The sequence below is a fragment of the Erinaceus europaeus genome, chromosome 15 (assembly GCF_950295315.1).
Source record: "Erinaceus europaeus chromosome 15, mEriEur2.1, whole genome shotgun sequence".
NCBI classification, from domain to species: Eukaryota; Metazoa; Chordata; class Mammalia; order Eulipotyphla; family Erinaceidae; genus Erinaceus; species Erinaceus europaeus.
Window position 1 is genome coordinate 27,757,234 of NC_080176.1, and position 282,087 is coordinate 28,039,320.

A 282,087-nucleotide genomic window follows, 5' to 3' on the forward strand; every position below is an offset into this window, starting at 1 on the left:
GTTTCCAGAAAGTTTTCTTTCAGGCCTGGGGGCTCAGGGGACCTCCTGGCATGGACCAAGCCCCACCATGAAGCCATGGTTGGCTGGTGGGTGCTGGGCTATAGCGCCTGCAAACCCACCTCTGTGAGTCTCTCGCTCAGCCCCCTGGGGAGGTCCTGCTTCTCCTCGGCTCCCCCCACACCCACTCTGTGCCCCAGTCTGGAGAAGGGACAGTGGATTAGCAGGGCTGCGCTCATTATCTCTCTATCTCCTCCAAATTACTTTGTGGAGCTGAGGCTCTGAACATGGAGGTGGCCCTGACTTCTGCATCCTTTTTATTTCAGATAAAGAGAGAGGGAGGGGGGAGAGAAAGACCCCAGAATTGCCCCCCCCCCCACATCTGCTGAGCACCTCTTCTATCCATGGTGCTGCCATGTGGCATCAGGGTTTGAACCCAGGACCTTGGACATGGAAAGGTGTGTGCTCTATCAGGTAGGCTGCTGGCCTCATGTTCTTCCTTGGCCCCCACCCCAGCTTTTTTTCCCCTTGCCATCGGGGTTATTGCTGGGGCTTGGAGTGTGAAACAAATCCACCACTCCCAGCAGCCACTTCCCTCCCCCTTCTTAAAAAAACGATTTTATTTATTTATTAATGAGAGAGATAGGAGGAGAGAAAGAACAAAACCAGACACCACTCTGCTAGTACATGTGCTGCTGGGGATTGAACCTGGGACCTCTTGCTTGAAAGGGCAATGCTTTATCCACTGCGCTACCTCCCAGACCACAGCCAGCCACTCCGCCTCTTTAAAAATATTTATTTTGATGAGCTAGATAGATTGGGGAAGGGGAGCGACAGAGCCCTGCTCTGCTCTGTCTGATTGATGGTGGTGCTGGGGATTGAACACGGGACCTCAGAGCGTCAGGCAGGAGAGTCTTTTGCAGAACCACTATGCTGTTTCCTCAACCATCCCCCCCCCTTTTTCTTCATTCCCTTCATTTGATAAGACAGAGAGAAATCAAACGAGAAGGGGAGATAAGAGGAAGCGAGACAGAAACACATGCAGACCTGATTCACCTGCATAAAGCGTTCCCCCTTCAAGTGGGGACCAGGGACTTGAACCCGGGTCCTTGCACATGGTAACATGTAATCTCAACTGGGTACACCACTGCCCAGACTTTCCTTCTTTCCTTTATCCCTCCCTACTTGTCTTGCTTTGTTTCTCACCAGAGCCCTGCTCAGCTCTGGCTGATTGATGGTGGTGCTGGGGATTGAACCTGGGGCCTCAGAGCCTCAGGCATGGGAGCTATTTGCAGAGCCATGTTGTCACCTCCCCTGCCCACCAGCTGTGACCTCTTGCAGAGTGGGGGGGGGGGCTTGGCTCATTGCTGTCCCAGAGAGCCCCCAGTCCCCCACAGAGCAAAGCCCATGAGAACCAAGCCTCTCTGCCTTTGTCCCTTCCTCAGCAGGGCAGGTGGCAGATGGGAGAGGATGGGGGCCGGTGGACATGGGCCATGCACATCCCAGGACCCCATTTCCCCTCTGCCTTTCTGTCACCTTTCTGTGTGCCTGAGCCCCTGGGAGTGACGGAAGAGGGACTAGGCCTGGGAGCAGAGAACAACAGAGCAAACAGAGGCTTGACAGTTTGGGTTCCCCAGCTGCCAGCCACAGGAATGCCAGGTTGGGCGGGCGTGGCTGGCCCTTCACGTGGCCGAGGTGCAAGCTGGGGCCTTGGGGAGACAGCCCGGGTCCTGCTGCTGAGAGCTGGCTCCCCTGCGTTCCAATAGAGATTCCCAGTGGAATCCTTGCCCGGGAATAAGTTGACCCTTTTATTAATTTCTGCAGAATTGGGGCGTCACACATGCATGCATCACTGCTTCCAGGCCAACTTCTTCATTCAGAAAGAGAGAGACCAACCACAGAGGCAGAGCTTCTCCTGTGTGGAACTCTCATTCACTGATGGGACTCTGACCTGGCCGGGGTTCTGGCAAGACAAGTGTTCTGTCGGTGCTGACTTTCCAGTTTCTGTGGCTTGCCAGTGAAATCTGTGCCTCTTCCTTGAGACTGGGAACCTTCAACAGTGGCCCCTCTTGCAGCATCAAGCCCAGCCCCTTGGGCTGGCCTTCAATGCCCTGCCCCACACTGGCTGCTGCGGCCTCTCTACCCCTCTGCCTTGGCTCTGCCACGGCATCCATGCACCATGCTGTAGCCAGACCAGGCCATTCTCTCTGTCTTGGCACACTGTGGTCCTTTCCTTCTGAAATGTTCTCTATATTCCCTTCTGCAGAGGCCGGGCTCTGGGCTGTAACCCTTCGAGTGGGCCCTGGCTATGTCCCCAAAGGCCACCGAAGGGGGTGGCTTGAAGCAGCAGAAGTGTGTTTGCTCAGGGCCAGAAGCCCAAGATCCAGGTGTGGGCTGGAGCTCCCCACTCCTGGGAGAGGCTCAGGGCAAGGCTGCTGGCTCTCTAGGTCTGAGCCCCCACATGTGTGTCCCTGAAGGTTTGTTTCTGAAGATGGATTGCTTATTGATGGATTTAAAAAAAAAATTTTTTTTATTTATTCATGAGAAAGGTAGGAGGAGAGAGAAAGAACCAGATATCAGTCTGGTACATGTGCTGCCAGGGATTGAACTTGGGACCTCAAGATTGAGAGTCTAATGCTTTATCCACTGCACCACCACCCAGACCACTCACTGTTCATTGATTTACATTTTTCTGTCTCCAGGCCCACATTGTTCTGTAGCGAGAAGCTAGGCTGGCAAGACAGCTCGCCTGGACAGTGCACTTGCTCTGCCCTGTGTGTAACATGGGTTCGAGCCCAGCCCCCACCGCATTAGGAGAAGCTTCAGTGCTGTGGGGGTCTTTCCCTCTCTTTGTCTCTGTCCTTCTATCTGACAAAGTCTGCCTGGAGTAAAGAAGCCCCAGAGACGACAACAACAACAACAACAACAACAACAACAGGCAGATAAAATAGAGAAAATAGAGAGAAACATGGTGGGACTGCTATTAATATTTACTCCTATTAACTTAGTCTTATAAGTCACTATTGAATCTATATGAGAAGGGAAAAATGGATCGGATGGCTCGGACTTCTTAATGCAGAGACTTTGGTTCTGGGTATATATTCCTTTAATCTAGGCACTTAAGGTTTCAAATGAATAAATTGATTAAATTTTAACATTGGGCTTAAATTGTTAATGCATTGATAATAATAACCTTTTTAAAAAAAATATTGAATCTCCTGTAACCTTAGACCAAGGAGACCAGAAACAACCAGTCCGGGGATCCTGATTCGAGCCCCGGCTCCCCACCTGCAGGGGAGTCGCTTCACAGGTGGTGAAGCAAGTCTGCAGGTGTCTGTCTTTCTCTCCCCCTCTCTGTCTTCCCCTCCTCTCTCCATTTCTCTCTGTCCTATCCAACAACAAGTCTATAAGATACAGTTATTTGTAAATAGCATTAAATGACATAAGTCGTGGTAAGGTCTTGTATGACACAATAAATGCTAACCAGGGGATTTTCAGAGTCAACCCAAATAACTTGGCTACAGTATTAATTATCTATCGCCTTCTTAAACTCTGAGACAGGCTATTTATTTATTTACTTAAATTGATTTATTATTCCCCCACCCCTTTTTTTGCCTTCAGGCTTATCACTGGGGCTCGAGTGCTGCACTACAAATCTACTGCTCCTGGCGGCCATCTTTTTTCCATTGTTGCTGCTGTTATTGTTACTGCTATTGTTGTTCGATAGGACAGAGAGAAATTGAGAGGAGGGGAAGGGGGAGAGAAAGACAGACACCTGTAGACCTGCTTCACTGCTTGCAAAGCAACCACCCCCCCACAGGTGGGGAGCTGGGGGCTTAAACCAGGATCTCTGTACTTCGCCCTATGTGCGCTTAACCCGCTATCGCCTGATCTTCTGGCTTATTTCTTTATCATCATTTTATATTTTATTTATTTATTCCCCTTTGTTGTGCCTGTTGTTTTATTGTTGTAGTTATTATTGTCATCGTTGTTGGACAGGACAGAGAGAAATGGAGAGAGGAGGGAGACAGAGAGGGGGAGAGAAAGACAGACACCTGCAGACCTGCTTCACCGCCTGTGAAGTGACTCCCCTGCAGGTGGGGAGCTGAGAGCTCGAACTGGGATCCTTATGCCGGTCCTTGCACTTTGCACCACCTGCACTTAACCTGACTCCTGGCTTATTTATTTTTAAGAGACAGAGAGGGCTGGGGAGCCTGAGGCTCTGAGGTCCTAGGTTCAGATCTTCAGTCCTCAGCACCCCCATCAGGCAGAGCTGAGTAGGGCTCTGGGCTCTGTTTGCATATCTCTCATTAAAAAAACAAACAGGGAGTCAGGCAGTAGTGAAGCAGGTTAAGCGCAGGTGGCGAAAAGCACAAGGACCAGAGTAAGGATCCTGATTCGAGCCCCTGCTCCCCACCTGCAGGGGAGTCGCTTCATAGGTGGTGAAGCAAGCCTGCAGGTGTCTATCTTTCTCTCCCCCTCTCTGTCTTCCCCTCCTCTCTCCATTACTCTCTGTCCTATCCAACAACAATGACATCAATAATAACTACAACAATAAAACAACAAGGGCAACAATAAATTAATTAAAAAAAACACAGACAGACAGACATATGAGAGGGAGAGACCAGAGCATCTTTCAGCACATAAAGCTTCAGGGACTGGTCCCCAGGCCTCCCACAGGCCAGTCCAGGGTGCTACCCTCTGAGCCCCCTCCCTGACCCCCTAAAATCTTGCTTCAGGAGGCCAGTGATGGGAGTCCTAGTACCTGCTGGGAGGTTTGAGGACGCTACTGGTAGGGGCAGAAGTCTGTCACCTCCAGTCCTAGGGGGGACCTTCTGTTTCCCTCTCCCCAGGGGAAGGGAACCCAGGGAGCAGGGGGGCTAGACAGGGGTCCCACTGCCACCCCCAGGGTCCCCAGGCCATGTGTCTGTTCTTGGAGCCTGTGCTGGGCGTGTGTGCCTGTGGCTTCCGTGGTCACAGCCAACGTGGGCACAGCAGGTCAGTCAGGCCTCTGTACGGGGAGTTCTGACTGTCCTATCCCAGCTCTAGGGGACAAAGGGGGACTGCAGCCAAGACCCCCAGGACCCGATCAAAGAGGCAGCCTTGGGGTGTGGCCTGGCCAGGGCCACAGGGCACGGGCAGGTCATTGGAGATCTCCTTGGGATGGGTGGGGAGCTAGGCTCAGCGTGGGTGGGTGGTTGCTCTGGCTAGTTGCTGGGGATGACGATGGGATGGCTGTGCCTCCCAGGGCGAGGGTCTGCCTTCCCCACCCACCTATTATTGGGGACAGGCCGGAGCCTGGGTCTCTGCTGCCCTCTGATGGCCAGCAGAGAAACTGGATTCAGTCTGGAAGCTTCTGTAGTGCCCTTCCTCCCCACCCGCAGAGTAGGGAACTGACCCCCCCCCCCCACCACCACCATAGTTGGAACCATCACAAGGCCAGATGCCAAGGTACCACATACACTGGGTTCCAGCACTCTTGGCTGACTTTGCATTCTTTTACTTTCAAAAACAGGCACACACACACACACCAGTACACCACACTGCCATCTGTGGAGCTTCCTCCGTTCCATGATGCTCCCAGTTTGAAGCCCTGGAAGGACTTTGGGGCAGCACTGGACTGAGAGATAGTTCACTTGGTAGAGCTCATGTGTTGCCATACATGGGTTTCAGCCCCTGGCACCACATGTGAGCATCACACAGCACTGAGGGAAGCTCCATGGGTGATGGAGCAGTTCGGTAGCATCTCTTCTCCCTCACCCACCTGGGGTCTTGACGCATCCTCACTGTCACACACCTCACCCCTGTCCCTGGCCCCAGAAGTACAGAGAGATCACACACAGGGATAGGTTAGAGGCAGTGTCTTTATACAAAGGTGATGGGCGCTCAGGCCCCCAGCGTGCTGCTGGGATTCACACTGGGCCGGGGTGGGGAGGGGGCACTGCGGGAGAGAAACACCACATGGGTCAGGGTGGGGGGCACCCAGAGGCCAGACATGAGGCGTGAGACACGGAACAACCACAAGCACGACACACTGGCCGGGAGATAATGCCAGGCCATGGGGGGTCTCCTCTGGGGAGGCTGGCAGGGAGCTGAGGGTGGAGCCCGAAGGATGAGGGGGGCTGAACCAGGGTGGAGGTGTCGAGGACTTGACGGGGAGCGTGGCACATAGGTGTTCAATAAATATATCACTCTCATCCCCCTGCCCTCAGGGCATCAGGACCCTGGAGCACTCCTTGATGCTCACGGCGCCTGGGGGGGCTAGGGTGCCCGAGTATACGGTGCCCGGGCAGTTGAGGGGGGCGGGGGGCTGTACTCCTAGGGAGGCCCCCGCGGAAGCAGGGTAGATGCCCGAGGAGTCAGGGTAGACGCCAAAATGGTTCTGCACGTAGCACAGGCCGGCGGCGGGCTGGTAAGGGGGCAGGCTGGGCAGGTAACCGGGCACGCAGGCCGGCCAGGGGGGCAGCTTCTGGGCGCTGGCGAGCTGTAGCGGGCCCACGGGGACCCCAGTACTCAGGTGCGGGTGGCCAGTCTGTGTGGGATAGGAGCCAGGCACGGGGGTCAGCCTGGAACAGAAGGAGAGGTGAGAGTCTGGTCACTCTGAGGGCGGGCCATGGTGGGGGTGCCAAGTGGCCTTCTGTGGGGCCTTGTGGGGGGGGCAGGGATCCCCGGGCTGGGGCTGAGGCTACTTGGAGGGAGGGACCAGCTCAGAGCCCCCGTGGTGACAGGAGCTGAGTGGAGGGACAGGGGGAGGGGACTGTGCCCAGGTTAGAGACCCCGAGGCCCCCCAGGCGAGGAGGGGCCACACGCAGAGGCCTCCCGGGCTGTGTCCTCACAGCTGTGCGCGGGCTCCCTTGGAGGGAGGGCTGCCCACCTGGCCGAGGCTCGTGTGCGCCCAGCGCAGGGTCTCTGCCGACCAGCCGTGCCTCCCGTGCCGCTGCGGAGGCCTAGACAGGCCGCTGTGCAAGGACCGGGAGGGAGGGTCACCGGCCCTAGCCCCGCCCCAGCCCTGCATCTGTCTGCATCTGTTTGTGTTTGAGGCAGGCCCGGTCCTGGAGCCCAAGTGGACTGAGAGGTGCCTAGCCCCAGGCTGGGGGAACATTCTCATTGGGGCTCCCCCAGAGAATGGGTTCCTGCCCCCCCCCCAGCCCCCAGGGGAGTAAGAGTGAAAGCTGCTGCTCGCCATCATTTCTTTGGCAAGGGCTGGTGTGTGTGTGTGGGGGGCTGAACCAGGTACCCCTTGCATGCCCGCAGCACCCGACTTACAGGCGTTCTTTCACAGGGTGGGGGTTTGCACCCCAAGACCTGCCTGGTTCTTCTGAGTCCAGTGAAACACTCAAAAGCCAACAATCCGGATGGCCAGATGGGGGTCTGGGGGCCCAGGCGACAGCTCACCTGGGAGGTCACCTGACCATGCTCTCTGACCAGAGTCTGCCATGTGGCCCAGGAAACCCCTCCCCGAGTCCCTGCTGGGTCACTTCCTGAATCACCTCCCTGGCCAGCTGCTTCTCCCCAGCACCAAGCACCGGGCAGGGGTCTAAGCCGGGGGTGGGGGGGGGTGGGGGGGGTGGGGGGGTGGGAGGGTGCTGTTCCTGTCACTCAGCCACACCCACCCAGGAAGGGGTCATCCCCCACACACACACACATCCCCCTGGAGCACTGAAGGGTCTGCGACTTACTTCCGGGAGTTGGCTGCCCGGCGTTCAGCCGAGGAGCCTGAGATGTACTTAAGCATGGAAAACCTTCGCATCAGGGTGAAGGGGAACTTCTGGTCCAGCTTCACTGCCACGCTCTCCGGGATGTCGATGGAGTAGCAGTAGGAGATGCCGTCTGAGGTGGGAGCGTTAAAGCAAACCACAGGAGCGGGGTGTGGGGCCCCCTGGGACAGATTACTCACAATGTCCAACAGGAGATAAAAACCACAAAGATGTGAGAAGCAAGAGAATGGGATTCACGGTAGGCAGGCAAACAGCACAGAGATGACAGGAAAGCAGATTGTTTTAAAGCCGTGAGTGAACGGCCCCAGTGGCGCACTTATGCCATGCATAATGACTGAGGTTCAAGCCCTGGTCCCCACCTGCAGGAGGGAAGCTTCACAGAGGTGGAACAGTGCTGCAAGTGTCTCTCTCTTTTTTTCTCTGTCTCTCTTCTATTTCTGTCTTACCCTCTGTCCAAATAAGTATATATTATAAAAACAGATATAAGGATTTTTTTCCCCTAGAGAGATAGACAGCATGAAAGAGACCATAGCATCAACAATTCTTTCTTTGTGGTGGGGGCTGGACTCGCACCATACAAGTGAGCTGTTTTGCCAGGCCTCCGTCTAACTTTTTAATTGCCCAGTCAATAAACACCTCCAATGATTTTTCACCCCTGAGAAAAAGGTCAGAGTTACAGAAACAAAAACCAGTTTCCTAACCTTTTGTGGAATAGTCCCAGCTCAGAGAACTATTTCAGATTTTCCCAGCAAACCTGTCAAACTTAGGGCTATGTTGTCTGCCATCTTGGTTTATAAGAGGAAGGGGCTGAATCGAGTTAGCTCGCTAGCTGGCAGGGCTGAGGGGACTGGGGAGGGGATGAGGCGGGGGGGGGGGGGAAGGGGCTCTTCAGGCCTCAGGAGGGGCAGGGAACTGCACAGGCTGGACCCAAACCCGGGTGGCCTGCCTCTGTGCCCTGAGCCCTGCTTCAGGCTGCCCCTCCCCATTCCCGAGGAAGGATACACGCCAGCCCAACGCCCAGGCCGCAGACATTACTGAGGAAGGAAGTCTGGGGCATGAGCCAGGAGACACCCAGCAGCAGCCAGGGCACCACCACGGTGGGCACCACCATGCCCAGCACCATGGCCCTGCGCATGCGGGAACGGACTGAGTTGACCCCCAACATGGCGAAGGCCACGGGGGCGAAGCCGGTGGCGTCCTCCACGTGGCCCAGCCTCGACAGGGTGGTCACAGCCTCGAATGACAGGAAGATGATGGCAGTGAAGAGGGCGAAGATGACGGTGAAGAAGCAGTGGCGGACGGTGCCCACGGTCCTCTCGAAGTGGCCGGCGAAGCGCCAGATGAGGAGGGTCCCACAGAACAGGGAGACGGGGTTCTCATAGACAAAGATGTAGGTCACCAGCCTGTAGACTGGGGGGAGGGGGTGCGGTTAGGGGCCTGTTAGTGAGGGGGGAGCACGTCTAAGAGGGTGGGGGAAAGTCAGGTGAGAGTTGGCCCCCCTTGTGGGTGGGGCAAAACCTGTACACTCCTGGCATGGAGATGGATTTGATGCATTTTGCACTGTGCTTTCCAATCTTGTATTTGTGCTTGAGAGAGAGATAGAGATAGATAGATAGATAGATAGATAGATAGAGAGAGAGAGAGAGAGAGAGACCCCGCAGCACTTCCTTCAATGATCTGGGGGCCGGACTTGAGTTTGGTCACTCACATGATAAAGCAACACCCTCCAACCCTGATTTTTTCCCCCTCTTCTTTCATCACTGCCGCCATCCTCGCTCCCCTGGCTGTCTGAGGGTGAATTTGCTGTAACAGCTTGGGGGTGGGGGGCACTGAGTGGTCTCACAGAACACAGCGTGAGGGCCTCCTGGGCTGTGATCCTGACCTCCCCTCCACAGCGGGTGGGTGACAGAAGAAGAAGAAGAAAAAGGTGACCGGGAATCATTTGTACCTTGAAAGGTCAGAAAACTGGGGGCTGGGATATAGCTCACCCCACAGAAGGCACACTTTACCATGCACAAGGACCTGGTTCAAGCCCTGGCGCCACATGGGACCACCACACACAGGGCAGGAAAGCTCCTTGAGTGGTGGGATGGTGCTGGGATGGGTTGTTTATTCTTCTGTTTTTCCTCCTCTCTCTTTCTGCAATTAGAAGAAAACACAAGGGTCTGCCGGACTGGGGAGTGGTGGAGCAGCATAGGCACAGCCCCGGTGCCCCAGGAGGGAACAGAGGAGAAGACCGTCGGGACTAACCAAGGCCTTGCACTTCTCTCCTTATCCAACCTCACAGGGACAGCCGTGCTTTGTGTGCAACTTGACAGCAAAGAACCCCATTTTAATTTTTCCCATCACACAAGTCATTTTTTTAAAAAAAATTTTAACCAGAGCACTGCCAGCTCTGTCTTATGGTGGTGCAGGGGGTTGAACCTGGGGTTTCGGAGCCTCGGGCATGAGAGTCTCTTTGCATAACCATTATGCTGTTTACCCTCTGCCCCACAGTCATCTCTGATGTGCCTTTCTGACCCCAGAGGCCACAATAGGAAACTGAGGTGAAAAGGCCTGAGCCATGGCAGAGGTGGGTGACATAGGTGCCTTGGGGTCAGTGTGGAAGTGTGGCCCCTCTGCGCCTGTGCTGGCCAAGCCTTAAGCCTTGGCTGTCACTGGCCCTGTGGTCTCCAGTGTCCTTGTGGGTGACAGTATTACACGAGAGGCCTTCCGAGGGCTCTTATGTGTTTGTGAGCCCCCCCACACACACAGAGGCTGTTGACTAGAGAGGGGAAAAAAATGTGGGGAGCTGCCTGGGCTGGTGTTTTTTGCATCTGGGTTCAGTGGGGTGGGGGCACTGCGGGGAAGGGCTGACCAGTGTGTGGATGGGGCCCTGAAACCTGTTGCCTCCTCAGGGCCCTCTGCCCATCTCTGGGATCTGAAGGACACCCACGCCAACACTTGCTGCGTGCTTCCCAAGGGGAAAGACCCCAGAGCTGGCGTGAACATTCTAGAGATTCTGGTGGAGATTCTGCATCCCAAGGCCCCAGGCCTCACTACGCAGTTAAAAAAGAATAATCTGGACTCCTGTGGTCCTCAGTGTATGACTCAACAGCACTGCTGCCCTCTGCAGAGAGCCTCAGTCTCGTGTGAACACTGGGCTCCGAGAGCGAGAGCGAGAGAGCGAGAGAGCGAGAGAGAGAGAGAGAGAGAGAGAGAGAAAGAGGGGGGGGGAGCCACGTCACCAGCTGCTCAGAGCGCTAAATGACATGGATGCAGGTGCAGGCGCTTTGGAGGAAGAAAGAAATATGCAGGCATCACTCGAATATTCCATTTGTCTGTTGGGAGAATGGAGGAGGGAAGGAGGGGGATGTCTTTGATGTTTAACGGTCTGCAAAGGCCACTCTCCCTCCACCTGCTGGGAAATGGGAATTAAAACACACAAATTAAAACCCAAATCCCTCCCCCATCAAAGGACAGGCGCCTTTTACACGGTGGTGGTGGTGTCGCCATGGACAAAGAGGATACTGCTTCCGGTGGTGGTGGTGGTGGTGGGGTCCCTGGATCAAACACGGGGGTGTGGATGGGGCAGGGAAGGGCAATGGGTAGGTGCATGCATGCCATCCCCCTGTTGCATGATGGGCGGATGCAACCGGTTTGCTGGAGAATGAATGGGGGGTGGGGTGCTGGAGCAGAGCAGGAGCGATCCGGAGGTGACAGGGAGGGGGCTGCAGTGACGTCGAGGACGGGGGGCTCTGCAGAGACAAAGATGCAGTTACGGGAGTGGTCCCGGCTCGGGGGGTGATGCAATGGGTGGAGACTGGGTGGCTGGAGGTGAAGCCCGGGGGTGCAATAGCTGGGAGGCCGGGGGGGTGGCAAGGGAAGGGGGTGACTCCGGGGTACCCCCACCCAGCTCACCTTGCCAGTCGCGAAGGGCTTCGGATTTGAGCGACAGGCCGGAGGGCGCCGCGGGCTGCGGCAGCAGGAACAGGCGCGGCCCGGACACTATCAGCGAGAGCATCGCGGTGAAGAAGGTGGCGGACGGCACCTCGGGTAACAGGAGCCAGGTGCGACCGCCGGGATCCGAGGCCGCCATGGCCGCCAGCGCTGCGAGCTCACCGCCGCCGAGCGACAGTCTGACTGCGCTTCGGCTCCTTCCGCCTCCCTGCGGCGGTTTCCCTGGCAACCGCGGAGGCGCCGGAAGCCCCGCCTCCCAGAGGCCACGCCCATCAAGCCGAGCGGCCCAATCCGGTCTCGCGTACCAACCCACCCCAGAGCTCTCAAAGCCGGGTGTCCTACCAGCGCCATCTGGCGACGGCGGCGGCTGCGGAGGGGGAGCAGCGGGGCCCCTCGTGGCGTGGGCCCATTCGGAATGTCATCGTTTAAGCACTAAATTCCAAATGATGACTGTGTCTTACGGTTTACAGAGCCCTCTAGCCCATTCCCCTCACCCATATTTCCCTTCTCCGTGTATTTGAATATAAGATCTATTTATTTATTTTTTCAAAAATTTGGGTATTATCTTTATTTATTTGATAGAGACAGCCAGAGATCGAGAGAGAAGAGGATGATAGAAAGGGAGAGAGACAGAGAGATATCTGCAACACTGCTTCACCACTCGCAAAGCTTTCCCCCTGCAGGAGGGGACTGGGGGCTCAAACCCCGGTCTTTGAGCATTGTAACATGTGTGTTCAACCAGGTGTGCCACCAACCAGCCCTAAGGTCTATTTATTAACGAGAGATAGAGGAGGGGGGGGAGGGAGAGAGTTACCTGGCACATGCAGTGCTGGGGATCAAACTGAGGGACTCGAACTTCTCAGTCCAACACTCCATTCCTGGGTTTTCTTATCTCTATCGATGTCCTTTGGCCAGTGAGGCGACTGCCTGAAGTGATTCCCTGGGAATTCATTTAACCGGCAAAGACAGGATTAGCACTCAGTTCCTCCTGCTGCTACAGACCTGGAATTGGGGTATAGCTGGGGCAGCCTGTGGTAGCTGGATTGGAGAGAAAAGGGTAGGAGGTGGCTGAGGAATCTGTGCCCCTCTGGGGTAGGCATTCAGATTCATGCTGGCATTCAGATTCATGCTTTGCCCTTCTTTGGGGTCCCAGAAATAACTATGTTCCCATGAGACCCTGATAGAGAACCTGAGATTGCTAGAGAGGAACAAAGAAAAAAATGGAGCTTGTCCAACAAAAAGTGACCAGGAGGGGCTGGGAGGTGACACACTGGGTTAAGCTCACATAGTGGGTTCCATTCCCAGCACCACATATACCTAGAAAGTGCTCTGATCACTCTCTTTCTCATTAGATAAATACATCTTTAGAACATTAAACATCATGCCAGATGAGGAACGAAAAACTTACGTGGAGAAGCCTCAGAGGTCCCTGGCCACAGCTGTCATTATCTGAAGGACTTCTCGGAGGGGAGAGGAAGTAGACAGAAGAGAGCTGAGGCAGAAAGGTGGCAATGACAGTGGCAGGGAGACAGATGCCATTGGCTTCTCTTTGGTTGTCTGCCTCAGGTTGAGCTGCCTTGCTGGGTAGTGAGCTCCCCATCTCTAGGAGTCAGCAAGCAGAGGCTGAGAATCATGGAGAGATAGTTACGCCTTAGGTTGGTGGTGAAAGTAGCTGCCTTTTAAAACCTTTTTAGACCATCAGTTCAAAAATTCTGAAAACCAGTGTGAACACCTTCAGAAGTGGTTGGCATGGTTACCACTTTCCAGGGATTTGAGGATGATTGCAGTTGGTTTCCTGGCAGGATAAAGGAAGGGGAGACTTCACAAATCTGGCAGCCAGAATTGTGTCGGGAGCAGGGGTGCCATCCTCTCTCTTTCCACCAGGAGTATTGATGGGGCTCAATGCCTGTATTACAAATCCACCACAGCTGCCATTTTTTCCCCCTCTTTCTGTTTTTATTGACAGGACAGAGTGAAACTGAGAGGGGAGGGGAGACAGAAAGACACATGCAGACCTGCTTCACCACTCTCTGCCTCTGGGAAGCAGGGCCTCAAGCCATGGTCCTTCCCCCTTCTTCCTCTCTGATTCAGCCTTCCTCTTCCAGCTCTTGTCAGTGATTTCTTCTGTCAGCCTCCAAACCTCGTGACAGAGAGCTGACAGGGGTAAGGCAAAGCCTTTTTCATCATAAGGGACAGGGGCACCACTAACCTGAGAGCCCTCCAAGTCCTGACCACTTGGCCTTTGGTCTCAAAAGAAACGTCTAGATTTCAAACACACTACCCAGAGCCCCCTGTGTTTATGGCCCTGCTGGGTATCTCCTCCTGCTTGCAGAGCGTCTGCTTCTCTGTGCCAGGTTCTGAGTTGTGGGGACAGGCGAGCTCTCAAGGGGCACACACCCACCAGTGTGGGTGTTTGTAGATCAAAGCCATGAATGATGCTGTCAGTTCTGTTCCCCACTCAGCAACCACGGTGTTTTTTTGTTTTATTTTATTTTTTTCCGAAAAGATATTTAGAGCTTGTGGCTAGCCTGGCACAGCGGATGTGAGCCCAGGATTGTCTCCTCACATGCTCATCTCTGAAGTGCCCCCTCCCCCACCACCATGTCCACATCCCAGGCCCTGAAATCCATATTATTATTATTATTGCTATTATTATTAACCAGAGACTGCTCAGCTCTGGCATATGGTGTTGCAGGGGATTGAACTTATTTTTTGTTTACTCTTTATTTATTGGATAGAGACAGCCAGAAATTGAGAGGGAAGGGGGTGATAGAGGAAAGAGACAGAGAGACACCTGCAGCCCTGCTTCACCACTTGCAAAGCTTTTACCCTATAGATGGGGAGCGGGGGCTCCAACCCGGGTCCTTGCTAATTGTAACGTGTGCTCAAACAGGTGCGCCACCACCAGGTGTGCCCAAAATGTCTTATTTAGAGAGAGAGAGAAAGAGATGCCAGAGCCCTGCTCAGCTGATGGTGGTGCTGGGGACTGAACCTTGGACCTCAGAGCCTCAGGCAGGAGAGTCTTTTGCAGAAACATTATGCTGTCTCCTTAGCCCATATATATTTTTAAATTTTTATCTAATTTATTTATAAAATAAAAATAGAAAATATTGACAAAACCATAGGCTAAGAGGGGTAAAATTTCACACATTTCCCACCACCACAGTTCCATATTCCATCCCTTCACTGGAAGCTTTCCTATTTTTTTTTATTTCTTTACTGTGGAATTAATGTTTTACATTCAACAGTAAATACAATAGTTTGTACATGCATAACATTCCCCAGTTTCCCATATAACAATACAACCCCCACTAGGTTCTCTGTCATCCTTCTTGGACCTGTATTCTCCCCCCCACGCACCCCCACCTCACAGTTTTTTACTTTGGTGCCATACGCCAATTCCAGTTCAGGTTCTACTTGTGCTTTTTTTTTTTTTTCTTCTGATCTTATTTTTCAACTTCTGCCTGAGAGTGAGATCATCCCATATTCATCCTTCTGTCTCCTTCACTTAACATGAATTTTTCAAGGTCCATCCAAGATCGGCTGAAAACGGTGAAGTCACCATTCTTTACAGCTGAGTAGTATTCCATTGTGTATATATACCACAACTTGCTCAGCCACTCATCTGTTGTTGGACATCTGGGTAGCTTCCAGGTTTTGGCTATTACAAATTGTGCTGCCAAGAACATATGTGTACACAGATATATATATTTTTTAATTTTTTTTTTATTAAAGAAAGGATTAATTAACAAAACCATAGGGTAGGAGGGGTACAACTCCACACAATTCCCACCGCCCAATCTCCATATCCCACCCCCTCCCCCGATAGCTTTCCCATTCTCTATCCCTCTGGGAGCATGGACCCAGGGTCATTGAGGGTTGCAGAAGGTAGAAGGTCTGGCTTCTGTACTTGCTTCCTCGCTGAACATGGGCGTTGACTGGTCGGTCCATACTCCCAGTCTGCCTCTCTCTTTCCCTAGTAGGATGGGTCTCTGGGGAAGCTGAGCTCCAGGACACATTGGTGGTGTCTTCAATCCAGGGAAGTCTGGCCGGCATCCTGATGACACCTGGAACCTGGTGACTGAAAAGAGAGTTAACATACAAAGCCAAACAAATTGTTGAGCAATCATGGACCCAAAGCTTGGAAAAGTGGAGAGGAAGTATTAGGGAGGTACTCACTGCAAACTCTAGTATACTTCTGCTTTCTTACTTTGGTGCCATACTCCAAACTCAGTCAATTTCTGCTTTGCGTTTCTACTTCTTTTTTTTTTTTTTTTTTACATGCATAACATTCCCCAGATTCCCATTTAGCAATACAACCCCCACTATTTCATTCATCATTTTTCATGGACCTGTATTCTCCCCACCCACCCACCCACCCCAGAGTCTTTTACTTTGGTGTAATACTCCAATTCCATTTCAGGTTCGACTTGTGTTTTTTTTTCTAATCTTGTTTTTCAACTTCGGCCTGAGAGTGAGATCATCCCATATTCATCCTTCTGTTTCTGACTTATTTCACTCAACATGATTTTTTCAAGGTCCATCCAAGATCGGCTGAAAATGGTGAAGTCACCATTTTTTACAGCTGAGTAGTATTCCATTGTGTATATATACCACAACTTGCTCAGCCACTCATCTGTTGTTGGACACCTGGGTTGTTTCCAGGTTTTGGTTATTACAAATTGTGCTGCCAAGAACATATGTGTACACAGATCTTTTTGGATGGATGTGTTGGGTTCCTTAGGATATATCCCCAAGAGGGGAATTGCAGGGTCATAGGGTAGGTCCATTTCTAGCCTTCTGAGAGTTCTCCAGACTGTTCTCCACAGAGGTTGGACCAATTGGCATTCCCACCAGCAGTGCAGGAGGGTTCCTTTGACCCCACACCCTCTCCAGCATTTGCTGCTGTTACCTTTTCTGATGTGTGACATTCTCACAGGAGTGAAGTGATATCTCATTGTTGTCTTGATTTGCATTTCTCTGACAATCAGAGACTTGGAGCATTTTTTCATGTGTTTCTCGGCCTTTTGGATCTCTTCTTACACAGATATTTTTGAATGGATGTGTTGGGTTCCTTAGGATATATCCCCAGGAGAGGACTTGCAGGATCATAGGGTAGGTCCATTTCTAGCCTTCTGAGAGTTCTCCAGGCTGTTCTCCACAGAGGTTGGACCAATTTACATTCTCACCAGCAGTGTAGGAGGGTTCCTTTGACCCCACACCCTCTCCAGCATTTGCTGCTGTTACCTTTTCTGATGTATGACATTCTCACAGGAGTGAAGTGGTTTTTTCATGTGTTTCTCAGCCTTTTGGATCTCTTCTGTGGTGAATATTCTGTCCATGTCCCCCCATTTTTGGATGGGGTTATTTGTTGTCTTGTTGTTGAGTTTGGCAAGCTCTTTACATATGTTGTTTATTAAACTCTTGTCTGATGTATGGCATGTAAAGATCTCCCATTCTGTGAGGGGTCTCTTGGTTTGGGTAGTGGTTTCTTTTGCTGTGAAGAAGCTTTTTGATTTGATGTAGTCCCATAGGTTTATACTTGTCTTAGTTTTCTTTGTAATTGGATTAGTTTCATTGAAGATGTCTTTAAAATGTATGCAGAAAAGAGTTCTGCCAATATTTTCCTCTAAGTATCTGATAGTTTCTGGTCTAACATCCAAGTCCTTGATCCACTTTGAATTTACTTTTGTATTTGGTGAAATACAGTGGTTCAGTTTCATTCTTCTGCATGTTTCAACCCACTGTTTCCAACACCATCTGCTTTCCCCATGTAATAGTCTGGGCCCCTTTGTCAAAGATTAGATGTCCATTGGTGTGGGTAGCTCATATTTTATTTTCGAGACAATCTTCCTCTCTCTTTATCCCCCCACCCTCTCCCTCTAAAATAAAAATAGTGAAAAATTCAGCCCAGTGGTGGTGGGATCACACATCTTCAAGTCCTCAGGGCCTCCAAAAGTGATAATATCCAGGGGAGGTAGCACAGAGGTTACACAACAGACTTTCCTGCCTGAGGCTCCAAGGTCCCGGGTTCAATCCCCAACATCAGCCAGAGCTAAGCAGTGTTCTGGTTAAAAACAAAAAAGATGGTTATAAGCCCAGACATTTGTAGCCCCCCTCCCAGACCCTGGAGAGAGGGGGCCTCAGTCAAGCTGTCCCTGCTCCCACCCCAAGTAGGGAATGTGCCTCGTACTGTGCAAGATACAGGATTGAACCCCTGCGTCACATGGGAGGTGTTATGGCAACAAGGGAAGCTCTGGTGGCCTCTGCCCACAGCTCCCCGTCTACACTTTGACCCACTTCCTCTGCCTTCTTCTCACAGTTTCCGAGTGTGTGTGTGTCTCAGTGTACACAGACCTACAAGTCTGGGACGTGACTCACAAGTAACCTTTGTCTGGGTCATGGCCCACAGATCTGGGGGGTTATCTTTGTTGAGGTCCAGGGACTCTATGAAGCTGCAGGGGGTGGGGGGGGGCTGGGAATGGCTGTGCTGTCTCCTCTGAGGCCAAGCTCAAGTCCAGGGGCATACATGGAGGGGGTGGGCAGGATTAGTGACCTCACCCTGCAAGTTCAACCCTGGGGACAGAGAAATAGCTCTCTGTTGAGCACACACCCTGCTGTGCATGAGGTCCTGGGTTCTAGCCCCAGTGCCACACAGGAGCACCATGGATGGTGGCTGGATTTGCTCTTTAAAGCTTCAGAGAGAGAAGAGAGAGGAGAGGAAGGGGAAGGGATGGGAGGGGAGGTAAGGGGAGGCGAGAGGAGGGGAGGAAGCTTAGTCTCTCAGCTGGAGAGAATGGTGGGTCTACCAGAAAGCTGGAGAACAGCTGTCCCCCGTCAATATCACCATTACTAATTACCCCAAGTGTGTGACTGGGTGGTGGTGGTGGGGAGAAAGGGCAGGAGAAACGCATCAGCTTTTAAATCAGAATAACAATTTGGGCCAGAGAGATAGCTTAGCATTAGAGCACAGGACTTGGAGGCCTGAGGTCCCAGGTTTGATCCCTGGTGGTGCCATAAGCCAGAGCCGAGCTCTTGCCTTCCCTTCTCTCACACAAAATAAGGAATTTTTATAATAATTATTTTGCCTCCAGGGTCATTGCTGGGGCTCAGTGCCTGCACCACGAATCCACTGCTCCTGGAGGCTGTTCCCCCCCCTTTTTGTTTCCCTTGTTGTTTTATCATTGTTATGGTTATTATTTTTGTTATTAATGTCATTGTTGTTGGATAGGACAGAGAGAAATCAAGAGAGGAGGGGAAGACAGAGAGGGGGAGAGAAAGATAGACACCTGCAGACCTGCTTCACCGCCTGTGAAGTGACTCCTCTGCAGGTGGGAAGCCGGGGGACTCAAATAGGGATCCTTACGCCGGTTGTCCTTGCTCTTTGTGTCATGTGTGCTTAACCAGCTGCACTACCGCCCAACCCCCTAATTATTATTTTTCAAAGAATACCTGGCAGTGGTCCAGGAGACAGACAATGGGTAAAGCACTGGATTCTCAGGCATGCTGAGTTCAGTCCCTGGCAGCACATGTACCAGAGTGATGTCTGGTTCTTTTTCTCTCTTTCCTCCTATCTTTCTCATTAAAAAAATAGATAAAACCTTTAAAAGGAAAGAAAGAGAGAGAGAAAGAAAGAAAGAAAGAAAAAGAATACCTGGTGGTCAGGGAGGTGGCACAGTGGCCAGAGCATTGGAGACTCAGGCATGAGGTCCCAAGTTCAATCCCAGAGAGATGCTCTACTTCTCTCCCTCTTTCTTATTAGTAAAGAAATAAATACATCTTATGGGCTGGGCGGTGGTGCACCTGACAGAGCACACACAGTACAGTGCTCAAGGACCCAGGTTCGAGCCCCTGGTCCCCAGCTACAGGGGGAAAGCTTCACGAGTGGTGAAGCAGGGCTGCAGGTGTCTCTGTTACTTTCCCCTCTCCTCCAAATTTGTTTCTATCTCATAAAAAATAAATAAAATATATTTTTAAAATTAATAAACACATTTAAAAAAAGAATTTAGTTGTTTATTCATGAGAAATGATAGGAAAGAAAGAACCAGACATCACTCTGGTACATGTGCTGCCTGCTGTGCCCAGAAGTTCGAGTTCTGATCTCACACAAGGAAGACCAGAATCACTTGCAATAGCAAGAGTCTTTATTAGCAAGCTTAAACTTGGGCTGCCAACACCCTTCCACACAAGAGAAGAGTCTGGGCCCGGCCTCGCAACATTCTTGCTCTCCGCTTTTTATAGTATGGGGAGCAAGAGCAGTTGATTACAGTTTAAAGGTTGTAACAAGGAACCGTTTTAACAAGGCACCGTTGGAACCGTTGGTTTCAGTGTAACAGTCTCTAACAAGTAACAATTGGTCTCTAACCTCCACATTCCCCCTTGTCTTTTGTAACTTCTAGGGCCCAATCTTGGGCCAATCTCTGTTTCTGACCACTGTCCCCGTATCCAGGTGAGGTTCATTGGGGTGTGAGGAGCAAGAATGAAGATTAGTCATTAGGAGAGGAAGAGTCACGAACGGAGCAACAGAGTTTGAGTGGGTGTTTGAGGACAGTGGGTGTTTAAGTTGCCATCTGGTCTTGAACTCTTCCGTCTCTGCTGCACGGACGTGGGAGTGGTGGATCCACGAGCCGATACCGTCCACCTTCAGTGCCGTGGGGGTGGCTAAGATGATACGGTCCTTTCCACCAGGGCTCGAGTGTCTCTTTTTGGTGGTGTCTCACCAAGACTGAGTCTCCGGGCTGGAAGGAGATGAGGGTCTGGAGGAGGTGCAGCTTCATATATTGTTCTCAGCCTTGGCCACACATGCTTTTGGACTTGAGCTATTGTCTGTAAAGAGGCAAGCAGGTCCTGATCATTAATATCAGCGAGAAAGTCTGATCTCAAGGCTGGGATTATGGGATGGTGACGACTGAACATGATCTCGAATGGGGTCAGCTTTGCAGTATAGGGGGTATTCCTTACCCTATAAAGGGCAAAGGGAAGGAGAGTTACCCAGTCTATGCCAGTCTCCATAGTTAATTTTGTTAAGGTCTCTTTTAGGGTTCTATTCATCCTTTCTACCTGTCCTGAGCTTTGGGGCCTATAGGTGCAATGTAATTTCCATTTTGCCTCAAGAACACCTACCAAGTTCTGGGTTACCTGGGAAGCAAAGGCTAGACCATTATCTGAGCTTAATTAAAGGGGCACACCAAACCTGGGAAAAGTCTCTTCAAGTAGTTTCTTCGCCAGTGTCTGGGCCATCTCTTGGGAATGCTTCAGTCCATCCTGAAAAAGTATCTACAAACACTAACATATATTTATACCAGTATTTTCTCAGTTTTATCTCAGTGAAGTTTATCTCCCAGTAGGCGCCTGGTCTGGTTCCTTTCTCATGCACCCTGGAAGTTCTGGGGTAAGATGAGTTTACCATCAGCTGTCACCCACCAGTCACCGTGCTTGTCAGCAAGAGGTAACTTTTTTTATCTGGAGCTCATAATCTGGTGTATATTCCGGCTTATCAGGCAGGGTGGGCTCTCCAGGGTTCAGCAAACAAAGAGCTAATTTGTCAGTTCTTTTTAATGTGACTTGTCTGGCTGTGGTATCTGCTAGGTGGTTGCTCCATACCACAGGACTTTCTCCCTTTTGGTGTCCAGGGCAGTGTATTATGGCCACCTCATCTGGCATCCAGATAGCCTCTAACAGGTCTAATATTTCCTGTTGGTTTTTGATACCTTTACCTTCAGCTGTGAGCAGTCCTGTCTATATATATAGCCCCGTGGATGTGGGCTGTGGCAAAGGCATAGCGGCTATCAGTGTTAAGTCTTTTCCCTTTTCCTAGGTTAAGGGCTTTTGTGAGGGCAATTAATTCAGCTTCTTGGGCTGAAGTCCATGCAGGCAGGATGGCTGCCCACACAGTCTCATGTTCAGTAGTTACCGTGGCCCCAGCATTACCCCATCTCTGATGAAGCTGCTCCCGTCAGTACACCAGTTCACTTCTGTTTCTTTTAAAGGCTGGTCTTTCAGGTCTTCTTGGAGGCTAGATGTGCAGCTCAGACTCTCAGAGCAGTCATGTAAGGGAGCGTCTAGTTCAGGGTCAGGGAGCAAGGTAGCTGGGTTCAAGGATGCTCTGGATGAGAACTGAATGACAGGTAGGTTTAGCAGCAAGCTTTGATAATCACTTAACCTGGCATTGCTGATCCACCTGTCAGGAGGTTGTCAGAGGATTCTATCTACAGCATGAGAAGTAGTCATGGTCAATTTCTGACCAAGAGTCAACTTCTGAGCATCCTTTGTCAACATAGCTGTAGCAGCTATGATGCCGAGGCACGGTGGCCATCCGGCAGCCACTGAGTCTAGCTTTTTTGAGAAATAAGCTACCAGCCGCATCCAGGGTCCTACTATTTGTGTTAGGACCCCTTTTGCTATCCCTTGTTTTTCATCTGTGAAAAGGTGAAAGGGTCACATCAGGCAGTCCCAAGGCCGGAGCCGACAACAAGGCATGCTTTAGTTGTTTGAAGGCGCTCTCGTGAGCCTCAGTCCATTTAAGAGGCTGCCCTTCTCGGGTCACCTCATAAGAGGGTTTTGCTATTTCAGCAAAATGGGATCCACAGCCGGCAAAATCTCCCCGACCCGAAGAATTCTCTTACCACCCATCAGGTCGTGGGAGTAGGTATCTTATGTATAGTCTCTTTTCTTGGTTCAGACAACCATCTTTGCCCATCACTGAGGACGTACCACAGGTAGGTCACTTTCTCCTGGCACAGCTGAGCCTTCTTTGCAGAGGCTCGGTATTCTAGATCTCCCAAGACTCGAAGGAGATCTTCAGTGCTGTTAGGGCACTCTTCCATTGTTCTGGCCGCCACCAGGAGATCATCAATGTACTGTAAGAGGGAGATCTCGGGGTGTGCCTGCCGATACTCAGGTCCTGGTGCAGCGCCTCATCAAAGATGGTGGGAGAGTTTTTGAGTCCCTGTGGTAGCTGGGTCCAAGTCAGCTGTTTGTTGAATCCTGCTTCAGGGTCTTGCCACTCAAAAGCAATATTGGCTGGGCTGTTGGTGCTAAAGGGAGGCATCTTCTAGGTCCAGGACTGAGTACCATACTCGTTCGGGATCTAAGGAGCTAAAGAGTGTGTAGGTGTTGGGTTTCTGGTAAAGTCGGTATTCATCAGCCAAATTTAAGGTAAGGACAGCAACTGGCATGGAGTTGGTGGTCATAACTACTGATCCTTGGGGTTGGAAAGTAATAGTTGCTCCCATCTTAGAAATCAGGTCTCTCCAAGAAGGGGGTAAGGGCATTAAGGAATAAGCATAAAAGAATGAGATACCTGTCCCTTCCCCAAGTCCACAGTGCTCCGAGTAGTCCAGGAATATTGTTTCATGCCAGTTGCTCCTTGTACCCAGGTCTTTTGTTTGGATGGTTTTCCCATGGACTGGGTTAACACTGAATATTGAGCCCCGTATCTACTAGGAAGCTAACAGGTTTCCCCTCTATTGTTAAAGTTACCCTGGGTTCAGGGAGGAGACCCGAACCCTGTTGGCCCTCATCACTGAGCTCGCCCAGTTCTAGGATTTTTGTCTTATTGCCCCCAGTGTCCTTCTGTCTTTTTTTTTCTTCTTGGACACTCTCTGGCCCAGTGACCCATCTCTCTGCAATATACACATTGGTCTTTAAGGAGCTTCTTTTCTCCCTCCCTGTATGGACTTCTGCTCTTTTCAAACGCTTGGGGGGAATGGGCCTCTCAGCATTTCCACCTAGGGCGTTCTGCAGTAGCTGCCAACAATACCTTAGTGAGGTTGCGAGTCTGTCACTCACTAGCTGATGTCATTGTCCATAATTGGTGTTCTTCAGGGGTCTCTCAGTTGTTAAAGACTTTCTCCACTACTGCCAGTAGTTCATGTAAAGACTTATCTGCTAGTCTAGCTATTTTCTGGAGTTTTTTTGGTTATCAGGGGCAGCCTGGTTTACAAAGGCCATAATTACTGCTGACTTATTCTCTGGAGCTTCTGAATCCAGGGGAGTGAACATTCAATATGCCTCCATGATTCTTTCTAAGAGGCATCTGGGGTTTCTGTCTTTTCCTGTTGCACACTACTAACCTTGGCCAAATTGGTCCAAATTGGTGAGTCGGCGTGCAGCCACCCAGAGACCTCCCATTAGAGTCTGGCGATAGACCCGGAGTGTTGGTATTCTTCGTGTTGGTTTGGCCCCCTTCCCCCTACCTCTGAGAGAAATGGTTTGGTCCTTGCTAGTTTCGTGCCCTGTTTTCTCCCCGCTCCATATGCTAAGGACGTCTAGAGTCCCAGCAGCAGCGGCAGAGGGAGAATGATGGGGAAGTGCATGGTGTGGTGATTTGCCCGTTCATGAATAAAGGTTAAACTGCAGCTTCTCAGCCCAGCCATGTGTCCTCAAGTCTGTCTCTGTCTACCACCATGACACTAGCCTAGCCTGCTGGTGCCCCCGAACCTTAACAACAAATGGCGCCCACGTGGACCTGACCTGCGCATCTCTCAGATAAGTGAAGACAATTTGGCTACCTATGTACTATGGCCTTCTCTTCTGCTTGTGAAGAGATCTCCAAAGGCCTCTGCCCTTTCTTCATGAGACTGCTTCGCTGTTTCTGGAACATTTATCTCTGGACCACTCTGTGGTTTCCGCCCAACGCCAGCCCACAGGAGCCCAACGCCAGCCCGCATGAGCCGGCTGCCGCGTGGCATGGGGCATTGGGCTCCGGCTCCCTCCACGCTGCTCAGCTGACATGGCAGGGCCATGGGGTAGGGCCACGGCGGCCTATCCTGACCGCCACCCCAGGGCACCTTGGCCTGCACCTTCTGCACGGCTGGCCCACCCACCCTCGTGCTATGAAGTCTGGACAGATCCCAGACTGCGGGCTCCCTACCGAAACTGGGCCCCCTGGCTGAGATCTCCAGCTTGGGTCTGAAGGCAGACAAGCTAGAACATGCAGAGATTCATCCAGAGATCACAACCTACAATTCCTAGAAGTAAAGCTGCACGGGAATGGAGCTGCGCGAAAAGCCACCTCCGGATGGTGACCCCCCCAACAACAACTAAGACAGTACAGATCTAAATTCATGTTTAAAATGACATGTCTTCGTAACAAAGGTTTCTCTCCTTGTGTATTAATGACCATGTTTATGTGTGTGTTTAAAGTTTGGTAACATTAACTTTAAGGTTAACAATGTAACTTTAAGGCTATATTCTTACCAGGCAAAGTTAAATGAAAAAGATTTTCAATGTAATTCTCATAAAGATAAAATTAACTTACATTTAAAGTCTGAGGTAAAAAATTAGTTAAAAATCAATATATTTTAACCAAGTTGGTCTAAACAAAACCGGCGTACACCTAGGGTGTGTCTCCATCTTGAATGGGTGTAACAAAATGTTAAAAAGACGTTGTTGATATGTAAAACTCTCAAATTCCTTCTCAATTAGAAATGTTAGATTGCGCTATGGTTATGCTAATAATTCTCATGCCTGAGGCCTTTTTTCTTTCTATGGTTCATGTTTGCCTTTCCACATTTTATTGTTTAAACTTTAAATAGCCTTAGAATCGTGCTGGAAGAGACTTCTAATTGTAACAGAGTTATCAATTGTGGTAAACTTCTAACCTGCTACAAGTTTTGTTTCATAAGTAAGTGAATTGCAGCTGTCAAGTTCTCTACAGAAAAGCAGAATTCTGATGGCTGACATTCCCCATTGAGACAGACGTACAACAGTTCACCCCCTGGCAATTCTTTGGTGGACATCTGCTTTGGACTTCTATCAGACTCACTGGTACACCTCGGACACTTTGCACAAAACTAGCAGCTTCCCCTTATGCTGCTGGGTTTCTCAAAGACTGACTGCAGCCATGCCTTGGAACTCTAGGCCTCACCCTCCCCCCATGCTAGAAAATGCCTGTCGAGGCAAGTACACCCCCCAGAGGCAGGAAATCTTTTTTTTAAGCTGATAAAGTTTTGCCCAGAGGCAAAAAATGGCCCCCTCAGGCCTTCCCTTAGCAGCACACTGGTTCTTGTTGCCTGCTTACATGTTTCTCCATGTTTGTGCCAGTTTCTTTTTTTGAAAATGCCTGTACGATATAGGTTTCTGTTCACCCCACACCCCTGATACTGTGGTCACTTAGTTAAAAAGAAAAGGGGGAATATGTTGGTATTCTTCATGTTGGTTTGGCCCCCTTCTCCCTACCTCTGAGAGAAATGGTTTGGTCCTTGCTAGTTTCGTGCCCTGTTTTCTCCCCGCCCCATATACTAAGGACACCCAGAGTCCCAGCAGCAGCTGTTGTTAAAATTTCAGTGACTCCAGCCGGCCAGGCTAGCTTTACGGGCGGGTAACAGAGACGACCAGAGACATACGGCTGGGCAGGGAAGCTGTATTTCTTTATTCAGGAACAATGATTCATAAACTAAGACAAACTAATCACCAAACAGAACTCTGTTGTCTCTTTTTAGCGGCGCAAGCACTCTCTCCTACTCTGCAACTCTTCAACTCTGGAACTCTGGAACTCTTCAACTTTGGAACTCTCACGGGGTTCCTTGGGGCGGGGCCAAGCAGGCCCGTGAAACTAACAGGACTGATCCAATTCTCTCGGCGGGGGAGAACTACCCAATGTAAAGCATACAACAATTCCCCCTTTTCTTTTTAACTAAATGACTATAGTATCAAGGGTGTGGGGTGAACAGAAACATATATCATACAGGCATTTTTAAAAAAGAAACTGGCACAAACATGGAGAAACACATAAGCAAGTAACAAGAACCAGTGTGTTGCCAAGGGAAGGCCCGAGGGGGCCTTTTTCGCCTCTGTGGGCAAAACTTTATCAGCTTAAAAAAACATTTCTTGCCTCTGGAGGGCGTACTTTCTTGCCTCTGGAGGGCGTACTTGTGTCGACGGGTATTTGCATGGGGGCGGGGAACGGCCTAGAGTCCCAAAGGCAGCTGGCTGCAATTTACTGACTATGAAACAAAACTTGTTATTAGCATATTTCTAATAGAGAAGGAATTTGAGACTTTTACATAGCAATAACGTCTTTTAACCTTCTGTTACACCCATTCAAGATGGAGTCACGTTGTACTCAGGAAAGGAAACCTCAGGCATGAGAATAATTAGCATAGCCATTGTGCGATCTACCATTTCTAATAGAGAAGGTAATGGAGAGTTTTACATATCAACAAGTCTATTTAACCTTTTGTTTAGACCAACTTAGTTAAAATATATTGATTGTTAAGTAATTTTTACCTCAGACTTTAAATGTAAGTTAATTTTATCTTTATGAGAATTACGTTGAAAACCTTTTTCATTTAACTTTGTCTAGTAAGAATTTAGCCTTAAAGTTATTGTTTACTAAACTTTAAACATACACATAAACATGGTCATTAATACACAAGGAGAGAAACCTTTGTTACGAAGACATGTCATTTCAAACACGAATTTAAATCTGTACTGTCTTAGTTGTTGGGGGGGGTTTCACCATCCAGAGGTGGCTTCTCGCACAGCTTCACTTCTAGGAATTGCAGGTTGCGATCTCTGCACAAATCTCTGCATACTCCAGCTTGTCTGCCTTCAGACCGGACCGGCAGCTGGAGATCTTGTTTGCCCAGTTTCGGCAGGGAGCCCGGGGGTCCGGGAGGTCCGGGATCGTTCCAGAATTCATAGCAAGAGGGCGGGCAGGCCAGGCTTGTAGAAGGCGTGGGCCTAGGTGCCCAGGGGTGGCGGCCATGATAGGCCGCCGCGGCCCTGCCCCATGGCCCTGCCATGTCTGCTGCCCTGCTCGCAGTGGCCAAGCAGCGTGGAGGGATCACGCATCCAGTGCCCTGCGCCACGCGGTGGAGAGCCGGCTCCTGTGGGCTGGCCTGCGTGCTGGCATTGGGCTCCTGCGTGGTGGCATCAGGCTCCAGTGTGTTGGCATCGGGCTCCAGCGTGCTGGCATCGGGCTCCTGCGTGCTGGCATCGGGCTCCTGTGTGCTGGCGTCAGCATCCTGTGGGCTGCGGGGCTGCGGGGCTGCTGGCGTGGTGCGCGGGGTTGTCTGGGCGCAGCCGGCTGGCTGGCTGTTTAACCAGGTGGAAACAGCAGCTCCGCGCCTCGTCTCCTGCCCGCTGGCTATTCCCGCTGGCTGTTCTGAGTTCGCTCGAGCAAGTGGAAACCACAGAGTGGTCCAGAGATAAATGTTCCAGAAACAGCAAAACAGTCTCGTGAAGAAAGAGCAGAGGCCTTTGGAGATCTCTTCACAAGCAGAAGAGAAGGCCATAGTGCATAGGTAGCCAAATTGTCTTTACTTATCTGAGAGATGCGCAGGTCAGGTCCACGTGGGCACCATTTGTTGTTAAAATTCGTAGGCTCTTGCTGGCCAGGCTAGCTTCACGGGTGGGTAACAGAGACATGGAGACAACGGCTGGGCAGGGAAGCTATATTTCTTTATTCAGGAACAACGATTCATAAACTAAGACAAACTAATCACCAAACAGAACTCTGTTGTCTCTTTTTAGCGGCACAAGCACTCTTTCCTACTCTGCAACTCTCCAACTCTGGAACTCTGGAACTCTTCAACTTTGGAACTCTCGCGGGGTTCCTTGGGGCAGGGCCAAGTGGGCCTGTGAAACTAACAGGACTGATCCAATTCTCTCGGCGGGGGGAGAACTACCCAATGTAAAGCATACAACAAGCAGCAGTGGGGGAAGAATGATAGGGAAGCACATGGTGTGGTGATTTGCCCGTTCGTGAATAAAGATTAAATTGCAGCTTCCCAGCCCAGCCATGTGTCCTCGAGTCTCTCTCTACTGCGCGAAGCTAGCCTGGCTAGCTGGAGCTCCCGAAACATTAACACCACCAACACCAGAGCTTCTCCTTACCTTCAGGTGAGTTAAAATCCCAGGTGTGTCTTATCAGAGGGAAACCGGCATCTCTCAGGGCTGGGTTAAGGTGGGCTTCCCGTCCGCCCCGGGCACAAGTTTTCAGGCTTCCGAGAGGATCCTTTCTCTTTCTTCCGTGGTAAAAAGAATCTGTAAAAGCTGCTGGCAGTCGTCCCAGGTTGGCTGATGGGTAAAAATAACAGAATCTAACAGGTCAATGAGTGCTGCTGGTTTTTCTGAAAACTTAGGGTTCTGCATTTTCCAATTATATAGGTCACTAGTGGAAAATGGCCAATACTGCATCAATTGTTCGCCATTCTCATTCAGGGGCCCGGAGGGGCAGGACCACCGAATCAGGGGTTCTCTGGGCTGTATGGGCTCTCATACGAGGAGGGCTCCGTAAGTCCTGGCCTGCTGCCTGGGGTTCCTGTGGGACTGGGGGGGGTGAAGTTGGTAGGGAGGAGGGTACTCTAGGAGGTCTTCTTCAGGACCACCTTGGAGAATAGGGTAGGAGGGGGAAGTGGGAGGGGGCGCGGAGGGGGCAGTAGGCTGATGACGAGAATCCTTTAAAGCGAGAATGGCTGGCGGGTCTTGAGCCCTGTGGAGGAAGAAAAGGTTTTAGCCAAGGGGGGAGGGTTCTCTACCAAATCCTGCCAAGTAAGGACATAAGAAATCTGGTCCAGGTGTCCTGGGTGTCCGAAGATAACGTCTCTGGTAGTATAGATAGTAGGCAGGTTCCATGTTCCTTCTGGGGGCCAACCGGCAGAGAAGGATGGCCACTTATCTTGACAATAAGTGATCATCTGGTCCTGTTTTACCCCTAGACTCAAATTATGAGCTGTTTGAATTCTTTGAAATGATCCAGGACCATAGTCAGAGGAGTTAAAGTAGCCTGACTCCTGACTGGATTTAAGAAAGACAAAACTGATAATGAATACAAAGACAACACACACAAGGAAAATACAGAGACAACACACAGAGAATACAGAGACAACAACATTTTCAAAGAAAACTCCAGCAGCCCAGCACTCTGAACCGACAGATGGGAAGATGGCCTTTTGCTGTTTCGTGTTAAGCTTGGGTGGCCAACACCCTTCCACATAAGAGGAGAGTCTGGGCCCACGACCTTGCAACATTCTTGCTCTCCCTTCCTACTTTTTACAGTACATGGAGCAAGAGCAGGTGGTTACAGTTTAATGGCTGTAACAAGGAACGTTTGAAACTGTTGGTTTCAGTGTAACAGTCTCCAACAAGCAACAGTTGGTTTCAGTGTAAAAGTCTCCAACAAGTAACAGTGGGTTTCTAACCTCCACATTGCCGGGGATCTAACTCAGGACCTCATGGTTGAGAATCCAATGCTTTATCCACTGCGCCACCTCCCGGACCACGTAAAAACATTTTAAGAAAAAGAATTGAATTGAAGGGGGTGAGCACAATCAGACTTGCCCCCACCCAGGTTTATAAAGAGGAACAAACATACCACTGTCTGCAGGAGCATTTCATGAAACTCTAGACAGAAAGCCTTGATGGAAATTTCTCCAAAGGCGTAGTCCAGGAGGTGGCACAGTGGATTAGGCATTGGACTCGCAAACATGAGGTCCTGAATTCAGTTTCCGGCAGTATATGTACCAGGATGATGTCTGGTTCTTTCTCTCCTCTCTCCTATCTTTCTCATTAATAAATAAAATCTTAAAAAAAAATTTCTCCAAAAGCTGGAAGCCCCTCTCCTGGGTCCTCAGCAACCCCCCAACTCCCCACATCCCTGGGGGCTTACACCGGCCCCCACCTCAATCCCCATCCTGCTGTCTCTCTTTCTGTCCCCCCAAGGCCTTCCCAAGTGGCCTGTCTGCCCCCTTGGCCTTCTGGCCTGGACATGAGCAGGACCCCTGGTGCCCTGGGCTGTGTGGGTTGAGGCCTATGTAGGCAGAAGGAAGCTGAGACAAGAGGCCTCAGAGGGAATTCTCCATCCTGGTTGCCTTGGCGATGGAGGCTGCCATCCCGGCAGGGATGAGTCAGGTGGGATGTGGGGGATGTGGGGGGAGCACTACCCGCTTTGTCTTGGGGGGCATGTGGGAGGGCGTGGGCCTCTCTGGGCTCCTGGGAGAGACTGGGGAGACTCAGTAGGAGGCCCACCGTTATTGTCAGTGCTATCACTTCTGTTTGCTGCAGCTTCTGGGCTGCTCTGAGGGTGGGTCTGGCCTGGGAGTCCTGCCATGATGCCACGGGCCAGCCAGCTCTGCCTGGGCACCTGGGAGCAGGGACAGCCTGGCTGAGCTCCCCCTCCATCTGGGAGAGGGTACTGGGGGGGGGGGACAGGGGATGACCCAAAGATATACAGGCTTATGATGATGATGATGATTTTTTCGAATAAAGTGAACTCTTTTTTAAAAATATCTTTTAATATTTATTTATTCATTTTTGTTGCCCTTGTTTTATTGTTGTGGTTATCATTGTTGTTGTTATTGATGTCACTGTTGTTGGATAGGACAGAGGGAAATGGAGAGAGGAGGGGAAGACAGAGAGGAGGAGAGAAAGACACCTGCAGACCTGCTTCACCACCTGTGCAGCGACTCCTCTGCAGCTGGGGAGCCAGGGGCTCGAATTGGGATTCTTACACCCATCCTTGCACCGCCAGTCCTTGTGCTTTGCTCCAGGTGTGCTTAACTCGCTGTGCTACCGCCCGACTCCCAATGATATAATTTTAAATCAGAGCACTGCTCACCTCTGGCTGATGGCGGTGCTGCAGACTGAACCTGGGACCTCAGAGCCTCAGGCAGGAGAGTCTGCTGTATAACCATTGTGCTACTTCTCCTGGATGTTATCATGTTTGGAGATGTATGATGTATGGTTCTTACCACCCTTGGCCTAATTTTTTTATTCTTTTTATTTTAGAAGGAGAGAGGGAGGGAGGGTGGTGAAGAGAGCAGGTGGTGGTGCACTCAGACTTCCAGAGAGGCCACCCCCACCCCAAGAATCCTTCCTTGCTTAGCCACCAGAGGGCACAGATTGCACTCTGAAACCTGATGAAGCTACTTTATTTGCTTTCTCTGTCTTCTGTCATCAGAGAGAGAGAGGATGTGAAGAGAGATAGAGATAGAGAGCTATATAGAGAGAAACACCCCATACTACCTCATCTTCCTCCAGTGCAGTGGGAGCCAGGCTGGAACCCAGGTCCCGCAGATGGCAAAGCAGTTCACTTTCCAGGTGAGCTATCTCACCAGCCGTTTGTGTATGGATGGGTGGGATGTGAGCTCCTATGTCTCTTCTTTAAGTTAAATAGTCCAGACTCTTCCATGTGTGTGAGAGAGAAAGAGGGAGAGAGGGAGAGAGAGAGAGAGAAAGAGAGAGGAAAGAAGAGAGGGAGAAAGGGGAGGGAGAGGAAGAGAGGGGAGAAAGGGAGAGAGAGAAGAGAGGAGAGGAGTGATAAAGGAGGGTGAGAGAGGGAGAAGGAGAGGAGAGGGGAGAGAGTGAGGAGTGAGAACAGGGAGGGAGAGAGAAAGGGGAGGGAGAGAGAGGGAGAGAGAGAAGAGAGGGATAGAGAAAGGGAAGGGAGAGGAAGAGAGAGAAGGGAGAGATAAATGGGAGGGAGATGAGAGAGGGAGAGAGAGACAGAGATAGAGGAGAGACAGAGGAGAGAGAGGAGAGAATAAGGAGAGGAGAGAGAGGAAGAGAGAGGAAGAGAGGAGAGAGAGGAGAGACAGAGAGGAGAGAAGAGAGAGGAAGAGGGAGAGAGGAAGGGGGGTCTGTGACACACCAAATGCCAAAGCAATGCAGGGATTCTACTGCTCAGATACAGAGTCCATCCCCCAACCCCCCCCTCCTCACTCTCCTCTGAGCACTCTGCCACCCCCACCCCAGCTTCTGGGGCAGGAAGGAGCCCTAACCCCAGCAGGGCTGTCACACCACCCCTCACAGGGCGCTGTCTGCAGCAACAAAGGAATGCCCAGCTCCTCTCCTGCCAGCCAGCGCTGCCATAGAGCTGCTGTGGTCAGCCGCTGCCCTTGGACGTCACGCAGCTAAGTCCAGGTCCCTGCTTGGGTCTGTCAGGTGGAAGCCACCCAGACTTCCTGCACAGTTGGAGCAATGGGCCCTTCCCATGCATAGGACTGGGGTTCAAGCCCCTGCTCCCCACCTGCAGGTGGGAAGCTTCGTGAGTGGAGAAGCAGGTCTGCAGGTCTCTCTCTCTATCTCCCCTCCCCTCTCAAGTCCTTGCTGTCCTGTTTAATAAAAAGGATGAAAAAAAAAAAAAAAGGAAAGAGAAAAGGCAGGAAGGAAGGGAGAAGAGAAGGAGAGAGAGAGAGAAAGAACTGGGGATGTGCTTGCTTTAAAATCAGAATCCGGGGCCATGAGACTTCCCTCTGGAGTGTTCCTGTGTCTCTGAGGTGTCACAAAAGGTCTGAACACCAGCCCTTGCGGTATACACAGCTTCCCCCTCCAGACTCATCGTGTCTGGGGAGATCTTGTCTGCAAGATCACCCCTCATCTGGAGCCATTCTCTAGGTTCATTTCCATGGTGGTGGAAACTGGGAACTGAATAAACCAAAGAACTTGTCCCCCGCCTTACCCCCAGGACAGAGTAGTGTCAAGGATACATGCAGGACAAGACTCAGTATCCAGACCCTCCTCAGCTCTTCTTTCAGCGCCAGTGTCTGTGTGTGGCCCACCTCCCCTAAGCTTCCCAAAATTCTAGACATATCATTAACTCTGCAGTTTACCCAAGGACTTTTTTGTGTGTGGCCAGAGCCACTCAGACAAGTGGAACATGGCTACTGTCCTTCCAGATATATATAGTTTTGCCATCAGGGTGATGGCTGGGGCTCTGTGCCAGCACTACGAATCTGCTTCTAGTGGTTTCTTTTTTTGCATTTATTTATTTATTATTGGATAGAGACAGAGAGAAATTGAGAGGGAAAGGGAAGGCACAGAGTGAGAGGCAGAGAGACATCTGCAGCCCTGCTTCACCACTTGTGAAGCTTTCCCCCCGCAGATGGGGACCAAGGGCTTGAACCTGAGTCTTTTTGTACCTATAATGTATACACTTAACCAGGTGTGCCACCACCTTCCCCCCTTTTTTTAGTGGTTACGACAGAGAGAAATTGAGAGACGAGGGAGGGAAAGATAGACACCTGCAGAACTGCTTCACCACTTGTCAAGCGACTCCCCCTGTAGGTGGGGAGCTGGGAGCTTGAACTAGGATCTCGAACCTTGTGCTTCATACCATGTGCGCTTAACTCAGTGCACCACCGCTTGGCTCCCTTAAGAGAATTTTTTGCAGGGCTTTGCAGTTTGCAAAACTCTTTCTCTCCCTCTCCCTCTCCCTCTCCCTCTCCCTCTCCCTCTCCCTCTCCCTCTCCCTCTCCCTCTCCCTCTCCCTCTCCCTCTCCCTCTCCCTCTCCCTCTCCCTCTCCCTTTCTCTCCTTCAGTGCTTCACTGGAGTTTCTGCTAGCTCCAGCAGGGGGGGGGGGCATGATTGCATTACCATTGCTGGTGCCTGGAAGAGACACTTGTCACTCCAGTTTGCATCCTCAGACAGAGCAGAGTCGGGGGCTTCCCAGCCACACACCTTCTCTGACTCTGGGCTCATGAGATGCCCAGTGACTCCAGCCAGCCCCATAAGTTTGAGGGTATACACTCCTACCATGGAATGGGTGCCGGGGGAGGCACCTCTGAGCTGGGTTCTGGCCTCCGGTTTTCCTGGGGGGTGGGGGCAGGGTCCAGCTGCAGTGGCCCTGTGGGGGAGAAAGTCCCCAAGCCCCCTTTCATTTGTCCTTTTGGTGTCCAGATTGTGCAGCTCAGCACATTCTGCTCTTCCCTGGGGTTGCAGACAAACACTGTCTCAGGATAAAACAGGAAAACTGGGATGTTCAGGCTTCCGGGCCCATTCCTGGGCATCCCTACCCCCAATCCCTGTCTTCAGGGAGCCCCAGGAGCTTGCAACCCTTCCACCCCCAGTCAACCCCTTTTCCTCCTCACATCTCTCAGCTTAAAGACAAGGAACAGCCTAGATGCTTATTTAGGATGTGGGGAACCCAGTGGTATCTCAACCCAGCTCACTGCAACCTGGAGCATCTTCTCCAGACTCCAGTGACAGCGACCTGAGGCTGGAAGCTGACCACTGCCACGTGGAGTGGTGCCCACACCACTCAGGGATAAGCGTGGGCCTCACGTCTCCATGTCCCCATGCCCATGTGACCCTGAGTTTGGTCCCAGATGCTTCCCCCGTGGCCTCCTGAGCCAGCGGGAGTGGGGAGGGGGCAGGCAGCTGGAAGTCAGGCCAGCACACCCCAAATTAGCGAAGACAAAGACAAGAGGGTCAAGTGTAAGACTTTCTGTCACACACATGCTTAGATATACCCCCCCACCCTCAGGGGGGAGTTTCACAAGAGGTGGAGCAGGGCTGCAGGTGTCTCTGTCTCTCTCCTCTCCTCTCCCTCCCTCTTTAAAAAATATTTGGTTTTATTATCTTTATTCATTTATTGGATAGAGACATCCAGAAACAGAGGAAGGAAGAGACAGAGAGGGAGGGAGGGAGATATATATATAGGTAAACACACACACATATAGAAAGAGAGGAGAGAGACCTGCTTCACCACTTGCAAACCTTTCTTCTTGCAGGTGGGGGTCAGGGGCTTGAACATAGGTCCTTGCACATTGTAACATACCCATTCAACTGGGTGGGATACCATTCAGCCCTTTCTCTTCCTTTCTATCTCCCCCTTCCTTCTCAATGTCTCTCTGTCTCCATCCAATAAATAGATAAATAAACCAAGAAGAAAGAAAAAGACAGGAAGGGAAGCAGAGGGAGAGACACCACAGCACTGCAGCTTCCCTCAGTGCAGTGGGGTCTGGGCTTGAACCCGGGTCGATTATATGGTGCAGCAGACACCCTCCCAACTGAGTTATCTCACTGACTCTTCAATCTTTTAAAAAAAGATTTATTGTAGGGGCTGGGCGGTAGCACATCTGGTTAAGTGCACATGGTACAAAGCACAAAGCCCGGCCTAAGAATCCCAGCTCCCCACCTTCAGGGGGGTCGCTTCACAGGCAGTGAAGGGTGGGGCTATGTGAAAGCTTGGTAGAGCTTAGGGAAGCTCCCCCCATCCTTGGATGGAGATCTGGAAAGACACCCCACTTGTTAAGCCTCTCTCTTTATAGAGATGAGCCAAGAGGGAAAAGTCTCCCAGACTCAGTTTCTCCTTGTTAGTCTCTCAAGCTCACAGAAATCCTACAGGCCTCTCACACTTAGTTCTCCCTGCTAGCAGGCCAAAATGGTTGCCTGCTTTAAGGTTCACTCAAAGTTCATGAAAGTCACTCAAAGTTCACACATCCACTTCACCTTTTGATCACAAAGGAGAACACACTCTATCATACACCCCTAATACCAGACAGTGAAAAGCCCCCAAATCTTATTTCCTTGTGCCCTTTGATGTCCTTAATTTACATCAAGCCTTGTTTTTCTTTCTCTATCTCACTCTACTGGTTTAACCCCTATGCTTCTCTCAAATGCTTTTGGATAATTAAAATACCTGCCTCAGGAGACTAATTGTTTTGACCTTTATGTATCGCATCAATTCTTGTCATACCAGCCCCCTACCATAGGGGCAAGCTGACCTTTAAGAAACCTGTAATTTCTGACATATTTGAAAAATGTTCTTTGTTTAACTCTCTATATAAAACCAAGCCCACCTTCAAATAAATGAGTGTTTGTACCAACATACTCCCCAATGCCTCCTGTCTGGATCTCTGGGCCCCTTAGAGCCAGAGAGGGAGGGTCGGTGACTTGTCTCCTGGCTGGATCCACTCCACAGGAGTGCCAGCAGTGAAGCAGGTCTGCAGGTGTCTATCTCTCTCCCTCTCTCTGTCTTTCCCCTTCTCTCAATTTCTCTCTGTCCTATCCAACAACAATGACAGCAATAACAATAACAACAATGATAAACAACAAGGGCAACAAAAAGGGAAAAAATAGCCTCCAGGAGCAGTGGAATCGTAGTGCTGGCACCTAGCCCCAGTGATAACCCTGGAGATAATCAAGACAAGAAGAGAGTGGATGAAGTCTGGGGGTCAGGGATGGGAGCCAGTGAAGGTGTTTGAGCAGGGGAGTGGTCAGGGCTGTCCTGAGCATCCAGAGAAGCTTTCTTGCATATATGTGCATGGGACAGACTGAAGAGAGGCCAGCATGGGGCGCAGCCAAGGGGCTGACAAAGGAGCAGGCAGGTGGTGATGGCTGTTGGTGGACTGCTGGGATCTTCAAGCCGCAGTGGCTGTTTGATTTGGACAGAGGGGGCCATGGTATTGTTCCCGGATAGGAAGGAGTGATAGACAACTTGCTTCTGAGGAGAAAGCATGTCCCATGTGCTATCCCTGCTCCACTGTCCCCAGTGTTCCAGTCTCACCTCCTCCTGTCAAATCACCTTCTGGACTAAAGCCTCCTTCTGCTGCCCACATGGCTGGCCCCTGCCCATGTTTTTGCTCTTGGCCTGGAATGCCCTTGTGCCCTGTCCCCTGGGGTTCTCCAGACACCCCCACCCCCACCATACGCACACACACACACACACACACACACACACACCTGTGTCTTATGCTGCATTCTCAGAGCCCTTTGTACCCACTATGTCCCTAACACTGGCAACAACCCCCATTAACATTTATTGTAGACTGGGCACCATTCCAGGGCTATCTGGGCACAGCATGTTCTGTGTATCCTCATGCCACCCCCTCCTGCCCTCCAGGATTAAGGGGTTCATGTCTACTTGAAAGAAGACTGAAGCAGCGGGGATCTTTCTTGTCCAATCTGCCCTACCATCCTGTGCCATGCTAAGTTCTCTCTCTCTCTTTTAAATTTTATTTATTTATTTATTATTAGATAGAGACAGAAATTGAGAGTGGAGGAGGAGATAGAGATGGAGAAAGACAGAGAGACACCTGCATCCCTGCTTCACCACTCATGAAGCTTTGCCCCTGCAGGGGGGAACCAGGGGCTTGAACCCAGGTACTTGCACACCACAGTGTGTGCACTTAACCAGGTGCACCACCGCCTGGTCCCTCTCTTTTGTTTATAACCACCTTCCTGATGCTCTTGGAGTGTGTGTGTGTGTGTGTGTGTGTGTGTGTGTGTGTGGCGAATCCAATCTGAACTCGGCCCCTCCATGGGCCCCAGGACCTCAGGGCTGTGGCGGGGGGTGGGGTGGGGTGGGGCTCCTGTCTTACCTGAAATATGGATGTTCTACTTGGGGTTTTGCCCAAAAGTGCTTGCATGCCCCCCCTAGATGGGGATCGCATCCTTACTCAAGTTGACAAGATGGTTCTCTTAAGTGGCTTTGCCTATTTCTGAACTTTTCCCTCATTTGAGCATCACCATTAGATCCCTGCTTATGTCCCCTGGGTCCTCCAAGACCTAGGAGGCAGCAGTGACCCTGAAGCTAGGCCAGGGACCCTCCAGCACCCTCTTGAGAAGCAGCTGCCCTGGCCCATCCTGGCCCATCATCCAGGCTGAGCCAGCTGGTGGGCAGTGCCCTCCTTCTGCTGCTGAGCCTCAAGAGGCAAAGGGCAGAGTGTCTCAGAGCTATTTGCCTGACCCCTTTGTTCCCCTCTTGGTCACCAGCAGGCCACGCCCCTTCCATGACTGGATTGGGTGTGTGGGGGAAAAAGTCCAGCCTGCCCCGGTTTCTCCCAACAGCCAGCACTTCACCTGCCAGGAGCTGTCTGCAGCTTTGAAGCCACTTCCCCCAAGTCCCTGTGAACCCCAGGCTCCAGGACCCCCAACTTGGCTCAGGTAAGGTGTGTCAGAGGCCCCCTGCCCTGCTCTCCTTTCCTTTCCTTTCCTTTCCTTTCCTTTCCTTTCCTTTCCTTTCCTTTCCTTTCCTTTCCTTTCCTTTCCTTTCCTCTTCTCTCTCTCTCTCTCTCTCTCTCTCTGCCACTCCAGACCTGACAAGTGAGGGGAGCCATTTCTATGCTTGCTGCCAGAGCTTCTGGGGTTGTCACTTTGTCACCTCCAGGTCAGTGGTCCTCATGACAGCCCCCTTGCCATGGCAGAGACCCCTCTCTCCAGTCTGCTCACCCATATTCCCTCCACAACCCCTCACCCCTATCCTTATGGTGCTTGCTTGCCCTGTCCCAGCACCCTCTGCACACTGCATTTCTTTTCTTTTCTTTTCTTTTCTTTTCTTTTCTTTTCTTGCCTCCAGGGTTATTGCTGGGGCTCAGTGCCTGCACCACAAATCCACTACTCCTGGAGGTCATTTTCCCCCCTTTTGTTGCCCTTGTTGTTGTAGTCTTATTATGGTTATTATTGTTGTTGATGATGTCATTCGTTGTTGGATAGGACAGAGAGAAATGGAGAGAGGAGGGGAAGACAGAGAGGGGGAAAGAAAGATAGACACCTCCTGCTTCACCACCTGTGAAGTGACTCCCCTGCAGGTGGGTGAGCCAGGGGCTCAAACCGGGATCCTTATGCCAGTCCTTGTGCTTTGCACTGTGTGTGCTTAACCCGCTGCACTACTGCCCGATCCCCAAATATTTACTTGGAACCTGCTGCCTTGTGCCCCTCTGTCGTTAAGGTTCGGGGGCTCCAGCAGGCCGGGCTAGCTTCGCGGCAGTAAACAGAGACTTGAGGACACACGGCTGGGCCGGGAAACTGTATTTCTTTATTCATGAACAACGATTCATAAACTAACCCAAACTAATCACCACACAGACTGTCCCTCACCTTCTCCTCATGTTGCCATGCCAAGAACTCCCGAACTACGTAGCATAGGGGGCGGGGAGAAAGAGGGCCCGTGAAACTAACAAGGGCCAAACCAATTCTCCCAGAGGTGGAGGAAAGGAGACCAAACCAATATGAAACATACAACAATTCCCCCTTTTCTTTTTAACTAAATGACTATAGTATCAGGGGTGTGGGATGAACTTCTTATATTGTACAGGCATTTTCAAAAAAGAAACTGGCACAAACATGGAGGAACATGTAAGCGAGCAATGAGAAACAGTGTGCTGCTAAGGGAAGGCCTGAGGGGGGGCGTTTTTGCCTCTGTGGGCAAAACTTTATCAGCTAAAAAAAACATTTCCTGCCTCTGGGGTCTTCTTTTGCCTCTGGGGGGCGTTACTTGCCTGGACGGGCATTTTTTAGCATGGGGGCGGGGAACGGCCTAGAGTCCCAAGGCAGCTGGCTGCAGTCAGTCTTTGAGAAACCCAGCAGCGTAAAGGGAAGCTGCTAGTTTTGTGCAAAGTGTCCAAGAGGTGTACCAGTGAGTCCGATAGAAATGCCAGTCCAAAGCAGACATCCACGGAAGAATGCCAGGGGGTGGAACGTTGTATGAGGAAGGTCAGCTGCTGGAATTCTGCTTATCTGTAGAGAACTTGACAGCTGCAATTTACTTACTATGAAACAAAACTTGTAGTAGGTTAGAAGTTTATCACAATTGATAACTCTATTACAATCATTAGCATAACCATAGCGCAATCTAACATTTTTAATTGAGAAGGAATTTGAGAATTTTATGTATCAATAAGTCTATTTAACCTTTTGTTACACCCATTCAAGATGGAGACACACCTTAGGTGTGTGCAAGATTTTTTTTAGACTAACTTAGTTAAAATATATTGATTTTAAACTAATTTTTAACTCAGACTTTGAATGTAAGTTAATTTTACTTTATGAGAACTATGTTGAAAACCTTTTTCATTTAACTCTGTCTGGTAAGAATATAGCCTTAAAGTTACATTTTTAACCTTAAAGTTAATGTTTACCAAACTTTAAACACACACGTAAACATGGTCTTTAATACACAAGGAGAGAAACCTTTGTTATGAAGACATGTCATTTTAAACACGAATTTAGATCTGTATTGTCTTAGCCGTTCAGGGAGTGCGTTGTCCAGCGGTGGCCTCTTGAGCAACTTCAGCTCCAGGAATTGTAGGTAGCGATCTCTGGACGAATCTCTGCATATTCTAGCTCGTCTACCTTCAGACCCAAGCTGGAGATCTCGGCCAGGGGGCCCAGTTTCGGCAGAGAGCCCGCGGTCTCCAGGTGGTCTGGGATCTGTCCAGACTTCATAGCAGGAGGGCGGGCGGGCTAGCCGTGCAGAAGGTGTGGGCCGAGGTGCCGTGGGGTGGTGGCCATGATGGGCCGCCATGCCTGCTGCCCTGCTCCCAGCGGCTGAGCAGTGTGGAGGGAGCCCGCGCCCAATGTCCTGCGCCACGTGGCGGAAAGCCGGCTCATGCGGGCTGGCGTTGGGCGGAAACCACAGAGTGGTCCAGAGATAAATGTTCCAGAAACAGCGAAACAGTCTCATGAAGAAAGGGCAGAGGCCTTTGGAGATCTCTTCACAAGCAGAAGAGAAGGCCACAGTGCATAGGTAGCCAAATTGTCTTCACTTATCTGAGAGATGCGCAGGTCAGGTCCACGTGGGCGCCATTTGTCGTTAAAGTTCGGAGCTCCAGCAGGCCGGGCTAGCTTCGTGGTGGCAGACAGAGACGACCAGAGACACACGGCTGGGCAGTGAAGCTTTATTCACGAGCGGGCAAACATATGCTCTCCTGTCTTTCTCCTCTGGCGGCAGAGAGAGACCCTTAAGCTAATCACCACACAGATCTGTCCTGCATCCTTCTTCTCTGTGCCGGCCGCGCCAACAACTCCACAACTACGTAGCACAGGGGGCGGGGAGAAAGAGGGGTGCGAAACTAGCAAGGGCCAAACCAATTCTCTCAGAGGTGGGGGGAAGGAGACCAAACCAATATGAAACATACCAACAATTCCCCCTTTTCTTTTTAACTAAATGACCCTCAGTTTCCTCCCCTGGGAGATGGTGAGATGCAGATCAGACAAATTCAGAGATGCCAAGGTCTTCAGAGCAATGCCAGGATGGGAAACCCCATCTCTGACACTTGGGGGCTTTCGGTATTCCTAGGAAATGAGGTCTCACACCTCATCTTAGAGTCCACAGACCAGGCTTCAGAGATGTTGCCAGCATCCACCAAAAGATCCAGTCCAAGCCAGGGCTCGAACCCAGGGCCTTCTGTGCCCTGGATTGTACCTTGTACAGTTAGTGTCTGAGACCCAGGCAGGGTGGTGTGGACACTTGGAGTCCCTGGTTGGTATCTGCAGACCACTGAGATGCCAGACTCTTCAGGGACAATCTAACCTAACCACCCAATGACCCCCTGTGTATCCAGACCTTTCCCTGTGTCTTGTCTGCCACACATTTGAAGGTTTTTTGAGAAGCCGGCACTGCACTCCACACCCCACAGTCCCTGAGAACTACCCCCAGACCAGTGTCTTCTCTTTAATGAGCCACCCCAACCCCACAAACAAGCCCCCAAGTTTGAGACTTGAAACACCTCCTCCTTCCTCAGGCCACACGGCACCAAATGCCTGGCCATGCCTCCACTTCAAAAGTTGTTTTGAAATCCAGCCTCCTCCTCCTCCTCCTCCTCCTCTTCCCCCTCCTCCTCCTTCTTCTTTTCTGTCTCTATCTCTTCTTCTTGGATCTGGACATCAGCCTGACCATCACAATAGCGTCCCCACCTGATTGCCTGCATCCAAGGTGAATTCTGTGAAGACAAAGACTTGCTCCCCCTTGATTTTGAACCTGTGGTCCCGAGGGGCTGGGACACCCTCTCTACTAAGTCTTCAGTCCTGCCTCCTACCCTGACTCCTCCCACCCACATCAGCCTCACTTAGCTCAGGAGGCACCTCTTCCAGGAAGTTCTCTCTGATAGCATCTGCTCTCCACAGTGGCCAGGTGTACTGCGGTGCAGTGTGCATCCCTCTGGCCACCGGTGACCTCTCTTCAATCTGTCCCATGCACATATATGCAAGAAAGCTTCTCTGGATGCTCAGGACAGCCCTAACCACTCCCCTGCTCAAACACCTTCACTGGCTCCCATCCCTGACCCCCAGACTTCATCCACTCTCTTCTTGTCTTGATTATCTCCAGGGTTATCACTGGGGCTAGGTGCCAGCACTACGATTCCACTGCTCCTGGAGGCTATTTTTTCCCTTTTTGTTGCCCCTGTTGTTTATCATTGTTGTTATTGTTATTGCTGTCATTGTTGTTGGATAGGACAGAGAGAAATTGAGAGAAGGGGAAAGACAGAGAGAGGGAGAGAGATAGACACCTGTAGACCTGCTTCACTGCTGGCACTCCTGTGGAGTGGATCCAGTCAGGAGACAAGTCACCGACCCTCCCTCTCTGGCTCTAAGGGGCCCAGAGATCCAGACAGGAGGCATTGGGGAGTATTTTGGTACAAACACTCATTTATTTGAAGGTGGGCTTGGTTTTATATAGAGAGTTAAACAAAGAACATTTTTCAAATATGTCAGAAATTGCAGGTTTCTTAAAGGTCAGCTTGCCCCTATGGTAGGGGGCTGGTATGACAAGAATTGATGCGATACATAAAGGTCAAAACAATTAGTCTCCTGAGGCAGGTATTTTAATTATCCAAAAGCATTTGAGAGAAGCATAGGGGTTAAACCAGTAGAGTGAGATAGAGAAAGAAAAACAAGGCTTGATGTAAATTAAGGACATCAAAGGACACAAGGAAATAAGATTTGGGGGCTTTTCACTGTCTGGTATTAGGGGTGTATGATAGAGTGTGTTCTCCTTTGTGATCAAAAGGTGAAGTGGATGTGTGAACTTTGAGTGACTTTCATGAACTTTGAGTGAACCTTAAAGCAGGCAGATTTCTGTCTGTCTCTATCCAGCTAACTAGTTAATTAAATGTTTTAAAAAGAAAGACAATCAAGCTAGAGCCTCCCAAACTCTGCCGTGGTACTCTGTTCTGCCTCAAGTAACAAAGAAAAGAAGGGCTCTGGTCTTCAGGGTACTGCCATGGAAGGGAGAAGGGAAGAGAGGGACCCTGAAGCTTTGGGTGTCTTGGTGCTATGCCAGGGCACCTAGCCATGGCCAAGAGTAAAGGACTCTTTACTCTGGCCCTCTGCAAGGGAAACGACTGGGGAAAACCTTCAAAGCCTGCTGGCCTCTGCTTTCAGACTCCCATCTGATAACTCAGATTGTTGGCTGTGGGAGGGCGGGGTGAAGTCCCTGGGACTGAATGTGGCCCTCATAAAGCCTCTAGGGCCCAGCCTGGAGATAGACCACCCAGTTAAATGCATCCTTTCCATGCTTGATGCCTTTGGGTTCCATCCTGGGCACCACATGGGAGCACTGTGGACAGCACTGGGTGAGCTCCTTGGACAGTGGAGTGGTACAGTGGTCTCTCTCTCAGAATGAAAAGGGGGGGGGCAGCACAAAGTGGTGCCATGGTACTTGCTTTTTTAAAACAATAGGCCTTGTGTGGCGGGGTGTGGGGTGGGGTGGGGGTAGGTAGTATAATGGTTCTGTAAAGAGACTCTCGTGTCTGAGGCTCCATGTTCCAAGGTTTAGTCTCCTGCACCACCATAAGCCAGAGCTGAGCAGGGCTGGGGGGGGGGGGGGAAGAAAGTGTGTGTGTGTGTGTGTGTGTGTGTGTGAGAGAGAGAGAGAGAGAGAGAGAGAGAGAGAGAGGAAAGAAGGATGGAAGAGATAGGTCTCACTATGTAAGCAAACTTTTTGAAAGTGTCCTTGGCTTCTTCTTTGTATTTAAAGTTTCACTTTAATTAAAAATTATAATTTGGGGGAACTGTGACTGGGGATCCCCAGCTCAATCCTGGCATGAAATGTTCCAGAGTGAAGTTCTGGCTCTCATGCTTCTTTTTCTTCCTTCTTTCCTTCCCTCCCTCCCTCCCTCCTTCCTTCCTTTCTTCTTTTCCTTCTTCTTTTTAAATTTCTTTATGGGGGGATTAATGGTTAATAGTCAGCAGTAAAATACTATAGTTTTTACATGCATAACATTTCTCAGTTTTCCACATAACAATTCAATTCCCCACTAGGTTCTCTGCCACCATGTTCATGCCTTTCTTTCACTGATGGATAACCTTTAAAAAGTGCAAAGAACAGGGAGTCGGGCGGTAGCGCAGCAGGTTAAACGCAAGGACCGGCAAGGATCCGGTTCGAGCCCCCGGCTCCCCACCTGCAGGGGAGTTGCTACACAAGTGGTGAAGCAGGTCTGCAGGTGTCTATCTTTCTCTCCCCCTCTGTCTTCCCCTCCTCTCTCCATTTCTCTCTGTCCTATCCAACAACAACGGCATCAATAATAACTACAACAATAAAACAACAAGGGCAACAAAAGGGAATAAATAAATAAATATTTTAAAAATGTTTTAAAAAAAGTTCAAAGAACAAGAGATTGGGCGGTAGCACAGCGAGTTAAGCGCACGTGGCGCAAAGCGAAGGACTGGTATAAGGAGCCCCCGGCTCCCCACCTGCAGGAGAGTTGCTTCACAAGTGGCGAAGCAGGTCCCCAGGTGTCTGTCTTTCTTTCCCCCTCTTCTCTCCATTTCTCTGCCTTATCCAACAATGACGACATCAGTAACAACAGTAATAACATGACAGTAAAACAAGGGCAACAAAAGGAAATAAAATTAAATACTTTTAAAAATGCAAAATAATAATATTGGTAACTGTTCCTGATTGATTAATTGTTTGATTGATTTTGGTATCAGAGGTTGAACCTAGCACCCCACCACATGCTCTCCCCCCATACGCCCAGCCCCTCCTTATCATTTAACTGAGATAATATGTAAATGACAGAGTTCATCCTTTGGACCCCTTCCTAGTACTCAGTGCCACATTATAGCTGCAGTCTGTACAACTGGCATTACTGACTAATTCTAGAATATTCTCATCACCCCCCCCCAAATAAACCCTTATACCTCCCAACTCCTCCCTCCCCCCGTCACTAGTAAGAGCTAATCAATTCTAAGTCTCTCTGAATTTGCTTGCCCTGTATATTTCTTCTAAAAAAAAATCACTAATGAGAAAGAGAGAACCAGAACATCACCCTGGCAGAAAGTGGTGCCAGGTATCGAACTCAAGACCTTCTGATTGAGAGTTCACTGTGCTACCCAATGCACCACTTCCCAGCAGCTAGGCTGAACATTCCTTATAAATAGACTCATGTAATATAGTCTTCCATGCCTCAGTTGGCCATTGCTTAGCCTGACACATGTACTAGTATTTCATCCTTTTAAAAAATATTTTTAAATTATCTTTATTGGATAGAAACAGCCAGAAATTGAGAGTGAAGGGGGTGATAGAGAGAGAGCGAGAGCAGCATTGCTTCACCACTCACAAAGCTGTCCTCCTGCTGGTGGGGACTGGGGGCTTGAACCTAGGTCCTTGTGCTTTGTAACATGTGTGCTCAACCAGGTGCACCGCCACCTGGCCCCAGTCCCCCCCTTTTTTTTTTTTAGGATTTTATTTATTAATTAATGAGAATGATAGGAGGAGAGAGAAAGAACCAGACATCACTCTGGTACATATGCTGCTGGGGATTAAACTCAGGACTTCATGCTTGAGAATCCAGTGCTTTATCCACTATATCATCTCCCGGACCACGTATCCTTTTATGGCTAGATGGCATTTTGTATTTTGTGTCTGTGATTAGCTGAATAAACCCTGCTGCATACCATCCTTGTTTATCCATCCATTCAATAGTGAATCCCCCTACCCCCACCCCGGCACTGTGAACATTCATGTGCAAGTTTCTGTGTGAACATATGTTTCCAGTTCTCTAAGCTCTGGCCCTCAGCATGGAACAGTTGGGTCACATTCCCTTAAAAGTCATACTCGCTGTTTCAGTTTTTGAGGAACTGTCACTCTTTCCACAGTGGTTGCACCATCTCACACTCCCATTAACCCTGGGACCATGATGGAGGAAGCTTCCTGTTGCCTTGTCAACATTTGTTATTTTCTCTTCTTGTTTTGTAGCCGTCTGGTGAATGGGAAGAGCTATGTCATGGTGGTTTAGATTAGGGTTTTCCGAATGACCCAGGTTAGGGAGCTTCTCCGTGGTTATTACTCTCTTTCTCTGTCTCACTATCAAAATAAAAAAGAAAAAGAAAACAAAATCCATTGGGAGTAGCAGAGTTCTCATGCAGGTACTGAGCCCCAGCAATAACCTCAATGGCAGGGGAAAAAGAACTATTATATAAAATAAAGGGGGGCAGGTAGTAGTGCTCCACGTTAAGTGCACATAGTATGAAGAGCAAAGACCTGTGCAAGGATCTCAGTTTGAGCCCCTGGCTCCCCACTTGCAGGGGGTTGATCGCTTCACAAGTGATGAAGCAGGTCTGCAGGTGTCTCTCTCCCCTTCTCTATTTTCACCTCCCCTCTCAATTTCTCTCTGTCCTATCTAATAAAATGAAAAAAAAAGGCTGCTAGGAACAGTGGATTTATAATGCTGGCACCAAGCCCCAGCAATAACGCTGGAGGCAAATAAATAAATAATCAAGATGGTTTGGCACTGGCAGGTTGGCTTTCACACTTGCTGTCACTGGGTGTTTGGAGTAGAGTGACACACACAGAAGGAGACAGAAGAGACACCTACAGTATTGCTCTACTTCTTTTTTTAAAAAAAGATTTTATTTACTTATTAATGAGGAAGATAGGAGGAGAGAGAAATCACCAGACATCACTCTGGCACATGTGCTGCCGGGGATCGAACTCAGGACCTCATATTTGAGAGTCCAAAGCTTTATCACTGCACCACCTCCCAGACTGCATTGCTCCACTTCTTATGAAGCTTCCCCTGCCCCACTGCAGATGGGGACTGGGGCCTTGAACCTGGGGTCCTCGCACATGGGGATCTATGCATTCTACCAGATGTGCCACCACCTGACACCCTTGCTGTCCATTTTGAAATCAAGAGGTATTGGGTCTCAATTTTGTGCTTTGCTTTCAAATTTGTGTTGGGGGTGGGGGTTGTGCCAGGGAGACAGAGCAGCGGAAGATCACAGAATACGCATGTGAGAGGTCCTAGGCCCGATCCTTGCATTACCAAGAACCAGAGCTAAGAGGCCCTCTGACCACAATAAGTGAAGAAAGAAAGAGAAAGAGAGAGAGAGAGAGAGAGAGAGGAAGGGAGGGAGGGAGGGAGGAAGAAAGAAGTCAAATTCTGGGAGTTGGGCGGTAGCGCAGTGGGCTAAGCACAGGTGGCGCAAAGTACAAGGACCGACATAAGGATCCCTGTTCGAGCCCCCAGCTCCCCACCTGCAGGGGAGTCGCTTCACAGGTGGTGAAGCTGGTCTGCAGGTGTCTGTCTTTCTCTCCCCCTCTCTGTCTTCCCCTCCTCTCGATTTCTCTCTGTCCTATCCAACAACAGCATCAATAATAACTGCAACAATAAAACAACAAGGGCAACAAAAGGGAATAAATAAATAAATATTTAAAAAAAAAGAAGTCAAATTCCACTGGACACTCCAGCTTCCTTATGTTTCTGTATGAATTTTAGCATCAAGTTAGCCATTTTTTCCCACACTCTTTACAAAGAGTTTTATTTATTGAGATGGGGAGAGAGAGAACCAGGGCACAACTCTGGCACATGCCTGGGATTGAACAAAGGCTTTGTGCTTGAGAGTTCAAGGCTTTATCTGCTGCATGTGTGTGAACACACATACACACACACACACACGTGGGCTGTTCCATTTGCCTCTTTCCTGAGCCCCTCTCTGTTGCCCACCCCCACTCTATGGTTCAGGCTGGGGCTGCAGGCTGGAGGTGGAGTCAGGGGGCATGAGGTGACTTGCAGGTGGCTTTGCCCCTCAGAGCAGTGACATCAGTGGCACATGCTCTGCAGAGTGACAAGCTAAGAGGATGGTCCCTGGGATGATTGCCTGAAACTTACAAGAGCTTCACTGGCTTGTAAACATCGTGGAGCAAACCAACAAGAATGAGCACCTTCTGAGGGGCTGTGGGCCAGAGTGACCGGCAGACCAGCACGTTGCTGGCCCAGCCTGTGCACCCTCAGAGTGAGCACTTGGGGTCCAGTCCCGAGGGGGGGAGCTGAGGTCTCGCCCCACTGATCCTACAGGGCCATGGCTACTGACCTGCCTTCTCAGGGCTTCAGGGGGGGGGCTGGGAGATAACTCACCTGGTAGAACACTTGATTGTGTTCTTGGACCCAGGTTCCAGTCCCTGGCTACCACATGGGAGCACCGTACAAGGTGAACCTTAGTTGTTAAGTGCACATATTACAGTGCATGAGGACCCAGGTGCAAGCCCCTGATCTCCAGCTGCAGGGGGAAACTTCATGAGTAGTGAAGCAGGTCTGTAGGTATCCTTCTGTCTCTTTCCCTCTCTGTCTCTCTCCCTCTCCCCTCTCAATTTCTCTGTCTTTATACAATGATACATAAAATAAAAAGATTAGGAAAAAAGGGAAGGAAAGAATGAAGAGAGAGAAAGACAGAGAAAGGGAAGGAATAGAGAAGAGAAGAATGCACAGATGAAAAAGTGGTGGTGTAGGGCGTCGGGCAGTAGTGCAGTGGGCTAAGCACAGGTGGCACAAAGCATAAGGATCCCAGTTTGAGTCCCCGGCTCCCCACCTGCAAGGGAGTCGCTTCACAGGTGGTAAAGCAGGTCTGTAGGTGTCTGTCTTTCTCCCTTTCTGTCTTCCCCTCCTCTCTCCATTTCTCCTTGTCCTATCTACAAGAACAACAACAACTACAACAACAATAAAAACAACAAGGGCAAAAAAAGGGGGAATAAATAAATATTTTTAAAAAATTTTTAAAAAGAAAGAAAAAGTGGTGGTGTCATTCCTTCTCTCTCTTCTTCTATTTGGAAAAAAAAAAAGGGAAAAGAGTCCATCAGGAGTAGTGGAGTCATGCAGACATGAAGTCCCAAACAAGGAGACTGGGGGATATGCAAGTTGGGTTCTGGATATTGGGGGCTAGCTCAGCCGGTAGAGTTCAGGACTTGTGCACTCATGGCTCCTGGTTCGATCCCCAGGACCTCAGGTACTGGAGTGGTGCTCTGGCTCTCCTCTCTCTCTCTCTCTCTCAAACATATACATACCTATTTATTTATTTCATTTATTTGTTTATATATACATATATGAAATAAAATTAATCCTTCTATTTTTAAGTTTGGTTGTGACTGCCTGAGAAGTGGCTCAGAGATAAAGCACAGGACTCATGTCTGGGGTCTCAGGGTTGATCCCCAGTCCCACCAGCACCGGTATGATGCCCTGGTTTTCACTCCCCTGCGCTGACTTCTGATAAGTGGATTTCAAGAGGCCCACAGGTATGCTACTGACAAGCTGGCATCCAGGCTGTGGGGTGAAGGAAGCAGCATCTTGAGGGAGTACACCTGGGCCTCCATAGCTCCCTTCTTCTCCCCAACTTCTAATAGTGCACTCCCCCAACCCAGCCTCCTGTTTCCAGACCCTCCCCATCCTGGTAACAGGGGTGATTCCTGACTGTACTTGCCTGGTTCATGGGCCTGGGGACAGGGGGTGAGAGAAGGTTCAGACCCTGATGCCCCTCATGCCCAATCCAGGTCCCTCCCCCAATTTCACAACCTTTTACCTGTGGTCTAAGTGCTATATAACTTCACAAGTCAGGTTCTGTCCTCCTGGGACCTGTTTCCAGGTTTTCCAAGTTGGCTCTTGTCTCAACTAGTCTTCCTTTTTCCAGTTATTTTTCTTTGGACTGCATCTCAGGGCCCCCTATTGTCCCCCTCACAGCTCTCAGTTGGTGTCACATGCTCTTGGGCTCTGTCCTGTGTCACAGCTCATGGGATAGCTTCCCCAGCGAAGGCTTCGGGACAGCCTCCTCCCCCCACCTCTTTGACCCCTTCACCTTCCCTCTATGCCCAGCACCCCCTCCCCACAGGCTCCTGGCCAGATGGCTCTCCCAGCCCTTAGATAGTTGGGGGGGCATTGCTATCAGCTTTGTCACCCATGCACGCTGTTCTGGTATCTCTCCCTTCTCCTTTTCTTTTTCCTTCCTTTTTTTTTTCTTTTCTTTTTTTGCCTCCAGGATTATTGCTGGGACTCAGTGCCCGCACCAGGAATCCACTGCTCCTGGAAGCCATGTTTCCCCCTTTGTTACCCTGGTTGTTTTTATCGTTGTTGTGGTTATTATCATCGTTGCCATTGATGTTGTTATTTTTGGACAGGACAGAGAGAAATGGAGAGAGGAGGGGAAGACAGAGAGGGGGAGAGAAAGACAGACACCTGCAGACCTGCTTCACCGCCTGTGAAGCGACTCCCCTGCAGGTGGGGAGCCGGGGGCTCAAACCGGGATCCTTGAACTGGTCCTTGTGCTTTGTGCCACGTGCGCTTAGCCCGCTGCGCTACAGCCCAACCCCCCTTTTCTTAATCTTTTTATTTTATTTATCTTTGGATAGAGACTCATCCTTTTTTTTTTTTTTTTTTTTAGATGGAGGCAGAGAGAGCATGAAAGAGACCCAAAGTTCCTTTCAGGGTGGTGGGGGACAGACTGGAACCTGAGTCTCTCACGTGAGTAGCTCAGCACACCATTCTACTGAACTACTTTGCCAGCTCACTACTCGGACTTTTTGCTGAGAAAATCCTTTATCACCAGCATATATCTAAGACCACTGATCAGAGAGTGTAAATTACAGTGAAAACAGACAACACTCCATCTAGTCTTGTCCTGGGTGCTCTCACACCTTGGGGCAGCCCACTTCTGAGATGGAGAAACCAGAGCGGGGGTGGGGGAGCAGGTCTGAGCTGCTGCTTCTTTCTCCTCCTCCTCCTCCACCTCCTCTACCTCCTCCTCCTCCTCCTCTGCCCTACTCTACCTATGCCTGGAGCCCTGTCCTCCTCTCCCACCTTCTTCTTCTCTTTCTCTTTATTCCCCCCCTTTTTTTTGCCTCCTAGGTTACAACTGGGGCGCGGTGCCTGCATTATGAGTCCACTGCTCCTGGCGGCCATTTATTCCATTTTTGTTGTCCTTGTTGCCCTTGTTGTTATTTGTCGTTAGAGTTCGGGGGCGCCAGTAGGCCGGGCTAGCTTCGTGGCGGTAGACAGAGACTCGCGGACACACGACTGGGCAGAGAAGCTGTATTTCTTTATTCACAAACAACGATTCAAAAACTAACCCAAACCAATCACCACACAGATCTGTCCTGCATCCTTCTCCTCCGTTGGCAGCCGCAAGAACTCTCGAAGTCCGTAGGGTTCGGGGCGGGGAGAAGGGGGCCCGCGAAACTAGCAGGGGCCAAACCACAATCTCCCAGAGGCGTGTGTGTGTGTGTGTGTGTGTGTGTGTGTGTGTGTGTGTGTGTGTGTGTGTGTACAAACCAATGTGAAGCATAGCAACAGTTATTACTGTTCTTGGATAGGACAGAGAGAAATGGAGAGAGGAGGGGAAGACAGAGTGGGGGAGAGAAAGATAGACACCTGCAGACCTGCTTCACCGCCTGTGAAGTATTCCCCCGCCCCCCCCCCCCCCCCCCGCAGGTGGGGAGCTGGGAGCTCGAACCAGGATCCTTGAGCAGGTCCTCTCTATTCATGCTATGTGCACTTAACCGGATGCGCCAACACCCAGCCCTGTTCTCTCCATCATTCTCAGAAACCAAAGAGCCTCTTATATAATTTTTTAGCCTCCTGCTCCTATAACCACTCCTTGATCACAAAGTTTCCTTGGTTTCAGCTCTGACAGTTCATGCTATCCACTGCTCCTGAAGTGACCCCCTGCAGGTGGGGAGCCGGGGGCTTGAACCCTGATCCTTACACCGGTCCTTGCACTTGGCATCATGTGTGCTTAACCTGTTGCACCACCACCCACCCTCGGGTCTTTTTTTTAAGTTTCAGCAGTGTCAGAGATTACACCCAAGATAATGCACTCACTCCTCCTCCTGGATCCCTCCCCTCTTTTGTTTTTCTTCCTAAATGAACAAGAGAGCAGAGATCTGTACCACCACCTATGGAGTTCCACTCCTGTTGTTTTTGTCACTTTGATGAGTAGTTGGGGATCAAACCCTAGGCGCCTCCTGTCCAGGAGGCAGGCAGTCTGTGCTCCCCTTTCCCTTTAGTATTCCTGGGGGTGGTTCTCCTCTGGCTTCAGTCGTTGCCCTAGGCATGGGAATCCCACCCCTCTCGGGAAGGATGTTGGATTTTCCATTTTCACCATAGGCTTCCAGGACAGAGACCTAGGTGGGTGTTTTGTTTTGTTTTGTTTTGTTTTGTTTTGTTTTGTTTTGTTTTAAGAGTCTTGGAAAAGCCCCTGGGGTGGTGGTGTTGCTAATTGGGGAAGCCCTTTCTCCCAAGACTCCCACTCTCCCTGACCTTCTGCCTCCCACTCTGATTGCGACAGGGGAAGTTGCGCCACCCACTCTGCCCAGGAGGGACCCTTACCCCTCCCATGCTGCCCTAGTGATCTCGTCCTTGTCCACTTCCTTTCCCTCCGTCCCCCCCCCCCACAGCCTTCTCCTGGCACCCACTGAGTCTCAAATGCCAGACAGATACTGGGTCACCCCTCTGAGTCACTGAAAAGCAAAGCTAGAGTAAGAAGTTGTAAAAAGAAAAAGGGGGAGGGTCCTTAGAGGCCAGGAAATAACTTACCTGGTAGAGTGCAGGACCTGCTTGCCTGAGGCTGGTGGTTCAATCCCTACTGCTGCACATATGGGCTGGTGCTCTGGATTCTCTCTCTTTCAACTCCAGCTTATATAAAGTATGCAAATGATTTGTTAAAATATCACTTTTGCCAGGGCCTGGGTGGTGGCACACCTGGTATAGTACACATGTTACCATGTGCAAAGTCTCAGGTTGAAGTCCCCGGTCCTCCCCTGTGGGTTGGGGGTGGAGCTTCATGAGCAGAGGAGCAGTGCTGCAGGTGACTCTCTGACTCTTTCCCTCTTTATCTCTCTCTGTCTCACCCTCTATCAAAAGAGGGGAAAAAATGGCCATCGGAAGTGGTGGGGTTGTACAGACACCGAGCCCTAGCGTTAATACTTCTGGGTTATCTCTGCAACTTCACACCCGCATGATTCTGCCTCTCCAGGCAGAGAGAGAGGGAGAAGGAGAGAGAGAGGGAAAGAGAGAGAGATAGAGAGAGGGAGAGGGAGAGAGAGAGAGAGAGAACCACAGTAGCACTCTGCACTCTGGTACACATAGTGCCAGGGCCTAAACTGTGGACCTCAGGCTTGCATGTTCAAGCCTTATCTATTGCATCGCCTCCCAGACCTCTGATTCTTTTTATTTTTAGATACAGGAAGAGAGACACACATAAAGGAGAGACATCACAGCACTATTCCACCACCAGTGAAGCATCCTTTGTGCTGGCCTTCCCAGGTGCTAGCCCAGGGGCTCGAACCTGCGTCCTCAGACTTGGTTAAGTGAACCCTCTACCAGGTGAGCCACATCCTGGTCCTAAAATAAAAGTTAAAAAAGAAAAGTGGGGAAAAAAAGAAAAGTTGGTCATAGGGTGACTGGATACTGCAGCCCCCCTGACTTCGATAGTGACCTCAGAGACTCCTGCCGTGCTGGGAGGGGCAGAGGCTCCTGGGAGTCCCTGGCTGGAGAAAGTGACTGAATTGGCCCATGTTTTCACTCAAATGCTGGCCATGCTATAGGCGACCTGCTGGGGACCTCTGCAACGGAGGGAAGGTGCAAATCTCAGGGATCACCTGGCTCTCTGGGGGACATGAATACAGAGGACTGTCACTAGAGTGACAGTCCCTGGTGCTTCAGGAGGCCAATGGAGGGAAGTCAGGGTAGGTTAATGCTCCCAGGAGAAGGTGGTGAGGACTTGGGAAGCTGGGAGCACCAGAGACAAGAGGCCTTTACAGAGCTCCAGGGCCAGTAGAGCACCCTCCCCTTACCATGTGTGAGGACCAGGTTCAAGTCTGCAGGAGTATCAAGGATGGTAGCCTGGGAGCACTACTGTTGGTGTACTTCTTTCTCTCTCTGGCTGGAATGCTAAGCAGAAGGGGAAAGGGGGCTGGGTGCTGGGGCACTCAGTTGAGCCACATCTTACCACACTCAAGGACCCAGGTTCGAGGTCTCATCCCCCCTGCAAGGGGAAGCTTCATCAGCAATGAAGCAGGACTGCAGGTGTCTCTCTTTCTCTCTCCCTCTCTAGCTCCTCCTTCCTTCTCAATTTCTCTCTGTCCCACCAAAAATAAAAGAAAGATGGGGGTCCAGATAGTGGCTCACATGGTTGAGCGCAAGGATCCAAGTTCAAGCCCCCCGGTCCCCACCTGCAGGGGGAAAGCTTCTCGAGTGGTGAAGCAGAGCTGCAGGTGTCTATCTCTCTCCCTCTCTACCCCCCCAACCTCTTGATTTTTGTTTCTATCCAATAAATAAACAAAAGAAGAAAAAAGAGGCCTTCCTGCCCAAACACACACACACACAGACACACACACACACACACACACACACACACACACACACACACTTCCACACTGAGGCCCTAGAGGAGAGACTGGAGGAGGGGAGTCTTATTCCATCTGTCCCTCTCACCCATTGTTCTAACGACCACACTCATGGGCTTTCCCAAGACCTCTTGTGGGGGATGCCCAAGCATAACCCCCATGCTCATGCCAGCAGAACTGAGGCTCTCCCCGTGTGCTCCCCTGCTAGGCACACCCCTCATCTCAGGTCAGAGTCCCCCAAACCAGCCCTGAGATGAGGGGTCCAGGATTTGTTTGCATGTGGCTTACAAGGAAATGGTCTTGGGCTGCCTGTGGGGCAGGGGGACCCCAGCTGGAAGGGGATGGGGGTCTGCTGAGGCTCACTATGTGCTGGTGGGGTTACCGGCTCAGAGATGCCAGAACTCATGGGCAGTGTGGGTACCGCTGGGCCTGGGGTCCTGTCCCTACAGGAGACACTGGTCAAGGCCCCCTGGAGCCTGCAGGTGGCGCTGCTGCAGCAGCCTGGACGTGGGGTTCCAGGCAACTGAGGGGCCCCAGGGCTGCTCCATAGAAGCTCCTTCACTCCCCTCACTCGCCAAGCTGGCATCCACGCATCTCTCCCCAAAGAAGCTGGGCACCCAGCATGCACCCCCTAAGACTCCTAAGAGCTGGTGAATGGAGCCTGGAGGTGGCTTGCCAGGTAGAGAGCACACTTTACCGCAGGCAAGGACCTGGGTGCGAGTCCCGGGCCAGAAACTTCACAAGCAGTGGTGCAGTGCTGTGGTCTCGGTCTCTCTCTCTCTCCCTCTCTCTCTCTCTCTCTTTCTCTCCTCTCACCCTCTATCTGAAAAAGAAAAAAAATCTACTGTAAGCCTCGGTCTCTCTCTTTTTCTCTCCTCTCACCCTCTATCTGAAAAAGAAAAAAAAATCTACTGTAAGCAGTGGAATCATGCAGCCTCAGAGCCCCAGCAATAACCCTAATTGGGAAAAAAGAATTGGTGAATGAAAGGCAGGATAAGGGTGGCACACCTGGCTGAGTGTTCACGTGACCATGTGCAAGACTTGAGTTCAAGCCCCTGGTCCCCACCTGGAGGGGGGAAGCTTCATCAGTGGTGGAGCAGGGCTTCAGGTGCCTTTCTCTCTCCCTCTCTGTTTCCCCCTCCTCTCTCCATTTATCTTTGTCTCTATTAACAAAAAGAGAAAAATAAAAGGAAAAATAAAAAGTGACTGCTGGGAATAGTAGATTCATCCTGATGCTGGCACTGAGTCTCAGCAATAACCCTGGTGGCAGTAAAAATAAATACACGGGGGCCGGGTGGTGGCACACCTGGTTGGGCGCACATGTTATAATACACAAGGACCCAGGTTCAAGCCCCTGGTCCCCACCTGCAGGGGGAAAGCTTTGAGAGTGGTGAAACAATGCTGCAGGTGTCTCTCTTTCTCTCTGTCACCCCCTTCCCTCTCAACTTCTAGCTATCTCTATCCAGTAAATAAAGATAATAAAAAGGGGCCGGGCGGTAGCGCAGTAGGTTAAGTGCACATGGTGCAAAGTGGCTGCCCATTTGCAGGGGAGTCGCTTCACAGGTGGTGAAGCAGGTCTGCAGGTATCTATCTTTCTCTCCCCCTCTCTGTCTTCCCCTCCTCTCTCACTTTCTCTCTGTCTTATCCAACAACAACAACAGCAATAACAATAGTAACAACAAGGACAACAAAATAGGAAAAATGGCCTCCAGGAGCAGTGGATTCATAGTATAGGCACTGAGCCCCAGTGATAACCCTGGAGGCAAAAATAAATAAATTAATTAAAATAAAAAACATTAAAAATAAGTACATGCATTCATAAATAGAAAAGTAAATAAAAGGGCTCTGGGTTCAAGCCCCAGCACCTCATGGGAGGACCATAATGATGTAGAGGGGTGTGTGTGGGGGGTCTCAAAAAATAGGAAAGAGAAATTGGGCTAAGGAGGCTGCTCAGAGACAGCGCACATGCAGGAAGCCACAGGGCCACTTCCCTGTCCTGGATTAAAAAAATAGAGGAGAGAGGGAGAAGAGGGAGAGGGAGAGGGAGAGGGAGAGGGAGAGGGAGAGGGAGAGGGAGAGGGAGAGGGAGAGGGAGAGGGAGAGGGAGAGAGGAGCCTTTTCAGCTGGAGAAGACTTGCAGGGAGTGCCTTAGGCAGGATCCCTCACCAGCCTGGGATTCTGCACTTTGCCCCCCTTCTCTCTTAGAGAACCCCAAATTACCCTGACTCAGCAGGCAGCAACTTCCCCAGGAGAGGTGGGAGGGACTCGGGCATGCTTTCAAGGAAGCAGGCAGGCCACTGCGGGGGCAGGGGGTTCCGCCTCACGCTGCCCCTATAAAAGGCTAGGGAGGCCCTCTGACCCCCTGCTCCTCCTGAACCCTGCCTTTCGTGCCCTGAGCTGCCTCCCTCTGCTCCCCAGGACATGGCGAGCCCCACAACCTTTGCTGTGGCTGCTCTCTGGCTCCTGGTCCTGTGCGCCCACCTTGTGGGTTTGGCAGGTGAGTCTGTAGCCCCTCCTACTCTGTCCCTGTCCCCAGGCTGTGGCTGTCATGACAGGTGGACACATTCGCCAGGGCTGGAGGGAGGAGCCGGGTGAGGTTTGGGGGTGCTTACTGATGGGGGCTCCTACTTGCAGCCCAGGAAAGGAGCTGACTCTCCCTCCCCTCCCCTCTCCTCCCCTCTCCTCCCCTCCCCTCCCCTCCCCTCCCTTCCCCTCCTCAGGCTCTGCAGTCATCCCTTCTTCCTGCTGCGTGAACTTTATGTCCAAGAAGATCCCCGAGAGCCGAGTGGTCAGCTACCAGTTGTCCAGTGGGAGCTTGTGCCCCAAGGCAGGCGTGATGTGAGTAGTCCGGGAGGGGGCATGGAGGAGCAGGGTTGGAGGACCCCAGCTCTGCCCCCAGTCCTATGCCCCCCCCCCCCCGTCCTCTCTGAGCCTCACAGAATTGGGACATAAACAAAGGCTCGACCAACATTTCTTGAGAATCTAGTAGAGCTTCAGTGCTGTGAGGTTGTCTTCCTTATATTCTTTTAAAAACACATTTGAGTGCCGGGCATTGGCAGTAGAGCAATACAGTGCACAAGGACCCAGGTTCAAGCCCCGGTTCCCCGCCTGCAGGAGGGAAGCTTTTATAGGCAGTGAAGCAGTGCTGCAGGTGTCTCTCTGTCCCTCTCCTTTTTAGTCTTCCCCTTCCTTCTCAATTTCTCTCTGTCCTATCAAAATAATAATAATAATAAAAAGCTGCCAGGAACAGTGGAGTCATGCAGGCTTCAAGCCCCAGAGAAACCCTGATGGCAATAAAAAAAAATTTAGTTACTTAATGGGAGAGATCAAAGCACTATCCTGGTCAGATGCCATAACTGGGATAGAACCCAGGGTGTTAGGTCTGTGAAATGAACTCTTATCTGCTGAGCGGCCTCCCCAGCTGTATCTTTTTTTATTTTGAAATGAGGTGCTGAGGAGCGAACTGAGGGTCCATATGTGTGTGCTAAGCTTGATCCTGGTCCAGTTTTTCTTCTTTATTTTTATTATTTTCATTTTTATTATTATTATTATTAATTATTTACAAGAGCACTGCTTAGCTCTGGTTTATGGTGGTGCAGGGGATTGAACCAGGGACTATGGAGCCTTAGGCATGAGAGTCTCTCTGTATAACCATTATGCTATCTACCCCCTTTATTCTTTATTTTTAAAGAGAGGGAAGGAAGGAGAGAGGGAGGGACATCCAAATACCTTTCCACCATCCACCACACTTCCCTTGATGCCATCTGTGGTGCTTCCATGTGGTGCTGGGGCTCAAACCCAGAGTGTCACAGTGATAAGGAGTGTGCTCCACTGCTGAGCCATCACCAGAGTACAGTGAATTAGCTGGAAGAACCTGTATTATTTTATTATTGTTGTTGTTGTTATTTTGATGAACCATGATCACCTTCATGTGCCTGTGTGATTTTATTGCTCTCTGAGCAGTTTCATTTCCATTTAGAGAGATAGAGACAGAGAGAGGGAGAGACACTGTAGTATTAGAGCTTCCTCTGGTGCTGTGACACTTCCATGTGGTACCAGGATTCAAACCTGGGTCATGTTCATGACAAGTCTTGAACACTACCTGATGAGCTCTCTCTCTCTCTTTCTCTAGCTCTACTCACTTTTTTTTTCCTTCTAAGTTTAGTGATTTAATAATCATCGACAAGACTGTAGGATAAGAGGGCTACAACGCGACACAATTCCCAGCACCAGAGTTCTATATCCCATCCCTTCCATTGGAAGCTTTCCTGTTCTTTACCCTTCTGGGAGTATCTTGAGACGGTTCAGTGCATTTTCTCCTTTCCCCTTTTCCGTGGGGAGAGCTGACACCCACCTGTATGCCCTGGGTTCTGGAACAGCTCTCGTGCACAGGTCCCTGGCCCCATGGGGTCTCAGACATGCCCTGTCACCCCTCGCCCCCCACAGCTTCACCACCCGGAAAGGCCACAAGTTCTGTGGGAACCCCAAAGACCAGTGGGTGCGGAAGTACATGCAGAACCTGGACTCCAAGCAGAAAAGGGGCTCCGCCAGGCCCAAGCCGCAGGGCCCCAAAGCCTCCGGCCACAGACGCCCCACCAACATCGGCCAAGTCTAACCCTGGGCTGGCCCCACACCCTAAGGGGAAAGGCGTCATTCTGCATGAGCTGTGTGCTATCTGCAGAAGACCCTGGGACCTGAACGTCGGCCACTGGCATCGTGGGCTCCTGGCCTTGCCCGAGCCTGGGAAGAAGGTTCTGGAAGGCCCTGAGCTGGAGCTGGCCCAGCCTGCAGACTCTCTCCTGTGTGTTCCTCCTCCTGTGCCGGGCTTCTCACCACCTCGGACCCGCAGCGGGACTAGAACGGAGGTCTCAGGGTGCCCAGTTACCAACCTGGAAAGGACATGGGGCGAGGTGTTTTGTGATGTGGTCTGTTCCTTGCTGTGTGGGCATGGGACAGGAGGACAGACACATGCTCTGGCTGAGGACAGACCTCACCTCACATTTGGGGTGAGGGGACTCCTGCTTCCCCCTAACCCCCCCCCCATATATGAGCTTTGTTGTGTGGTCTGTCCTGTGGAGAATGTCAAAGTGTTTGCTTATCTGAAAGAATGATTTAAGTAAAATGTGATATTTTTCCTTGGAAGGAAAAGGGCAGTGTCTTCTTGCCTGTTCTTGGGCTGCGAGGTTTGGGTGTAAACAGTAGGGGGGCTCCCGGAGAGCACCCCGAGTTGCCCGTCTGAGTCTGGGGGTAGGGGAGGAGGCAGCCAAGTCCAGGCCACAGGCTGTCAGAGCTGAAGCCAAGGAGAGCTTTGTGATCATAGGAGCAGGAGGCTATAAAATTGGATAGGGGGCTCTTTGGCTTCTGAGAATGATGGAGAAAATGGGGCCTGGCTGTGCCACACCCAGTTAAGTGCACGTAGCATCAAGTGTGAGAACCCGCACAAGGATCCTGGTTTGAGCCCCCGACTCCCCACCTGCAGGGGAGTTGCTTCACAAGCGGTGAAGCAGGTCTGCAGGTGTCTATCTCTTCTCCTTTCTACCTCCCCTCCTCTCTCAATTTCTCTCTGTCCTATCCAATAAAATGGGGAAAAAAGCCTCCAGGAGCAGTGCTTTCTTAGTGCAGGCACTAAACCCCAACAATAATTCTGGAGGCAAAAAAAAAAAAGGAGAAAACACACACACATCCTAAGAGAAGAGTGGGTTCAAAACCAGCTCTACTTTGTAAGCTGTATGGCTTTGAATTATCCACAGAGGCTGGAGAAGACAGCATAGTTAATGGTTCTGCAAAAAGACTCCTGCCTGAGGCTCTGAGGTTCCAGGTTCAATTCCCAGCACCACCATCAGCCAGAGCTGAGCAATACTCTGGGCTCGGTATCTCTCTTATTAAATAAATTATTTTGGAAAAAAATAAGTATATCACTGAACCTCCCTCCCCAGAACCTCCTTATGTCTCATCGGAATGGCGGGGAGACACTGGGACACAAAGATTTTATTGTGAATGTTCCACTCGGGAGTCTAGGCAGTAGCCCCAGGAGAGGGTGGCATAAATAATGAAGAGGACACAGGAGGTGGTACAGACGGTAGAGTGAACAGCTTACCATTTCTGGTCCCACATGGGAACACCACAAACATGGTCAATGGCATGTGGTGGGCTGTTGGGTGGTGCTTTGATTTCTCTCTCTCTCTTTCTTCTCTAAAGACACACACCCTGAATTCCACAAGGTGGGGAGTCTCTGTGCAGAGCAGACTTCCAGTGTCCAAAGAAAGCCCTGAGGCACAGAGTGTGTGGAGCGAACACACCCAAGGCCAGGCAGTCAGCATCCCATAGCCAGTGGTTACTGGCGTTCTGATAGTTCCCATCAAAGCACAGCGAGGGGGCCTGGCAGTGATGCACCCAGATGAATGGACATGTTAGCAAGCCCAAGGGCCTGGCTTCAAGCCTCTGGTCTCCACTTGCAGGAGCGATTGAGCCCGGGACCATTATGCTGTCTCCCCAGCCCAATATGCTTATTTTATGGTGGTGGAGGATGGGCAGAGCACTGCATCTGCATATATCATGCAGTGGGGTGAACCCAGGACCCCACACGTGCCTGTCCAGAGCTCTGCCTGCTGAGCCGCCTCCTGGCTGCATTTTTGTTTTCTCTCACTTAACCTGTGTTGGTCCAAGTGGTGGTTCACCCGGGTTGAGCACACACATTACTTTGCACAAGGACCTGGGTTTAAGCCCCCGCTCCCCATCAGCAGGGGGGAGCTTCACAAGCAGTGAGACAGGTCTGCAGGTGTCTCTCTGTCTTTCTTTCCCTCTATATTTCCCCCTCCCCTCTCAATTCTCTCTGTCTTATCCAATAAAATAGAAAGGAAATAAGAAAAAAAAAAGAAGGAAAAAATGGCTGCTTGTCCTATCCAAGAAAATAGAAAGGAAAAGAAAAAAAGCGGCCACCAGGAACAGTGGATTCATAATGCCGGCACTGAGCCCCAGCGTAACCCTGGTGGCAATAAGAAAGAAAGAAAGAAAGAAAGAAAGAAAGAAAGAAAGAAAGAAAGAAAGAGAGGAAGGAAGATAATCTTGGATGTTGAGGTGTGTCCAGGAAGTATATTTTTAAAAAATATTTTATTTATTTTGCTTTTTGTTGCTCTTGTTTTTTATTGTTGTTGTAGTTATTATTGTTGTTATTGATGTCATCATTGTTAGATAGGACAGAGAGAAATGGAGAGAGGAGGGGAAGACAGAGAGGGGGAGAGAAAGATAGACACCTGCAAACCTGCTTCACCGCTTGTGAAGTGATTCCCAGGCAGGTGTGGAGCCGGGGGCTCAAACCGGGATCCTCCCACCCCTTGCTCTTTGCGCTAAGTGCGCTTAACCCACTGCGCTAACTCCCGCCGGACTCCCTAAAGATATATATATATATTATTGTAGTTACTATTGTTGTTGTTCATGATGTCGTTGTTGGACAGGACAGAGAGAAATTGAGAGAGATGGAGAAGATAGAGAGGGGGAGAGAAAGACCTGAGACCTGCTTCACCGCCTGTGAAGCGACTCTCCTGCAGAGCCTCGAACTGCAATCCTTACACCGGTCCTTGCACTTTGCGCCACGTGTGCTTAACCTGCTGTGCTACCGCCCGACTCCCTCAGGAAGTACATTTTAACACGCCAGCATTGTGCCAGCCTCTGGTAGGGAGCTGATAGTTTCTGTAACTTATCAGACACTAACCGGTGCAGCTCCATGCACACCAGAGGACCATGGGGCATCATGGCAGGCTACCAGGTGATGCGGAGTTGAGTGGCTTGTTGGCTCTTCAGCCAAATATCTGCTAAAATTTCATTCGAAGTGCTAGTTAGAAGAAATCTTGAGATATTGTAAACTTGTTAGAAGGGGTCTAATGGCCGTGCTATTTTCTTTCTTTAAATACTTTATTTATTAATGAGAAGGGTAGGAGGGAGGGAGAGCAAGAGCGAGAGCGAGAGCGAGAGAGACAGAGAGAGAGAGAGAGAGAACGAGAACCATGGGGCCAGGTAGAGGTGCACCTGGTTGAGCACACATATTACAATGTGCAAGGTCCCAGGTTCAAGCCCCCAGTGCCCACCTGCAGGGGGAAAGTTTTGCTAGTGGTGAAGTAGTGCTGCAGGTATCTCTCTCTCTCTCTCTTTCCCTCTCTATCACTCCTTTTCCTCTTGATTTCTGGCTTTCTCTATCCAATAAAATAAAGATAATTTTAATTTTTTTAAAAAGAACAGCTTGAAAAAAAGAGAAAGAACCAAACATAAATAAATAAACAAGGCCGGGCAGTAGCACACCTGTTATGCACACATATAATGTTCAAGGACCTAGGTTCGAGCCCCTCACTTCCCGCCTGCGGGATTGGGGGGGGATTCACAGGTTCTGAAGCAGGTCTGCAGGTGTCTGTCTCCCTTTCCTTTTCTATCTCATCCTCTCCCCTCTCAATTTCTCTCTGTCCTATCCGATAAAATAGAAAGGAAATGAGAAAAAAAAAAAAAAAAGAAGGAAAAATATGGCTGCTGGGAGTGGTGGATTCATAGTGCTGGCACTGAGCCCCCAGTAACAACCCTGGTGGCAATAATATATAGATCTTAAAACCAAAACTGAAGTGCAGTGCATGACTTGTGTCATCCTGTTTGAGCATATATGGTTCTTTAACCCAGAGTTGAAAACCCACATGGCCTTTTGGCTCCCCTGAAATGTAATATTGGTGTCCCTTAGTAGCCAAGGAGCATTGGTTTAGGAATCCCACCCCCAGAATACCAAAATCTATGAGTGTTCAAGTCCACCCCATCCCATTTTTTTTTTACAGCACTGCAGAATGAACCCTAGTGGAGACTGGGTTAAGTACACTAGTCACTATGCTTAGAGACTCAGGTTCAAGCCCCTGCTCCTCAACTCCAGAGGAGAAGCTTCATGAGTGGCGAAGCACTGTAGACACTGTAGGTGTCTCTTTCTCTCTCCCATTCCCCTCTCAATTTCTGTCTGTCCTATCGAAAGAAGGAAGGAAGGAAGGAAGGAAGGGGAAAGAAGAGAAGAGAGAAAAGGAAAGGAAAGGAAAGAAAAGAGAAGAGAAGAGAAGAAAAAGGGGGGCAGGTGGTGGTGCACATATTACAAAGTACAAAGACCTGAGTTCAAGCCCCCGGTCCCCACCTACAGGGGGAAAGCTTTGCAAGTGGTAAAACAGTGCTGCAGGTATTTCTCTGCTTCCCTGCCTCTACTTTCCCCTTCCCTCTCTATTTCTGGCTGTCTGTATCCAATACATAAATAAAGATAATTTAAAAAATAGAAGAAGAAGAAGAAGAAGAAGAAGAAGAAGAAGAAGAAGAAGAAGAAGAAGAGGAAGAGGAAGAGGAAGAGGAAGAGGAAGAGGAAGGGGAAGCCGCCGCCCAGGGTCTTAATGCAACAGACATATTCCTGGGCTGGTTTTTCCACCCTTTATTTGAGATAGGAGGAAGAAGAGGAAGAGGAAAGCAGAGAGAAAAGAGGAGACATCAGACCATTGCTCCACTGTACACGGAATGGAGCCTCCGCTGGTACTGTCCAGGGTTCTCGCTTGTGGTATCCTCAGGGCCTTTTCCACAGAAAGACAGGTGCTCTGTAAGTGGCCCCCAACCCCTAGAACTATCTATATTATAGGTCAACTAGAAGGACTAAAGAAGGCAATTACTACCCAGGAAATACTTATCTCAGTACTCAGCACACAGTAAAATCTCAATAAACGTCAGCAGGGAGCCTGGCTGGAAGGAGGGAGACTGGAATGGCTTTTGTGGCCAGCGACCCCACTGTCCCCTCTGTGGCTCAGTGCCCAGCTCAGTCCCAGGCAGGCCATCCACTACCCCATCCTGTCTTTCTCAGCTCACCCGGGAAAGGGGTGGTGTCAGAGATGGGGGTGGGGGGGTTGCTGGGAATTGGCTGCAGCTGGAGAGGGACTGGGTTCTGCTCGTGGCCACATTACCCAGGTTTGGGAAGGAAGGGCACCTCCCATCAAAACCTGTTCTGTGACTCATGAGGGGTGAAAACATCTGTTGGTAGCACACAGGGGCTGGCACACCACAGAGAACAATCGGCACCGGTAGGGCCGGAAGGGTAGGGCCGGAAGCGAGCCTGAGAGGCAGAAGGGAGACCAAGGGACAAGCCCTCATGGGGTTTCAGAGTCGGGAGCCACTTTCAGATACAGATTCCCAGGCCTCGCCTGGAACAGGAGAGTTCAGACTCCATCTAGATGACACACAGGAATCTGAATTCTCTAAAACAAACAAACAAAAAAAAAAAAACAAACTAGTATCCCTAGCTGATGTAGCCAACATGGGAAACAGGACAGCACTTCCCCCACCCCACCCCCCTAAAATGAAAAAATAAAACTGGAAACTTCCATGGGACCCAGTCAACCCGCCTCTGAGGACTTCTTCAAAGGTGATGGAAGCATGAATTTGAAAAGTCCTCTAGGGTCAGATAGTGGTGCACCTGGTAGAGCACACATGTTATAATCCACTAGGACCGAGGTTCAAACTCCCCATCCCATCCTCACCTGCAGGGAGGAAGCTTCAAAAGTAGTGAAGCAGTGGTGCAGGACTCTCTCTCTCAAGCTCTCTCTCTCTTTCTCTCTCTCTCCCTCGCTCTCTCCCTCTCTCCCTCTCCTTATTTCCCCCTTATTTCTTGATTTCTCTTCTCAATAGAAACCGTGAATAAGGGAGTCAGGCGGTAGCGCAGCAGGTTAAGCACATGTGGTGCAAAGCGCAAGGACCGGTGGAAGGTTCCCTGTTCGAGCCCCCAGCTCCCCACCTGCAGGGAAGTCTCTTCACAGGCTGTGAAGTAGGTCTGCATGTGTCTTTCTTTCCCCCTCTCTGTCTTCCCCTCCTCTCTCCATTTCTCTCTGTCCTAGGCAAACAATGACAACATCAATAACAACAACAATAATAATAACTGCAACAATAAAACAAGAGCAACAAAAGGGAAGAAATAAACCATAAATAAATAAAATATTGAAAGAAGAAAAGAAGGAAACAAGGAAGGTAGGGAGAAAGAGAGAAAGAAAGAACCTCTACATTTGCCATGTTCACTGCAGCCTGATTTCTAATAATTAAGGCTTGGAAGCAGATCAAGTGTGCACTGATGGGTCACTGGGTAATGAGAATCACACACACACACTGAATCTTTAACAGAAATAAAATCTTGTCATTTTCAACAGCATGGAGAGAGTTATAGGGCATTAAGAGAAAAAAAGTTGAACAGAGGGTAGATAGCATAATGGTTATGCAGAGTGACTCTCATGCCTGAGGCTCCAAAGCCCCAGGTTCAATCCCCTGCACCACCATAAACCAGAGCTGAACAGTGCTCTGGTAAAAATAAAGAAATAAAGAAAAAGAAATGAAAGAAGTCAGGCAGAATAAGACAAATACAACAGGATCTCACTTGTATGTGGGCAGCCACCCCAAACTCTGAACTCAAACAGGGAGAGAATAAGTGTGTGGTAGCCAGAGTCACTGGATGGTAGATGAGGGTAAAAGTACACACCCTTCCCCAGGCTGCACCCCCAATACAATTCCTTTCCCATTTGACCCTCACCCAGTGGCCTTCACTGTCTCAGGGAAGAGAGGGGGACCAGGGGGCCAGGAGGTGGTGCACCAGGTTAAGAGCACATAATACCATTTGCAAGGCCCCTCGGGTTCGAGCCCCCACTCCCCACCTGAAGGGGGAACACTTCAAGAGAGGTGAAGCAGGTCTGCAGGTGTCTATCTTTTCCTCTCCCCCTCCATTTCCCTCTCCTCTCAATTTCTCTGTACTGTCAAATAAAAATAGAAAGGAATAAAAATGGAAAAAATGGCGGCCGGGAGTGGTGGATTCATTCCAATACCCAACAATAACCCTGGTGGAAAACGGGAGAAAGAGACTGAGAGAGACTGAGAGAGAGAACAGCTTTGGGTGCAGCTGAAGGGTGGATCAGAAGGTAGAGAGCACAAGACTTGTAGACACGAGGTCCAAGGGTTCAATCCCCAATTCTGTGTATGTTGGAGCGGGCCTCTAATCTCCCTCCCATTAAAGATATAAATCTATGCAAAAAAACCAAAATACCTCCAGGACTTGGAGATAGCTCACACTTGACCGTGCTCAAGAACCCGGGTTCGAGCTCCTGGTCACCACCTGGGTGCATTATGCAAAGGGACCATCAACCCTCACTGGAGTGGTATTATGGTATCTCTCCTCACTAACTTTCTCTCCCTCTCGCTTTCTCACCCTTTATCTTACAAAAAAAATTTTTTTTTAAGTCCTACAGTAGGACATGTATCTGGGGAGGGGGTGGTGTCAGGAACAGCAGGGTCACTGTGTTGCCTGTTTGAAAGCTGCTAAAAGAATAAAAGAAGGTCTGAATGGTTTCAAGAACAGTTTGGGCCTGGACAGTGCCTGGCTTTGCCATGTGCCTGACCCAGCTGGAACCCAGCCCAAGGAAGCTGTGGTCTCTCATTGTCTCTCTGTCTCACTGCCTTTGTCTCTATGAAAGAGGAGTAAGGGGCCGGGCAGTGGTGCACTGGGTTAAGCACACATAGTACGGAGTTCAAGGACCCATGCAAGGATCCCGGTTCAAGCCCCTGGCTCCCCACCTGCAGAGGGGGTTGTTTCACAGGTGGTGAAACAGGTCTGCAGGTGTCTATCTTTCCCTCTCCCCTCTCTCCATTTCTCTCTGTCCTAACAACAACGACATCAATAACTACAACAGTAAAACAACAAGGGCAACAAAAGGGAATAAATAAATAAGGGGCCAGGCGGTGGCGCACACACTGGTTAAGTGCACACACTGCAGTGCCCAAGGACTCAGGTTCAAGCACCTGGTCCCCATCTGCAGGGAGAAGACTTCCTGAGTGGTGAAGCAGGGCTGCAGGTGTCTCTCTGTCTCTCTCCCTCTTTCCCTCCCCCCTCAATTTCTGTCTGTCTCTATCCAATAATAAATTAATTTAAAAAGTATTTTTAAAATAAATAAATAAATAAGTGTTTTTTAAAATCTATCTTTCTATCTCCCTATCTCCCCTCCTCTCTCAATTTCTCTGTCCGATCCACTAAAGAAATGGCCTCCAAGAGTAGTGGATTCATAGTGCAGGTGCTGAGCCCCAGCGATAACCCTGACACACACACACACACACACACACACACACACACACACAAACACGGGGGTGGAGGACGAAGGAAAGGCGTGGGAGAGGGAAGAAAGGAAGACAATTGAACTCTTTCAGAGATGGATGGGAGTGAGCTATAGAGCTGTGATGCACATGGGACTAAAGTCCTTTAAACATAGCTGGGGCTGGGGAGCTCCCATTCCCGTTTATGCAAAATATTTTCTTTTCCTTTTTTTTTTTTTTTTTTGCCTCCAGGGTTATCACTGGGGCTCGGTGCCTGCACTACAAATCCACTGCTCCTGGAGGCCTATTTATTTATTTATTTATTTGATAGGACAGAAAGAAATTGAGAGAGGAAGGAAAGAGAGAGAGAGACACCTGCAGACCTGCTTCACCACTTGTGAAGCAACCCTCCTGCCAGTGGGGAGCCAGAGTCTCAAACTGGGATCCTTGCACTTCATACCAAGTGTGCTTAACCCAGTGCACTACTGCCCTGCCCTCTTATTTTCCACTTTGAAAAAAATATTTATTGTTATTTGGAAACAATTTTATTATTATCTTTATATTTTCATTTTTACACATTTTATATGTTATTTTTATATATTGTCTTGAAAAATATTAGTATTTATTATTCAAATATTTTTAAAAGATTTATTTTCCAGGTTTTCAAAAATATTTATTTATTTATTCCCTTTTGTTGCCCTTGTTTTATTGCTGTAGTTATTATTTTTGTTGTTGTTGTCAGTGTCATCACTGTTGGATAGGACAGAGAGAAATGAAGAGAGGAGGGAAAGACAGAGAGGGGGAGACAAGTCACTTGACCACTTGTGAAGTGACTCCCCTGCAGTGGGAAGCCGGGGGCTTGAGCTGGGATCCTTATGCTGGTCTTTGCGCTTTGTGCCACGTGCACTTAGTCCGCTGTGCTATCGCCCGAGAAAGATCTTTAAAAATATTTATTTATTTATTTTAAAAATACTTTTTTATTAATTTATTATTGGATAGAGACAGACAGAAATTGAGAGGGTAGGGAGAGAGACAGAGGGTTTTTTTTTATTTGTGATTAATAGAGTCAAGTTATTTTAAGAGGACGGTGTCTAGTTCCACAGCTCACCTACCACCAAAGTTCTGTGTCCCCACCCCCCTTACCTCACAAAGGTCATCACCAGAGTTCTCATAAAGTTTTAGAAACTGCTTGCTTCTGTGAGTTTTTTTTTCTTTTTTGGAAAGTTCATGAAAATAATTTTGCAAAAACACTTTCATGGCTAAGATTCTGTAGTCCTGGGTTCAATCCCCAATACCACCATAAGCCAGAGACAAGCAGTGCTGTGGTTAAAAAAAAAAAAATCTGAGGCCAGGAGGTGGCCTTTTGGATCTCTTCTGTGATGAATATTCTGTCATGTCCTCTCCCCATTTTTGGATGGGATTATTTATTGTCTTGTTTTTGAGATTTGCAAGTTCTTTATATATTCGAGTTACTAGCCGCTTGTCTGATGTATGGCATGTAAATATCTTCTCCCATTCTGTGGAGGGGGTCTCTTGGTTTGAGTAGTAGTTTCTTTAGCTCTGCAGAAGCTTTTTAATTTTATGTAGTCCCATAGGTTTATGCTTGCCTTAGTCTTCTTTGTAATTGGATTCGTTTCATTGAAGATGTCTTTAAAATTTATGCGAAAAGAGTTCTGCCAATATTTTCCTCTAAGTATCTGATAGTTTCTGGTCTAACATCTGTCTTTGATTTACTTGGAATTTACTTTTGTATTTGGTGAAATATAGTGGTTCAGTTTCGTTCTTCTGCATGTTTCAACCCATTTTTTCCAACACCATTTGTTGAAGAGACTCTGCTTTCCCCCATTTAATAGTCTGAGCCCCTTTGTCAAAGATTAGATGTCCATAGGTGTGGGGGCTCACTTTTGGGCTCTCAATTCTATTCCACTGGTCAGTATATCTATTCATGTTCCAGTACCAAGCAGTTTTGATGACAATAGCCCTATAATGCAATTTGAGATCTGGGAGTGTGATACCTCCAGTTCTGTTCTTTTTTCTCAAGATTGTTTTGTCAGTTCTAGGTCTTTTCTGGTTCCAGATAAACATTTGTAGCATTTGTTCTATTCTCCTAAAAATGTGCTTGGGATCTTGATGGGGATAGCATTAAATTTGTAGATGGCTCTGGGTAGTATATTCTTTTTGATGATGTTAATTCTTCCAACCCATGAACATGGAATATCTTTCCACTTCCTTGTGTCTTTTTAAGTTTCCTTGAGTAGTGACTCATAATTTTCAGCATACAAGTCTTTCACTTCTTTGGTTAGGTTTACTCCTAGATATTTTATTGTTTTTGTTGCTATAGTAAAAGGAATTGATTTCTGGATTTCAACTTCTTCTAACTTAGTGTTTGCATAGAGGAATGCCACTGACTTTTGAATGTTAATTTTGTAGCCTGACACCTTACTGTATTGTCTTGGGATGCATTGGATCGACCTTCTCGTGGTGCATCCCATGAGTACCCATTCATTGGGGAAACTGACGATCCTTCCTAGCCGACTGAATCCACATGGATCCCAGTCACTTTCAAAGCCAGCAACAAGCAGCTCCTGACAGCTTTCAACCTGACCTGTTGACTGGCTACGGAAGAAGGGCAAACGCTAGAAGAAGAAACTGTATTGTCTGATGATATCCAAAAGCTTCTTGCTGGATTCCTTAGGGTTTTCTATGTCTATTATCATGTCATCTGCAAATAGGAAGAGTTTGACTTCTCTTCCAATCTGTATGCCTTTAATTCCTTGCTTCTGCCTGATTGCTATGGCAAGAACTTCCAACACTATTTTGAATAGTAATGGTTCCAACATCCCTGTGGGCATCCCTGTCTAGTACCTGATCTGAGGGGAAATGTTTCCAGTATTTCAACATTGAGTATGATGTTGGCTGTAGGCTTGCTATATATAGACTCCACTATCTTCAGGAATTTTCCATCTATTCCCATTTTTTGTAGTGTTTTGATCATAAAGGGATATTGGATTTTGTCAAAGGCTTTCTCTGCATCTATGGATATGACCATACGGTTTTTGGTCTTTTTTTTATGTGGTGGATCACGTTGATTGATTTGCATATATTAAACCAACCTTGCATGCCTGGGATAAACCCCACTTGGTCATGATGAGCAATCTTTTTAATAGACTGCTGTATCCGGTTGGCTAGAATTTTGTTCAGTATTTTAGCATCTATGTTCATCAGAGATATTGGTCTGTAGTTTTCTTTTTTGGTTGTGTCCCTGTCTGCTTTTGGTATCAGGGTGATGTTGGCTTCATAGAAGCTGGCAGGGAGTATTCCAGTGTCTTCAATCTTCTGGAAGACTTTTAAAAGTAGAGGTATTAGTGCTTCTTTGAAGGTTTTGTAGAATTCATTTGTAAAGCCATCTGGTCCAGGACTTTTATTTTGGGGAAGAATTTTGATAACTGTTTCAATTTCATTAGCTGTGATGGGCCTGTTCATGTTATCTTCCTTTTCTTTTTAATTTCAGCTAGAGACAGAGAGAGTGAGAGTGAGAGAGAGAGAGAGAGAGAGGATGGAGAGAGGAGAGATATTCCAGCATTGTTCCATCATTTCTAGAGCTTCCCCTGGTACCTTGCAGGGAGCTACCATGTGGTGCTGGGGGCTCAAGCCTGTGTCCTTGTTCCTGGTAACACATTTGGTGACACATTTGCTCTGTGGCTTGGCTATCTCTTGGCCCCAGAGTGAGAATTCTGCATTCTCTGCTGCTGCTCTCTCTTTTCAAAGACTTCAAGCTTTTGAGTTAAGTTTTCAGGGCTCTCTCCCTCCCCTCCCCTCTTCTCTGGTCCTCTAAGCTTTTCCTTCTCTCCCTCACCAGCCAGCCTTCTACTGAGCCCAACAAAACTCCCTCTGCCCAGGGCAGCCCGCTGATGCCAAGAGCCCTGCTCCAATACCCTCTGAAGTTTGTCCACCCCAGAGGCTGGGATGCCCCTTCCCTATGCCCACTTCCTTCTCAGGAACAGACCTGCTGGCAGAGGTTGACAGCACTTGGCAGCCTTGAAGGGGGAAGCTGCCTTGGGCCAGAGCAGCTGAGATCTGATCTTAGCTCATGCTCCCAACCCTCTGCAAAGCTCTGTGTTCCAGACAATTCCACCATCCTGTTGCCCTGACCTCTGTGAAGAGGAAAGTTATATAACTTCTCAGACTCAGAACAATGATTCCAAGAAAGTTCTTCTTCCTAGGAAAGCATCCTCCACAGATTCAAGCACATTGTGGGAGTCTTATTTTGCTCAGCCCGAGAAGGAGGGGTGGGGCACTGTCTCTCCTGGGGTGCTTCCCATCCACAGGCACAAGGAAAGGAGGCCAGACTCCCACTCCGCCTTCTCCCATCTCCACGAGCAGGCCTTCTTGATATGCTTTCTTGTAAGGTCTTTTGGCCTCAAAGTTTCTTGGTTCCAGGGAAAAAGAATTTAGGCTGCTCTTCTTTTTCTGAAAAGCCCATCTCCTGCTCCTGCTCCCCACCCTCTTCTGCTATGAATGTTCTGTGGGTGTGACCCCTGGGACACATGTCACCCACCCTCAGGGATGTCTTTCTGAAACTCATTGGAGAAACTTCTAATTTGTGTACTTTTATTTTTATTTATTGAACAGAGACAGAAGTCCAGAGGGATGGAGAGATAAAGAGGAAGAGAGAGAGAGACCCGCAGACCTGCTTCACCACTCATGAAGCTTTCCCTCTTCAGTTGGGGCCAGGGGCTTGAACCTGGATCCTTGCACATTGCAAGGTACAATACCGCCTGGCCCCAATATATGTATTTTAAAAACATTTAGCTTTAATGAGAGAGACAGAAAGAAAGGTAGAGATGAAAGAGACTCCAAAGTCCTACTCAACTCTGGCTGAGGGTAATGCTGGGGACAGAGCCTGGGACATTAGAACTTCAGTGGAAGTCTTTACAGAACCATTATGCTGTCTCCCCTGCCTGACTTGATTGTTTTTAAGATAGGTTTTAATATGCAGGTTCACTATATATATATATATATATATATATATATATATATATATATATATATATATTTGTTGTTGTCAGGGGTTTATCACTCTAGGCTGACTTTTTCTAGGTGGGGGGTGGAGAGAATAGAACAAAACCAAGGCTTTAAAAATATTTATTTATTCCCTTTTCTTGCCCTTGTTGTTTTATTGTGGTAGTTATTGTTGTTGTTGATGTCATCGTTGTTGGATAGGACAGAGAGAAATGAAGGGAGGAGGGGAAGACAGAGAGGGGGAGAGAAAGACAGACACCTGAAGACCTACTTCACCGCCTGTGAAGTGACTGCCCTGCAGGTGGGGAGCCGGGGCTTGAACCAGGATCCTTACGTCAGTCCTTGGGCTTTGCATCACCTGTGCTTAACCTGCTGCGCTACCACTGGACCCCCTTTTCTCTTTCTTCCTCCTTCCTTCCTTCCTTCCTTTCTCTCTCTCTCTCCTTTCTTTCTTTCTTTCTTTCTTTCTTTCTTTCTTTCTTTCTTTCTTTCTTTCTTTCTCTTAGTAGAAAGGGGTTGGGAGGTGGCTAACTGAGTAAAGCATATGTTACCATGCATGAAGACCCAGGTTCAAGTCTCCAAGCCCCACCTATGTGTGGGTGTGTGTTTGGGGGGGCTCATGAGTGGTGGAGCAGGGCTTTAGGTATCTCTCCTTCTCTCTCTCTTCCTTTATTTAAAAAATGGCCACCAGGATCAATGGAGTCATATAAGCATAGCACCACAGTGAGAACCCAGTTAGCAAAATAAATAAAGATAAAATGAATGAAAGGCAGACGGTGGGAGAGGCAGAGCACAGGACCTGTTGGAGGCCCCATGTGGGTCAGGGCCAACCCCGATGACCTCCACTACTTTTTAAAACGTATTTATTTATTTATTTATTTCCTTTTGTTGCCCTAGTTGTTTTATTGTTGTAGTTATTGTTGTTGTTGTCATTGTTGGATAGGACAGAGAGAAATGGAGAGAGGATGGGGAAGACAGAGAGGGGGAGAGAAAGAGACACCTGCAGACCTGCTTCACCGCATGTGAAGTGACTCCCTTGTAGGTGGGGAGCCAGAGGCTCAAACCCGAATCCTTAGCTGGTCCTTGCGCTTTGCACGTGTGCTTAACCTGCTGCACTACTGCCCGACTCCCCACTACTTTTTTTTATTTACTTTTTAAAATTTTTTAAAAATATTTATTTATTCCCTTTTGTTGTCCTTGTTTTATTGTTGTGGTTACTTTTTTATTGCCTCCAGGGTTATTTCTGGGGCTCAGTGCCTGCACTACGAATACACTGCTCTTGGCAGCCATTTTTTTCCATTGTTAGTGGTGTTGTTGTTGCTGTTATTATTGTTGTTGTTGCTGCTATTGTTGTTGAATAAGACAGAAAGAAACTGAAAGAGTAGGGAGGGATGGGGGAAGAAAGATAGACACCTGCATACCTGCTTTACCACTTGCAAAGTGACCCCCCGTGGATGGAGAGCCAGAAGTTTGAAGTGCGATCCTTATGCTGGTCCTTGTGCTTCCTACTTTATGAGCTTAGCCTGGTGTGTTACTTCCTGCCCCGCCCCCAGTTAATATTTTCTAAAGACTGATTTTACTTATCTCATATGGGATAAATGGAGTCTCACACCAAAGAGTTAGAGAGAGCCCAGAGCACCAGGTCCAGGGTCCCAACTGGGTATCTGAGGCATGCAAGTCCCAAGCTCTGTCAGCTGAATTATTTCCCCAGTGTCTTCACTTCATCTGTGGGTAGGGTTTCAACATATGAATGGGGGGGGTGTAGAATTCAGTTCATCACAAGGGAGGCTGGGGAGAAGCCAGTCCGTGAAGGAAGTGGACCTGGAGTACCTGTAGTACCCTGGACTATAGCAGAACAAGTTCTAGAACCTTCCACAGCAGCTGGAAAAACAGATGAGTATCCAGACCTCAGGAAGCATATGGAATGGGATGGGGTGTCTGAGAATTCCACACTTGCCTGGCAGAAGGGCAAATGACCAAGCTGGGGGCAGAGCAGGATCCAAGGCCACCACTCCTGGGCTGGCATAAAGGACATGGTCAAGGCCTTGGCCTGGGCACAAGAACCCAGAAGAGGGAGCTCAGCATATGTCCTGTCATAGGCCTTGATATTCGACGGAAGGGACCACACGCCTCCTGAGCATGGCAGATACTTAGTGTAAACTGGACTGTATTCATATCTGGAAGCATCACTCCTCGGAAGATGGGGGCAGGGGTGAGTGGGGAGGTGGGAGGGATGGCAGGAGGATTTTTTTTTTTTTTTTTGCAGTCGAATCTGCAGGCGGTTGAATCAGACCCCTCTCTCCCAGTACAGAACCTCAGAATAAGGGACGTTCTCTGGAAGTAGGCTTGTGTGATGGTGTAAGGGTTTCAGCTAAGAGGAGATCTCGGCTTGGGGTCCCCAGGGACCTCCCCCAGACCCCAGGTGCCAAAGGGAACCCCAAATGCCAGGAGCTGTATCAGCAAAGCCTCCTCCCCTCATTGAGATCCCCTGGGGAGTCTGGTGGGTGAAACCCAGCCGGTAATATTGGCATGGGCCCTGCCAGATCCGGGAGCAGCAGAGTCCCAGGGGGAGAAACAGAAACAGAGAAAAATATAAATGGGTGGGGGGCTGATAAGTGAGAGCCAACCAGCAGCATCTTCCCTTAAGAACGAGGACCATTCTAGAGTCAAAGAAGGCAAGGGAAGTGGGGGGGATGGAAAGGTTGCAGCTGGAAGATAGCTCAGCCAGTAGAGCACAGGACTTAGTGTACAAGGCCCCAAGTTTGATCCCGGCGCAGAATGGGCCCTGAGCCAAGCAGTGCTCTGACATTGCTCACAAAACAAACACATCTTTCAAGAAAAGGGGAAGATTGAGGCTCTGACAAAACGTGTTGGTAACTGCAGGTGTTGGCTTTACTTACCTCCTTACTGTTGGCTCATTGCTTTGCTGAAATACAATATGCCTACAAAGAGCTTCACAAATCCTCAGAGCACACAGGTCAACAGTTTTTGTTTGTTTGCTTGTATTCAAAGTCAAGGTGTACCCAGTCCCCCCATCAACTCCCCGCCTACTCAAGAAACAGAGTCTGCCTGTGTCCCCCAATTTCACAGCTTCCAGTGGATTTTTTCAATCTCAGATAGAAACAAAGAAAGTGACGGAGAAAGAGAAGGAAAGACACCAAGCACATCATTTGTGAAGCTCCCCTGTGCACGGTTGCCCCCAGGTGACATGCCAGCTGCATTCTCTACTGGGTGAGCCACCCCCCCAGCCCCCACAATCCCATCTCATCACTGTGTGGAATTATTTCATTCTTCTTCTTCTAGCGTTTGCCCTTCTTCCGTAGCCAGTCAACAGCGTCAGGTTGAAAGCTGGCAGGAGCTGCTTGTTGCTGGCTTTGAAAGTGACTGGGATCCATGTGGATTCAGTCGGCTAGGAAGGATCGTCAGATTCCCCAATGAATGGGTACTCACGGGATGCACCACGGGAAGGTCGATCCAATGCATCCCGTTATTTCATTTATTTCAACTTAATAAGCCACAGTTGATTTTTTTCCATTCTATTCTTTTCCATTCTTTTTTTTCCCCCCATGCTACTCTGTTCTTCTCTTCCTCTGCACAACTTCCCCAGTCTGATTTTCCTTTCTCTTTTAGACGCACCCTCGGGTGGTTTCTACCTCAGGGACTGTTACACAGAATGCCTTGCGGTGAAAATCTATGAACGTTTCCCTGAGTGGAATTGCTGGATTGTAGAAGACATGTGAGCTCTGCTCTAGTATCATTCCTGTAGGTGATTTCTCTGACTCCACCACCTAGACAAACTCTTCCAGGGCACTGCATTCCACACCTTGTGTCTTTCTCACTTGACTCATTCTGATCGGCTTCTGATGAGTTTCCCCTCCCCTTGTGGCTGAAGTTTGTGTCTCTCTGGTGACTAATGTAATCAAGCCCCATTTTGACGTCTTATTCATGACCCGTCACTAATGATCAAGTGTTATTCATCCTGCATCACCAACACACAAGTGTTTCTGTGTGAGCCGTTGTTCTAATGTGCTGGCGGTCTTTTTTTCTTGATGCTTTCCGGGATTCTGCACGTTCTGAATTCTACTACTTTTTTTTTTTTTGTCGCTAGGGTTATCGATTGGGTTCAGTGCTTGCACAATGAAACACCACTCCTGGTAACCTTATTATTATTTTGAATAGAGAGACCTTGAGAAGGGAAGGGAAGGGAAGAGAAGGGGGGAGAAAAATAAACACCTGCAGCACTGTTCCACCGCTTGTGAAGTCCCCACACACACACAGGTGGGGACCTGGGACTCAAACCCATGATAACATATATCCTGTACCAGATGCACCACCACCCAACCCCAATTCTAATCCTTATACAGACACATGCATTAGTTTCTTGGGACTTCTGTAACAACTATCTTTTTTTATTTAATTTTTCAAAATATTTATTTACTTATTCCCTTTTGTTGCCCTTGCTGTTTTATTATTGTAGTTATTGTTGTTGTTGTACAGAGAGAAATGGAGAGAGGAGGGGAAGGGGGGGAGAGAGAGACACCTGCAGACCTGCTTCACCACCTGTGAAGCCACTCCTCTGCAGGTGGGGAGCCGGGGGCTCGAACTGGGATTCTTACACCGGTCCTTGTACTTTGTGCCACATGCACTTAACCCGCTGGGCTACCACCTGACTTCCAACAACTATCTTTAATAATAGAAATTAGGAGGCCAGGCGGTGATACACCTAGTTAAGTGCTCACATTACAGTGCGCAAGGAACCAGGTTCAATTTCCTGGTCCCCACCTTTAGGAGGGAAGCTTCACAAGTGGTGAAGCAGTGCTGCAGGTGTCTCTCTGTCTCTCTCCCCTCTCTATCTTCCCCTTTCCTCTTGATTTCTGGCTATCTTTCTCCAATACATAAATAAACAAAATACTTTAAAAATAATAAAAGTATATTTAATAATAAAATATATTATAATATATTTTTAAATAATATATTAAAAATTAAAAAGAAAAAAAATTCATGGGGGCCAGGTGGTGATTCACCCAGTCAGGCACACATATTACTATGTGCAGGATCTGTTCAAGGAACCGGGTTCAAGCCCCCAGTTCCCCATCTGCAGAGGGGATGCTTCACAAATGGCAAAGCAGGTCTGCAGGTGTTTATCTTTCTCCCTATCTCCTCCTCTCTCAATTTCTGTCCGTCCTACCCAATAAAATAGGGGGAAAAAAGGCTGCCAGGAGCAGTGGATTCATAGTGATAGCATTGAGCCCCAACAATAACCCTGCAGGCAAAAAAAAAAGAAAAAAGAAAGGAAGAAAGAAAGAGAGAGAGAAAGAAAGAAAGAAAGAAAGAAAGAGAGAGAGAAAGAGAGAAAGAAAGGAAGGAAGGGAAAAAAATTCACTGCCTTGTGGTGCTGGAGGTTAGAAGTCCAAAGTCAGGTGAGGGCAGGGCTGTGTTCTTTCTAAAAGCTCTTGGCAAGAGTCCTTCCTTTCCTTCTTTTTTAAATTTTATTTTATTTTATTTTATTTTATTTATTTATTTGCCTCCAGGGTTATTGCTGGAGCTCAGTGCCTGCATCACAAATCCACTGCTCCTGGAGGCCGCCCTTTTCCCCCTCTGTTGCCCTTGTTATTGTAGCCTTGTTGTGGTTATTATTGCTGTCATTGATGTCGTTCGCTGTAGGATAGGACAGAGAGAAATGGAGAGAGGAGGTGAAGACAGAGAGGGGGAGAGAAAGACAGACACCTGCAGACCTGCTTCACCGCCTGTGAAGTGACTCCCCTGCAGGTGGGGAGCTGGGGGCTCAAACTGGGGTCCTTATTCTGGTCCTTGCTACCGCCTGACTCCCCCTCCTTCCTTCCCTTCTACCTTCGGCTGGTTCCTAGCTCTCCAGGGAGGTCCTGGGCCAGTTACAGTGGCCCGCCCATCTCTATCTCGGTCTTCACATGACCTCGTTCCCTGTGTGTGTCTCTGACATAGAGGGAGAGAGAGAAGGAGAGACACCACAGGACTACTTCACCACTCACAAAGCACCCCTTGTACATGGTGCTCCTATGTGGAGACTGGGGGCTTGAACCCAGGTCCTCGTGCATTGGCTCTACTGGGTGAGCTATGTCCCTACCTTAGGTGGTTTTCACACAAGGACAGGATTTAGAACTGAGAGGGGGAGGGAGTAGCTCTTCTATTTTGTTGTTGTTGTTGTTGTTTAGTCGTTACAGCTCTGGGTCTCAACCCTTTGCTTCCAGGTTTGAAAGCATCTCTCCCACCCGAGAGATCCTCAGGACCAGATCACAGAGACTAATAAGATCACAAGCTCCCAGACCCTCAAGATGGCACCCACATCTGGTGCCCCTTCACAAGTCCAAGTTCTAACCCACACTTCTGGTCAGCGAGTTCCAGATGCAGGGTCCCCACAACCCCCTCTTGGAACCCAAACTTGGCCAGAGTGATGCAAGAACTCAGGAGAAGTCAACTTCTTTGTCAGATTCTCCATTCATCATCAACGGATGAGGGCATGTGGGAGAGGTGTGGAGCTCGCGTCAATCCGGAAGCTTCTCCAAGCCCCATTCTTTGGGGGGCTACTCAGAGGATGTCTCGTTCCCCCCAGCCCCAGACATGATGGTGAAGTCACTGGTGTGGGGATTTAACCTAGCCTCCAAGCCCTCTCCCCTTCCCGGAGACTGAGGGCTTGACGGTCACTGGGTGGGTTCCCCTGGCAGCTAGCACACCTGTACCCCCAGTTCAGCCGTAAGCAGGGTTTTTCCGGAAGAATCACCCTCTTCACACACACTCGGGTAGCCCCGAAGCTATTCCAAGGACTAGGACAAAAGGCTGGCGGTTACCACAGGAGGTGATCCTATTGTTTGAACTAACACCCCAGCTTTCGGAGCAGTGAGTCACTGGACAGAAACCATGGAAGTCAGTTGTTAGGACAACCATCTTGGCATGAGCCAGGGTGACGTTCTCTCAACTCACTGCGCCTGTTTTCTGCTTATGGTCACATCTGGGAGTCTGGGCTTGGAAAGGGGTTGAGGATTGGGGGCAGGGGAGAGGGACACACTATTGAACCCAGTTCAGATGCATCACAGCCCCCACCCCCCACACCACCTCACCCCATTACTTTTTTTTTTAAGATTTTATTTATTTATGAGAAAGATAGGAGTAGAGAGAGAACCAGACATCACTCTGGCACATGTGCTGCCGGGGACCAAACTCGGGACCTCATGCTTGAGAGTCCAAAGCCCCATCACTGTACCACCTCCCGGACCACACCCCATTACCTTTTTATTCCCTTTTGGTGTCTTTCTTTCTTTTTTCCCTTTCTTTCAGTCTTTATTTTTTAAAGTCTTTTTTTTTCTTTTTTAAAATTTTTAAAATTTTTTTTGTTTATTATTTTTTTATTTAAGAAAGGATTAATTAACAAAACCATAAGGTAGGAGGGGTACAACTCCACACAATTCCCACCACCCAATCTCCATAACCCACCCCCTCCCCTGATAGCTTTCCCATTCTCTATCCCTCTGGGAGCATGGACCCAGGGTCATTGAGGGTTGCAGAAGGTAGAAGGTCTGGCTTCTGTAATTGCTTCCCCGCTGAACATGGGCGTTGTCTGGGTCGGTCCATACTCCCAGTCTGCCTCTCTCTTTCCCTAGTAGTGTGTGTCTCGGGGAAGGTGAGCTCCAGGACACATTGGTGGGGTCTTCAATCCAGGGAAGCCTGGCCAGCATCCTGGTGGCATCTGGAACCTGGTGATTGAAAAGAGAGTTAACATACGAAACCAAACAAATTGTTGAGCAAACATGGACCCAAAGCTTGGAATAGTGGAGAGGAAGTGTTAGTCACTGCAAACTCTAGTGTACTTCTGCTTTCAGGTATATATTTTGCAGTAGTTTATGGATACGTGTGAACATAAGCTCTCTCTCACAGAAACTGGTGTATATCTAGGTTATGGGACTTTGTTAGAAAGTGAACCACCTGAGATGAAATTAGAGTGTACTATAAAAGGAAAGGTCTCACCTGAGTAATGAAGCTGAAGGGCTGTCATTCCACATGTGAAGTCTCTGGACACAGTCTGAGGTGAAGCATATTGAGGTGGCAATCGTTGCGTTGGTTAGGTTGTGATCGGCAGATGCAATATTACTTGGTATGCATTGGGAGACGCATACGGGGAAGTGGGCCCTATCCAAGGGTTCCAGGACTGGGGGAAGTAGGGGCTCTATAGTGGAGATGTGAGGTTCCTGCTGTCTTAGGGTTCAAAAAGACAATCGATAGTTAATGTTATTATCACATTATTTGGTAATTGGGTTAACTTTGAAAAGTCCTTTTGTTATGGTTTGCTGTACAGTATCCAGTATCTTGTACATAGCTGTGCTATTGGATACTTCTAATCTACTTGGTCTAGGCTTTTGAGAGAGTCCACATATCAAATACACAGCCTATATATTAAAAAGATTCAGTTTGTGTTTTGAAAAACTTTGAGACATACAATTGATTTTCCCCCTCTCATATTAATCAACTACTGATTTATATGTCTACATTTTGTTAGGAGTGTACATAAACACCATTCCCACCACCAAAAGACTGTGACCCATCCCTCCCACCCACTCCCACCCCCCACTGGCCCAGGAAGCTGCATGTCTACCCCTCACCACAGGGTTTTTACTTTGGTGCCCTACTTAAAATTTGATCAGGTCCTGCTTTTAGTTTCCCTTTCAGATCTTCTTACACAACTTCTGTTGATGAGTGGGATCATCCCATACTCATCTTTATCTTTCTGACTTAGCTCACTTAACATAATTCCTTCTAGCTCTGTCCAAGATGAGTCAGAGAAGGTGGGTTCATTGTTCTTGATAGCTGCATAGTATTCCATTGTGTATATATACCACAGCTTTCTCAGCCACTCATCTGTTGTTGGGCACCTGGGTTGCTTCCAGGTTTTAGCTATTATGAATTGTGCTGCTATGAACATAGGAGTACATACCTCTTTTTGGTTGGGTGTTATGGAGTCCTTGGAGTATAACCCCAGGAGAGGAATTACTGGATCATATGGAAGGTCCATGTCTAGCCTTCTGAGAGTTTTCCAGACTGCTCTCTACAGAGGCTGTACCAATTTACATTCCCACCAGCAATGTAAAGAGTTCCTCTGTCCCCACATCCTCTCCAGCATTTGTTGCTGCTGTCCTTTTTGATGTATGCCATTCTTACAGGAGTGAGGTGGTATCTTAGTGTTGTCTTAATTTGCATTTCTCTGACAATCAGTGACCTAGAGCAGTTTTTCATATGTTTGTTAGCCTTTTGGATCTCCTCTGTAGTGAATGTTTTGTTCATATCCTCTGCCCATTTTTGGATAGGGTCATTTGCTTTTTTGGTGCTAAGTTTGCTGAGCTCTTTATATATTTTGGTGATTAGTTTCTTGTCTGGTGTATGGCATGTGAAGATCTTCTCCCATTCTGTGAGGGGTCTCTCTGTTTGTTTAATAGTTTCTTTGGATGTGCAGAAGCTTTTCAATTTGATGTCGTCCCATTGGTTTGTTTCTGCTTTAGTCTTGCTTGCAATTGGGTTTGATTCATCAAAGATGTCCTTGAGGTGTAGGTGGGAAAGTGTTTTAACAATGTTTTCCTCTAAGTATCTGATTGTTTCTGGTCTGACATCTAGGTCTTTGATCCATTTGGAGTTGATTTTTGTTTCTGGTGAGATAAAGTGGTCCAATTTCATTCTTCTGCATGTTACAACCCAGTTTTCCCAGCACCATTTATTGAAGAGAACCTCCTTTTTCCATTTAATCCTTTGGGCCCCCTTATCAAAGATTAGATGCCTATAGGTGTTGGGATTTATTTCTGGGCTTTCAATTCTGTTCCACTGGTCTGTGTGCCTATTTTTGTTCCAGTACCATGCTGTTTTGATGATGATGGCTTTATAATATAGTTTAGGGTCTGGGAGTGTGATGCCTCCATTTTTGTTTCTTTTCCTCAAGATGGTTTTGGCAATTCTAGGTGTTTTCAGGTTCCAGATAAATGATTGTAGTGTTTGTTCTATTCTCTTAAAGAAGCTTGGTGGAACTTTGGTGGGTATTGCATTAAATTTGTATATGGCTCTGGGGAGAATATTCATTTTGATGATATTTATTCTTCCAATCCATGAGCATGGGATATCTTTCCATTTCTTGGTATCAGTTTCTATTTCCTTGAGTAGTGACTCATAGTTTTCAGCATACAAGTCTTTCACTTCTTTGGCCAACTTTATTCCTAGGTATTTGATTGATTTTGCTGAAACAGTAAATGGGAGTGATTTCTGGATGTCTTCTTCTTCAGATTTAGTGTTTGCATAAAGAAATGCCACTGATTTTTGTACATTGATTTTGTAGCCTGATACCTTGCTATATTGCCTAATAACTTCCAGTAATTTTCTGCTGGATTCTTTAGGTCTTTCTATGTATACTATCATATCATCTGCAAATAGTGAGAGCTTGACTTCCTCCCTTCCAATCTGTATTCCTTTGATTTCTTTCTCTTGCCTGATTGCTATGGCAAGAACTTCCAATACTATGTTGAAGAGTAACGGTGACAGTGGACAGCCCTGTCTAGTCCCCGATCTGAGGGGGAATGCTTTCAGCTTCTGTCCATTGAGTATGATGTTGGCTGTAGGTTTGCTATATATAGACTCCACTATCTTGAGGAATTTCCCATCTATTCCCATTTTTTGTAGAGTTTTGAGCATGAATGGGTGTTGTATTTTGTCAAAGGCTTTCTCTGCATCTATTGAGATAATCATGTGGTTTTTGGCTTTGCTTTTATTGATGTGGTGAATGACATTGATTGACTTACGGATGTTGAACCAACCTTGCATTCCTGGGATGAATCCCACTTGGTCATGATGAACAATCTTTTTGATATGTTGCTGTATCCAGTTGGCCAAGATCTTGTTTAATATTTTGGCATCTATGTTCATCAGAGATATTGGTCTGTAGGTTTCCTTTTTTGTTCTGTCCCTATCAGCTTTTGGTATCAGGGTGATGTTGGCTTCATAGAAGGTGGAAGGGAGTATTCCTGTTTCTTCAATCTTATGGAAAAGCTTAAGAAGTATGGGTACTAACTGTTTCCTGAAAGTTTTGTAGAATTTGTTTGTGAAGCCATCTGGTCCAGGACTTTTGTTGTTGGGGAGGTTCTTAATAACGATTTCAATTTCTTTGTCTGTGATTGGTGCATTTAGATTTTGTAGTTCTTCTTGGTTCAGTTTTGGAAGGGCATATGTTTCTAGGAATTGTTCCATTTCTTCCAGATTCTCTAGCTTGGTGGCATATAGTTCTTTATAGAAGCTTCACAGGATCTGGATTTCTGTGGTGTCAGTTGTGATATCTCCTCCATCGTTTACAATTCTATTAATTTGAGTCTTCTCTCTTTTTTGTTTGGTGAGTCTGCCTGGGGGTTTGTCAATTTTGTTTAATCTTTCAAAGAACCAACATTTGGCTTCATTGATCTTTTGTATGGTTCTTTTATTTTCGATGTTGTTTATTTCTGCTCTAACTTTAGTGATTTCTGTCCTAATGGTTGCTTTAGGGTTCCTTTGTTCCTCTTCCTCTAAGTCCTTGAGGTGTGCAGTAAGGTCGTTCATTTGAGCTTCTTCTTGGTGTTTAATATGTGATTGTATGGCTATACGTTTCCCTCTCAGTACTGCTTTAGCTGTGTCCCAAATATTTTGATAGGTTGTGTCTTCATTTTCATTAGTTTCCAGGAACATTTGAATTTCCTGCTTGAGTGAGTCTCTGACCCAGTGGTTCTTAAGGAGCATGTTGTTTAGTTTCCAAATTCTGTGTCTTTTAATAATTTTCTGTTTGTTGTTAAATGTTAGTTTTACTCCACTGTGGTCTGAGAAGATACTTGGGATGATTTCAATGCTCTTGAGTTTATTGATGCTGTCTTTGTGGCCTAACATGTGGTCTATCCTTGAGTATGTGATATGTGGATTTGAAAAGAAGGTGTATTCCAGTTTTTTGGGGTGGAGGAGTCTGAAAATGTCCAAGAGGTCTAGTCTGTCAATCTCTTCATTCAATTCTCTTGTATCTTTATTGGTTCTCTGCTTTGTTGATCTGTCTAAGTGTGAGAGTGGGGTATTGAAGTCTCCCACTATTATTGTATTACTATTGATGTATTTTTGAAATTCTTTCAGTAGGTGCTTAATGTATTTAGATGGTCCCTCATTGGGTGCATAGATGTTAATAATTGTTAAGTCTTCTTGGCTGATTGATCCTCTAATCATTATGTAATGTCCTTACCTATCTTTTATTACTTTATTTAATTTAAAATCTATCGTGTCTGAGATGAGAATGGCTGTTCCTGCCCTTTTTTTGTGGTCCGTTAGCCTGTATGATAGTTTTCCATCCTTTCACTTTAAGTCTGTGTTTATCTTGTTGTGACAGATGGGATTCTTGCAGGCAGCATATGGTTGGGTTATGTTTTCTGATCCATCCCCCCACCCTGTGCCTTTTGATGGGTGAGTTTAAGCCATTGACATTTATTGGTATTATGGATTTAATGTATTGTAGTGCCATTGTTCAAAAAAATTTGTTTGCTTTGATATATTGCAAGTATTATAGTGATGTTCTTGTTTATAAGAGGTCTTTCAGAACCTCTTTCAGGGCCGGCTTGGTGATGGTTGCCTCCTTTAACTGTTGTTTATCTAAGAAGGTTTTGATCCCTCCGTCTAGTTTGAATGAAAGTCTAGCAGGATATATTATCCTTGGTTGAAACCCTTTTTCATTCAGGGCTCAATAGATATCTTGCCACTCTCTTCTGGCTTTTAGAGTTTGAGTGGAGAAGTCTGCAGATAATCTTATGGGTTTTCCCTTGTATGTGACTTTTTGTTTCTCTCTTGCAGCCTTTAGGATCCTTTCTTTATCCTTACTTCTTCTCATTGTGACTATGATGTGTCTTGGTGTCTTCAGGTCTGGGTTGATTCTGTTTGGTACTCTCTGGGCCTCTTGAATCTTGATGTCCTTTCTGTTATTCAGGTCTGGGAAGTTTTCTTCTATTATTTCCTCTAGAATGTTTGCTTCCCCTTCCTCTCTTTCTTCCTCTGGCAGGCCAATTATATGAATGTTACTTCTTTTGAGATCATCCCATATGTCTCTGTTGTTGTTTTCAGTGTCTCTCAATCTCTTTTTAAGCTCTTTCACCTCTTCCTTCATTTTCTCTAACTCATCCTCTGTCTGACTAATTCTGTTTTCTGCTTCTGTTAGTCTGCTTTCCCTTGTCTCAGCTTCTTTCTTCATTACAGCTATTTCAGCTTTCAGTTCTCTAATTGCCTCAAGATAATCAGTATTTTCCTTGGGGGTCTCAACTGTTGTTTCCCTAATACTGCCATTCCTTTCCTCCAATGTTGTTTTCATTTCTGTGATTAATATGTTTATTATTGCTTGCATACTTTTCTTATCTATGGTTACTTCTGGATGATTTGTAGTTTCTTCTGGGCTCTTGTCTTCATTCATTGGAGTAGCAGTTTTATTTGTTTTGATCTACCCATTTTTTTGATTTATGTGTTTCCTTTTTTTATGCTCTGTTGTTCCTCAGTTGCTGTGTCTTGAGTACAAGTAACACTGTACTAAATACCTTTATGACAATTGCACTCACCAACCTCAGGAATTACAGTAGCAACTGAAGCAAGTATTGAAGTAGTTTAATCGTTACCAGTTAGCCAAACAATTTCTCCAGTCCATGAAAAAATAGTAACCAAATCCCAGTGAAGAAAGAGAAAAGGATAGCAAGAAATAGACAGTTATGCAAATCTACTATCCACTGTATTCTAGGGGTAACAAGAGGGGAAAGGGAACTAGAGCAGAGATACACACATAGAGAGTCCACTCTGAGTCAGATTTCTTCCCCAAAATAATTCACAAATTCAAAAAGGCAAAGAAGGAAGAAGTGTATGACAAGATTAAAAAAAAAGAGAGAGAGATAGAGACGAGAGAGAGAAAAGGGAAAAGATAAGAAAAAGAGCTGTAATTAAAGAGCAATGAAAGGAAATTCCCAAATGTGTATCAGTGAATTCAAAAAAGCACACTGTGGTGTGGGGGCTGGGGTCTGTGACTTTGGAAGCTGTAGGATTAAGGAAGAAGGGATGACAAGAATGAGGGAAAAAATTAATTAATTAATTTTAAAAAAAGAAAGAGAGAGAGAAAAGAAAAAGATAAGAAAAAGAACAGTCATAAAAGGGCAGTGAAAGGAAAGGGGTTTTTTTTTTGTATTTATTGTTAATTATTTAATTAGCTATGTGGGGTGAGGTGGGGGGGGTTGGCTACTTAGAAAGAAAAAAGGCCAGAGGTTTCAGAAGGGTATAGACTTAGAATTAATGATACTCCCTGGTGGGGCAGGAATTTGGTAAAGAAAAGGAGCTCCTCTCCCCTGCTAGGAGCTGGTCCCCAGGGATTGGTTATGGGGGGGTGCCGGGAAGGAGGTATGCTTGAAAATTAAAAAGAGGAAAAAAAATTTTCCCCCCTTTTTTCCCTACTCTAATTCTTAACCCAAATTAAGTTATAGTCACCTCCTTGGTGTCACCGCTAGGACCCCTTATTGGCTGGCCTGCTAAAGGCAGAAAATCCTACCGCTTCCAGGAGATGTGGTCAGAGCTCAGCCACTAGCAGCTTCTCAGTCTGCCATCTTCTGGGAAACCCCCGAGTGAAATCATTTAGTACAGATCTTTCTCTTGTACAAGAACCTGGGTTTAAGCCCCCCCCCCACTCTCCATCTGCACAGGACAAGCTTCATGTGTAGTGAAGAAGGTCTGCAGATGTCTCTCTTTCCTTTTTTTTTTCTTTATTGGTAGTTTGTACATGTGTAACATTTCTCAGTTTTCCATATAGCAATTCAGCCCCCACTCGGTCCTCCTCTGCCATCATGTTCTAGGACCTGAACCCTCTTTTGTGGAATAACTTTGGTGGAATACACCAAACCCAGTCCATGTTCTGCTTTGTTTCCTTATTTTTCAACTTCTTTTTTTTATTATTGGTGATTTAATAATGATCAACAAGATTGTGGGATAAGAGGCGTACAATTCATACAATTCCCACTACCAGAGTGCCATATCCCATCCCCTCCATTGGAAGCTTCCCTATTATTTATCCCTCTGGGAGTATGGACCAAAGACTTCTAAGAAGCACAGAAGGTGGGAGGTCTGGTTTCTATAATTGCTTCTCCGCTGGACATGGGTGTTGACAGGCAGATCTATACCCCAGACTGTAGAGACCTTTCCTTAGTGGCTCTGGGCTTAGTTTCCCAGGGCTCTGGGGAGGTGGGGTTCCAGGGGTCTTTTAAAAGTCTTTTCCTTTTTAAATATATTTTATTTATTTTGGACAGAGACAGAGAGAAGTTGAGAGGGAAGGGGGAGGTAGAGAGGGAGAGAGAATGAGACATCTGAAACACTGCTTCACCACTTATGAAGCTTCCCCCCTGAAGGCGGAGTCTGGGGGCTTGAATCTGGGGCCTTGCACCCTGTAATGTGAGTGCTCAACCACATGCGTCACCACCCAGCCCTATTGAGGTCTTTTAACTCCTAGAAGTTCCGATTACATATCCTTTCACATGTGCAAGAATGGTGCTATGGCTTGTCTCTCTCACTTTCTATCATATGTGAAATTCCTTCTCTCATGTATAGTAAATAAATAATTCAGTGTCTTTTAAAATGGAGAAATGGAGTCTGGGTGGCCGGCAAAGAGCTCACTTGAATAGTGTGCTGCTTTGCCATATGCTTTCATGCCCGGCCCCTACTGCACTGAAGGAGATTCCAGTGCTGTGGTCTCTATAATTTCTCCCTCTGCCTCTATGCCTTTATCTTTAAAAAAAAAAAAAGAAAAAGATAGGAACCAGAATATAGCTCATCACCTGGTAGAGGACACATTTTACCATGTGTGAGGACCTGGGTTCAAGCCCCTGGCCACCACATGGCAGCACCATGTGGAGCTGGACTGCAGTGTCTGTCCTTCCTCTGTCTATCTTTCTCTGCCCTTCAACTGCTGTCTGAGAAAGACAAGAAGGAAAACAGTTGGTTAGGAATGGTGGAACCACGCAGGCACAAGTTCCAACAAAACCATGGCAAAAAGAAAGAGAGGAAGAGAGAGAGGGAGAGAGAGAAAGAGAGAGAGAAATCTAAGCAAAGAAGTCCTTTTTAAAGATTTTATTTATTCATTCATGAGAAAGATAGGAGAAGAGAAAGAAAGAACCAGACATCACTCTGGTACTCGTGCTGATGGGGATTGGACTTGGGCCCTCCTGCCTGAGAGTTCAGTGTTTATATACTGCGCCACCTCCTGACGACACAAAGTTTTTTGTAGAGGACCAAAAAGCTTTGAGGGGCAACTCACTGTATCATAAAACCACAAGTCTTTGATGAAATAGCTCACCTGGGCAGTGCACTGCTCTGCTATGTGCTCAACCCAGGTTCGAGCCCGGCCCCAACTGCAGTGAAGAAAGCTTCGGCACAGTAATATCTCTCTCTCTCTCTCTCTCTCTCTCTCTCTCCTTCTCTTCCTCCTCTCTCTCATTCACTACCTGTTTCTATATATATATATTTTGCCTCCAGGGTTATCACTGGGGCTCAGTGCCTGCACTACGAATCCACTGCTTCTGGAGGTCATTTTTTTTCCTTTTTTTTTTTTTTTTTTTGGTGTTGTTGGATAGGACAAATGGAGAGATGAGGGGAAGACAGAGAGGAGAAGAGGAAGATAGACACCTGCAGACCTGCTTTATCGCTTGCGAAGCAACCCCCTGTAGGTAGGAAGCTGGAGCCTTGAACCAGTATCCTTGCACTTCGTACTGTGTGCCCATAACTAGGTCCGCTACTGCCTGGCCCCTGCCTGTTTCTATTTTTAAAAATCAAATTAAAATGAAGTGAATGCAACCTGAGGTCAGCGGGCCAGAAGGGGACTTGGACTTTCACTTGCACTCAGATGCTCTCAGCCCAGAGAGCCAGGGCCAGAACACAGCTGAGCACTGGCTCCACCCTACACCCTGTTGACTTTTTCTCACTTTCCAAGTCTGTCTCCTCTTGGGGATCAAGTTGCTTCTTCAGAGCATTTTGTTTTCAACCACAGAGTTCTCTGGAACTGTCCTCAGGGAGGGGTCAGCGTCACACAAAGGGGGGACAGGGAACAAGCCGGGTAGGACACAGGCAGCTATGAAGGGCTTCCCATTGGCAACCCCCTGCTCCTGGCTTCCGTCCTGAGTACCCACTTCATAGCAGCCACACCTAAGTCAGCTGCCCTGGCTCCCCCCTTCCCTGCTGGGCTGCCAGGATACACACCTTCAACCCCTTCCCTTTACTGCTTCATAGGGGGCAGAGATGTGGCGAGCTTCTGCTGTCTGCAGTTTGCAAGCAAGACCCTGCCCTGGAAACAGGTGCAAGGGTACGAGCTCACCAGAAGCAGCTGTTCAATTCCAGCTGTGATATGAGTGGATCGCCCCCTGGTGGTGAGGGGCCAGGTGGGAAGGGACCTGTAGCTGCCTGGGTGCCAGGGCAGCCTGGGAGGCTAGAATCTGCTAACCAGGATTGACACCTTTGCCACTGAAGTCACCAGGTGTGCTGGAGGGGATGGGGTTGGTGAACTGAGGTCTCTGTGCATGTGGTACACCACTGGGCAGCCTAAATATTATTATTTTTAATTTTTTTCCCCAGAGCACTGCTTAACTCTGGCTCATACTGGTGCCAGGGACTGAGCCTGTGACTTTAAAGCCTCGTGCATTAAAGTCTTTTTTTTTTTTTTTGTCTCCAGGGTTGTTGCTGGGGGTTGGTGCCTGCACTATGAATCTACTGCTCCTCGAGGCCATTTTTTCCTATTTTTTTTGCCCTTGTTGTTGTTGTTATTGTTATTGTTGGATAGGACAGAGAGAAATGGAGAGAGGAGGGGAAGACAGAGGGGGGAGAGAAAGAGAGACACCTGCAGACCTGCTTCACCACTTGTGAAGTGACTCCCCTGCAGGTGGGGAACCGGGGGCGCAAACAGGGATCCTTACACAGGTCCTTGCACTTGGCGTCTTGTGTGCTTAACCCACTGCACTACCGCCTGACCCCCTTGGCAGCCTAATTTTTTGAATTTGTGTCCTTGGGAAGGAAGAGAGAGATAGAGCAAGAACAGAGAGAGGGGAGAGAGGGTGGGGATAGATAGCATAATGGTTCTGCAGAGAGACTCTCCTGTCTGAGGCTCCAAAGTCCCATGTTCAATCCGCTTGCACCACCTTGAGCCAGAGCTGAGAAGTGCTCTGGTGAGAGAGAGAGAGAGAGAGAGAGAGAGAGAAGAGGCACTAAAGTGCCACCCCACCATCCGTAGCACTACCATTGGTGTCAAAGTTTGACCCCAGGACCTTAAGCTTGGCAAGGGCTGGGTACTATCCACCAAGCCACCTCCCACCCTCCCCCACCACCACCCAGTCTCCTGACTTGGGTGTCACATGTCAGGCACAATACTCAGTGTGTGCAGGGCCAGCCCTTTTAGACTTTGTACCGCATATAAAGGAGGGGACAAGAGACGTGGGCACGGGATGGACCAAACTACGTGTGATGGGGCCTGGAGGAAAGAGAGAGACAGTAGAGGGGAGGAGGCAAAACTGTAGGTAGCTCCCTGCTCTTAGGGTGTCCTGTTACATGTGAGAATCAAGCTGACATGAAACAGATCAGAGGGAGGGGATAGACAGATGTTGACAAGCACACAAGAGCCCCAGAGGAAAAGACTCAGAAGTGACAAAACCAAGCCAGGCTAGAGCACAGGACTCACCTGGCTGAGGCCTCAGAGGCCCCTGGTTCAATCCCCTGTGTCATCTTAGGCCAGCGTGCGTTCTCTCTCTCTCTCTCTCTCTCTCTCTCTCTCTCTCTCCTCTCTCTCTCTCTCTTAACAAATCTTTTTTTTTCCTGTGGCAAAAATGAAAGGCTTTATAGCAGGTAGACCCAATGAGGTAGCTGTGGCAAGTCAACTGAATTGTTTGGGCGAGCTAAGGATGATAAAGCAGGGGCTCTGTGGTAGAGCACCTAGCATATGTTACAGTGCTCAAGGACCTGGGTTCAAGCCCCTGCAGGGGGGAAGCTTCAAAAGTTGTGAAGCAGGGCTACAGGTATTTCTCTGTCTCTCTCCCTCTCTACATTTCCCCTTCCTCTCAATTTCTGGCTGTCTTCATCAAATGAATAAAGATAATAAATTTTAAAAAGTGGTCCAGGAGGTGGCACAGTGGATAAAGAACTGGACTCTCAAGCATGAGGTCTTGAGTTCAATCCCCAGCAGCACATGTACTAGAGTGATGTCTGGTTCTTTCTCTCTCTCTCTCTCTCTCTCTCTCTCCTCCTATCTTTCTCATTTACAAATAAATACTATCTTTTAAAAATTTTTTAAATAAATAAATAAGAAGATGATGAAAGATTCCTTAGCCTCAGGGCTGGAGAGATGGCTTAGAAAGATGGGATTAGTGTGTAGGAGGTCCTGGTTTCAAGCCCCAACACCACATAGGATGGAGCATTTTGCACTAGCCGCTCCCCACCTCCTATCTCTCTGATAAAAAACATACAAAATCAAAATAAAATTTAATTTGTATGTTTTTATTCATTTGATAGGACAGAGAGAAATTGAGAAGGGAAGGAGTGATAGAGAGGGAGAAAGACAGAAAGATACCTGAAGACCTGCTTCACCACTTATGAAGCTTCCCCACTATTGATCAGGACCAGGGGCTTGAACCTGGGTCCTTTGCACTGCAATGTATACACTTAACCAAGTGCACTACTGTGCAACCTTAAATATTTTTAAATGCTCTAAATCATTTTTATATTTATTTATTTATTCCCTTTTGTTGCCCTTGTTGTTTTATTGTTGTAGTTATTATTGTTGTTATTGATCTCGTTATTGTTGGATAGGACAGAGAGAAATGGAGAGAGGAGGGGAAGATAGAGCGAGAGAAAGACAGACACCTGCAGACCTGCTTCACCGCCTGTGAAGCGACTCCCCTACAGGTGGGGAGTTGGGGGCTCAAACCAGGATCCTTACACCGGTCCTTGTGCTTTGCACCATGTTTGCTTAACCCTCTGTGCTACTGCCCAACCCCCTCTCTCTTTTTTTTAATTTTTAAATTTTATTTATTGGATAGAGGCAGTCAAAAACCGAGAGGGAAAGAGAAGATAGGGAGGGAGAGAGACAGAGAGATACCTGTAACCCTGCTTCACCACTAGCAAAAGACTTTCCCTCTGCAGGTGGGGAGCTGAGGGCTCTAACTAGGATCTTTGTGCCGGTCCTTGCGCTTTGCACCACGTGCACTTAACCGACTGCGTTACCGCCCAACTCCCTAAATCTTTTTTTTTTTTCACCAGAGCACTGCTCAGCTCTAGCTTATGGTGGTATAAGGGATTGAACCTGGAACTTTGAAGCCTCAGGCATGAGAGTCCCTATGCATCACCACTATGCTGCCTTCCCTGCCCTATGTTATCTTATGAAAACCATGATCTAGGGGTTTGGGTAGTGGTACACCTGGTAGAGCGCACACATAGCCAAACATGAAGGCCCAGGTTTGAGGCCCCACTCCCCACCTGTAGGAGGACACTTCATGAGCAGTGAAGCAGGTCTGCAGGTTTCTGTCTGTCTCTCCTTAGAGCCTCAGGCATGGAAATCTTTTGTAGACACTTTATGGTGTCTCCGTGGCCTTCTCTCTCTCTCTATTATTGAATAGAGACAGAGAAATTGAGAGGGGAGGAGGAGATAGAAACAGATACCTGCAGCCCTACTTCACCACTCATGAAGCTTTCCCCCTGCAAGTGGGAACCAGAGACTCAAACCTGGGCCCTTGTGCACTGTAATGTGTGCACTCAGTCAGGTGTGCTACCACTTGGCCCCTCTTTCTTTTTTCTTTTCTTCTTCTTTTTTTTCTTTCCCTAAAGTGATATATTTATTCCACCCACAGGGAGTGACACTTCACAAACTGCAAAGCAGGTCTGCGGTGTCTCTCTCCCTCTTAATCTTCCCCTCCCCTCTCAATTTCTGTTCTGTCTAATAAAATGGAAAAAATGGCTGACAGAAGCTGTGGATTCATAGTTCCCACACTGAGCCCCAGAGATAGCCCTGCCTGACGGCGCGAGAGAGATTTAGTGAGAAAGCAGTGCTCTGGCCACATGCAATGCCTGGGATCAGTCCTGGGACATCAGGCTGACACAGGGTGTGCTTTACCCTCTAAGCCACCCTCCCAGAGGACTGCTGTCCTTATTCTCTGGGCTCTTTACCCCTGATTTTGTCAGGGTCTGCATAAATACTCCAACCCACACACTAGTGTGGCCCGACCAGGTGAGCCATATTCTGGATGCCTTTAAGAAACTTAAAAATGACAATAATAATAATTAATAATAATAATAATGAGTCGTGCGGTAGCGCAGCGGGTTAAGCAAGCACATATGGAGCAAAGTGTAAGGGCTGGTGTAAGAATCCCGGTTTGAGTCCCCCCAATCTGCTCCCCACCTGCAGGGGGGTCCCTTCACAAGTGGTGAAGCAGGTTTGCAGGTGTCTTTCTCTCTCCCTCTCTGTCTTCCCTTCCTCTCTCCATTTCTCTCTGTCCTATCTAACAATGACATCAATAACAACAATAATAACTACAACAATAAAACAACAAAACAAGAGCAACAAAAGGTAATAATAAATATATATATATATATATGGAGTTGGGCAGTAGCACAGCAGGTTAAATGCAGGTGGTGCAAAGCGTAAGGACCAGTGGAAGGATCCCAGCTGGAGCCCCCAGCTCCCCACCTGCAGGGGAGTCCCTTCACAGGCAATGAAGCAGGTCAGCAGGTGTCTGTCTTTCTCTCCCCCTCTCTGTCTTCCCCTTCTCTCTCCATCCTATCCAACAACAGTGACATCAATAACAACAACTGCCATGATAGCCTGAGGGTGCTTCTTCCTAAGCAAGTGCTCTCTGGGTTGGAGAGAACTCAACTGGAGCCAACCTAGGCTGCTACGTGGGAGAGGGACCAGGAACTCGTGCTGGGCTACTGTCGAAGGAGAAAGACTCTGGAACTCTTGGAGCCGGAAGGCAATCCCCAGTGTGTTCAAACAGATGAGCAGCTGTATATATACTCGCCAAGTAGGGTGGAAACAGGATGTGACGTAGAGAGGTTGGAGCGAAAAGAGACTGGTGGAAATCAGGGTGACTACGAGAGGGGGCAGAGCAAAAAGACATGGTGAACCAGTGGGGATTAAACCAGTGCCCTGGAGGCAGGGCGGTGCTTAGTTAACAGTGGTTTATGTAAATAGACCGCAGCTTTAAGTGGGATTAAACCAATGCCCTGCAGGCATGGCAGTGCTTAGTTAAGCAGGATTAGAGACAGAGACTTTAAGGGGGGGGAGCTGGCATACTACCCAACAAACAACAATAATAAAAACTACAACAATAAAACAACAAGGACAACAAAAGGGAATAAATATTTTTAAAAATCCATATATATATATATATATATATATATATATATATATATATGACACAGGGAGCCATATGGTGGTGTACCCAGTTGCGCGCACATGTCATCATGTGCCAGCAACTGGGTTCAAGCCCCCCATCCCCACCTTCAAGGAGAAGCTTCATGAATGGTGGGGCAGCGCTGCAGGTGTCTCTCTCTTCCTTCTGTTTAACTGTCAATCTCTGTTTTTTAAAAAAGCTTTTTAAAAATTTTTATTTATTATGGGATAGAGACAGAGAAATTGAGAGGGGAGGGGTGAGAGAGTGAGAGAGACACTTGTAGCCCTGCTTCACCACTCTTGAAGCTTTCCCCCTACAGGTGGGGACCAGGGGCTCGAACCCAGGTCCTAGTGCACTGTGATTAGCCAGATGCGCCACCACCTGGCCCCTAGCTGTCAATTTCTCTCTGCCCTTTCAAATAACAAACATTTAGTGTCAAATGTAGACACAACGAGACTGCTAAGGTCATACGTTGGGCTGAGTTCTGTGATATTCTTTCTCTCACATGATGTCTTATTTGACTGCGAGTAACAGATCTCCTCTAGGCTGAACCTCAGCCCAAGGGGTGGGGGGGGGGGGAACTGGCTGTATTGATGGAATCTCTTCCCCACAGATTCATCACCAAAAAAGGCCGGAGGGTCTGTGTCCCACAGAAGGAGGGATGGGTACAGAAGTACATCTCCTTACTGAAGACCCAGCCCCAGCTATGACAACCATGTCCCCGGCTCTGGGATTCCCTTCCTGCTTGGTTGTGAACTCCAAGGGTTACATGTCAGGGGGGAGGGGACTGTATCCACCAGAGCTTTCATTGTCTTGTCACTTGCTCCTTCAGTGTCCTTAGCCAATAAAAGCTGAGCTTTCTTCCCAAGAAAGAAACAGTCATGATTTATATAACCAGTTCCCTGGCTACTCCCTGCCGCCCCCAGCCTTGAACCAACCCTGGCATGGAATTCCAGCTCCCCATTGGCAAAATGCACACTAAAGGTTTTTACATTGTTTGCAGAAACAAGCTGCTATATTATAGGGGGAAAAGCACAAAGAGCCCATAGCTTGTCTGTGATGAGAGGCTGAAATCCTTCAAGATCTGACCATGTTTTCTCACAGGGCATTGATCACTAAACAGCAACATTACCCACCTGCCAAGCCTAGGATACCAGTTTCAGTAGGCTAAGGGAGGGGCCCAGGAGGTGGTGCAGTGGATAAAGCGCTAAACTCTCAAGGAAGAGGTCCTGAGTTCAATCCCTGGCATCACATGTGCCAGAGTGATGTCTGGTTCTCTCTCCCTATCTCTCTCTCTCTCCCTCCCTGCCTCATACATGAGTAAAGAAATCTCTAAAAAAAAAAAAATTTAAGTAGGGGCCAAAAGGTGGCTCAGTGGGTGGCAAGCATATCTTACCATGCATGAGATCCTAGGTTCAAACCTTGACACCACATGGCAGTTTCATGAACAGCATGGGGAGAGTTCCATGAATGGTGGAGCAGTGCTACAGTGTCACCATTCCTCTTTGTCTCTGTCTCATCCTCTGCTTTCTCCCCTCCTTCACTCTAAATATAAAGAATTAATGTGGTCCAGGAGATGGCATAGTGGATAAAGCATTGGACTCTCAAGCATGAGGTCCTGAGTTCAATCCCTGGCAGCACATGTACTAGAGTGATGTCTGGTTCCTTCTCTCTCCTCCTATCTTTCTCATTAATAAATAAATAAAATCTTAAAAAAAAAAAAAGAATTAAAAAGGGGAAGCAGGGAGCGCAGCGGGTTAAGCGCACATGGCGCAAAGCACAAGGACGCAAGGACCGTGTAAGGATCCCGGTTCGAGCCCCTGGCTTCCCACCTGCAGGGGAGTCACTTCACAAGTGGTGAAACAGGTCTGTAGGTGTCTGTCTCTCCCCCTCTCTGCCTTCCCCTCCTGTCTCCATTTCTCTCTGTTCTATCCAACAATGACGACAACAATAAACCAACAAGGGCAACAAAAGTGAATAAATAAATAAAAATATTAAAAGGGGGGTGCTGCTGAGGAGGCCAATGCAGCTGTTGTTCACATGTGAGGTCCTGGGTTCATTCCCCAGCATTACAATAAAAAAGAGCATTGGGGGGGGTGGAGGGTCTGGGTGGTGGCGTACCCGGTTAAGCACACACAGTATCAAACACAAGGACCCTCACAAGGAGGGTCATCCCCCTGCTCCCCACATGCAGGGGGGACGCTTCACAGGTGGCGAAGCAGGTCTGCAGGTGTCTCTCTTTCTCTCCTCTCTATCTCCTCCTTTCTCTCTCAATTTCTCTCTGTCCTATCCTAACCCTGGAGGAAAAAAAAAAAAAAAGAAAGAAAGAAAGAAACGAAAACTGTCAGGAAGTACAGAGTTTGGAGAGGTCAGGTGTACTCTTTCCTCTGTGTCTTCCAAGAGTGACATCACATAATTTTTAAACTGTCTTATTTATTTAGTTATTTTTTATTTTATTATTTTTTAATTTTTATTTATTTATTCCCTTTTGTTGCCCTTATTGTTTTATTGTTGTAGTTATTATTGATGTCGTTGTTGTTGGATAGGACAGAGAGAAATGGAGAGAGGAGGGGAAGACAGAGACGGGGAGAGAAAGACAGACACCTGCAGACCTGCTTCACCGCCTGTGAAGGGACCTGCCTGCAGGTGGGGAGCCGGGGGTTCGATCCTGATGCCGGTCCTTGTGCTTAGTGCCACCTGTGCTTAACACGCTGCGCTACAGCCCGACTCCCTATTTAGTTTTTTTTTTTTTTTTGAGCTAGAGACAAAGAGAAATGGAGAGAGAAGAAGAAAGAGTTAGAGAGATGGGGGTCGGGCGGTGGCGCAGCGGGTTAAGCGCATGTGGCGCAAAGCGCAGGGACCGGCGTAAGGATCCCGGTTCGAGCCCCCGGCTCCCCACCTGCAGGGGAGTCGCTTCACAGGCGATGAAGCAGGTCTGCAGGTGTCTATCTTTCTCTCCCCTTCTCTGTCTTCCCCTCCTCTCTCCATTTCTCTCTGTCCTATCCAACAACGAATTGCGTCAACAAGGGCAATAATAATAACCACAACGAAGCTACAACAAGGGCAACAAAAGGGGGGAAAAAATGGCCTCCAGGAGCAGTGGATTCATGGTGCAGGCACCGAGCCCAGCAATAACCCTGGAGGAGGAAAAAAAAAAAAAATTAAAAAAAAAAAAAAAGAGTTAGAGAGAAAGAGACCTATATCCCTGCCTCACTGCTCATGAAACTTCTCCCCCTGCAGGTGGGGACTGTGGGCTTGAATCCTTGCTTTTGTGATAATGTTTGTGGTCAACTAGGTGTGCCGCCATTTGGCCCCTGCGCGTGACTTTCAAGCAATGGAAAACCCTGGAAGCTGGCATTGGTGTCTCATGTGTGTGTGGCTCCATCGTTTTCTTACAGGTCTTTTTAAAAGTTTTTTTTTTTTAATATTTATCATTAAAACCCAGCCAGTCTATCTTGGCGTTACTCTCGATCGCACTCTGTCATTTCACGAACATCTCATAAAAACTGCAGCAAAGGTAGGCGCGGGGAATAACATCATTGCAAGACTGGCCAGCTCCTCATGGGGCGCAAGCGCTTCCACACTACCATCATCATCTCTGGCATTATGCTATTCCACTGCAGAATATTGTGCCCCAGTATGGTTCCGTAGCCCCCATGTCCACTTGGTTGATTCCAAATTATATTCCTCCTTGCTGCAGATCTGCTTCACTGCCTGTGAAGCGACTCCCCTGCAGGTGGGGAGCCGGGGGCTCAAACCCAGATCCTTGTGCTGGTCCTTGCACTTTGTACTATGCGCATCACTGCCTGGCCCCCTCTATTTCTATCTCTACGTGAAATCAAGAGCATACACATTACCATGTTTCAGGATCCAGGTTCAAAACCCCGGTCCCAGCTGGGGTGTGATGGCAGAGCTCAGAGGGAAACACAATCCCACCCACCATGTCTGCATTCCCCCAAATAGAAGGCAGCCCCTAGCCCCCTACACAACTTAAAGAGGTCACTCCGCTCCACCGCCTGCACTGGGACATTTCCTCCAGTCCCAGTCTCTCCCTGCCAAGATGGACTTGTAGCTGTAGTTCCACCTGTTGACCAGCAGATGGAAACCATCTCCCATCATTTTAGGACTCCTGGTACTTCTTTGGGGAGGTACAGGTACAAGCTGGCCCAAATCCCATCTTCCAAGTCTTTGTTGAGAATCCACCAGAGACTCAGAGCCACACAGGGCACCAGGTCAGGAGACAGGAGGAGGGGGGCATGAGGAAGGGAAGCACATAGTATGAAGCTCAAGGACCTGCATAAGGATCCCAGTCTGAGCCCCTGGCTCCCCACCTGCAGGGGCCTCACTTCACAGGTGGTGAAGCAGGTCTGCAGGTGTCTGTCTTCCTCTCCCCCTCTCTGTCTTCCCCCTCCCTTCTCAATTTCTCTCTGTTCTATAAAAAAAATCGAAAAAGTGGCCACAGGAGCAGTGGATTTGTAGTGCTGGAACCTAGCCCCAGCAATAAGCCTGGAGGGGGAAGAAAGAAAAAAAAAAAATGTCCCAAACATGTGAAGAAGACTCTAGTTCTATAAAAATTAAGGGAGGAAGAAGTCAGAATAAATCCCTAATGTCAATGTAGTGGGAGAAGGAAGGAAGGATGGACTAAGAAGTGGGAGTGGCAGTGGATGGAAGGGGGTTAGTCTCAAATCACTGGGAAACTTTCTTTTTTTCTAAATAAACCTTGTCCAGCCCTTCAGAAATCTGCTCTGAACTTCAGTTCTGCCATGGGGTGGAACCTGGCAGACAGGGAGTATAAGGGAGACAGACTTTCAGGATGTGTGTGTGTGTGGGGGGGGAATCTCAGGCATCGAGATGGGGTGGGGTTCAGTAAACCCCAGGTCTCCTGGGGGAGAAACAGAGAAGCTCTGATTGAGAGCTGGGAGGCAGTGATGGGCCAGGCTGGCCTTGGATCCTTGTCTGTAGCCTTGTTCCATTAAGACTCCCAGGTTGCCAGGCTTCCAAATGAGAGAGAGAGAGAGAGTGAGAGCGAGAGACAGAGAGAGAGAGAGAGAGAGAGAGAGAGAGAGAGGAGAAGAAGAGGAAGAAGAAGAAGGAGGAGGAGGAGAAGGAGAAGGAGGAGAAGGAGAAGGAGAAGAAAGAGAGGAGGAGAAGGAAGGGGAGGAAGAGGGGGTATAGGAGGAGGAAAAAGATGAGGGGAGGAGGAGGGGGAGGAAGAAGGGGAGGGGTAAAAGATGGGAGAAGAGGGAAGGAGGAAGAAAAGGAGAAATGGGAAAAAATATTGAGACAGGGAAGGAGCTAGCTGCCTGGGGTAGCCCCCAGCCCCCGCCACCAGCAACCTATACACATTCAAGGTACTTAATGCAAGAACACCTCTTCAGTCAGCAGGCTTCTCAGGACAATGCTCCCTTCGTGTGTGTGTGTGTGTGTGTGTGTGTGTGTGTGTGTGTGTGTGTGTGTGTGTGTGTGTGTGTAGGGGGTCAGTTGAGAAGTTTTCCAGGGCAGAGACCAATCAGATATATGACCCCACGCTCTGGGAGCTCAGCTTGGACTGGGGCTACCTGACCTTGGCTCCCAGCACCCAGACTTTTCAACTGGGGGGGGGGATCTGAGATGAGCCCTCAGTTCTGAAGACCTAAGAAGATAAGACAATCCACACATGACACACAACCACGAAGATGACAGTGTCTCTCGCTACCACCACCCTGCTGACTCCCTGGTTTCCTCCCCCCCAACTCTCTCTCTTGAATATAAAAACCATAATTGATTTCTAATTGAACCAACCTCTAACGAGTACTGACAACCCCCCAGCTGTCATCTTCCGCGTCCTTTTCTGTGTTCATTCATGCACAAGAAAACATGCATGCAGCGGTCTTGCCAGCGACCAGGGTACAGACTTCACTCCGCCTCTGCACACAGATGCTGTCCCTGTGTCGCCCCCGCTCTCCTCTGTCACTCAGCACAGGGTGCTGGTCAGCAGTAGCAGGCACCTGTCCTTTGCCCCATCTCCAGGTGCCAGGGGACAAATAAACTAGGAACCTGCCGGTCGGGGAGATGTTCTTCAAAGTTGTTATCACACACAGACTTTTCCATTGCTGTGCTCCAGTGTTTGCTGGTGTTTTTGTAATTTTTAAAAACAACTTCATTTTCCCTTTAGTTGATAGGACAGGGAGAAATGGGAGAGGGAGTTGGGGAGACAGCATAATGGTTCTGCAAAAGACTCTCCTGCCTGAGGCTCTGAGGTCATACGTTCAATCCCCAGCACCACCATCAGCCAGAGCCGAGCAGGGCTTTGGTCTCTTTTGTTAAAATAAGATAAATCTTGGGAGCGATTAAAAATAAAATAATAACAGTAATAGTGGTTATTATTATTATTATTTTGTCTCCAGGGTTGTCACTGGGGTTCAGTGCCTGCATTATGAATCCACTGCTCCTGGAAGCTATTTTTTTTCCTTTTTCTTGCCCTTGTTGTTTATTGTCATTGTTGTTATTATTGTTGTTGTTATTGCTGTCTTTGTTGTTGGATAAGACAGAGAGAAATGGAGAGAGGAGGAGAAGACAGAGAGGGGGAAAGAAAGATAGACACCTGCAGACCCACTTCACTGCTTGTGAAGCGACCCCCCTGCTGGTGGGGAACCGGGGGCTTAAACTGGGATCCTTATACCAGTCCTTGCACTTTGCACCATGTACGCTTAATCCGCTCTGCTACCACCCAACCCACAAATCTTATTATTTTTTAAAAATTTATTATTGTCTTTATTTATTTGTTGTATAGAGAGAGCCAGAAATTGAGTCTATTTATTTATTTGATAGAGATAGCCAGAAATTGGGAAATAGAGAAAGAGAGAGACAGAGACACCTGAAGCCCTGCTTCACCACTCACAATGCTTTCCCCCTGCAGGTGGGGACAGGGTGCTATGACCTGGGTACTTGCACACTATAACATGTGCACTCAACCCAAAAATAAACCTTTAAAAACTAGTAAATAGTGGTCCAGGAGGTAGTGCAGTAGATAAAGACTTCGACTCTTGAGCATGAAGTCATGAGTTCGATCCCCGGCAGCATATACATGGGCCAAAGTGATATCTGGTTCTTTCTCTCTCTCCTTCTGTCTTCTTCATGAGTAAATAAATAAAACCTTTTAAGAAATAGTAAATAAAGGGAAATTGAAAGGGAAGGGGAAGATAGGAGGAAGAAAGAGACAAAGCGCCCTGCAGACCTGCTTCACTGCTTGTGAAGCTTCCCCTTGCAAGTGGGGAGCAGGGGCTTGAACCTGGGTCCTTTCATGTGCTCAAGAGAGTGTGCCACTGCTTGGCTCTGCTAATTTTTTTTCCTTAACAAAGCACAGTACTGCCAAACTCAGGTGACCGGAGTCCCTTCCTGCACTATAAAGTCAGATGAGTTACTCAGCCAGAGGACAGAGTGACATCTTCCCCATGAAACCCCAGCTCAGTAAGTCCTAGACCTCAGCCTGGTAGGGATATGGTGATTTTTTTGTTTGTTTGTTTTTGGTTTTTGAGACTCGAGTCTGCCACCTTCTCAGGTTCTGTTGGCACCTGACATAAACTTGTTTCCCTTGTTCCTGAGCTCCTGGTTACTGGCATTTCAAGTGGAAGCTTCCTCTTTCTGTAACTCTCTTCTATGAGCTTTCTCTTTGATTTGGTGAGAAGCTGGAGACTCTGTTTGTTTTCTCCACAGTAGAATCATTCTGCTTTTCAACCTGCTTCTCTGCCACTTGACTATAGTCCTGGCATCATACCTGCACTGCCGCAGTGATCTAGTGGTATTCTTTTTTCCCTATTTCTTATGTCTTTATACACACACACACACACACACACACACATACACACACACACACACACGCACATGCACAAGCACACACACAAAGATTTAAAATTTCAGGGCCAGGCAGTGGCACACCTGGTTATGTGTACAAATTACAGTGCATAAGAACCAAGGTTCAAACCCTTGTTCCCCTTCTTCTTCTAGCGTTTGCCAGAAGGAAAAATCTTCATGAGTGGTGAAGCAGGGCTGCAAGTCTCAGTCTCTCTCTCTCCCTCTCTCTCTCTCTCTCACCCCTCTCTCTTTGCCTCCAGGGTTATCACTGGAGCTCGGTGCCTGAACTATGAATCCACTACTCCCAGAAGCCATTTTTTTCTCTTTTATTTTTTTTATAGGATAGGACAGAGAGATATTGACAAGAGGGGAAAATAGGAAAAAGATAGACACCTGCAGACCTGCTTCACCACTTGTGAAGCAAACCTCCTGCAGTTGGGGACCAGGGACTTGAGCCTGGGTCCTTGTGCACTGTAACCAAGTGTGCCACCACCTGGCCCCCTGTGTGATTTTATAAATTTCCTCATCTTCATTTTCACACCGCAGGGCTACGGTCCTGATAGAGCTGTGTTTTGTATATGGTGTGAGAGAAGGATTAAGGTTTGAGGTTACTATTTATTTTTTTCCCTCCAGGGTTATTGCTGGGGCTCGGTGCCTGCACCACAAATCCACTGCTCCTAAAAGCTGTTTTTTTCCTTGTTGTTTTATTGTTGTTTTGGTTATTATCATTGTTGTTGTTATTGATGTCATTGTTGTTGACTAGGACAGAGAGAAATGCAGAGGAGGGGAAGACAGAGGGAGGGAGAGATAGACATCTGCAGACCTGCTTCACTGCTTGTGAAGCGACCCCTCTGCAGGTGGGGAACTGGGACTTGAACTGGGATCCTCATGCTGGTCCTTGCACTTGGCACCATGTGTGTTTAACCAGCTGCACTACTGCCCGACCCCCGTTGAGGTTATTATTTTTTTATGATATATTTTTCCCCCTGTGGCTTTCCAGTTGTTCTAGCACTGTTTACTGAAAAAATATCTTTCTTCCTGTGAACTGACTTCATCTTTGTGGGAAATCGATTGACTTACATATGCGCGTGCTATTTCTAGACCTTGTGATCTGTTCTATTGATTGCCCTATCCACCTCCCCCAAATGCTTTTTGATTTATTATAGCTTTTCTTCTTCTTCTTCTTCTTCTTCTTCTTCTTCTTCTTCTTCTTCTTCTTCTTCTTCTTCTTCTTCTTCTTCTTCTTCTTCTTCTTCTTTTTCTTCTTCTTTTTTTTTTTTGCCTTCAGGGTTATCGTTGGGGCTTGGTGCCTGCACTATGAATCCACTGCTCCTGGCAGCCATCTTTTTTCCATTGTTGTTGTTATTGTTGTTGTTGAATAGGACAGAGAGAAATCAAGAGGGGAGAGGAAAACAGAAAGAGGGAAAAAAAGACAGACACCTGCAGACCTGCTTCACTGTTTGTGAAGCGACGCCCCTGCAGGTGGGGAGCCAGGGCTTCCAACCAGGATCCTTGAGCCAGTCCTTGAACTTCACACTGTATGTCCTTAACCCGGTGTGCCACCACCCAGCCCCCTACGGTAGCTTTATAAATGTGCTGACTGTGTCAAATTGATGCTCACGTTATATTTGTTTCCAAAAAATATATATTTTTATCTGCTTTATTGTTGTTGTGGTTATTATTGATGTTGTTGGATAGGACAGAGAGAAATGGAGAGAGGAGGGGAAGACAGAGATGGGGAGAGAAAGATAGACACCTGCAGACCTGCTTCACCGCTTGTGAAGTGACTCCCCCGCAGGTGGAGAATCGGTGGCTCAAACCAGGATCCTTGAGCCTCCTTGCGCTTTGCACCACGTGCGCTTAACCCACTGTGCTACCACTGAATCCCATGTATTATTTTTTTATGTCTATTTTAAAATTAGCTTATGTCTCTACCAAAAATAGATAAATAAGTAAATAAATAAATATGTGCTGTAGTTTCAGCTCTGCATGAAGGACAGGGTAGCATAATGGTGATGCCAAAAGACTGAGGCAGCAAAAGTCCCAGGTTCAGTCCCGGGCACCACCATAAGCCTGGGCTGAGCGGTGCTCTGGATCTTTCTCACTGTGTCACTCTTTCTCTCATTAAAGTAAAATATACAAAATATATACATACATATATTTTAATCGAAGTGGGTTCCAGGAAGCAAGGAAGAGCATTGTCAGTTTCTGGGTCCTTCCACCAGAAGCTGAAACTTGTCCCTGCCCTGGAGACCCAGCTGACCTTGGAGAGGTGAGTCTGCGGACCCAGGAGAGGGTTTTTGCTGCCACAGGCATCCCCCTAGGGGCATCCAGTTCACAAGGTCCTCTGGTCTGCTGGTTTACTGTAATAAGCAGCAGGCTGGTCCCTAATCCCTGTGTGAAAAGCCCGTTTATTGAGCTGTAAACTCAACAGAGGCTCATAAATCGCCCTGTGGGAGAGCTCATTGCTCCACTCCGGGGTGAGTGTCTGCCTCGCTGGTTGGCATGTCCTCCAAGGCCCTATGCTGGGGACCCCGGAGCCTCTGGATCCAGCCTCCTCTCTGGTATGTGTGTGTGTGTGGGGGGCAGTGGCAGAACTGAAGCAGCACCCCTGCCTCTGCTTCCTGCTGGGGGGGGGCATGTCACTGGCAGAAGATCAGAGATGGAGAGACTGAGGGACAGGGCTCCCTGAGCCCGGGTTTCCGATCTAGCTTGCAGGGACTTGAGTTCCTGAGGATCCCTGACAATCCCCCCACCCCGTCCATCTCTCTAGGTCTAGGGCTGGTGAAAGCTCCCCTTGTTCTAATTCCTGGATGCCCCCCCCCCCATTCCTAGAAGGCAGCTTTCAGCTTTGTATAGAGTCCTTTGCCCTCAAAATTCCCTCTTCTATTATTTCTCCTCCTCCTTCCCTTTCTTCTTTGTAGAGCACGGGCCTTGCACATGTGTGACTTTCCTATTTCCAAGTTGCTTTTTCACTCAACTAGACTGAAAGCAAAAGAGAGAGAGAGAGAGAGAGAGAGAGAAATACCACAGCACTAGAACTTTCTCCAGTGTCATGATATGTACCATGTGGTGCCAGGGCTCAAGCCTAGGTCCCACCCAGTGAGCCATCTTTTTGTGCCAGCAGCACTCCGTGCCCAGATATACCTTTCTTTGATTGTCTTCTCTTGGCATTGGTGCCCCTTCTTCTTCTTCTTTTTCAAAATTTTCTCTTTTTTTTAACTTTTTTGTTGTTGTTGTAGTTATTATTGTTGTTGTTATTGATGTCGTCGATGTTGGATAGGACAGAGAGAAGTGGAGAGAGGAGGAGAAGACAGAGAGGGGGAGAGAAAGATAGACACCTGCAGACCTGCTTCACCGCCTGTGAAGCGACTCCCCTGCAGGTGGAGAGCCGGGGGCTCGAACCGGGATCCTTATGCTGGTCCTTGCGCTTTGAACCACTTGTGCACCCACTGCGCTACTGCCGACTCCCTTTGGTGCCCCTTCTTCCATCCCTCCTGCCGCAGGCCCCTCTGTCCCCACCCGCCTGGCCATCAGCCAGTCTGCAGCAAGTTGCTTTGTCTGCCACTGATGTCATCATGTCATCTCCTGGTCTTCAAGCAGCACCTCCAGCTGGGTCCCCAGCCCCCACTCAGTTCCTGTCATCTCTTCCTGCCCAGATACAAAGCCAGGAAAGCTAGGTGACAACTAACTTCTTCCCAGAGGAGCCCAAGGAAGGGCCACTCTGAGAGGTTTTGGTGTAAATACAAGAGGAGAGTGGAGAGGAATGGCGAAGAGGGGGCTCGGTGGAAGGGCACCCGGGCAAAGGCTCAATGCGTGGGGGTCCATCCTGGACACCATATATGCTAGAGCTATGATCACGGGGCATTTGATCTCTCTAAATAATAAATAAATAGCCACAGTGGCTCTCCATCTCTCTTTGCGTGTGTGCAGTTCAGGACTTGCATGCCTGAGGCTCCTAGTTCTAGCCCCAGAACCGTTTGTACCAGAGAAGAAGCTCTGGCTTCTCTCTCTCTCTGCCTCCTCTGTTTTCATATGAAATATGAAATAAATTTTTTTTTAAATTTTAAGTTAATATTTTGGACCAGACCACTGCTCAGCTATAGTTTATGTTGAAAATCGAACCTGGAACCTCAGAGCCTCAGGCATGTGAGTCTTGTTACACACAATGATGTGCTGCTTCCCTGCTCTTGAAATAAAATGAATAAAATAAAATTTTAAATTTCCAGAGGAAATACAGCAAAATAGCTCACCTTAACAGTGCACCTGATTTGTGATGTGCTAGACCCAGGTTAGAGTCCAGTTCCCTGGGGCTGGGTGGTGGCGTACCTGGTTAAGCACACACTTTACAATGTGCAAGGACCCAGGTTCGAGCCCCCAGTCCCCACCTGCAGGCGGATATCTTTGCGAGTGGTGAAGCAGGGCTGCAGATGTCTCTTTATCTCTATCCCTCTCTAGCTCCCCCTTCCTTCTCAGTTTTCTGGCTATCTCTATCCAACAAATAAATATAATAAAATGTTTTTTAAAATACTGTGTGTGTGGGGGGGAGAATACAGGTCCAAAGAGGATGACAGAGGACCTAGTGGGGGTTGTATTGTTATATGGGAAACTGGGAAATGTTATGCATGTACAAACTATTGTATTTATTGTCGAATGTAAAACATTAATTCCCCAATAAAGAAATTAAAAAATAATAAATAAATCCTTTATTTGTAGTGGTTAAAAAATAAAAATAAATAAATAAACTAAAAAAAAAAAAAAGCTCCCATACCATATATATTGCACACATTTGAATTCAAGGGGTAACTAGCCTATTTGCTATGCAGATAGAGACTCCATTATCCCCCCCATCATCCAGTCTCCCCCACCAGGTCCTCCCTCGGTGAACTTTGACCCCTGCCCCCCCCACCCCCGCATTGCTGGGTCCAGGCCTATTCACACCACCTCCCACAGAGAGAAGCATCTCCACAGCGCGCTCATTGTCTCCTTGTCCCTCACCTACCGACTGCCCGACTGCCCGTCGCCCCCGCGGCCTTGTCCACACACTGCTGAGCCCCCAGAGCCTTCAGTGGCTCCCCAGTGCTGCAAAGGCCCGCCCACTCCTCACTCTTAGACGGAATGCGTGCATTTTTTTTTTTTTTAATCAAAAGCACTCCGTTTGTTCCTTCAAAGGAGCGCCAAGGCCTTTTTTTTTTGAGTTTCAGAAACATTTTTTAAAAAATACACTAAGATTTGGCATTGCACAGAAAACTCGCTTGAGCATCTCGGACGAGGACACACTTCCCTCTGCCTGGGTGCTGGCGTCTGAGTAGGTGAGGTGGCCCAGAAGATGAAAGTGTCAAGGGGGCGGGGTCCAGAAAGAGATCTGGAAGGAAGGCTCTGGGGGTGCGAGGCTGGAGACTGCGATGTCTGCAAAGAGGACGGGCAGGCAGGATGCTGGGGCCCTGTGTGCAGGAGCCGGGCCCGAGGCAGAGCGTCCCGAGGGTCCAGCAGCTGGGCCAGTCCCTCCCGCGGTCCCCTGTCAGTCCCCTGCCGGGCAGCCGGCCCGGATTCCCTGCTCAACAGCCAGGACCTCGCAGCGCCCACTGCAGCCTGAGGGCGTAGCTCTACGAGAGGGCGTGGACATAGGCATGGGGGCGTGGCTTTCTAGTAGGGGCGTGGCCCTGGGCGGGCGAGTAGGACGGGGAAGGCGGGGAGTAGGCAGGCGAGGGCGAGTCGAGGCAGCACAGGCCACACCCCTTTTCCCCGCCCTCTTAGGGGCGGGAATACTTGGTGACAGACAGGACTCTGAGCCAATCGCGACGCGCTTAGCGGATTCGAGGCCCGCCGGACCAGGCAAGCCGAGGGGCTCCTGAGGAGATGGAGGCGGGGAAGCCTCGGCCGGGGGCGGGTCTTGGTCTGAATGGCAGCGCTCGCAGCCAATGGGCGCCGGGATCCGTCCCGTTAGCGCCGGATCCCAGCGGGCAGGGCGGGGCGGGCGAGCGGCGCCGTGGGGACCCCGGGGCGGCAGTGGCCCCTGAATCGGCTCGGCGCGGCGCGGCGACATGGACCGGATGGCCAGCTCCATGAAGCAGGTGCCCAACCCGCTGCCCAAGGTGCTGAGCCGGCGCGCGGTGGGCTCCGGGGTGGAGGCGGCCGAGCGGGAGAGCTTCGAGCGGACCCAGGTGAGGACTGGGAGGGGGCCCCGGGGCGTGTGCGGCTGGGGGCTCCCCAGGAGCCAGGGGGGGGGGCGCGGGGGCCGCGGGGCCGGGGGATCCCGGGAAAGTGGGGGACCCCGGCATCCCGGCTGGCCCGGGGGTGAGGTCGTGGGGGGCAGGGGTCACGGCGGAGGTGAGAGGTCACGGGGCCGCGAGAGGGGTGCCCCCGGGTAGGGGGACAGCATGGGAAGCCACTTGGGCAAAGGGCTGGGAGAGGGGGCGCCCCCAGTCAGGGGAGTCCTCTGGGGGACACTCAGACACGAGTGGAGGCATCGGGTCGGACTTGTGAAGAGCGAGAGCCTCTTCCTCCTTGGTCACTTCTTGGGCTCACTGACAAACCCCCACACCGCGCACACCCTTGCCGGTGCCTCTGGCTTGGCTGCCCCACCCCCCAGCTGTCGCCCCTGGGAGGCCAGGCTGAGGGGGGTTCTGTCTGTCTGTCCCACAGAGAAAAGGAATGTAGGAAAATACCGAATGGCTGGGGCTCCCGAACTCACCCTGACTACCGCAGGGGAGGGATGGAGAGAGGGGGTGCTGTGGGGTGCCCAGAGCCCCGACTTGAGGTTTGGGTGCCATCCCTCGCTCTCCCTACTCTCCTGACAGGCAGGCTGGTCTGTTTGTCCAGCCTGACTGGGGCTGGGCGCCAACATTCCTCGTGTCATCAACAACCAGAAAGTCACAGTCTCTGCCTCAGAGCCGGCTGCACGGGGCGGGGTGACCTCGGATCCCCCATCCCTGGTCCCTGTGTGTAACATCCAGTCCCCTGGGGCCACCCTTTTCAGCTCCTGGCGCCAGAGTTGCCCTCTGCCCAGAGGAGCCCCATCACTAAAGACTTAACCAGACAGCCCCTGCGGGGAGGGTCAAGGGGTTTAGATGGGAAACTGAGTGTGGGTGAGGCTGGGAAGGCCAGGCCCCCTCTCAGGCTGTCCCACCCCAGGCAGGACCCTTGCACATCTCTGTCCTCCGATCCAGCTGGGGTAGAGGGTCTCGGTCTTCATCATCACCTCCTCTGTATCCTCCTCTTCCTTCCCTTTCCGCTTCTCTTCCTCCACCTCTTCCTCCTCCTTCAGTAAAGAAGGGAAATAAATGGCTGTAACTTGATCTTAACCCATTCTTTCTAGAATCTCTTAAGTCAGAACTGGAGCAGTAGAGACACACAACAGTCTGACCCACTAGAGGGACAAAAATGAGGCCTGTGACAGTTTCCCCCCCAGGGCCCCAGCTGTCCAGGGATGGGGCACCCACTCGGGGGTGGGGCTGCGGGCTAGGGATTTGCATTCAGGGGTGCACTTCTGATTGGCTTGGAAGGGTGCAGGAGTGAGGGTCCGGAGTGTGGGCTCATAAGCTCTGCAGTTCCGAGTCCTACGTTTGGTTCCGGTCTGAATCTCGACATGGACCCCTAGGGTAGCAAGCCAGCCCTCGTGCTCATCCTTGAGGACGCCGAGGCACAGAGAGGCCACACAGCTGGACATAGCCTTTCAGGACCAGGCCTGGCAGGGCGCTGGCTGGGAGTGGGGAGGGGGTGCAGGGGGGGGACGAGAAGAGGCTGAGGTTGGGCAGCCAGGCAGATGGACAGACGGATGGGCTGTGCGGCTGCAGGTCCATTGTGAAGCCTCTCTGACTCCCCTCAGCTCCGAGGAGATACTGTGCATGCTGTGGGCATGTGCCAACCCGGGGCTCGGCCTGAGGAGGAACTGCCAGCACCCATGGGTGAGGGGCCTTGGGAGCAGAGGCAGAAGTAACTGCAGCACTGGCCACACCTGGACTCTCCTGTTTCTCTGGAAACAAGCTGGACTCAAGGGTCTCCAGCCATACCCCCTTCCCCCCAACAGCTGTATTTCTGTTTATTGTTAGGGAGCCCCAGCTGCCTCCCTGATGCTTCCATTTGGGCGGCCCCACCCTGTGCCATTCAGACACCTCTGCTCCCTCAAACCTTCAAGCAGCTCTGGCCGGTGTCCTGCCACCTCTTCCAGGAAGCCTCCCCTGACTTCCACTCCCCCAGCATCATGTTTGTGCTCTGTCTGGCCATCCTTCCTACCAGTGTGGGGACCTTAGACCCACCTGCTACAGACCTTCGACCTGCAGACTGGAGGAAGGGGGCTGTGTGTGTGTGGGGAGTATGAAAAGCTATTCTTGCCCTCTGGGAAGCTGCTGTGTGATAATACCTTGCTCAGAGCACTGTCCCAGGTTGGGGAGGTGTTCCCATGCCCTGTATGTAGGGGAGAGCTCCATTGATTGCCTGGTGTTGGGGTTCAACCCCAGCATATAGATCTAAGGCCCCTTCCTCTGAGCTGTCTTCAGGGCAGCCACGAGGGGCTTCTAGAAGGGCCCTCTGGCCACAGGAACTGTGTTTACTTTGCTGGGGGCTCTCTAAGTAGCTTGTTTATTTTTTCGACATCCGTTTGGTGAGCACTATGGGATGAGTAAGATGGATTTGTCCCTGGGGAGCTGGTGAGTCAGCGGTGGTGGTGGGGGGGGCATTGCTCACGCACAGCCCAGCCACACAGGCCACTGAGGCCAGGTCTGCAGCTCAGCTGGAGCCCCGGGTCGCGCACCCTGAAACCGGAGCAGCTCTGCTTTGAAGTCAGAGGTCGACACTTGTCCACCTGCCACGGAGCAAAGGCTCCTAGTCACATTCTAGAAGAATCCCAGAGGCTCGGGTTCTAGAGCGGGAGATACAGGGCCAATACGATGGACAGCTTGTGGGGTTGCTAGGCGATGACAGCCACTGCTCTGCATCTGTACTGAGGCTCAGAGAGGCCCGGGCCTGGCCCGAGGTCACACAGCAAGTCAACACTGACGTGGAATGGCCAGGTCCCCGTCTCTTGTCATTCGGTCAGGGGTGTTTCTGCCTTGTTGCTCATGGTTTTTTGGCCACTGCTCAGCTTCTTTTCACCAGCTGGAAGGTGAAATGCCCTTCCAGCATGGGGGATGCATGGGGTGGGCCCTAGAGGCCCTCCCTTCCTCCCTCCTCCTCCCCTTTGTGGGTGAACAGAGGCTGTGGGTCTTGGACTCTACTCTCAGGGTCCCCTCACCCCAAAAAACTCACAGTGACAGCCAACATTTTATTTTATTTTATTTTATTTTATTTTCAGAGTTTGACCTGAAGCATGTGTTTTGCACTGGGCTGCTTTTTCACCCAGATAAAGAGGAAGAGAGAGGGGCCAAGTGGTGACGCACCCGGTTGAGTGCACATGTTGCAGTACATAAGGACCAGGGTTTGAGCCCCCAGTCCCCACCTGCAGGAGGAAAGCTTCACAAGTGGTAAAGCAGGGCTGCAGGTGTCTCTCTATCTCCTCCTTCCCTCTTGATTTCTGGCTGTCTCTATCCAATAAATAAATAAAGATAATTAAAAACATTAAAAGAGAAAGAGGCTACAGCACCAGAGCTTCCCCAGGTTCCTTAGCACCTCCCACATGGTGCTGGGGTTCTAACCTGGGCTGAGTGTATGGCAAGGCATGAGCCCTACCAAACCTTTCGTTCTATGCTGGGAGGGGAGCAGATGAAGATGAGAGACAGAGTGAGAAAAGGAGAAAGGCTGCAGCACTGCTCAGTCACTCGTGGTGCTTTCCCCTGAAGGTGGGCACTGGGGACTCAAACCTGGTGTGGCAACCTGTGTGCTTTGCCGCGTGAGCCATCACTCCATTTCCACTCCCCCCTACTTTTTTCCTGCTATTTGCTAGGACAGAGAGAAATGGAGAGGGGAGGGACAGAGAGAGAGAGAGCGAGAGGAAGAGAGAGAGAGAGAGAGAGAAGTGCCTACTCCTCCACTGCTTGTGAAGCTCCCTCCCTGTAGATGGGGCTGGAGACAGAAACCCTTGGATTTTTTTTTTTTTTTTTTTTTTTTTTTGCCTCCAGGGTTATTGCTGGGGCTGGGTGCCTGCACCACAAATCCACTGCTCCTGGAGGCTATTTTTTTCCCCTTTTGTTGCCCTTGTTGTTGTGGTTATTATTATTGTTGTTGTTGATGTCATTTTTGTTGGATAGGACAGAAAGAAATGGAGAGAGGAGGGGAAGACAGGGAGAGAAAGATAGACACCTGCAGACCTGCTTCACCGCCTGTGAAGCAACTCCTCTGCAGGTGGGGAGCCTGGGGCTCAAACCAGGATCCTTAAGCTGGTCCTTGCACCATGTGCACTTAATTAACCGGCTGTGCCTAACCCCCCCCTTGGAATTTTTTAAAAAGATCTATTTATTGATTATATATTTATGTTGAGTGAAAATAACAGGAGAGAGAGAGAGGATCAGAATACCCTCAGCTCAGGCATAGGCAGCCCGGGGAACTGAACCTGGGGCCCTAGGGCCTTGGCCATGTAAGTCCTGTGCTCTGTCAGACTGAGCTTGCTCCCCACCTCTGCCAGACAACGTGGCTACCCTTCCTGCCAGGAAGTTGAGGGGTGATCTGGCAGCTGGAGGGGCTGTGGCATGGAGGGTGTCAGTTCAGGAACAGCCCTAGCCCCTCAGCTCTCTCCTTCTTGGCCTCACTCCACTTCTCTCTTCCCTCCTGTCCACTTCCCCTGCCCCCCTCACCTGCTGGTTCCTTTTCTGGACTTTGAGTACCGACTCCCCACACCACCACTTCCCATTAGATGCTGCCACATGCAGCCCAGGTTCCCTCAGCCTTGGGAGGCCTGTGTCTTCTACGTCTCTGACACCTCCCTCCCTCCCTCCCTCCCTCCCTCCCCGGTGCCCACTTTCTTCCTTGATTCCTGTAGCTTGTCCCCTCAGGAGCCTGCTGCTCTGACTCCCCCATTCTGGAGCTCTGTGTCTCCCGGAGATGAGCCTGCTGTGATTTCTCCAAGGAATTAAAAGAAATTCTTTCTCTCAATGTGTTGTTTTAAAAAGTTTTTCTTCAGGAGTCGGGCGGTAGCACAGCAGGTTAAGCACATGTGGCATAAAGTGCCAAGGACCCGTGTAAGGGTCCCGGTTCAAGCCCCCACCTACAGCTCCCCACCTACAGGGGAGTCACTTCACAGGTGGTGAAGCAGGTCTGCAGGTGTCTTATCTTTTTCTTCCTCTCTCTGTCTTCCCCTCCTCTCTCCATTTCTCTCTGTCCTATCCAACAACGACAACAACAATAACTACAACAACAATAAAAAAGGGCAACAAAAGGGAAAATAAGTAAATATTAAAAATAATTAAGGGAGCCAGATGGTGTTGCCCCTGGTTGAGCGCACATATTACAGTGCACAAGGACCGGGGTTCGAGCCCCTGGTTTCCACCTGCAGGGGGAAGGTTTTGCGAGTGGTGAAGCAGTGCTGTAGGTGTCTCTCTGTCTCTCTCTGTCTCTCTCTATCTCCCCTCCTCCTCTCAATTTCTGTCTCTCTCTATCCAATAAATAAATAAAGATAATAAAAATTTTTAAAAACTTTAAAAAATTAAAAAAAAAAACTTTTCTTCAATAATGAGAGAGAGAAGCAGAGCATTCCTCTGGCGTATGTGATGCCAGGGATTGAACTCAGGACCTTGTGCTGCAGAGTCCATTGTGTCACCTCCTGGGTTATATCAAGGATTCCTTTCTCTGTGTTTTTACACAGCACTGTGCGTGCTTAACCAGGTGCGCTGCCGCCCAGCCCCTCTTCCTCTCTCTCTCTCTCTGTCTTTCTTTCACCCTCCCTTTCTTTCTTTCCTTCTTTCTGCAGTGCTGGGGAATGAACCCAGGACCTCATGCATGCGCCATACCTCTGAGCTTCCGCCCAGTCCGATGTTTACTCTGTTTCTCAAGAGGGAGAAAATGAAGGGGTAGAGAGAGCGTGATACCACAGCGCCACAGTACTGCCCACCAGGGCTCCCGTGTATTACCAAGGCTTGAAGCCAGGACCCTGTGCCTGGTAAGGCACACACTCTGCCATCTTCAGACTCATGCCCCCTGGGACGCAGACTTAGGAGAGATCCTGCCTGTCTCAGAGCAGACCAGGGGCTCAGGGTCGATTCTGTGAAATGCTATGAAGTTAGGGACACTTCCTCAGCCCATAGGCCTGGTCCCGTGTGAGCTGGGGAGGTGGCCAGCAGGAGCGAGCCTGGCCTGTTGTCCCGGGTACCTCCTCTGGTTGATGGTAGTGCTCCCTTGGGTGCTGGGTCTATGGCTGGGTCCATGGCTGTGAGGGTAGGTGGGGCCCACTGGGGGCTAGAGGCGTGGGAAACCTGGGTGCTCACTTCAGACCAAGAGGCAGGGAGAGGCATCAGAGCTGAGAAAATGTCACACAGGCAGGCTGCGGAGTGAGACCGAGAACTAGAACATGGGTGCTCTCTCGACAGACATTCACAAAGGGTAGAACACAGGACTTGCACACATTAGGCTCCAGGTTCGATTCCCAGTACCGCATGTGTTAGAGCCCTGTGGTGCTCTGATCGCTCTGTCTCTCCCTCTCTCAGAAATATATATTTGAGGGGCTGGGTGGTGGCATGCCTGATTGAGCACACATGTTATGGTGCTCAAGGACCCAGGTTCAAGCCCTCAGTCCCCACCTGCAGGGGGAAGGCTCTGCTAGTGGTGAAGCAGAACTGCAGGTGTCTCTCTGTCTCTTTCCCTCTGTATCTCTCCTTCCCCTCTTGATTCTGGCTGTCTCTAATAAATAAAGATAATAAATAAATAAATATGTTATTATTATTTTTGTCTCCATGGTTATTGCTGGGGCTCAGTGGCTACAGTATGGATCCACCACTCCTGGTGACCATTTTTTCTTTTCTTTTTTATTTGATAGAGAAATTGAGAAGGGGAGGTGGGGAGGGAGAGAGAGAGAGAAAGACCTGCAAACCTGCTTCAAAGCTTGTGAAGCCTCACCCCTTAGGTGGTGACTGGGGGCTTGAACCCAGGTCCTTGAGTATGACAGTGTGTGTATACTTAACTGGGTGAGCCACCACCCAACCCCAAACATACCTTTTTTTTTTTTTCTCATTATTTCCAGGGTTGGCAAATAGCTTATCCACCCAGTAGTGTGCACATGCATGAGGTTCAGGCCCCTGCAGCCATGTGGAACAAGCAGTGGAACAAGTGCTGTGGTGTCTCTCTGTTTCTGTCTCTGATTGAAAGGAATAAAAGAGGTCTGCGGGGGTGGGGGGGTAGGGCAGTAGAATTGCACAGCTGTAAAAAACCCAGCAACACCTGGGTAGCAAAAAACCCAAACAAATGCAGGTAGCATTTCCAAGGCCCCTGAAGTATGGCATGGCGCCCAGGACCATGTGGCAGGGTTCTGGGAAGGATGCTCTGTGCCCGGGTGAGAGGGGCAGTGCCCATGTGGCCTGGGGAGCAGACCCCCCAGCCGCCTTGCCCAGTGTGGCTTCTGGCCCGTGTGGACGGTGTCATGCCCCTGTCCACTGACTCCCGCACCCACTCCCTCAGGACACCGAGTGGAGGAGTCTGGGTGTGGTGCCGGGCACAGGCTGGTGGCCCTGTGGGCTGGCAGCCAGAGCTTCTGAGGGTTGGAGAGATGCCCACCCCGGGGAGAGCTCGCCAGCTCCACCTCCCAGCTGGGTGGGGGCCACTTCCTGTTTTCCTGCCTGTGTGGCCAGGGAGGAGCTGAGGTCCAGCTGTGGGCACCGCAGCCCGACCTGCTGGGCAGCAGAGACGGGGCGTCTAAGACCGGGAGCCCTCAGGGCTCGGGAGGTGGCGTGGAAAGCCTGCGGAGCTGGGACTGCTCTTGAGTTTCCGCAGGCTGCAGGCCCAGACAGGAGGTGGTTGTGGGCAGCTGTTAAGCGTGTGTGCTGGGTCCCAGAGCGCTCAGGGCCCTGCCTGGGGATGCTCAGGAAGTAGCGAGGCTGAAATGTGAACCTGGGGGTTCCAGTCTTAAGATAATATATTTTTTTATTTTCCTTTTTCCCTCCATGGTTATTACTGGGGCTGTGTGCCTGCATGATTCCACCACTCTTGGTGGACTCATTTTATTGTACTTTATTTTATTTTTGGAGTGAGACGGAGACATACCCCAGCACCCCTCCACCCTCCTCATGCTTCTTCCTACCGTGCAGGCTCCCATGTGGTTGGCCCGGGGTGCAAGCCCACTTTCTTGGGTGTGGTGAAGTGTCAGCTCTAACCAGTGAGCTACCTCTTGGGCCCTTCAAGATTTTTAATTTTTCCCCCCAGACTTCTGCTCAGCTCTGGCTTATGGTAGTACAGGTGTTTGAATCTGGGACCTCCAGCATCCAAGTCTTTCTTTTTTTTCTTTTTTTTTTTTTTAATTTTTATGTACTTATTAATGAGGAAGATAGGAGGAGAGAGAGAGAACCAGACATTTTATGTACTTATTAATGAGGAAGATAGGAGGAGAGAGAGAGAACCAGACATCACTCTGGCACATGTGCTGCCGTGGATCAAACTCAGGACCTCATGCTTGAGAGTCCAAAGCTGAGGGTCGGGCGGTGGCGCAGTGGGTTAAGCGCGTGTGGCGCAAAACGCAGGGACCTGCATAAGGATCCCGGTTTGAGCCCCTGGCTCCCCACCTGCAGGGGAGTCGCTTCACAGGCGGTGAAGCAGGTCTGCAGGTGTCTATCTTTCTCTCCCCCTCTCTGTCTTCCCCTCCTCTCTCCATTTCTCTCTGTCCTATCCAACAACGAACAACATCAACAATGGCAATAATAATAACCACAATGAGGCTACAACAACAAGGGCAACAAAAGGGGGGAAAATGGCCTCCAGGAGCGGTGGATTCATGGTGCAGGCACCGAGCCCAGCAATAACCCTGGAGGAAAAAAAAAAGAGTCCAAAGCTTTATCATTGCGCCACCTCCCAGACCACCATCCAAGTCTTTCTACAGAGCCATGATGCTGTCTCCCCATCCCTATTTGTCTATTTATTTATTTATTTATACTTATTTATTTCCTTGTGTTGCCCTTGTTGTTTTATTCTTTAGTTACTGATGTTGTCGTTGTTGGATAGGAAAGAGAGAAACAGAGAGAGGAGGGGAAGACAGAGAGGGGGAGAGAAAGATAGACACCTGCAGACCTGCTTCACCACCTGTGAAGCGACTCCCCTGCAGGTGGGGAGCCGGGGGCTGGAACTGGGATCCTTATGCCGGTCCTTGTGCTTCACGCTATCTGCGCTTAACCTGCCACGCTACTACCCAACTCCCTGTCTGTTTATTTTAATGCTGCTCCAGGGAATGAACCAGGCTGCCACTGGATGACCCCCCACACACACACACACACACAGTTTTTTTTTTTCCTTTTTAGTTCTTTTTAAAAAAAGATTATTTATTTATTTATGAGAGAGAAAGAGGACAGAAATTGAGAGGGAAGAGGGATGTATGGGCAGAGAGAGAGGGAGAGACCCTCCTGCAACACTGCTTTCCCACTCATGAAGCTTCCCCCCTGCAGGTGGGGATTGGGGGCTTGAACCTGGGAGCTTATGTATGGTAATATGTGTGCTCAGTCAGGTGCACTACCACCCAGCCACTTAATTTTTGTTTCTTAAAAAGAGCAAGCAGGAGAGAGAGAGAGGGAGAGAGAGGGAGAGAGAGAGAAGACACCTGGGTGGTGCTTCACCGCGCCTGAATGTCCCACTAGTGCTGTCCATGGTGCTGGCATTCAGTGTCAGGGTCAAACCCAGGATCTGGCGTACAGCAGGGCGTGTGTTCTCCTGGGTGAGCTATCTCCTGGCCCTCCTAGTCACACACTTACTCTCTTTTAATAGTTTACTTATTTTAATGAGAGAAAGAGAGGGGGGAGAGAGAGACACAGAGTGGGATCAGAGAGCTCTGCTTAGATGGTGGTGCTGGGGATTGAACCTGGGACTTCAGGGACTCAGGCAGCAGAGTCTCTTTGCAGAGCCACTATGTTCTCTCCAGCCTGATCTCACACTTTCTATATCTTCTTTCCCTGTTTCCCGTTGAAGCTGAAGTCTGACCCGAAGCTGGTCACATAGAAAAAGGACAGAGTACGGCCAGGTGGTGACACACCTGCTTGAGTGCACATGTTACAATGCACAAGGACTCGAGTTTGAGTCCTTGCAGGGGTGGGGTGGGGGGAGCAGGGGAAGCTTTGTGAGTGGTGAAGCTGTACTTCAGGTCTCTCTGTCTTTCTTCCTCTCTATCTCCCCCTTCCCTCTCAATTTCTGTTTGTCTAGTCAATAAATAAATAAAGATTTAAAAAAGGACAGAGCCCCTCCCAGGAGAAGGCTTGTTTGCAACACACATAAGAGGGGGAACTATAGCGCCACCCAATAGAAGAGCAGGCAGGGGGAACTTCCCACCAGAGGTGGAGGAAGTGGCCAGCGCCTTCCGAGCAGAGGCAGAGAAATTCAGGTCACACTGTAGAGAGGTCCCACCAACCACTGGCCCACTCAGGTGGCAAAAATAAAGTTCCCAAACAACAAAATTAAATTAAAAATAAAGATCCCAAACAGAAGGATCCCAAACAGAAGCCCAGCCTGAGAAGGCCAAATTTTTAAAAAATTTTATTTATTTATTGTTATTTTTTAATATTTATTCTCTTTTGTTGCCCTTGTTGTTTTTTTATTGTTGTAGTTATTACTGATGTCGTTGTTGTTAAACAGGACAGAGAGAAATGGAGAGAGGAGGGGAAGACAGAGGGGGGAGAGAAAGATAGACACTTGCAGACCTGCTTTATCGCCTGTGAAACGACTCCCCTGCAGGTGGGGAGCCGGGGACTAGAACCATGATCCTTATGCCGGTCCTTGCGCTTTGCGCCACCTGCGTTTAACCCACTGCGCTACCACCCAACTCCCAATTTTATTTATTTATTAATGAGAAAGATAGGAGAGAGAGAGAGAGGGAGAGAAACAGAACCAGACATCACTCTGCTACATGTGCTGCCAGGGATTGAACTCAGGACTTCATGCTTGAGAGTCTCATGCCTTAGCCACTGCACCACTTCCTGGACCACAGAAGGCCAAGTATTGACAAGGACGTGGGGCCTCAGAGATGCTTAAGCCCCAGGGCTGGGGGCTGAGACAGCCGTGTGGGAGAATCTTCTCTCATCCTGAATCCAGCTTAACCCATTGTGCTACCGCCCGACTCCCCACTTTTTTTATTGTTGTTGTTATTTTTTACATTGTTTATTATTATTTATTTTCCCTTTTGTTGCTCTTATTGTCTTATTGTTGTAGTAGTTATTATTGTTGTTGTTGATGTTGTCGTTGTTGGATAGGACAGAGAGAAATGGAGAGGGGAGGGGAAGACAGAGAGCAGGAGAGAAAGATAGGCACCTGCAGACTGGCTTCACTGCTTGTGAAACGACTCCCCTGCAGGTGGGGAGCTGGGAGGCTAGAACCAGGATCCTTATGCAGGTCCTTGCACTTCGCGCCACGTGCGCTTAACCCGTTGTGCTACCGCCTGACCCCCTGTTGTTGTTATTGATGTCATCGTTGTTAGATAGGACAGAGATAAATGGAGAGAGGAGGGGAAGACAGAGGAAGAAAAAGATAGACACCTGAAGACCTGCTTCACTGCCTATGAAGTGACTCCCCTGCAGGTGGGGATCTGGGGGCTCGAACTGGGATCCTTATGCTGGTCCTTGCACTTCGCACCACGTGCGCTTAACCCGCTATGCTACTGCCTGACTCCACCTTCTCTATTTAAAAAAAAATATTTTAAAAAACTTTTATGATCTTTTTATTTATTGGGTATAGACAGCCAGAAATCGAGAAGGTAGGGGAAATAGAGAGGGAGAGAGAAAGAGAGACACCTGCAGCCCTGCTTCACCACTCGGAAAGCTTTCCCTCTGCAGGTGAGGACCGGGGGCTCAAACCCAGGTCCAGGTTTGCCACCACCTGGTCCCCCCCCCTTCTCTACTTTTATAGCCTCTTTCACATTTCAAAAAGTTAAAAGAAGAACCCTCCTCCCAGGCAGTAGGAGGTAGAGTCTTGAGGAGGCAAAGAACCTGCCACGTCAATTCCACCCACCCTCTGAAAGGCTGCCTCCCCCGGGCAGCCTTCCTGGTGCTGCCATGGAGCCAGGAAGCCTTGGATCTGTGAGGGAGGGGTGCACACAGGCATCTCTGTGACTGCAGCACCACCAGCCTCGCCCAGCCTGCCACCTGCATCCATTCATTCCGCCGCTTCCCGTGCCCCAATGGCATCTGACAGAGGGCTTCACGCCACCAAAGGTTTGGTGTCTGCTGGGAGACGAGCTCAAAGGAGAGAGAAAGTGGCAGAAGAAATGAGGGTTTCTTCTAGAACAGAACCCTAGCTGCTGGCCTTTTTGTTCACTGAAGCTTGGGCTGGACTCCTGTTCTGCAGATTTAGCCAGTGTGTGCCTGCCGGGGGCGGGGTGGATGGGGGACACCACTGAGGACATGGCAGCAACTCTTCAAGGTCCCTATCGGGCTGCATGTCACCAGGACCCACCCATGGTGACATTTCTCAGGTGAGGCGGTAACCATATACAGTATGTCAGGCACGGGGTCCTGGTTTGATCCCCAGCACAACATAAACCGGTAGCGCAGTGGGCGGTTCGAGCCCCCAGCTCCCCACCTCCAGGGGGGGTCACCTCACAAGCGGTGAAGCAGGTCTGCAGGTGTCTGTCTTTCTCTCCCCTTCTCTGTCTTCCCCTCCTCTCTCCATTTCTCTTGGTCCTATCCAAGAACAGCATCAGTGGGAACTATAACAATAATGACAACAACAAGGGCAACAAAATGGGAAAAAAAATGGCCTCCAGGAGCAGTGGATTCGTAGTGCAGGCACTGAGCTCCAATCATAACCCTGGAGGTGAAAAAAAAAGGGAGTCGGGCGGTAGCGCAGCGAGTTAAGCGTAGGTGGCACAAAGTGCAAGGACTGGCGTAAAAATCCCGGTTTGAACTCCTGGCTCCCCACCTGCAGGGGAGTAGCTTCACAGGCAGTGAAACAGGTCTGCAGGTGTCTCTCTTTCTCTCCTCCTCTCTGTCTTCCCCTCCTCTCTCCATTTCTCTCTGTCCTATCCAACAACAACAACAATAATAATAACTACAACAATAAAACAACAAGGGCAACAATGACATCAATAACAACAACAATAACTACAACAGTAAAACAAGGGCAACAAAAGGGAATAAAGAAATATATTTTTTAAAAAATACAGCAGGGCTGAGTGGTGGCACACTCTGTTAAGTGAGCATTATTACTGTATGTGAGGACCTGGGTTCAAGTCTCTATTCTCCATCTGCAGGAGGGATGACGCTTCATAAGTAGTTCTTGCTCGCTCTCTCTCTTTCTCTCCCTCTTCCCCTCTTCTCTCAATTTCTTTCTGTCCTAGCCAATAAAATAGAAGGAAAACAAATGGGCCCCAGAAACAGTGGATTTATGGTGTTGCACCAAGCCCCAGTCATAATCCTGGAAGCAATTAAAAAAGAAAAATAGGGGGAGTCGGGCTGTAGCGCAGCGGGTTAAGCGCAGGTGGCGCAAAGCACAAGGACCGGCATAAGGATCCCGGTTCGAACCCCGGCTCCCCACTTGCAGGGGAGTCGCTTCACAGGCGGTGAAGCAGGTCTGCAGGTGTCTATCTTTCTCTCCTCCTCTCTGTCTTCCCCTCCTCTCTCCATTTCTCTCTGTCCTATCCAACAACAACAACAATAATAATAACTACAACAATAAAACAACAAGGGCAACAAAAGGGAATAAATAAATATTTAAAAAAAAAAGAAAAATAGGAAGAGGGCCGGCAGTGTAGCCCGGCTGATAGAGTGGTGCTGCTCAGGAGTCGGGCGGTAGCGCAGCGGGTTAAGCACACACGGGACAAAATGCAGGGACCGGCGTAAGGATCCTGGTTTCAGCACCCGGCTCCCCACCTGCAGGGGAGGGTCGCTTCACAAGTGGTGAAGCAGGTCTGCAGGTGTCTTTCTCTCCCCCTCTCTGTCTTCCCCTCCTTTCTTCATCTCTCTGTCCTATCCAACAATGACAACATCAATAACAATAATAAAACAACAGTAAAACAAGGGCAACAAAAGGGAATAAATAAATAAATATTTAAAAATATATAAAGATTTTAAAAAAATGGTGCTACTCAGGTTTGAGCCACCACCACCTCTACCCCCCCCCCCCCCCGGCCTCCCAGAACATGAGGAGTTGGGTCTGCCCTATGGGGAACTATAGCAAAATCTCTGGTGACTAGTGGCCAATGTGTGCAGGAGTGGACTATGGGAGGGACATGTTTGCAGAGAGAGCCTTTTCTGAGGCCCAGAGACCAGCCCCCCCCACCCCTACAAGGGGCAGCATGGGACCTGAGTCACCTCAGCTCTGTAGTGAAAGGGATACCCCACCGTCACAGAACCGCTGCTGTGAAATCTAGGGACTCGGGTGAAAGGACGGAAGAAGGGTTGTCCCCATCGGATAGCCAGCAGGTCTGTGCAGGCCCCTAGCCTCTACTCTGTAAAACTCCGACATAGGCAGGAGTTCACAGCCCCTTGGGCTGCTTTGTTCATTCAGGTGGAGGGATGTTATTGATGTCGTTGTTGTTGGATAGGACAGATAGAAATGGAGAGAGGAGGGGAAAATGGGGAGAGAAAGACAGACATGTGCAGACCTGTTTCACCGCCTGTGAAGTGACTCCCCTGCAGGTGGGGAGCCGGGGGCTCGAACCGGGATCCTTATACCGGTCCTTGCACTTTGCGCCACGTGCGCTTAACCCTCTGCGCTACCGCCCGACTCCCTTCTCAAACCTTTCAAAGTAATGACAGAGCAAAGGAAAAGATGCTTCCCTGCACACAGTGGGGAGGGAGGCATGTCTACCCTGAGAATTTGGGACACGCTGCAGCGGGAAGCCTCGGTGGTCCCACCCAGACCTCAGACCCCAGACCCACCCGAGCCGAGGACCCCACTGCAGCCTTCAACATCAGGGTCATGCCAGACCTGGGAAAACTGAAAAGTTGTCGCCTGGGACTAGAGGCTACCGTGAGTGATGGGCGGTGGCAGGTGGGGTCCTGGCAGCGTGGCTGCTGGGAGGGAAAGAGGACAGAAGCCAGCAGGCCCTGCTTGCAGCGGCTGAGCTCAGTGCCCGGGTCGTGATGGGTTTCCTGTGGCCGCAGGCTGGGCGGGGGTGTACGGGAACTCGGTGCTATTTTTGCTGTTCTTCTGAAAGTCTAAAATTATCTCCAACTTAAAAAAAAGTTTATTTTTGTGCAAAGTATGGCATACTGCTTGAGAGACCCAAGTAAGGGCTGTGGAAATGTGTGTTCCCATGACCCCCTGGGTCACTGCATGTGTACACACACACACACACACACACACACACACACACACACACACACACACACACACAGCAGGATAGCTTCTGGGAGGGCAGGTGGCCGCCCAGGCTGTGTCAGGGGAGGGGAGGAGGGCACTGAGCCTTGGTGAACAGTCCTACAGACACATTTCTATCCCCGCCACCCACTTTGGTGGCCCCACACTGGGGGGACACTGCAGGCTGTGGTTCTAGCTGTGCCTCGTTATTCTCTTGAGGGGACTTGGGGGAAGTCACTCACCTGTAACTCAAATAGTGCATATCAGGACTCACCCAGTGCACAGAGAGGGTGCAGTGCTGGGGTGGTTCCCCTCCCCCTTAGAGCCTTCCCGGAGGGCCCCAGGGAGCGTGCCCACCACCCTCCATCCAGGCTCCCCACTCCAAGTCCCTCTGAGGGCCCTCTTGGGGTGGTCTGCAGTTCTGTGGTCTGCATCTTGCTGGCACTGTCGACCAGGGATCTTTATGGAGGGCACCGGGCAGCAGACATGCTGAGTGTGTGAAGGGGTGAGTGGGTAAAGGAATGTGTGAATGAGCAAGGGTGTATGTGAATGAGTGTGTGGAGGAATGAGTGTGGAAGGGAGCCCGTGAGTGAGTGAATGTGTGTGTGAACGTGTATGTGAAGGAATGAATGAGTGTGTGAATGGTTATGTGAATGAGTGTGTGGGTAGTGGAGAAATGGAGTGAGGAGGGGGTGGCTGGTGACATACCTTGTTGAGTGCACATGTTACAGTGTGCAAGGACCCAGGTTCAAGACCCTGGTCACCACCTGCTAGGGGCAGGCTTCATAAGTGTTGAAGCAGGGATGCAGATGTCTCTCTGTCTCTCTTTCTCTCTGTCTCCCCCTTTCCTCCGGATTTCTATCCAGTGATATTTTTAAAAAGTAACAGAAATGAGGGAGTGAAGGAATGAATGAGTGAGTGAGTCAACTAGGGAATGAGTGAGGGGCAAGCAAGTACTGGTAGAGGACTGTTTCCCTGGTGTGATCACCCGCCGGCTGGCCCTTCCAGGTTGACTGGGGGTGAGGCCAGCCCCGCACTGACTCCTCACGGCCTGTCCCGTGTGCTCAGGACACCCACCCAGCCCCTGAGCTCCAGTGCTGAGGACTCAGCCTCAGGACAGCAGCTGGCACAGGGGCCAGGCTGGCAGCCACTAGAAGTTACAAAGTGGCCCGACGATCGGGCATCTGCACACAGGCGGGACGAGGCAAAGGAACGGCACCTTTTTTCCAGAGAGAAGTGGGCAGTCTCACCAGGCTTCCCGCGGTGCTCGGGGAGCAGGGTGGCTGGTGCCAGCAGCTTTCAGCTGCCAGGTGCTCACTTCCTGATCATTTAAAAATACCTCCTGTCTTGGAATGTGGCCTTGGACCAGCCTGCCGTTCCCCTCAGGCTCCACCACTGCGGCTCTGCCCACTGCCAGGCCTGGCAGGGACACACCCTGGAAAGGCCCTTCCCTGTCTGGCATCAGCTTTTTCTCTGGCTCTGGGCAACAAGCTGCAGAGGAGGGAGGAGGAGAGGGGGAGGGTCTGATAGAGGAGGCTTCCACGATCGGTGGGACTTTCTAATTGGTAAGACTCATATGGGCATGGGGATTTATGAGGGGCTTTTATAGAAGAGACTGAGTGGTGTTCTGGAAGGAAGGGAGGGAGGGAGAGAGGAAGGAAGGAAAGAAGGGATGAAGGCAGGAGAGAGAAAAATCACAAATATAAACAACAGGTCATTTAAAATGACTCTCATTCAGGCTGTGCATTATCAGGGATTTTTCGGAAAGTCCTTCATAGATTATGAGATGTTAGTTGACATCAAAGCCCTCCAAACTCCCACAATTATTCTCAGCCAGTTTCTCTTTGATCAAGGCCCCTGATATTTTTCTCTTGGTCTCCCTTTACCAACTTCTTTTTTTTTTTTTAAAGGGGAAATAAATTTTTTTAAAATAATTTATTTCTTTATTGGGGAATTAATGTTTTACATTCAACAGTAAATACAATAGTTTGAACATGCATAACATTCCCCAGATTCCCATTTAACAATACAACCCCCACTATGTCATTCATCATTTTTCATGGACCTGTATTCTCCCCACCCACCCACCCACCCCAGAGTCTTTTACTTTGGTGTAATACTCCAATTCCATTTCAGGTTCGACTTGTGTTTTCTTTTCTGGTCTTGTTTTTCAACTTCGGCCTGAGCGTGAGATCATCCCATATTCATCCTTCTGTTTCTGACTTATTTCACTCAACATGATTTTTTCAAGGTCCATCCAAGATCGGCTGAAAACGGTGAAGTCACCATTTTTTACAGCTAAGTAGTATTCCATTGTGTATATATACCACAACTTGCTCAGCCACTCATCTGTTGTTGGACACCTGGGTTGCTTCCAGGTTTTGGCTATTACAAATTGTGCTGCCAAGAACATATGTGTACACAGATCTTTTTAGATGGATGTGTTGGGTTCCTTAGGATATATCCCCAGGAGGGGAATTGCAGGGTCATAGGGTAGGTCCATTTCTAGCCTTCTGAGAGTTCTCCAGACTGTTCTCCACAGAGGTTGGACCAATTGACATTCCCACCAGCAGTGCAGGAGGGTTCCTTTGACCCCACACCCTCTCCAGCATTTGCTGCTGTTACCTTTTCTGATGTATGACATTCTCACAGGAGTGAAGTGATATCTCATTGTTGTCTTGATTTGCATTTCTCTGACAATCAGAGACTTGGAGCATTTTTTCATGTGTTTCTCAGCCTTTTGGATCTCTTCTGTGGTGAATATTCTGTCCAAGTCCTCCCCCCATTTTTGGATGGGGTTATTTGTTGTCTTGTTGTTGAGTCTGGCAAGCTCTTTATATATATTGGTTATTAAATTCTTATCTGATGTATAGCATGTAAAGATCTTCTCCCATTCTGTGAGGGGTCTCTTGGTTTGGGTAGTGGTTTCTTTTGCTGTGAAGAAGCTTTTTAATTTGATGTAGTCCCATAGGTTTATACTTGCCTTAGTCTTCCTTGTAATTGGATTCGTTTCATTGAAAATGTCTTTAAAATTTATGCGGAAAAAAGTTCTGCCAATATTTTCCTCTAAGTATCTGATAGTTTCTGGTCTAACATCCAAGTCCTTGATCACTTGGAATTTACTTTTGTATTTGGTGAAATACAGTGATTCAGTTTCATTCTTCTGCACATTTCAACCCATTGTTTCCAACACCATTTGTTGAAGAGACTCTGCTTTCCCCATGTAATAGTCTGGGCCCCTTTGTCAAAGATTAGATGTCCATAGGTGTGGGGCCTCATTTCTGGGCTCTCAATTCTATTCCACTGGTCAGTGTGTCTGTTCATGTTCTAGTACCAAGCAGTTTTGATGACAGTGGCCCTATAATACAGTTTGAGATCTGGGAGTGTGATGCCTCCGGTTCTGTTCCTTTTTCCTCAAGATTGTTCTGGCAATTCTAGGTCTTTTCTGGTTCCAGATAAACATTTGTAGCATTTGTTCTATTCTCCTAAAAAATGTGCTTGGGATCTTGATGGGGATAGCATTAAATTTGTAGATGGCTCTGGGTAATATATTCATTTTGATGATGTTAATTCTTCCAACCCATGAACATGGAATATCTTTCCACTTCTTTGTGTCTTTTTCAATTTCTTTGAGTAGTGACTCATAATTTTCAGTATACAAGTCTTTCACTTCTTTGGTTAGGTTTACTCCTAGATATTTTATTGTTTTTGTTGCTATAGAAAAAGGAATTGATTTCTGGATTTCAACTTCTTCTAACTTAGTGTTTGCATAGAGGAATGCCACTGACTTTTGAATGTTAATTTTATAGCCTGACACCTTACTGTATTGCCTGATGATTTCCAAAAGCTTCTTGCTGGATTCCTTAGGTTTTTCCATGTATACTATCATGTCATCTGCAAATAAGGAGAGTTTGACTTCTTCTCTTCCAATCTGTATCCCTTTAATTCCTTGCTCCTGCCTGATTGCTATGGCAAGAACTTCCAACACTATGTTGAATAGTAATGGTGATAGTGGGCAGCCCTGTCTAGTACCTGATCTGAGTGGAAATGCTTCCAGTTTTTCACCATTGAGTTATGATGTTGGCTGTAGGTTTGCTATATATAGACTCCACTATCTTCAGGAATTTTCCATCTATTCCCATTTTTTGTAGTGTTTTGATCATAAAGGGATGTTGTATTTTGTCAAAGGCTTTCTCTGCATCTATTGATATGACCATGTGGTTTTTGGTCTTGCTTTTGTTGATATGGTGGATCACATTGATTGATTTACGTATATTAAACCAACCTTGCATGCCTGGGATAAACCCCACTTGGTCATGATGAACAATCTTTTTGATATACTGCTGTATCCAGTTGGCTAGAATTTTGTTCAATATTTTCGCATCTATGTTCATCAGAGATATTGGTCTGTAGTTTTCTTTTTTGGTTGTGTCCCTGTCTGCTTTTGGTATCAGGGTGATGTTGGCTTCATAGAAGCTGGCAGGGAGTATTCCAGTGTCTTCAATCTTCTGGAAGACTTTTAAAAGTAGAGGAATTAGTTCTTCTTTGAAAGTTTTGTAGAATTCATTTGTAAAACCATCTAGTCCAGGACTTTTATTTTTGGGAAGATTTTTGATAACTGTTTCAATTTCATTAGCTGTGATGGGCCTATTCATGTTATCCACTTCCTCTTTACTTAGTTTTGGAAGTTGGTAGGTATCTAGGAAATCATTCATTTCTTCCAGGTTCTCTAGCTTGGTGGCATATAGTTGTTCATAGAAGCCTCGCATGATATGTTGAATTTCTGCAGTGTCTGTTGTGATATCTCCTCTTTCATTTACTATCCGATTTATTTGGGTCTTCGCCCTTTTTTGTTTTGTGAGTCTGGCTAAAGGTTTGTCGATTTTGTTTACTCTTTCGAAGAACCAACATTTACTTTCATTGATCTTTTGTATGGTTTTCCTATTCTCAATGTTATTTATTTCTGCCCTAACTTTAGTGATTTCTGTCCTTCTGGTTGCTTTAGGATTCCTTTGTTGTTCTTCTTCTAGGTATTTAAGATGTGCAATCAGGCTGTTTATTTGTGCCTTTTCTTGTTTCCTAATGTGTGCTTGTATAGCTATGAACTTCCCTCTTAGGACTGCTTTAACTGTGTCCCAAATATTTTGATAGCTTGTGTCTTCATTTTCATTGAAGTCTCGAAACATTTTGATTTCTTCCTTGATTTCCTCTTTGACCCAGAAGTTGTTAAGAAGTGTACTGTTGAGCTTCCACATTTTGGGACTGTTACTAATCTTCTGTTGATTGTTAAGTGTTAGTTTAATTCCACTGTGGTCTGAGAAGATGCTTGGGATGATTTCAATGCTCTTGAATTGGCTGATGCTGTCTTTGTGGCCTAACATATGGTCTATCCTTGAGAATGATCCATGTGGATTTGAGTAAAATGTGTATTCCAGTTTCTTGGGATGAATGACTCTGAAAATGTCCAATAGTTCTAGTTTATCTATCTCTTCATTTAGCTCCATTATGTCTTTACTGATTTTCTTCCTGGATGATCTGTCAAGTTGAGAGAGTGGGGTGTTGAAGTCCCCTACTATGATTGTGTTACTGTTAATATATTGCTGTAGCTCCTTCAGTAGAAGTTTTATGTATTTAGATGGCTTCTCATTGGGTGCATAGATATTAATAATTGTTAAGTCCTCTTGATTGACTGATCCTCTGAGCATTAAGTAGTGTCCATTCCTATCTTTTTTAATCTTATCTATTTTAAAGTCTATCATGTCAGATATGAGAATAGCTGTTTCTGCCCTTTTTTGTGGGCCATTGGCTTTTATGATAGTTTTCCATCCTTTCACTTTAAGTCTGTGTTTGTCTTGTTGAGTTAGGTGAGTTTCCTGTAGACAACATATTGTTGGGTTGTGTTTTCTGATCCATCTTCCTACTCTGTGTCTTTTAATAGGTGAATTCAGGCCATTGACATTTATCGATATCAAAGATTGAAGATATTTTAACGCCATTCTTGTAGAGTTTTAGAGTGTTTTGATATATGTCCTATTTGTGGTGGTCTGGTTGTTTATAGGAGACCTTTCAGAACTTCTTTCAGGGCAGGCTTGGTGATGGTTGATTCCTTCAACTGTTGTTTGTCTGAGAAGGTTTTGATGCTTCCATCTAGTCTGAATGACAGTCTAGCAGGATGTAGTATTCTTGGCTGAAAGCCTTTCTCATTGAGCACTCGATAGATATCTTGCCATTCTTTTCTGGCCTGTAGTGTTTGTATGGAGAAGTCTGCTGCTAATCTTATGGGTTTTCCTTTGTAGGTGACTCTTTGTTTTTCTCTTGCAGCCTTGAGGATCCTTTCTTTATCCTTATTCCTTTCCAATCTAAGTATGACATGTCTTGGTGTCTTTAGGTCTGGGTTAATTCTGTTTGGGACCCTCTGGGCTTCTTGAATCTTTATGTCTTTGGTGTTGTCTGGACTAGAGAAATTTTCAGCTATTATGGCCTGGAGAATGCTTTCTTCCTCCCCTTCTCTTTCTTCCTCTGGTAAGCCAATAATGCGTATATTGTTTCTTTTGAAGTCATCCCATAGGAATCTGTTGTTATTTTCAGCATCTCTTAATCTCTTTTTGAGATCTCTTACTTCTTTTTTAGTTGTCTCTAATTCATCTTCAATCTTGCTAATTCTGTTTTCAGCCTCATAGATTCTATTCTCTCTGCCCTCTACTGCTTTCTGGAGTTCCATCTATTTTGTTGCCCTGCTCTGATACTGTTTTAGCTTGTTCAGCTAGTTGCCTTCTTAGCTCAGCGATTTCAGCTTTCAGCTCTCTAATAACCATGAGATAATTAGAATTTTCTTCCATTTTCTCATTTGTTGTTCCTGCATTTCTGATTACAATTTTTTCAAATTCTTTACTCACTCCTATTATTATTTCCTTAGCTAATGTTTGGATGTTGAACTCGTTGTTTTGTGCTTCACCCTCTGGAGGACTTTTAGCTGGACTCTTGTCCTGGTTCGTGTCTCCAATATTTTTTCTTGTTGTTTTAACCATTTTATATAAGTTAACAGTTTTTTTCAATCCCTGAGTTGGAGCTCAGTGGTGTAAAAGCCTCTTTTTTTTTCTTCCCTGTAGGCTATGGGAGCCTGAGGGCTTTTAAACTATCAATAGGCTTCTTAGCTTAATCACTGACTCCTGACCAAGAGATAAAGCAGGGTGTGGCAGAGATAATCTAGTGGTTATGCAAAGAGACTTTCACAGCCCCTCAGCTATGCCACCGAGGTATAGGTCTTCTCCTGAGTTTCCTGGTTAGATCTCTGTCCCCTGGTGTCCCTCCCTGTTGCTGCTCCAGATTCTGAGGGTAGTAGCAATGGAGATTCAGAGTTGCACTTAGTGAGTCTCTGGGGAGTCCTTTCTTCCCTTTAGCTGTCCCCTTGTTGTGGAGCAGACTGGAGGTGGTGTCTCCACTGATAAACTGTTGAACTGTTAGCAGCCACTTAATCTCTCCTTAGGCCCCTCTCTCCTCTCTGTCACCAGCCACGCATGTTTGTACTCACGGGTGATTTACTGGGTTCCTGTGGTCATTCTAGTCCTGTCTTGTTTTGGTCCGGGTGGTCTCCTTTGGTATTCCTAGTTGATCCGGGAGAGGAGAGGAGAGGAGAGGAGAGGAGAGGAGAGGAGAGGAGAGGAGAGGAGAGGAGAGGAGAGGAGAGGAGAGGAGAGGAGAGGAGAGGAGAGGAGAGGAGAGGAGAGGAGAGGAGAGGAGAGGAGAGAAAGCGATCTGCTGCTCGTAGCTCCGCCTCCGGAAGTCACCAACTTCTACTAAGTGTCCTACAGGACATTTCCCAGCTACTCTCCATTTTTATTCATATCTCTTTCTCACTTTCTGACTATTTTTCTTTCTGTTTTCATTGAAGGCTACTTCCTCGCATTCATCTTCCTGCTCACCGATTCTCTCTTGAGTTATATCTAAACTGACTCTGTTCTTTCTTTCTTTTTTTAAAAAATATTATTTATTTACTTATTCATTGTTGGATAGAGACAGAAAGAAATTTAGAGGGGATAGGAAGACAGAGAGAGACAGAGAGACACCTGCAGCCCTGCTGCATCACTACTCATGAAGCTTTCCCCCTACAGGTGGGGACCAGGGGCTTGAACCTGGGCCCTTGCACACTGTAATGTGTGTGCTTAACCAGGTGTGCCTCTGCCTGGCCCCTTTACTCCTTAATTTATTTCTTTCTTTCTTTCCTGTTGTTGCCCTTGTTGTTTTATTGTTGTAGTTGTTGTTGTTATTGATGTCATCGTTGTTGAATAGGACAGAGAGAAATGGAAAGAGATGGGGAAGACAGAGAGGGGGAGAGAAAGACAGACACCTGCAGATCTGCTTCACCGCCTGTGAAGTGACTCCCATGCAGGTGGGGAGCCGGGGGCTCGAACCGGGAACCTTTCGCTGGTCTTTGCGCTTTGCGCCACCTGCGCTTAACCTGCTACGCTACCACCTGACTCCCGACTCCTTAATTTCTAGAATCCCTCTTCAGTTCATTGAAAAGCTCGCTTACTCTATTTTTTCCCTACCATGTCTTATTTTTTCTTTTGTAAATATTATCCCTACCCTTTCCTTTGTGTAACTGAATGTCTTAAGCAGTCTTATTTTAAAGTCCTGTTTGGGGCACTTGGACTGACAGTCCTTCTGGACTCTTCCATCCTGTTTGCTGAGTCTGCTGTTGGCAGAACATTGGAGTTTCCCATTATCTGCCATCACCATTGTCTGTGGTCCTTTTTGATGACAGTTACACTCTGGGTTCGGTGCCCCCCCCCTTTTTTGTGGATATATCCCCTAGGTTGGTTTGTGTATTCTGCCTTTGGGGGGCCCCACTGGTTCCAGATTACTTGGTTTTCCAGGACTGGGGGCCATAAGGGTAAAAATGTCCCCACCCCCTGGAGGACCTATGAGGGTCTTTGGCCTGTGACCTCTGATAAGAAACCCTCCTCTTGACAAAGGAACACTTCTGCACTCCTGGTGGGACTATAAATTGGTCCAGATCTTGTGGAAAACAGACTGGAGAGTTTGCAGAACACTAAAAATGGGCCTACTCTTTGAATCAGAAATTTCCTGAGGATATATCCTAAGGAAACAAACACACCCACCCAAAGAGATCTCTGCACTCCGATGTTTAGCATAGCAGCACCATTTGTAGTAGTCCAAACTTGGAAGCCACCCAGATGCCTAATAACAGATGAGTGACTAAGAAAGTTGTATTATAACTCACAAGGGAATACTACTCAACTGTTACAGATGATGAGTTCACCTTTGCCTCATCTTGGACGGAGCTTGAAGGAATCATGTTAAGTGAGATAAACTGACAAGAAAAGGAAGACCACTGGATGACCTGACTCGTAGGTGGAACTTGAGAAACACAGACAGAGTGGTCCGGGAGGCGGTATAGTGGCTAAAGCACTCGACTCTTAAGCTTGAGGTCCTGAGTCCCTGGCAGCACATATACCAGAGTGATGTCTGGTGTCTTCTCTCTCTCTCTCTCTCTCTCTCTCTCTCTCTCTCTCTCCCTCCCTCCTATCTTTCTCATTAATAAATAAAATATTTAAAAAAAGAAATACAGACCGAAATATAAAACACAAAGTGAAACTTGGACTGGGCAGGGTGTACTTCACCAAGACAAAAGACTCTGAGTATTGAGGGGAAGAGAAGTGAAGAGGGCCTTGGGGTCCTGTTGTGTGATGGTGGGAAGTACCCCAGCTGGGGATGAGAGTGTTCTGCAGACACCTGTCATAGGGAGATGAGAAACTGTACCCCCATGTCAACAACTCTGCTGTAAACCACCAACCCCCCAATAAAATTATTTTTAAAGCCTTGTTAATGAATATTGAGTGATAGTAGTGACCAGTCCTATTTATTATTTCAGAGGGAGTCTGGTAAAAACTCCTTTTGAGAGAAAGAGGGAAGGAAGGGGGTGGCGGGTGGTGGCGCACTTGGTTAAGCACACAGATTTCAGTGCTCAAGGACCTGGGTTCAGGCCCCCAGTTCCCACCTGCAGGGAGAAAGTTTCATGAGTGGTGAAGCAGGGCTACAGGTGTTTCTCTGTCTTCTTCCCTCTCTATCTTTCCTTCCCCTCTCAGTTTCATAGTCTCTATCCAATGCTAAAAAATAAAATAAAATAAGGAAGGAAGGAAGGAAGGAAGGAAGGAAGGGGGAGAGAGGAGAGAAAGAAAGGGATAGAGGAAGGAAAGAAGGAAGGGAGGGAGGAAGGAGAGCCCCTTGTTGGCGCCTTCTTTGTTGCCTTCTGTCTCTGTTGAGGACATATTTGGGGTGACTCTGTGGATGGTAAATTCCATATTGACCCACTGACAGGTAGATTTGGGGGGAGAGGCTTGCCTAAGGGACAAGTGTGACAGACCAGATGCTGCCCGTCCAGCTTGCTTGGCAGAGGCCCGCCTGACTTCCGGGCGGCTGAGTGGGCTGGCTGGCAGCCTGGCCCACAGCAGATAAGATTCCCCCAGCGTCAGCAGTGGGGAGTGAATCAGTTGTGATTGCCGAGGTCAGGCTGCTCTGGGACTTGGCCTGTCTGGGTAGGGGGCACAGGGGCTGCTCTCCGGGCCTCACAGCAGCCCATGGAGACCCCAAATCTGCCAGCTGTGGGGGACAGACCCACTGCAGCACAGCCAACCCAGAGGTGGGCTCCAGGGAGGCTCTGGAGGACCTAAGGGCATCATTGACCTAAGGGGGAGGGAGGGGGCAAGTGTGATCAGCGGTGACACTTGGGCATCCAGAGGCCACAGACTGATGGCCTCCCACAGACTGGCTTCTGCTCCAGCTTGCTTTGCTTGGCCCTGGAAGGCCTTACTGCCTTTTTATGGAGAACACCATCGTCCTCACCCCTCCCAGACCCGCCCCGGGTCCCTGTGCACAGCTAAGAACCCAGGAGGAAAGTGCCCTGGGAATTAATAAGCGAGTTCCACCCACAGGAATGAGTGTGCTAGGCATGTAATTGAGAATATCAAGAGTGCCTCAGCCTGCGTATCAGCAACCAGCATGAACGTGTCACAGATTCTAGATGCCGGAGAAGTGGCTCAGTGGGTAGAGCACAGGACTTGCGTGTGAGGTCCTGGGTTCAAGCTCCAGCACTGCAAGTGTCAGAATAGAACTCTGCTCCCCCCACATGAAATTAAAATTTTAAAATATTTTTTATATCTATTTATTTTCCCTTTTGTTGCCTTTGTTTTTCATTGTTGTTGTAGTTATTGATGTCATCGTTGTTGGGTAGGACAGAGAAATGGAGAGAGATGGGGAAGACAGAAAGGGGGAGAGAAAGACACCTGCAGACCTGCTGCACCACTTGTGAAGCAACTCCCCTGCAGGTGGGGACCCGGGGGCTCAAACCGGGATCCTTACACCAGTCCTTGCACTTTGCGTCATGTGCACTTAACCCGCTGCGCTACTGCCCAACTCCCAAAATTAATATTTTAGAGACACTTTTAAAAAGATTCTAGTGAGAGTGTGGGTGGCTCAACACCTGGTTGAGCACATGTGTTACAATGCTCAAGGATCCAGGTTCAAGCCCCTGGCCCCCACCTGCAGGGGGACAGCTTCACAAGTGGTGAAGCAGGGCTGCAGGTCTCTCTGTTTCTCTCTCTCCTTCCTCTCAATTTCTCTCTGTCTCTATTCTTTATATTCTAGCAGCTCAGGAGGTGGGCAGTGGGCAGAGCACTGCACTGCAAACCTTGGCCCTGGGTTCTATCCCAGGCAACAAAGATGGCCCAAGCAGCGCTCCGGTCTTTCTAGTTCTCACTCACATTAAATAAATTTTCAAGAGAAATAGTCTAATCACCAAAGCAGCAATACCATAAACTCCTCCTGTAAGAACCTGTGAAAATGGGCCCGGGAGGTAGCTAAATGCACAAGATGCCTGCCTGCCTGGCTGTTCACACAGCCTCGGCTCAAGCCCCGGCACCACATGGGAAGTGTCATGGCACAGGGGAAAGCTGTGAAACTGAGCTCTTTGTCTCTGTCTCTGTCTCTCTGCCTCTCTGTGTCTCTGTCTTTCTGTGACTTCCTGCCTCTCTCGCTGGATGGAAAAGAGTAGTGAGATTGTACGGGGCAAGACTTTGGTAACATACACACACACACACACACACACACACACACACACACGTTTAAAGGCCCCCTCCCACTGCTTTGTCTCTACCCAACTCCAAGAGAGAGAACCGCTCATCAACTAATTATTCTTTGTGTTGACCCAAGTACCTTCTTTTCCTCTACAGGCAAATGCAGGTATACTGGATGATTCTCCCCTTCCCCAGCCCAGGGGGCCAGGTGGTGGCACACCTGGTTGAGAGAACAGGTTACAATGCTCAAGGATCAGGGTTCAAACCCCTGGTCCCCACCTGCAGGGGGAGGGAGCTTAATGAGCTGTGAAGCGAGTACTGCAGGTGTCTCTCTCACTCTTTTCCTCTCTGTCTCCCTTCCCCTCTCAATTTTTCTCTGTCCTATCAAATAAAGAAAAAAAGGGAAAAGATGGCCATCCGAAGCAGCGGATTTGTGTGCGTCCACCGAGAGTCCCAGCGATAACCCTGGTGGCAAAAACAAATCTGTTCATAATCTTGCCTTGACACTTAGCCAAGTATCTGGACAATCTCTTTGCATCAGTGAGTAGCAGACTTCCCCGTTCCTTCATACAGCTGACTAGTAAAATGACCGAGACTAGATCAAATCACAGGCTTTGGAGTCAAACAGCCAGGATTGGAAAGCTGATTCTGCTGCCACGACCTTGAACTCCTTGTGCCCTGGGTTTTCCTGGCATACGTGGGAATAATCGTTACTGATTTGGCATTGTGAGAAGTGAATGCTATAGCACTTACAGAGCTGCTGGGCACAGCCCCTAGGAGACTGGTGTCAGTGCAAAATAGGTCATTGGGTAAGGAGAGACAAGGGAAGGGGCAGTATTTTAGCTAGAGGACTTTGAAAGGGCTGGGAAGATACACACCTTAGAGCACACCTGCTTTGTTCTGCACACAACCCAGGTTCCAAGCCGGCCCCCACCTCCCTGTGTGTGTGTGTGTGGGGGGCATCAGTGCTTTGCCATAATCCCCCCTCCCTATATGAAAACATAGGCTCAGAGAGGTGAAGCCCTGGTAATGATCAGAAAAGGAAAAAAGAAAATCACCAGACTTTGTGGCGAGAGAAAAAAGCAAAGGAATTAGCAGCAAGAGGCACTTTACATTTAACATTGTTTCCAAACTGGAATCTGTAGACACCATGCTCTTCCGAGTGTAATCTATGTATCTCATCTCACCAAAACCCTACTAGGATTTACTTTGGAACTGAAGTGTTTCTACAGTGTATCTGGCAGAGTGAGAAAGGACAACCTTGAAACTTGGAGAACCGTTACAGAAAGAGAAACTAAGGATCAAAGCGTTATAAGGCTTGAAATGGTCACTTTAGATTTCAGAGTTCACAAATCAAGGGTGAGAGAGACAGCATCCTGGTTTTGCAAAAGACTTTCCTGCCTGAGACTCTGAGGTGCTGGGTTTAATCTCTAGCACCACCATCAGCCAGAGCTGAGCAAGGCTCTGGTTAAAAATAAAATACACACATTGGCAGAAAGGAACAAAGACCTGGAAACATACCTGTGTACGCAAGTGCACGAAGTGTTGTGTACAAAGGTGACCCCGAGTGCCTGCAGGGTTGGAAGGGCCCTCAGTTAGTCCCAAGCCTCGAGTGTGGGAAGAGGCTTGGGGCAAATAGTTCCAAATCCCACTGCCAAGCTAGGCAGGAGCCTGTCCCCTGTGCCAGCTTGGGAGGCCCATCCTCCTCTCCTCTGACTACCGTTTGTTGGCCTTCCTTGACATCTCTGGGCTTGCAGGCATGTCGCCCCCATTTCTCTCTGTCTGCTCTTGGGGTTCTCTTCATTTTAAAAATACTTATTAACATATGAGAGGGGGAGGGAGAATGAGGAGGAGAATGAACCAGGACATCACTCTCACACATGTGATGCTGGGGATCGAACTCTGAACCTTTTTTAAAAAAATATTTAAATTTTATTAGTGATTTAATACTGATTTACAAAATTACATGTCAGCAGGGGTATAAATCCACTCCATTCTCATCACCAGAGTTCTGAATCTTCAGTCTCCCCACTGCAAGCCACCGCAGTTCTCCTGAGGTTGTAGTCATGGGCCAACCACCATCTCTACAACTATCTGTCCACATTTATACATAATTGCCCCCTTTTTCTTCCTGATCCAATCCTCTCTTCCCCTCCAAGCCACTCATGACAACACTACTACCTCCATGTGCCCCTCTCCTGTTCCCTCCTCACTCTCTGGGTGCTGATGGAGCTGGAGTTCAGAGCCCTCTTAGCTTCTTCCTCCTATCACTTCTCCCCCGCTGGGAGTATGGATCAAGGTTGTTTTGGGGGTGCAGAAGGTAGGAGTTCTGGATTCTGTAATTGCTTCTTGGCTGGATGTGGGCATTGGGAACTCTGAACCTTATGCCTGAGAATCCAGTCTTCCAACCATTGTGCCACCTCCCTGATCTCTCTCTCTCTCCCTCTCCCCCCTTTTCAATTTTTTCACCAGGACACCAATTGTATTGCATTAAGGGTCCATCCTACTCTAGTGTGACCTTGTCTCAGCTAATTGCATCTGCCACATCCCTATGTCCACATTTTGGTCACATTTTGAGGTGTCTTATTGCAGGGTTGGGGGTACGATTCAACTTTGAACAGCCTCCCACCCCACCCCACCCCCACTAAAGCACAAAGTAGGACTTCAGCTGAATTGTGGACTGGCTCAACACTTGAACTTCCAGGAAATAAGAACAATAAGGTTCTGCTAGGACGAAGAATGAGAGAAGGTCTATCTATCATCAAGGGACACGTTTGCCCACATTCTGCAGACATGCAGAGCTACCAAGAGGGGCACAGGTCTTCTGGGCCCAGATGGACTTGAACTTGAAGGCGTCCTTGAACTTGCAGATGGGAGTGGGGAGGTAGGGGTGAAAGTTGGGGTAGAGAATGGAGTGGGGGTGGGGGAGTCATGGACAGTGACAGATAGAGTACAAAGTACAGGACCCGCACAAGGATCTGGGTTCAAGTCCCCGGCTCCCCACCTGTGGGCAAAACACTTCTCAAGCAGTGAAACATGTCTGCAGCCATCTGTCTTTCTCTCTCTCTCTATCTCCCCCTCCTCTCTCAATTTCTCTCTGTCCTATCCAACCAAATGGGGGGGGGGAATGGCTGCCAGGAGCAGTGGATGCAGGCACCGAGCCTCAGCGATAACCCTGGGGCAAAGAGAGAAAACGAGTGTGAGAGAGAATGGAGTCCATCTGTAAGAGAAGCACAGCCCTTGCCCCTTCCTTAATACTACCTTTCAGGTGTTAATCTAGCTGGGCGATCTGATTCAACAGAGGGTGGGGTGCCACAGGGGCTGGAATCAAGGGCATCCTCCCAGCCTGTCACTGCTCCCAGGCCATCAGAAGACCCTTCCCTGAGGAGCTCCCATTAGGTTTTTCAAAACCTTCTCAATGACTGAGCTGGGGGGTGGGGGAGAGGACGCATCAGCTGATGGGGATGAAGGTCAGGCCTCAGCACAGGGAAACAGAAACAGCCAGGAACCTGGCCACCAGCCCTAAGAACAGGCGAGTTCAGAAGCAATGCAATTCTCCTGGAGGTTCAAGAGGACAGTGCGGTCCAGATTTTCTCAGAAAGGAGAGAAGAAAATGTCAAAGAAATCTCTCAAAAAGTAGCAAGAAAATAAAAGAGAGGGTTAAAAAGTGCAGAAACTGAATAGGAACACCGCAACCACTTTTCAAGTGTGAAAGCAGGGCAAAGATTTTTTTGTTTTTAATTTCTTTGCAAAGGAAATGTCAATTTCCAAGCCTGCTCTTGTCATAGGGTACAACTTCACAGCTCCCCAGGAGAGGTGTGAGCTTCCTCTGATGCCATAGCACCTCCCATGTGGTGCCAGGGCTCATTCCATCTTATGGCTGAAGACTCTCCCATTGTGCGGATAAGACTACCGTTTGTCCACTCACTGACAAGGACTTTGGGTTATTTCCATTTTGAGGCTGTTTGTTGTGAATAGCGAGACAATGAACATTCACACTCAAGTATTTGTTGAGAATCTGTTGGTATTGGGGGGTGGGGTATGTACCTAGAAGTGAACTTGCTGGGTCAGGTGGTACTTATTATTTTAATATATATAAATATATTTGTTTATTTTCCCTTTTGTTGCCCTTGTTTTTTTTATTGTTGTAGTTGTTGTTCTTGATGTCGTCGTTGATGGATAGGACAGAGAGAAATGGAGAGGGGAGGGGGAGAGAAAGACAGACACCTGCAGACCTGCTGCACCGCCTGTGAAGCGACTCCCCTGCAGGTGGGGAGCCGGGGGCCTTAAGCTGGTCCTTGTGCTTCATGCCACATGAGCTTAAAACCTGCTGCGCTACTGCCCGACCCCCTAGGCGGTACTTCTTGGTTTCACTTTTGGGGCAATTTCTAACTTGTCTTCCACTGTGGCTGCACCATTTTCTGTGCTTCCCAGTGAATTACAAGGTTCTGATTGCTTCACTTCTGTGCCAACACTTGTCATTTTTCCTTCCTTTCTTTTTTAATTATAGTCATTCCAGTGGGTGTGAAGGGGTTTTTCCTGGTGACTTAGGATGTTCCGTATGTTTTCACCTACTTCCTGACTGTTTTCCACATGCTTAACCAAGTCTTTTTTTTTCTCTCTCTCTCTATTTTTTGTTTTTTGCTACTTTTACTTATTGGGTAGAGATAACCAGAAATCGAGAGGGAATGAGGTGATAGAGAAAGAGGAGACAGAGATACACCTGTAGCACTGTTTCACCACTTGCAAAGCTTTCCCACTGCAGGTGGCAACTGGGTCCTTGCTTACTGTAACATGTGCTCAATCAAGTGGGCCACCACTTGGCCCCAACCAAGTCTTCAGTTGAGTTTGTCTCTTTGTTGTTGAGTTGTAAATGATCTTTATATATTCCGGATGCTAGACTTCACTCAGATGAATGCTTGCAAATCATTTCTTCCATCCTGTTTGTTTTTTCCTCTTTCTCTCTTTCTTGCTTCTGTTTCCACTTGTTTTTTTTTTTTTTCAATTATTTCCATGTATGGCTTTGATGATCTTTACTGAAGTTGGTACAGGGGTAAAAAAAAAATCATAGATAATATTTTTGAAAAGAGATAATCTTTTTAAAGTGAGAGAGTAAATATCTCAGTGTATAGGGGCCAGGCGGTGACATACCTGGTTGAGTGCACTTGTTACAATGCACAGCGACCTGGGTTCAAGCCCCCAGTCCCCACCTACAGGGAGAAAGTTTCACAAGTGGTGAAGCGGTGCTGCAGGTATCTGTCTCTGTCTTTATTTATTATCATTATTATTATTTTGTCTCCAGGGTTATCACTGGAGCTTGGTACCTGCACTATGAATCCACTGCTTCTGGTGGCCATTTTTTTTCTGATTTTTTTTATTGGATCGGACAGAGAGAAATTGAGGGGGGAGGAGAAAGATACCTGCAGACCTTTCTTCACTGCTTGTGAAGCAATCCCTGCAAGTGGGGAGCCCGGTGCTCAAACTGGGATCCTTTTAAACATGTCTCCCTTTCTATTGCCTCCTTCCCTCTGGCTATCTCTATCCAATAAACAAAGGCAATATATGTGTGTGTATGAGATATATATATATATATATATATATATATATATATATATATATATATATATATATTATATCAGTATCTAAAGAGCTCCTACAAGCCCTCATGGGAAATACCAGCTCTCATAGGTAGCTGGGCCTGAAAAGATGCAATCACAGCAATCCAGGGGCACCAGGGGAATTTATTAGTAAAAAATAATATAAATAAATAAATAAAAATACAAACTAACTCAGTAAGATACTTGGACTCTCCTCTGGTAACAGCACTGACTAATGGCAGGGTGCACAGCACTCATTCAATAAGCAAACAGCCACAGTGCCGAGACTTCTGGGGACTTAGCTCCGTGCAACGTGCGGGGATGTGAACGTGGTTACTTTCTAGCCCGGCAGTGCAGCTTCCGGGCCTCTTGCCCACGGAAAGACACTGGGTAGGCAAAAGCTCCTTAGGTAGGAAGGTGTTTATCATATCTCTTTGTGTCAGGAACCCGAAAAAGTCTCACAGCCTAAGTGCCCAACAAAGAGTGGACTTACAATTTCCGACTCATCCAGGGCTTGAGAAATACTTCCACTTAGTAGTAAAAAAAAAAAAATGGGGGGGTGGGCAGGTGGTGGTGCACCTGGTAGAGCGCACATGTTACAATGCTCAAGGACCTGGATTCGAGCCCCCGTCATCCACCTGCAGGGGGAAAGCTTTGCAAGTGGTGAAGCAGGGCTGCAAGTGTCTCTATCTCCCCTTCTCCACTTGATTTCTGGCTGTCTCTACCCAATAAGGATCAGACAGCACAAGGGTCTGTGACGCAGCATCAGGGCTACACTGTCTCCTTTTCTCTGACTCCCCCCCACCCCACACACACCTCTGTCTCTCACCATCAAATAAAGGAGGGCGGTCTCTAGCAGTGCTAGAGTTGTGCGCGCACTCCCCTCACCCCCGCAACACTGGCGACAAAAAGGAAAAGGGGCAAAGGGAGACTTCCTCGGGGGAGCAGATGAGGACATTGGTTAGTTCTGTTTCTTTCTCCCTCTCCTCTTTTCTTTCTTTCTTTTTTTTTCTTTTTCTTTTTTTCCCAGAGCCCTGCTCAGCTGTGGCTGATGGTGGTGCTGGGGATTGAACCTGGGATTCTGTAGCCTCAAGCAGGAGTCTGTTTTCATCACCCTGCCTTGGTTCTATTCCTCACAGGTGAGGCAGAGTGCTGTGGGACACCGGGAGGCTTCTAGTTAGAGGTGATGTCACACACAGGGCTGTGAGGTGGCACAGCGGGTACCATTTCTGACTTGGGTGTGTGAGGTCCCAAGTTCGATTCCCGGCATCGCATGTGGCAGAGTGATGCTCTGGTTTTCTCTCTCATAAATAAATAAAATAGATCTTTAAAAAAAATTATATTTATTTATTTTCCCTTTTGTTGCCCTTGTTGTTTTTCATTGTTGTTGTAGTTATTGTTGTTATTGATGTTGTTGTTGTTAGATAGGACAGAGAAATAGAGAGAGGAGGGGAAGACAGAGAGGAGGAGAGAAAGACAGACACCTGCAGACCTGCTTCACTGCCTGTGAAACGACTCCCCTGCAGGTGGGGAGCCGGGGGCTTGAACCAGGGTCCTTATGCTGGTCCTTGAGCTTCAAGTGCTCTTAACCTGCTGTGCTAACGCTTGACTCCCGTAATAAAATAGATCTTAATCAGCTCTGATGCTGAGCTATCTCCCCAGCCTCCCGGAAGGCCTTTTAAAAGCTTTGGTATATTCCTGACCTCCAAGCAGTCACACAGCTGTGTCCACTGTGCGCATGCTCAGAAAAGACTCAGATGCCGAGAACCTCCTAGCTCGACCTGACCTTGAAGCTCCATGTAGGCAGGTGGAGGAAGTGTGAGGGGTTGTACACCTGCCCTGGACATGTGCATTGCCCTTCCCTGGTGTGTGTGTGTTTGGGAAGATTGTGGTCCCAGCAGTGAAGGAAGTCTGTCTAATCATTAGCTGCCACTCCAGTCACTGAGCCATGGCCACTCACGCCATAGAGTTGTGACTTGGTCCAGTCAGTTCAGAAAGTCACTGAAGAAGTGACTAGAGACAGCAGTAGTGAACCCCGGAGAGAAGAGGCTAACGCCCAGAGCCCCCACTTCACACTACTCAGAATGTCCAGGTTCCAACAAAAATTATGAACCTGCAAAGAAGCAGTCAGGAAACATGACCCATACTCAAGTCAGCTACTTATTAATTTATTCTTTTTTGCCTCCAGGGTTATTGCCAAAGATCAGTGCTGGCTCTACAAATGCACTGCTCTTGGCAGCCTTTTTTTTTTTTCTTCCTATTTTATTGGCTAGGACAGAGAGAAATTGAGAGAGGAAAGGGAGATAATGAGGGGGAGAGAAAGACAGACACCTGCTTCACTGCTTGTGAAGCGAACCCCCTGCAGATGGGGAGCCGGGGGTTCGAACCAGGATCCTCACACAGGTCCTTGTGCTTCATACTATGTGTGCTTAACCCAGTGCGCCACTGCTGGGCCCCCTTCTTTATTTATCTATATAGAGACAGAGTGGCAGAGAGACAGAGAGTGAAAGAGACCACAGTACCAAAGCTTCCTCTAATGTGGTAGGGACTGTACTCGAACCTGGACCCGAGCTGTCCAAGTGAGCTATTTCACGGGCCCTGCAAAAGGCAATCAGTGGAAGCCATGCTCTAGGGAGCCCAGAGGGTGGAGTTATTAAACAGATGCTTTACGTAAGCGCTTTCAAATATCAGTAAGTTCGAAGAACTAAAAGAAAGCATAGCCAAAGAAAAGGAAATAGTTAAAAATTCAGGTGGAAGCAATCAGTAGAAATCATAAAAAAATAATTAAAGCTTATATAGAACTTCAACGCATCCCAAATCATCTTGAAAAATAACATGCTGGGGGTTGAGCTGTAGCGCAGTGGGTTAAGTACACATGGTGTGAAACTTGAGGACCGGCGTAAGGACCCCAGTTCAATCCCCCAACTCCCCACCTGCAGGGGGGTCGCTTCACAAGTGGTGAAGCAGGTCTGCAGGTGTCTATCTTTCTGTCCCGCTCTCTGTCTTCCCCTCCTCTCTCCATTTCTCTCTGTCCTATCCAGCAAAAACAACATCAATAAAAACAATAATAATAACCACAACAATGATAAAAACAACAATGCAACAAAAAAGGAAAATAAATAAAAATACTTTTAAAAAAGAAAAGTAACATGCTTCCCATTTTGAAAAAAAACATACTACAGAGTTATGATAATCAAGACAGTATGGCATTGGCATAAAGATAGAACCATTGGCCAGTAGAACAGAATCAGTTGTCCAGAAATAAGCCCATATACTTGTAGTTAATCGGTTTTTGACAAGGGCATCAAGACCATTCAGTGGGAAAAGACTAGTCTCATCAACTGGTGATGCTGGAGGGGCCAGGTGGTGGCGCATCTGGTTAAGTGCATGTATTACCATGCACAAGAACACAGGTTTGAGCCCCTAGTCCCCACCTGCAGGGGGAAAGCTTTATGAGTGGTAAAGCAGTGCTGGTATCTCTCTATCTCTCATTTTCTCTGTGTTCTATCAAATAAAATGAAGTTAAGGGCAGTGGGTAGATAGCATAATGGTTATGCAAACGCTCCCTTGTCTGAGGCTCTGAAGTCTCAGGTTCCCCACACCACCATTAGCCAAAGCTGAGCAGTGCTCTGTTAAAAAAATAAAAATAAAAACAACAACAGAGCATTGCTCAGCTCTGCCATGTGGCAATGCTGGGACTGAACCTGAGTCCTCTGGGACCTCGGGCAATCTCGTCAAAGCGCTCTCTCTCTCTCTCTGTCTGTCTCTCTGTCTCTCTCTCTCTCTCTCTCTGTCACACAGCAGCTAATTCTGGAGCAGTGGGGTAATCTCACTTATCCCCTCAATAGCACTTGCTACGATACTGAAAGCATATTAAATGACGAGGCATGGCAGCCGGGGAGGTGACCCAGAGGCAGAGCACAGAACCTGCTCTTGTGAAGTCACAGGTTCTAATCCTGACACTGGCTCCATCAGCGGGTGTGGTGCTGCAGTCCCTCATAACAGAATCCACGTTGGTTTACTTATCTAAGTATTTATTAATTGACACCACGCTTGTTGTTGGGACTTGGTACTTGTACCACTGTTCCCATCAGTGATTTTTTTTTCTTTTTTCTTTCTTTCTTTTTTTTCAAATATTTATTTGTTATTGGATAGAGACAGAAATTGAGAGAGAAGGGAGAGATAGAGAGGAAGAGAGACAATTATACGGGGCTAGGTGGTGGCACACCAGGTTAAGCACACATAATACAAAGCACAAGGAGCTGCACAAGGATCCTGGTTTGAGCCCCCAGCTCCCCACCTGCAGGGGGGGTCACCTCACAAGCGGTGAAGCAGGTGTCTACAGGTGTCTCTCTCCCTCTCTATTTTCCCCTCCTCTCTCAATTTCTCTCTGTCCTGTCCCCCAAAAAAAAAATTTTGAAAAAATGGCCACAGGAGCAGTAGGTTCGTAGTGCTGGCACCGAGCCCAGCGATAACCCTGGAGGGGAAAAATTATATATATATATGTATATGTATGTGTATATATATGGAGAAAGAGAGAGGGAGCACACAAGGGAGAGTAGAGGGAGAGAACAAGCTTGCCTGGTGTGCGCACATTCTCACACCCGAGGACCCAGCACACCATACACAAGGGGAGCTTCACAAACAGTATCTGGAGCAGAAAGGAAGGAAGGAAGAGAGAGAGAGAAAGAGAGTGAGAAAGAAAGGAATGAAGAAACAAGGAAAGAAAGAAAGGAAGGAAGAGAAAGAAAGAAGAGTTCCAGGAGTCTGGCAGCGGGTTAAGCGCAGGTGGCGCAAAGCACAAGGACCGGCATAAGGATCTTGGTTCAAGCCCCCGGCTCCCCACCTGCAGGGGAGTCGCTTCACAAGCGGTGAAGCAGGTCTGCAGGTGTCTGTCTTTCTCTCCCTTCTCTGTCTTCCCCTCCTCTCTCCATTTCTCTCTGTCCTATCCAACAATGATGACATCAATAACAACAACAATAACTACAACACTCAAACAACAAGGGCAACAAAAAGGGAAAATGAATAAATAAATACTTTAAAAAATTAAAAAAGAAAGAAGAATTCCCTGCAAGTGGTAGGTTTATTTGGGTGCTTAGCCCTGGAGGCAAAATAAATAAATGAATAAATAAACAAATAAACACAGTGAGGAAGACAGCTCAGCAACAGAGGACACGTATATGTAAGACTCCAAGGTTGATCCTAACACTGAATATACTGGGGGGGGGGCTCTGGTTCTCTCCCCCCTCCTTTTCCTTTTCCCTTTCCATCCCCCCTCCCTCTCCCTCCCTCTCTCTCTAAATAAATAGGGCCAGGGAGATAACACAGCAATAGGTCATAGCACTTACACATGGGAGACTCTTGGATCAATCCTCCACACTGCCAGTGGCCTGAGCTGAGCGGGATCAGGTCACAGGTAAAGTCAGTGAAGTGCTTGGTCGCAGGGTCCATGTCCTGTTCCTGTAGCCACTCAGCTGGGTGGGACCTGCCGCTCTGCTGAACCGAAGAGGAACTTGGAAAACCGCAGACTGAGTTGAATGTTTTCCTGGTCATCGGCCTGGAACAGATGAGTAGAGAGACACTTTTTGGCATGTAATTAGGAGAAGTGTAAATTCCTGCAGCGACACCTCAGAACAACAGGCTTGCCAATATGGGTTGGCACTGTGGCTTTGCTCAGCAGTGTGTCTGTGTGTGTGTGTGTGTGTGTGTGTGTGTGTGTGTGTGTGTGTGTAGAAAGGTGAGTTTTCATCCGGGAGCCTGATGTGAGCTGCCATGGGGAGCGATGAGGGTGCAGGGGGGTGTTGGCCTGCTGTGCTAGTGTCGCCAAGACACTGCCCCCCCACCGACCCATCCCCCATCCATCTATAAGCATGCTTACATATCACCAGCCTTTAGGGGGGCTTATTCTAGGGGCAGGGAGATAGCTCACCTGCTAACAAACCTTGCTGTGAGCAGGACCCGGGTTCAAGACCTGCCACTACGTAGGTGTCATAGTCACTGGGGGAAGCTCTAGCAATGTGACCTATCTCTCTCCCTCTCTCTCTCTCCTTCTCTTCCTCCCTCCCTCTCCCTCTCTGACAGAATGAAAAAGCAGCTGAGGAGCAGTGAATGCATTTTATGTGCAAGGCCCTGGATCCTTGGATAGATGGATGGATGGATGGATGGATGGATGGATGATGGATGGATGGATGATGGATGGATGATGGATGGATAGATGATGGGGCTGGGTGCTGGTGCACCTGGCTACATAAAGACCCGAGTCCAAGCCCCTGGTCTCCACCTGCAGGGGAAAGCTTTGCGAGTGGTAAATCAAGACTGCAGATGTCTCTCTGTCTCTCTGTCTCTCTCTCTATTTCCCCCTTCCTTCTCGATTTCTGGTGGTCTCTATCCAATAAATAAAGGTAATAATAAAAAAAAATAAAAAGAACTTTAAAAAAAAGCTAACAGACGAGTCCTCCTCAATACGTCCCCTATCCCAGCCCGCCAGCCACTCAGCTTCCGGTGTGGCTTCACCCAGAGAGACTTCTGAGGGGCTGTTCCCCAGATGGTATCAGAGGACTAAGGAGCACCCAAGGAAAGTACCTTTCCTCCCCCCCCCCCCCCCCCACCTCATGGCTCTCCGGCTCAGGGAGCTCCCTGCAGGGCTTGGCTATGTCTTCTTCCTTTTAGGGCCTTCTACTGTCCCAGCCTAGACAGAGGCCTTCTCTGGGCTCCTCCCTCATCCTCTCTCTCCTTCGCCCCTTCCTCAGTGTCTGTGACCACTGTCTGTGACAAGGCCATGGAGGGACTCGGAGGATACGGGAAATTCTTCGCTATGTAGGTTTTCTGTTGTTATTGTTTGCCTTTGCTGTGTGTGTGATGACAAGGGGATTCCTGGGGTTGGAAGGAGACTCACAAGCCACATGCTGGCTTTGCTGTCTTCTGGATGTTCCCTAGATACCCACTGTCCCCCACACCTTCCTCTCACTGCTGTGGTCCCTCCAGCCCTGGGCCTCAGCAGTGTTCTGGGTGACTCTCCCATTCCCAGTTCGGTCTGCTGTCTTAGTTCGTTCAGACGGTCTTTTGTGTCTCTTCTGTTTCCATGCCAGTTTGAAATGCTTGCTACCTTTATAAAAAACTCCTATAAATAACACTCAGGTTATTATTATTATTATTATTATTATTTGCCTCCAGGGTTATGGCTGGGGCTCGGTGCTTGCACCACAAATCTACTGCTCCTGGCGGCCTTTTCCATTGTTGTTGTTGGATAGGACAGAGAGAAATGGAGAGAGGAGGGGGAGAGAAAGATAAACACCTGCAGACCTGCTTCACCACTTGTGAAGCGACCCCCCTGCAGGTGGGGAGCCAGGGGCTCAAACCGGGATATTTTTTTATTCTTTGACATGACAGAGAGAAACTGAGAGGGGAAGGGGAAGATAAGAGAGAGAGACCCCTGCAGCCCTGCTTTACTGTTCATGAAGCTTCCCCCCTGCAGGTGGGGATCTGGGGGGGCTTGAACCAGGATTCTTGTGCGGGTCCTTGCACTTCGCACTTATGTGCAATTAACCCGCTGCACTACCTCCCAGCCCCCAGGTTTGCTCTTAAACCCACTGTTCTAGCTCACCGATACACATGTCTCATTCTATACTGTTGCTTCATATTGTATGTTTAGCTTTTTAAAATTATATATATTTATTTATTGCATAGACACAGCCAGAAATGGAGAGGGGAGAGAGAGAAACAGACATTTGCAGCCCTGATTCATCACTTCCAAAACTTTTCCCTTGCAGGTGGGGACCAGGGACTTGAACCTGAGTCCTTGTGCATGGTAACATGTGCGCTCAACCAGGTGCACCACCGCCCAGCGCCATGCTTATTCATTTTTCCTTTTTTGAGAGGCTAGGAGGTAGTTCACCAGTGGAGGGAACACATTATCTTACACAAGAATCCAGGTTCAAGCCCCTGGCCACCACACTGGAGCACCACACAAAAGAAAGGAAACTTCGGGAGCCGGGCTGTAGCGCAGCGGGTTAAGCGCAGGTGGCGCAAAGCACAAGGACCGGCATAAGGATCCCGGTTCGAACCCCGGCTCCCCACCTGCAGGGGAGTCGCTTCACAGGCGGTGAAGCAGGTCTGCAGGTGTCTGTCTTTCTCTCCCCCTCCCCTCTCCATTTCTCTCTGTCCTATCCAACAACGACAACAACAATAATAACTACAACAATAAAACAACAAGGGCAACAAAAGGGAATAATAAATAAAATAAATATAAAAAAAATTTTAAAAAAAAAAGAAAAGAAACTTCATGAGAAGTGGTGTGTCTCTCACTCTCTGTTGGATGGGAGTGCGTGTAGGAGTCTTGTGAGAGTGGTGGGATTAAGCAGGCACAAAATCTTTATAAAGCCCTGGCAGGAAGAAAAGGGGTTTTGAATCAGAGAGATGACCAGTAATAAACACACATCTTACTTATGTAAGGTCATGGGTTTGAACTCTGGCACTGCATAAACATGGAACTAGGCTGAAGTAAACTTACTAAGTGGGATAGTTCACCTGGAAGGAATACACAATTCCATGGACAGGCCCTGGGTTTAAGCTCTGGCACTGTATGAGAGCCCCATGGATGGTGAAGCAGGGCTGTGGGGTCTCTCCTCTCTCAGCACCATGGACAGCACCCAGGGAGCCCCATGGATGGTGGAGTAGGGCTGTGGGGTCTCTCCTCTCTCAGCACCATGGACAGCACCCGGGGAGCCCCATGGATGGTGGAGCAGGGCTGTGAGGGTCTCTCCTCTCTTAGTACCATGGACAGCACCCAGGGAGCCCCATGGATGGTGGAGCAGGGCTGTGAGGGTCTCTCCTCTATTAGTACCATGGACAGCACCCAGGGAGCCCCATGGATGGTGGAGCAGGGCTGTGGGGTCTCTCCTCTCTCAGCACCATGGACAGCACCCAGGGAGCCCCATGGATGGTGGGCAGGGCTGTGGGGTCTCTCCTCTCTCAGCACCATGGACAGCACCCAGGGAGCCCCATGGATGGTGGAGTAGGGCTGTGGGGTCTCTCCTCTCTCAGCACCATGGACAGCACCCGGGGAGCCCCATGGATGGTGGAGCAGGGCTGTGAGGGTCTCTCCTCTCTTAGTATCATGGACAGCACCCAGGGAGCCCCATGGATGGTGGAGCAGGGCTGTGAGGGTCTCTCCTCTATTAGTACCATGGACAGCACCCAGGGAGCCCCATGGATGGCGGAGCAGGGCTGTGGGGTCTCTCCTCTCTCAGCACCATGGACAGCACCCAGGGAGCTTCACAGATGGCGGAAACGATGTCTCTGTTTCTCTTTCTCCCTCTCCCCTGCAATCTGTTTCTCCAGAACATAAACAAAACTGAACACATTGTGCCAGGGAGGCTGCTCTGTGATTCCACACATGCTTGGGGCCCTGGTAGAAATCTTTTTGGTAAAATAGGCAGAATCAAATGTTCCTTTTAGCCATTGCTAAGTGGCGGTAATCAAATTCTTACCATCGCACAATAGTGGCTGCTACCTCCCAACCCTTGTCACGCAAACAAAATGTCCACCCATGCCCCATTCACCAGGAGCTCCTGAGGCCTTTCACCCTGTCCCCCATCACCCAGCATGTTTCCTGTCTCTGTCGAGTTGCTTCCTATAGATGGTTCATACAAGTGGGATCAGGATGTGTCCTTTTAGAGCTGGCTTATTTCATGTAGCCACACTGTACCCTGTGTCCACAACTCAATTTTTTTTTTTTTTGCCTCTAAGGTTATCACTGGGGCTCAGTGCTTACACTACAAAACCACTGCTCCTGGAGGCCATTTTTTCCATTTTATTGGCTAGGAGGAGGGGAAGACAGAGAGGGGGAGAGAAAGATAGACACCTGCAGACCTGCTCCACTGCTTGTAAAGAGACCCCCCCCCCCTGCAGGTGAGTAGCCTGGGGCTCGAACCAGGATCCTTGTGTGGGTCCTTGCACTTTGTACTGTGTGCGTTTAACCCGCTGTGCCACTGCCGACCCCCCACACCTTGTTTTCCATAGCTGTGGTTTCTCTGCATCTTACTCAGCTTGTCTGTGCAAGGAGCCTCCTGTTGCCTTGTGGGCTGTTGATGGGGGGTGGGGGGGCCACTAGGAGCCACAGTTGTGTGTTCAAACCAGAGGCACAGCAGGCAGAGAGAAACCGAGCAAGGCGGCACAGGGGCAGGCTTGTGGTCACTGTGGTGGAGGGGATATCTGGCCAGAGAAGGGTCCCTGACACTCCCCCTCGTCCCCAGAAACCTGGATGAGGAGTTCCTAGGTGGCTCAGACTGAGGTGTAGAGGTGAGGATACCACTGTACCCACCCAAGATTAGGAGACCTTGAGAGTGGACTCCAGCCCTCATTCCCTGGACTGTGCCAGCTGCTGAGGGCAAATCACCCCGACCCTTGATGAGTCTGCTCAGAGCCCTTTGTCCCTGCCCACCCTCTGCCTGCCCCAGCCTCTCCTTGGATCCCCCTCCCGCCTCCACACCTGTCTGGGACAAGTGTCAGATTGTCCTGAAGGAGCCCCCCTCCTCCCCCTGGAAGGCACAGGCTTTAGCTTGGAGTCTTGTCCTCCAGAGACTCTGAGTAGGACTTTCTGGATGCAGCTAAAGGGGAACTTTCTGAACAGCCATTCAGCAAGCGGGAGCTGGAGGGGGGATTGAACGTGGGTCTTCCGTGTCTATTTTTATTTTTATTGCCACCAGGGTTATTGCTGGGGCTCGGTGCCTACATGATGAATCCATCAGTCCTGGTCTCCCCCCCCCTTTTTTTTTTTTCCAATTCTTTATTTTGTTAGGATGGAGAGAAATTGAGAGCAGAGGGTAACACAGAGAGAGGAGGAAGAGAGAAACACAGAAGGAAGAGAGGGTAACACAGAGAGCAGGGAGGAAGAGAGAAAGACACCTTCAATACTGCCTCTCTGTTAGTGAAGCTTCCCCCTTCAGGTGGAGACCAGGGGCTCAAACCCAGGTCCATGTACATGGTGACATGTGTTCTACTGGTGTGCCACTGTCCAGCCCGGGGCACCCAGTCTAAACCCTCCCTAGATGCAGCCTACTTCCTCTGCACCCTGGGCTGCTTTTTCTTTTGCTGAGAGGAGGGTCCTCTGCCAGCCCCCCTTCTTTCCCAGCAGCCTCTGGACTCACAGGTGTCCCCCAGCCTGTGAGAGCAGTCACTCCCGGCTAGAAGGTTCTGCACAGCCAGGCCTAAAACAGATGTGTGTGTGCTGAGCAAGCACCTAAAAATAACCCAGGATGGGGGGAGGGTGTATGTGGCATGGAGTTAGCACAGGAAGGCCAGCTCTGCCCATTGGGCCCTCTGCCCCATGATCCCCTGGTGGTCCAGGGACCCCTCTGCTCTTGGGAAGAGACAGATTCCAAGTGTGCCTTCCTGGGGCATGTGAGAGGTTTCGTGACCCCTGCCTCCAGGGACTTGGGACTATCTGCTGATAGGGCCTGGCAGAGTGGCTCCTGTGTGTTTCCTCAGCCCCGCTAGCCATCCTGTGGGACCACAGTAGGGACAAAACCAGCTAGGGGCAGAGGGTCAGGAGTCCTTGGCAAGGCCTGGCCTCTGGCCAAGGGGTGGAAAATTACAGGTAGTGGCTGGGAAACTCCCCGAGGTGGGGCGCGAGGGGAAACAGCGCATTTCCTGGTCTCCTGGTCTCCTGCAGACTGTCTGTCTTAGCCAGGCACTCACACCTGCTGGGGGGGGGGGCGGATTGGTGAGAATTCCGGGGCCCAGGCTGACGCTAGCCGATGACATCAATGTCCCTGGGGTGGGGCCAGCCCCTTGAGCAAGGATCTGGGTCTGAGCCCCCAGCTCCCCATCTGCGGGGGGGGGGGGGGGGGGGGAGGGGGGAGTCACTTCACAAGTGATGAAGCAGCTTTGCAGGTGTCTGTCTCTCTCCCTCTCTGTCTTCCCCTCTTCTATCAGTTTTTCTCTGTCCTATCCAATAAAATGGGGAAAAAAAGGGAAAAATGGTCAGAAAAATCCATTTTTTTCCATTTTGTTACCCTTGATGTTATTGTTAGTGTTGTTATTGCTGTTGTCATTGTTGGATAGGACAGAGAGAAACGGAGAGAGGAGGGGAAGACAGAGAGAAAGACAGACACCTGCAGACCTGCTTCACCATTTGTAAAGCAACCCCCTGCAGGTGGGGAGCAGGGGACTTGAACCAGGATCCCTACGCCGGTCCTTGTGCTTAGCGCCATGTGTGCTTAACCTGGTGTGCTACCGCCCAGCCCCCTAGATTTTCTTTTTGTTTGTCTTTATTTACTTATTTATTTATTATTGGATAGAGACAGAGAGAAATTGAGAGGGGAGATTGTGAAGAAGACAGACACTTGCAGCCCTGCTTCACCTTTCGTGAAGCTTTCCCCCTGCAGGTGGGGAGCAGGGGCTTGAACCTGGGTCCTTGTGCACTGTAGTGTGTGCACTTAACCAGGTGCGCCACTACCTGGCCCCTTTTGTCTTTTTTAAAAAATATTTATTTACTAGATAGAGACAGCCAGAAATTGAGAGGAGGGGGAGATAAGAGAGGGAGAGTCAGAGAGACACCTGCAGCCCTGCTTCACCACTTGTGAAGCTTTCCCCCTGCAGGTGGGGACTGGGGGCTCGAACCTGGGTCCTTGCATACTGTAATGTGTGCGCTCAACCAGGTGTGCCACCACTTGCTGCCCCCTCCCCCCACAGCCTTTCTAAGGATAGAGAGACATGATAGCAAGAAGACCTTGGGGCAGCCAGGGAGGTGGCGCAGCTGTACAGCACAATAGCTGCAAGTCTATTGGCGATACCTATGCTGACATGATTCTCTCTCTCTGAATACACACATCTTTAACTAAAAGATAGTATCATAGGGAGCCAAGCATCCCTACAGAGTACCTTAGCATTACAAAGCCTTAGGTTTGAGCCCCAGCCCCACATTAGAAGCACCAAAGTACCAGGGGAAGCTCCATGGATGGTTGAATGCTATGGTGTCTCTTCCTTTCCTTCTTTTGCTGTCTCTCACCCTATCTGTTCTCTTCCTGTCTTTACCTCTATCTTAATTGAAAAGAATGCCAAAAAAAAAAAAAAAACAGAGAAGTCATGCATGTATAAGGCCCTCAGACCACTGTGTATGTATGTGTATATCTGTATATATTTAAAGACAATTTGCAAACTTTTCATCTCTGCATAAGCCTCTTTTTTTCTAAATTTTATTTATTTATTTATTTATTTATTGCCTCCAGAGTCATCACTGGGGCTCAGTGCCTGCACTATGAATACACTGCTCCTGGCAGCCATCTTTTCCCATTGTTGTTGCTGTTGAGAGAAATGGAGAGAGGAGGGGGGAGACACACACAGAGACCTGCTTCACTACAAAGTAACCCCTCCTGCAGGTGGGGAGCCAGGGGCTCAAACCAGGATCCTTGCACCAATCCTTGCATTTGGTGCCATGTCTGCTTAACCTGGTAAGCTACCGCTGGCCCCTATTTATTTATTTTTTTACTAGAGCCCTGCTCAGCTCTGGCTTATAGTGATGTGGGGAATTAATTGGAGTCTCAGGTGTGAGAGTCTCTTTGCATAACAGTCATGCTATCTACTCCTGCCCTGCATAAGCCTATTATTAGTAGTATTGTTGCAACACGGCTCTTTGGGGGAGTACTGTCTAGTTGCCTCTCATTGCTCGGAGCTACTGGCGCCACACACTAGGTTCACTTGAAGCCTCAGTGGGTGTTTGTAGGGCTGGGCTGCAGAACTATGCTTCTCCAGTAGGTGTCACCCTCTACCAGGACGTGCTTGCTCTGCTCCCATGTGGGCCTCCTGGGGCTAGTCCTCCTAGGGCTGGTGATGTGAAACCCCAACAGCTGTGGGTGTGGAGGGGCTGGAGAGCCCACAGGGCCGCTTGGACAGTGCAGGGCAGTGAAGTCAAGCCTGTACGGGGGGGGGGGGGGAGGATACTGACAGGGGAGCAAGGAGAGCCACCCAGGGCAGCAACTCTCTCTCTCTTTCCCACTTTTTTCCCACCCCAGGCTGTGATTTGCAGAGCAGCTGGATGGGCAGGTTGATGGGATGGGAGAAGGGGACCCAGAGACCAGTAAGGACCCCAGCATCAAATAAAAGCTGGCACTTGATGTTTTTTTCCAATCAGGGCTAGAAATAAAGGGGAGTGCCCTGGGAGGTGGTGCCGTGGATAGTCAGTGTTAGGGCCAGGCAGTGGAGTACCTGGTTAAGCACACACATTACAGTGCACAAGGATGCAAGTTCAAGCCCCTGGTCCCCACCTGCAGGGAGGAAGCTTCACAAGTGGTGAAGCAGGGCTGCAGGTGTCTGTCTCTCCCTGTCTGTCTCTATTTCTCTCTGTCTCTATCCAATAATAAAAATAAATGAATAAATAAATAAATAGAAAATATTTTTAAGAGTTGGACTCTCAAGCATGAGGTCTCAGTTTCAATCTTACTGTCATGATATGTGATTTTCTTTTTTAAAAATATTTATTCCCTTTTGTTGCCCTTGTTGTTTTATTGTTGTAGTTATTATTGATGTTGTTGTTGTTTGATAGGAGAGAGAGAAATGGAGAGAGGAGGGGAAGACAGAGAGGGGGAGAGAAAGATAGACACCTGCAGACCTGCTTCACCGCCTGTGAAGCGACTCCCCTGCAGGTGGGGAACCGGAGACTCGAACCGGGATCCTTGCCAGCCCTTACACTTTGCGCCACCAGCATTTAACCCGCTATGCTACTGCCCGACACCTGATACTGTAATTTTCTTTCTCTTTCTCTCTCTCATTAAATAAATCTAAGGAAAGAAAGGATTAGAAGTGGAGACAGCATAATGGTTATGCAAAGACTCTCATGCCTGAGACTCCAAAGCCCCAAGTTCAGCCCCTGGACCAACATAAGCCAGAGCCAAACAGTGCTCTGGTGGTAATAATAATAGTAATACAGCCGAAAAAAGATCCCCACCTGAGCTAGTGGCCCACGGTCTCCTGGTGCTCAAGCAAATCCCTGCTCTCCAGAACCATCATCTGGAAATACCTTTCCCTAATGACCTGAGGTGGCAAGAGGCATAGCCCCTCCGGAGTCAAGATGTGACAGTGTCAGTCCATGATACTTTGAAGGATCTGTTCCTTTGCTATCCGAGTGCTTGGTTGCTGCCAGCATTCCTTCACTTATGGCCACATCCCTCCCATCTCTAGTCTGCTTCCTGACCTCCTCTGTGGGTGAGGTCTCCCTCGTAGAAGGGTGCACGTGACAGCATCTGGGCATACCCACATAACTAGGATCATCCTAGCATCTCATAGTCTTTGACTTTATACCTGTGCACAGTTCTTGGCACACGAGGAAGGTGGTGTTTACAGCTCCTAGAGCTTGGGCCTGGGAGATCTGATCAGTCGAAGAGCTCTGGGTTCCTAATACTTTTCAGACAGAGAGAATTGGCCTTTCATTGTTATTCCTCAGAAAAATGAGTGGCAATGCAGTTAGTTAAGCAGTAGATAGCCCCAAACCCATGTCTGCACTGGGTGACTCCCTTGGGCTCACCTGGCCTCATCTCCACTGGGTGCTGGAGGGTGATGAAGCACCGGTATGCCTGCACTCCACCTTCCATGGTGCTGGGGTCCCCTCTTGTGGACGTGGGCTAGCAGAAGGGATGATGGGACCAGTCCACCAGAGCAGAGCAGGGTGGCTTTGGAGGAGCGCAGAATTGGGATACAGTCCAGACTTGGGGCTGGAGGTGGGGGGAGACACAAGGGCTTGGGCTCAGAGACTTGATGCTGAAGCTTTGGGCCCCTGGCCTGGGCCCCAGAGCTGGGTCATAAGAGCCACAGATGAAGGCCCCTATGTCTCTGCTGTTAAGGCTTTTCTAGAAGTCATCTTCTGGAAGGCAGGCACAGACTGAGCAGTCAGATTTGAAGGGGTGGGGCACTGGGAGGGAGGGCTTCTGGGCCTGGGTGCAAGTTCTCAGTCTGGATTTGGTCCCCATCACCTGATCATCAGAGGAGGCACTGCAAGCAAGGAAACTCCCGTGGGCCTGGGCTGCTCTGTCCTTCTGGTTTCTCCTACACCTGCCCCCCATGCATGTAGGGGTGTAAGCAAGGCACCCCCTTCCTCTGGCCCTGGTGTCCTCACCCACGCACAGCCCCGTCTCCTGCAGAGAGCAGAGGTGGACATTCTCCGTCTCCCTCGGGGCTACCTGGACGCTTCCTTCTCGCTGCAGCATCTGCTAGAGCCCCCAGACTCCACTGGCTGGGCCGTCCTGCCGGATTAGTGGGAGGCCAAGTACTGGCACTGAATCCATCCTTTGTCCAGTGTGCCCAGTAGGAAGGGGCGGGGGGACCCCCTGCCCCCGCTGGAATGTCGGCTCCCCCTCCTCCCCACTCACTTCCGGAGCCCCCATCCCACCTCTGACTCTGGGATCCGTGCACCGGGTCACATTCGCACTTCTTAGATAGAGACTGGTCTCCAGCTCCCTGCCGGCACTCCCCCAACTCTCAGTCTGCCCCCCCCCCCCACCCAGTTTCCAGCCAGCCAGGCTCCCCCCAAGATCCTGGCTTGCCCTCTCTCGGCACCCAGCCAACCCCCAGCTCCAGGTCCCCTCACCCCAAACACACACACAGCTCCAGTTAACACCCTCCCCAGCGCCCCCAACCCCGCAGTTCCCAGCTAACACCCCCCAAGTACCCAGCCCCAGCTCTCCGATAGCCCCCCACCCCCAGCACCCAGCCAACTATCCTCTCTCAAGCTCCCAACCAGGCCTCCAGATTCTAGCTGCCACCCCTTTCCAGTTCCCAGCACCCATTCCCCCCAACTCCCAGCCAGCCCCCCAGAACCCATCCAGCCTCCCCCCCCCAACCAGCCGACCGCCCCAGCTCCCAGCTAGCTGACCCCTCCCCACCTGGCCCCCAGCTCCCACCCGGCCCCCCAGCACCCAGCCAGCAGCACACCACCCCCACCCCCACCCCGCAGCTCCCTCGGGGGGGGGCCCCCAACACCTAGCGACCCCGCCCCCCAGCTCCCAGCCCTGCCCCGCTCCGGGCCCGGCGGGCTGCAGCGACCTTTTGTTATTCTGATCACAGACTCGAGCCGGGAATCCGCGAGGGGGGGTTTGTTCCTGCCCACCGCGCCGGGCGCCTCCCGCGGATCCCGGGGTTCCCCGCCCCCGCGCTGCGCCCGGCCCTCGGGCGCCCGCCTCCTCCGCTGCCTCCGGGCCCAGCGCGGTGCCGCCCGCCGCCACCGCACATGGCACCGCCGGGCCCGGACTAGCTGAGCCCCGGGACGGGAGGGGCGCCGCCGCCATGGACGTGAGCAAGGTGGTAAGTGGGCCGGGGGCTCTGCCCGGCCGCACGCCGTCCCCCCTCAAAGTTTCCAGGTTGTGGGTTCAACCTTTGGCTCCGACCCCTTCCCCCAGCAGAACGGCAGCCCAGCCTGCTTCTGGGTGACGGGGGTCCCGCGGTGCCGCCGCCGGACCCGGGACTCCACCACCCAACCCAGGAAGCCGGCCTGGACCGTGGGGAGGGGGCGCGTCCGTCCTGCCCCCATTCCTGCTCCCGAGCGCCCACCTCACATGACTTGTACCCCGTTTCTGAGAGGTGCTTGGAGGGGGGCACAGGTGGTGGTGGCCGACAGGGTAGTGGGAGGAGTTAGGGCTTGAGCCTTCTGGAGGGGGAGCCGGAAGGGAATCCTGGCTGCAGGGGGTGGGGAGGTGGGCTCCCCCCAGCTACCTTGGTCTGGAGAACAGCCCGACTCCTTGGAGTGGGAGTGGACATGGGGTGACCTCACCCCCAGAAGCACAACTAGAAGTGAATGGGGGAGCAGGTGGTTTCAGGCACCCCAGTTGACACCTATGTGAGGATCTGAGGGCGCAGGACCCGGCTGCATCACCATTCAGGGTTTGTGTGGAGATGTGGAGAGGTACCCCCCCCAGCCTCCTGAGGACCCCAGGGCTTGTGTGGGGGGATGTGAGCCTGTAGTTGCTGGGGGCCTGGGCCTGCTCCATCACAGGGGTGAGGAGGCAGTGGAATTTGGGGTGATGATGTTTAAGATGGGTTTGGTTTGTCTTTTGTGGTCTTTGAGGGGAAAGAAAGGCAGCAAGTTCTGAGGCTGTGGGCTTTGGGAAGGGGAGCAGGAGCTGAGTGAGTATGACAGTCCTGCGTTCTTGTGGGTGGGTTTCAGGGTGTCTCTCCTCTGTCAGGGTGGCCTCCAGGGGAAAGGTAATGGGCTGGTTCTTTCTTGCTCACGACAGGGGTGACACGAAGTAAAAGACACCAGGGGACTCTTAGCGTGCCTAGAATCTGAGTTCTAGAATCTCAGAATCCTACAGTCCGTTTATTAGCAAAATTGACATGAGTTAAATAGAAAAGCAATGGAGGTAATTATTGTTGAAATATGACAGAAATTACAGGTTTCTTAACAGTCAGCATGCCCCTAAGGTAGGGGGCTGGTATGACAGGAATTGATGAGATACAAGACAGTTATTCTCCATGACACAAGCAACTTAATTATCCAAAGGTATCTGAGAGAAGCATAGGGGTTAAACCCGTAGGGTAAGACAGAGAGAAGATGAATATCAAAAGCCATATAGTTTGGAATTTCTCTTATCTGGGGTCTGAGGTGTGTGATGAAGTGTGTGATAAAGTGTGTTCTTCTGTGATCAGAAGGTGACTTTGAATGAGTGAATCTGCGGCCATGTGGCCTGTGGTTAATGGAGGGAAGTACTGGGGTATCTGTGGGCCTGAGAGTCAAGAAGGAAAGAACCAAGTCTGAGTTTCTCCCCTTATGCTCACCTCGGTTGAGAGAGACTTACAAGAGGTTATCTTCTCAGACCTTCATCCAGGGACGGGGGTGGTTCTCCCTAAGCTCTATCAGGCCTACACACGTTCCCAACAGGGGGACATCACTGGTACCCCTCTTCATGGGAGGGCAGTGAAAGTTGGTTTTCTTTTGGGCTGTGATTGGACACCCCCCAGTCCTCTGCAGCTGTGGGGGGCACAGAGATAGAAGAGGGGAGTCTGGGAGGGCAGGCTGTAGCGCAGAGGGTTAAGCGCACATGGCACACCAGTCGCAAGGACCAGTGAAAGGAATCAGTGTAAGGATCCGGCTAGAGACTCCAGCTCCCCACCTGCAGGGAGGTCGCTTCACAGGCAGTGAAGCAGGTCTGCAGGTGTCTCTTTCTCTCCCCCTCTGTATCTTCCCCTCCTCTCTGGATTTTTCTCTGTCCTGTCCAACAACAGCAGTGGCAACAATAACAACAACAAGGGCAACAAAAAATGGGGAAAATGGCCTCCAGGAGCTGCAGATTGGTAGTGCAGGCACCCAGCCCCAACGATAACCCTGCAGGCAAAAAAAAAAGAAGAAGAAGAGGGGACTCTGGCTGGGCCTTTTCCTAGGGGTGTCCCAGCAAGGCCAGTCTGCCTGGGCTAGGGGTTGAGGGGCTGAAGTTCTAGACCAGATGCTCCCTAAGCTCGCTTCCCAGCATGCCAGCTTCCGGGGTTCAGTGACGGTGCTCTCCCAGTCTCCGATGCCACCTCCCTGCATCACCCCCTCATCCTCTCAGCGGCCTGGGCTTCCTCCTTCTGTAACCAGGTGCTGTGTGAAGTGCTCCGGTGGGACCAGTGGCCACCCTGTCCCCTCTGTCATATAGGTGAAGGGTGCAGAGACATTCAGGGCGCCCCAGCAGACAGGGATCAGAAGGGGCCGGGCCTGCTCCCCAGAACTGGCGGAGTTGAGAGATGCAGAAGAGGGAGAGACTGTGCCCACTGGGTGAGGTTGATGACACTTGGCTGGGCTGGAGGTCTGAGATCAGAGGGCTGCTTGGGCCGGCCAGGAAGACCTGGAATGCCCCAAGGTGTGCTCCACAGCCTGTGGGTGTGGAGGAGCCCCAGGAACCCCGGGCGGGTGCAGGAGAGGCCTGTGCTGTGCGCTAATACCTCTGCCCGCTGGGTCCAAACAAAAGTGATATTGGATTTCTCATTAATCATTGAGCACCGAGTGGCCGGCCCAGGAACAATGGCTCCGGCTCTTTGCAGGAACACAGACCCAGCTCTGTGTGCTGGGAGTGGCTCTCCCACCCCGGGGAGTTGGCCCTGTGCCCCGTTCCTGCAGAGGCCCCCAAGTGCCTTCTGTTCTGGACTTTCTAGTCTCTGCCCTGAAGTCTCCAGAGAGACTAGGTTTGGCTCCAACCCAGGCAACCTGGAACCCAGCATCCCAGACTCCTCATGGGCAGAGCCCACAGCGGCCTCAGGGTCCTCCCCACCTGGCTGAGGGTGGTGGAGAGAGAGAGAAAACAGTTATACTTACCTTGAACATGTTGGCGATGGCTGGATAGCACTGATTTTCTTTCCTTAAGATGTATTTATTCGGGAGTTGGGCAGTATGCAGTGGATTAAGCACACATGGCGCCAAACACAAGGACCAATGGAAGGATCCTGGTTCGAGCCCCCGGCTCCCCACCTGCAGAGGTGGTCACTTCACAAGTGGTAAAGCAGGTCTGCAGGTGTCTGTCTTTCTCTCCCCCTCTGACTTCCCCTCCTCTCTCAATTTCTCTGTCTTATCCAACAATGACATCAATAACAACAACAATAATAACCACAACAATGATAAAACAACAAGGGCAACAAAAGGGAAAATAAAAAGATGTGCTTATTCATAATATGAAAGAGAGAATGAAAAGTACAGCATCACTCTGGTATCTGTGATGCCGGGAGTCGAACTCAAGACTTCATGCTTCCATGCCCATTGATCCCAGCCCGATTTTAAAGCAAGGGATCCAGCACAGCTGAGGCCTGCTATGCTGACAGGGGGTTCTCCACGTATCCCTGATCCTAGAGAGAGACAGCTCTGAATCCTCTGCCTCCCCCTCCTTTCTGTCCCTGGTGCTCCCCAAGAGCTGAGCAGAGGAGACTGGTAGTGGGTGTCTTGGGGCACCCGTTCTGGGACAGGGGGCCAGTTATCTGCTTGAACTGAGACGCAAATGCAGGGGAGGCAGTGGGCTCGCCGGCTCCAGAGCTGATGGGTTTTTTGATAACCTCAGATGTCTTTGGAGTGTGTGCATCACTGCGCTCGGGGCATCTCCCGGTGATGACTTGGGGAGCAGGGTCAGAAAAGAACGTGTGGTCCAAAGAAGGATTTCTGCTCACAACTGCACGAGAGGCAGGGCAAGGGCCGGGTGGTGGCGCACCTGGTTGAGCTCACATGTTACAATGTGCAAGGACCCAAGTTCAAGCCCCTAGGCCCCACCTGCAGGGGGGAAGCTTCATGAGTGGTGAAGCAGGGCTGCAGGTGTTTCTTTGTCTCTGTCCCTCTCTATCTCTCTCTTCCCTCTCAATTTCTGGTTGTCTCTATCAAATAAATAAAGATAATACAAAGAGAGAGAAAGTGAGAGAGAGGCAGGGCAGAAGTTGTTGACCATATTTGATTCTTTATATTTGGCATCGCTGTAATATAGTACATTATACTATGCTTATATGCTGTGCAGCTGAGATGTGGTTTTTTATCTCCACTGGCTTTATGGGTAAAAAAAACTGGAGCCCCAGGGGCTAAGAGACCACTTACCCGGTGGAACTAGCACCTTAGGGGCTGGGCAGTAGTTCACCCAGTTGAATGCACATATTACCATGCCCAAGGACCTGCGTTCAAGCCCTCAGGTCCCACCTGCAGGAGGGAAGCTTCATGAGTGGTGAAGCAGGGCTGCAGGTGTCTCTCTCTCCCTCTCCTCTCAATTTCTCTGTCTGTATCCAATAGGGGTGGGCGGCAGAGGGAGAAAAAAATGGCCACCGGAAGTGGTGGATTCGTTCGGCAAACACCAAGCCTCAGCAGTAACCCTGGTGACGAAAAGGACAGAAGGAAGGAAGGAAGGGAGAAGCTGTAGCTTACCTTGTATACCCTTCACACCTCATGGGAGCCCCAGGGCAAGAGGAAGCTCCAAGGATAACAAAGGGTTTCTGTTTTGTCTCTCCCTTTCTATTTCTTTCTTATCTCCTTATCTAAAGTTTTGTTTTGTTTTTTAATCTGAGTCCTGCTTAGCTCTGGCTGATGGTGATGCTGAGGATTAAACCTGGGACATTGGAGCCTCAGGCAGGAGAGTCTTTGCATGACCACTGTGCTGTCTCCCTGGCCCCTTTAAGCATTTTTCAAGTGTAGGAGAGATAGCACACGCCAGTTATAGCATCCACTTTCATATTTGAAGCCCCAGCAGCTCCAAGTTCCAAAAGACTGTAAAATCTATATTAGAGAAGTCAGAGCTGGTGTGTGTGTGTGGGGGTGTGTGTTGGCATACCTGATTAAGTGAACAGTGCACAAGGACCCAGGTTCGAGTCCCCAGTCTCCACCTGTAGGGGGAAAGCTTTGTAAGTGGTGAAGCAGTGTTACAGGTGTCTCTCTGTCTCTTTCTCTCTCTATCTCCCCTACCCTCTCAATCTCTGACTATCTCTATCCAATAAATAAAGATGATAAAAAAGTTAAAAGAAAAGTGAGAGCTGGGGAAAGTGGGGGCCTGAGCCCCTCCCAGCTGGGGACCCAGTTGTCTTGATGACATACACCCATTGCTGACCAGACAACTGAAGGGCCAGGGAGAAGATTCAGAGACCACATTCTATTTTTTAAAATATATTATTTATTTATTTATTATTGGAGAGAGGCAGAGAGAAATTGAGAGGGGGAAGGGAGATAGAGAGGAAAAGAGACAGAGAGACACCTGCAGCCCTGCTTCACCACTTGTGAAGCTTTCCCCCCTGCAGGTGGGGACCAGGGACTCGAACCCTGGTCCTTGTGCATTGTAATGTGTGCACTTAACCAGGTGCATCACCGCCTGGCTCTAAGAGAGCCCAGGTTCTAGAACAGACACAAGTCAATCCAAGGTGACACTCAGGCCACATCGTCCTCCTGCTGAGTGTCCAGGCTCAGTCACTCCATCCCATGCTGGGATAGAACCTCGTAATTGCACGGCCTTGTGCTTTAACCACCATACCACCTCCTGGACTGCTGGGTGACTTCTTTATTAAGTTTTTAAATATTAATTTGATGTATTTATTCATGTATTTTCCATCAGGGATGTCACTGGGGCTCAGTACCTGCATGATGCCTTCACTCCTGGGTGCCTTTTTTTTTTTTTTTTTGCCTCCAAGTTTATCACTGGGGCTTGGTGCCTGCACCATGGATCTACTGCTCTTGGTGGCCATCTTTTCCATTTTGTTGTTGTTGTTGGATAGAACAGAGAGAAACTGGGGGGGGGGGGTGGGAGATAGAGAGGGAGAGAGACAGAGGGACACTTGCAGACCTGCTTCACGACTTGTAACGCAACCCCTTTCCCACAGGTGGGGAGCCCAACCAGGATCCTAGAGCCGGTCCTTGCATTTTGTACTATGTGTGCTTAACCCGATGCGTTACCACCTGGCCCCCCATTTTCATTTATTTATTTATTTACTCCCTTTTGTTGCCCTTGTTTTATTGTTGTTGTTATTATTGTTATTGATGTCGTCATTGTTGGTTAGGACAGAGAAATGGAGAAAGGAGGGGAGACAGAGAAGAGGAGAGATAGATACCCGCAGACCTGCTTCACTGCCCGTGAAGGAGCCGGGGCTCGAACTGGGATTCTTACACCGGTCCTTGCGCTTTGCACCACCTACGCTTAACCCGCTGTGCTACTGCCCAACTCCCCCCATTTTTTTTATAGAAGGTGAGAACAGAAAAAGAGAGAGAGAGAGACCTACAGCACCAATTCACTGCTTGTGAAGCTTACCCCCTGCAGTTGGGGACCAGGGACTTGAATCTGGATCCTTGCACCTGGTAATGTCTGCTCTACTGGCTGCTCCACTTGCGAACCTCTGAAGCCAGTGTTCGTTTGTTTGCTTGTTTGTTGCCTTCAGGGTTATTGCTGGGGCTTGGTGCCTGTATGACAAATCCAGTGCTCCCAGTGGCCATTTTCACCCCCCCCCCTTTCTATTTTTATTTAGCAGGACAGAGAGAAATCAAGAATGGGGAGACAGGGAGAGAGAAAGATAGACCCCGGCAGCCCTGCTTCACCGCTCATGAAATGTACCCTCTGTAGGTGGGGAGCAGGAGCTCAAACCTGGGTCCTTGTGCTTTGTGATATGTGCACTTAACCAGGCACACCACACAGTGGGCTTTTAAGTAGAGGAAGATGAAGCAAGTCCCCCTATGTCCCCTCTAGCTCCAAGATGTCCCCGTGAAGCTCCCCTATGAAGTGTCCCCATAAAGTCATGTGGAGCTGATTCCTGTGAGTTAGGACAGACCAAATTGTCATCCTCCTCACAAAGGATCTGGAAACATCTTTGTCTAGAAGCCCTGAGGGGTTGGGGGGGAGGGCACAGCCAAAGGCTAATCTTCAGTACCCCTCCTGGGCTTCCCTGTATGCTGAGCCGTCTCCCCTCCCTGAGCACTGGCCTTCTGCTCTTTGGAATGAGGCATGGGCAGGCTGGGCTCGGAGAGGAATCCTGGGAGGGAGGGCTCCTGGCACGTGGGCCACGCCTGGCAAGCCTGGGCTGTAACCATCCATCATTTGGTCCATTCATCTCCGTGGCAAAGGAAACCCAGAAACAGCAGGTGAAGAGGTAGAAGATTCCTTCTTTCAGATTCACTGCCCCCACCCCCCAGTCTGCAGGGTGAGCTCAGGCTGGGGAGTGTAAGCTGACTGCAGTGCATGCACTCACCTACAGAGATGGAGCTGGGGGGGGGGGCTGGGCATAGCTGTCAGTCAGGCACGTGAGACCACCCCCTCCCCGTAACCCCCATAGCTGGAGAAGGAGTCTCCCCAGGGGCTAAGCCAAGTAAGGACCCTCAGAACCAGCAAAATCTCAGGACCGGGGGAAGACATGGACATGTCTTTAATCATGCAGATAAACCATTTGGGGCCTTGCAAGGGACTCTGTGAAGTCCCCAGGACAGATGATCCAAGTGTCTCTGCAGCTGAGGCAGTGTGGCTTAGCAGGCAGAGTGCAGAACTTGCATGCACGAGGCCCTGGGTTTGATCCCCGGCACTGCCTAAACAGGAACCAGGGTCTGGTGTTTCATGGTCATGAAGTAAGCAAGTCTTTGGAGTCTCTCTTTGTTTTCATTATATATTTATTTACGACAGAGAAGCAGAGAGAGAGAGAGAGAGAACCAGAGCTTTGCTCAGGCACATGTAACACTAAGGTTTGAACTCAGAACCTCTTGCTTGAGAATCCAAGGTTTTATCCACTGTGCCACCTTCCGAGCCACAATTTATGCCTTAGTGCTTCCTGAAGGAGGAAGTCAGATATATATATATATATATATATATATATATATATATATATATATATATATATTTTTTTTTTTTTTTTTGCCTCCAGGGTTATTGCTGGGGCTGGGTGCCTGCACTATGAATCCACTGTTCCTGGAGGCTATTATTGTTGTTGTTATAGCTGTTGCCGTTGTTGGATAGGACAGAGAGAAATGGAGAGAGGAGGGGAAGGTAGAGATGGGGAGAGAAAGACAGACACCTGCAGACCTGCTTCACCCCGTGAAGCTCCCCCCCCCACAGGTGGGGAGCCGGAGGCTTGAACCGGGATCTTTATGCCGGTCCTTGCACTTCGAACCACGAGCCACGTGTACTTAACTCACTGCGCTACCACGCGGTCCCCTTCCGCCATATTTTGAAGAAGGGACAGGGTGATTCTGCTGATGGACACACACACACCGTAGAACAAGAGCTGGGTGGGTGGACAGTGATGTGGGAACAGAGCCCGGCCCAGTTGGGATATTGGGAGCAGGACTACAGGAGTGAGGAGTGTTGGGGGGGGCATGAGGTGTGAGGGACCGAGCTAAAAATGTTACAGGTGACTCTACTTTAACTTCCGACTGTGCCATGCTGCTAGGCCCACAGGTGCAGACTTCAGAAGAGAAGGTTATTATTATTATTATTATTATCATCATTATTATTACATCTTTTTTAAATGAATGTTCTGTCAGCTTTTCTTCATGGCCCCTCTCGGAGCTCTCAATTCAGCCTTGTTTCCCGAGACCTCAAGCATCTCAGCTCCTCAGGCGGGTTCCTCTCAGCAGCCTGGGTGCCACACGGAGCTGTTTGCGACAGTATCACCTGGAGTCCCAGCCAGGGTCCTTCCTGTCCTATGCGCCAGCAAATAGCAGTGGGAATAGGAGAGAGACTGATCATCCCAAGAGTAGGCATGATTTGGGCACTCCTCAGAGAAAGCGGGTGTCAGCTCCAGACTCACCAGTGAAGTGAATACCTGGTTAAGCACTCACATTACAGTGCACAAGGTCCTAGGTTCAAGCCCCTGGTCCCCACTTCACAAGTGGTAAAGCAGGGCTGAAGGTGTCTCTCTCATCTCTCCCTCTCTATCTCCCCCCTCAATTTCTCTGTCTTCATCTAATAGCAACAACAACAGTAATGATAAAATATATCTGATAACTAAGAGGGTGCAATGGCGGGGCCCCCGAGAGATAGCTCATAGGTAACACACATACCTCCTTATTCATGGGACCCTGGATTTGGGCCCCAGCCCCAAAAGGAGCTCTTTGGGTAACAGACCAGTGCTTTGTTCTTTGGTGTCTCTCACTCCTCTATCTCTGTCTCTCTGTCTCTCTCTCACATACACACACTTAAATGTGTATTAAAATTAAAATGTGGGGCTGTCACACTGACTTGAGACCCTCTGTTCATTCCCTGGTGCCACCTTTAAAAAAAACCAGAAGAATCACATCTGTAAAGTGAGGTCCAGTGGAGCCAGCTGTGCTGTGTACTGGGAAGAAACTCAGAGGTAGGAGTAATTATTTCAAGTGGCATAGTAACAGGACAGGGGAAAGGGACATTTCATCCATCCATCCATCCATCCATCCATCCAGAAAACTCTTTTTAAGTGCCTTCCTTAGACCAAGTACTGTTCTTAGCCTTGGGGATCTGAACTGACTCCCCCCTCCCCCCGCGCTTGCAAGCAGTACTAAGTGTCACTGAATGCATTGGATAGCACATGGGGTTGAAAGGTGGTGAGAGATGAAGGTAAGAGGACTGGAAAGTACTGAAATGGCTGCATGGATAAGAATTGGGCTGGAGGGTCACCCTACTGAGCACACACATTGCCATGTACAGGGACCCAGGTTCAAGCCCCTGGATACCACATGGGAGCAGCTGCAGGAGGGAAGCTTCCTGAGCAATAGAATGGTGCCCCCCCCCTTCACCCTCTATTTAGAGGAAAGGAAAAATTGGCTGCCTGGAGCAGTAGAGTCATGTAGGCACCAAGCTCTCTGGATAACCCTGGTGGCAAAAGAAGAGAATTGTTTGAGAATCGCTAAGCTGGGCGAGCGCACTTGGGGTTTGGGGCAGTTTCACCTTGAATAGCTGTGAGCCTGTGGGTGTCGGTCTGGCATGGGCGGGCGCTGTGCTTTGTTTAGTTTTTAATTTTGAAAAGCGATTTATTTGATTTCAGGAGTGAGACAGACTGGGACACTGCTCAGCTCTGGCCTAGGGTGGTGGCAGGGATCGAACCTGGGACCTCTGAGGCCTCCAGCCCGCAAGCCCGGTGCACCATTGCTGAGCTGTCTCCCCGGGCCTGGAGCGGGGCTTTGGGGAGAAGCCAGGTCATTTGTGAGGGATCAGGTCTGGACACCCTGCCTGGGGCCTCTTGGGTAACCCTCCTGCCTATCCCCTCACTTCTCCTGAACTCTGTGGCCCTTCTCTTTCCCGCCAAGGGATGGGCGGATGTCCACCCTTTGAGAAACAGAAGTGAGAGTTCCTGCCTGAGGAAGTGGCATCAGAGTTTGTGGCTGGTGAGGAAATCCACTTCCGGAGCTAGCCCTCCTCCAGCGAATCCTCCCCATCTGTGCTCACGCCCGGGAGGGCCCCCTTGGGGCTCCCACCTGCCAGCCTCCCGAGGGGTCTGGCTTCCCCCTGCTGTTGTTTAGTGCTAATGAGACTTGGGTTCCTGGAGCCTGGATGCTCATTTCCAGGCCAGGAAGGCTGAACTCAGCCCCCACCACCACGTCCTCAGCGGTCATTGGGCAGGACAGGTGTCCCGGACAAACTGAGCCTGTGACACCCTCTCCCCGACCTGGCCACTGGAGCCAGCAGCCCAGCGTTGCTCTGGAGGTTCAGTGGAATGCTGTGTGTACAGGAACCTGGGCTTCGTGTCAGAGCTTTGGGGTGTGGAGACTGCTTGGTCACTGTGTTGCTAGATGGGGGTGTAGACCCCAGAATGAGAGAAATGGTCGGGGGAGAGAAAAGAGGCCGGGTGGTGGAGCACCCCATTTCCTCTCCATTTCTGGCTGTCTCTATCCAATTCTTCTTCTTCTAGCGTTTGCCCTTCTTCCGTAGGCAGTCAACAGGTCAGGTTGAAAGCTGTCAGGAGCTGCTTGTTGCTGGCTTTGAAAGTGACTGGGATCCATGTGGATTCAGTCGGCTAGGAAGGATCGTCAGTTTCCCCAATGAATGGGTACTCACGGGATGCACCACGAGAAGGTCGATCCAATGCATCCCTATCCAATAAATCTCTATCCAATAAATAAAGATAATAAAAAGGGGCCGGTGGTGGCATACCTGGTTGAGGGTACATGTTACAGTGCACAAGGACCCAGGTTTGATCCCCCTCTCGCCACCTGCAGGAGGGAAAGCTTTGCAAGTGGTGAATCAGGGTTACAGGTGTCTCTCTGTCTCTCTCCCTATCACCCTCTCCCCTCGATTTCTGGCTGTCTCTTCAATAAATAAAGAAAGATATATTTTTTAAAAATTTATATTTTATTTATTTTCCCTTTTGTTGCCATTGTATTTTTTTCATTGTTGTTGTAGTTATTGTTGTTATTGATGTCGCTGATAGATAGGACAGAGAGAAATGGAGAGAGGAGGGGAAGACAGAGGGGGAGAGAAAGACAGACACCTGCAGACCCGCTTCACCGCCCATGAAGTGACTCCCCTTGGGGGGGGGGGACTCGAACTGGGATCCTTCCGCTGGTCCTTGTGCTTTGCGCCAAATGCGCTTAACCCGTTGTGTCACCACCCGACTCCCAAAGAAAAATATTTTAAAAAAAATTAAAGACAATAAAAAATTATTAAAAAGAGAGAGAGACGGAGGGGAGGAGAGAAGGGAGGGCTATGAGAGGAACTGACCACTTGGCCCTTCAACTTCCTCCCCGCCCCCCAGACTCCAGCCCTCTCCTGCCGCCCTCCACTGTGCTCACGAAGGAGCCACCTGGCCTTCCTCCGCAGTGTCCTCTCCTTCCTGCAAGACCTCGGAGGAGGCGGAGAGGGAGAAGTTCCGGGGTGACCAGGGCAGCTGGGCGTCAGGCCGTGCAGAAGCTGGAAGGCAGCGAGAGGAGCCAGGCCCAGGGGACACTCTTTGAGTTTGGGGGAGAGGGTGTCATTCGGTCTCTTTCTTCAAGGGGCAGTTAGCTGGCCTGTAGCCTCACCCCTGTACCCCTGCACCCCACTTGCCTGGTCAGTACCTGTGTCTTCTCCCTGCCCCCACTCACATGACCTGCTTCCTGCTTCCCAGAAAAGTGACAGCACCCGCCTGTACCCGCCTCCCTTGGGTGGGGTGGGGCAGCTCTGCCTGGTTGACCTCACCCCTTCTCCTGTTTTGTAGGCCTGTTTGGATCCACTGATGTTAGTCTGGATTCCACCACCCCCCCACCCCAAATTCCTGGGGTGGACAAGATTCCTTCAACACAGCCCAGTGGGAGGGGGGAAAGCAGAGGTGTATCTATCTGGTCCAGGACCCGGTGCCCTGGGTCACCATGAGATGACAGTGACAGGGCAGGAGCCCAAAGCCCTGCTTCTTTTGGGGCTAAGGGTGGAATCTCAGGCTTCTGGAAAGAGCTGGAATTTGAAGCAGGAGGAAGAGAGACAGAAAGAGGGGCCATAGAGATAGCTCACAAGGTAGGGTATCTAGCCATGCCCAGGCTTGAGCTCCGGCACTGTACAATCTCTGACTCAGATTCTGATAAAAAAACAAGTGAGACAGTGTTCCGGGAGGTGGCACAGTAGATAAAGTGTTGGACTCTCAATCCTGTGTTCAATCCCTGGCAGCACATGGAACAGAGTGATGTCTAGCTCTTTCTCTCTCTCCTCCCATCTTTCTCATTAATTAATAAATAAAGTCTTTTTAAAAAAATGAGGAGGAGGCAGTGGCACACCCAGTAAAGCACTCATAGTATTAAGCGCAAGGACCCACACAACGATCCAGGTTCAAGCCCTTGCACCCCACCTGCAGGGGGGATGCTTCACAGAGGTGTGGCAAGTCTCCAGGTGTCTGTTTTTCTCTCGTCCCCTCCTCTCTCAATTTCTCTCTGTCCTATTTGATTTTTTTTTAAGTTTTTTTTTTTAATGGCCACCAGGAGCAGTGGATTCGTAGTGCAGGTACTGAGCCCCAGCGATAACCCTGGAGGCAAAAAATAATTAATTAGTTAATTAATTAATTAATTAATTAGAAGTGAGATGGTGGGTGTTGGTGGTAGCACAGCGGGTTAAGCGCACATGGCGCAAAGTGCAAGGACGGATGTAAGGATCCCGGTTCAAGCCCCCAGCTCTCCACCTGCAGGGGAGTTGCTTCACAGGCAGTGAAGCAGGTCTGCTGGTGTCTATCTTTCTCTCCCCTCTCTGTCTTCCCCTCCTCTCTCCATTTCTCTCTGTCCTATCCAGCAACGATGACATCATCAACAACAATAATAACTACAATAAAACAAGGGCAACAAAAGAGAAAATAAATAAATATTAAAAAAAAAAAAAGAAGTGAGATGGTAAGACATCATCCCCCTCTCCCCTGGTTTGGCTTTGAATAAGGATGGTCTTAGGAGGGACCCCTCCCCTCCCTGTCCTCTCTGCTCCAGAGACACCTGGCCTCTGCCTGGTCCTCATACCCGCCAGGTGGGCTCTTCCTCCCTGTTTAGGAGAACCCAGAGAGATTTGGGTAAGCCCCAAGAGCCCTAGAGTCACGATCATGAAGGACACAGACACAGGTGGCCGGAGTCTTCTGGAAGCTAGAAGGTACCTGTCTGAGGGGCCGCTGGTGAGGCTGGCCAGGTGACGCGGGAGGAGAGCTATTTTCTCCACGCCTTATGTAACAGATGTGGTTTGGTGGAAATTACACTTCTGTGAACAGAGTCCTATTTTAAATGCACGAGCAGGGACTCCTATTTAAGGGCCTCTGGTGCCAGATTCTTTTCGTAAAGTGAGTAATACTCACCTAGTCTGCCCCCCGTAAATTCATACCCCCCAAGTTTGATGGTTACTGAGATGGATAAGCTGACTGGACTAAGAAAGCTCTTCACCTCCCCCCCCCCCTTTTATTTTTCTGTCACTGGGATTCTTTTTTGCTCTCATTCTCCCCTTTATTCTTGTTTTCCCTTTAGCTCAGCATTCTCATTTCCCAACACTAATTAATTAATTAGTTATGAGAGACAGAGAGAAGCAGAGCATCCCTCTATAACGTGTGATTCCAGGGATCAAACTCGGGACCTCATGGTTGAGAGGCCAGTGGGGCGAGCTTGACGTCACAGAATTGTTAGCTTGAGTCAGAGAAGATGTCTCATGTGGAACCCCTCGTGCGGAAGGGGATCTTGTGTATTTTTCAAACTGCCTTTCAGGGCCAGGCATAGAGCAGAGGTAGCACACCAGACTTGCGTGACTGTGGCTCTGAGTGTGGAGTGAAGACACGAGGGCTGCACTGCCTGGGCTGGCCCTGACTTCTGGTGGAGACTGGCACACGGTGCAGTACCCACCCACTGCCATGGCTTTGTGCTTGTGCTGGGAAGGCAGGAGCTAAATTTCCTCTGCCACAAGAGGAGGAAATAACTGGACAACTGGATGGGTGGGCTGGGCCTTGCGGTTGGGGAGAGGGCTAGTGGGCAAGCCTCTCCTTTCCCCTGAACCCTGGAGTCTTAAGTAAAATTTTTTTTCCATTGGCAGAGAATGAGCCTGAAGCCTCACATATGCATGGTACTGCTGTGTTACCTATCTTTGGGGCAAAGGGGCAAAGGAGGGGGGATACAGAAGAGACACTGCAACCCTGCTCGACCATCCATGGGGCTCCCTGGGTGCTGTTCATGGTGCTGATAGAGGAGAGACCCCCACACACACACACACACAGCTCTGCCCCACAGCCCTGCTCCACCATCCATGATGCTTCCCTGGGTGCTGTGCATGGTGCTGAGAGGAGAGAGACCCTCCCCCCCACAACTGTGGCCCACCCGCCATGGAACTCCCTGGGTGCTGTCCATGGTGCTGAGAGGAGAGAGACCCCCACACACACACAGCCCTGCCCCACCCTCCATGGGGCTCCCTGGGTGCTGTTGGTGCTGATAACTTAGAGAGACCCCCCACACACACAGCCCTGCCCCACCCTCCATGGGGCTCCCTGGGTGCTGTCCGTGGTGCTGATAACGTAGAGAGACACTCCCCCCCCACACACACACACACACAGCCCTTCCCTCCATACACGGGCGGGGTGCTTTATGAGTGGTGGAGCATACTGTAGTTGTCTCTTTCTCTCCATCTCTTTCTTTTCCTTGCTATTTCTCCCTATCCTTGTCAGAAATAAAGAAAGAGAAGAAGGAAGAGGAAATAAAATGGCCACTAGCAATGATGTGAGGGGAAAAAAAAAACAAACTCATCCACGGTGTCCATGTGAGCCTCTCACATGGTCCTTTTTCTTGGCAAGTAGCTTGCCATGACACTGCAGCCTGCCCTCAAGTTGAAGGACTTCTTTTTTTTTTTTTAAGTTGAAGGACTTCTGAGTTGCTTCCAGCTGAATGAGAGAACGAAAACAGAACCCGGGTTCTTGAAGCTCCCATCAGGGGACCCCCCCATAACGTTCTGATGGTCAGAGAGACAGCTCAGTGGGTAGGGTGCAGGCTTTTGCAACCCCTGGGCCCGGTTAGATTCCTGACATTAAGCATGCCAGAGCAGCGCTCTGATCTTCCCACTCGTAAAACAACTCATTTCTCTTTTAGATAGTTAGACCACAGCACTGGAGCTTCCTTTAATGCAGTAGGGGCTGGGCTCAGTGCTCGGTCATGCACATAGTAAAGCAGTGCACTGAGTGAGCTATTCCCCCAGCCCTGATAAACCATTGTTTCATTTATTTTTTATTTTTTTTAATTATCTTTATTCATTTATTTATCGGATAGAGACAGCCAGAAATCGAGAGTGAAGGGGGGTGGTAGAGAGGGAGAGAGACAGAGAGACACCTGCAGCCCTCCTTCACCACTTGCAAAGCTTTCCCCTCGCAAGCGGGGACTGGTGGCTTGAACCCAGGTCCTTGAGCACTGTAACATGTGCACTCAACCAGGTGGGCCACCACCCGGCCCCTAAGCCAGATCTTTAAAAGGGGCTTCAACCCCTCCTCTCACAAGTGCTGGGAGCTGTGACAAGACCGGCTCCCGCGCCCTCCGCCTGTGCCGCATCACCTCACCGCCGCCCCTCCTCACCTCTCTCCCGTCTCGTGGCCTTCAGAGGCTGCTGCCCCCATCACGCCCACACTGTCTGGACTGCTTTCTTTATGGTGCCCTCCTGCAGAGCTTCCAGCACATGGCTGTGGGTGAAGGACTGGTCCTCATTCTGGAACATTCCACTGAGCAGCCCAAGAAGTGACCAGCTCCTGAAATGTCCCATGATGGCAGTGGCCACATCATGCTGGGCACTGGGCCATGGTGCCCGGCTCCTCTAGGATCCTGGCCTGCACTGGTCTGTCCGGGTGGTTTGTGTCATCCGGTTCCAGGCTCACCTGCTGCTCTCCTGACTGCTCCTGGCATTGGGGAGACCCAGGTGCTGCCTCCCCTACACTCGCTGGTGAGCCTAGGAGGACACACCTCACCCCTGGGATGAGCCTCTCCATGAGGTAAAGTTACAGCCGCCCCGTCCCTTGCACCTCCCTGTGCAGCCTGAGGCGTCAGCAGACTCAGTGACCCCTTCCCTTTGTTGATTTGTCTTTAATTGTTGGATAGAGACAGAGAGAAAGTGAGTTGGGGTGGGAGGAGATAGAGAAGGAGAGAGACACCTGCAGCCCTGCTTCTCTACTCGTGAAGCTTTTCCCCTGCAGGTGGGGAACAGAGACTTGAACCCAGGTCCTTACACACTGGAATGTGAGCACTTAACCAGATGCACCATTGCCTACCCCCACCCCTGCCTTGGTTGATTTTTTTTTTTTTTAATTTAAGAAAGGAGACATTAACAAAACCATAGAATAAGGGGTACTATTCCGCACAATTCCCATAACCCAATCTCCATATCCCATCCCCTCCCCTGATAGCCTTCCCATTCTCTATCTCTCTGGGAGCATGGATCCAGGGTCGTTGTGGGTTGCAGAGGGTGGGGAAGGTCTGGCTTCTGTAATTGCTTCCCCGCTGAACATGGACGTTGACTGGTCGATCCATACTCCCAGTCTGCCTTTCTCTTTCCCTAGTAGGGTGGGTCTCTGGGGAAGCAGAGCTCCAGTACACATTGATGATGTCCTCTGTCCAGGGAAGTCTGGTCAGCATCTTGCTGGCATCCGGAACCTGGTGACTGAAAAGAGAGTTAACATACAAAGCCGAACAAATTGTTGAACAATCATGGACCTAAAGACTGGAATAGTGCGGTTGATGTTTTTAAAGATTGATTGATTAGGGCCTGCAAGATGTCTCACCTGGACTGTGCGGTTTTGCCATGTGCTCGGCCCAAAGTTCGAGCCTGGACCCCACTGCGTTGAAGGAAGCATCTGTGCTGTGGTTTTTTCCTTCTTTCCATCTCTCTCTCTCTGAAAGAAAAAAAAAAAAAAAACTCAGCTTGGAGCTGTGAAGCCCTAGTGATGACAGGAAATGGGATGGTGGTGGTGGTGGTGGTGATAATGAGATTGTCTTACTGACTTTTCTGAGAGAGGCCAGAGCAGCACTCCAGGATGGGCAGTGGTGGTATCAAAAATGGGGCCTCACACATACTGATCAGATGTCAAGTGCCACCCCTTGGCCTCTTCTTGCCTTAAAAACTGAAAACTGAGACCCAGGAGGTGGCGCAGTGACAGGAGCACTGGACTTAATAAGCACAAGGTCCCAGGTTTGATCCCTGGAATTGCATGTGTCAGAGTGATGTTCTCATTCTTCCCCCATAAATTAATTAATTCACCTTTAAAATAATTAAAATGTGGGGGCCAGGCAGTAGCACGCTGGTTAAGCACACATGGTGCAAAGCCCAAGACTGGTGTAAAGATCCCTGCAGGGGGAGGGGGGTTCACTTCACAAGCAGTGAAGCAAGCAGGTCTACAGGTGTCTGTCTTTCTCTTCCACTCTCTGTCTTCCCCTCCTCTCTCAATTTCTCTCTGTCCTACCCAACAACAAATGACAGCAATGACAACAACAACAATAATAACAACAATAAACAACAAGGACAACAAAAGGAAAAAAATAGCTTCCAGGAACAGTGGATTTGTAGTGCAGGCACTGAGCCCCAGCAATAACCCTGGAGGCAGAGAGAGAGAGAGAGAGAGATAACAATAATTAAAATGTAATCATTGTGACTCAGCAGTGAGAGCACTGGACTCTCAAGCTTTATGTCCCGAGTTTGGTCCTCAGCATTGTATATGCCACGGTGATGCTCTGGTTCTCCTCCTCCCTCCCCCTATTAATAAACAAATTCTTCATGGGACTCTTTTGTGGGTTATGTGTGGAGTTCCTCTGCTTCTCTCTCTCTCTTTAATCTTTATTTATAGATAGAGGCGGCCAGAATGAAGAGGGGAGTGGGTGACAGAGGGGGAGAGAGACAGAAAGACACCTGCAGCCCTGCTTCACCACTCGTGAAGCTTTCCCCCCTGCAGATGGGGACTGGGGGCTCAAACCTGGGTCCTTGTACACTGTAGCATGTACACTCAGCCAGGTGTACCACTGTGTCTGCTCATGACTAGCACGCCCTATGCCTGGGATTGGTCCCTCCCCAAACCCTGATCTGTGTGTTCACTTTTGTTCACCTTTTTAATTATTTTATTTTAATGAGAGAGAGGCAGAAAGGGAGAGAGAGCAGGAGAGACCAGAAGCCCTGCTCAGCTCTCTATTGTAGTGGTGCTAGGGATTGAACCTGAGACCTCCGAGGCTCGGCCTGACAGTCTTTTGGCATCACCGTGACGCTGTCTGCCCCGCTTTTTGATCACCCTTTTAGTTGCTGGTGTGTCACTCAGCCAAGCAGAAAGTGCCAGCTCCCAGGCAGTCTCCTAACTCTCTTTAACCTTTCTTCTCTCTGCCCTTTGTCATTCATAGAACAAAAAAGCAGAAAGCAAAAAACTAGAAGCAGAATAGCATTTATTGTCTACCTCCCACCCCTGGCTGAAAGGACTGTCTTGCCCTCCTTGTGCTCTCTGCAGTCCGTGTCGTTATCCCTCCCCACCCCCCACCCCCCTGTCATGTGTCTCCATGTTTTCTGGAAGCTCCATCTCCTTTTGCCGTCAGCTCTGGCCGCTCGCTCTAGAGCTGCAGCCAGCAGTAATGGATGCACCCACACTGTTGCTTTTTCTGTCAAGTCCTTTGGAAACAGCACAGCCAGGTGAGGGAAGAGGCTGGAAGACGGGCTTCCTTTCCTTGGAGAGTGAGCTTTTCCAACTGTGCCTCGCTAGTTGTCCTGCTCCCAAGCACTTCTTCTTCTAGTGTTTGCCCTTCTTCCGTAGCCAGTCCCAAGCACTGGTTCCCAGCACAGAGTTGTCCAAAGAGGGTGGATGTGGTGTCATCTCACAGCCTTGGTGCCGGTCCTGCCGTGCATCCAGGTGTTCAGCCAGAGTCATAATTCCTCACTAAAAAATGATGTGGGAGGGGGAGTCAGGCAGTAGAGCAGAGGGTTAAGCGCAGGTGGTGCAAAGCGCAAGGACTGGTGTAAGGATCCCGATTCAAGCCCCTGGCTCCCCACCTGCAGGGGGGGGTCACTTCACAGGCAGTGAAGCAGGTCTGCAGGTGTCTATCTTTCTCTCCCCCTCTCTGTTTTCCCCTCCTCTCTCCAATTCTCTCTGTCCTATCCAACAATGACGATATCAATAACAATAACTACAACAACAATAAAACAACAAAGGCAACAAATGAGAATAAATAAATATTTTTTAAAAATATGATGCGGGAGGGTCCAAGTGGTGGCATTCCTGGTTGAGCACACACATTACAGTGTGCAAGGACCCGGGTTCAAGTTCCTGATCCCCATCTTCAGGGGGAAAACTTCATGAGTGGTAAAGCAGGGCTGCAGGTGTCTCTCTGTCTCTCCATCTTCCCTTTTCCTGTAGATATCTCTCTGTAGATATCCCTATCCAATAAATAAATAAATGATTTGGGTGGCCCAGGAGGTGGTGCAGTGGCTAGATCATCAGACTCTCGGGCATAAGGTCCTGAGTACGATTCCTGGCATCGCATGTGCTAGAGTTATGCTCCAATTGTCTTTCTCCTCTCATAAATAAATAAACAAACAAATAAATAAATATCTTCACACACACAGAGAAAGCTTCACAAGTGGTAATGCAGGTCTGCAGGTGTCTCTCTGTCTCTGTCTCTCTCTCTTTTTTTTTACTCCAGGGTTATTGCTGGGGCTCGGTGCCTGCACTTTGAATCCACTGCTCCTGGAGGCCATCTTTTCCATTTTGTTGCCCTTATTGTTTATTGTTGTTGTTGCCATTGTTGTTGGATAGTACAGAGAGAAATCGGGAGAGGAGGGGAAGACAGAGAGGGGGAAAGAAAGACACCTGAAGACTTGCTTCACTGCTTGCAAAGGGACCCCCCCCACACAGGTGGGGAGCTGGGGGCTCGAACTGGGATCCTTATACCAGTTCTTGAACTTAATGCCATGTGCACTTAACCTGATGCACTACTGCCCAGCCCCTTCTCTCCCTCTCTGTCTCCCCCTTCCTCTCAATTTCTGGCTGTCTTCATCCAATATATAAATAAAAGAAAAAATATACTAATAAAATCTCCCTCTCCACTCAGCCCTCATGGGTACATACAGGCAAATAACACCTGGCCTTCTGCATCTGGCTTATTTCACAGAGCACAATATTCTCAGGACCTACCCACACTGTGACAGGTGTCAGGATGTCCTTCCTTTCTGAGGCTGAGCCACGTTGCCCTGAGTGGCTAGGCCTGCTGCCCTCCCTCCTACACACTCCGCTTCTCACACTCTCCAGCTGTTGCTCCAGCTGTTCCAGGGGCTTTGCTGGCCTGGCTGCCCTCTTCCACACAGCTTTACACACCTCCTTCATTGTCAGAGTGACTGACACTTGTTTTTCTTTTAAACCAGAATTCTGCTCAGCTTTGGCTGATGCTGGTGCCTGGGATTGAGCCTGGGACCTCAGAACCAAGGACAGGAGAGTCTTTTGCTGAACCATTGTGATGCCTCCCTGACTCTGACTGATATTATTATTAGTAGTATTAGTATTTTCTGGTGAAAAGATTATTGTTCAGACTTGGTGCCTACATGGCAAGCCCTCTGCTCCTAGCATCCAATTTTTTCCCCTCTTTTTGAGGATGTTAGGACAGAGAGAAATTGAGAGGGGAGAGGGAGATAGAAAGAGAGAAAGAAAAACACCTGCGGTGGCCCAGGAGGTGGCGCAGTGGATAAAGCATTGGATTCTCAACCATGAGGTCCTGAGTTCGATCCCCAGCAGCACATGTACCAGAGTGATGTCTGGTTCTTACTCTCCTCCTATCTTTCTCATGAATAAATAAATAAATAAATAAAAGAAAAACACCTGCAGTATTGGTTCACTGCTCATGAACCTTCCTCCACTACAAATGGGGACTGGGAATTTGGACATGGGTCCTTGAGCATTGTAACATGTGCTCAGCCAGGTGCATGACCACCCAGCCCCTTGATTGACACTCTAATAATGTGGTGAGGGGACGAAACCCAGGGCCCCACACATGTGCAATACTCCTGAGTTGCTTCCCTGGCCCAGATTTTTTAATTTTATATTTTATAAGAAAGAAGACAGAGAGAAGAGAACCCACAGCCCTGCCCAACCATACATGGGGCTCCCCCAGGTGCTGCCTATGGTGCTGAGAGAGGAGAGCCCCCACACTCCTGCCTACCATCCATGAGGCTCCCTGGGTGCTGTCCATGGTGCTGAAAGAGGAGAGACCCCCCCACACACACAGCCCTGCTCCACCACCCATGGGGCTCCCTGGGTGCTGTCTGTGGTGCTTCCATTTGGGACAGGGGGCCAAAGGCACACAACACATTCTGTTCTGTTGAGTCATCTCCTGGCTCCAGTTGACATTTTGTTTGTCATTAGAGAAAGAAGGAAAGAAAAAAAAACAGAGAAAGAAAGATATCACAGCATTGAAGTTTCCTTCAATGTAGTGGAGCTCACATGATAACACGTGCACTTAACCAGGTACACCACTGTCAGGCCCCCACCATTTTTTTTCTCTATTATCACTATTATCTGTTATCTCTATTATCTATTCATCACTCTGGGATCTTGCAGCTAGAAAGCGAGACAAGGAGAGGGGGAAATGTGTAGGACGGCAGTGTCCTCTAGTATAGGGGGTGGGGTGGAAGCAGGCTCAAACCCGGGTCATGCACACGACAAAGCAGGTGTACAGGCAGGCTGTTTGGCCACCCCGTGAAATTTCTTTCTTTCTTTCTTTCTTTCTTTCTTTCTTTCTTTCTTTTTTTTTTTTTTTGCCTCCAGGGTTATTGCCGGGGCTGGGTGCCTGCACCACTAATCCGCTATCCACTGCTCCTGGAGGCTTTTTTTTTTTTTTTTATACATCAGCTCTGGCTTATGGTGATGCAGGGGATTGAACCTGGGACTTTGGAGCCTCAGGCATGAGAGTCTGTTTGCGTAACCATTATGCTATCTACCCTCCGCCCCTGGAGGCCATTTTTTCCCCTTTTGTTAGCCTGGTTGTTTTACCATTGTTGTGGTTATTATTATCATTGTTTTTGATGTCCTCTTGTTGGATAGGACAGAGAGAAATGGAGAGAGGAGGGGAAGATAGAGAGGGGGAGAGAAAGATAGACACCTGCAGACCTGCTTCACCGCCTGTGAAGCGACTCCCCTGCTTCCTGTGGGGGGCCGGGGAGCTTGAACCGGGATCCTTCCGCCGGTCCTTGCGCTTTGCGCCACTTGTGCTTAACCCGCTGCGCTACCGCCCGACCCCCCCAGTGAAACTTCTAAGAACCGCTGAGGGTGGGAGCTGGCTTCTTCGTTCTTCAGCCTATCCTGGTATTAGGCACAGTGCGGGGGGTAGGGAATACAGCCGGGAGCATGTCCCTGCCCTCTGAGAAGTCACTGTCCAGTAGGGAGGGACTTGACAGCAGGCAAAGGAACAGGCAAGGGCCCTTGAGGATGGCTGAGGGCTCAGCAGGAAGTGGCCAAGTGGTGCAAGCAACGATAAGGAGCACGGGGCAGAGATGCTTCAGATTAGAGGGGCTGCAGGTGGCGTTTGAGAAGCCCATCGGAAGAAGAATGTCCAGACTGGCCAAAGACAAGAGGAAGGACATTCCAGGCATAAGGGGCATTTAGGACAGAAGGGATTAAAAATGCTTTTTTTGGGGGGTAGGGGTACATAACGTAATGGTTATGCAAAGAGACTCTCATGCCTGAGGCTCCAAAGTCCCAGGTTCAATCCCCTGCACCACCGTAAGCTAGAGCTGAGCAGTGATCCGGTTTTAAAAAAAAAATAGTGTCATAGGTTCAATTCCTTAGCACCTCCAAGAACCAATGCTGAGTGCTGCAGGGCTCTAGTAAATTAAAAAAAAAAAAAAAAAAAAAAAAGCTAGGGCTAAGGAAACAGCATAATATGGTTCTACGATATGCACTTAACCAGGGGCACCACCGCCAGGCCCCAGCATAATGGTTCTACAAAAGATTTTAAGTTCAGGGAACTTGAGTATAAAGATAGGAAGGCTGGATTAGTTAGGTATTAGATGCAGATCTGCCCAGGCTTTTAGTCTTTATATTTATAGACAGAGAGGAAGGAGAGACCCCACAGCCCTGCTCCACTCTCCATGGGGCTCCCTGGGTTTTGTTCATGGTGCTGAGAGAGGAGAGACCCCCACAGCCCTGCTCCACCCTCCATGGGGCTCCCTGGGTGCTGTGCATGGTATTGAGAGTGGAGAACCCCCCACCACACTGCTGTCACCCAGGGCTCCACACATGGAAGGTATGGGCTCTACCACTGAGCCACCTCCTGGGCCCCTAGTGTCCAGCCATTGACTCACAGCTCTGACCATGTGGATAGGCACTCATGTTACCCACAACTGTCTGGAGCTTCTTGCAGTACTTGTACCATGACCACAGCTGCTCGAAGCTTCCCCGGTCTGAGGGAGGTGCTGAGTCCCTAGTTCCTAGTCCACAGCCTGAGGTGGGCAGTCGTGGCGGACACCATGTGCAAATGCCTTCTTCCCCTCTGCTTTCCCCCACTGGGCACATCCTCCCCACCCCCACCCCCCCTCTCAGCCTTGGCAGCCCAAACTGGGCCCCTGCCCAGAGCTGTGTGCGTGACCGGACAGTGCCCAGCTGGGTGCCCACAGGCTCTAGGGCCCCAAGGGTTCTCATTGGCTGTAGCCCAGAGACACTGCCCCAGGGAGTAGGGGGACAAAGGGGGCGGGGAGTGGGGCGTGAGGCTTCCTGCATGCCCGCTGATAATTAGCTTTCCTTTCCGGAACCAACTCGGTACAGTGGGGCTGGGTCAGGAAGTGGTGTACAATGCCACTCTTTCAGGAGACCCGGCTGGCCTGGGGTCCCTGCGGCTCCGGGGCATCTGGGGAACAGCCTGTTCTCAGAGGCTAGTCTCCAACTGGAGGTGAGAGGCTGTGTCCCCAGCTTCCCACCGCAAGTTTCCGGAGGACCTGCAGCCCAGAACCCAGTTCTTTCCTTCAGCGAATCTGGGAAGGAGAGAAAGAGAAGGGGGTAAGGGTGGGGGCGCTTTCCCAAGAGCTAGAGAGTCACACACCTGTTGGTGTTAGGGATTGAGTTTGGAACCAGAGAGCCTCTGGTAGCTATTTATTTGTTTGTTTTTCCAAGAGTGTTTTTGATTTAACACTGGTTTTCAATATTACAAGTTTTTTGGAGCCTGTTTCCTCTCTTTCTCTCTCTCTGTTTACCACACCACCACCAGAGTCCTCGTGCCATCACACCAAAGGGACCATAGTCCTCTCAGTCCAGAAGTCACCCTGATTGTTATTCTTGTTGCAAATTCTATTTGAGTTATTTCTGTTCCAGGTAGCTTCACTCGCTAGGTGGAACAGAAATAACTCAAATAGAATTTGCAACAAGAATAACAATCAGGGTGAGCATAGTCACCTCCACTTCCAGCTACTTTGTCCCAAAGAACCCATCTCATCTTCTGAAGTGGCCTGGGAGTGTTCGACTGAGTCTGTATCCCCTAACATCTTTATCCGGCCTTCTGCCTCAGGGCATTTGGGCTGACTACATGCTTTGGCTGCTGTGGACAGTGCGGCCAGGAGGGGCAGGGGGCAGCTGCCCTTTCAAAGGAGTGTTTTCATGTCCTTTGTGTCAGTGCCTGCCAGTGGGACTGCAGGATCGTAATATATTTTCACTTTTTTTTTTTTTTTTAAGAAATTGGTTCCTAGTAATTCATTGAGTTGTTATGCCTTTGGCTGGGGTTCAGCTGGGTTTAACCTATAGTCCCATGTGTACTGAACTTTGCTCTGGTCTCACTTTTGAAAAAAAGAATAAATCAGGAAGGGAGGGAGGGAGGAAGGACCAGGCAGTGGCACACCAAGTTAAGCACACATAGTACAATGCACAAGGATCCAGGTTCAAGCACCCAGCTCCCTACCTTCAGGGGGGTCGCTTCACAAGCGACGAAGCAGGTCTGCAGGTGTCTCTCTTTCTCCTGCTCAATCTTCTTCGCTCTCAAGTTCTCTTTCCTATCAAAAAAAAATCTTAAAAATGGCCGCAGGAGCAATGGATTCATAGTGCAGGCACTGAGCCCCAGCGATAACTCTAAAGCCAAAAAAAATAAAAGAAAGGAAGGAAGGAAGGAAGGAAGGAAGGAAGGAAGGAAGGAAGGAAGGAAGGAAGGAAAAGAAAAGGGAGGAAAGGAAGAAAAGATTTATTGGCCTGTCCTCCATCTCCTTGACCTTGTCGCTGCTCCCATGGGCCCCTCCACTGACTGTGGGTCGAGGCTGGATTGAGGCTCTACAGGACCAGGGTTGGAGCTGAACGATGCAACCTTGAGCAAGTCACGGAAGTGTTTCTGTGCCAAAGGTGCAAAGGTGTCAGCACCCCAGTTTTATGTGACACAGTGGATGAGGAAGTAGGCTCACTGCCTTTGCCTCTTCTTTTTTTTAGACTTTTATTTATTTTCCCTTTTGTTGCACTTGTCTTTTTATTGTTGTAGTTATTATTGTTGTTGTTATTGATGTCGTCGTTGTTAGATAGGACAGAAATGGAGAGAGGAGGGGAAGACAGAGAAGAGGAAAGAAGGACAGACACCTGCAGACCTGCTTCACCGCCTGTGAAGGGACTCCCCTGCAGGTGGGGAGCTGAGGGCTTGAACCTGGATCCTTACGCTGGTCCTTGTGCTTTGCGCCACATGCGCTTAACCCGCTGTGCTACCGCCAAACTCCCGCCTTTGCCTCTTCTAAGAAGCCTCCCCGACTGCTTTGCAGTTCGAAGGGCTTTCTCTCTCATCTCAGCACTTGTTCTGGGGATCCAGACAAGGGTCTCAGACATGAGACTGTGCTCTGCCACTAAGGTGATTTGACTTTATTTCTGTTCTCTCAAGACTTGAAACACATTGTGCACAGAAGGTTTCCTCTTTTCACCAATGTCCATACAATCTACAGTTACAGACTCTTGGTCTATTACGTATTTCTTGAGATAATCTATTTTAATCAGAGCACTGCTCATCACTGGCTTATCGTGGTTCCAGGAATTAAACCTGGGACCTTGGCTAAAGCTTTGCACTCTCAAGCAGAAGGTCCAGAGTTCAATCCATAGCATCTCCTGTGCCAGAGTGTTGCTCTGGTTCTCTCTCTCTCTCAGAATTTATTTATTTATGTATTTATTTATTTTTGCCTCCAGGGTTATTGCTGGGGCTCAGTGCCTGCATTATGAATCCACTGCTCGTGGAGGCCATTTTTCCCCCTTTGTTGCCCTTGTTGTTTATCGGTGTTGTTGTTACTATTACTGTTGTCATTGTTGTTGGATAGGACAGAGAGAAATGGAGAGAGGAGGGGAAGACAGAGAGGGGGAGAGAAAGACAGACACCTGCAGACTTGCTTCACCACCTATGAATCGACTCCCCTGTAGGTGGGGAGTTGGGAGCTCGAATCAGGATCCTTCCACCGGTCTTTGCGCTTTGCGCCATGTGCACTTAACCCGCTGCGCTACTGCCCAACTCCTTTATTTATTTATTTATTTATTTATTTATTTATTAATGAGAAAGATAGGAGGAGAGAGAATGAACCAGACATCACTCTGGCACATGTGCTACCGGGGATTGAATTTAGGACCTCATGCTTGAGAGTCCAATGTTTTATCCACTGTACCACCTTCTGGACCACAAGTGGTTTTTGTTTTTTTTAATCAAGTCTTTTTGCATAACTTGTATGCTATCTTCCTGATCCTGCATTAGAGGATTGGGAGGACTTTTCCCCTGGTTGTTCTCTGCCTTTTGTTCTTGCAAGCAAAGATCATCACAATCACAAACTCAGAGCATACACATTATCTCAGGCGCGATCTAAGCCCCAGCCAGCATGGCTTCCCCCTCTGCAGTGGTTTCTACACTTTCTGGCCAGTGAATTTCTCTTCTTCCTCCCTGCCTTGTACTGTCTCTAGCAACCCCCTGCACGTGACCACTTCACATCAGCACCTTAGCTAAGAAGCTTGGCTCTCTGGATATCCTACAGTGTCGCTGTGTCTTCTATTTCCCTGTGGAACAGTAGCCTCCAGGGGTTAGGGAAATGTGATGGCTCCACCCAGGATCTTATCTCTGTCCTGGTTTCCATGGAGCCACTGTCACCCGCCCTGAGGAGGGAGTTAAAGGGAAGACAGTGACCTGGGGAGTAGCAGCCGAGAAGCCAGGCTCAGAAAGGACTTGTGTAGAGGCAGCAGAAGCCCTGGACCTCTGCCAGACACCAGTTCTGCTTGGCTAAGAGATTTCAGGGAAGCTTCTCTTCTTTCTTGCTGTGTCGCTTGTATGAGAAGATGTGTCTTTCATTCTTTTTTTATTTACTTATATTTTTTAGAGAGATGCAGAGAGAGAAAGACACAGTTAGAAACACCAGAGCACTGCTCAGCTCTGGCTTATGGTGGTGCGGGGATTGAACCTGGGACTTCAGAGCCTCAGGTATGAGAGTTTTTTTGTATAACCATTATGCTCTCTACCCCCACCCTAAGAGATGTCTGTCTTTCTTTCTTTCTTTTCTTTCCTTTTTTTTTTTTTTTAGGCATCATGCCTTTTTTTTTTTAAAGAACATTTTATTTTATTTATTTTTTTAAATCATTTCTTTTTCTTCCCCCTTTTGTTGCCCTTGTTTTCTTATTGTTGTTGTAGTTATTGCTGTTGTTGGATAGGACCAAGAGAAATAGAGAGGGTAGAGGAAGACAGAGAGGGGGAGAGAGAGATGGACACTTGCAGACCTGCTTCACCGCTTGTGAAGCGACTCCCCTGCTGGTGGGGAGCTGGGACTCGAACCGCCGGACTCCCAACTTTCCTTCTTTCTTTTCTTTTCTTTTCTTTTCTCTCTCTCTTTCTTTCTTTCTTTCTTTCTTTCTTTTTGCCTCCAGGGTTATCACTATGCCTACACTACAAATTTACTACTCCTTTGGCCACTTTTGTTGATTGATTGATTGATAGGACAGAGAGAAATTGAGAGGGAAGGGAGAGAGAGAGAGAGAGAGAGAGAGAGAGAGAGAGCGCTGCAGATCTGCTTCACCACTTGTGAAGTTACCCCCCTGCAAGGTGGGGAGCCGGGGGCCTCAAACCAGGATCCTTGCATGGGTCCTTGTGCTTTGTACTATGTGCGCTTAAACATGAGATTTCTTTCTTGGGCTGAGGCTGAGTGGTGACACACTTGGCTGAGCACACATGTTACAGTGTACAAGGACCCAGGTTCAATCCCTCAGTCCACCTTCAGGGGGAAAACTTTGCAAATGGTGAAGCAGTGCTGCAGGTGTTTCTCGTTCTCTCCCTCTTCTCTCCCTACCTTCTGGACTTCTGCCTGCCGCTACCCAATAAATAAAGTTTTGCTTTTTTTTTTAAAAGAGAGAGATGTCTTTCTTGGGGCCACGAAGATACCGCTGTGGTAGAGCACATGCCTGTGGGCCTGGAGCCCTGGGTTTGATCCCCAGCCTCTCATACAGTTGATCAGTGTTCTGATCAGTGTTCTTTCTCAATAGTGGGTGGGTGGATGGATGGATGGATGGATGGAAAGACAGGTAGCAGTCAGGAAAATACAAATGAAGTTATTGACGAAATGTCTCTGCACCCATTAAACCTGCAAAAACCGGAAGAAGCAGCCACCCCTGCTGCTGGCAGGGTTACTGTTGTCCATGGTCAGCAGTTGTGTGGATTTTTAGAGCCCTTACAGAGAGTGAGAATCTGTGGGGGTAGACAACATAATAGTTCTTCGAAGAGACTTTCATGCCTGAGGCTCCATAGTCTCAGGTTCAATCCCCTACATCACCATAAGCCAGAGCTAAGCAGTGTTCTGGTAATAAATAAACAAACAAACAAAATTAAATAAAATGTAAAATCAGAAAGTTAGAATCCCACCAGTTTTCTGGACTCCAATCACAACTGCAAGGGCATTTTGTTTGTTTGTTTGTTTTAATTCACACGAAGGGGAAACCGGTGTTATGCATCCAATACTATCAAGGTAATGTCCTTCAAATTTTAGGTGTGACCAAAGCATTCTGCTTAATTTCTGAAGTTTTCCTCCCCCCCCCACCCCCCCACTTAGAGGTTTATCCAGAAATGTGAACTGGCAAAGTCATACAATGCCTAGGGTTTTCCTCAGAATGATCCAGGGAGCAGAGGAGTTAGTACCTGGTATAAAGATATCAAAGGTTAGCTAGCTGTGACTGCAACCAAATCCAATAATGCTTGGTTCTCTCTCCCTCCCTCCTTCCCACCTTCCCTCTCTCCTTCCCTTGTTAATACATAAATAAAATATTTCTAAAAACATGTATAGTCTTATAAGCCAAAATTTTCCTCAAAAGCAAAGTAAAAAACATTATATTATAAAAAATTTTTAAAAGCCTTCAAGTGGCCCGTGGGGGTGTGTGTAAGCACACACTTTGCTAAATTAAAAGGGAGTTGGACTTTTTTTTTTTTTTTTTTTTTTAATGACTGGGAAGGAGTGAAAATCTGCAGTGCCTTTTGATTTAAATAAGAAAATCTGCCCAGGACTTGGAAAACATCCAACAGCAGGAAACTGATGGCCAGTCAAGCCAGGGAAGGGCCCATGGAAGGTTCTAGCAGTCAGAGAGGAAGGGGGTGGGGGGATGGCTGCCTGCAGTCACGCCCTGAGCTCAGGGCCTCTTCCTCCTGCCCCTGGAGAAATAATGTTTCCTTGGGGGGATGAAAGGCACCCCTTTGTGTGGCCTTTAATTGGCACGTTGTGCCAAGCCAATGAGTGGCAGGCGGGCGCAGCAGCTGGGCACAGCCAATGTCAGGCGGCCTCACTCACTGCTGCCCGGGGGTGGCCTGAGCCAGCTGGCCTGGGAGCATTACCCACCCATGCCCCCTACTGGGGGGGGTGCCGGGACCACAGTGCTCAGGGGTCTTCACTGGAGGGAGCAGGACACGGGGGTCTTCACTGAAGGGAGGGGCCGGGCGGGGAAGGTCTGGGCCACCCTTGGCTCCTTATTCATCCTCCCCTCTTCCCCTCTTGTTTTTCAGATGGTCAGCATTAATAAGGCCATTAACGCACAGGAAATGGCTGTGAAGGAAAAACACGCCCGAAATATCCTTTTGGCTCTTACTTAGAAGAGTGACCCTGGGAGGCGGGGGTCAGGTCATGGGGGGCTGGCTGAGGTCAGGGAGAGGCTACCCCCCATGCTCTGCTGCAGGAAGGGCCCCCCCCCCCGCCCCCTGCAGGGTGAGAGTGGACTGTGCCAGCAGCTACAGAATGGTCTGGGAGTCTGGAGAAGGGGCAGGGCTGCAGAATAGAGGGTGACTGACAGTGTGGGGTCCTTTGAAGCTTCCCAAAGACACCCCCAATTCCTGGGACTTAATCGGTACTCTGGGGCCACACACCTGCCCCCCAGGCTTACACTGACCCTCCCCCCTTGAGCTCTTCCCCAGCACCCCCAAAGTGAAATAAGGGGCCCCTTGTGATGGTTCTTTTTTTATCTTAATTTTTTTTATTATTATCTTTATTTATTGGATTGAAATTGAGAGGGAAGGGAGAGATAGGGAAAGAGAGAGACACCTGCAGCACTGCTTCACCATTCGCAAAGCTTTCCCCCTGCAGGTGGGGACTGGAGGCTTGAACCCGGATCCTTGTGCATTGCAACATGTGAAATGCTTTCACTAGAAAGTCTAATTGCTTTTCTCAAAGGAATTAGCCAGTCCTGACCCTGTACCTACTAAGAATTTCTGATCAGTCTGGTTGGTAATGGTGGGGGAGAGAGGGAGAAAGTTGTCAGTGCTCCTCTGGGTGGGGGACTGGCAGAGGAGCAGGGCTGTGCCGACAAGACAGTGTCACACCCTTCAACGGAAGCTGTCTGGGCAGTGGAAGGAGGGAGACAGGAGGAAGGTTCCAGAACCTTTAACAGACTCCTTGGGACCTGAACAAGCCAGTTCCCTTGTCTGACAAATGAAAGACTTGGCCAGAAGAGATGCCCAAGGTCTAGCATCCCAGCTCTAACATTCTGGGAGGCCATTTCACAATTCATTCCTAACTTACTTCAGAAGTTGTTCCATGTGCAAATGCTGATCCCGGTTTCCAGACTTGATTTGCAGACCAGGGGAGGCACCCCTTCCAACTCAGAAGACACAGTACCGCCTGGGAGTGCCATGGGAGTATTGGAGGAGCTCTGTGGATGGTGGAGCAGTGCTGTGATGACTTTTCTGTCACTCCTCTGTTTCTCTTTCTCTTTTCTCTCTCTTTCTCAAGTATGGACTAGGACATCAGACTGGGAGGCTGTTCAGCACTTTCTTGTTTGTGTGAGGCTCTGAGTTTTTTCCTGGTACTGCGTTTTAAAAAATTGGGGGGGGGGGCAGGGGCTGGGTGGTGGTGCACCTTGTTAAGCACACCTGTTACAGTGTGCAAGGTCCCGGGTTCGAGTCCCTGGTCCCCACCTGCAAGGGGAAAGGTACACAAGTGGTGAAGCAGGGCTGCAGGTGTCTCTCTGTCTCTCTCCCTTTCTCCCCCTACCTCTCAACATCTGGCTGTCTCTATCCAGTAAATAAATTATTAAATTTTTTTTTTTAATTTTAAGGGGCCAGGTGGTGGCACAACTGGTTAAGCACACATGTTAAAATGCACAAGGACCCAGGTTCAAGCCCCTGGCCCCCAGCTACAAGGAGAGAGCTACACGAGTGATGAAGCAGGGTTGCAGGTGTCTCTCTGTTTCTCTCCCTCTCTGTCTCCTCCCTTCCTCTTAGTTTCTGGTTGTTTTTATCCAATAAATAGATAAAGATAATTTTAAAAAATTAACTTTTTCCATCTTTATTTTTTACCAGAGCTTGCCCCTGCCCGCCATGTCCCAGTTCAGCTCTGGCACTTGTGTGCACTCCCCAGTCCCCATTTCCCCCTGATGTTCTTAAATAAATAAATGTTGGGGTTGCTGGGCAGTATTGCAACGGGTTAAGTGCACATGGTGCAAAGCTCAAGAACTGGCTGAAGGATCCTGGTTCAAGACCGTGCTCCCTACCTACAGGGGGGTCGCTTCACAAGCGGTGAAGCAGGTCTGCTTTCTCTTCCCCTCACTGTCTTCCCCTCCTCTCGCCATTTCTCTCTGTCCTATCCAACAACAACAGCAGCAAGAACAACAACAACAATGATAAACAACAAGGGCAACAAAAGGGAAAAAATAGCCTCCAGGAGCAGTGGATTTGTAGTGTGGGCACTGAGCCCCAGCAATAACCCTGAAGGCAAAAATAAATAAATAAATGTTGGGCGGGGATAGATAGCATAATGGTGATGCAAAGTGACTCTCATGCTTGAAGCTCCAAGGTCCCAGGTTCAATCCCCACACCACCATAAACCAGAGCTGAACAGTGCTCTGGTAAAAAATAAAAATAATAATAATAATAATGAGCCGGGCGGTAGTGCAGCAGGTTAAGCTCAGGTGGCGCAAAGCACAAGGACCAGTGTAAAGTTCTTGGTTCAAGCCCCCGGCTCCCCACCTGCAGGGGAGTTGCTTCACAGGTGGTGAAGCAGGTCTGCAGGTGTCTATCTTTCTCCCCCCCCCTCTGTCTTCCCCTCCTCTCTCCATTTCTCTCTGTCCTATCCAAAAACAATAATATCAATAACAACAACAATAATAACCACAACAATAAAACAAGGGCAACAAAAGGGAATAAATATTTTTTTAAATAATTACTTAAAAAAATAAAAATAGATGGTCCCCTCCCTGAAGGCCCCATCATGAACTCGGCAGTGGGGGAGTCTGTTTCCATATCAAAACACAAATTCCGATCAGCATCCCTTCCCCATAAAGACACAGCAGGACCCACGGCCCCGTTAGGAAGGAACCCACATGCCCCCAGTGACACACCATCATCGCCAGGGATGGAACAGACGGGCGGATTTTACTAGAGCAAGATGCTAGATTACCATCTGCCCCCTGAGTTGCCAGCATGCCTGGGCGGATTCAGGGTGTCTCATTGCTGAACAGTGTCCCCGACGAATGACATTCCTGTGCCCTGAACAATGACACAGTCCTACTGGGTGAGCCAGCCCCAAAGCTGGCTCCTGGGCTCAGGGCAGGGGCCTTTCTATCTTTCTTTTCTTCTTCTTTTTTTTTTTTTTAACTTTATTTATTTTATTTGCTAGAACAGAGAGAAACTGAGAGGATAGATAGGGAGAGGAGAAACAGAGCAAGCAGTGTTTCATCACTTTTAAAGCTTCCCCTGCAGATGGGCAGGTTCTGTTCTTTTAGAGGGAGAGGCTGACAGACAGAGGAGAGACACTGTAGTACTGCTCTGCCATCTATGAAGTTCTCCTGGTATTCCTATTAATATTATTATTATTATTTTGCCTGTTCCTATTAACATTATTATTATTATTATTTTGCCTTCAGGGTTATCACTGGGGCTCGGTGCTTGCACTACGAATCCACTGCTCCTGGCAGCCATTTTTTTCATTTTACTGGACAGGACAGAGAGAAACTGAGAGGGGTGGGGGGGAGAGGAGAGACACCTACAGACCTGCTTCACCGCTTGTGAAGCGATCCCCCTGCAGGTAGGGAGTTGGGGGCTTGAACCCAGGTCCTTGCACTTCGCACTATGTGCGCTTAACCCGGTGCGCCGCTGCCTGGCCTTCTGTGTCCATATTTTCCATGACCCCCTCCCCCACCGTGCATCCTGGGGACCCACCATGAGAAGGGGGCACAGACCTTCTGGTCTGTGGTCAACCGGCTGCCTCTCTCCAGCAACGCCGTGCTCTGCTGGAAGTTCTGCCACGTGTTCCACAAGCTGCTTCGTGACGGACACCCACATGTGAGTCCCAGGAGCCCCAGCCCCGGGGGGAGGGGACAGGGCCCCGCCTGGGCACAGTGGCCACCGTCTGCCCCCTTCTCTTGATTTGATTCCCTCAAAGAGACGGGATGGGGTGGGTGTGGGGGGTCTCTCTGGCCGGCCTGGTCGCCCACCCCGCCTCATCCTTGTGATGATGCCCCAACTCCTTCCTCGGCCTGTCTCTCCTTCCCCAGGTCCTGAAGGACTCGCTGAGATACAAGAGTGAACTGAGTGACATGAGCAGGATGTGGGTGAGTCCAGAGTGCACTGGAGCCCACCCCAGAGGCCACAGCCCCCCAAGTAGCCAGGACAGCCATATTCTTGCCTGGGACCCTCTGTTTGGGGGGGGGGGGCTGCTCATATCATTGTGTTCTGAGGGCACCAGACACCAGACATCAGACATCATGATGCTGACTCCCTTCCCACTCCTTCCCCTCTGCTGGCCCAACTGGTGTCATAGTACAGAATCGGCATTCCCAGTTCTTCATGCCATGGCCAGCGTTTGATCTCTTTGATTGCAGAAGATTCTCACCGTCTCTCCAGATACCATCTTTTCTCTCTCTTGCCTCCAGGGTTATCACTGGGGCTCGGTACCTGCACTGCAAATCCACTGCTCCTGGTGGCCATCTTTTTTCCGTTGTTATTGTTGCTGTTGTTGGATAAGACAGAGAAATTGAAAGAGAAGGGGAAGACAGAGAGGGGGAGAGGAAGATAGACATCTGCAGACCTGCTTCACCGCTTGTGAAGTGACCCCTCTGCAGGTGGGGAGCCAGGGACTTGAAATGGGATCCTTGCGCTGGTCCTTGGGCTTTGTACTATATGCACTTAACCCGGTGTGCAACCACCCAGTCCCCCAAACTTTCTTTTCTTCCCTTTTCTCATTTGTCCGTGACGTTCTGGAGAATTTTTTTTTTTAATTTTTTATTTGTAAAAAGGAAACATTGACTAAACCATAGGATAAGAGGGGTACAACTTCACACAATTCCTACCACCAGAACTCTGTATCCCATCCCCTTCCCTGATAGCTTTCCTATTCTTTAGCCCCCTGGGAGTATGGACCCAAGGTCATTGTGGGATGCAGAAGGTGGAAGGTCTGGCTTCTGTAATTGCTTCCCTGCTGAACATGGGCGTTGACAGGTCCATCCATACTCCCAGCCTGTCTCTCTCTTTCCCTAGTGGGGAAGGGTTCTGGAGAAGTGGAGCTCCAGGAAATATTGGTGGGGTTGTCTGTCCAGGAAAGTCTGGTCGGCTTCATGCTAGCATCAGGAACCTGGTGACTGAAAAGAGAGTTAACATACAAAGCCAAACAAATTGTTGACCAATCATGGACCTAAAGGCTGGAATTTTTTAGCCCAGCTAGTTCACTTGTTCCCACCTGAGCTGGGTCTATAGTCATTAACCCTCTCCATTTTAATGTCATTTTCATTTCTTGGTGTACTTCAATTTTTTTTTTCAGCTCTACCTAGCATTGTGTGTGTGTGTGTGTGTGCCCTGCAGATATTCTGAAAAGTTTCTTCTTTATGTCGACTTCTTCAGCATGGCGACTTCACTTTCCACTTGTGGTAGCCCCTTTCTCGACAAGCCTTGAGTGATCTGCTTCTGTTCTCATCTGCTCCCTCAGCCGTGCTAGTCCCTTCTGGGGCTTAGCCATTTTTCATTGGGAGCTGCTCTTTTTCCATGTGGCTTCATTTGTGGACTCCTTTGAAGGCAGCTCCCCCACCTCACACATACACAAACACAGAGAATACTCGTTTGCCTCTGTTAAAAAACATTCTAGGTGTAATTTCAAGCTTCAGGTCTGGTGATTTCTGGGCAGAAGCCCCCTGAGGACCAGCTCCCGGGCCCACTTCTCAGCGACAGGGTGTGTGTGTGTGTGTGTCCCCTCAGGTCACAGCAGTACTTTAGGGTGCTCAGGTTCATGTCCTAGCGATGCTCTGGTTCTCTCTCCCTGTCCCCATCATTAATAAGTACTCTGTATAGTAGTATAATCTGACCCCTAAACTTTAAACATTTAGTGGTCCAGGAGGTGACACAGTGGATAAAGCATTGGACTCTCAAGCATGAGGTCCTGAGTTCAATCCCCAGGAGCACATGTACCAGAATGATATCTGGTTCTTTCTCTCTTCCTTTCTCATTAGTAAATAAATAAAATCTTTAAAAAAAAACCTTTAAACATTTAATTCCTTTCAAACTTTTTTAACAGTGGTTTTATTTTTTTAATATTTATTTATTCCCTTTTGGTGTCCTTGTTGTAGTTACTATTGTTGTTGTTGATGTCATTGTTGTTGGATAGGACAGAGAGAAATGGAGAGAGGAGGGGAAGACAGAGAGGAGGAGAGAAAGATAGACACCTGCAGACCTACTTCACCGCTTGTGAAGCGACTCCCCTGCAGGTGGGGACCCAGGGGGATCCTTCCGCCGGTCCTTACACCATGTGTGCTTAAACCGCTGTGCTACCGCCCGACTCCCCAGTGGTTTTATTTTTATTTATTTCATTTTAGTGAGAGAGATTAAGAGACACAGAGAAAAATACAGAGAGATTCACTAGAGCACTCTTCAGTTTGGGATGTGCTGGGGATAGGACCTGGACCACAGAGCCTCAGGCATGAAAGTCTTTTGCAGAACCACCATGCTGTCTCCCCTGCCCTTCATTTAAGCTTCCAAAGTGTAAGCTTCACTTTGGGTGACAGTGACGAGCTGTCACTGTCACATGGTGGATGGAGGCCCCACCATGGCTTGTGTGCCACCCGCGACAGGGCTCTTGGTGCTGAGGGGGATGGGGGTGCAGCAGACAGAGGGGTTACCGCAGGCCTCTCTCTGCCCTGTGGGCCTAAGAGGGACTCTAAAACATAGAGCCTGGGACTTGGGTAGTGTGTTCCTTTGCCATGTGCATGACCCAGGTTCGAGCCTGGCCCCACCGCACTGACAGAAGCTTCAGTACTGTGGTCTCTTTCAGTCTCTCTCTGCCTCTCTGTCTCTTTCTTTGAAAAAATGAAGTCTAGGGGGCCCGGCTGGTGGCACACCAGATTAAGTGCACATAGTACAAAGCACAGGGACCCGTGTGAGGATCCTGGTTTGAACCCCCAGCTTCCCACCTGCAGGGAGGTCGCTTCATAAGCGATGAAGCAGGTCTGCAGATGTCTCTTTCCCTCTCTATTTCCCCTTCCCCTCTCAATTTATCTGTCCTACCCCCTAAAAAAAATTCTAAAAAATGAGCAGTGGATTCATAAGAGCAGTGGATTCATAGTGCAGGCCCCAAGTCCCAGTGATAACCCTGGAGGCAAAAAAAAAAAAAAAAAGAGGGGCCAGGTGGTAGCGTACCTGGTTGAGTGTATGTGTTACAATGCACAAGGATCCAGGTTCAAGCCCCTGGTCCCCACCTGCAAGGGGAAAGCTTCACAAGTGGTGAAGCAGTGCTGCAGGTGTCTCTCTGCCTCTCTTCATCTCTCTGCCCCCTTCCCCTTTCCTCTCGATTTCTGGCTGTCTCTATCAAATAAAGATTATCAAAAAAAAATTTTTTTAATTGTATATATTTAAAAAAAAAACTTGGGAGTTGGGCGGTAGCACAGCGGGTTAAGCACAGGTGGCGCAAGGATCGGCGTAAGGATCCCAGTTTGAGCCCCCGGCTCCCCACCTGCAGGGGAATCACTTCACAGGTGGTGAAGCAGGTCTGCAGGTGTCTTTCTCTCCCCCTCTCTGTCTTTCCTGCCTCTCAAATATATCCTTTGTTTAAAAGGTTCGTTCTATTTATTGAGTTGTTGGAAAAGCCATGACATATTTTTCGTTGCTTTTCTTTGTAAATATGTATCATGACTTTTCTGACAGACTAATATTCCACATGAAAAAGACCAGAACACAACTCTGGCATGTGTGGACATCAAGCCAAGAGCCTCAGTCTCGAAATTCCAGAACTCTACCATCTGAGCTAGTTACCTAGTCATAAGGGGGGGGATGTATATGTAATATTATATCATGCTATTTATTTTGCCACTGGAGTTATCACTAGGGCTCTGTACACACACCATCACTGCTCCTTTCAGTCTCTTTTTATTGACTAATTTTTTTTTCTTTTTTTACATAAGAGACAGAGCAAAGAGGGGAGAGAAGGAAACACATGACTCCCTCCTCCCAGGCAGGAAGTGCTTCCATGTGGTAACAGGGGCTCAAACCCAGGTCCTGGGGTCTGTTAAAGTGCCCTCTCTGCCTGGGTGAGCTGTCTCTCTCCAGATAAACACATATCCTTGACCACAACTCCCCACCCCACCCTGCAAACACACTAAGGGCTGACACCACCCCCACCCCCCCATAGGGCCACCTGAGTGAGGGGTACGGACAGCTGTGCAGTATCTACCTCAAACTGCTGAGAACCAAGATGGAGTTTCACGCCAAGGTGAGTCTCCCCAACACCCCCAGCCCCTGCCGCTCCACCCCCAGGTGCCCCAGTACGAGGACTTGTGTGCAGAGACACTGCAGCCCACAATCACTGTGGATGCCCACACAAGCAGAGTCAGGCCAGCTGCCCCCGAGCCCAGTGTAGACATGGGGGGGAGGTTCCAGGGAGCCCCCTTCAGACTCCTTTCCTGCCTCCCTTCCAGAACCCCAGGTTCCCAGGCAACCTCCAGATGAGTGACCGGCAGCTAGACGAAGCCGGGGAGAATGACGTGAACAACTTGTGAGTGGCCATCCCCATGAGGGCCCCAGAGGGGCAGTGGCTGGGTGGGTGGCTTTGGCCTCAGCACCCATCCAAGACATTGTCACACTGGGGGTCTCTCTTCTCTGCTACCCCTCCCAGCCCAGCACAAAGTAAGTCTGCCTTCCAGGGCCGCTGTCACTGGTGAATTCATCCTATATGATCTACAGATGGCCTGAATGTCTCCTGGGGGCTCAGAAAAGAAGATGGGGTGTCCCACTAGGGTGGAGGCAGCAGCCAGGGGGCCCACAGGGAAGGGACAAGTGACAGATAGCCTCTGGATGCTAAGTAAAAGTGCTCTCTCCCCCGCATCCCTGGGTCCAGCTTCCAGCTAACGGTGGAAATGTTCGATTACCTGGAGTATGAGCTCAGCCTCTTCCAGACTGGTGAGTCTCCCTCCCTTCCTGCTCAGGAACCACCTCAGTCCCCACCTGCCACCCTGCTTAGACCAGTGGGCCCATGTCATGCTTGGGGATAGGCACTCGGGGGACATCACATGCTTGGTCCCACCTGCAGGGACAGGAAGTTCTTAAGGTCCCCTTCTCTCAGGGGCCCTCTGTCCCCCACTCCTCCCTGTTGGCATCCCCTCTCCTTCCTGTGTGGTCTGTACAGAGAGAGCAGGATAAAAGCCTTTAGTCAGGTTCTGCACAATCACTTCATTTCCTGGTAAGCTCCGGAAGTGGTGGGGTGTTCTTAGAAGCTCATGGATTTAAACATATTACAAAAATTGATTTTAAGTATTTACTTATTTGTGAGCTTGAAAGAGAGAGAGAGAAAGAAAGAACCAGAGCATCACTCTGGCACATGCAGTGCTAGGGATTGAACTTAGGACCTCATGCTTGAGAGCTTTTATATTTTTATTGGATAGGACAGAGAGAAATTGAGAGAGGAGGGGAGATAGAGAGGGAGAGAGACACCTGCAGCCCTGCTTTGCAGCTGTGATGTGTCCTCCCCCTGCCGGTCGGGAGGGGGGATTCAAACCTGGGTCCTCACACAGGATAACCACCACCTGGCCCCCTCTTATCATTCTTACAAGCCCCGCATGAGGGCTTCACCACCCGCAAGCACCGCTCCCATGTCGCCTGATGCCAGGGGACATTCCTGGAAAGCAGCAGAGGAGCTGGCTGGGAGTCCCTGCCAGAGAGCAGCCCGGGGAAGCCAGGGGACTCAGGGACAGCCGCCTTGTAGTGACAGCTGCTTTTAATTTGTATCAAGAAAGAAAAAAAGCTGCCTTCTAATGAGAACAGTGCCGGAGTCTTGTTGGTTGCCAGACTGTCCCAGTTAGTGGGGATTAGTGCAGGCAGGGCGGCTGGAGGGGCCTCCCGACAGCCCCACAATCAGGGGCCGCAGGAAGAGTCAGGGTCCCAGGCCACGTGCAGCCTGCCGAGCTGCCATAAGGGAGAAATCGGCCCTGGCCGTGGGTGTGCACTGGGGACTCGTGGCCAAACTGCTAAAAGCAAAGGCCAGGGGACAGACAACAAATGTGGCAGGGTCTCTGGGGTGAGACACAGGGGAGCCACTTCCGGATCTTGTGATCTTCCAGACCCAGCTCCCCCAGGAACCCCCATGGCTCTTCCTCCCCATCCCTGCATGCTGTCTGCCCTGAAGACTCTCCAGACATGCACCCTGGGCTCCTGGGTGTCCCAAGAACCTATGGCAGGTCACCAGCCAGTGGGGCTGCCTTTTGCCCCTTCTCTGTGCTCTGACCAGTGTTTGTGTGTCACCTCCCATGCTCATCAGGGCCACCACCAGACTGAGTGTTTCTCGCCTTCAAGGTTACTGTCCCACTGAGTTCATGCAGGAGAGGGAGAGGGAGAGGGAGAAGGGCTGGATAGGGCACCGGGGCAACACCTTTCAGTCCTGGGGTTCTCTTTTAAAGAGACTTATTTGTGTATTTATTTAGGAGGGAGGACCCAGCACATCACTCAGTCTGGCGAGTGCAGTGCCAGGAATCAAACTTAAGACCTCACCTCACACTCACAAGCGCCAGACTCTTTGCCACCTTCCAGGCCAGGGCCCTACAATTCCTGCCACCATCCCCTCCTCCACGAGGCTGAATCTGTCACCGTGTCCTGTTCCCCTAACTTCCTTCCATGCTCAACTAAATCCAGATAGAGACACAGAGAGTGGAAGAGACCACAGCACTGATGCTTCCTTCGAAAGGGTGGAGGAGGGGGCCAGGCTTGAACCTGGGTTGTGAACACAGCAATGCATCTATCCAAGTGAGCTATATTGCCAGCCCCCGAGGGCTTCTTTTGAACCAGAGCATCAGAGACTCAGCAGAATGATATAGTGTATCTCTCTGATAAGACTGGGGTCAGGGACCCCAGCACCTCCAAGATCTGGGGGGAGTCCCCCATCATGAATTCACTTCGTGCCCCTAGAGGATGGCCGGCTGCCTGGCTTCCTGACCCGGCTCTCCTGCCACCCCTCCCACCCCTAGTGTTCAAGTCCCTGGACATGTCGCGCTCGGTGTCAGTCACCACGGCCGGCCAGTGCCGCCTCGCCCCGCTGATCCAGGTCATCTTGGACTGCAGCCACCTTTACGATTACACAGTCAAGCTTCTCTTCAAACTGCACTCGTGTGAGTACTCGCCTCTGAGCCGCGGGCAGGCAGGCAGCCGGGCCTCAGGCTGGCCCCGAAAAACAAGGGGCCCTAGGGCACCCAGCAGGCTGTCTTTCTTCCTTATAATTTATTTCTTGCAGTCTGGGAAATAGCTCAGCTGGTAGGAGCACAGGACCTGCGTGGCTGAGGCTCCCAGTTCCACCCTCACCACCACATGTACCACATGTGCTCTGACCTCTCTTGCTCTCTCTTGTGAAACTCTCTCTTCCTTATGTGAAAAAATAAAATCTTTAAAATTTATATGAGGGGGGCAAGCAGCAGCACACCCAGTGAAGTGCACGTTACCATGCGCAAGGGCCAGGGTTCAAAGCCCCACTCCCCACCTGCAGCGGGGGAGACTTCACAAGCAGTGAAACAGGTCTGCAGGTGTGTCTCTCTCCTTCTCTCTCTTCTCCCCTCTTAATTTCTCTCTATCTTATAGAAAGGGGGAAAAAAGGGGGGGAATGGCCTCCAGGAACAGTAGATTCATATTGCTGCCACTGAGCGTCAGTGATAACCCTGGTGGACCAGGACAGTAGCAGCGGGCTTAATCCAGGTGCGTTTCACAGTAGGGAGGTTGGCGCTTGGTGTTTAGGGTTAGCCAACCTTTGGAGCAAGAGGGCAGGGCTGGAGGGTGGGGAGAGGACAAGTGAAGAAAGGACTAAGAGGAGCTCTGAAGGCAGAGAAACCTGTAGAAAGTGTTTGCATGTTCCAGAGCCGAATTTCCCACCTCCTCTTTTTTTCTTTTATTCCTCCAGGGTTATTGCTGGGCTCGGTGCCTGCACCATGAATCCACCACTCCTGGAGGCCATTTTTCCCCCTTTTTTGTTGCCCTTGTTGTTGTAGCCTCGTTGTGGTTATCACTATTACCATTGTTAATGTTGTTTGTTGTTGGATAGGACCGAGAGAAATGGAGAGAGGAGGGGAAGACAGAGAGGGGGAGAGAAAGACAGACACCTGCAGACCTGCTTCACCACCTGTGAAGCGACTCCCCTGCAGGTAGGGAGCCAGGGGCTCAAACCGGGATCCTTACACCAGTCCTTGCACTTTGCGCCACGTGCGCTTAACCTACTGCACCAACCCAACCCCCACCTCCTTTTTTAAAAATTTTTTTTATATCTATTTATTTTTATTTCCCCGTTTGTTGCCCTTGTTGTTTTTATTATGGTTGTTGTTATTGATGTCGTTGTTGGATAGGACAGAGAGAAATGGAGGGAGGAGGGGAAAAGAGAGGGGGAGAGAAAGATAGACCCCTGCAGACCTGTTTCACCACCTGTGAAGTGACTCCCATGCAGGTGGGGAGCTGGGGGCTTGATCCGGAATCCTTATACCGGTCCTTGGGCTTCATACCATGTGCACTTAACCCACTGCGCTACCGCCCGCTCCCTCCCCCCACCTCCTTACAGAGCGGGGTTCTGGTGGTCTGGGAGGTGGTGCAATGGATAAAACATTGGACTCTCAAGCTTGAGGTCCTGAGTTCAATCCCCGGCAGCACATGTATCAGAGTGATGTCTGGTTCTTTCTCTCTCTTCTACCTTTCTCAAATAAAATTATAAAAAAAATTAAATAAGGGAGCCGGGCTGTAGCGCAGCGGGTTAAGCGCAGGTGGCGCTAAGCACAAGGACCGGCATGAGGATCCCGGTTCGAGCCCCCGGCTCCCCACCTGCAGGGGAGTCGCTTCACAGGTGGTGAAGCAGATCTGCAGGTGTCTGTCTTTCTCTCCTCCTCTCTGTCCTCCCCTCCTCTCTCCATTTCTCTCTGTGTCCTATCCAACAACGACGACATCAACTACAACAACAATAACTACAACAACAATAAAAAAAAAAGGGCAACAAAAGGGAAGATAAATAAATAAAAAATTACAAAAAAATTAAATAAATAAAATTTTAAAAAAATAGAGCAGGGTTCTGGACCCACACAGCACTCACATAGATAGCCTGGGGACAGGGAGACAGGGAGAAGGGTGGAAGGGGCCAGACAGTGGCACACCTGGTTGAGTGCACGTGTTACATATGCCCAGGTTCGAGCCCCCAGTCCCCCCCTGCAAGGGCGAAACTTTGCAAGTGGTGAAGCAGGGTTACAGATGTCTGCCTCTCTCCCTGTCTACCTCCCCGTAACCCTAACCCTCTCAATTTCTGATTATCTCTACCCAACAAATAAAGATAATAATAAATAAAATTAAATAAAATATAAACAGTAGGGGCCAGGAGGTGGCGCACCTGGTTAAGCACACACATTCCAGTGTGCAAGGACCCAGGTTCAAGCCCCTGGTCCCCACAAAAAGAGAGAGAAAGAGAGAGAGAGAGAGAGAGAGAGAGAAAGAAAGCTTCACAAGTGGTGAAGCAGGACTACAGGTGTCTCTGTCTTTCTCCCTCTGTCTATTTCCCCCTCCCCTCTCAGCTTCTCTCTGTCTCTATCCAATAATAAATAACTAAAAAAAAATTAAAATAAATAAAGATAAACACTCCATTTTAGAATAGTTGGAGCAGTCCAGGAAGTTAGAAAAACCCTATAAGGATTCTTGTAGACCACTCTGGGCCCAGTCTCCTCTGTTGGAAACATTTGTTACTGCCAAGGAAAGAGTATTTATTTATTTATTTATTTATTTATTTATTTATTTATTTATTTTGCCTCCACAGTTATTGCTGGGGCTCCGTGCCTGCACTACAAATCCACTGCTCCTGGAAGCCATCTCTCTCTCTTTTTTTTTTAATAGGATAGAGAGAAATTGAGAAGGGGGGGGAGATAGAGAGGAGAGAGAAAGACACCTGCAGATCTGCTTCATTGCTTGTGAAGTGACTCCCCTGCTGGTGGGGATCCGGGGACTCCAGGATCTTTGTGCGGGTTCATGGACTTCCTTACACTTCATACTGTGCATTTAACCCAGTGTGCTACTGCCTGACGCCCCCTAGTAAGGAAAAAGTTAATGATACGTCACCGTTAAGTTAAGTCACCTGAGGTCCTTACTCTCCTGGGGATGTCAGGATTCCCCACCCTCACCACTTGCCGCAGGAAGACTAGTCCTCTCTCTCCCTCCGTCCCCTCTCTCATCCTCTTCCACCTCCCCAGGTCTCCCCGCTGACACCCTGCAGGGCCACCGGGACCGCTTCATGGAGCAGTTCACAAAGTGAGTGACTTTGAGTGATGGGGACAAGTCACCAAGAGCTGTAAGACCTGCTTTGGGATCACTGAGGGGTGAGGGCACCTGCAGGGTGAGGCCATGGGACAGTGGCAGCCTGCCAGTGGCTGTGGGAAGCTGCCCTCTGCTACCCAGTCCCATCCAGGCAGGTGGGAGGAGAGATTTCACTCTTTGACTCCTCACCCGCTTCACACCCGGTGCTGCTACAAACCTCCCAAGGCCTCTGGCCTCACACCTGACACCTGCTGCTGCCTGTCTCCAGGGGCACTTCTCTCCAAGTCCAGTCTCACATGCCGCAAGGGCTGTTTGGCTTCTCAGTGCCAAGCTGAAGTCTCAAGATTATCCTGAGAAAATCTTTTTCTCCCTAGCCTTGTCTTTTTGCCTCTTTTTTAAACCAGAGCCCCTCTCAGCTCTGGCTGATGATGTTGCTGGGGATTGAACCTGAGGCCTCAGAGACTCTGGCATGTAAGTCTTCTGCAGAACCCCTGTGCTGTCTTTTCAATTGGTTTAACATGGATTTATTATATTATCATAAAACTTGGGAGTACAGATCCACACATACTCACCATAAGTGACCAAAGTTCCAGTGATACCAAAAAGACCCCTCTCTTCTCCTCACTTCCCTTTCTGTCTCCTCTGCTGACCCTCACTCATACCTTTGTCAAAGTCTCAGAATCAGTTTGGTTGTCATCATTATGATTACTACCACTACTGCTATTACGGAAAATGTGTTTTGTTTCACTGTTGTTGTTGTTAGTTATAGAGTCCATACATGAAGAGAACTAGCTGGCATTTGGCTTTCAGTCCCCAGCCTTCTAGCTCAGGACACCCCCATCCACACCCCCACCCCCACAGAGGTCAGAGATCCCAAGCTCAGCCTGATTCCTCTCTCTCACTGCCCCCCGTCCAGCACATGTATCTTGACTCTGTTCATCTCTTTGATCTGGCATTGTTGGGCCTTCATGAATACACGATCCAACCTGACCCAACTTTTTCATTGAGACAAAAACAGGCAGACAGGCAGAAAGAAAAAGAACTTCCCAGGCTGGGGACACAGCATGATGTTTCTGTAAAGAGCCTCTCATGCCTGAGATTCCAAAGCCCCAGGCTCAGTACCCAGCACCACACATCAGCCAGACCTGAGGAGTGATCTGGTCTTTTTCTCTCTGTATCGTTCTCATTAAAATAAAACAAAATATTTTAAAAAGAGTTTGAGGCAAGGCCTCAGACCTGAGCCACAACATATGCTCTGCCCAGTGAGTTGTCCCCCAGTATCAATGTCCCCATCTCTCTAGCGCCACTGCTGCCTGATGAGAACTTTCCAGTGTCCACAGGACTCTGCACCAGCCCCTCGGGGCTCCCCTAATCCCTGTCCAACCAGCAGTCATAGCAGCCATGTCAGGACATAAATTCCCGCTCACCCTGTCAGTGGCTTCCACTCACTCTGGTGAGAGCCCAGCCACACCCTGCATGCTCTGCTGGGTCTCTCGAGACCTAGTCCCGAGGCCTGCTGTGGCTTCAGGCCTGTCCATGCTGTTTCTGCCTCATAGGTGCTGCCTCGTTTCTGCACCCACCCCCTTGCACCCCCATCCCTCCTTGGGGCCTTGGCACTTGCCTGGCCTGTTTACTTCACTGAGGCAGCCGGGTTGCCTTATGTAAGCCCAGGTCCCCCCAGCTCTCATGCCACTGAGCCCCCAAAGCCTGTCCTCCGTCCCAGAACCCCACTTATTTCCTCTGTAGTTGTTTTAAAGTTTCTGTCCACCTTTTATCAATTACTTTATTTTACTCTAATGAGAGAGTTACAGAGAGAAAGACCAGAGCCCTACTCAGTTCTAGCTGATGGTGGTACTATGGATTGAACCTGGGACCTCAGAGCCTCAGGCAGGAAGGTGTTTTGTAGAACCATTATGCTGTCTCCCCAGCTCTGTTTATCTTTTTTTTAATTGGCTTTCCCCCCCTTTTGTTGCCCTTATTGTTTTATTGTTGTAGTTGTTGATGTCATCGTTGTTGGGCAGGACAGAGAAATGGAGAGAGATGGAGAAGACAGAGAGGGGGAGAGAAAGACACCTGCAGACCTGCTTCACCACTTGTGAAGCAACTCCCCTGCAGGTGGGGAGCTGGAGCTCGAACTGGGATCCTTACGCCGATCCTTGCGATTCATGCCACATGCGCTTAACCCACTGCACTACCACCCGACCCCCTGTTTATCTTTTATGATAGAGGAACCAGAGCACTGCTTAGCTCTGACACAGGGCAGTAGCAGGGTTCGAACCTGTGCTCTAAACACCCTGATTCCTCACATCCCCACCCCACTGTTTGACTGTCTTAGCCTGAGTTACAACTCCAGCATCTGAAGCACTGGATCAGTGTTTGAATGAATGAATAAACCTGGTAGCTAGTCCAGGAGAGATTGTTTGTCTGGCCGAGGGAAGAATTATTCTGATGATGGAAAGAAAAGTAAAAGGTCAGCTTCCATTGAGCTTGTTGGCAGAGAGCTGAGTTGGGGAAAGGCTGGTGGTGAGAGAGGTGGACGAGGGAGCGCATGGCGGTTTAGTGCCTCTCCCATGAGCTTTTGCTTTATCCTGCCCACCTCTTCATGCCAGTCAAGGCCCCGGCTTGGGCCTTCCCTGCTAACTCTGCAGCAACATTCAGGATTGTATCGCCCCCACCCCCCATTCCATCTGAACGGTCTAAACAGTCAATAATAGATGACTTCCGGAATCCCAGAAGACAGGTTCCAGGGCTTCGTTCCTGGAAGGTTTAGTTCTGGGAGACTGGGAATTCCACTCCAGCCCAGGGTTGTTGCTGGAGCTTGGTGCCTATACTACGAATCCACTGCTCCTGGCGGCCTTTCTTCCCATTGTTGTATTGTTGCTGCTGCTGCTGTTAGAGCAGAGAGAAGTTGTGAAGAGAGGGCAAGACAGAGCAGGGGAGAGAAAGATAGACACCTGCAGACCTGCTTCACTGTTTGTGAAGCACCCCCCCCACAGGTGGGGAGCCAGCTGGGGGCTCAAACCGGGATCCTTGTGGTTCACACTATGTGCACTTAACCCGCTGTGCCACCACCCAACCCCCAGGTGACTTCATTTTGTTTCCTGCTTTTTCTCTTTTTCTTTTTCTTTTTTCTTTTCTTTCTTTCTTTCTTTCTTTCTTTCTTTCTTTCTTTCTTTCTTTCTTTCTCTCTTTCTTTCTTCCTTTCTTCTGGCTTATAAAAAACATCTCCCGGGGGCCGGGTGGTGGTGCACCTGGTTGAGAGCTCATGTTGCAATGCTCAAGGACCTGAGTTCGAGCCCCCAGTCCCCACCTGCAGGGGAAAAACTTTGCAAGTGGTGAAGCAGTGCTGCAGGTGTCTCTCTGCCTCTTTCCCTCACTGTCTCCCCTTCCTCTCCTTGAATTCAGGCAAAACAGCTCTGATACCTTAGGAATAGGCCAGCGTCAGGGAATCTGAGGCATCGGATTTTGTGCTCAGGGCTGAGCTGCAAGAAGAGGAGGCAGAGACCCCGAGAGCCTCTTCATGGCAGAGTTCAGAAGACTGGGCAGCAACCTAGTGCATGCACTGCCTGGTCTGGTTGATTGCATGGCCCATTTCCTGTGGTTTCCATTGATTTATCCTCAGAGAAAGTCAAATGGAACCATGTTATGATCTAGCAGTCCCACTGCCATCCATTTACCCAAAGGACATGAAAACACTCATTCACAGGACATATGTGCCCCTGTATTCAGAGATGTACTAGCCACAGTAGCCAAAGTGTGGGAGCAGCCTAAATGCCCATAAACTTCATCAGATAAAGAAGCTGTAGACCAGGGGGCTGGGCGGTGGTCCACCCATTTAAACGCACATAGTATTAAGCACAAAGACCCGTGTAAGGATCTGGATTCGAGCCCCCAGCTCCCCATCTGCAGGGGAGATGCTTCACAAGCAGTGAAGCAGGTGTCTCTCTCTCTCTCTCTCTCTCCCTATTTCTTCCCCCCCCCCCCCCAGTTTCTTTCTGTCCTATCCAATAATGGTTCCGTAGCCCCCACCCATGTCCACTTGGTCGATTCCAAATTATATTCCTCCGTGAGGATAATTTCTGGAACCATCCGTTCCACCCCGGTTCCATGGCTGCCAGTTCTTAGCAACATCGCCCCGCCAGATATTCGTTGGGATGCGGCATCATCTAAGTTCATTTCCCACGTCTACGCTCGACCGGACCTGCCAATATACGCGGATATCTTCGCCCACCCTGTCCAACGCTTGACATCTCGTCACCCAATCTGGTCCCCTACGCCTACACTGAACTTCTCTGTTCCAGTCTCTTGGAGACGGAGCTGGCAGTCAACTGAGGTAAAGAACAAACACCTCATCACAGACCCCTGCAAGCGTCAACCCGGCTTTGACCTAGCACGTTATGATTGGGCCCTCCTCAATTGCTATCGAACAGGCCATGGCCGGTGCGCCGCTATGTTCCATCGCTGGGGAGCCAGAGAGGACCCGAACTGCCCCTGCGGCTCCAGACAGACTATGACCCACATAGTCAACGACTGCCACCTCTCCAGATTCAAAGGAGGTCTCGAAACTTTACATCAGGCTCAACCTGATGCTGTTGACTGGCTACGGAAGAAGGGTGAACGCTAGAAGAAGAAATCCAATAAAATGGGGCTGGGGGGGAATGGCTACCAGGAGCAGTGGATTCGTAGTGCCGGCACCTAGCCCCAGCGATATAACGCTGGAGGCAAACAAAAAGAAAAGCTATATGCCATAGAGTCAGTGGAATAAGAGGTGAGATTGTCTTGTTAGGAGCAAAGCAGATGGAACTGGAGGTGATGGAAGTGAAATAAGCAAAGAAGTGAAGGACAACTACCAAAGGCTTCACTCATGGAAGACAGATGAAAAGGAAGGAAAGAAAGAAAAGGAAGAAAGGAAAAGGAGGATAAGTAAACTATCTCTTATACTTTGTGGAAACAACAGGCTGTTGTTGATGCAGCAGTGCATCATGTGTCTAAGGCTCTGAGGCCCCAGAGTCAACCCCTGGCCAAAGATAAGCCAGAACTGAGCAGGGCCCTGATGGCAAAAGTATATTTAAATAAAAGGGTTTAACATATATATATTTAAACATAAGGCTTTGCCTTATGCCTGGCCCAGGTTGGGGTCCCTGGGGTACACCACGTGGGGCAATGCCACAGCAATGAAGAAGCTTCGGTGCTATAGTCTTCTCTCTTTTCTCTCTCTTTCCTTTTTCTCTCCCTCTCTCTCTTTCTCTCCCTCTCTGCCTCTCTCTCTCTCTCCCTGTCTCCCTCTCTCCCTCTCCCCCTCTCCCTCTCTCCCTCTCTCTCTCGATTTGAAAATGCCATCCCAGAGTCAAGGAAATACTCACTTGGATTCACTTGGATAGTGTTCTGCTTTGCCATTTGCCTGGTCTAGGTTCAAGTCCTGGTCAAGTCCCACTGCACTGAAGGAAGTTCTGATGCTGTGGTCTCTTTCACATGCACATACTCACTCTCTCGCTCTCTCACTCTCCCCCCTCCCCATCAGAAAAAAAAAACAACAGTTACGAGCAGTGAAGTCAGGCCTGTGTGAGATCCCAGTGACAACAGAGAATAAGACTAAATAAAAAGTGTAGAGGGTGGAAGGCAGACAGCATAATGGTTCCGCAAAAGACTCATGCCTGACGTTCCAAAGTCCCAGGTTCAATCCCCCGCACCACCATCAGCCAGACCTGAGTAGGGCTCTAGTAAAAAAAAAAAGTATAGAAAACCCATTGGTTTATTTTGTTTGTTGGTTGGTTTTTTTTTTTTTTATGAGCATCACACCTTGCATTCCTCCACCTTCAAACTGCCGTAACTCCCTGGTGAGGCAAAAATCCCCAGAGGCTCTGTCCTGTGAGCCCTGGGAAGCCACAGGGAAGGAGGCCTGGCAGAAAAGCCTCTTCCCCCTGAGAGCGTCACAATTGAACCCAGCGCCATGGAGCCCATCTCCTTGACAGCCCAGGCCTTTAGGTTGGGCAGGCAGCCTGGAAGCCAGGTGGTTTTGCTGCCCCATCTGGGGGCTGGGGAAGGCAGCAAGCACCCCCTCAGGCCCGTCTGCACCCCCAGGTTGAAAGATCTGTTCTACCGCTCCTGCAACCTACAGTACTTCAAGCGGCTCATCCAAATCCCTCAGCTGCCTGAGGTAAGTGGGGGGCCCAGGGCCCCTCCCAGTGGGAGGCGAGCCAAGCTGAGGGTTTGCCTCCCTGCCCTCTCCAGAACCCGCCCAACTTCCTCCGGGCCTCTGCGCTGTCAGAGCACATCAGCCCTGTGGTGGTCATCCCCGCCGAGGCCTCGTCCCCCGACAGCGAGCCGGTCCTGGACAAGGATGACCTCATGGACATGGATGCCTCCCAGCAGGTGACGCCGTGCGGGAAGGGGGGCCGGGCAGTGTCCAGCAACAGGCTTCCTTCCCTGTGTGGTCCAAGCCAGCGACTTAGACCATCCGATTTGCTTACAGTACTCCGCTGGCAGTAGAGGTGGGGGATGGTACAACCACATTCAGGGGGGCTGGTGGGCTGACTCTGGCAGTGCCAGGGCAGGGGTGGGGCACTTCTCCTGAACCGGGTCCTCAGATGTTCTCGCCAAAGAAGGCTTCTGAGTCACAGATGGGGCTCCAGATGGGAGTTCACATCTGGTACAGTTCTTCTTCTTCCTCTTCCTCTTCTTCTTCCTCATCTTCTTCTTCTTCTCCTTCTCCTTCTTCTTATTTGTTAATCTTTATTTATTGGATAAAGACAGCCAGAAATCCAGAGAGAAGGGGAAGATAGAAAGGGAGAGAGACAAAGAGACACCTGCAGCCCTGCTTCACTACTCGCAAAGCTTTTCCCCTGCAGGTGGGGGCCCAGGAACTCAAACTTGGGTCCTTGAGCACTGTAACATGCACGCTACCAGGTGCGCCACCACCCGGCCACTGGTGCAGTTCTGCATCAACTTCAGTGCAGTGTGAGTTCATTGTCTTCGTATGTGTATATAGAGAGAAGCTGGAACATCACACAGGCACGTGCCAGTGCTGAGGCTTGAACCTGGGGCCTTGGGCTGTTCCCCAGATGACAGTGCCTGATATTTATTTGGTTCGTTTGTTTATTTTTGAGAAAGAGAGGAAAGGAGAGAGAGAGAGAGAGAGAGAGACCGACCACAGCACTGAAGCTTCCTTCAATAGAGTGGGGACAGGGCTTGAACCTCATTCGTGCGCATGGCAAAAAGCAGTGAGCTGTTTCCCCTCCCCACCCCACCCCCACCACCAGTGTTCGACTTTGGACCCTATTTCAGAGCTGTGTTATCAGCACCACTTGTTAATTCCTGGGAGAGGCCCTCTCGCACAGCCACCTTTTTCTGTCCTGACTTTTCACGTAGCTGCCTCTCTTGGTAATATCTAAGTCGCTCTCCATCCCCCTCACCTTGGCACCGCTGAGGTTCAGCTCCATCTTAGGGGCCCCCACCTTCTCGCCAGCTGGGGTTCATACACAGTCAATCCATGTAAAGTTTTATTTCGTTTTTATTGTTTATTTATTGGATAGAGACAGAGAAATTAGGAGGGAAGGGGAAGCTAGAGAGACAGACAGAGCCCTGCTTCACCATTTGTAAAGCCTCCCCCCTGCAGGTGGGGACCAGGGGCTTGAACCGGGGTCATTGGGCATTGTAACTTGTCCACTCAACTACCAGCTGTCATCTCTCCACCCCCTCCATTTAATGTTTTAATCCATTAGGATTCTTACACTATCAACGCATGTGACACTTGGCTCTTTCCACTGGTGTGGGGAGGGGGGGAGTCTGACAAGGGCTTCTTGGTTTTGTCCAGTTCAGTCACTTTCTAACCTGACTTGGTCATAGACAGGGCTGCCTGCCCCATAGGCAAGGGCCATATGTGGATCTGAACTGAACTGAGAAATGGTTCCTTCCTCCCCTTCACTCACTGAGCTGCAGAGAGAGAGAGAAATCCACCAGATCGCTAACCATGTCCTTCCTCCTCTATGCCCACACAGAATGCCTTTGACAACAAGTTTGATGACATCTTTGGCAGCTCGTTCAGCAGTGATCCCTTCAATTTCAACAGTCAGAATGGTGTGAACAAGGATGAGAAGTGAGTCCTGGGAGGCCGCAAGTAGAGGGAACTGGGATTGAGGGAAGCCCTGCTCTGACCGGCAGCATCTGGCCAAGCCACGTTATCCAGGGTCCTTGCTCAGGCTTCTCAGCTCAGCATCTTCCTCCTCAGCTATTCACTCATTTAGTTAGTTAGTTAGTTATGAAAACAATGGGGGGAGAGAGAGAGAAAATCAGAGCATCGGTGTGGCACATGAAGTTCCAGGGACAGAACTCAGAGCATCATTCTTGAGAGTCCAGTTACTCTAGCCACTGCACTACCTCCCAGCCATCTTACCCTCCACTCTGTGTCTCTTTGTCCCCAGAGGAAAGTCAAGAGGCTGGAAGAGCGGTGACCCCCCTATGGGTAGGACTAATAACATGTTGATCATCAGAGTGCTTTATGGAATTACAAAGTTTGGCCCCAAATTAATACCAGCTCTTAACTTCCTCCCCTGATCTCTGCTTACATTTAATGGAGAAGTGTGGGGGGGTCTGGGAGGTGACTCAGTGTGCAGAGTGCATGCCTTCCATGCATGAGGTCCTACGGCCAGTCCAAACACCATAGCAGCACCATGGACAGCAACCAGGGAGTCCCATGGATGGTGGGCAGGACTATGGGGTCTCTTCTCTCTCAGCACCATGAACAGCACTCAGGGAGCCCCATGGATGGTGGAGCAGGGCCATGGGGGTCTCTCCTCTCTCAGAACCCCATGGATGGTTAAGCAGGGCTGTGGAGTTTCTCCTTCTAAGCACCATGGACAGCACCCAGGGAGCCCCATGGGGGGTGGGGCAGGGCTGTTGGGAGGGGGTGGTCTCAGCACCCAGGGAGCCCCATGAAGGGTGGGGCAGGGTTGTGCGGTCTCTCCTCTCAGCACCATGCACAGCACTGACAAAGTTCCATGGATGGTGGAGCAGTGCTATCTCCTCTCCCTCTCTCTCCCTCTTCCTCTCCCTCTCCTTCTCCCTCCCCCTCCCCCTCCCTCTCTCCCTCTCCCTCCATCCTCTCTCTCCCTCTCCCTCCCTCCCTTTCTCACCCTCCTTCTCTCTCTGTTTCTACCTCTTTCTCTCCTTCCCTACATTCTAAGAAGTTTAAACTGAATATTGGGCCAGTGAAGCACCAATCACAGCAGCCTTGGCTTCACCTCCAGCACTTGATGTCCCTGTAGCATTAAGTTAGATGAGAAGAGGGGTGGGAGCAGACACGTGTTCTGTTCACAGGGATCACATCATCGAGCAGCTGCACAGAGAGATTGCAGCCCTGAAAGCACAGCTGGAGAGCCTGAAGACTGAGGTATTTGGGGCCCCTGTTCTGCACTGGGCTCGGAAGAGGCAGAGGGGCTCACGTCTACTTCTCCTGGACACTTGTTGGGAGACATCCCTCTTATGGAGGGGTGGGGGCATGTAAAAACAGCAGAAGGAGCTGGCCGTCCTCTGCGCTCCATCACTCCAAGCACAGCATGGCCCCTGTGGCCCAGTGCTCAGCAGGAATATGACTTCAGGCCGTGACCCAGTGGCAGGAAGGCCTGATCTTGTGACAGGCTGAGTGGGGCTTGTGTCCTGCGTCTGCTCCTCTGACCTGAAGCTGGACAGTGTCACTCTCCTCTGGGACACCCCCCTTCCCACCCCTGGGGCTCTGTTGGTGGGGTGTGAGGTGACCTGTGCCAGCCTGGAGGCCCCCACTTGTGAGGCCCTTGGGAGGGTCAGGTTGTAAAGCCCAGCCTTCCATCAGGTCAGTGCTGGAGACTGGCGAGGGCTCGCTTTTCCTGTCCAGCACCCCCCTTTGTGTGGGACCCCCACTCACCAGCTGGGTCCCCTGCAGAGTCAGCGAGCCATGCTGCAGCTCAAGGGCCAGGTGAGTGAGCTGGAGGCGGAGCTGGCCGAGCAGCAGCACCTGCGGCAGCAGGCAGCCGACGACTGCGAGTTCCTGCGAGCAGAACTGGATGAGCTCAAGAGGAAGCGGGAGGACACGGAAAAGGCTCAGCGCAGCCTGACGGAGATTGAGCGTGAGGGGCAGGGTGGGGCTGGGCCTGGAGGGCGGAGGGAGGCTGGGGGAGTGGGGCCCGGCGCATTGGGTGGAAGACACGGCCAGTTGGAGTCTCAACAGATGTGGGGGACAGCCCCCTATGGGGCGCCCAGCTGAGTGCCTGGAGGTGGGGTGAGTAGGATGATGTAGCCAGGAAATAGCTCAGCTGTCAGAACACAGGGCTTGCATGCTGGAGGCTCTAGGCTCAATCCCCGGTGGTGCATATGCCTGTGTAAGGTTTTGGCTTTCCATCTCTGTCTCTCTCTTTCTCCATCTCAGATGAAACAAGTGATAGAAAACAAATAGTGAGTTCGGGAGGTGGCACAGTGGGTAAAGCACTGGACTCTTGAGCATGAGGTCCCAAGATCAGTCCCCGGCAGCACCATGTACCAAAGTGATATCTGGTTCTGTTTTTCTTTCTCTCTGCCTATCATTCTTCATGAGTTAATAAATAAAATCTTTAAAGCAAACAAAAAAACATTAGGCCAGAGAGATAGCTCACTGGGTAGGGTGCCTGCATCACTGTACACACAGACCAGGTTGGAATCCCAGCACCACATAGGAGGTGCCACAGCAACTGGGGGAGCTCTGGCATTACGGTATCTCCCCCCTTTTTTAAAAATTTATTTTTTATTATCTTTATTTATTTAATAGAAACAGCCAGAATTTGAGAAAAGGGAGGAGACAGAAAAGGAGAAAAACAGAGAGACACCTTCAGCCCTGCTTCACCACTCATAAAGCTTTCCCCCAGCAGGTAGGGGCCGGGGGCTTGAACCAGAGTCCTTGTGCACTGTAACGTGTGCACTCAACCAGGTGCGCCACTACCCGGTTCCTCTCCCTTTCTCTCTTGTGTCCTTCTATCTAAATGTAAAAGTAACCCAGAGCAGTGAGCTCGCATATCCATGAGGCCCTGGCTCTACAAATTCAAATAAATAACAAAGAAAGAAGAGAAACATAATAATATTCAACAAATAGCTTTAAAATTGTTTAAAATCAACAGCCACAAACACTGACCCATATAAATGCTGTGTGGGAGTCACTGCTTTAAAAGGCCAGAATCTGTGGAATAACTTGAATCAGGTGAATTCTTAGAATTGTTTGTTTGTTTATGTAGTGTCAGGGAAAGAACCCAGCGGCTCACACAGACCTGACACTGCTGAGCTACCCCCAGGCCCAGTTCGTTCACTTTTTATTTAGAGAAATAGAGGAGAGGGGTCAGGCAGTGGCACACCTGGTTAAGTGCACACATTACAGTGCCCAAGGACCTGGGTTCGAGCCCCTGGTCCCCACCTGCAGGGGGGGAAGCTTCACGAGGGGTGAAGCAGGGCTGCAGGTGTTCCTCTGTCTCTCTCCCCTTTCTCTTTCCTTCCCCTCTCAATTTCTCTCTATCCAATAATAAATAAAAAGATTAAAAAGAAGAAGAAGACATAGAGGAGCCAGGGAGAGACCAACGGAGGAGAGAAGGGAGAGATGCCGCGCGAGGCTCTACCAAATGCAGATGCTACCCGTGGTGTCTGGACTAGAACCCAGAGCCTCACACAAGGCCAGGCTTGTGCTCTACTGGCTGATCTGTCTCCCACCCCTACGCAGAACCTGAGGGAGGGGAACGTGCAGGCATTGATGGGCAGAGGGAGCACATCCCGGGGCGCTGGCAGGGGGGTAGAGGGCACGTACAGAGCTGACTGTGACCTTGGTCCCTGGCGAGCAGGGAAGGCCCAGGCCAATGAGCAGCGGTACAGCAAGCTGAAGGAGAAATACAGTGAGCTGGTGCAGAGCCACGCAGACCTGCTGCGCAAGGTAGGCCCGCCCCGCCCCTGCAGCGGTCAGTCCCGCCCCCTGCAGAGCTCAGCCCCTCCCCCTGAAGAGCAGACCCGCCCCTGAAGAACCCAGACCCGCCCCCTGCAGAGCCCCGCCCACTGGGTGGTAACCGCCCACTAGCTGGCACCCCATTTCTTGGGAACCACGGCTTTTCTGGCCCCTATGACTTCTTAGACGTCAGCCACCAACCACCATCCTTTCCTGAGCTCTCAGGTGTCTGAGGACAGCAGTGGTCCCTGGGCCCAGCCCTCCGTGTTCAGGGTGCAGGCGTCAGGTGTCCCTTAAGACACGGCTAAGGGCGTTGCCTGGGAGGGAGTGGAGTGGATAAAGCTTTGGATTCTCAAGCATGAGGTCCTGAGTTCAATCTCCATATCACTCACATGTGCCACAGTGATTTCTGGTTCTCTCTCCCTACCATTAATAAATGTTTTAAGGCCCAGCTGAGGCCCACCCACTTGAGCTTACACAAACCCAGGTTCAAGTCCCCAGTCCCCACCTGCAAGGAGGAAAGCTTCACAAGGGGTGAAACGGTGCTGCAAGTGTCTCCACCTTTCCATTTCTATTATCCCTCCCCCTCTCAACTTCTGTCCTATCAAAATAAAAGGAGGAGAGGGGGGAAATACTGCTAGGAGAGGTGGATTTGTGCATACACGGAGCCCCAGTAATAACCTGGGTGGCAGTAAAATAAATAAATATAGGGCTGGAGTGAGAACATAATGGTTCTGCAAACAGACTCTCATGCCTGACACTTCAAGGTCTCAGGTTCGATCCTCTGTACCACCACAAGCCAGAGCTAAGCAGTGATCTGGTAAAAGTAAATAGAAAGATGAAATGGAAGAAAGGAAAAGGGGGCCAGGCGGTAGCACCGCAGGTTAAGCGCACATGGCATAAAGCGCAAAGATCTGCATAAGGATCTTGGTTCGAAGCCCCGGCTCCCCACCTGCAGGGGGGTCACTTCACAAGCCGTGAAAGCAATGCAGGTGTCTGTCTTTCTCTCCCCCTCTTTGTCTTCCCCTCCTCTCTCAATATCTCTCAGTCCTGTCCAGCAACAACAAAGGGCAACAAAATGGGGAAAAATGGCCTCCAGGAGCAGTGAATTCATAGTGTAAGCACCGAGCCCCAGCGATAACCCTGGAGGCAAAAAAAGAAAAGGAAAGAGAGAGAGGGAGAGAGGGAGAGAGGGAGAGAAAAGAAGGAGGAAGGAACTGAGAGAAAGAGCATCACCTGGCATGTGGAATTCAGGACCCCATGACGGAGAGTCTGCCACTACACCCAGGGGGCGGCGAGCTAGTACACCTGGCAGAGCCCCGGACTTGCATGTGCACAGCCCAGATTCTCTCCCCGGCACACCGCACAGGAGGTGCTGTCGCACTGGAGGAAGCATCAGTGCTGTGATGTCTCTCCCTCCCTCTCTCACTGTCTCTGTCTCTCTGAAAGAAATCAGCCTGGAGGGGTGGAGTCATGTGTGTCAAACCCCAGACACAAACAAAGGGGGAGGGGGCAGAATGAGCTAAGCCCATTGGAGACCCCATTGCTCCTTTACAGAATGCTGAGGTGACCAAGCAGGTGTCCCTGGCCAGGCAGGCACAGGCAGACATGGAGCGGGAGAAGCAGGAAGTGGAGGATTCCTTCCAGCGCCTCAGCGAGCAGGCCCAGAAGAAGGTGAGTGAAATGGGGGGGGGGGGGGGCTGCATACAGAGAGGCTGAGTCCGCCAGTGGGACCTCCCTGTGTGGTTCTGGAAAGGCTCCACGTCGAGCATGGAAGTGGTGATTGGTGTTAGTTTTTTTAAATATTTATTTATTCATTTATTTACTCTTTTTTGTTGCCCTTGTTGTTTTATTATTGTAGTTATTATTGTTGTTGTTGTCGTCAATGTCTTTGTTGTTGGATAGGACAGGTAGAAACGGAGAGAGGAGGGGAAGACAGAGAATGGGAGAGAAAGATAGACACCTGCAGACCTGCTTCACTGCTTGTGAAGCGACTCCCCTGCAGGTGGGGAGCTGGGATTTTTACGCCGATCCTTGCACTTTGCGCCATGTGCGCTTAACCTGCTGCACTACCGCCCAACTCCCTATTGGTGTTAGTTTTTAATGAGCAAGACAGAGCAAAGCACAACACCCTTCTTCCAAGGAATTCTAGTCGTAGTTTTCATCTGGTGCCAGGGATCAAAACAAGGGTGTCTCATAGGCAAGGCCAACAATCTGTCAGTGGCCCAGCTTTAAACTCCCACCCCAAATAAGAGGCGCTCTGGCCTGAGGGAAGCTCCAGTACTGTGCTGTCTCTCTGTCTCCTTCTCTCTCTACCTGAACTGGGAAAAAAAAAAAAACTCTGGGGGGGGTGTGAAAACCCAGTTCTGCTGAGAAGTGGTGTAGGCTCAAGTGCCACATTTGCAGAGCACGCCTGCAAGGCCAGCACTTCACCCACTGTGACCCTCCCTGGTTTGTTCCCAGAGCCCTGGTCAGAGCCGCTGACTGTCTTGTGTTCCAGACTCACGAGCAGACGGAAGTCCTTGAGAGCCTGAAGCGAGAACTGGCCAGCAGCAAACAGGAGCTACAGCTGGTCCAGAACAGCCTGGACGCTTCTGTTGAGGTGGGCACCGCACCCCTGCCTCCCCTCTTCCTCCCCTTCCCCTCCAGTATTGGGGACCACCATCTCCCAGCCCGTCCCCTCTGTGATGGGGTACTCCCAGGGGGTTGACAGTGGCTGGTGAGAAAGACAGAGGCCTCTGGTTCCCCCTGACCCCATCCTCTCTTGTGGCCGCCATTGCAGTCGGAATCCAAGCGGGCGGCCCAGATGGAGGCCCTGCAGCAGGAGCGGCTGGACTTGGTGAGCACCTGCGCACATCAGGAGGAGGAACTGGCCCAAGTCCGGGCACAGCTGGAACAGACGCAGCGGGACCTGGGCAGCATGCAGGCAAGACTCTCTTTCTGGGGAGGATGGGGAGATGAGTCAGGGCTTCCTCCTGAGCATGGGCCTGGCTGCCAGTGCCCAATGCTGCTCACAGAGTGGGTGAAGGAAGTCAACCTCTCTCGTGGTCACCTGAAGAGGGATGCTCTGGACACTATCTCCCCACAAATAGGAAAGGGTTTCTGGGGTCCAGCCTCACCACCTCCTGTGCCGAGGGACTCTCGCCTATACACAGAGCAGAAGAGCCACCGCTGTGCCCAGCTGCTTGGCCAGGGCTCACCACCTGAGATGCGATGCCAAGATTTGGGTCACTTTTTTTTTTTTTTTTTTGCCTCCAGGGTGCTGGAGCTCAGTGCCTGCACCACAAATCCACTGCTCCTGGAGGCTGTTTTTTTCCTTTTTTGTTGCCCTGTTTTTTTGTTTTTTTTTTATCGTTGTTGTGATTATTGTTGTTGTTGTTATTGATGTCATTGTTGGATAGGACAGAGAAAAATGGAGAGAGGAGGGGAAGACAGACGGGGAGAGAAAGATAGACACTCCTTTCTCTCTTCCCAGAGTAAAAGCATAGGAAAACATCATCAGCCTAAGGTGGCCCTTTTGTTCCATATGTGTGAGGCTCTGGATTCATTGCTCCAGAGCAGCAAAGCAGAAAAAGTGAAAGTAAAGCAGTTTGGGGATCAGCAAAACAGCTCACTTGGACAGTGCTGCTGTGCCTTGTGCACAACCCACGTTTGAGCCTGATCCCCACCTCTCTTTCTCGACCAGACTCTACAGAAATAAATAAGTAAATAAATAAATGATAGATGGACATTTGTTTCTTTAACATGAGTGAGAGAGAAGAGAGAACCAGAGCATCAGTGTGGCATGCTCAGTGCCCAGTACTGAATTCAGGACCTCGGGCATGTGAATCCTCACTTTCCTACCACACAACCTCTTAGACCGGATGTGGGATTGAGACTCTGGAGCTGGAGCAGAAGGTCCCGGCAGGCCCTGGGGCATAGGCTCAACTCCCCACGCTGTTTCCAGGAATCCATGTGCCAACTTGAGAAGCAGCAGCGGAAAACACTGCTGATGGAGGCGAGGAAGGCAGCAGAGCAGGTGATCCGGGAGGCCCTGCAGCAGCTGGAGGAGCCCTCGGTCGTGAGCTGCGCTGGCTCTGCAGGTACCTTCCCCCACCCAGCTCTGTGCTGTCCTCCCTAGGCACTCAGCTCCCATAGGTGTGGGCCAGGCTGCTGTCAAAATCACCTGGGGGCACAGGAACACACACACACACACACACCACACTACAGTACTGTTTTGGTCAGTGGTTCACTGCCCACTGGAACTGGTCCTTGACTGTTGTTTTAATGTGGTGCTGAGGCATGAACCCGGTATCTCCCTTATGTGTATGATACCCCTGAACAGCCCTACCCCACCATCCATGGGGCTCCCTGGGTGCTGTCCATGGTGCTGAGAGAGGAGAGACCCCACAGCCCTGCCCCACCATCCATGGGGCTCCCTGGGTGTTGTCCATGGTGCTGAGAGAGGAGAGACCCTACAGCCCTACCCACCATCCATGGAGCTCCCTGGGTGCTGTGCATGGAGAGGGGATAGACACCATAAGGTCCTTGGGTGCTGTCCATGGTACTGCCATATGATATTAGAAGTGAAACCCACTGCCTCACTGATACTAATAAAACCCAGTGCCTCACTGTGTGTGCTCTACCCTCTGAGCCATCTCCAGGCCCCTGGCAACAATTCTACAGGGCAGGGACAACCTGTGTCTCTAAAGAGGAAAATATCTGAGCTGAAAGACCGTTAGTTCTGAGCTTCAAATCTAGACGCAAAGCTGCAGAAACAATAGAGCCGCCTATGAGGGCCCAAGTGTGCACAGGATCCACACACATGTGCCAGGGACCCTGGAGCCTGCAGTGGAGAGCAGCCAGGTCAGAGAAGGCCCTGGCACTGCAGGTGGGCTGGTAGCCAGGCCCTGGGGCTTGTGAGAACGTGGCTGTAGTGATGGGACAGTCTCATCCTGTTTGTTCTTTTTATTATTTTTTTTTTATAGATGTATTTATTGTGCTAGTGAAATAGCTCACTTGGGTAGTGTGCACTGCTTTGCCACATGCATAACCTGGGTTCTTCGAGCTTGGTCCCCAGGCCACGTTGGAAGAGGCTTCAGTGCTGTGGTGTCTTTCACCACCCCGCCTCTGTCTCTAAAAAAATTTTTAAAAAAAGATTGATTGATTAATTAATGGAGAAAGAGACAAGTGAGTAAGCCAGCCAGCAATCTGGAAGGTGGCACCCTAGCTAGAGCTCAGGACTTGCACACCTGATGTCTCAAGTTCAATCCCCAGCACCACCTGGGTACCACACAGCATGAGGGTAAGTTCTGGGGCCATGATGTCTGTCTCTCCTTCTGTCTCCCTTCTCTCTTTATCTGAATGATGTGAAAGTCAGGGAGCAGTGACATTGCACACATGCCCGGCCCTGGCTCCACAGATCAACCAGAGAGACTGAAGTCTATGCAGTGTTGGGGCCTCAGCTGTGCCAAGCAAGACACTCCATCGCTGAGTCAGCTCCCAGCCACTCCTCACACCCATTTCTCCAGCAGCGGGGACCTGCCATGTTAGCAGAGGAACAAGAGGTCAACAAGGCAGATGGAAGCTGATGGTTGGATTTTTTTTTTTCTCCTCAAATAGGAAGGGGTTCGCTTGAGATCTCCTTCCACAGGGAAGCTTGGCACCTAGAAGCCTGACAGTTGCCAATGAGGGAGCACACCAAGCTCCTGATTTCCCGAGGGAATGCCAGGAAGCAGGCCGTTGTGGGCAGGCTCCCAGGAGAGATGTCTTGAGCTAGGTTTCCAAGGAAGAAGCCAGACATGAACCATTGGCAAGGAAGAAATGGAGGCAGGGGTAGAGGTATTAACAGGAAGAGCCACCATCCATGGCACATCTGCTAAAAGCCAGGCCCCACCCAAAGTCCCTCCCAAGCCCTGACCCAGCTGCTCCAACCCATCAGAGTGCCCTTATCCCTTCTGCTTTCAAATTGTGTGTGTGAGGGGTGGGGGGTACAGACACAGGTAGCCTAGGGTCACAGGCAGTAATAGTGGAGCCAGTACCCACACCTGAACTGGTGACAGGAGTCTCTGGACCAGTCGTGGGCAGAGCAGGCAAACAGACTGGCTAAAGACAGCCTCCTCTTCCCCATAGGGGGTGCCCTTCCCCTCAGGGGACGTGCGTGCCTGAACCACAGACATACAACCATTGTTTCCCTGCCACATACAGGCCTGGAGTGAACTCTGATTCCTAACTTGGTCACAGTCAGGAGTTAACAATAGCGGCCAGAGAGGGGGCTCAGCAAATAGAGTGCACGCTTTGCCTGCCTGAGGGCCCAGACTCAGTTCCTGACACAGTACATAATTAAACAATGTTCTGATCTCTCTCTCATGAAATAAAGATAGAAAATCTTTTTTTTTCAGTTATCACCAGTTTTCACGGCTCCAGTGTGACTTTCTCAGATAGAGATGGAGAGAGAGGGAAAGACACCAGCACTGGAGCTTCCTTCAATGAGGTAGGGGCCAGGGGCGAACCTGGGTCACGTGTGTGGCAAAGCAGGTGCTCTGGTCCTGGTGACCTTCTTTATTAAAAAGAGATTAGAACCAGGGAGACAGTATAGTGGTTTTATAAAAGATTTCTATGCCAGAGACTCTGAGGTCCCAGGTTCAATCCCCAGCACCATCAACCAGAGCTGAGCAGGGCTTTAATGAAAGGAGAGAGAGAGAGAGAGGTTGAGCAGATGTATTGTGGAACACCCAGTTGAGTGTACACATTACCATCCTTAAGGGCCCAGGTTCAAGCCCTCAGTCCCCACTTGCAAGGAGTGGCTTCACAAGCAGTGAAGTTGTCTTTCTTTCTCCCACCTCAATCTCTCCTTTCCCTCTCAACTTCTGTCTCTATCCAAATAAATAAGTATAGGACAGGGGTAGATAGCATAATGGTTCTGCAAAGAGACGCTCATGCCTAAGACTCCAAAGTCCCAGCTCAATCCCCTGTAGCACTGTAAGCCAGAGTTGAGTAGTGCTCTGGTAATAAAGAAATAAGAGAGAGATTAGCAGCTATCAACATGGAATCATTATAACAATAGTCTGTAATAAAAGATGCATGTGGCTGGCCTCTCTCATTGCCTAGCACCTTGCACATAATATGTTTGGACTGTGTGTCGTTAAAACCATGAAACAGCTTTCCAAGGATCCCAATTTGAACCCCCAGCTCCCCTCCTGCAGGGGAGTCACCTCACAGATGGTGAAGCAGGTCTGCAGGTGTCTGATCTTTCTCTCCCCTCTCTTGTCTTCCCCTCCTCTCTCCATTTCTCTCTGTCCTACCCAACAACAATGACATCAATAACAACAACAATAACTACAACAATAAAATAACAAGGGCATCAAAAGGAAATAAATAATTTTTTGCTTTTTTAAATATTTATTTACTTCCTTTTGTTGCCCTTGATATTTTATTGTTGTAGTAGTTGTTGTTATTGATGTCATTGTTGTTGGATAGGACAGAGAGAAATGGAGAGAGGAGGGGAAAACAGAGGGGGAGAGAAAGACAGACACCTGCAGACCTCCTTCACTGCCTGTGAATCGAATCTCCTGCAGGTGGGGAGCCAGGGGCTCGAACCAGGATCCTTGGGCCAGTCCTTGCACTTTGCGCCACGTGCTCTTAACCTGCTGTGCTACCACCCGACTCCCATAAATAAATAAAGAAAAAAGAAACACTTTAAAAAGAAGAAGAAGAAAAGGCTTTCCATGGTCTTCCAGAGTCTAGACTTGAGTAATGAAAGTCCAGGCTGGCTGTGCAGCTGCCCTAGGTCTGGGCAAAGAGACTTAGAGAGGCCCCAAAGCTACAGTAGGAGTCGGCAAGCAGGTCTCCCTGCCTGGTCTCAGGACAGCTCCTGCCCAGCTGGGACCCTCCCTGGGCAGACACGACCATCAGGACCAGAGGATGTAATGGGGGGCAGCTCTGGCTCTAACCGCCCCATCTTCGCTCTCACAGATCACCTTCTTGCCAAGATCAAGTCTGTTTCCAGCTGCATTGAGCAACTAGAAAAAAGCTGGGACCAGTATCTTACTTACCCGGCAGGTGAGCAAGGCCAAGGTCTGTCCCAAGTGCTGCTGGGAAACAGTGATGGGCTCCTGTGTCTGCACTCACAGAGGGGAGGTGGGTGGAGGGGTTACGGAGAAACTCTCTTTCAACCCCTAGATATCAGTGGGCTGCTCCACTCAGTGGCCCTCCTCGCCCACCTGACCAGTGATGCCATCATTCATGGGAGCACCACCTGTCTCAGAGCCCCCCCAGAGCCAGCTGACTGTGAGTGCTGGCAGCCAGGGCTGCCCATGAAGGGGAGAGGGGCAAGGACCTCTTAGTCAAGCGGGTGGATGGGTGGGCAGAAGGAAGATGGGAAGATGGAAACATAGATGGATGGATGGATGGATGGATGGATGGATGGATGGATGGATGGATGGACGGAAAGATGGAAGGATAGATGAATGGATAGATGGAGTGGACAGAAGGATGGATGAATGTTGGATGGAGAGATGGATGGATGGATGGATGGATAGAAGGATGGATGGGTGGATAGAAGGGAAGATGGGAAAATGAAAGGGTGGATGGATAGATGGAAGGATGGATGGTGGATGGAGAGATGGATGGATGGATTGGATGGATAGTGGGTGGATGGAGGATGTATGGATGGACAGAAGGAAAGATGGGAAAATAAAAGGAGAAAGACAGAGGATGAATGGATGGATGAATAGATGGAAGGGTGGATGGATGGAGAGATGGACAGAAGGAAAACTGAAAAGATGGAAGGCTAGATGGATGAGTGAATGAAGGAATGAACCCACCACCCACATCTCCAGCACTGACTGAGGTCTGTGAGCAGTATGCCCAGGCGACCATCACTTACCTGGCATTCCTGGAAGAAGAAAGAGCCCTTAAAGATAGTGACAGCACGGACCTGAGGAGATGCCTCAGAAAGATCATTGCTATCAGCGAGGTATCACCAGCACGGGGGGCGGGGGGGGGGGGCGGACTAAGTCCCGTACTGTTGCTTGTGGGTATGAGTGCTGGAGGGAGCGGTGGTGTTGTGAGCCTGAACTTACGGCTTGATTCCAGGAGCGGGAGGACTCACAGCTGGAAAGTGGCTTTCCAGTGAGATTGGATTTCCTGATGAGAGAGAGAGAGATCAAAGCACCATTCAGCTTTGTTTTATGGTGGTGACAGGGATTGAACCTGGGACCTCAGAGCCTCAGGCATGAGAGTCTCTTTGCATAACCATTATGTTATGTACCCCTGCCCATGTCTTTCCTTTTTATTTTATTGGCTGGAGACAGAGAAATTGAGAAGAAAAGGAGGGAGAGAGAAATGGAGAGAAATTGAGAAAAGGGAGAGAGAGGGACCTGCAGCTTTGCTTCACCACTTGTGAAGCTTTCCCTCTGCTGGTGGGGACCAGGGGCTTGAACCCGGGTCCTCATCCTTCCTGAATGCTGCATAAAACAAACAAAAAACTGAGTTTGACCCCTAAATGGCCTTGCCTCTGAGTGGGGGAGCAGAGCCTGTTGTTCCGGAGCATCAGACAGAGTTCCAGACCAGGCCTGGGGTGGAGGGTGCCCCTCCATGGCGTGCTTTATGTGTGGGTGGGGTCCTATTGTCATCTCTCATCACGTGAGGACATCAGCAAGCCGAGCAGGTGAGGCCGCCTCCTCAGGCCTCGATGATGCTGTTGACAGGAGCTGCTGCCCCAAGGCCTGGACTTCAAACAGGAGGAGCTGGGCGACCTGGTGGACAAGGAGATGGCCGCCACCTCTGCGGCCATCGAAGCTGCGACGGCCAGGATAGAGGTACACATGCCTTTGCGGGGCTCCCCAGAAGAGCCGCAGGGCCCCCTGGAGAAATAGCTAGAACCCCATCCTTCCATGGTCTCAGGGACAGAGGATGCCTGGGGGAAGGCGGGGACGCCTCCTCTGGGGGTTAGGGTCCTCCACTCACAGTCAAGTTCCAGACCGACCGCCTAACGCCCCCATAAGTCTCAGCGCCCTGGCTGAGGCCTGTGGTGGAGGGAGCAGGGAGCTCGGCATACTGAGCTCTGTGCCAGTCTGTGCATAGAACTACATGAGCAGTTATCTCAGGGGGCATCCGAAGATGGTCACACATTGCTCTTCTGGTGAAAGCATCAGGTTCCCCTCCACCATCATCCCCCCTGAGCCCCCAAAGATGCCCTCCCCTGCCTCCTTTGGCTTAGCACCTAGCTCTGAGTCCAGAGCACATGAGCGTGGTGCCAGGGTGTCAGACACCCACTGCAGTGCCAACTGGCTGGGGCAGTTCTGGGGCAGTTCACTTGGCTCAGCACTCTGGATTCTTCTTCCGACCTCTACAAGGACATGGAAGGGCCCTTCTGGTCTGGGGCGTCTCTCTCGTAGCGTGTGGGTCCTCAGTGCCTGTGACATAGTGGGGACTCCTTACTCCCATTCTCTTTAACAGGAGATGCTCAGCAAGTCCCGAGCCGGAGACACGGGAGTCAAACTAGAGGTGAATGAACGGTGAGTTTGGGTGGCTCAGGGGCGCCAAGGCTGTGGAGACCCGTCCTGCCTGCCAGGCTCCTCCTGGCCAGGCACTGTCAGCAGTGGGAAAGGGCTGGGCCCCGTGATCGTGATCGTCCACACAGGCTTTGATGACAGGAATCAAAATTCTTGGGTGTCCCCAAGTATCAACACTGAATTTTTTTTTTTTTTAGGGACTATGGACATCATATTTTTTTTTAAAAAGATTTTATTTATTTACTCATGAAGAAGATAGGAGGAGAGAGAAAGAACCGGACATCACTCTGGTACATGTGCTGCCGGTCATTGAACTTAGGACCTCATGCTTGAGAGTCCAGTGCTTTATCCACTGTCCCACCTCCTGGACCACATTGTTGTTGTTGTTGTTATTTATTAATGCAGTGCCTGAGAATGAACCCAGGGCCTTGCAGAAGGTCAGTACTACTGACCCACCTCCCTGGCCCACTTTCTAGTCTTGAAACTTTTAAAGAGGAAGAAGAGCAGATGGCAGAGCACGGCTCCACCATCCAAGGAGCCTCCCTTGGTGCTGCTGTCCATGATGCTCCCATGTGGCGCCAGGGAGCATGTGCTCTACCTGCAGACCCCCTCCTGGGTCCTCACTGAACTGTTTCCTAAGAAGAGCCACAGTGAAGATCCCTTTCCCCTAGGGGACTGGGAGATAGTGCGTCCATTAGAGTGCATACCTTACAAGGTTTATACGATAGGAGAGATTCCTTCTCTCTTTGACCCTTTATCTTAAAAAAAAAAAAAAAAAAGAAGAAGAAAAGAAAAAAAGTGGTCCGGGAGGTGGTGCAGTGGTAAAGCTTTGGACTCTCAAGCATGAGGTCCCGAGTTCAGTCCCCGGCAGCACATGTGCCAGAGTGATGTCTGGTTCTTTCTCTCTCCTTCTATCTTTCTCATAAATAAATAAAATATATTTTTTAAAATCTGCTAGGAGCAGAGGAATCATGCAGGCACAGAGCCCCTGTTATAACCCAAAGCAGGCCTGGTGAGACAGCTCACTTGGACAGCGCGCTGCTTTGTTATGTGTGCGACCCAGGTGTGAGCTCAACTTCCACCACTTTGAAAGAAACATTGGTGCTGTGGTCTCTTTCACTCACTGCCTGTATCTAAACTTGAGTAAATAGATAATTAAGACTGAAAGGGGGTGTGACATAATGATTGTGCAAAGAGTCTTCCATGCCTAAGACATCAAAAGTCCCAGGTTCAATCCCAGGCAGCACTATAAGGCAGAACTAAGCAAGCAGTGCTCTGTTAAGAAGAAGGAGAAGAATAGTAATACTTTTTAAAAACTTATTTAATGAATAGAGAGAAAGAAACTGAAATGGAAGGAGGAGACAGGGAGGGAGAAAGAGAGACCCCTGTAGCCCTGCTTCACCACTTGTGAAGCTTCCCCCCCGTAGGTAGGTGGAGACCAGGGTCTTGAACCCAGGCCCTTGAACTCTGTAACATGTGCCCTCCACTGCCCAGCCCAAGTAACAATTTTTTTTCAAAAAAGATTCCTTTTCAGGGGCCGGGATGCTTCACAAGTGGTGAAGCAGGTCTGCAGGTGTCTTATCTTTCTGTCTCCTTCTTTATGTCCCCTCCCCTCTTAATTGCTCTGTCCTACCAAGTATAATAGAAAGAAGGAAAAAGAAAAAAGAGGAGGTTGGGCAGTGGTGCACCTGGTTGAGGGCACATGTTAGAATGCTTAAGGCCCTGGTCCCCACCTGCAGGGGGAAAGCTCTGTGAGTGGTGAAGTAGGCCTGCAGGTGTCTCTCTGTCTCTCCCTCACTGTCTCCTCCTTCCCTCTCAATTTCTGGCTGTCTCTATCCAATAAATAGAGATAATTAAAAAATAAATGGAAATTTTTAAAAAAGAAAAGGAAAAACTGCCCACCAGGAGTGGTAGATTCATAGTGCTGGCACTGAACCCCAGCAATAACCTTGATGACTAAAAAAACAAAAAAAAATCCTTTTTTTTTCCACCAGGGTATTGCTGGGGCTCAGTGCCTGCACTATAAATCCAGTGGCCATTTTTTCTTTTTCTTTTTCTTTTTTTTTTTTTTGCCTTTCTATTTTCATTTGATGGGACAGAGAAATTGAGAGGGGAGAGAAGGGAGATAGAGAGGGATGGAGAAAGACACCTGCAGACCTGCTTCACTGCTCATGAAACGTTTCCCTACAAGTGGGGTGAGGGAGGGGCTCAGACCCAGATCCCTGTGCGTGGTGACATGTGTGCTTAACCGGTTGTACCTCAACATACCCCCTTCCATCTGTCGTTCAGCCCAGTGTGCTGTCGCCGACAGGAGGAAGCGACACCTCCTCAGTTGTCCCCGTCTCTGCTTTGTGCCCCTGACCTTTTTCATTTCTGTTTGACGTCGGCAGGATCCTGGGCTCCTGCACTGGCCTCATGCAAGCCATTCAGGTCCTGATTTCGGCGTCCAAGGAGCTCCAGAAAGAGATCGTGGAGAGCGGCCGGGTAGGCATGCAAAGAGGCAAGGGCATGTCAGTTAGGTGCCAGTGGGGCTCGCCCAGCTTCCATGAACCGTACCACGATCCCTCTGTTGGTGTCGTCCTTGCCATCTCATGGGCACCATATTATGACGTAATACGCATATGACACACAGTCTATCCACAGGGTGGGTGTGTGATCCATATACACTGTTACTATATGTGATAGAATATGACATGCTAGATCGGTACCCCATGTAGTATTCCAGATTGTTTTGGGACGTGGTGGAAAGGCTACAGGCTTTGGAGTCAGATAAGCTTGGGCTGTTGCCACACAGCCCGGGGAGCCGTATTTTCTCCTCTTGGGGTCTGAGTCTGGTGGCCTGCTAACGGGACTGAATTTTCTCCCTGTTGGTTGGCTCTGAGCTAGTGGGAGTGACAGTGGCTGGCAGCATAAGCCGCGGTGACGGGCCACTGTCATTGTCTTTCCTCCCTTCCCCAGGGCACGGCATCCCCCAAAGAGTTTTATGCCAAGAACTCTCGCTGGACGGAAGGACTCATCTCTGCCTCCAAAGCTGTGGGCTGGGGAGCCACTGTCATGGTGTAAGTACCATCAGTCCCCAGGCACCTGACACCATGCTAAGAAGAGCCAGGGCCAGGGAGTGTCTGCCCCCGAGAAATGAACTGGGGTGAGGAGGTAACAGGACTCAGAGGACCAGGAGAGAGCTCACCCCTCAGAGAACACACCTTGCTGTGCGTCAGGCCTTGTGTTCAAGTCCTGGGACCACATGGGAGCACTGTGGACAGCGCTGCCAGGGATGGTTGAATGGTGCTGCAATGTCTGTGCACCCTCTCTCTCTGTCATTGTCTCTGTCCCTTCACACATGCACAAACACATACAGAAAAAAGAATAAGAGGGAGGCTACTCAGTGGTATCACATGTGCTCAAGACGGAATTGATCCGTAGTATCGTATAAAAGTGTGTGTGTGTGTGTGTAACATTTCATATATGTGACTTTAATGCTAGAGAGACAGAGAACACAGAACTGGAGATTCCCCCAGTGCCATTGCACTAACCATGTGGAGTCTGGGCTCCCACGCAGGTCATTCATATGGCAAATCGTGTGCCCTGCCTGGTAAGCTATCTCTCTGACCTTGAATTTCAAAAATAAATAAATAAAGACGAAGAAGAGAGAGCTGAGTGCCCTGGGCCAGGACCACCAGGCTGTTGTCCCCGGGTGATGGGGCCAGGAGAGAAGGGGGAGAGCAGGGTATCTGGAGATGTGCCCAGGAAGAGCGGCAGCTGCGTGCGACAGACTCAGTGCACCACGTCCTTCCTCTCAGGGACGCAGCCGATCTGGTGGTCCAGGGCAAAGGCAAGTTCGAAGAGCTGATGGTATGTTCCCACGAAATCGCAGCTAGCACAGCCCAGCTGGTGGCTGCCTCCAAGGTAGGACCTGCAAGTGCCCCCAGTACCTCCCCCCAAAGTCCAGCTGGGTCAGCCCAGACTGGACATGGAGGTGACTGACCCCAAGTCCCCAGGAGGGGGGGCTTCCTCCAGAGTCCGTGCAGGCTGGGTCACCGCTGCCTGGGGTCTGTCAGCTCAGGGCTGTACGCAGCCCACCGTCTGTGCTCACCCCTTCTGGCTCTGCTTGCTGTTGTCACCATCTGTCTGAGGGTCCTAGCCCATTAACTCTGAGAACCACACCTGATTCTCATCCAAACCAGAAAGAGGATGGCAGCACTGTCAGCTCAGTTTCAAGGACCCACAGCCCCCACCTGCTTCTCAGGCATCGCCAGATTTGCACCATTGCCCTGAACAATACTTCTACTTGAAAAAAAATTGATATGGGTGTCAGGCAGTAACGCAGCCAGTTAAGCGCACGTGGCATGAAGCACAAGGACAGGCGTAAGGATCCTGGTTCGAGCCCCCAGTTCTCCACCTGCAGGGGAGTCACTTCACAGGCAGTGAAGTAGGTCTGCAGGTGTCTGTCTTTCTCTCCCCCTCTGTCTTCCCTCCTCTCTTCATTTCTCTCTGTCCTATCCAACAACATCAATAACAATAATAACTACAATGATAAAACAAGGGAAACAAAAGGGAATAAATTTTTTTTTAAATCTTTAAAAAAAATGTTGAGGGTAGTTGGATGGTAGCCCAGTAGGTTAAGCACAGGTGGCACAAAGCTCAAGCACTGGAGTAAGGATCCCAGTTCGAGCCTCCAGCTCCCCACCTGCAGGGGAGTCACTTCACAGGCGGTGAAGCAGGTCTGCAGGTGTCTGTCCTCTCCTCTCTGTCTTCCCCTCCTCTCTCCATTTCTCTGTCCTATCCAACAACGATGACATCAGTAACAACAATAATAACTACAACAATAAAAAAACAAGGGCAACAAAAGGGAATAAATATGTTTTTTTAAATCTTTAAAAAAATTTTAATACTGTCAATATTTTTTTAATTTTTTTATATTTATTTATTTTCCCTTTTGTTGCCCTTGTTTTTTATTGTTGTTGTAGTTATTATTGTTGTTATTGATGTCGTCGGTGTTGCGATAGGACAGAGAGAAATGGAGAGAGGAGGGGAAGACAGAGAGGAGGAGAGAAAGATAGACACCTGCAGACCTGCTTCACCGCTTGTGAAGTGACTCCTCTGCAGGTGGGGAGCCGGGGGCTTAAACCAGGATCCTTACGCCGGTCCTTGCGCTTCTCGCCACTTGCACTTAACGCGTTGCGCTACCGACCGACTCCCAAGGAAATTTTATTTATGGGAGGCCAGTGAAATAGCTCAACTGGGGGAGTCGGGCTGTAGCGCAGCGGGTTAAGCGCAGGTGGCGCAAAGCACAAGGACCGGCATAAGGATCCCGGTTCGAACCCCGGCTCCCCACCTGCAGGGGAGTCGCTTCACAGGCGGTGAAGCAGGTCTGCAGGTGTCTATCTTTCTCTCCTCCTCTCTGTCTTCCCCTCCTCTCTCCATTTCTCTCTGTCCTATCCAACAATGACAACAACAATAATAACTACAACAATAAAACAACAAGGGCAACAAAAGGGAATAAATAAAATAAATATTTTTTAAAAAAATTAAAAAAAAAAAGAAATAGCTCAACTGGACAGTATGCTACTTTGCCATGTGCACGGTCCAGGTTCAAGCCCAGCCCCCGATGCATGGAAGGAAGCTTCAGGGCTGTGGTTCCTGTACCCCCTCACACACATGACTCTGAATCTGTTTGTCCCCCAGGTGAAAGCTGACAAGGACAGCTCCAACCTCGCCCAGCTGCAGCAGGCCTCACGGGGCGTAAACCAAGCCACCGCCACCGTGGTGGCCTCCACCACTGCCAGCAAATCCCAGATCGAGGAGACAGGTAGCCTTCCCACAGCCCCATGCTGGCCACGGCACCCACTTCCCACACCCAGCATCTGTCTGCCTGTCCGCCTTCTCCCTTGAAGAGACTGTGACTCTGTCCTGTGTGTCTACACCACCTGGGTGTATCACACACATCCACCATCCACGTTTGTGTGGTCACAGTGACATTTGCACAGCAATGAGAAGGCGCCCGGTCCATGTCTTAGCCTGTGTCCCCTCTTTAAGCAATATGTGGCAAGTCACTATAGCTGCGGGACTATTGGTGGGTTTTCTGTTGAGCTGGCTGTTTGGAGTCAGGGAAAGCGTTGCATATGGGCAGGCTTGTCCTGCAGTGGCAGTGGGGCGTCTGACTCTGCATCTCCTGTCCCTGAGTCATCCTACCACTCTGTCCCTTGATGCTTGCCTGCATGTGTAAGTGCTAATATCTGCCGCCCCCCAGGAAGAGTCATCAATAATGGTATCTGCTCTTTTCCTTACCTTTTTTTTTATTTTTATTTTTTATTTTTTTTAATCAGAGGCAGACCAGAGCACTGTTCACTCTGGTTGACGGTAGTGGTGGAGATTGAACCTTATTGGATAGGGACAGAGAGAAATTGAGAGGTGAGGGGGGGAGACAGAGAGGGAGAGAGACAGGGAAGATACCTGCAGCCCAGCTTCACCACTTGTGAAGCTTTCCCCCTACAGGTGGGGACCAGGGGCTTGAGCCCGGGTCCTTGCGCAGTGTCGTGTGAGCACTTAACCATGTGCACCACCACCTGGCCCCGGCATGAAAGTCTTCTGCAGAACCATTATGCTGTCTACCCAACCCTCTTTTCCCATCCTTGCAGACAACATGGACTTCTCAAGCATGACACTGACCCAGATCAAACGCCAGGAGATGGATTCCCAGGTAGGCACCAGTTTCTGAGTCTAGTCTCTATCATGTTCAACGGGGCTGGGAACATCTGGCCCGAGGGCCATATATTCTCATCTGATTCTGCCGAGGTAACCACAGGTGGAAATCAGCAGTCAGTAATGCTCACTTTTTAAGTCGATAATTGTTGTAGAACCTGTGAATGATCTTATAAATATACAAATGGCACTTGACAGGAAAAACAAAATTTCCTGATCTAGGACATAACACACATGCAACATTAATCCCATGGAGAAAAGCCAGTGAGAGAAAGAGACTTGGAAAAGTGAACACAGATTAGCTCAGGAATGTGGGAGATATATAATGGTTCTGCAAAGAGACTCTCCTGTCTCAGGCTCCAAAGTCCCAGGTTCACAGCACCATAAGCCAGAGCTGAGCAGTGCTCTGGTAAGAAAGAATAAGGGGGTGCTGGGCAGTAGCTCAGAAGGTTAAGCGCAGGTGGCGCAAAGCGCAGGGACCGGCCTAAGGATCCTGGTTCGAGCCCCCGGCTCCCCACCTGCAGGGGAGTCACTTCACAGGCAGTGAAGCAAGTCTACAGGTGTCTATCTTTCTCTCCCCTTCTCTGTCTTCCCCCATCTCTCTCCATTTCTCTCTGTCCTATCCAACAACAATGACAGCAATAACAACAATGATAAATGACAAGGACAACAAAAGGGAAAAAATAGCCTCCAGGGCAGTGGATTCATAGTACAGTCACCAAGTCCCAACGATAACCCTGAAGGCAAAAAAAGGAGAAAAAAAAGAAAAGAATGAATGAATGAATGAATGTAGTGCAGCCTGAGGAGATTGGTCAGTTGAGAGAACACAGGACTTACATGCTTGCAGTTTTGGACTGAATCCCTGGAGCAACGCATACCACAGTGATACTCTGGATTCTCTCTCTCTCTTTCATGTGAAGTGCTCTATCACACTGTTCAATACATAAATCTTTATAAGGAAAGCAAACAGTGCTGGGAGGAGTAGGGGCAGAGCAAAGGTGAGTTAAGTTCATTAACACTTGTCCACTTAAGACTGTTATCAAGGATCTCCAAGCACACTACCAACTGTTTTAAACTTTTTTTTTTTTTTGCCTCCAGGGTTATCACTGGGGCTCGGTGCCAGCACTAGCAATGGTTCCTGGTGGCTATTTTTTTCCCCATTTTATTGAATAGGACAGAGAGAAATTTAGAGGGGGAGGAGGAGGCAGGGGGAGCAGAAGATAGGCACCTGCAGACCTGCTTCACCGCTTGTAAAGCGACGCCTCTGCAGGTGGGGAGCCGAGGGCTCGAACCTGTATTCTTGCACGGGTCCTTGTACTTCTGGGGTGCTGAGATTGAAGGAGGAGGGTTGTAGTGAGAGGAACACAACGTATGGACAGGCTAAACACCAGAGTTGCCTTTGCACCGTGGTTCATCAGAGGAGCACAGGGTAATTCCTAGCCCTGGTTCAGGCAGAGAGTTTGCAGAGCTTTGCCACTGAGGGTCACAGTGAGAAAACGTGAAGAACCACGGGGATACATGGATGATGAGAATGTGGAGAAATCAGAACAGAGGTGAGGATTGACATCGGGACCTGACAAGCTTTGGGAACCCGAACGTGGAGGGAAGGCTAAGTTACGGACTCGGCAGGAGACTGTTCTCAAGTCGACCTCAAAGGCTAATCGCCACCCGCTTCCCCACAGGTGAGGGTGCTGGAGCTAGAAAATGAGCTGCAGAAGGAGCGCCAGAAGCTGGGAGAGCTGCGCAAAAAGCACTACGAGCTTGCGGGGGTCGCAGAGGGCTGGGAAGAAGGTGAGTCTCTCTGGGGCTGGAAGTGAGGCGCGGGCACTCAAGATGGCGCCTTCCCATCCAGTGGCCGACTTTCTCCTCTTCTTCTGTTCTGCTGTGCTCTCACAGCTGGCTCTCCCTTCTGGGCAAACCCAGAACTGGTCCGAATCATAGCAAACTGGGAGCTATTGCGATCCTCTCCCAAGACCTATCAGCTGACCACTTTTGGTGGCCTGGACCCTTGCCTCACAGTCTTGATGGAGCACATATTTGAGAGTCCAACATGGCAGCAGCATTTGGTGGTGAAAAGGACGCGTGTGTGCGTGAAGTGATACAAGCCATCCATCCCTCTTGTCTTTCAGGAACAGAAGCACCTCCACCAGCTCTGCAGGAAGCAGTCAGTGAAAAGGAATAGCGCCACACCGCCACCCACTTCCACCAGAGTGTAAGTCCCACTGGCTGCGGGTCCAGTGCTTGGGTTCGGGGGCAAACACTGCACCACTTCCCTTGCCCAGAGCTGAGAATCTGATGTCCTTTCCAGAGACACCCTCCACAGTGACACCCTCTGCTTAAATCTTCAATTGCTGCTGTTTGTTGCTGTTTTTTTTTTTTTTAATATGGCATTGGGGCTGGTCCCAACGCTTTGCACATGCATGATACTGCTGAGTGGCCTCCCAGGTCTAATTGTTTGTTTGTTTGTTTTTAAAGGGAGAGAGAAAGAGAGGAGAGGGCTGGGGAGATAGTAAAATGACTATTAAAATGGATTTCCTGCCTAAGGCTCTGAAGTCCCAGGTTCAATCTCCAGCACCACCATAAGCCAGAGCTGAGCAGTGCTCTGGTTAAAAGAAAAAAAAAAATAATAATAACAGTGGTCTGGGAGGTGATGCGGTGGACAAAACATTGGACATGAAGTCCTGAGTTCAATCCTTGGCAGCACATGTACCAGAGTGATGTCTCGTTCCTTCTCTCTCTCTCCTCCTTTCTCATTAATAAATAAAATCTTTAAAAGAATGAAAAAGAAAAGGGGGCTGTAGGTAGCACAGTGGGTTAAGCACACATGGCACGAAGCGCAAGGACTTGCTTGAGAATGCCAGTTCAAGCCCCCAGCTCCCCGCCTGCAAGGGAGTCATTTCACAAGAGGTGAAGCAGGTCTGCAGGTGTCTATCTGTCTCTCCCCCTCGCTGTCTTCCCCTCCTCTCTCAACTTCTTTCTGTCCTATCCAACAACGAGCAGTGACAACAATAACAGTAACAACAACAAGGGCAACAAAATGGGAAAGATAGCCTCCTGGAGCAGTGGATTCATAGTGCAAGCACCGAGCCCCAACACCTGGAGGCAGAAAGAGAGAGAGAGAGAGAGAAAGGAAGGAAGAAAGACAATAGCAAAAAAACAGAAAAAGAGAAAGAGAAACAGAAAGAAAGAGAGAAAAGAAAGGAAAGGGGCCGGCCAGGTGGTGGTGCACACATCACAGTGCACAAGAACCTGGGTTCAAGCCCCTGGTCTCCACCTGAAGGGAGGAAGCTTTATGAATGATGAAGCAGGCCTGCAGATGTCTCTGTCTCTTTCCTAATCTACCTCACCCTACCTTCTTAATTTCTCTCTGTCTCTAACAATAAAACATTTTTTAAAAAGAGAGAGAGAAATGAAAAGAGACACCATGATATTGCTCCACCACCCATCCATGGAGCTACCCAGGTGCTGTCCAAGGTGCTCCCACATTTTTTTGAACCCAGGGACTAGGGCCCCCTGCTGTGTGCACTATTCCCCAGGTTGGCCAGGGTCCAAAGTGGAGGGGCTCCAGGACCACCACCACCCCCAGTCCTGCCTGCTTTGGCTGCCAGGGAAGGGCTCACGCTTTTTTTTTTTTTTTTTAAGATTTTATTTATTTATTTATGAGAAACATAGGAGGGAAGAGAAAGAACCAGACATCACTCTGGTACATGTGCTGCCGGGGATTGAACTCAGGACCTCATGCTTGTGAGTCCGATACTTTATCCACTGCGCCACCTCCGGGACCACTCACGCTTTTTCTTTTCTGTCTCCCTCACAGTCTTTTCCGTTTCACCATTTGCACAAACTCGCGAACACAAGGAGGGTCAGCGGATTGGAACCCCTGACGCACCCGGCCTCTGTACTGGCTCAGCGCTTGCTCACTCGCTTGGAGGCCAAAGAACAGGCTCCTCCCTGGCTGAGAAGGTCAAGGTCACCCCTCTCCCCTCTTGGCAGTTCATCAGATTCCCGCTGCTTCTTACGGTGACTAGCTGGGTTTTTGGTTTTCTTCTTCATGCTCCACTCACAGAGCCAATTCTCCCAGAGGGAACTCCCCCCCCACCCGGGGGGGGGGGGGCTGTGCCATCCGGGGAGCAACCTCCAGCCCCCAATCCCAGCAGGTAACAGCCATGGTGCTGCTTAGGGCTTCTCCCTGGTGCTTTGAGCGCCGGCCCCCCCACGCTGTGCCCTACTGGGCAGCTGTGGCCACTTGCCGGGGGTGGGGGCAGCTACTGCACCCCAAGCGCCTCAAAAGGCAGAAGCAGAGCGAGTGCCTTTCCTTCCTGAAGCCAGAGCCCAGTGCTGGCCCCTCCCACCTTCCCAAGCCGGTGAGGGGGGTGGGCCTGCAGAGAAGGAGCGGAGAGTTTGTACACAGCTGCGGGCATCTTTCTGAGGAACTCCTCACCACCTGGCTGGAAAGTCTGATCCTGTACTTGCTCCCTGATGGGGCCTCAAGATGGAGCCAGTGAAGGGTTCCCGGTCCCCTGCTCCAAATGACTGCCTCTGGAATCTGCAGGAGATAGTTCCACGTTCTACCAAAATGACAGGCCCAGGAGGTCAGGCGCATCTGCCTTCCGGTGGGCGGGAGAAAACCTGTGTGGTTGAGTTGGCACCTTTCGTATTTATTACTGACTTCCGGTTAGCAGTGACCGTCTGCAGAAAGACGGGACAAGCAGGACTTTGCATGTGATGCTGGCCGGGCTCCGAGTGGCTGCTCTGGTCCCGCCGGCTTGGAGAGGTGGAGGCAAGCCAGAAGGCTGTCCCCACCCATCACCAGTGTGGGTCCGAAACCTAGCAGATTCCTCAGCACGTCGGAATGAGAGCAGAGATACAGGGACAGGCCAGCCCCCCCTCCTCCACATGGACCCCAGCATTTAAGTGGCCTTCCGATCTTGGGTAAACAGTGTCTTCCTTCCTTGTCTGTAGCGGTTGGTGGGTGGTAGAGCCCCCATGGGCACTCTGGGGGCCCTGTCCTCCCAAGGCAGGTCTGCAAGCCTGGACTCCCTGACAGATCGTAGGACCCTGATCACTGTGAATCAAACCCCGCTCCCAGACGTCTCTGCATGGCTCCTCAGTAGGGCACTCCAAAACCAAACCCAGCCCAAGCCCCTCCCAGAAGCTCACACTGGACTCAGATGTGCGGTCTCCAGACTGGACCATATGACACTGAACAGTCCAGCTCAGAGCCTTCACCCCAGGCTCAGAAGAGCTGGCATGGCGCCCCTGGCATGGCTCATGCCAATTTATGTGTCCTCCCTGTACTCCGCATCCTTGAAGGTGGTCCATCTCAGTTCCAAAGTCACGGACAAGAGTTCTGCTTCCAACTACCAGTAGGGGGCGATGGGTTCAGTATATTGGATCACGTTAGGCTCCTCTGAATGACATGCTCTCTAAAAACAGAAACCCCAGAGCTGGAGTAGGGGGAGGGGATTGGCCCACATTTGAATCCTGGCACCACTTGGGAGATGCCAAGGGAACGGGGGAAGTTCCAGTGCTATAGTGTCTCTCCATCTGCTGTTATACACACACACGTACAGTCATGATTCTGAATGAAGGGGTGGTGAAATCCGTGTGCAAGGCATTGCTTAAATAAGTAAATCAAAAGCCCCAGTCATTCTAAAAACCTTTGTGGGCGGAGTCGAAGCAATGAAACCGTTAAACAAGCCCAGGCAAGCCCAGGTGTAGTGTGACTGTTCCCAGCAGCGCTCAGAGAGGAGCAGGTCCATTCTCCAGCCAATGTCAGACTGCCCCCACAGGGGTGCTGTCCTTGGCATGGAGCATCTCGCTTCAAATGGGAGTCGAATCTTGCAGTGCTCAGAAGGAGCCTCACAGCCTGCGATTGTGGTCCCAGGCTGAGTGACCGTCCTCGTGGTCAAGCAAGAGGGAACAGCCATCAATGAAAAGACAGCAGCACAGGCTGGTTAGTTCTGTCCACGGTGCTGACTCCACTAGAGAAAGGATGTGCTTTGGCCTGTAACAACTAGGCAGTGTCTCCATACTTAGCGATGCCTCACCGAGTCTCTGCAATCCTCCCCACTGACGGAAGCCATCAGTCCCGCCATTGGCGTCCCCACCACACTGGCTCTGGCCTGTCTCAGTCACGCTCCCCACAGAGACCGCACTGCCGTCACCAGAGTCCCCGCCACAGGCCTGCCAGCCACCCACACGGCCACCAGGCCACATCTGCTGCTCCAAGCCTCATCTTCCACACACCCAGGCCAGCCACATGGTCTCCTGTGCAAATAGTCGGGTACACGGCGCGTCCAATTCCGAGAGTAGGAAATTGCCAGAAGTGTCTTTCAGGCCACCCTCAACTACCTCAGGTTTGAAGGCCCGAAATTAAGCTGATTACTACTCACAGGGCAAACCGAGGGGATTCTGATCAATCTTGGGTGGGGGAGACACACGTGGGCTGAAACTTAGGACAGACTCTGTCCCAAGGAGCTGGGCAGGGAGGGAGCTGGGCTGGTTTTCTTTCTCTAGTTGAACCTGTCCCCCGGCTCCCCGTTAGAATAGTTGTGATGAATTCCATTTCTCACTGTGTGCCTACCTTCCCAGGGCGGGTGGCCACTGTCTTTCCTTTCCTTCCATGGAGACTTTTCTTATGTTATAAATACCTTCCTTTGTACAATACACTGCATCTGTGTTTTCGATTTTTTCAAATAAATATTTCAACCGGGCTGTGGAGAGTTGTGGTTGTGGTGACTGGACAGCTTGCATTGTTTGGGGGTCTGGGGTTGCCCACCAGGGAGACAGTGCAGCAGTGGTACACAGGACTTGCATATGAGAAGTTCCCCAGGTTTGATTGTAGGTACCACCCACTAGCCAGAGCTGCTTGATGCTCCAGTTAAAACTTAAAGAAGGGGGAGTCGGGCAGTAGCGCAGCAGGTTAAGTGCACAAGGCGCAAAGCGCAAGGATCGGCGTAAGGATCCCAGTTTGAGCCCTCGGCTCCCCACCTGCAGGGGGTGTCCCTTCACAGGTGGTGAAGCAGGGCTGCAGGTGTCTGTCTTACTCTTCTCCCCGCCCCCCCATCTTCCTCTCCTCTCTCCATTTCTCTCTTCCTGTCTAGCGACGATGACATCAAGAACGACAACAATAACTACAAGAATAAAACAAGGGCAACAAAAGGATAAATAATATTTAAAAAAATAAGGGACGAGGATGCACAAGGATCCTAGTTCGAGCCCCCGGTTCCCCGCATACAGGGGAAAGCTTCACAACGGTGAAGCAGGTCTGCAGGTGTCTTGTTTTTCCTTCCCCCCCCCTCTCTCCCCCTCCTCTTTCAATTTCTCTCTGTCATATCCAACAACAGCAATAACAAGGGCAACAGAAATGGGGAAAAATAGCCTCCATAAGCAGTGGATTCGTAGTGCAGGCACTGAGCTCAAGTAAAAAAAATGTCTACCAGGAGCAGTGGATTCGTTTTACTGGCACTAAGTACCAACGATAACCCTGGAGGAAGAAAAAAAAATAGATAGTTTAGGGACAGAAACTGCCAACTGCAAGGGAGTTCTGAGCCAGCCAATCACTGCCCCGGGATTTCCAAAAGGACCTGACGGAATGGGCCTGGTTGCATGGTGCCCTGTGCCCAGTAGGACTGTCTGCCACCCTACAGCTTGGGGGATGGCTGGCGGTTGGGGGGAGGTGCAAGGGGCTCCTGAAAGCTGGGCAAATGACTGCCCCTCAGCCTCAGGGGCCTGCTGCTTTGAAGATATAGCCCTGAAAAATTCCCAGCCAGGGGCTGGGCAGTGACACACAGGTTAAGCACACGTTACCATGAGCGAGGACCCAGGTTCGAACTCCAGCTCCCCACCTGCAGCAGGGTCGCTTCATGAGGAGTGAAGCAGGTCTGCAGATGTCTGTTTCTCTCCCTCTTGGTCTTCCGCTTCCCTCTCAATTTCTCTGTCTGCTGGGGCTCACGTGGAGTGGCTCCAGCCAGGAAGGTAAGCTTACTGAGGCCCGAGTGATAAAGAGAGACTCGGGCAGAATTCTGGTACGAACACTCGTTTATTGGGGGTGGGTTTGGGTTAATAGAGAAGGTTAAACAAAGAACAGTTTTCACATACGTCAGAATTCACAGGTTTCTTAAAGGTCAGCCTGCCCCTATGGTAAGGGGCTGGTATGACAAGAGTTGATACATAAAGGTCAAAACAATTAGTCTCCTGATGCAGGCATTTAATTATCCAAAGGCGTTTGAGAGAAGAATAGGGGTTGAACCAGTAAGGTGAGATAGAGAAGGAGGAACAAGGCTTGGTGTAAATAAGGACATCAAAAGGCACCAGGAAATAAGATTTGGGGGGCTTTTCACTTGTCCGGTGTTAGGAGTATGTGACAGGATGTGCTTTCCCTTTGTGATCAACCGGTGAAGTGGAATGTGTGAACTTTTAGTGAGTGAATCCTAAAGCAGGCAACCATTTGGCTAACAGCAGGGGGAACTAAGTGAGAGAGGGTGTGGGTTTTCTTGTGAGCTGGGAGTCTAACAAGGGAAAACTGAGTCTGCAAGACTTTTCCCTCTTGGCTCATCTCTATGGAGAGAGGCTAACTAGCGGGGTGTCCTTCCAGACCTCCATCCAAGGATGGGGGAGATTGCCCTAAGCTCTACCAAGCTTTCACATAGCCCCACATCTGTCCTCTCCAATAAAATAGAAAGGTTGGGGGTGGAGGGAATGACTGCCAGGAGCAGTGGATTCCTAGTGTTGGTACTGAGCCCCAGTGATAACCCTGGTGGTAATTTTGTTTTTTTCAATTCCGAGTCACCTAGGCCAGCAGTGCCACCAAGACAGAAAACCCCCTTTCAGGTGCACCCCAACACACATCCCCCCCACACACACACAATTGGCCCTGGCTTGATTGGTCCCTTGTCTTAGGGATCTTACGTCTTATATCTGAAAGTTCTTCCTGGGCTCCTGGACTCTAGGGTTGAAACGGGCAGCTGGAGAGATGTCCTTGAAATCTCAATCTGGAGCACTTAGCTGGAGCATCCTACAGTTCTTGAGGCCTCACACCGCCACAGGTGTCCTGCCCTGTAAGGATTACCCAGCATACAACCTGCACATAACCACTGCGATGGATGAGCAAACTCTTTCTACACGTTTATAATAATGATTCATTTGGGGCCGGGTGGTGGCACACCTGGTTGAGTTCACATGTTACAGTGCACAGGGACCCAGGTTCAAGACCCCAGTCCCCACCTGCAGGGGAAAAGCTTTGCGAGTGGTGAAGCAAGGCTTCAGGTGTCTCTCTGCCTCTCTATTTCCCCCTACTCTCAATTTCTGGCTGTCTTTATCCAATAAATAGAATTTTAAAAAATGTAATGATTTATTTATTATTGGCTAAAGACCAAGAGAAATTGAGGAGAGAGAGTGAAAGAGACAGAGAGACTTGCAGCCTTGCTTCACCACTTGTGGTGCTTTCCTCCTGCAGGTGGGAGACCGGGGGCTTGAACCCGGGTCCTTGCGCACCTACACGCTTTTTAATTGACAGTTCACTTTTGCAGGCACTGGCACTGTCAAAGATGAAAACATTGTCCTCAAAAGTTGCACTCACACACAAATACTGAAAACAATTCATTCCTATATGAAAGAGAGGGAGAAAGAACCAGAGCATCATTCTGGAATTGAACTTGGCACCTGTACTACAGAGCCCGGCACTTAATCCACCTCTTGGGCCACATGTTCACATATTGCTTGTTCACTAGTGTCTATCAGGTGAGGGTGAAAGGGACACGAAGTAAAGAAAGGTTCTGCCTTTCAGATTTCTGGCTGCTGAGGGGAGAAAACAGTGATGAGGACCTTGCTGCCAGTGCCCCAGAGCTTCCTGGTGTGAAAGGGCTGAGATGGGGGAGGGGGGGCACCGTGGCCTCAGGGAGGGGAGGCTCATTCCCCACAGGAACTGTGTGTGCAAAGGGACTGTGGTCAGACACTAAATGGCCTGAAGGACCAGCTATATAGCTGGAGCCTAGACTTGGCACGCAAAAGGTACCAGGTTCAATTTCCAGCACTACCAAGAGCCAGAGCAAAGCAGTGCTCTAGTCAAAAGAAAAAAGAAATAAAAGGGAGTTGGGCGGTAGGTAGCACAGTGGGTTAAGCACACGTGGCGCAAAGCGCAAGGACCAGTGTAAGGATCCTGGTTCGAGCCCCCAGCTCCCCACCTGCAGGGGAGTCGCTTCACAGGCGGTGAAGCAGTTCTGCAGGTGTCTTTCTCTCCCCCTTTCTGTCTCCCCCCCCATTTCTCTCTGTCCTATCCAACAAGGACGACATCAATAACAACAATAATGGCTACAACAGCAATTAAAAACAAGGGCAACAAAAGGGAAAATGAATATATATATATATATATATATATATATATATATGTGAAGTGGAGCAATAACTTCAGATAGTGACATCAGAGGCTTTTTGTGTGTGTGCTGTGTGTTAAGGAAAAGGACCACCATATGTGTCAATGGTAACAAAAAGTGAGGTAGGTGAACATGGAACATGACAGAAATAAGAGGACACTGACCCCACCTGCAGGGGGAAAGCTTCACAGGTGGTGAAGCAGGGCTGCAGGTGTCTCTGTCTCTCTCCCTCTCTCTCCCTCCCTTCCCTCTTGATTTCTGACTGTCTCTATCCAATTAATAAATAAAGATAATAAAAAATTTAAAAAAAAAAGAGGACACTGAAACAACTTTCTGGAGAGGCAGCTTCACTCATCACTTGCCACAAATTTGCACTCTGTCCTGTCTGGCCTGTTTTGGGCACACGGCCAGGTGCAAGTATTTACCCACCCAACTAGGATTTACTGAGGTAGGGGCTGCAGCCAGCTCCAAATAAGGGCCACGCAGGCCACAAGACTGCACAGAACCAACACGTTCAAGGAGGCTGGTGAAGACACCAGGAAGAAGTGACATTTAAGTAGGAAAAAGTGAGAAAGAGTAAACACTGACAGAAGGGAGAGGAAGGGAGGACTGTCCCAGGCGACGCTAGTAGCAGTTTGGCTCACTGAAGAATGACAGACACCTGGAAGAGTCAGCGGCACCAAATTAAGAGCCAAATTACAGATGGTAGTGATTTCCGCTTGAGTTGAAGGCTGTGGGCTGGGGATTACATGCAGGGGTGGGACATGACACCAGCCTCAAAAGGCTTCTAAAGCTTTCCCTCCCAGCCATCCTTACTCTGCAGGCACAGTGATTATCATTCCCAGAGTTGACATCTAATCTTGTCTCTCTTCCTTAAAACATGTCGGTGACTTAAAAAAAAAAAAAGTGATACTCCTCTGTAGTTAACCAGTTGGTGTATTTCAAAGATTCACACTGTCTTGTGACCACCATTTTCTATTTCCAGACCATCTTCTTCAATCCAGAGGAAACCACCTCACCTGTAAACGGTCATTCTCTCTTCACTCCTCATCTCTCCATTCTCTGGCCACTACCCATCTATCTCTGTGTAACAATGAGTGACCGATGGTCTTAGAAGACAGTAAGGAAATGAGCTAAGTTCATAGGTTATCCAAGCACTCGAAAATTAAGGTAGCTAAGAGGTGGTTCAGTGGGTAGAGCACAGGGCTTGCTGGTGTGAGGCACCAGATTCAGTTTCCATCACCACGATTGTCAAAGGGAGGAGGGGGGGAGGGGGAGGGGGAGGAGGAGGAAGAGGGGAGGAGAAGAGGAGGAAGAAGGAGGAGAAGGAGAAGAAGAAAGAAAAGAAAGAAAGAAAGAAAGAAAGAAAGAAAGAAAGAAAGAAAGAAACCGGGAGGTGGCACAGTGGATAAAGCAACGGACTCTCAACCATGAGGTACTGAGTTCAATTTCTGGCAGCACATGTACCAGGGTGATGCCTGGTTCTTTCTCTCTCCTCCTATGTTTCACATTAATAAATAAAATATTTTTAAAAAAAAGAAAGAAGGAGAAGGAGAGGAAGAAGGAGAAGAGATTGTAGTGAGAGCTGAAACACTCGTAAATTCAGGCTGGTTGGGGACAGAAGAAAAGTTGGGGGCAGGTAACGGCGCGCCTGCTTGAGCAGACACGTTCCATGCACAAGGACTTGGGTCTGAGCCCCTTGTTCCCACCTGAAGGGGGAAGCTTCAGCAGCAGTGAAAAAAGGCGCTGCAGGTGTCTCTCCCCGTCTGCCTCTCCCTTCTCAGTTTCTTTGTTTCATGCAAAATAAATTTAAAAAAAAAAAAGGCCAGATGAGCTGCTGGCTAGAGTATAGGTCCCCTACAAGCTGGCACAAAGATGTAAAGTGGATTTGATGAAAGAGCTGCAGCAACAGGAACTATTCCCAAGAACATGAAGATCTGAGCAGAAGTGACAGAACCAGTAGATGGTGGTATCGGTGTGGAATTTCAGAGTTTGAAGCCCATCTAAAGGGCTTTTCTGGGGACCGGGTGGTAGCGCAGTGGGTTAAGCGCATGTGGCCCGAAGTGCAAGGACTGTAAGGAACTGGGTTCTAGCCCCCGGATCCCCACCTGCAGGGGAGTCGCTTCACAGGCGGTGAAGCAGGTCTGCAGGTGTCTATCTTTCTCTCCCCCTCTCTGTCTTCCCCTCCTCTCTCCATTTCTCTCTGTCCAATCCAACAATGATGATATCAATAACAACAACAATAATAACTACAACAATAAAACAAGGGCAACAAAAAGGGAAAATAAATATATATTAAAAATTTTTTCAAAAAGGGCTTTTCCAGGCACAGCAGGTTAAGCGCACGTGGCACAAGGACCAGTGTAAGGATACCAGTTCGAGTCCCTGGCTTCCCACCTGCAAGGGAGTCGCTTCACAGGTGGTGACGCAGGTCTGTAGGTGTCTCTCTTTCTCTCTCCCTCTCTGTCTTCCCCTCCTCTCTCCATTTCTCTCTTTCCTATCCAACAACGGCATCAATAACAACAATAATAACTACAACAACAATAAAAAGACAAGGGCAACAAAGGGGAAAATAAATAAGTTTTTTTTTTTTAAAAAAAAGGGCTTTTTGTTGATGGTCAAATTGGTCAAAAGGAAGAAGAAATGGGCCAAGTGCTGGCGCACACAGTTAAGCATACATAGTACAGTGCACAAGTGCCTGGGTTCAAGCCTCCTGTCCCCACCTGCAGGGGGAAAGCTTTGCAAGTGCTGAAACAGGGCTGCAGGTGTCTCTGTGTCTCTCCCCCTTCCCTCTCGATTTCTGGCTGTCTCTTTCCAATAAATAAAGATAATTTTTTTAAATTTTTAAAAAGAATACAAGACTACATCTATATGTCTTTAAAATGATTCCTGTAATTTACAAAGAACAAAATAGACCTTGAAAGCTAGTCAAGCTTTTTAGAGCCCCAGTTTGCATGCCAGAAGTCCCAGCGGTTGCAGGTTCCATTCCCAGGACCACTTCATGCCAGAGTTGAGTGGTGCTCTTGTCTTCTTCTTGTTCTGTTTTTCACTTAAAAAAATTACATATATATAATATAAATTATATATGGGGGCAGGAGGTGGTGCACCTGATCCAGCACACACATTACAGTGCACAAGGACCCAGGTTCAAGTCCCTGGTCCCCACCTGCAGGGAGGAAGCTTCACAAGTGGTGTCTCTCTCCTTCTTCTCATCTGCAGGTGTCTGTCTCCACTTCATTTCCCACTCCCCTCTCAATTTCTCTCTGTCCTATCAAATAAAAGGGTAAAATAGAGAGAGGGAGAGGGAGAGAGACATCCATACAATTGCTGGCTTGAACTCATTTCTGAGTCCCAGGGGCTGCCCAGCCTCGTTGCCCAGCAACCAGTTCCCTCCAGTCTCGCGGGAGTTGCCTGCAGTGACGTGAGACACTGCACAGTGCAGCAGTGCATGTTGGGAGCACGCGGTGTCGCCGGGGCTGGAGCCAGCTAGGGGACCGGGCCAGCGACCGCCGACCGCCCGGAGGGAGGCGGAGGCGGAGGCGGAGGCGGAGGCGTGCAGCAGGGTAAGACCTTCCGGCCTCGCTCTTCCCCGGGCAGGGAGGGTCACGGGCTCCAGGCGCGGCCACAGAGCTGGGCCCCAGCCATCACCACCATTGTCACCTGTGTGGCCGCGCCCCACCATGTCGCTGCTCGGTGACACCTGCGCCGCCGGCTTCTCCTTGCCGGTTTCTGCACCCCAGTTCAGCCCCGGGCTCTGCTGTATATTCACTTTAACGTATCGGTACATTAGCGTATAGATATAGATACACACATTCATATATATCAGCAGAGAGAGAGACACCATAGCCCCGCTCCACCGTCCTATGGTGCTTCCCCAATGTGGTTCTGGGGCTCGAACCCAGGGCCTCCTACTCCATAAGGCTCACCCTCTCCAGGATGAACTATCTGCTGGCATTCCTTTTGAAAAATTGCATTTAGGGGGCCGGGCGGTAGGACGACGGGTTTAAGCGCATGTGGCGCAAAGCGCAAGGACCGGCATAAGGATCCCAGTTTGAGCCCCAGCTCCCCACCTGCAGGGGAGTCGCTTCACAGGCGGTGAAGCAGGTCTGCAGGTGTCTGTCTTTCTCTCCCCCTCTCTGTCTTCCCCTCCTTTCTCCATTTCTCTCTGTCCTATCCAACAACAACGACATCAATGACAACAATAATAATAACTACAATGATAAACAACAAGGGCAACAAAAGGGAGAAAAATAGCCTCCAAGAGCAGGCACCCAGCCCCAGCAATAACCCTGGAAGCAAAAACAAACAAACAAAAATTGTGTTTATTGTGGGGGGATAGATAGCATAATGGTTCTGCAAAGAGACATTCATGCCTGGGGGACAAGCAGATTTGGGGTCACTTGGCACACAAGGGCATCTGTGGGCTGAAGGGTTGAATCTCCTCCTCTTAGAGACAGAGGCAGGGGAGAGAGAGAGAGAGACCACAGCCCTGAAGCTGCCTGCAATTCAGCGGGGGCTGGGCTTGAACCTGGCTCGTGCACATGGCAAAGTAGCGCACTGTCCAGGTGAGCTATTCCACTGAGCGGCTCTGGCTTGTGGTGGTGTGGGGGATCGAAGCTGTGACTTCAGAGCCTCGGGTGTGAGAGTTTCTTTGCATAACCATTATGCTATCTAACCCTGCTCTTTTAAATTTTTTATTAATGACTAAATAATGATTTACAAGACTGTAAGATAACAGGGGTATAATTGCACACAGCTCCCACCAGCACATTTCCGTGTCCCATGCCCTCCATTGGAAACTTCCCTATTCTTTACCTCACCAGGAGTATGGACCACAATTCTTTTGGGGGGTGCAGAAGGTGAGAGTTTTGGCTTCTGTTACTGCTTCTCCGCTGGCCATGGGTGTTCTTTTGCCATATTCTAGTGTGACGAATCTCTCAGCCTTTTCATCTCCCACTGGACTCTCAGACACACTGCTGGGAGGGCCAAACAGACTAGCCCGGGCACTGGGGACAGTGAGTAGCCCTCAGTAAGCTGCCATTGTGTGGTGGGGCTGAGATCCTTCCATTTTGGCATCTGAACCGTCCCCCCCCACCCCAGATCCTTTGGTGCAATACACCAGCAGCAGCCCAAGTTCCGCTTTGTTGTTTTCCCTTCTGATATTATTTCTCAGTTTCTGTCTATGAGTGAGAGCATCCCATATTCATCCTTCTCTTTCTGGCTGATCTCACTTCACATGATTCCTTCAAGCTACATCCAAGATGGGGTGAAAACGGTGAAATCACCATTTTAACAGCTGAGTAGTATTCCATTGTGTATATTGACCACAACTTGCTCAGCCACTCATCTGTTGTTGGACACCTGGGTTGGTTCCAAGTTTTGGCTATTACAAATTGTGCTGCTAGCTTACAATGAAGGCCTGTTTCCTAGGCAACCAACGGAGGACTTGTTCCTCATCCTTGCCTAGGGGAAAGTACCCAGACCCCAGCAGAAAGTGCCATGTGCACATGCACGCAGACTGTCCCTACTTCTCACATTAAGTCGGCCAAGAAGCCCACCCAGCTGTGCGGTGTCTTGTGGGGATGTCATCCGTCAGCAATAATAGTCACAGATTGTGCTGCCAAGAACATATGTGTACACAGATCTTTTTGGATGGGTGTATTTGGTTCCTTAGGATATATCCCCAAGAGAGGAATTGTAGGGTCATAGGGTAGGTCCATTTCTAGCCTTCTGAGAGTTCTCCAGACTGCTCTCCACAGGGGTTGGACCTATTGACATTCCCACCAGCAGTGCAGGGGGCTTCCTTTGTCCCCACAAATCCTCTCCAGCATCTGTTGCTGCTACCTTTTCTGATATATGACATTCTCACAGGAGTGAATTGATATTTCTCCGACAGTAAATGATTTGGAGCATTTTTTCACATCTTGGCTTTTTGGAGCTCTTCTTTCGTGAAGATTCTGTTCATATCCTCTCCCCACTTCACAATACCATTTTTTTAAAAAGATTTTCTTTATTAATGAGAAAGAGATAGGAGGAGAGAGAGAAGGAACCAGGTATCACTCTGGTACATTTGCTGGGGGTGGGGGGAATCAAACTCAGGACCTCATGCTTGAGAGTCCAGTGCTTTAATCCTCTGCACCACCTCCTGGACCACCACAGTCTTGGCAGCCGTGGACAGTAGTTGAATACTGCATGCAGCTTTGGCCCATAGTAGGAAACGGGGAGAGAGACCACTCAGTCACTAAGCTGAGGACAGGGTTGGGTGTGTGTGTGCAGGGTAGCAGGTGCCTTGGTGACAGCGACAGGAGTTTCTGTCCCCCACCCCCCCCACACACAGACACACCTCATACAGTCTTTCCATTCTTACCTTTTCACCATCTGGTGGTGGCAGATGGAACTTTGACACAGTTCTTCCCCATCCTCATCTGGTACTCTCAGGAGACTTGGGCAGGCTCCATTGTAGCAGGGGTGGCCCGTGCCCCCTCTGTCACCAGTCTGGGTGGGGGGATACCTCCCCCTGCCCCGCTAATGCCCTCTCCAGTCTCTGGCCAGCCTGAGGCCTCTGGCACAGGGAGTGTGCTCCAGGCCATGTGAGAGCTGCCCACCGTCCGCTGTGCTGTCTCTTGTCTGAGCTCCAGGTGTTCCTTACAGGTATACAGCCTCCTCCACCTCTCTGCCCCTCCACCCTTCCACCAGAGAGGAGGCTACCTCACAGAGGTACTATCGCACTGACCTCTCAGGCCAAGCGAGACCTCCCATCCACCCTGTTCTGTGGGGCTAGGGAAGAGCGAGTGGGAGTACACCGGACTGGCAAGCAAGAGGGCCCAGGTTCAATCCCCGGTGCCACCAGGAGCCAGAACTGAGCAGGACTCTGGTCCAAATAGTAAATCAGTAAATCAGGTGATCTTAAAGATTTTATTTATTTATTATTGGCTCTCATGGGATTAGGGATTTTATTTTCTTTTGTAGATCAATGTAAGTTTTCTGGTTTGCTTTTTGTTGTTGTTGCAGTTATTGTTGTTACTGATGTCGTCATTGTTAGATAGGAGAGAAATGGAGAGAGGAGGGAAAGACAGAGAGGGGGAGAGAAAGACAGACACCTGCAGACCTGCTTCACCGCCTGTGAAGCGACTCCCCTGCAGGTGGGGAGCCGAGGGCTCACACCGGGATCCTTATGCCGGTCCTTGCACTTAACCTGCTGCACTACCACCGGACTCCTTCTGGTTTTTAAAAGATAGACTGAAGATTGATTTAGGGGAAGAGAGAGACAGTGAGCAAGAGAGTGAGCGCCAGCATCCCACGTGCCAGGGATGGGAGTGAGCCGATGATGCCCACACCTCACAGGGTCCACTGGCTGAACCCCCTCCCCCGATGCTGGACTGTTTCTAGAGATGAACCCAGAGGCACCTGTCACACGCTCTTGTCACAATGTAGCCTGAGTGGAAGGGGCAGAGGAGACCCTATGCAGACCTTTGCAGTTGCCCTGACAGAATGTAGAAGGACAGACAGTGACACCTGCTTTTCAGAGCCAGGTCACACAGTGCCCTACTTGCCCTTCTGCCTTGCTCTCCTGGGACACTAGTTTCTCCAGCGAAGCTGCATCCTCTGAGCCAGGAAGTCCCGGCTAGTCAGGATGGGGAGAGGGGTGACAGCTCCCTGCTGGTAGCCGCTGGCTGTGGCTGGAGAGGCCTCTAGATGGTCCCAGCACTCCCCAGCTGTCAGTCATGGGGAGTCACGGGGTGCATCTATGTGTACGGGGAGACCGAGGCGCATCTAGGCTAGAGTTCTGTTGCTGGCAGGCTAATCCTCTCCTCCCTGAGCATCTCCTCTAGCAGGCAGGTGGGTGAGGAGACTCCTGACAGTTAGTACCTGTGGTGGTTCTCTCCAGCTCCGTAGGAAAGAGGGCAGGAAGAGTACAGGGCAAGGCCGGCAGCCCCCAACACAGGCTGGACCTGCCGACGATGCTCTGTTAGCAACAATCGCGGGAATAATCGCAAGCCTTGGGTAGTCTGGTACTTGCTCCCTGGGACAAGTTCTTCTCAGGTGTGAGGAAGTCAGCGTTCACAGCTGCGGCTACGCCAGTGAAGACAATCTCCAGGCTGCCCTCTAGCGGGGTCAGCACACCAGTCCTCTGCAGAGACAAACAAAGAGCAGTTTGAATGTAGAGACCCGCTGCCTGCTTGACTGCACGTAACAGGAGCCTGTAATGTGACCTAAGCATTTGGAAGCAGCTCAGCTGCTATTTACTGGTCAGAATGACCAGCATGCATTGTGTGCCAGCACTAGCATATTTCCTCTCCCTCTCTGTCTCTACGTGTGTGTGTGTGTGTGTGTGTGTGTGTGTGTCAGGGCTTTATACCGTTTTGATTCCACCACTCCCAGTGAATTCTTTTTTTTTTTTTTTCTTTTTAATTCAGATAGAAGCAGTAAGGCAGGGGTTGGGGGAGACACCTCAGTACCACCCCAACATCCAGGGTGCTGCCAGGACCCCACACGTGACAAGGTGCACACTCCACCAGCTAAGCTGTCTCTCAGCCCTTTCTTGAGTTCTTTGCTGTTTTCAGTCCGTAGGATCAGATCCCAAGGACAAAAAAATTCTAGTCATTACATCAAAGACTGTAACCACGATGCTAGCTATTAGATCACCAGAAATTTTTAATTTTTTAGACAGAGACAGGTGACAGAGTATGAGGGGAAACGAGGAGAGGGAGGGACTGATTTCCAGTGTGGTGGGGACCAGGCTCAAACCTGGGTCAGTAACTAAAGGTTTGTATATTTAGATCAAATTCTCACCTCAATCCGCCCTGGCCCCTGGTAACCACCCTTTCACTGTCTCTGTACCTTCAGATGTTGGGGGTCTATAAATATTTGTCTTTCTCTGCTGGACTTAGTATAATGCATGGCATCTTTTCTTTTTTTAAAATGTATTTATTTATAAAATGGAAACACTGACAAGACCATAGGATAAGAAGGGTACAGTTCCCAACACCAGAGCTCTGTATCCCCTCCCCTCCCGATAACTTTTCTATTCTTAATCCCTCCGGGAGTATGGACCCAGGGTCATTATGGGGTGCAGAAGGTTGAAGGTCTGGCTTCTGTAATTGCTTCCCAATTGACAGGTCGATCCATACTCCCAGCCTGTCTCTCTCTTTCCCTAGTGGGGTGGAGCTCTGGGGAAATGGGGCTCCAGGACACACTAGTGAGGTCGTCTGTCCAGAAAAGTCAGGTTGGCATCATGCTAGCATCTGGAACCTGGTGGCTGAAAAAAAAGTTAACATATAAAGCCATACAAATTGTTGATTAATCATGAACCTAAAGGCTGGAATACTGCAGATGAATATTTGGGGGTCTCCATTTTGGAAATAGCTAGTAGGTCTATTTTAGGTCTATTCCAGAGGTCCCATGACTTTATTAGTTTTTGTGTGAGCCTGACCTTTGATATGCAGGTGGACTCCAGTTATTGTCTGGGGAAGATGATGTCATGACTGAGAGAAGGGCTAGAAAGCTGGATCAGGGAAGAGAGTAGCTCCCAGATATGGGAAAGGTGTATAAATATTGTTGATTGCACGCCACCTTTTCTATTTGTGGTTAACAGTAGGCTACGAGGTTGTACGATGACAGGATCTAGTTCCACACCACACCCATATCAGAGTTCTGTGTCCCTGACCCCTCTCAGAGAGAACCACCAGAATCCTCACCATTCTTACAGGCATCTTATAATGGACGTTATCTTGAATGACCCACTACCTTCTTCACGCTTTGACTGATACTCTACCCTGATCTCTTTGGCCTGCTTCTCCGCCCCTCGCTGGATGTGGATTATTGTGTAGGGCTACAGTTGACACGAGTGCAAATATCTTGGGTCCCTTTTCAATATTCCAGCTCACTTTCCTCACTCTTGTTTCCTTCTACCCCTCAGACAGGAGAATTTTAGTGGACCTACCTTCACGAGTTTCTGATTCCTCTGTCCAAATCTGCTCTTGAACCCTCGTGTCATTGTCACTTTTTGTCACTTTTTTTACTTCATAATTTCTCTTTGGTCCCTTTTATAATTTATCTCTTATTTAAGATTCTCGTTTTGTCCATATTTTCACATTTTTCTTGTTTTTTTTTTTTAAAGTATATTGAAGACTATGTTTTCAAAGGGAGAACAAGAGAGTAAACTCAGGGCCTCACATGGTACAGAAGCACTGAACAGCCTCCCAGGTCAGCTTGGTCATTCTGCTTATTTAGAAAGAGGAAGGAAGGAAAGAAGGGGAGAGAGACAGAAGGGACACATCGATACCTGCTCTACCATCCCTTGTGCCTGTGTGGTGCCATCACGTAAGCCCAAGGGCTAGCTTGTGGCCAAGACTTGTGCGCTACCAGGTTACCAGGTGAGCTGTCTCCTGGACCCTTCATGACTGTTATTTTCATGTCTTTGGTAAACACAACCTCTGGACATTCTTTTTGTTGTTGTTGTTGTAGTTATTGATGTCATTATTGTTGTTGGATAGGACAGAGAGAAATGGTGAGAGGAGGGGAAGACAGAGAGGAGGAGAGAGAGACAGACACTTTTAGACCTGCTTCACAGCATGTGAAGCGACTCCCCTATAGGTGGGGAGCCGGGGGCTCGAACTGGGATCCTTACGCTGGTCCCTGAGCTTCACACCACGTGCGCTTAACCTGCTGCACTACTGCCCAACCCCCCAACCTCTGGACATTCTTAGGGATGATTTCTGCCAGTTTATTTTTGTTACTTTGAATGGACCTTACCATCCTATTTCCTTTTTTTTTTTTTAGATTTAATTTATTTATTAATGAGAAAGATAGGAGAAGAGAAAGAACCAGACATCACTCTGGTACATGTACTGCCAGGGATAGAACTCAGGACCTCATGTTTGAGAGTCCAATGCTTTATCCACTGTGCCACCTCCAGACCACCAGCCTATTCATTTTTTTATTTTTTTATTTTTTTTTCTCATTTAATACTTGATGTGATTTTTTAAATTTATTTTTATTTTTTTATAGGGTAGGAGGGGTACAACTCCACACAATTCCCACCGCCCAATCTCCATATCCCACCCACTCCCCCGATAGCTTTCCCATTCTCTATCCCTCTGGGAGCATGGACCCAGGGTCATTGTGGGTTGCAGAAGGTAGAAGGTCTGGCTTCTGTAATTGCTTCCCCGCTGAACATGGGCGTTGACTGATCGGTCCATACTCCCAGTCTGCTTCTCTCTTTCCCTAGTAGCCACCAGCCTATTCTTTGTATGACACTGAAACCCATTATAATGCAGCGGCTCTGGAAATCCAATCTTCTAAGATATCGGCTGCTTTTAAAAAGACAAGTCACACAAGGACCGGCGTAAGGATCCGGTTCGAGCCCCCGGCTCCCCACCTGCAGGGGAGTTGCTTCACAGGCAACTCTTTCTCTCCCCTTCAGACTTCTCTTTCTCTCCCCTTCTGACTTCCCCTCCTCTCTCTATTTCTCTCTGTCCTATCCAACGACAGCAACAACCACAATAATAATAACCCCAACAATGATAAAACAAGGGCAACAAAAGGGGAAAAAATGGTCTCCAGGAGCAGTGGATTCATGGTGCAGGCACTGAGCCCCGGCAATAACCCTGGAGGCAAAAAAAAAAAAAGACAAGTCAAATCACTAAATGCCTTCCCGTGGTGCATCCCGTGAGTACCCATTCATTGGGGAAACTGACGATCCTTCCTATCCGACTGAATCCACATGGATCCCAGTCACTTTCAAAGCCAGCAACAAGCAGCTCCTGCCAGCTTTCAAGATGTTGGTCCTGCTTAATGTTGAGGGGCTGTCCTTTGCCAAACGCGTTCTTATTGGTCAACTGGCGATACAGCATCAGGCAGATGTTATCTGCCTACAAGAAACACATATAGCAGTCGATGACAAACACCTCATCACAGACCCCTGCAAGCGTCAACCCGGCTTTGACCTAGCACGTTATGATTGGGCCCTCCTCAATCGCTATCGAACAGGCCATGGCCGGTGCGCCGCTATGTTCCATCGCTGGGGAGCCAGAGACGACCCGAACTGCCCCTGCGGCTACAGACAGACTATGACCCACATAGTCAACGACTGCCATCTCTACAGATTCAAAGGAGGTCTCGAAACTTTACATCAGGCTCAACCTGATGCTGTTGACTGGCTACAGAAGAAGGGCAAACGCTAGAAGAAGAAGAAGGAGGAGGAGGAGGAGGAGGAGGAGGAGGAGGGAGGAGGAGGAGGAGGGAGGAGGGAGGAGGAGGAGGAGGAGGAGGAGACGACTAAATGCCACATTAGCATAGGACTGATTTATTATTTATTATTGGATAGAGAGAAATTGAGAGGAGAGGGGGAGACACAGAGGGAGAGAGACAAAGAGCCCCCCCTCAGCACTGCTTCACCACTCATCCACTGCTGAAGCTTTCCCCCTTGTAGGTGGGGACCAGGGGCTTGAACCTGTGTCCTTGCTCACTGTAATGTGCACTCAACCAGGTGTGCCACCACCTGGCCCCCTTTAACTTAGGACTTTTCCAGATACCCTCTGCAGACTGCCTCTCTGTGACTAGAGTTTCAGTATTGTTGACTTGCTTCCAGCTAGTGTGGACGGAGATTTCCAGGAATAAGGGGAGCTAAATATAGGAGGAAAGGCTGCTTCTTCTAGCCTTGACAGACAGCCTCTGTGCAATCTTTAGATCTTCGTTTTGCCGCCAGCCAGGCCCATACTCACCCTGAGAATCAAACCCAGGGGAAGGCCAGTGGCCAGTTCTTTCAGGCAGTGTCTTATCCTAAGCACGTTATCCTGGGTCCATTAGTGTCTCTGGTGTTTTCTTTTCCTTGGGTATGTCTTTGAGCAGTGGCTACTGCTTCCCCAACCCAAATTCCAAATTTAGCAAAGATGAGTGTGCGTGCCTCTGTTGCTTTCCCTTCACAGAAGTATCACATTTTAAAGTAGTCGATTGAGCTAGTCTTACTACCTGACTTGCACTTTTTCTATCAGTTTATTTTATTTTGTTTATTTATTGCCTCCCGGGTTATTGCTGGGGCTCGGTACCTGCACTACAAATCCACTGCTCCTGGAGGCTATTTTTTCCCTTTTGTTACCCTTGTTGTTTATCGTTATTGTTATTATTGTTGTTGTTATTGCTGTCATCGTTGTTGGATAGGAGAGAAATTGAGAGAGGAGGGGAAGACAGAGAGGGGTAGAGACAGACAGACACCTGCAGACCTGCTTCACTGCCTGTGGAGCGACTCCCCTCTGCAGGTGGGGAGCCGGGGGCTCAAACCAAGATCCTTATGCCAGTCCTTGCGCTTTGCGCCACGTGCGCTTAACCTGCTGTGCTACCGCCTGGCCCCAGTTTATTTAACTTTTACCAGAGCCCTGCTCAGCTCCCGTTTATGGTGGTGCTGGGGGCTGAATCTGGGACCTTAGGGACCTCGGGCATGAGTCATGTTGCGTCACCAACATGTTTTCTCTCTCTAGTGCCACAGTAGCTTTATGTGAGCTCCAGGGCTCAGGACTGACCCGTTCTATCTCCAGTCATTCCCCAAGTAGCCTTAGCCCCCTGGCATCTGTACACTGATGACTGTCACATCTAGCGCTGAACTCCATTCTGATCTGATAACTTAAAGGAACTTTGCTGGGCTAGGGAGATACTATCTTTCCTTTCCCCTATCATCTCAGCTTCTTGGATGGGAAGTCTGCAGATAATGTCTCTGTCTCTCCGTCTTTCATTCCTGTCCATATTCTCCTGTGTAGCCTGGTTTTTGTCCCACAGTGTCACTGAAACTGATACTGTTGAAGTTTTCTTTCTCACTCCTTTTACTTTCAAATGGTATCTTGTGGGAAATTACAACATGTAACAGACAGTGTGCCCTTGTGTTAGGTTGAGGAAGAAAAGAAGGCCTGATTTTATTGTCATTATTTTAATGAAAAAGAGTAGCTACAGAGAATAAGATAGAGATAGAGACACCGTCACCAGAACACTGCTCAGTTCTGGCTTATGGTGGTGCTGGAGGTTGAACCTGGAACCTCAGAGCCTCAAGCTTGAAAAACTTTTTGTATAGCCATCATGCTGTCTCCCCAGTCCAGGTTATCCCCCCCCCCCCAGCCCTCCAAAGCTGCTCCAGAAGCATCTTTACTAAGCTCTTCCTGTCTTTCTGACCTTCCTTTTCCTACCAAAGAGCCTACTTGCCAGTCCTGTGGAGCTGGTTTGGATACTCATTCTGTCTGTCTCTGCGCTTCTGCATGAGGCTTCTTCATCTGCCTGGTGCCAACTCCAGCCAGTCTCACAGCTCAAGCAGCACCTCCCTGCCAATCTTCACCTTTATTATTTATTTTCTAGTTTTTTTTCTATTACATTTAACAAACTGAATTCTAATTTTCTTTTTTTAAAAATTTTATTATATTGGGAGTCGGGCTGTAGCGCAGCGGGTTAAGCGCAGGTGGCGCAAAGCACAAGGAGCGGCATAAGGATCCCGGTTCGAACCCCGGCTCCCCACCTGCAGGGGAGTCGCTTCACAGGCGGTGAAGCAGGTCTGCAGGTGTCTATCTTTCTCACCTCCTCTCTGTCTTCCCCTCCTCTCTCTGTTTCTCTCTGTCCTATCCAACAACGACAACAATAACAATAACTACAACAATAAAACAACAAGGGAATAAATAAATAAAATAAATATTTAAAAAAAAAAATTTTATTATATTTATTGGCTAGAAACAGCCAGAAATTGAGAGGGAGAAACGGGGGTGGGGCAGGCAGAGAGACACCTGCAGCACTGCTACGCCACTTGTGAAGCTTTCCTTCTGCAGGTGGGGACTGGGGACTTGAACCTGTCTAGTTTTCTACTTACATTTCTTTTTTTAAATTGCCACCAGGGTTATCACCGGAGCTCATTGCCAGCACTACGAACCCACTGCTCCTAGTGGTCAAATTTTCCCTTTCTTTTTCTTTTCTTCCTTTTCCTTTATTATAGACTGAAATTGAGGGGTGAGGGAGCAATAGGGAGAAAGACACCTGCAGACCTGCTTCACCACTCATGAAGCACCCCCCATGGAGGGTGGGGAGTGGGGTAGGCTCTAACCCCTTACACACATTTTTAAAAGAATCTTTTGGGAGTCGGGCGGTAGCACAGGGGGTTAAACGCAGGTGGTGCAAAGCGCAAAGACCGGCGTAAGGATCCAGGTTCGAGTTCCCGCTCCGCACCTGTAGAGGAGTCTCTTCACAAGGGTGAAGCAGGTCTGCAGGTGTCTGTCTTTCTCTCCCCCTCTCTGTCTTCCCCTCCTCTCTCCATTTCTCTTTGTACTATCCAATAACGACGACATCAGTAACAACAACAATAATAACTACAACAATAAAACAAGGGCAACAAAAAGGAATAAATAGGGAGTCAGGCGGTAGCTCAGCAGGTTAAGCACAGGTGGTGCAAAGCACAAGGACCAGCTTAAGGATCCCGGTTCGAGCCCCCGGCTCCCCACCTGCAGGAGAGTCGCTTCACAGGCGGTGGAGCAGGTCTGCAGGTGTCTGTCTTTCTCTCCCCCTCTGTCTTCCCCTCCTCTCTCCATTTCTCTCTGTCCTATCCAACAACAATGACAGCAATAACAACAACAATAATAACAAAAAATAAACAAGGGCAACAAAAGGGAATCAATAAATATTTTTAAAATGTTTTTTTAAAAAGGAATAAATAAATATTTTTAAAAAGGAAGAATCTTGGGAGTCCGGCGGTAGCACAGCGGGTTAAGCACATGTGGCGCGAAGCGCAAGGACCTGCGTAAAGAATCCCAGTTCGAGGCCCGGCTCCCCTTCTGCAGGGGCGTCGCTTCACAGGCGGTGAAGCAGGTCTGCAGGTGTTTTTCTCTACTCCGCGCCCCCCCCCCCCCCCCCCCCCCCCGTCTTCCCGTCTTCTCTCCACTTCTCTCTGTCCTAACAACGACGACATCAATAACAACAACTATGGCAAGGGCAACAAAATGGAAAATAAATAAAAAGACTTTTTTTAAAAAAGAATCTTTTACCCTGTTTATTTATTGGATAGAGATGGAGAGAAAGCGAGACACCTGCAGCCCTATTTCACCACTCATGCAAAGCCCCTACAGATGGGGACCAGGGGCTTGAGCCAGGGCCCTTGCACATGCTAACGTGTATTCAAACTGGGCGTGTCACCTTCTGGTCCCATTTATACATTTTTTTTAAAAAGTTATTTTATGGGGGGACCAGCGATGGCACACCTGGTTAAAAGCACATAGTACGAAGGGCAAGGACGTCGGTTCAAGCCCCTGCTCCCACCTTTCTCTCCATCTCCCTGTCTTCTCTCAATTTCTCTTATATAATTAAAAAAAAATAGGACGGGCCGGGTGGTGGCGCACTTGGTTGAGCGCGCGTTACAAGGGGCAAGGGCCCGGGTTCGAATCCCCGGTGCCCATCTGCAGGGGGAAAGCTTAGTGAGTGAAGCAGGGCTGCAGGCATGTCTCTGTCTCTCTCCCTCTCTATCTCCCTTTCCCTCGTTTTCTGGTTGTCTCTATTAAATAAAGATAATCAAATAAAAATTAAGAGGGGGAAAATGGCCGCCAGGAGCAGTGGATTCATAGTTCCGGCTGAACCACCCAGGGTCCCCCCCAGTTTTATTAGGGTTTAATTCTGACGCCATAGAAGCCCCAGGGCCGGGCAACAATCCCCGCGATACACTGGATTTCATCCTCAGACCTTCCCTTCGCTCCAACGAGAACAGCCACCGCCCAGAGGCTACACTCTCCAGGCCGACACCTTCGCGGGTTCAAGCACGCCCCGCCCCATTAACCATTTCTGCAATGGCAGAAAACAGAGTGACTGGGGGTAAAAACACAGACACACAACTTCGGGCCGCGACAGTAAAAAGCGCCGACGGCGCCCGCAATCTGCGCCGGCGACTCGCGCCCCCCCTCCCGGAAGTCACGTAAGCCGCGGGGTCGCGCAGGACCAGTTTTTAAGCGCCTCTTCCGGTGCGAAGCGCGGCCCCGAGACTCAGTCGCCAGCGCAGTGACGTTGGCGGGACGCGACGGCGCGGCGCGGGGCGCGGTGCACGCTGGGATATTTAAGTCTTCGCCGCGGCGCGGAGCCGCGATGTCTCCGGCGGCTGCGGCGGCTGGCAGAGGCGAGCGGCGGCGGCCTATAGCGAGCGCCCGGGACGGCCGAGGCCGCGGCGGGACGGCTGGGGCGGCGCTCCTCGGCCTGTCGCTGCTCGGCCTCGCGTTGTACCTGGTGCCGGCGCTAGCCGCTCTGGCCTGGCTGGCCGTGGGGACCACCGCGGCCTGGTGGGGGCTGAGCCGCGAGCCCCGCGGCCCTCGCGCCTTCGCTCTCGAGCGGGACGGGCGGCGCCAGCGGACGCTGCCGGCCGCCCCTCCGACCAAGCCGGCGGCCAACGGAAACCTTCTAGAGCCGCGGAGCCCGCACGGAGGGCCCGACCGCGCCGAGCTGCTGCTCATGGGCAGCTACCTGGGCAAACCCGGCCCCCCGCAGCTGGGGCCCGCGCCCGCCGGCCGGGAGCCGCGGGAGAGGCCCGGCCGCCGCCCAGCCCCGCGCCCCGCGCCGCCGCCGCCGCCGCCCTCGCCCCCGCGCCTCCACCTCGGCCGGACGCCCGCGCCCTCCCCGCTGCGGCCCGCGCGGAGACCTCCCTACCGGTAAGGCGCGCGCGAGCAGGCGCCCGCTCAGGCCCTTGCTCGGGTGCGAGTCGCCGCCCCCCCCCCCCCCCCCAGAACTGCTCTGCCCGATCCTGATGCCCTGAGTCTTGATCCCTCCCTGGGTTGACGTAACCCGGTGTCTTTCAGGTAGAGTATGTTCCGTTCCTGTTTCCTTTTTCCCTGTGGCCTCGCAAAGAAATGCTTGGATTAACGAGCGAAGTGTGCTTGCTCCAGGAGCTGTTGCCCCAGCTAACGAGCCCTTTTCCTGCGGCCTGTGTAGCTGAGCGGTGCAGAAGCTTGGCCGGAATCTGGCGGCAGTGGTGGACGCAGATACAGATGGGCGGAGGTGTCATCACTGGGGGGAGGGATCGAACTCTGAGCCTCGTGCTTGAGGGTCCACTGCCGTGCGCCTTGCTACCTAACGCTTCCACACCCCTGAATTCGTCCTTCCGTAACCCCAAAAACGCTCCGTTATGTCGAGAGTGTTTGCCTCTGTACTTGGCTAGCGCGGTCCCCCCCCCCCCCCAGAGCACTAACCGGCTTGGCTGATGGTGGTGCAGGAGCTTGAATCTGGGACTTCCGAAGCCTCAGGCATGAAAGTGTCTTTGGGGACCATTATGCTACCTGCCCTGCCCTTGGGCACTGCTTTCAGCAATGCTGCATACCAGTTTTTCACACCACCGTTTCCATTTATTTTAAAAGAGTGGGCTTTTATTTTATTTGTTTGTTTGTTTGTTTTTAACTTAATGAGCCGGAAAGGGGAGAGAGGTCAGAGAAGCACTCTGGCATGTAATGCATATTTTTTATTCTGGGGATTAAACTCGGGGACATCGCATTTTCAAGGCCAAAGTTCTACCACCGAGCCACCTCCCAGGTGGAATCACCTTACTGTCTCATGAAGGAAGGGTCCTGGAACCAACTTCCGGTGGAGAAAAAGATCACTATAAGTGTTCAAGGTGTTTGCCTATAGGTTTGCATTGCTGATCACTTGGCACGCAAGAATGAAAAGACTTAAGTAAGGATTCTTGAAATACCACTCCCTGCAAGTCCTGACACACTCACCTTCTCTCGCAGCTCTCCTTGTCTGGGCAGGGTTCTCACTGTGCCTCTCTGACTGTTGATCTCCACTGTAGGGACAGCTGGGGAAGACTGCCACCCTCTTTCTGCCATTAGACGCGATGTGGGAAAGTCACCATTGAAACACCACATCCTGTGTTAGAGCTGTGAGCTGTCCGGGAAATAACCCGAACCCACATACATCTGTGGTTGCTGGACCTGCCTGACATTCTTCAGAGCTTCCCTGATTCCATCACGTGTCTCCTTTTCTCCGCAGGGATTGCGGGACGCTATCAAATCGGTTTGTAATAACACCTCGAAGACGCTATCCAATCCAGCAGGCCCAGTATTCTTTGCTGGGGTCGCTTCCCACAGTGTGTTGGAATGGTTACCACAAGAAGACTGTGTTATCTGTCCGTAATTCCAAGATGGTGTGCAGCCCCGTGACTGTGAGGATCGCCCCTCCCGACAGCAAGCTGACTCGCTCTCCACTGTGAGTGCTGGGGCGGCGGAGGGAGTCGCTCTGTTGCCTGCCCCACTTCAGTCTCCACCAGCACAAATCCAACATCATCTTTGTTTGAATGAGAAATTGATTTTGCAAATTTCTTTTTTTTTTCAAACTTCTTTCTTTCTTTATTGGATGGAGACAACTAGAAATTGAGAGGGAGAGAGTGACAGACACCTGCAGCCCTGCTTCACCACTCGCAAAGCTTTTCTCCTGTAGGTGGGGACCAGGGGCTGGAACCCGGGTCCTTGCACGTTGTAAAGTGCACTCAACCGGCTGCACCACCACCCGCCCCATAACATTGTCCAGTGTGGGAAGCTTATGCTCTTTGGCATGTTGATTAAACTGTCTTACTCCTGGAATCCTGACTTGTTGCAGATCAGAACAGATCATCAGCTCGGCATTGTCCTCGCCCTCAATCAATACTCCTGACCCGTGTGCAAAGGAGACTGTGCTGAATGCCCTCAAAGAGAGGAAGAAACGGACAGTGGAGGAGGAAGATCAAATATTCAGTGATGGCCAGGAGAATAAAAGGAGGTAACTGAGCCTCATATTCATTAAGTCCCCCGGGGTGTATCCGAAAGATAAGGAGGCCAACTTCAGTTTCTGAGCCTGAATGGATCCTCTTCTTTGGCTTTCCTGAAAGGACTTAGCACCACAGGCCTTCATGCTGTGTGTTTCTCTTTTTAAGAAATATTTATTCCCTTTTTGTTGCCCTTGTCGTTTTTATTGTTGTAGTTATTATTGTTATTGATGTTGTTGTTGTTGGCTAGGACAGAGAGAAATGGAGAGAGAAGGGGAAGATGAGAGGGGGAGAGAAAAACAGACACCTGCAGACCTGCTTCACCGCCTATGAAGTGATTTCCCTGCAGGTGGGGAGCCGGGAAATGCTGTGTGTTTCTAAGGCGTACATTTAATAGGATTCATAGTTTAGCTTTTCCAGCCCCCCTTTTTTTTTTTGCCCCCAGTCTTATTGCTGGTGCCTGCACTACAAATCCACTGCTCCTGGTGGCCATTTTCTCCATTTTGTTGTCATTGCTGCTGCTGTTGGATAGGACAGAGAGAAATTGAGAAAGGATAGAAAGATAGAGAGGGAAAGAGAAAGACAGACAACTGCAGACCTGCTTCACCACTGTGAAGCGACCCCCCACCCCCCCCCGCAGATGGGGAGACGGGGGCTGGAACTGGGATCCTTAAGCCTGTACTTGTGCTTGGCACTATGTGCACTTAACCTCCAGCACCTCGCTAGAGAGAAGCCAACAACATTAGCTGTCATTACTAGCCTCGTGCTTTTATACAAATTCCGTTTTATTTTTTAAAGAGTGTATGCAAAAGATCCCCTCACAGTCCCGTTTTCTTTCATGATGTGGATAACCACCAGCTTAAATGTCATAATTGTGCTGAAGGAAGCACTTGGCAAAGAACAGTGAGCACTAACAGGAGGCCAGAGTGATTGAGTTTCCAGTAGCTGAATGAAAATGAACACTTGGAATTAGTAGTTAGGACGCAAGCCTGCTCCGGCTCCCCGAGTCCCATAAAGAGGCCACTTGTTTCTCAACCCAGCCTCGAGCGCTCTTCATGCCGAGAGCCTGTCCGAGGTGCTGAGTCTGAGCAGTGAACGAGACCGGGCTCTCGTGGACCTGAGGGAAGACACCCTTAGACAGGGTATAAGACAAGCAAGGCGACAATAAGATCGTAAAAGGTTAGAGGTTATGGGGTAGGGGGCACAGGATGGTGTGACAATAGCGAGAAGGGGCTTCTTCCTATAATGTCAAGGAAGAGCCTGAAGGAGGCAGTGAGCAAACTGTCAGTGGTGTCGCCGTCATCTGACCCCAACTCGTATCCGCAGGATCAGGGTTTGCCCCTTTGACTCTGCAGGACGCCGTTCAGGAGGGAAGAGCAATAGTGGCGGTAGTTGTAGGACAGAAATGCCAGCCAGTGGTGACAGGATGCACCTTTAAGTGAGCATCTGTCCTGCGGAGTGTGGAAGTGGCGAGGAAGAGGCTATCACCATTCTCACATTTTGAAGAGGCTTCTCGTGTTCTCTTGGATGGTACTCCTCCTTGACCCCAGAGAGCTTATAAGGAGAACTCTGCACGGTCTTTTCCAGAAATGGAGCAGTGACGATGCACCACACAAACCCCATTCTCCCGTGAGAGGTGAAAGTTGACCCCCCCAATGTGGCGTGGTGACGCCTCAAGCACTGTGGGATGTGCAGCCCGATTCCGACAGTGACTTTTCTTCTTTAAAAACCAGAGCACTATTCAGCTCTAGCTTATGGTCAGTGGTTCAGGGGACTTGAACCTGGAACTTTGGTACCTCAGGCGTGAGAGTCTGTTTGCATAACCATTATGCCATCTACTCTCCACCTATGACCATTTTTATTATTATTTTTTTCATCACTTTATTGTGATTTCCAGGACAATTGATGTCACATGTACAGTTTCTTATCTCCAGTAGTAGGTTTCTGCACCACTGAGATTTCCCGCCACTGTTGTACAGTGGTGATTTCTGGGTTGTGGGGGTGTTCAGCTCCTGGTCATAAAACTTTGAAGTTAGCAATTTTTATCTGATAGAAATTCAAAAGGTTGGGGAAGTATATATAGAGAGATACCTGCAGCCCTGCTTCACCACCCTGCAGGTGGAGACCAGGGACTTGAACCTGGGTTCCCGTGCATGGTAATATGTGCATTTAACCAGTTATGCCACGACCTAGTCCCTTTTAGCAAATAATTGTAGCACCTGATTTATTCAAAAGGTTTTGAATTACTTCCTTATGACCAGGACAGTGTTAGAATAAAATTTACCGGGAGTCAGGTGGTAGCGCAGCAGGTTAAGCGCCCGTGGTGCAAAGCGCAAGGACCGGCCTAAGGGTCCCGGTTCGAGCCCCCGGCTCCCCACCTGCAGGGGAGTCACTTCACAGGCAGTGAAGCAGGTCTGCAGGTGTCTGTCTTTCTCTCCCCCTCTCTGTCTTCCCCTCCTCTCTCCATTTCTCTCTGTCCTGTCCAGCAACGATGACAACAATAATAACTATGACAATAAAACAAGGACAACAAAAGGAAATAATATTTTTTTAAAAAAAGGATAAAATTTACCCTTTTGGAGTCTTTGAGATTTGAAGCAATTTTTTTTCCAGACATTTCTTTTATTGGTGGTGGTGGGGAGGGGGGCTAATGGTTTACAGCCCACAGTAAAATACAGCAATAAAATAAAATTCAGTAGTTTGTCCACATATAACATTTTTCAGTTTTCCACATAACAATTCAAGCCCTTCTAGGTCCTCTGCCATCATGTTCCAGGACCTGAACCCTCATCCCCACCCCAGAGTCCTTTACTGTGGTGAAGTACACCAAGGATCCGAAGCAATTCTCCACCCCACCCCCGAGTCTGACATTGGCTCTCTACTACACGGAACTGGCCTTAGCGCCCAGGAATAGGGTGGGATGGGGGGTCTTTCCCTGAGCCTCTTCTTCTTTTTTTTTTTTTTCCCATTACACTACTGCCAGACTCCCTTATTTTTTTAAAAAAAATTTTTTATCATCTTTATTTATTGGATAGAGACAGCCAGAAATCAAGAGGGTGGTAGAGAGGGGGAGGGACAACAAAGACACCTGCAGCCCTACTTCGTCACTTGTGAAGCTTTCCCCCTGCAGGTGGGGACTGGGGCTGAGCCTCTTCTATTTCTCGCAGGCGCCATGACAGCAGTGGAAGTGGACAGTCAGCATTTGAACCCCTGCTGGCTAACGGAGTTCCTGCCTCTTTTGTGCCTAAGTAAGTGAGACGCCATCTGCAGGAGAAACACAGACTGATTGGGCAGAAGGAACCAGCTGACATTGTCCTGCCGGTTTCCCTCTTGGCTCGTGGCATTGCCTCCATAGTCCAGGCTCGAATCTGTGAAGGCAGGGGTAGTCGGTAGCTGTTTCCAGGTCTGATTCCTTCAGCTACGTTTGCCTCAGTATGGCTAATGCGAACTGAGGCTAAGAGGACTTGTGAATGCATTTGACGGCCAAGGACATAAATAGAGAGAAGCAGTCTTGTGCCGTGCATAAAGTGCAAGAATGTGAAATTGAGAGAACCAGGCTTTTCTGTATTTGACTTCCAATCCATCTGAGGGAGAATTAGAGAGTGGAAGGGGCTCAGCTGCATGCGGGAGGGCCTGGAGTAACAGATGGAACCGGAGTCAGCAGTGTGCCACAGCTGCCACACAGAGCAGTGCTGTGCTCCTACTCCTGGTGTGTGCGGAGCCCGGCATGTGTGCATTGACTTGGTCTCTCCTCAGTGCCACTTAGGCTGTCCTGGAGGCTGCTGACCCTAACTGAGATGTACTCTGATGAAAGCAACTAAGATGGATAGGAGAGGTTAAAAGGGGGTTGGGGGCTGGAGACACAGCATAATGGTTATTTAGATAACTTTCTGTACCTAGGGCCTAAAGTCCCAGGTTCAGTCTCCAGCCCCACCATAAGCCAGAGCTGGGCAGTGCTCTAGTCTCTGAATCTCTCTTTGATTAAAAATAAATTTTAGAGAGAGAGAGACCCAAGAGGAATAGAGAAATGAGAGAATAACTTGCACCAATGCGCGTAAAATTCAGGATTGAATGAGGACATGCATTTTCACCCAGTAAGTGGATTGAATGTCAGCTATTATCATTCCAGTAGATGGTGAGCTGTCAGCACTGTAGCAGAGGTTAGAGCAGCTATTACTTTTTTTTTTTTAAGTCAGAAATCGAGGGGGAAGGGGGAGATGGAGAGGCAGAGAGACACCTGCAGCCCTGCTTCACCACTCAGGTAGGGGACCGGGGTCTCGAACCTGGGTCCCTAATGTATTGAAACATGTGCGCTCAACCAGGTGTGCCACCATCCGGCCCCCTAGACCAGCTGTTCTATAAGAAAGACTCGGGGATTTTCTGTGACTTGTCTTTCCTACCCTGACTTCGCTGGCTACATCTTGCTGAATTTTAATAAAATCAGAGGACTGTCCTTTTTGAAAAGTCAAGTTGAAGAAAGTTGTGATCGCGAATTAAGCCTTGAAAGAGTGTCGCCTTTCTCTGTCTCGGTAGGCCTGGGTCTCTAAAGAGGGGTCTCAGTACACAAAGCTCAGAAGACCACTTGAATAAGAGGTCGCGCACCTCTTCCATGAGCTCCCTGACGAGCACACACACGGGCGGAATCCCCAGCTCCAGCCGCAACGCCATCACCAGCTCGTACAGCTCCTCGCGTGGCTTCACTCAGGTACATCTGCCATGTCCGTGGCCTCGCACGAACTAGTCGATTAGCCGTTGTTTTTGACTAACCACCTTTCTGTTGTCAGGTACCATAACTACTTCAAAACCCAGAGGTGAGAGTCAGGTGGTAGCACAGCAGGTAAAGCGCGGGTGGCGCAAAGCGTAAGGACCGGTGGAAGGATCCTGGTTCGAGCCCCCGGCTCCCCACCTGCAGGGGAGTCGATTCACGGGGGTGAAGCAGGTCTGCAGGTGTCTTATCTTTCTGTCCTTCTCTCTGTCTTCCCCTCCTCTCTCCATTTCCCTGTCCTATCCAACAATGACAACATCAATAGTAATAACTACAACAATAAAAAACAAGGGCAACAAAAGGAAATATATAACAAACAGACAAAAAACTGAGGGGTACACCAGGAAGGGGAGAAAAAGAGAGACAAGACTGATACTGGAGGCTCTGAAGTCCTGCTTTAGACACTTGTACCTCAGTAAGCCAGAGCTGAGTGCTGCTATGGAGGGGGCAAAAAAAACCCTTAAGAGTGGTAACTGGAGAGCAGTGTGCAGAATAGAAAGACCCGAAACGTGGTCCGGGAGGTGGCGCAGTGATAAAGCTTTGGACTCTCAAGCATGAGGTCCCGAATTTGATCCCCGGCAGCACATGTGCCAGAGTGATATTTGGTTCTTTTTCTCTCCTCCTTTCTCATAAATAAAATCTTAAAAGAAAAAAAAAAAGACCAGAAAGCACTGATACATTAGCACACGTGCAGAGAGATACCTGATACGAGGCTATTATTAATAACTAGAAGGGTGAACAGTTCAATAAATTATATTAAATTTGATAGAAAAGGTGAAATGAGCCCCAACCAAGGGCTCATACAAGAGAGTCATCTTTTTTTAAATATTTATTTATTCCCTTTTGTTGCCCTAGTTGTTTTTATTGTTGTACTTATTATTGTAGTTGTGATTGATGTCATTGTTGTGGATAGGACAGAGAGAAATGGAGAGAGGAGGAGAAGACAGAGGGGGGAGAAAGATAGACACCTGCAGACCTGCTTCACCACTTGTGAAGTGACTCTCCTGCAGGTGGGGAGCTGGGGACTCGAACCGGGATCCTTAAGCTGGTCCTTGTGCTTTGCGCCACCTGTGCTTAACCTTTTTTTTTTTTTTTAAGAATTTATTTATTTATTCATGAAAAAGATAGGAGTGAGAGAACCAGACATCACTGTGGTACATGTGCTGCCGGGGATTGATCTCAGGACCTCACGCTTGAGAGTCCAGTGCTTTATCCACTGCGCCACCTCCCAGGCCAGCCAGAGAGTCATCCTTTAGGCATTGAGCACCTAGTCAAGTTGTTCACGCAGGAAGCACTTAAACTTCTTCAGAGAGGAGACCTAGCAGTACAGCAAGTCTGGCAGCTACAGGTGGTTCAAACCTTGCCTCTCAGTAGCGAGGAGACTTGGGGGCAGAGCAATGAGACGGCTCACCTCCAGAGGATTGTCGGAAAGATCTGAAGGGAGCGCTTGAAAAGGACCGCCCGCAGGGCCGACTGGCCGCTTGATAGTGACACACAGACACAACACATGTGGAAGGGGAGAGTCTATTTGAGACAAGTTAAGCCAGAACAGCTGTGGGGATGAAAAGAAGATAACCTTCCATTAGAGAACTTAAACCTGTCCTAGGCCCTTGGCTTAAACTGGGACAAAGAGCCCCAAGTTTTCAAGCACCGAGGCCTGTTAGGTACTTACTGGGTCTCTGTCTTTAGTACCAGCAATGCTCTCAAGCGACTTTAGAATTATTCGTGAGTAGCTAGCTCACCTGGTGCTGCCAGAGAGTCCTGTCAGCCTGTGAGAGTGTGGCCCTGTCTCCACCACCCTGTCAGCAGGCCAGCTGGTTACAGCTCTGAGCCCTGAAACCAGATGGGCAGGTGAGGCATTGGTGCTTTTACTTGTGCCTCTGTGGGTGTGTTTGAACATAGAGGATATATATCACTTGTTTTTAATTTTTATTTATTTATTTATTATAGGATAGAGACAGAAAATGAGGGGGGGAGACACCTGCAGCCTTGCTTCACCACTCATGAAACTTCCCCCCTGCAGGTGGAGACAAGGGCAACAAAAGGGAATATTAAAAAAGAATAAAGCCTAAGGACCTGTGCAAGGATCCCGGTTTGAGCCCCTGGCTCTCCACCTGTGGTGGTGGTGAGGAGGGGGGGTTCACTTCACAAATGGTGAAGCAGGTCAGCAGGCCTCCCTCTTTGTCTCCTCCTCTCTTATTTTCCCCCTCTCAAGTTTTCTCTGTCCTATCCAATAAAAAAAAAAAAAAAAGGCTGCTAGGAGTAGTAAATTGTAGTGCTGGCACCAAGCTCCAGCCCCCTTTTGTTGCCCTTGTTTTTATTGTTAACAAGTTATTGTTGTAGTTGGATAGGACAGAGCGAAATGGAGAGAGGAGGGGAAGATGGGGAGAGAGACACCTGCAGTGGGGAGCTGGGGGGGGGGGCTTGAACCGGGATCCTTACCAATCCTTGGGCTTTGCACCCACTGCACTACCACCCGACTCCCCTTAGGCTCTGTTCTATGTGTGCTTAACCTAGTGCACTACCACTCGGTCTCCTATTACTTTATTTTCCTCCTCGGCTCTGGTTTATGGTGGTATAGGGGATTGAACCTGGGGCTTTGGAGCCTCAGCCATGAGAGTGTTTGCATAGTCATTGTGCTGTCTCCCCTAAGATACAAACTTGGAAATGAGCGTGGTCCTGTTAGGGAACTGCAAGACTAGCTGGGGGTAGCACCGTAAACTGAAACACTTGCCGTTAAAGAGAGTGAGATTAGGAAGCACTAAGATCATAAAATATATTTTAAGAAACAAGGTGCTGGACTGGATAGGGGCCAGGTGTGAAAGCGGGACATCAGTTCACTGGCTTCTCGCTGGATTGGTTTTTAACTTGCTCGGTCCACCTCCCAAGGACGGCACAGGGAACACACGTGTACATCATAGGTCTGCGCCGCTGCCAAGTGTCCACCATAGTATATTCAGGAAGAAGGTGTTTGCCTTCTGCATTCACCCATTAACATTTTGTTCCTTTTTCAGGTGACTCTTTCCATTAGCGCGTGTGTTCTCAAAAGAGATTTTGACGTCCTCTCAAGAGATTTTGTATGCAGCGGTGACTAGAATTAGAAATTTCTATTGTAGGAGTTGGGCGGTAGCGCAGTGGGTTAAGCGCACGTGGCGCAAAGCGCAAGGACCGGCTTAAGGATCCCGGTTTGAGCCCCCGGCTCCCCACCTGCAGGGAAGTCACTTCACAAGCGGTGAAGCAGGTCTGCAGGTGTCTGTCTTTCTCTCCCCCTCTCTGTCTCCCCTCCTCTCTCAATTTCTCTCTGTCCTGTCCAACAACGAAGACAGACAACAATAACTACGACAATAAAACAAGGGGCAACAAAAAGGGAATAAGTAAATATAAAAAAAAAACATTAAAAAATTTGTTATGGGTTGGATGGGGTCACTCACGTTGCCTTTTTGCTTGGCTTTTAGATGTGGAAGAGAAGTGGTCCCAGCTCCTCGTCCTTCTCTAGCCCAGCTTCATCCCGCTCCCAGACCCCAGAGAGACCAGCCAAGAAATCAAGGTCAGCTGTCCCTTGCTGTGCCATCTAGTCCCAGTGCAGGAGTGTGGGGTGTGTCCCCCAGATTGTTCCCGGCTGGTGCAGCTGTTGTGTACTGAGGGTAGAGGCTCTGGTCCTCTCAGACCGCAGTGGGTGAGTGGGGTGCCAGAGTAGACGGGATGAATGCTGTCAGCAGGCGGAGGGGGGCATGCTTGGAACTCCAGGCGACCGTCTCCCAACCCACAGCCTCCCTTAGCTCAGTCAGCCTGCACTTAGAACTTTTAGGAACTTGACAGGCTGTCAGTAAAGCTTTGAAGGCTACTGTTGTGTACTTCTTCACAGCTTCCCTGAAAACTCCTGTCTTTTATCACTGTGGGAATTTTCTTCTGACTCCTTTTCTGTCCTGCTATGCCGAGCTCTGGAATCGTGGTGGGTCTAGTCTTCGGACAGTTGGTGGGTAGGAGGTTGTAGGAAGCTACCCAAGTACGTTTTGTCAGGAAGTGTTTCCGAACTGCCTTCTTGCCTTTTTCTGCTGCAGAGAAGAGGAGTTCTCTCACACATCTAGCTCTTCAACGCCGTTGGTGGCAGATAAGGAGTCCCAGGGAGAAAAAGGTAAGCTGAAAAGCGGCAGCAGTGGTGCTGCTGGGAGTCGGCGTCAAGCTCTGACCTATTTGGAAACACGTTGAACTTTGCTGTGCCTGGGGCTGACAGCTTCAGATGGGAGTGTCATCTTCAGAGGATTAGAGTCTTGGGGGGTGGGGGGGGGTTACACTGACACGTTCACTGCAAGACGCCAGGCAGCTGGGGACAGGTCTGCCAATGTGGGGGTCTCAGTGAACTGTCCAGGTACCTACCCAGTGTGTGTGAGCTTTTAGCAGACTTCTCCACAGTTCAAGATAACATCACTCGCAGCTTCCGCGAGCCCTGGCCGTGGAGGGTAGAATCAGTGAGAGTGAAGATTCAGTACTGAAGAGCAGGTGAATGCACAGGCCTGTCCCTCTTCTGAAGGAGGGAAGAAGTAGTCTGCCCCTGTCTAGTTGCAGAAATAGCCACGTGGAAGAAACAGAACTCGTGGAGCTCCCCTCCCACACCTGGCGGCACTGGACAGCGGAAGCGGAAGGTCCAGCTGCTGCCTTCCCGGCGAGGAGACCAGCTGGCCCTGGTACGGCTCTGCCCACTCACCCACCTTTGCCAACCCAGCCTCCTCTGGGGGAAGCCGGATGCAGGCTTCTCCCGTTTCTTCTGACTGATCCCCCCCCCCCCCCATTGTCTCCCAACAGCCCCCTCCGCCTCAGCTGGGTTACTCCATCACCGCTGAGGACCTCGACCAGGAGAAGAAGGCTTCGCTGCAGTGGTTCAACAAGGTCCTGGAGGATAAGACGGGTGAGGAGAGTAGGTGACTCCCACACTCAGGAGAGCACATGTGTGTCCTTGGGGTTTATGTTCGTTAGGGTCTGGGTAGACCCTGGAGAAGCGTCAGCACCCAGATTGAGGGCAGGTGTTTTGAGAGTTTCCTGCTCCTTGCTGGGTGTTAGGGAAAGGACTGCCCCACAGGCGGTGGTCAGCCTTTGCCCCTCCCCCCCAGATGCTGCCCCCAGCCCTGTTGCCGACAACCCCCCTGCCACCCAGCCTTCCTTCACCTTCACGCTGCCTGCTACTGGCCCGACCACCTCGCCCACCTCGAGCACTAACCCACTGCTGGAGAGTTTGAAGAAGATACAGAGTTCCCCCAGCCCCCCGGAAGGTGAGTGGGAGGGCTTCCTCTGAACCTGTGAAGGGCAGCAGCTTTGCGAAAGCCCCAGACCAGCCAGTGGCTGGGTATCCGTACAGATGGCTGGCGCCTCTTTTCTCAGCTCTGCCGGTGTAGGTCTCAGTCGGCATTCTCGGGACGGGGGACAGGGGCTACGGCTCTGGACGCTGGGCCAGGGGCCGGTGGCTCCTGACTCAGAGCCTCACTGTCATGCCCGTAAAGTTGAGGATATTAATGTTTGTGCCACACGGGCATGCACATACGCGTGCTGGCACTCTCCCATGGGTGCGTGCTAGCCCGCAGCGGCTTGCCCTGCTGGGTTTCCAGGGCTCTGCCGGCACAGCCCCCAGCCCTGACGGTGCTGCGTGTCTACCTTGTGCCACACCCGATGGCGTCAGCCTCTCCGGGGCTCAAGAGCAGAGGCCCCCTCACCCGAGGCCATACGCCCTACGCCCTACACTGAGCACCGTCCAGGCTTAGCAGTGCCCTTGTCGGAGAAATTGAGTAGTGACTGGATTGGAGTTCAGTTGTCATCCCCAGTTGAGCCTTGGTCTAGCGCCTCCTGTATTCTGTGAAAGGTAGAACAGATGCTCAGGGATTTTAAGGAGTAAACATGAGGTTGGCGTCTGGTATCAAAAGGCTGAGCCGGGCGTGGGGAGGGGCAGAAGCATGTCTTAGTTCACATGTGAGGGTGTTAGCATCTGCTCTCTTCTCAGAATCCGCCGGAGTGGCCACCACTGAGGCCCAGTCACCTCCGAAGTCTCCGAAGACGCCCCCGAAGACTCCCAGCCTTCAGGCCCCTCTCGGCTCCTCACAGCTGGGGGCCCTTTCCAGCACCCCAGCAGATTCCAAGCCCATGGTCCCTTTCTTGGGGCTGAGCCCTGCCGCTCCCGCAGTGCCAGCCTCTGACACCAAGTCGCCACCAGCCCCAACGGTGGAGACCCCTTCCAATCTCCCAGCCCTGACCACTGCGTCCCCTGCCCCCCCCAAGCAGAGCCTCCTTTTTGGGATGCTGAGCACACCCCCTGTAGACCCCCCCGCCAATCCTCCAGCCTCTGCGGCTTCTGGGGGGGCTACCGTATCGCCCATGTTCAAGCCCATTTTTGAGAGCCCAACGAAGAGCGAGAAGATGGGTGCCAGCCCTTCCACGGCCACCCCCACGACGAGCTCCAGTGCCACCCTCCTGACCACCAGCACCTCGGCCCCCACCTTCAAGCCTATATTTGACAAGCCGGGCCCCCCAACATCTGTGCCCTTGTCCCTTTCCTTCTTCACCCAAACTGCTGCTCCAGCCACTGTCACAAGCGCCCCCATCTTCACGGCTCCAGCTAGCGCCGCTGCCGCCGGCACCTCCTCACCAGCTCCTGTGAGCTCTACCAGTGCAGCCGCGGACACCACCCCCAAGCCCATGTTCAGCTTCGGAGGGACCTCCTCCACCAGTGCCGTGAGCAGCGGGACCAGCACCGCCACGTCCACCTCCCAGCCTTTCCTCTTTGGGGCTCCCCCTGCCTCCGGTGCCAGCTTCACCCCCGTCCTTGGCTCCATGTTCCAGTTTGGCAAGGCACCTGCCACACACGCCTCCACGGCAGCCACCACCTTCGGCCAGTCCACGCTCAGCAGCGCCCCAACGGCCAGCAGCAGCACCGGCTTCGTTAGCTTCGGTGCCGCACCGACCACCTCGGCGCCTGCCGCCACCAGCAGCCAGCCCACGCTGACCCTCAGCGGTGCCGCCACACCGGCCTTCAACATTCCCTTTAGCTCGGCCACCAAGACCCCAGCCCCGCCGTACCCCGGAGCCAACTCCCCGCCCGCATTCGGTGCTGCCGATGGGCAGCAGCTGGGGGCCAAGTCAGCCCTTGCCCCCAGCTTCGGCAGCTCCTTCACCTTCGGGAATTCTGCGGCCCCGGCTGCGCCCGCCAACCCGACCCCCACCCCGGCCGCGTCTGTCTTTGGCACTGCCACTCAGTCGGCTTTTGGGGGCCTGAAGCCCCCCGCATCTACCTTCGGCACCCCTGCCTCCACCCAGCCAGCCTTTGGCGGCACCACGGTCTTCTCCTTCGGCACAGCCACCACCGCCGGCTTTGGCACCCCCACCACCACTCAGACCACTAGCAGCAGCACCACGGGCCTGCTGTTCGGCGGCACCACCACACCATCGCCCTTCACCTTTGGGGGCTCAGGGGCCAGCAGGGCATTTGGGATCAGTGGGGCTGCTTCGGGCACTGTCGCAGCCTCTGGGACGTTCAGCTTCGGAGCAGGACAGAGCGGGCCAGCTGCTGGCTCCACCACCTTCGGGGCGGCCCTGGGTCAGAGCACCCTGGGCACCGCCAGCCAGAGTACCCCCTTCGCCTTTGGCACGGCCGGTACAGCGGAGACCAAGCCTGTGTTTGGAGGTGAGTGGGTGGGCCAGCCAGTGGGGTCTGTTTGAGCAACAAGCTGTGCGGGGGTGGCATGAGACTCCAGACGGGTTGCAGTCACTGTCCCAGTGGGGGTGGGGTGCTCCAGAGGACAGGGTGTTGGCTGGGGAGAGGTTGGGGGCCAGGGTGGCTGCAGGCTGGGATGGGGGGGGCACATTAGCCTTCAGAGGGCAAGTCACAGCAGGCTTCAGACAGCAGACTCAACTGGAAGGTTTTTTTTTCTAACAATTTTTTAAATATTTTCCTTTTTGTTGCCCTTGTTTTTTAGTTGTTATAGTTATTATTATTGTTAATGTCATTGTTGTTGGAAAAGACAGAGAAATGGAGAGAGGAAGGGAAGACAGAAGGCGAGAAAGACAAGACACCTGCACCTGTGAAGCGATTCCCTGCAGGTGGGGAGCTGGGGGCTCGAACCGGTATCCTCCCACCAACCCACCGGTCCTTTGAGCTTTGCGCCACCTGCGCTTAACCCACTGCGCTACCGCCGGGACTCCCTGGAGCTTTTTTTTAAATTCTTTTTGTTGCCCTTGTTTTATTGTTATAGTTATTATTGATGTCGTTGGATAGGACAGAGAAATGGGGAGAGAGACAGACACCTACAGACCTGCTTCACCACCCGTGAAGCGGTGCACTCGAACTGGGATTTTACACCAGTGCTTGCACTTTGCGCCACCTGCGCTTAACCCACTGTGCTACCGCCCAACCCCCCCTCACTGGAGCTTTTACTTAAAGTAGGAAAGGCTCTTGGAAGCACAGAGGGTTCTGGGAGTGCAGGGGAAGGGGGAGACCATGGGTTATGGGTCAGAGGGGCCTCAGGGCAAGGCGGGTGCTGCCTCTGCTTGGCTGAGGTGGCGGGGCAGCCCTGCCCCAAGAAGCTTGTCACTGCCCACCCACCTCACTGCTTTCTCTCTCAGGCACCTCCACACCCACCTTTGGGCAGAACAGTGCTGCCCCCGGGGTGGGCACCGCAGGCAGCAGCCTCTCCTTTGGGGCATCCTCAGCCCCCGCCCAGGGCTTTACTGGAGTCGCAACATTTGGTAAGTGGCACTTCCGTGGCCCGCTGGCTTGTCTCTTAGGGTGTGTGTGGGGGGCTTCTAGCTTGGGGGGCTTCTTGGGAGGACCCAGGAGAGGCAGCGGGGCTGGTAGAGCAGAGCTTTCTTCAGGGGAGCCTCGGACCTGCTGTGGCCCTGGGGTCTGCCCGCCTGAGAGGGGAGGACACCCCACGGTGGGGCAGTCCTGACAGGACCTCGCTGGACTTTGCAGGGTCGGCGGCCCCCTCGTTCTCCATTGGTGCAGGATCCAAGACCCCAGGGGCACGCCAGCGGCTGCAGGCCCGGAGGCAGCACACCCGCAAGAAGTAGCTGCCCCGTGCTGTGCCCCACCCTGACCTCAGCCCCTGCTAGGAAGAGCCTCTGACCCTTCTCTTCTCATTCCGGGAAATAGACCACCCCTCTGGTTCTGACGCCCGGGGCCTATCCCTAGGAGGCAGGAGGCAGCCTGGGACCTTACTTGAACACTTGGCCTGGTGAGGCTGGAGAAAACTAAAGAAACAGCTGTACATAGAGTCTGCTTCTGTCCCTGACTAGTGCGAGATCCGGGCCCCAGACAGCCTGGCTGGAGGGAGGCCTGGCCCGGCCCCCACGGTCCCTCGGAATGGGGGGCAGGGGGGCATAACTTTATCCGCTTGCTTGGCTCAACTCCACGAAGCGGCTCTCCCCACCGGCCCCTTGACTCAACCCGACCGCCACCCCTTTCGCTGCTTAGTCCCTCACTGGTTCCACAGGCCGTGTCCTTGTCAGGTGACCTCAAGTCTAGATCTGCCTTGGCCACTCAGGTGGGCGCTGCCCCTTCCTTCAAGCCTCTCCCTGCGTTTGTCTGATGCTCGTGTCTCACGCTCTTTGAATCGAGTTTGGAGGAAGCATTGAGTTGTGAGTGGCGGCATGTTGGTAGTGCCGGACTTCTGTTTCCAGTTCTGGGGCCTAAGCTAATTGGATGTGGGCGGGGCACCGCTGCTGGCCACAAGTGCCGACTCCTGGATTTTCAAATGGTGTCTGTTTGGACTTTTGGGCTGGCAGCCCAGGAGAACGGGGCCAGGGTGAAGACCCTCCCTCCCCCTCACCTACCTGGCTACCCGGCCCAAGCCGCCCCACAGCTCCCTGTTCTAGCCCCTCCCGTCCATTCTCTTTCCCTCCTCCACACCAGACAGACCCCAGGCCCCCGAGCCTTGCTGCCATGCCCATCTCTTTGGAAGAAGTATGAATGCGTGTGTCTAAATTAAAAGAAAATATTTAAACATTTTTTAACAAAATAAAAATTTATTTTTGTATTTAAGCTAAATTGCCTTTTAAATTCCTTCAAGCTTGGTTCATTGAGGCGGTCCCGTGTCCATGCCCTGGTAGTTAGAGTAACTGCTGGGGGGCCGTCAGAGGCTTCCCAAGCAGCTCCTTTCATAACAATGTGACGTAGCTGTAACTGGTCGCTTCCCCTTTGTGACTGACTGAGGCTGGATGTCCTGGCACTGCCCTTCCTTCCCCCAAGAGCTGGGGGGGGGTGGTGGTGGTGGTGGTCTGGAAGGTACCTCAAGGAGGTGGAGCTTAGTGCTCGCCGTGGCCTCAGGTCTTCGGGCAGGACCTCCTGGAGGCGGGGGCACCCCCCTCTGCAGTAGAGGTAGGATTCCTGTTGCGTCTAGCTGGGAGTTTTTAGTATGAGTGTGGTTTTTCTCCTTGCTTATGTCATTAAGAATTAAAAACCTGTGATCTATTGGAGACCGCATTCTCTGTCTTTTTTTTCTGGGGCCAGCAGGCTGGCAGTCGCCATCTTCCTCCTCGGGCCGATGCAGTGCCTCCTGCCAGGCCCAGCCCTGGAGTCCGGCTAGGTGGCAGCTCCTGGGCTGCTGGGGGCAGCAGCTGCCTTCCTCCACCGCCGCTTCTTGGGGGCTGGCTCTGACGTCTCAGCAGGTGCAGCCGAGCTGGGGAAGAAGGGCCTGTGAGGGGTCTCGTCGGCCACCAGCTCAGGGCTGACCGCTCCCCCCCCTTACCTGGACGGCACCTCTAGCCGCTCCAGCACGGCCACGAAGAAGCCGGAGCAGAGTGTGGTCTCGGGGGTGGCCCGCAGGCAGTGCTCAGCGCCGGGGAAGGTGGCGAGGCCCCGGTGGGGCCAGGTGGGGAGGGCAGGAGCCAGCCTGTGGGTTGTACGCGCACACGTGGGTGAGAAGGCCAGCCCCCACCCGCAGCCCCCAGGCCGAGGAGTCCTACCTGAAGGTGCCCGGACACTGCTGCAGTGCCTCACGCACCACGTTCTCATTCTCCTCGGGGCAGACAGAACAGGTGGAGTAGACCAGGCGCCGCAGGGCCGGGAAGCTCAGTGCGTGGCACAGGGCACGCAGCTGGAAGCCCGCCAGGGCCTGCAGGCGCTCCTTGCTGGGCGCTCCAGACTCCTCCAACCGCCGGCTCAGCATCCCTGAGGTGGGACAGGCTCTCAGACCCGGCCATGCCTCCTTCCCTGCCCCCACTCGGGCTGCTGGGTCTGGGTCCTGCCCTCCGCCGCCCACTGGCTCACCAGAGCCACTGCATGAAGGGTCCAGCAGGATGTACTGGACCTGGTGGTACTTTGGGTCTAAAGGCGAAACCTCCAGGAAGTCTCGCTGGGCCAGCTCACAGCAGGACACCCCAGCACGCACCAGCAGCGTCGCCATGGATGCCAGCCGCTTGGCATCCAGGTCAAAGGCGAAAATCTTCCTGGGCGGAAGAAGATGGTGTGAGCCAGGCTGGTTGGGCACACAACGTGCCTGCTACTAGGGCCAGTGGCTGGGGACCCTGCCCTGAGCACTGGGTGATGCCTCACCCCTGCCCACGGCCCTGCTGGGGATTCTACCTCCCCCGTGAACCCTGAGAGGCTCACCCCTGGTTCTTGAGAAGAGCCGCCACGTGGCTGGTCTTATTGCCGGGGGCAGCACAGGCATCGATGACGTGGGAGCCCGGTGGGGGGGCCAGTAGTGTGGCTGGGAGACAGCTGGCCTGGGAGGGGGCACGGCAATGGGGAACCGCTCTGGGCTGGGCACCCCCCTACACACACACACCCTGCCCAGTCTCCCCTACCTTGTCTTGGAGGAGAAGGTGGCCCGCCTGGTAGAGCGGGTGCTCATGAAGGTCCGTGCGCGCAGGAAACACCAGGAGCTCAGGCAGCAAGGCGTCCAGGAGGAAGGCCTTGCCCGTGAGAGCCCTTAAGTCCTCGAGGCTGCGGAGAGAGACACCAAGACTCTCATGCCTGAAGCTCCAAAACCCCAAGTTCAAGCCCTGGCACCAGTTTAAGCCAAAGCTGAACAGTGCTCTGGGCAGTAGTGTAATGGGTTAAGTGCAGGTGGTGCAAAGCGCAAGGAGAGTAAGGATCTCAGTTATAGCCCCTGGCTCCACACCTGCGGGGGAGGGGGGGGTCGATTCACAGGTGGTGAAGCAGGTCTACAGGTGTTTTTCTCTCACCCTCCCTGTCTTGCCCTCCTCTCCCCAATTCTCTGTCCTATCCAACAATGATGACAGCAATAACAATAATAACGAGGATAAACAAGGGCAACAAAATGGAAAAAATGGCCTCCAGGAGCAATGGATCTGTAGTGCAGGCACTGAGCCCCAGCAATAACCCTGGAGGCAGAAAAAAAAAAAAAAGAAATGCACTCACAAGTAAGAAGCGGGAGGGGGCCAGAGGAGCAACAGGGGTGGGAGGGGTGGGAGTGGGGGAGTAGTCAGGGATTCAGGCCAGTATCCCAGAGAAAGGAGAAAGTGTTTGAGGAGAGAAAGACCAGGAGCCGGAGACACTGCAGGAAGGGCTGGCAGGGTGGCTAAGGGCCGCCAGACGTGCCCCGCCCAGCCTGTGCCCTTCTGTGGGTGGAGGTAGCCGACCAGCGGCCTGGACTCACCTGGTGGCCCGGCCCTGGTAGGAGAAGCCTTGCCTCTTGAAGTAGTCAATGGCATCCTCACAGCAGGTCTTGAGTGTGTTCACCCGCACAAACCGAGGCACTTGTGAGGCTAGGGGGTACCAGACGGTGAGTGGCCCAGCACTGGTCCTGCCCTGCCTGCCCCACCCACACGCCTTTCCAACACACCTGGGTCAGGCTCAGATCGGGCTTCCAGCAGGTCCTCGTTGCGGCTCACACCTCGCTGAACCTTGAGTCGGGCCAGCTCAGCCTTCAGTCGGGCTTGGTGTCGGTCCAGCACCGGCTTCCACCTGCCGGCACCTCCACTGCCCCGAAAGCCTCGTCCCAGCAGCAGCTCGTACACCAGCACCTGGGGACGAGGGCAGGGTGACGCCGGGCCGAGTGCCGACAGGCACACACAGGAGGGAGGTGACCTGTCCAGCCCACACCGGGTGCCCACGGCAGACACACAGCTGGAACCTTGCCTCCAGCTCCCAGACCTGCACCTTAGCCCTCCGCCCCAGACCCCCAATCCTCCTCCTCACCACCCCCGTGTTACCCAGCCTCCGCCTTTGCGACCCTAGGCTCCTGGCCTGAGTTTGTCCCCATCCACCCGCCCACCTCCATCCCCAGCTGGAAGTTACAGCATTTCGGGTTTTTTTTTTTCTTTTCAATTTTTGGAAAAGATTTTTATTCAGTATTTTAAAACTACAAGATTTTATGAGTATGGGATGATCTCACTCTCAGGCAGAAGTTGAAAAGATCAGAAAAGAAAAACTACAAGATTTTGCTTGCAGCTAATGAGCAAAAAGAGAACAGTAACAAATTATCAGATTGGCTTGTTAAATCGTTCTGATTAAATCACTCAGTGACTTGTGTTGGATTAAGTTTTTGAAGCAAAATAGTACTAAACAGAACATATCTGAAAGCATAGGGCTAGCAGTTACGTGAAAGCTGATAAAAGGAAGTGTTGTGGCAGATGTTTTGATTTTTTTTTTTAGAGGTTTCATCAGTTGGTTACAAATATACAGGGACCCAGCAACCAGTCATTTTGACCTCCTGTCTGAGTTAGACAACTATAACCTGCTTAATAGGAGGTATAGTGTAATGGTTATGCAAAGAGACTTTCATGCCTGAGGCTCTCAAATCCCAGGTTCAATCGCCAGGTTTTACTGCCATAACCCAGAGCTGAACAATTGCTCTGGTAAAAAATAAAAATAAAAAGATAAATTAATCGCACCAAAGTAAAAAACTGGGGGGTGGGTGGGGAGAATACAGGTCCATGAAGGATGATGACATAGTGAGGGTTGTATTGTTAAATGGGAAACTG

General features: G+C 50.0%; 6 protein-coding genes across 8 annotated transcripts in view; 4 read left to right on the forward strand and 2 right to left on the reverse strand.

The window, feature by feature from the left end:
* Positions 1-5,843: 5,843 nt before the first annotated feature.
* On the reverse strand, positions 5,844-11,867 carry RHBDD2 (rhomboid domain containing 2). The gene is made up of 4 exons (XM_007517951.3): positions 11,616-11,867; positions 8,718-9,125; positions 7,677-7,827; positions 5,844-6,563 (listed from the first exon to the last, which is right to left on the reverse strand). Exons 1-4 carry the CDS (start codon positions 11,791-11,793, stop codon positions 6,206-6,208), a joined length of 1,095 nt encoding a protein of 364 aa, XP_007518013.1. The 5' UTR covers positions 11,794-11,867; the 3' UTR covers positions 5,844-6,205.
* Positions 11,868-57,091: 45,224 nt separating this feature from the next.
* Positions 57,092-59,787, forward strand: CCL24 (C-C motif chemokine ligand 24). Its single transcript, XM_060172300.1, has 3 exons — positions 57,092-57,212; positions 57,436-57,553; positions 59,162-59,787. The coding sequence occupies exons 1-3, from the start codon at positions 57,137-57,139 to the stop codon at positions 59,328-59,330; spliced, it is 363 nt and encodes a 120-aa protein (XP_060028283.1). The 5' UTR covers positions 57,092-57,136; the 3' UTR covers positions 59,331-59,787.
* A 28,170-nt stretch (positions 59,788-87,957) lies between these two features.
* Positions 87,958-96,002, forward strand: CCL26 (C-C motif chemokine ligand 26). The gene is made up of 4 exons (XM_060174080.1): positions 87,958-87,988; positions 90,152-90,261; positions 94,114-94,127; positions 95,906-96,002. The coding sequence occupies exons 1-4, from the start codon at positions 87,958-87,960 to the stop codon at positions 96,000-96,002; spliced, it is 252 nt and encodes an 83-aa protein (XP_060030063.1).
* Positions 96,003-109,088: 13,086 nt separating this feature from the next.
* On the forward strand, positions 109,089-240,001 carry HIP1 (huntingtin interacting protein 1). Of its 2 annotated transcripts, XM_060173471.1 has the most exons (33): positions 109,089-109,289; positions 159,218-159,454; positions 189,948-190,011; positions 193,573-193,715; positions 193,928-193,984; positions 198,043-198,123; positions 198,329-198,405; positions 198,748-198,809; positions 200,867-201,007; positions 204,098-204,155; positions 210,243-210,318; positions 210,393-210,533; positions 212,159-212,256; positions 213,477-213,549; positions 214,078-214,261; positions 215,990-216,078; positions 217,645-217,761; positions 218,588-218,689; positions 218,870-219,013; positions 220,034-220,169; positions 224,041-224,127; positions 224,248-224,355; positions 224,907-225,043; positions 225,777-225,887; positions 226,528-226,586; positions 228,974-229,067; positions 229,542-229,642; positions 230,384-230,489; positions 232,269-232,392; positions 233,222-233,283; positions 234,968-235,076; positions 235,415-235,497; positions 237,103-240,001. In XM_060173471.1, exons 1-32 carry the CDS (start codon positions 109,170-109,172, stop codon positions 235,465-235,467), a joined length of 3,351 nt encoding a protein of 1,116 aa, XP_060029454.1. In that variant the 5' UTR covers positions 109,089-109,169; the 3' UTR covers positions 235,468-235,497; positions 237,103-240,001. The 2 variants fall into 2 exon arrangements, with proteins under 2 accessions (XP_060029454.1, XP_007518015.1); XM_007517953.3 differs by lacking the exon at positions 159,218-159,454.
* A 20,696-nt stretch (positions 240,002-260,697) lies between these two features.
* On the forward strand, positions 260,698-277,408 carry POM121C (POM121 transmembrane nucleoporin C). Its single transcript, XM_060173467.1, has 13 exons — positions 260,698-261,309; positions 262,643-262,858; positions 263,249-263,407; positions 266,561-266,641; positions 267,927-268,098; positions 271,614-271,705; positions 272,220-272,293; positions 272,719-272,843; positions 272,962-273,064; positions 273,267-273,425; positions 274,148-275,824; positions 276,763-276,885; positions 277,112-277,408. Exons 1-13 carry the CDS (start codon positions 260,753-260,755, stop codon positions 277,207-277,209), a joined length of 3,636 nt encoding a protein of 1,211 aa, XP_060029450.1. The 5' UTR covers positions 260,698-260,752; the 3' UTR covers positions 277,210-277,408.
* Positions 277,409-278,512: 1,104 nt separating this feature from the next.
* NSUN5 (NOP2/Sun RNA methyltransferase 5) overlaps positions 278,513-282,087 on the reverse strand; it is a 4,665-nt gene continuing 1,090 nt past the window's right edge. Inside the window, exons 3-10 of one of the 2 annotated variants that reach the window (XM_060173469.1) lie at positions 280,947-281,127; positions 280,761-280,869; positions 279,946-280,084; positions 279,749-279,864; positions 279,407-279,585; positions 279,103-279,307; positions 278,886-279,029; positions 278,513-278,816 (exon numbers count right to left, since the gene is read on the reverse strand). In XM_060173469.1, the coding sequence (XP_060029452.1) occupies positions 278,720-278,816; positions 278,886-279,029; positions 279,103-279,307; positions 279,407-279,585; positions 279,749-279,864; positions 279,946-280,084; positions 280,761-280,869; positions 280,947-281,127 (1,170 nt within the window). In that variant the 3' untranslated portion in view covers positions 278,513-278,719. Of the gene's footprint in view, positions 278,832-278,885; positions 279,030-279,102; positions 279,308-279,406; positions 279,586-279,748; positions 279,865-279,945; positions 280,085-280,760; positions 280,870-280,946; positions 281,128-282,087 lie in introns of both variants that reach the window. The other variant, XM_060173468.1, reaches the window with a different exon arrangement.

Excerpts from the sequence above, each read along its gene's own strand:
- RHBDD2 (XM_007517951.3), bottom strand. The coding sequence starts at position 11,793 with ATGGCGGCCTCGGATCCCGGCGGTCGCACCTGGCTCCTGTTACCCGAG. Across the intron at positions 7,828-8,717 it reads CCTGGGCGTTGGGCTGGCGT|ACGGCATCTCCTACTGCTAC; the intron begins GTATCCTTCCTC and ends CTCCCACCTCAG. Across the intron at positions 6,564-7,676 it reads CGGGCAGCCAACTCCCGGAA|GCTGACCCCCGTGCCTGGCT; the intron begins GTAAGTCGCAGA and ends CTTCTGTTCCAG.
- CCL24 (XM_060172300.1), top strand. The coding sequence starts at position 57,137 with ATGGCGAGCCCCACAACCTTTGCTGTGGCTGCTCTCTGGCTCCTGGTC. Across the intron at positions 57,213-57,435 it reads CCACCTTGTGGGTTTGGCAG|GCTCTGCAGTCATCCCTTCT; the intron begins GTGAGTCTGTAG and ends TCCCCTCCTCAG. Across the intron at positions 57,554-59,161 it reads TGCCCCAAGGCAGGCGTGAT|CTTCACCACCCGGAAAGGCC; the intron begins GTGAGTAGTCCG and ends CGCCCCCCACAG.
- CCL26 (XM_060174080.1), top strand. The coding sequence starts at position 87,958 with ATGGACCAAAGACTTCTAAGAAGCACAGAAG. Across the intron at positions 87,989-90,151 it reads ACTTCTAAGAAGCACAGAAG|GGGGCAGAGATGTGGCGAGC; the intron begins GTGGGAGGTCTG and ends ACTGCTTCATAG.
- HIP1 (XM_060173471.1), top strand. The coding sequence starts at position 109,170 with ATGGACCGGATGGCCAGCTCCATGAAGCAGGTGCCCAACCCGCTGCCC. Across the intron at positions 210,534-212,158 it reads ACATGGATGCCTCCCAGCAG|AATGCCTTTGACAACAAGTT; the intron begins GTGACGCCGTGC and ends ATGCCCACACAG. Across the intron at positions 216,079-217,644 it reads ACGCAGACCTGCTGCGCAAG|AATGCTGAGGTGACCAAGCA; the intron begins GTAGGCCCGCCC and ends GCTCCTTTACAG.
- POM121C (XM_060173467.1), top strand. The coding sequence starts at position 260,753 with ATGTCTCCGGCGGCTGCGGCGGCTGGCAGAGGCGAGCGGCGGCGGCCT. Across the intron at positions 261,310-262,642 it reads GCGCGGAGACCTCCCTACCG|GGATTGCGGGACGCTATCAA; the intron begins GTAAGGCGCGCG and ends TTTTCTCCGCAG. Across the intron at positions 273,065-273,266 it reads GGTCCTGGAGGATAAGACGG|ATGCTGCCCCCAGCCCTGTT; the intron begins GTGAGGAGAGTA and ends CCTCCCCCCCAG.